At 41.9% G+C, this 288358-nt stretch overlaps 13 protein-coding genes and 1 long non-coding RNA gene across 18 annotated transcripts in view; 7 read left to right on the top strand and 7 right to left on the bottom strand.

Annotated features, from left to right (window-relative positions):
• rragd (ras-related GTP binding D) overlaps window positions 1–39810 on the bottom strand; it is a 39995-nt gene extending 185 nt beyond the window's left edge. The window contains exons 1-7 of the mRNA XM_084381349.1: window positions 39506–39810; window positions 36358–36653; window positions 35779–35978; window positions 33832–33946; window positions 29814–29956; window positions 8393–8541; window positions 1–2860 (exon numbers count right to left, since the gene is read on the bottom strand). The exon at window positions 1–2860 is cut by the window's left edge and continues 185 nt beyond it. Of these exons, the coding sequence (XP_084237475.1) occupies window positions 2712–2860; window positions 8393–8541; window positions 29814–29956; window positions 33832–33946; window positions 35779–35978; window positions 36358–36653; window positions 39506–39641 (1188 nt within the window). The 5' untranslated portion in view covers window positions 39642–39810 and the 3' untranslated portion in view covers window positions 1–2711. The remainder of the gene's footprint in view (window positions 2861–8392; window positions 8542–29813; window positions 29957–33831; window positions 33947–35778; window positions 35979–36357; window positions 36654–39505) is intronic.
• Window positions 39811–54753: 14943 nt separating this feature from the next.
• ankrd6a (ankyrin repeat domain 6a) lies at window positions 54754–66920 on the top strand (the record flags this gene model as incomplete). Its single annotated transcript, XM_084380659.1, has 14 exons — window positions 54754–54903; window positions 55011–55109; window positions 55933–56031; window positions 56192–56290; window positions 57453–57551; window positions 57946–58023; window positions 59677–59847; window positions 62367–62522; window positions 62709–62861; window positions 63222–63335; window positions 63801–63875; window positions 64767–65067; window positions 65871–66241; window positions 66619–66920. 14 exons carry the CDS (start codon window positions 54754–54756, stop codon window positions 66802–66804), a joined length of 2151 nt encoding a protein of 716 aa, XP_084236785.1. The 3' UTR covers window positions 66805–66920.
• A 5634-nt stretch (window positions 66921–72554) lies between these two features.
• Window positions 72555–75096, top strand: gja10a (gap junction protein alpha 10 a; the record flags this gene model as incomplete). Its single annotated transcript, XM_084380522.1, has 2 exons — window positions 72555–73952; window positions 75058–75096. The coding sequence occupies 2 exons, from the start codon at window positions 72555–72557 to the stop codon at window positions 75094–75096; spliced, it is 1437 nt and encodes a 478-aa protein (XP_084236648.1).
• Window positions 75097–80346: 5250 nt separating this feature from the next.
• bach2a (BTB and CNC homology 1, basic leucine zipper transcription factor 2a) lies at window positions 80347–121888 on the bottom strand. Its single transcript, XM_084382178.1, has 5 exons — window positions 121444–121888; window positions 96821–97103; window positions 88752–90185; window positions 83079–83285; window positions 80347–82766 (listed from the first exon to the last, which is right to left on the bottom strand). The coding sequence occupies exons 2-5, from the start codon at window positions 97085–97087 to the stop codon at window positions 82326–82328; spliced, it is 2349 nt and encodes a 782-aa protein (XP_084238304.1). The 5' UTR covers window positions 97088–97103; window positions 121444–121888; the 3' UTR covers window positions 80347–82325.
• A 22911-nt stretch (window positions 121889–144799) lies between these two features.
• On the bottom strand, window positions 144800–159476 carry LOC311273905 (mitogen-activated protein kinase kinase kinase 7-like). The gene is made up of 14 exons (XM_084381197.1): window positions 159230–159476; window positions 157442–157552; window positions 155789–155854; window positions 155430–155475; window positions 155084–155222; window positions 154075–154199; window positions 153749–153877; window positions 152475–152605; window positions 151790–151850; window positions 151573–151703; window positions 151353–151491; window positions 148596–148657; window positions 148240–148355; window positions 144800–147397 (listed from the first exon to the last, which is right to left on the bottom strand). Exons 1-14 carry the CDS (start codon window positions 159293–159295, stop codon window positions 147226–147228), a joined length of 1494 nt encoding a protein of 497 aa, XP_084237323.1. The 5' UTR covers window positions 159296–159476; the 3' UTR covers window positions 144800–147225.
• Window positions 159477–163054: 3578 nt separating this feature from the next.
• Window positions 163055–165064, bottom strand: cox8a (cytochrome c oxidase subunit 8A). The gene is made up of 2 exons (XM_084380658.1): window positions 164834–165064; window positions 163055–163363 (listed from the first exon to the last, which is right to left on the bottom strand). Exons 1-2 carry the CDS (start codon window positions 164948–164950, stop codon window positions 163268–163270), a joined length of 213 nt encoding a protein of 70 aa, XP_084236784.1. The 5' UTR covers window positions 164951–165064; the 3' UTR covers window positions 163055–163267.
• jkamp (jnk1/mapk8 associated membrane protein) lies at window positions 164972–173058 on the top strand (the record flags this gene model as incomplete). Of its 2 annotated transcripts, none has more annotated exons than XM_084381219.1 (7): window positions 164972–165098; window positions 166240–166319; window positions 167214–167368; window positions 167982–168188; window positions 169049–169230; window positions 169394–169470; window positions 169977–173058. In XM_084381219.1, 7 exons carry the CDS (start codon window positions 164972–164974, stop codon window positions 170193–170195), a joined length of 1047 nt encoding a protein of 348 aa, XP_084237345.1. In that variant the 3' UTR covers window positions 170196–173058. The 2 variants fall into 2 exon arrangements, with proteins under 2 accessions (XP_084237345.1, XP_084237346.1); XM_084381220.1 differs by lacking the exon at window positions 164972–165098 and adding an exon at window positions 165671–165757.
• A 1462-nt stretch (window positions 173059–174520) lies between these two features.
• Window positions 174521–179386, bottom strand: fam241a (family with sequence similarity 241 member A). Of its 2 annotated transcripts, none has more exons than XM_084380918.1 (2): window positions 179146–179386; window positions 174521–177051 (listed from the first exon to the last, which is right to left on the bottom strand). In XM_084380918.1, the coding sequence occupies exons 1-2, from the start codon at window positions 179293–179295 to the stop codon at window positions 176755–176757; spliced, it is 447 nt and encodes a 148-aa protein (XP_084237044.1). In that variant the 5' UTR covers window positions 179296–179386; the 3' UTR covers window positions 174521–176754. The 2 variants fall into 2 exon arrangements, with proteins under 2 accessions (XP_084237044.1, XP_084237045.1); XM_084380919.1 differs by having other exon boundaries at window positions 179177–179355.
• Window positions 179387–185966: 6580 nt separating this feature from the next.
• On the top strand, window positions 185967–196604 carry lrit3b (leucine-rich repeat, immunoglobulin-like and transmembrane domains 3b; the record flags this gene model as incomplete). The annotated part of the gene is made up of 5 exons (XM_084380657.1): window positions 185967–186385; window positions 186531–186616; window positions 193340–193633; window positions 195240–195299; window positions 196016–196604. 5 exons carry the CDS (start codon window positions 185967–185969, stop codon window positions 196483–196485), a joined length of 1329 nt encoding a protein of 442 aa, XP_084236783.1. The 3' UTR covers window positions 196486–196604.
• A 7601-nt stretch (window positions 196605–204205) lies between these two features.
• Window positions 204206–224229, top strand: enpep (glutamyl aminopeptidase). The gene is made up of 20 exons (XM_084380731.1): window positions 204206–204901; window positions 206292–206433; window positions 206874–207005; window positions 207136–207256; window positions 209937–210091; window positions 212524–212637; window positions 212750–212884; window positions 213029–213094; window positions 213206–213271; window positions 213982–214142; window positions 214852–214934; window positions 215186–215322; window positions 216256–216311; window positions 216394–216541; window positions 217652–217725; window positions 217950–218054; window positions 218838–219011; window positions 221288–221428; window positions 222297–222378; window positions 222759–224229. Exons 1-20 carry the CDS (start codon window positions 204264–204266, stop codon window positions 222903–222905), a joined length of 2877 nt encoding a protein of 958 aa, XP_084236857.1. The 5' UTR covers window positions 204206–204263; the 3' UTR covers window positions 222906–224229.
• A 92-nt stretch (window positions 224230–224321) lies between these two features.
• Window positions 224322–233196, bottom strand: rrh (retinal pigment epithelium-derived rhodopsin homolog). The gene is made up of 7 exons (XM_084381212.1): window positions 232913–233196; window positions 232162–232352; window positions 230282–230381; window positions 228806–228959; window positions 225997–226165; window positions 225499–225677; window positions 224322–225305 (listed from the first exon to the last, which is right to left on the bottom strand). The coding sequence occupies exons 1-7, from the start codon at window positions 233022–233024 to the stop codon at window positions 225200–225202; spliced, it is 1011 nt and encodes a 336-aa protein (XP_084237338.1). The 5' UTR covers window positions 233025–233196; the 3' UTR covers window positions 224322–225199.
• Window positions 233197–234390: 1194 nt separating this feature from the next.
• Window positions 234391–235496, bottom strand: LOC311274143. Its single transcript, XR_014624721.1, has 2 exons — window positions 235286–235496; window positions 234391–234657 (listed from the first exon to the last, which is right to left on the bottom strand). It is a non-coding gene; the product is annotated as an uncharacterized lncRNA (long non-coding RNA).
• Window positions 235497–235613: 117 nt separating this feature from the next.
• gpr135 (G protein-coupled receptor 135) lies at window positions 235614–243313 on the top strand. 3 transcript variants are annotated; one of them, XM_084381582.1, is made up of 4 exons: window positions 235614–236400; window positions 237415–237635; window positions 238935–240087; window positions 240207–240280. In XM_084381582.1, exons 2-4 carry the CDS (start codon window positions 237520–237522, stop codon window positions 240219–240221), a joined length of 1284 nt encoding a protein of 427 aa, XP_084237708.1. In that variant the 5' UTR covers window positions 235614–236400; window positions 237415–237519; the 3' UTR covers window positions 240222–240280. The 3 variants fall into 3 exon arrangements, with proteins under 3 accessions (XP_084237708.1, XP_084237706.1, XP_084237707.1); XM_084381580.1 differs by having other exon boundaries at window positions 238935–243313; XM_084381581.1 differs by having other exon boundaries at window positions 236398–236468; window positions 238935–243313.
• A 6126-nt stretch (window positions 243314–249439) lies between these two features.
• LOC311274360 (disheveled-associated activator of morphogenesis 1-like) lies at window positions 249440–280193 on the top strand. The gene is made up of 27 exons (XM_084381978.1): window positions 249440–249537; window positions 249929–249985; window positions 257102–257319; window positions 257430–257519; window positions 261025–261096; window positions 261441–261535; window positions 261617–261836; window positions 261982–262095; window positions 262830–262940; window positions 264707–264810; window positions 264953–265019; window positions 265166–265283; window positions 265407–265545; window positions 266139–266197; window positions 269720–269907; window positions 270074–270325; window positions 272048–272155; window positions 272728–272825; window positions 275230–275314; window positions 275802–275908; window positions 276354–276442; window positions 277073–277241; window positions 277493–277600; window positions 277923–277983; window positions 278059–278193; window positions 278475–278645; window positions 278759–280193. The coding sequence occupies exons 3-27, from the start codon at window positions 257134–257136 to the stop codon at window positions 278954–278956; spliced, it is 3144 nt and encodes a 1047-aa protein (XP_084238104.1). The 5' UTR covers window positions 249440–249537; window positions 249929–249985; window positions 257102–257133; the 3' UTR covers window positions 278957–280193.
• Window positions 280194–288358: the final 8165 nt, after the last annotated feature.

Genomic DNA, 288358 nt, shown 5'->3' with positions numbered 1-288358 from the left:
ATCACAAACATTAATAAATACATAAACTATAGATAAATAAGTTATTAAATAGGGACTTGACATGTTTGCTGACTCAGCAGACGATGTTCATCATGAGTGAGGTGCACAGTGTCACTTCAATTAAAGGACTGCTTCAGAAGTTAAGTGTCACCATGATAAATAGTTGGAAAAAACTATGTAATCATACAGAATAAGCCTTAATTAAAAGAAGCTACACTGACAGAGTACATTCCTTCTGTTCTGTGAATGTCGAACTGATTTAAACCGGGTGTCACCAGGAGCCTCGTTTTCACTACTTTTGGTATAGTACCCTTTGAACCTGTACGTAGCCCCTGGTATCTGAACAGTACTGTAATGTAGGCCGACCTACAGGTAACCCACTTCACTTTGTCAGCTGCTGGGAAACAGCAGAGGAGAGGCCAGGACTCTGATCTGTTTATCAACTGACCCACACATCCTCATATCAAAACGACTGGATATCACTGATCCCAAAACATCACGGCTGCAGTGTACCAGCGACAGACGTACTGGACTGTCATTGCAGGTCAGAGCTTGGTTAGGTTTAGGAAAACACTGTGGTTTATGTTAAAAACTTCATTAGTGATGTCACTTCAGCTACGTGTTCACTAAGTTAACAACGTGTTCGAGAGTGAAAAGAACTCAGCGTTGACTTCTGGTTTCACACTGGACATGAACATCAGTCTCCTGAATGAAGGTCCTGACCGTCCACCCAATGTCCTCCTAACACAGACTTTTCAATCTTTATGCTACTTCTCCTCACAGCCTTTACTGCTGTAATAATCACTAGTGCAGGAATTATGTGCCGATTCTCCGCATCGTCCTCTGATTGAAAGTTTGGAGAGGATGAAGAGAGGGGGGAAATTGTGCTGCAGCTCTGATCCTCCTCTGGAGGTAGTGTCAGAGCCACAGCAGAGGCGAACTGGCGTCTGTGTGAATGGATAAGCTGGAGGCGTGGAGCGAGGGCGTGTCGAACTGATGGTGTTCACAGTCTGATAACTAAACAGATCTTTCACTCATCAAAATAAAGCAACTTATATGAGGAAAAAATACTGCAGTTATACATGGAGAAGTGTCTGTCCTTCTGTCTGTCGTCCTGTCTGTCCTCCTGTCTGTCGTCCTGTCTGTCCTCATGTCTGTCCTCCTGTCTGTCGTCCTGTCTGTCCTCCTGTCTGTCATCCTGTCTGTCATCCTGTCTGTCCTCCTGTCTGTCATTCTGTCTGTCCTCCTGTCTGTCCTCCTGTCTGTTGTCCTGTCTGTCCTCCTGTCTGTCATCCTGTCTGTCATCTTGTCTGTCATCTTGTCTGTCATCCTGTATGTCATCCTGTCTGTCCTACCGACTTTAACTCAAGTGTTTGTCTCCTTCACTGTTGTGTCGTTGTAGTTACTGTCTCATGGTGAAGATCAGCCCTACAGACTGAGACTTCAGTGAACTTTCCCCCAGAAAACAGCCTCCCTCCCCATGATCCCTATGATTATAAACAGTCAGCAGGTACATGTTTAGATTAACAGGAGGACACCGGGGGAAACACGTTGAAAAAAACACACAGACGTCATCATCATGACGTGTACCGTCACGCCTCTTTTGGATCCACAGCACCAGAGTGAATTGACACACTGGTGCGTCTTTATGCTGGTGCTGCTTGGTTCTGTGGTAACAAACAAAGGCGGAGAATTGGCGAACCTCTGCTGTGGAGATAATGTGGAGTCTCTGTGTGAAAAGGGCTAGTGAGATGACTGTGATGTTCTGACTGACCATCAGCTGTCTGCGGTGTTTTAACACCACATTTAGTATCCAAAAATGAAAATGCAACAAAAAACAACTTCTAATGTGTACCAAAATGAACCGGACTGAACCGGACTGACTGGTGGAAAGTATAGTGGCATTTAACGCTGCAGCCACTGGTCTCCACAGGTCCATGGAGCCACATCGCAGGCCACACAGGCATGGGAGTCATTTTATAGACACTGTTCAATAGGCTACACTTTACAATTGTGTATGTTGATGACCTCTCTCTCTAAAAAGGCATAACTGAAAACATCAGCCATGCCTTCAGACAGCATTCAACTTGCTTCTGCACTGCATCACATGAGCTTAGTCAAACTGCCAAACATCACACATACTGTTGCAATAACTAGTTAAAACCTTGATGTGAGCGTCCGGGCCCCTAAACAATCAGCTGTTGCATCCATAACTGTCTCGTAGAGTATCAATGACATAAACACTGAGTGCACGACAGACGCGTCACGCCATGTTCCCCCGCTTTTCTTATGCCTCAAGTCCAATTTTTTTCTGTGCTGAGTTTAGTGGAGTGTTCAACACATAAATCTCGAGCTGTTAAGATTTTGTATTCTCATTAACGGTATCGATAATGATTGATCACAACGCCCAGTTTTGCTTTGAGCTCTGTTGTTATGATTAAGCAAAGATTGATGAGTGATTGAAAATGATAAAGCAGATTACCCACTCCTGCTACACAATGAGTCTTTGTAGACACTTCATGTGGAGCCTACTTAAAAAAAAATAATACAGAAAATATATTCAGTCTAGTTAAAGACAGTTTGTCTTCTCTGCAGCTGGCCGACATCTGACAGGACAGAGGGCAGAGGGCAGAGGATGGAGGGCAGAGTCAGTGTGGATTGAAGCCCTCCTTTGGGTTAGGGTTGGCTGTCTGATGTGAGGTCATCAGTCCTCAGTGGTTGCTGAGCACTCCATTGGTCATAGTCAGTTTGCTCCACCTCCTCTGACAGAGGAGTTTACGATTTTGTTGAACTTTCACTCGAACATCAAAAACCTCCTGGATGGCATTCTTGAAGCAGTGGAAGTTGTATTCAATCAGTCCTGTGAGAGAAGAGAGAGGACATAGTCATGACTGTTACAGGTCACAAAGGGAAAGACTGACAAAGATTCTTTATAACATAAAAACCAGTATAAACAGGAAGTCGACAAAGGCCTTTGTAGGGAGCCACCAAGACAACGACAACAGGGTTTTAGCCATGTTAGCATAGCTGTAGCTATGATAGTGCCAGTCTGCTAACCCATCACTTTGTGTCAGACTGAAATGTCTCAACAACAATGGCACAAATATTAATGGTCCAGAGAGGATGGTAATACTTTGACTTCTCCTCATCCACTAACTTTTCACCAGGCACCACCAAGGTTCATGAACTAATGACAAGCTGTGTTTGGTGCCAACTGACTAATGTTAACATGCTAACACGCTAAACTCACACACTTAGCATTAGCTCAGAGTCAGAAGAGTGTACGATTGAATGATTTACATGTGTTTGCTCTACAAACATTTGTTGAACATAATATTAACTATGACATGATGTTGAATGCAAATCTGAAGTACAGGCAGATGTCAGCTGGAGGATGTCAGATCAAGACATGTTGAAGATCTCGAGTTTATATTTAATGAAAACACAAAATGCAGAAATACAACGTGAATTTAAAACAGCGTCATAAACAGTGTGACACACTCATGAAAGAGCTGCAGACAGCAGCATGGGCTGTGCTTCCCTGACTTTGCAGACACATTTCTCCTCAGATGTGAGGTTCTGCAGTTTATGAGGACTTTTAATCTCAAGGAAAAATAAAAGAAAACGATTCCATAGTCAGTCTCTGACGATTATCCACCTGTTACCAAGCAACATCAGGCAGCGTCACACTGCACAAATAGAAAATATGGAGTAAAGCTAAACTGCATGTAGGAGCAGCAGCTAACACACAGACAGTGAAGTCCAACAAGTCTTATATTAAACTAAATATGATGATACACATGGAGGTGTGCGCATCATGTGGTCTACTGTTCTGTCTCTTTTCATCAGGTTACGACGCCATGCATGACTAGTTCAATGCATGGCACTGGGCCCTCACACAGCGTCAGCCTGGGTACTGACACAAGGGCAGAAAGCAGAAGAGCAGCAGTAGTTTAGAAGCATGACATACTGTACTGTGTGGATATATTATCTAACTTATTACCACTACAGACACACTGACAGCTCTCTGTGACACCTCAGCTGCTCAGCTCGGCCGGGCTGCTGTAAACCCCTCCATGTCTTCAGACTGGCCTCCATCAGTCTCAGAGGCAGTCTTCAGTCCAGGTGTGGTCATGGCCGGACACCAGACTGGGACTGAATGCAGCCACTGTATGTCGAAGTGTGAAAAGCATGTCGAAGTTTCCTTGAGCTAGATACTGAACTCCAAACTGATCCTGATGTGCTGGTCGGCACCTTGCATGTATGTATTAGACAAAAGCATTGCTAAATGTAACTGTAGAAACAACGCGGAGGGTTAGTCACTAGAAGCTATGGTTCTAGTTCTAGAAGCTATGGTTCTATATTGGTGCCTTCATTTCTTCCAGTGTGAGTACTGGAGGAGAGTTCTGGTCCTGGGCTCTTTGGCTGCAGAGGGTTTGTTCTTAAATCGAGTATACACAGGAAGTCACATGAACTTTTTTCATACAGTGATTGGCAGAATAAAGAAGAAATTGAACTATGTGATGCTTGTTCCACACCAGCCTGGCTTATCTCAGAAGAGCCTTCTGTATTCAGGCGTGTGTTTGAGGAGGTGTTCGCTTGATTGACGGGTGTTTCAGCTCATTAGACTTCTGCCCCACTTGAACAGGATTTTTATCTCCAGATTTTAACATTACCTGCATTAGGCAGTGATTTAATTCCCATTAAGTGTGTATGTGGGTAATTTGTTCTCTCCACTCCAGTAATAACTGCAGCGGCAATTACCTGCGCTTTTTCTCTTAACTCACCGGTCCACCTGTCATTTTAATGTGGATCTCTGAGATTGTTATGCAGAAAAGTTCTGCTCGTGTTTCTACTGTATCTTATCAGCTCGGTGTGAGATTTGACTTTTGTGTGAAACTGGGGGAAGATGAAACATGTACTGTACGCACCAACATATGGGACTACATGGGAAGCAATGTGAAGACGAGCCAGGAGAAAAGCAAGACCTTGTAAAAGACTGTCAAATGTGTTGATGTCAACACATCAACACATTTGCACAATGTACACGTCTATCACAAAACACATCCTGTCTTTTCACAAAGGTAAACAAGCTGTGGAGAAGACTGAGTCAGGGGAGCACAGTGAATACATGTCACTAGCTGGCACAAGGCAGAAGTCTGCTAACACTACATGATTAACTTGTTAATAGCCTTGAGCTGTCTCTGTGTCTCCTGCTAGGTCCGGGTCAGACATCCATCCGTTCTGCATGGGTCCAGGTTCAAGATTTGAAATAAGAGATGGGTCTGGTTCGGTTCTGGGTCATACATTTCTGGGTCTTCTTTGGTTTGGGCACAAATTTTTGGACCCATGTAGACTTTTACAACAAAGCTTGCTAACCACCTATAGCAATCAAGTTTATAAAGAAACAGAGACAATGTGGAACACCAGAAGGGATGAGTTGACCATAACATTACATCAATTCACTGTCAGATTTTCATATTAGGGCGGAATGCCAACAATTTCCTATTTCCAATTTTCCTCCAAGCGTGCCTTTCCTGTCATTACTGTTGTGTCAGTTACAACTCAAAGCTGACGTTTAAACTCACTTCAATATAAGTCAACTTTCATTTTTGTTTCCTCAGAGATTCCTGCTGTCACAACTGGATATTCTCATGTTATTAAGGTATCACACAGGAATGCACTGCAGATGTAAATTAGCTCTAAGCTAACTCTGGTACAATGTATCAAATGGTAACATTAATGTTTAACGTTGCACATGATCCCTCTACAAATAGAGACGAACAGTAACACACACATGAACCCTGGAAAAGAGAAATATACATATAGACCTGCTCTCTTGATCAAAGCAGACACTGATGGCAGAGGCTACCATGCAAGGTGCCAACTACTCATCAGGAGCACTTTGAAGTTCAGTATCTTGCTCAAGGATGCCTAGTCATGCCAGGGATCCAAACCGGCAACCTTCCAATTACTGGCTGCCCCGCTCTACCTGCTGCTACAGCTGTCCTTGATATGATGCCGTGAAGAGACTCTAAGGACCTCATTCACTTAATGTCAACTATTATTCTCGTCTGTTTCCAGGGACACAGCATTTATATAAGTTATGATGAGTACATTTTAAAAAGTGCTGTGAGAACAAGCTGTGGTGTGTCGAGACATTATCCTAACAGTGAGTGCAAAGGCCAGAAGACAAAGCAGAGACACTGTGGCAAACTTCTTCCCGTAATTGTGGAGAGTCTGTGACTCACGCAGTTCAGAAACAAAGCTTTGCCCTTCAAGACAACAAATCCTGCTGTTGGTGGTTTACATCTCTGGTATACATCCTGCCACGAGAGTAAGAAAAGCTCTGCAGCTGTCTCTAACTGATGTCTGTCCCTCACACCGATGTGTCGAGTCAGATTGGTATTGTCACTACTGCACACTACAGGACCACTGATTTCACACTCAAAGATGAGGACTGTATGGGTGTATAGTTGGGTAAGTATCCACCAACAAAGCCACCTGGGCTGGATAATGGGATCTAGAAATATTCTCATTAACAGTGTTCCCTGGTTTCAAAAGCTCCTTTCAGACATGCACCCATTTACGTTATTTTGGTGTTATTTCAACATGTCTGAATAAGCACCTGAGTCACTTTCACAAGTCATGATGGCAGCATCGCAGTCAGACTAAGCAGGAACCTCTGGGGCTGAAAAATGAAGCCAATGCTAAGTACCAAAAGCTGCAGCTCTTCCAATGGCCACTTGAGGCCGGCTCCAAAAGAGATTCATCCCCATAAGAGCAATGTAATGTTCAAATGTCCAACGTTACAGCAGAAGTACACATGTATACAGCCTGGTACATGATGCGTCCCTCACACTCACAGTGGTCAATAATCTGTGAAAAAGCTTCAACACAACTGTGTCTCTTTCTGTAAATGTCCTGTCACAGCTGAACAAAGCAGTGAAGAACATTACGGCTAAGTCATCTGTGAGTGAATAACAAAAATCCATCATTTTAACAGGTGACAGGTGAAGCCAGCAATGTTACGCATCCCATTTCTTAAAAGGGCTTTAAAGAGATTTTATTTTCTGAGGGCAACAGATATGATTATAGAGAAATACTCTTATAGAGACTCTGAAATAAGTGGAACGAGTGCATACTTGTGTTGCTTTAGCCTTTGTGATACATTTATGTGGCAGCATCAATTCAGACCTGAAGAGCTGAGAGGAGCTGGACCTGTCTGGCCTTGGGGTCCAGTAAAACTTGTCATAATGTATATTTCATAAATGTATTAACAATAAATGTGGAGTGCAGTAGTTTGAATCAGCAGCACTGCAGAGGGTGAACTGAAATTGTTAGGTTGAATTAAAATGGATTTTTTATTATAAGATCGTGTTTGTTTGTTCCAAGTTTCAGAAAACATTATTTAACAGCAGTCAGCTTAATGAAGAGCTCCAGGTGTTATAGGAACATCAAACGGACTGTTAATGTGAAATTAGAGGAATGAATCAGACTTCTAGACTTCTTAACTACTCTGCTCAACTCAAAATGTACTCAGTCAAAAATAGTCAGAGCGATGAGAGTGAACAGCAGACATGTTGAAGTACACTACGTCTTTCAGGACATCAGAAAGATGAAGCCTCACACCTGCCGACAGTCAGTGAGACACTACGTACCGTACATGTTTGTTACTGATGTTCTATATCTCTTTACATATGTTACTTTGAGCCTCATACCTGGTGGTCATTATGGGCCTGAATCATATTCAGCAGCTACGAACAAACCACTGACTGATGTTCTGTTCTAAAAGATTGGTCACTGCAGATAATTGCAGTGGCTGCATGTGAACCTCTGCTGTAATGGCTGGAGAGATCAACCAGGGACCAAAGACCTTCAATCCATGAAGCCTGTATAAAAAGGTGGGCAGATGAAAAGCAGTGCCCTCCATCAACAGCCACTGGATAAGTACCCTTCAGAGAGGCAGTGAAGCCCCTGCTGCTCCCGGCAGCTCCCAGCAGCTGACCTGCCAGCTCCATCATTAGAAAGCACTCTGCTATGGACGAAGTGTCTGTCTTTTCTGTGCTGACTTCTTTCTACAGGTGCAGTAATCTATACTGACGTTATTTAGATTGTTGGTCTACAAAGGTTTACTTTTAAAGAGTCTTTCAGCCACAATCTACCATCTGCAGTGTCTCATGGAGGAAAGACTAAAGTGAAATCAATTAGTGTAAAGTTAAATCAAATAAAACAGAGAGCAAATCATTTTGAGCTTGTGATTGGATGTTGGGAGTCGTAATGAGCCTCAAACTCCACAGACTATTTTCAGCTGGACCCCTTTAGTCCTTTGGTGATTAAGAGTGAGAGTTCAGTTCATGTACATAAATGTACTGACTGTGAGCGGACTGACCTTTCCTCTCAAAGCTGTCTTTGCGGAGGAAGCAGACCATGGCGAGGAACTTGGTGACCTCCTTCAGGTACATGACAGTTGTGTTGTTCAGATGAATAATGGCCATAGACTCCTTGTCATAGGGTAGACCACCTTCAGTGTCGGTCAGACTGAAGGAGATGAGACAGAAAAACACACTTAGCTCAAAGTAGAAACTAACAACTTATCAACTGTTCCCGCCTCAGCTTTCAAAGTGCTGTTATTGTTGGTGCCGCTGCTGCAAAGATGACCGGATCGCTTTACGTGTTCCTTGTAATTAAGAGAGAAGAGAAAATGTTCACTGAGGTAATTTATCAGGAGTAATAACACAGTCATAGTTAACATTGCATCTACTGCAGCAGGGGTTGGTGTGTGTGTGTGTGTGTGTGTGTGTGTGTGTGTGTGTGTTTGTGTGTTTATTAATATAAAAAGCACAAGTTTAGTCATTAATTTAGTCTATAATGGAGACATGTAAGCAGGGTTGTACCATAAATCAACTCTTAATGTTCCCAGGAGATTTAACAGCTAGTGGCAAACAAAATTACATGGTGAAAGTCAGGCTTATATATGGAGCCCATCTATACATCACTGGTTTAATTATGTATCATGCCATTACATTGTGTTAACAACCTACACATCAGTACCATAAGTTGAAGCAAGAAGTTTTCTAATGACAATTTATCTCCAGTGAGTAAAATAATGCTGGCACAGGGAGGCAGCAGGTTCACTTCTTTGTGTGCTGTCACAGCAGCTTGTTTTCATCACTTTGGTTGATGTGAAATCAGGTTTATCTGTCAGTTTTAAATGCTGTCACTTTACCTCATTCCTTTGCTCTGAAAATTAACTTATCTTGTAATATTGCAATCATGATTGTGGGTGTATACAAACCACACTCAGCTATCTCCAGTGCAACTGATAACTTTGCAGACTTAGTTGCTCAGTAGAAAGGCTGGTTCCAGGTGATTTTAACCTAAACTGGTTAACAAATGATTCAAACTGTCTCAAAGAGATATGTGACAATCTCAATCTGATCACAGCTGATCGATGAGCTGACCAGACCTCATTTGAAGGATCCCTCAAAGTCAGTCTGCCTCTGGAGTCCAGTCTGCCTCTGGAGTCTTTGCACTCGGTCCAAGTGACCACTGCCCTTTCGCCTGCATTAGAAGTGCTGGATTCGCAAAACCAACGTCAAGAATTTTTATCAAAAGAAATTTAAAACATTTTAATGAACAGGCTTTTTTAAATGACACTGCTAACAGTAATTTACAGTATACTACTGAAATGCTTGATGTAGAACAGGCTCTTGAACATTTCACCAACTCTTTAGTTACCATTACTGATAAACATGCACCCTTCATAAAGCTCAGGGCTAAAGACAGATCAAACCTCTGCTTCAGCTCAGAACTATCAATGATGCTCAATACAAGGGACAAAGCCTGGCTCTAGCAATCCTTACTTGTGAGGAAGCCCACTGGTTAACTTTTGGACAACTCAGAAATAAATGCACATCTTCATTGAGAAAAGCAAAGGCCAACTATCACATAGAATTCATTTTTCAGCTCTTGTACAAACCCATCCACATTTTGGAAAGCAGTAAATATGAATAAAAACAAATCCTCTATGTCTATACCTTCTAGTATAACATTTAATAACTGCCAAATAAATAAACTATCAGATATTTATGATGCTTTTAACAAATATTTAGCTGCTGCTGGAGATCAGTTTGACATGGTGTACTGAGGTTCTGCTGCCTCATGAGCCTCGTCAAACCAAACCTCTGTGTTTACACTGCACAACTTCACTTCCTCTGTTGTTAAGGAGGCACTTCAAGGTGTAGATGTAAGGAAAGCAACTGGGGAGGATAAAATAGACCCTCATTTTTTAAAGCTCTGTGCTCCAGTTATTTCTGATGAAATTACTTATCTTTTCTAATCTATCCATTTCTTTTATGGTTATCCCTAATATCTGTAAAACTGCACATGTTGACCCGCTGCATAAAAGTGGTGATAAAGCTGATATTAACAACCATCGACCAGTTTCTAAACTGCCTTGTCTAAAGTCCTGGAATCATTTGTCAATAATCAGCTCAAATCATTCCTCTCAATATATCCTGTGTTGAGTCCACACCAGTCTGGTTTCAGAGCTAAGCACAGTCTGTTACTGCTCTCACCTCAGTGACTAATGATATTATATCTGCTGTTGATAAAGGGAAATACTGTGCTGCCCTCTTTGTGGATCCAACAAAAGCTTTTGATACTGTTGACCATGCTTTACTCATACAGAGGTTAAGTGATGTCGGTTTTGATTGTAATTCCTGTAATTGGTTCAAGGACTACCTGTCTCATAGACAACAATGTGTGACTGCAGGAAATGATCATTCAGTATTTTTACCACTGTCTAAAGGGGTTCTGCAAGGTTCAACACTGGGTCCTGTCTTATTGACAATCTATATTAACAATATTACATCCTCTATGACAATGTCTATGTCATCTTTATGCTGACGATACAGTCCTGTACTGCTGTGCTAAAACTACACATAAAGCAATTATAATTCTCCAGCAAGCTTTTTATCAAACTGCAAGATTCTCCTTTTAACCTGAAATTAGTCCTCAATGCAAACAAAACCAAATTCATCACACTCTCGAGAGCCAGAGATATAGCAGACATTGGTCTGCATGTTACCACTCTAACATGACACAGTATTGAAAGGGTTTCTGAATACAAATATTTGATTAGCTGGTTGGACTCACATTTAAATGTCATATTAACACAGTAGCAAGCTAAGATACATTTATACAGAAACATAACTACTTTCCCATAAAGTGCATATAGACATGCCTCTGTCTCCACTCTTACTCCATTAGACTGGGTTTATCACTCTGCCTCAGATTCATTACTAGTGACTGTTATTCCACTCATCATTGTATCCTATATGAAAAAGTTGGCAGCCATTGGTGTGTGTTTCTTTTTAAAGCCTTGAAGGGCAACATGCCACCATATATCAGCTCTGTATTAAACTGGTCACAGAGTCACTATTCAACACGCTCTAGTGATTGTATGATGCTGCATGTTCCCCAGGTAAACACTACATTTGGGAAAACTGCTTTCAGTTTCAGTGCTCCATACACTGGGAACATTTTACAATGTACATTAAACTTAATACAGTTATACCTATCAGTTTAAGACTTTGATTTCAAACTATTCTGCATTTGAATGTAACTGTTTTTAACTACGTGCTGTCCTGTATGGTTGTCTGCCATTAATCTTTTATGTACCTCTGTTGTGTTTTGTCATGTTCGTTTGCTGCAGTTTCTTATCATTTTCAGCACATTTTTTTCTCTTTTATTGGTATTCTGTCATATTGCTTCTTGTCTGTTATCATTTCTATGTACCCATTCTGTTTATTCGCTCTGTAATTATGTTTGTTGTTTCTGTTTGTTATCACATTTTTGCACCTATTCTGGTTTTTTATTTGTGCTCTTGACATCATTCGAGATTAAAATGAAGGTTGAATGAATGAATGAATGAAAGGATGCACACAGTGGCTGCTATTCAGAAAACAACAGACCTCTGATCGTATTCAACCGCAGAGATTTCAAGATGGAGGGCAGAAGGTGGGAAGGAGAGCAACAGAGGGAGAGGAAGGGAAGGGTAGGGTAAGGGAGAGAAGAGCTATTATGAAAAGAGAGAGGAGGTGTAACTGAGCAGTGGACAGGGAGGACCCCTCAGAACTGTGATAGTTCATCTCAGGGGGTTTATTCTCATGAATAAACTTGTACAACAACAATAACATGGTGTTCTTTCTTGGTTTTTTCACTTGGAATTTATTCTGTTTTCACAAAGAAAAGAAAGTAACATTGTTCGCTGTCTTCATTTCATCTGATGAATATGAATTTTGTCCTCCTGGCTTATGGTTATTTTGCCTTTCTTCTCTTTTTGAACCACACAGGACTTTTCATCTCACAGTATGCATACAAAGGCCCACTGTATCTTGATATGAGGGGTAGGTTGGAGGAAAATTGACTTGAAGTGTAAAGATATACTTCTGGTTTCAGTTTCATGTGCACAAGCACAAGTGAAACTGTGTTCACAGCAGTTAAAGTTAAACCTGAAGCATAGATGTTGGTATGCGTCTAAAAGAAGAAGTAAAAAGCATCAGACACATCATGCAGGGTGGATGTAATGAGGTTGTTTTGGTTGATAGAGGTGTTGTAAAATGTTTTCCACTGACCTCCACTGTGTTGAGGTGGAGGCAGAAAATAGTGGCAAAGTTTTTGGATTCAGCAACCAACTTTAATCAGCCTTACACAGGTACAAGGGTACTTTGGTCATGATGTACTTTCTCACAGATGATTTTGTCAGGTTTTGGCAAAAAGGTGGGGACCCAAATGCAAGAAACTCCAGCAGGCAAGCAGGACCAAAAAAACCAAGAAGTGCAAGTACCAAAATACAAAGTAGCAACACAAAAGCTTGAACAAAGTACAACCACAAGCAAAGTACAAACCAAGAAAAGCTAAAGGAACAAGGCCAGAAACAAAAAAACAGAAAACGTACCAGGAGGAGACACAGGAAGAGAGGGGAACAGGCTAACTGACAAAGACATAAGGGAGCACACAGACTATAGGTACGTCTCATATCTCTTATTTGTCGTTTGAGGATCAATCTCTGAGGAGCGACGAGCGAGGACACAGGAGAGCTGCCTTCACGGAAATCTTCTACCAATCAACATGCCCCCTAAATTATTGGTCAGACGCTGCAGCGAATCAGACTGATACTTCACAACATGACTGGAGTTTCATACAGAGTGAAGACAGATAACAAATTAAACTCAAGTCACCATCAAGTTTTATATTTAGTTTGTTTTCTGATTCAGCAGTGAGTTCAAATGTGTCTGCCTGACTGTAGGAGAACAAAAGGACCACAAACAACTTTCTTCATTTATTACCAGGGCTGTCAATCAATTAAAATATTGAATCGCCATTAATCGCCTGATTGTCCATAGTTAACTCGCAATTAATCCCAAATGAATCCCACATTTTTTATCTGTTCTAACTAAAGCTGACAGTTTAGTACCTTTTATGAGACTGATTGATTGAATTGGTTATCTTTTCCCTTCTTCAAGGGTGGTGCCCCAAGGCAATCTAATGAAATTGGATCTTATTATCTATCGTAATTAATAATCATCCCTGACAATCATTAATTGTAATTGATAATCAAATTTAACCCAAATTCCCTACTAATGTTGTGTAAAATCTAAAGGTAGTAATGGATCACAGGTGTATCCATGGACACCGCGGAAAATCTGTATTGGGCGATCCAGGTCATAAAACTAAACATTGTGATTAATATGAGATGAGCTGCTGGTGGAAAACATTATATTACCTGCACTATAGGAATTATTATTCTAATAGTGCTTATAGTATTCTGATTTCAATCTCTGGACAAGTTTTAGTTCTGTGTTATAATTTAAACATATATAGATAATGGCATTTTTGGCATAAAATCATCTGACTTCTCTACAGCTGTTAAAGGTGACTTACAGCTGATCCAGCTGTGATGGAAGGACGTCTCATTTGTCTTGCTTCATATGTCCTCGGTCCTCTCTCCTCCGTGGTTTCCTCAGGTCCCTCCACGAAAAAAGTGGGAACGCAAGGAAAAGACGCAAGTGAGGGAAATGTGGATGCAATTAAGGTGAAACGGGATTCAGCTACAAGGGCTGATTAACAAACAAGACACAGGTGAACACGGAGAAAGGGCGGGAAATTACACAAAAGGAGGAACTGAAAGTCAACACTACACATGAGGGCAAAACTTCAAAATAAAACAGGAAATCACAGAAGCATGACAGATTCATACTTTGAGCGCTGATTTTTTGTGAGTTGTTGAGTCAGAATAAACTTTGTGAAACGCTGTATCTGAAAAATGTTTCATTATTCTTGTAAATTCTGCAAATGTTCTACATGAAGTTCTTTCTTTCTTTGTGTAAAAGCGTTTGCTCCAGTGATGATTGTGTTTATACACATACAGTATTAAGATGGAAGTGAGAGCTGTCGCCTGGTGGTCAAATCACTAGGGACGGACAGTTATTCTGGGTCTGAACTGGTTCTGGCAGAGGATGTCACCTGCATGATTTCCAGGCTTAATCATGTCACGTCAGTGGCGTCACTGTTGCATCAGTTTTTGAGTTGCTATGCTGAACAGGACAAAAATGGGGTTTCAAGCATTCGTTTATTTGTATTTATCTTGCCACTATGTGATGGGTTTTCAGTCACCATGGCAATTTGGAGAGAAGATGTCTGTGAGCCATCTTCTGTTGAATTATTTCTTTAAATGACACGATGTTGGAGCAGAGAGCTTTGTTTTGCTTTAGCAGTCTAGGATTCTGGAACCTCAAGATGACAGTTTCTGGAAATGGAATAAATTTCACAGAACGTGTCGGAGCAGCTGTGAAGAACTTTAACACTTTCACAGGGAATTATTTTACACATCAGGCATAAATCCACACTTAACAAGGGCCGACAGAAAGCACGGAGCTCAGCTTCTATTCATTTTCAATCACTCCTATCTGTACCTAAGGCATTGCTGGCAACCCGCACATCATACAGTAGAGATGTGATAAATAGCATCTCTATGCAACTGATGCTGGATTCAGTGTAATTATCTAAATGATTAAAATGCTGTCTCATACTTAATCTCGTGTTTTCGTGGCCATTTGCCTGGTGATGTACTGTATATGCTCTAAAAATAGGTTCAGTGCTCCACAGACTGGAGACAGCCAAAGAAGAGAAACATGCACAGCTAATGTGAGTTTAATGAAATGTGAATTAATCATTGTTGTCAAAGGGAGAAAGAAATAATTACATTTCACTGGCAAAAGACTTGGCTCAGTTTTTTGGCCAACAAATATTTCAGTCACATTTGAGCTTTCCAAGTGCATAGCATGCCAGCTTTCTCACAAGAGTTCATTAATTAAATGAGGTAAAAAAGGACTCCATTTAGTAAAGCCTCTAATTAAGGATAATATCCCAGCTGTTTTGTGATGATAGTGATGGCAGCCTTCTGTACAACAATCTGCTGCTTTAAGGTCCAACTGGTACCTACGAGGCCTCCAAACTTGTTCATGCTGAACAATCCAAGACAAAGGAGAGTGTAAACATTATTGAGAGTTACTTAAGCGGACAGTTACTGTGCCTACAGAGGCAACATGACCCAAAGATATCTGGTATCATCTATATACATGGTCAAAATATGAAATTAGGAGCAGTCCTGTTCGAGCCCTCGGCCAAACATTCTCCAACGCAGCTGTGACGGGTTAAATATTCACTCACTTCAGGCCAAACGTGGCCTAGTTCAGTTAAAACCCCCAGCTGTGATGCCTCAGGTGAAACACACACACACACACACACACACACACACACACACACACGCACACACACACACACACACACACACACGCTCCCCTCTATTATCTAAACAACAAACAAGGGTCAAAGGAGCATCACCTGGCCCAGGGAGGCATCGTGACCACAAACACCTCAGCTACCTGAGGCTTTACTCTGCGACTCTTCACTGCCTCGGCCTACACATTGTCTTCAATGGTGGCTAATCACTAACTCACTGAGACGAAAGCAAAGCAACAAAACAGAAGTGTTTCAGGAAAACATTTCAAAAACACATTAGAAATAGAAATAACTGCTGATAATAAATAAAACACAAGCTAGATTGGTGCCATGTGGGAGTTTCCATGTTTATCAGTTCCCAGCTTGTGTTCGTATTAACAACTAAGTCCTGATTATAATGACTGTAATGTTCAAATGTAGATTCACAGTATTTTCAACCCTCACACAACCAACTAGCAACCATGTAATGATTTCATCTCTACTGTCTCATATGATGTGAGCACAGAATCGTTCTCACTTCACTATAAAATGTGTTCAAATGTCTTACAGAAGAGATTATTCCCTATATATGGGACTATGTTGAAAATGTATGTAAAATATATGGTATAGTACAGTTGATGGTCACAACCTGACAGCTAACTACCATCAGGCATGACACAGACTGGGGAAAACAAATGAACACCCTCTGATGAATTACTGCAGGGTTCATTAGTTTCCACTGATTCCCAGAAACATCACCTGGATCTCAGGATTTGCTTCTGTAGGCTGTGGTGCCTGAGCCTTTGTGATGCTCCATTATAACTGCAGGGGAGCTGGATCTGTTCTTTTCATGAAATCAAAAGCATTCTCTGCATCTCTTACGACATTTTCTATTTTGAGTTTTAAGGACATTTCCTCGAGGACAGAGAATGTTTGGTTTAATAGGTATCTTCTGCACTTCTGCTGCCTTCATCAGTCTGTGACCACCTGCGTGCACACGGACAGTTTTCATCCAAGTGTGAGCTGGTCCGAATCACTAAGGCTGGTTTCACACCTAACAGGTTTGGTCCAGTTAAAATGAACTGATGTTGGAGTGATCCAAGATCGTTTGAAAAGGTGGGTCTCGGTCTGCATCCAAGTGGACTCAGGTGTGGTTGGTTTGTGGTGTTAAAGCAACAGACCAACCACAGGTATGATACATAATACTATTTAACTCTCCTGTTGTCTTCACATTCTGTATACGCTCCTTGTCCTCCGGGTCAGAAATGACCCACCCTCACTAAAGATCTAAAATAAAGAAATTTCATTTCATTTTAAATGCCAAATCTATTTTGCATGAAGAAACAATCTGTCATTCATCAGAAACTGTGTGAATATCAGAGTTTTCAGAAAGACTGCATTCATTCAGTGGACACATATGTTTTCTTTACTAAAGTAGATTTTTATTCTTATTATTATTTCTTAAGGTACTGCAAAGGTGGTAAACAATATTTTTGTATCAAGAGATAGTACTTGTATAGCCCAAGAAAGTATCACAAATGTGCAGAAAGTAGTTTTGAATGCAATTAACTGAAGGCACTTCCAATAATAGTCAAATGTGAACAACATAAACCAACAAGGCAATCTGAGAGGGCAACCACGACCACTACAGGAGGACAAGCAGCCGCTTCACCCACTTGTCCCAGACCTCTTATGGCAGCTAGTTTGTCTGTCACACGTCTTGCAGGTCTTGACTCACGGTTATCAAACCGTATCATTCTTGAGAAGTGTGAAAGACTTTCAGTGGCACTGTGGCAGCTTCCACTCTGCATCCCAGAGACTAGATGCAGCCTCACCTCGTGACCTGTAAACTCCTGCTAAGATTAGCAACCCTATGTAGGCATGCAGGTCTATCTCATCCATGCTTTTCCAGCAGTCTTCATATTTTTAAAAGCCCTCTAAATTTGTCATCTCCAGGATGATTTTTTTCGATAGCTGGTGTGATGAACAGGTGAAATGTTGAGGTGATGTCCTCAACATGGGAAACAGCATATCTTGTGGGACCTGGAGTCATCTTTATGACATGTGCTGCCATCCTGCCCTGGTTGTCATATGGTGATGAGGACCATGTTATCTGTCTTCATCTGAAGATGATGCATCATGCTCTGGGTTGTATTCCTCCCCATCTTCTTCTTCAGATACCTCCTCATCTTCCAAATCTGCTGCTCCTTGCTGGAGATGTGAAAGAATCAGCTCTACGGCCTGTTCAGCAGTGAAACGTGCACTCGTGGCTTCAGCACAGAGAACTGAGGGTTCTGTCATCTGCAGCACATGTCGACACTCTGAATGTACAAGTGTTAGTAAACAATGCTTTGATGTTTGTGTCTCAAACTGTTTGAACTTTGATCTTTGAAGGTTGTGTATGGGGTCGTGGAAAGGTGATGGTACACCTGCACGAGAACGTTTTAGTTCTGTCTGAGATCAATCAGCAGTGTGTGTGTGTGTGTGCATGCGCGTGCGCGTGTGTGTGTGATTTTAACTGCCGGGTCAAAAAAGAACCGAAGACAATCTTTGTACCCAAGAGGTGTACAGCTTCCATGGAAATATGAATAAAGGCAATATTCCCTTTTTCTAATGTTGGAGTCACTTTAGGAAAAGTCATAAAATTTCAAGTTGAAAAAACAACATTTAAGAGGTTTTCTCTGCTGTTAAACACAGTTTAGGGTCATTTTTGACCCGATGACAACAGGAGGGTTAATCCATCTGCTGATCGTCAGCTGTAGTCTACAGGAAGTGGTGTTATAATTGATCTGTCGCCAAGCTGTATTTATGTAAGATCATTTCACATGGCACCATGTAGCCCACACATGACAGTACTGTATCTTCCCTGATCAGTCAAAAGTTGTTCAAACTTCTGTGCTTGTGTCCTCCATGTACTGTGACCATTTATCGAAGTCCAAGTCTGTGACAGCGATCTGAATCATCACTGTACAGGAAGCATCCCCGTCATCCTGTCATTTTTCAACATGCGGTCGATTTTCAGTTAACCAACTAGGCCGAGCAGACAGAGCGCACCGTGGCCCTGAGCAGAACTCTGAGGCTGACTCGCAAGCTGTATCGATCGTTTGGACATCTATTCTATTTATTGTGTGTGCCACGATTGAGTCAGGCGAGAAAACACACTGAACTATTAGAAATAGTATCAGTGCTGTTTGTGATTGTGTTTTTACATATAGGCCTATTTATTCCTCAGACATGAGCAGACACACACACACACACACACACAGACACACAATCTGTAACCCCTCCCTGCTGATCATCACACAAGTCCATGGTTATTTCAACTTGACTGTTGCAGAAGAAGCAACACTCTGCTCATCCAGGAGCACTGAAAGGCCACATGTCATCAGTTGATTACATCACTGTAGAGCTCAGCTCTGTGTGATTAATAATAATGAGTGATTTCTTCATGTGCTGGTTGTGACAACAAAGAACATAAATACACATCAGAAGCATTAAAGTGCTGCATGAACTGCTGTGGCATCTGATCACTCATGATGATGTGCTATGATGCAGGATGACAACTGCTAAAACTGTCCAGTCATTGAGTCACCTGTCAGTCTGCATGACTCCATGTTCACTCCTCTCATTCAATGTGAACAGAAACACAACCAGAACTAAAATGCAAAAATGTATCATCTTTTCCCGTTTGGTCCGGAGCAAACGAACCGAACCACAGGTGTGAAGCCTGAGGCCACGCTACTTTGCTTAAGTATCTCAGGTCTACCTGTGTAAGGTGGACTGACAGGTGCTGTGGGTGTTGTCCTTGTCTGTCAAACAGAGAGGGAGGTGTCAGCGTACGACCAGGCGTATCTACATATACATGAAGCAGCAACAGACGCACAGCCTGGTGAGGATGAGGAGCAGAAGGAGCCTTCATGTAAAGTTAACATCAGAGTCAGCTGAGCTGGTGGAGCAGAATTAAGTTCCACAAAGAGCAATGTTTCCCACATCTAACCACCTACTGTGGTTATTTAATGGGCTTCAAACAAGGATTTATATTCACACAATTTCTCTGATATTTAATACTTAATATTTAAACACTGCTGCTGGCCCTCATTGACAAAGCAGTCTGAAGTAAAACAGCTAGTGCAAACATAAGAGTTCTCCAGTTGTTGTGGGTCATTTCCATCAGAAGTGCAGTTAATCCACTGGGTCTCACTTCCTCTGATGGTGGCAGTGGATGAAGACGATACTGTGGCACTTTGCTCACGTTTGTGTTACTGAAGGTGGCATTAGCAAGGAAACAGTACTTACTGGGTGTAATTTTAGTTCTATGAGTAACTGTTTCGCTGCAGGTTATTGGAGCCACAATAAAGCACATTATTATAAAGCTCTTCAGACGGGGATGACAGTTTTGCTAAATCCAGTGTTCCCCACACATATAGTTTGCTTTGGCGGGCAGCCAAGGAATATAAGCTACTTTTATTTTTTGAATCCATCAAACACAGTCTGCAGATCTCAGCCATCCTGACATGATACTTTCTGCTTCAACAAGACCAGATTCAGCGCCACACTAAACGCCTTTATCAGCCAACATCAGTATTTTTTACCTGCAGCCTCAGACTCAAGTGGAAGTGTGTGCTGCTAATAGTTCAGTTATAAATGTTTTATCTTCACTCTGACTGACAAAATCAGGCTCCAGTTGACGGACTCAACAACTTTCAGAGGGCAGCTGTAGATGTGCCAGTGTTTTGTTTCAGATTAGGGATTTCATTTGTTTAATTTTCAGAAACATTTTCATCAAACATAAAACCATAATTATAACACAAATTCAACACTACAAATTGTCAGAAATCACTTATTTTATCAGAGACACTCAAAGGAGGACTCTCTGTATATAAAACCTATCAACCTCACTGATCATGTAGGACTGATGTAGGCAGACAGAACGTGACAGTGATGAAACTGGTATTATACGCACCAACACTAATGAAAACTAAATAATAAATATTATATTCACGTCCATGTGATTAGACAGAACTGCGTGCACATCCACTGTGAGTGTTTGGATTATATCCAGCACATCAGCCTGCTGCCAACAGGAGGTGAGAGGCAGAACATGAATACATGGATGGGTTTTGTCTTTTCAGTGGGTTTATATTTATTATTAATGTGTTGTCAAATGGGTGAATGTGTATTTGTCTGTTTGGTCTATTTACAGTGTTTTTAAAAAAAAAACAAAGTCAAAGTCTATGCTGTCAAAGTGATTAAAAAATTGTCTTCATATGTGTGTATTGTTCATTTGCATGCCTTTTGTGTGATGTGCTGAGCTTCATCACATTTCCACAGATATTATTTGGATTTATTTGATCAACCTGGAGATGACATCTCCGTCTCATTACTGTCAGCGGGTGTGAAGGGCACGCTGCTCCACATTGTTCCTTTTCTGCTGCCTTTGATGTTGAATACAAGTGAAATACTGACAGGTGAGGCTTCTGTGGCTCGATCAAGGCTGATCATTTAATGTTGCTTTCAGCTGCAGACCGACTCATTCAGACAGCTAACACTGGCAGGCCAGTAAGACTTTCAACCAAGTTTGAAGCTGAGGAAGGAGGTGGGTGTGACAAGTGAGTCCAAGCGATTTTCTGCCAATCTACAATTGTCACAAGAGTGAGTTGTGTTTCTTGAGATATCTACAGACAACTACAAAGTCTACGTGGGGTTGTTCTTCAAACTTCTGTTTTCCTTCAGATCACACCTTAAATATTTCATGTGAAAATATTCATTTTGCTTCATATCTAAACTCAGGATATCACTCTTAGTAGATTTAGCTTTTGATAGCAGTTGTGATGTCGCTTTGGTCCAGCAGTCCCTTGTCAGAGCTAACGTTAGCTTGTCTGCCCTGGCTAGCTTGACTTTTAGCTTGTCCTTCTTCAATCACACTGATATCATACTGTATACCCTACAAATGTTAATACAAGCGGTTTTAATCAGTAACGTTAGCTATCAATGAATAGCATTTTTACAATGCCCCTTTACAACATTTAACATTTGGGAGTACTCACTGTGCCGTTAAGTTTGTGTTTAACTCAGACAGTGGAGGTTGCTGTTGTTAGGGTTAGCCTACAGTGATTTCCACTACACATGGCTCTTACTTCATGTTATTTCAACACTCCTCCTGCACACAAAGTGCTGTGTTGGTCCTGAATCATAAAGATTCATGAAGCTAGATATACACTGATCAGGCATAACATTATGACCACCTGCCTAATATTGTGAAGGTTCCCCTTGTGCAGCCAAAAGAGCACTGACCTGTCAAGACAGGGACTTGTGGTGTCTGGCACCAGGGCGTTTTATAGTGGATCCTCTGGGTCCTGTATGTTGGGGTGTGGGGCCTCCATGGATCAGACCTGCTCCAGCACGTCTTACAGATACTCAATCAGATTGGGATCTGGGGAATTTGGAGGCCCGGTCAACACCTTGGGCCCTTTATTGTGTTCCTCGAGCTGTTCCTGAGCAGTGTTTGCAGTGTGTCAGGGCACATTGTCCTGCTCGGGGGCCACTGCCATCGGGTAGTGTTGTTGTGATGAGGGGGTGTACTTGGTCCACAACAGTGTTTGGATGGGTGGTGCATGCCAAGTGGCATTCACATGAATGCCAGCAGCCAAGGTTTCCCAGCAGAACATTGCATTGTAATGAGACGATCAATGTTATTCACATCATCTGTCAGTGGTTTTAATGTTGTGGCTGATCAGTGTATAGTCACTGGTCGTTCGTCTCTGACTCACTCTATATTCTCACTTCAATTATCACTCCAGCTGGGACTATAATTAGGTCCTAATCTACACTGTATATATATATATACAGTACAGACCAAAAGTTTGGACACACCTTCTCATTCAAAGAGTTTTCTTTATTTTCATGACTATGAAAATTGTAGATTCACACTGAAGGCATCAAAACTATGAATTAACACATGTGGAATTATATACTTAACAAAAAAGTGTGAAACAACTGAAAATATGTCTTATATTCTAGGTTCTTCAAAGTAGCCACCTTTTGCTTTGATTACTGCTTCGCACACTCTTGGCATTCTCTTGATGAGCTTCAAGAGGTAGTCACCTGAAATGGTCTTCCAACAGTCTTGAAGGAGTTCCCAGAGATGCTTAGCACTTGTTGGCCCTTTTGCCTTCACTCTGCGGTCCAGCTCACCCCAAACCATCTCGATTGGGTTCAGGTCCGGTGACTGTGGAGGCCAGGTCATCTGGCGCAGCACCCCATCACTCTCCTTCTTGGTCAAATAGCCCTTACACAGCCTGGAGGTGTGTTTGGGGTCATTGTCCTGTTGAAAAATAAATGATGGTCCAACTAAACGCAAACCGGATGGAATAGCATGCCGCTGCAAGATGCTGTGGTAGCCATGCTGGTTCAGTATGCCTTCAATTTTGAATAAATCCCCAACAGTGTCACCAGCAAAGCACCCCCACACCATCACACCTCCTCCTCCATGCTTCACGGTGGGAACCAGGCATGTAGAGTCCATCCGTTCACCTGTTCTGCGTCGCACAAAGACACGGTGGTTGGAACCAAAGATCTCAAATTTGGACTCATCAGACCAAAGCACAGATTTCCACTGGTCTAATGTCCATTCCTTGTGTTCTTTAGCCCAAACAAGTCTCTTCTGCTTGTTGCCTGTCCTTAGCAGTGGTTTCCTAGCAGCTATTCTACCATGAAGGCCTGATTCACACAGTCTCCTCTTAACAGTTGTTCTAGAGATGTGTCTGCTGCTAGAACTCTGTGTGGCATTGACCTGGTCTCTAATCTGAGCTGCTGTTAACCTGCGATTTCTGAGGCTGGTGACTCGGATGAACTTATCCTCCGCAGCAGAGGTGACTCTTGGTCTTCCTTTCCTGTGGCGGTCCTCATGTGAGCCAGTTTCTTTGTAGCGCTTGATGGTTTTTGCGACTGCACTTGGGGACACTTTCAAAGTTTTCCCAATTTTTCGGACTGACTGACCTTCATTTCTTAAAGTAATGATGGCCACTCGTTTTTCTTTACTTAGCTGCTTTTTTCTTGCCATAATACAAATTCTAACAGTCTATTCAGTAGGACTATCAGCTGTGTATCCACCTGACTTCTGCACAACACAACTGATGGTCCCAACCCCATTTATAAGGCAAGAAATCCCACTTATTAAACCTGACAGGGCACACCTGTGAAGTGAAAACCATTTCAGGTGACTATCTCTTGAAGCTCATCAAGAGAATGCAGAGTGTGTGCAAAGCAGTAATCAGAACAAAAGGTGGCTACTTTGAAGAAACTAGAATATAAGGCGTATTTTCAGTTGTTTTACACTTTTTTGTTAAGTACATATTTCCACATGTGTTAATTCATAGTTTTGATGCCTTCAGTGTGAATCTACAATGTCAATAGTCATGAAAAGAAAGGAAACTCATTGAATGAGAAGGTGTGTCCAAACTTTTGGTCTGTACTGTATATCAGTGGCGAGCGGTGACCTTTTACTGTGGTCATGCTGAAGTGTCAATACCATGCGCGCCCGTAAGGGGGGTATTTATTTATTAATAAAAAATATAATATGTTTTTTAACTACTATAGTGGAAACCGCTTATAGTGATCACGTTGGTCCAGAGTAGCTACATTTGATCACTATAAGCGGTTGATTACTAAAACCGAATTGTTATTATTTCACTTGTTTTTTTATGATCTCTTCATCTAAATGCCAGTTGTATAGTTTTTCAATGAGAAAAATGTAACGAAACGGTCGTCAGCGCGATCCTCTCGTCAGCTCCAAACTCACCCGTCTGCACCTCAATCACAGACCACAGCTGGTTTTCCACACAGCATTTACAGTAACTCACGTGACACGTCTCAGATCAGTAGGCACTGCTGCCGGTGTGTTTTTAAAATGAGCGAACTAGGCTAGTAGCGCCGCAGATTTCTCATTCCCCACCTTGTTTGACTGAGAGTGTTTCGAGATGGTTTTCATGAATGAACAGGCAATATGTCACTGTCAGACCGGATCGTTTGACGGGAGGGGTATGGGGCGCCGATTGTAAAGTTGCGCATGCTAAAATAAACAGCAACTTTTCCACACATTTAGCACCAAGCCCCATTAAAAAAACGTATGTGAATTTTTTAGTATTGCTTCTGACCAGATTTACAGCAATATTTGTGAACTTAAAATATAATGTCAATGTTAAATCTAAATGTTAAATCTAAATCTAAATGTTAAATATTAAATCTAAATGTTAAATCTAAATCTAAATATAAATGTTAAATATAAATGTTAAATATAAATATAAATATAAATGTTAAATATAAATGTTAAATATAAATATAAATATAAATATAAATATAAATATAAATGTTAAATCTAAATGTTAAATATAAATCTAAATGTTAAATCTAAATCTAAATCTAAATGTTAAATCTAAATGTCACGGGTGAAACTAAACATTTAGCTAATTCACACTGCCTGTCACCGGAAGTACCAAAATAAAAGCTACCGAGTGCTGTAGTGGCTCTACTGTGGTGTATGCTGTAGCTGTGCTAGCCCTTTTCAAGCAGAGAAGCCGCATTATCGCCGGAGCGGCGGTTCGCTAATTCTCCGCTGTTGGTTGTTCACACAGAGCCAAGCAGCGCTGGCATAAAGACGAACCGCTGTGTAATTCACACAGAAAGCCGCCGCTGCGGCTCCGAAAGAGGTACACGTCATGTTGATGACGTGTTTCCCCAGGTGTCCTCCATTGACAGGAGTCCTGTCAATCTAAACATGTACTGCTGACTGTTTATAATCATATGGATGCTGTTATAATGTGTTGGGATTGAGATCCTGACCCACCAAACATCAAGCTGCTTGGCTCTGTGTGAACAACGACAACGACGACGACGACAGAGAAATGGTGAACCGCCGCTGCGGCGATAATGCAGAGACTCTGTGAAAAGGGCTACTGTCGCTGTCGTTGCGGACGCATTGCTGAACCTCTGTATTGCTGCCAAAACGGCCCTACCAATGTTTCCAGCTAAGTCGCTGGACATGGTGGCAGGCAACATGAGAGCACGGTGAGGAGACGTGACTAACAGTGCAGCGCAATCACTCGCCTGACTACCCGAGGAGACCGCAGATAGCGCTTGTTCGCGACAATGAGCTTTTATTTTGGTACTTCCGGCGACAGGCAGTGTGAATTTGCATATTAGCTAAATATTTAGTTTCACCATGACATTTAGATTTAACATTTAGCATTTAGATTTAACATTTAGATTTAACATTTAGATTTAGATTTAACATTTAGATTTAACATTTAGCATTTAGATTTATATTTAACATTTAAATTTAACATTTATATTTATATTAAACATTTAACATTTATATTTATATTTAACATTTAAATTTAACATTTATATTTAGATTTAACATTTAACATTTAGATTTACATTTAACATTTAGATTTAGATTTAACATTTAGGTTTTATATTTAACATTTGGATTTAGATTTTGTATTTAGATTTAACATTGACATTATATTTTTACAAGAGAAGTAAATATCACAAAGTTCACAAATATTGCTGTAAATCTGGTCAAAAGTAACATTTTAAAATTAACGTGTTTTTTAAACGTGTTTTTTTGCTAAATGTGTGGAAAAGTTGCTGTTTATTTTAGCAGGCGCAACTTTACAATCGGCGCCCCATAGAGGGGGGGTCGGGCCATATGAGTTTCACTTCTACCGCGCCGTCCACTTGAAATTATAGTTTTCTTTTCCTCAAAAGTTCTCCACGAAAACGGCACTGAACGCAAAGACTGAATAGAATTAATATTTTCACTCATTTTGACCAGGCTACACGATGAAATGAACCACTGACAGTTTCCCGCTGAAAAATTCAAACAAGTCAGTTTTGCGCATGCGCGTTGGCAGATAAGCTGCTTCACTGACAGCTTTTTTGCCATTCAAAATGCTCATCTACAGTAAACACAGCCTCTAGCAGTAACTGTACTACTCGGTGTCACAGTGCGCATGCGCGAAACAAGCTGTCAGCTTTCCAGCTTTTCGCAAGCAAAACGGGATAGATTAGGCACGGATCTAAGACCAAAACAGTAGAACTAAGGTATTGTATAATTGAACACACTGCCAGATTAATATTTTCAATTATTTTCATTGAAGGGCTTGGGCATGCACTGCATTTATAGCTTATTATGACCGCTCGCCCATGATATATATATATATACACATATACACTCTGTATATATATATACACTGTGTAACATGTAGAGTAATATAGGATATAAATATATAAAGTACGTATATAGGGCAGTTTCTTAGAGAGAGAGAGAGAGAGAGAAGCTTCCTCCATGATAAAGTAGAGTATACTGAGCCAGCGAGCACTAATTTCCCTTTTCAGGTTCTAAGTCTTCTCTCTGGCCTACAGAATGAGGCAGGTCTCTCAGATTAGGACCTAATTATAGTCCCAGCTGGAGTGATAATTGAAGTGAGAATATAGAGCGAGTCAGAGACGATCAGAGGCCTGCTGGGGGATCAGGAGGACAGAGTTTGCTTTGGCCTTTCATCACATTCAGCTCTGTTCTTCTATTAAACAGCATCTCCTCTCTGTGCCTGAGACAGAAGCAGCCAGAACACTTCACCTTGACAAGGACAGTGATATGAGCCACTACACTACTGACCCTACAGGGTCACTACGGCCACATCTCAATACTGTAAGATCTTCATCAGCTCTGTACTCATGACCACTAGTCACTGAATAGTACAGATACCTGTGAGTTATCACATAGACTATAGAGGTTGTGTGGATGTGTCACCTCTGATACTACACACATACAAGTTGTGACTTCACAGTCTCTTATTTACTGTACATTACAGTATAAACACGTTGATATTGATTGCAGGTGAACCTGTGAACAGATCGACATGACTCATGAATACAAGCTTTCTGCCTCTCATCTATTGTACTGTATGATTCAGATGACTGCTTTACTGTATATTTGAATGTGTTTTCTTTATTTTCTCATTCTTCCATTTGTGAATATTATTTTGCTGCAGCAGTTTGTTAAGATTAATTCTGGAAACGACTGACACTTGAACCAAACAGCCAAACAAATACTCCCTCCTTTCAGCCTCTTCAGAAGCTCCGCCACCTAAAGTCATGTCAATAACAGGAGCACTGGGCGAGCTGAGCAGAGGACAGATATGGTGGATTCGAGAGCTTAGGGCCCTGCTCTTCTCAGTTTCTCCCAACGAGGAGAGAGCCTATTGGGAAGCATGCAGCCGCATTAAGGAAATGTTTTTTCTAGTTATAATTCTCTTAACCTTTCAGAAGGCCCTGAGGTCGTCACCGTCACTCTTTGTCAGACAACTGACCATATATTGGATCGGTCAGGACATGTCATCCATCACCCTGGTAACCAAGTAAATGTTGTGTGTGTCCACCCGGAGCTTCACCATCACAGAGACAGAGAAGTCCATTTGTGGGAGCAGATCATCTGGACACTTAGTGTGTGGCCACCCCTCTGTTTCCACAGCATCAGCCAGTGTCAATCCAGTTGTTTCTCTGACTGCACCGGTGCCTCAGTCCAGCACTCCCAAACACTGCCAGCACGTTTCTGCTAGAAAGAAACGGTATATGGACACGAGCCCTAAGGCTCAATAACAGTGTTACACAGGCAGAGACATGTCAGGTCTGCCAAAACAAGTATAATATTTACATCCCAAGTTGGCAAAGCATCTCTGGTCTTATTTAGGTTTCATTGCTTCATGGTGTAGCTCTGTTCCTTGTGGGCGAGGAGTCAGCAGAGCAGGGAAAGAGGCAGAGGTCCGAGTGCGGCTGGTTCCCCTGTTGCTGATTGGCTGGTATGGTGTTGTGCAGCTCAGCCTGAGCAGCTCTGCTTCTCATTTACAAACCAGAGCTGTGTATGAACAACTGCGTCTAGTGGACATTTTGGCAGACCGTGAGGAGATATTTGCTGAATCTGACTGTAACTGTAACTGTGCTGGATTAGAATCGCTGACTGCTCCTTTAAAGAGGCACTGCAGGGGAGCTGGTTCAGGGCTCTGGTGTTGTGCTTGCTGGCTCACTGACATGATGTACGGGACACTAAATAGAATGGAGTCTATCCTAAGATAATAGTGTCATTAAAAATATATACAGCATGTTTCAAGCTCATATTGAGTTTCGAGTTTGTCTGTCAGGAGGTAATATTTTGTGAAATTATAACACCAGGATATTTCCTGAGATGGTTCACGTAGTGTGAAAATCCATCACATGCTTGATTGTGAGTAAACTGTCTTTTCTGTGTCTGCTTGGAATTGAGGGTTCAGTTCAGCTGACCTGTGTGACCCTCCCTAACTGTGACTCCAGGTCTGTGACTTCATGTGTAGAGGTGTCTCTCAGCAGGCCTCTCGTAGTAGCCGAGCTGTAGCACAGGTACCACGGCGACTCCTCCTCTCTGCTCTGACAGTGTGATGCTCTCTGCATCACGTGATGCCACCAGGACTAATGACTTCAGCATCTCCTCATGAGTTGTCTGTGACAGTACAATGTTTGACTGGCTGGTAACATGATGGTCTGTTAGTGTGGTGATGACTCAGATCATTTGGCTCAGCTCAGCCTCAGAACCGACTCTTCATTCAGCTCCACTCAAATGTAGCAGTGTTTTGACCTATGATGGGTACATATGTGTACACATGTATCAATCACTGTAATTATACTAACACTAACCCTACATTGTGATTGGTATAAAAACCTTAATAATGTCAAAACATCAACCAACATGAACGTATTGTTTTTATTGAACTATGTGTTGTGTGTTGAAACCAGCACAACATACAAAAGTCTCAGCATGCTTGGCTCTTAATTTTACCAGAGTCAGACTTATCTGGAAGTAAAGCAAATACATTTTTATCGTCTTATTTTTCCGTCTTGTATTATTTTTATTTAAAAAAGGAAAAAGGGCTCTCAGGCGGCAGCCGGCTCGTTAACGAGCGACACATCGCTAGTGTCTAGTGTCTTACCCATAGATGCAGGAGATGTCAATGACCACGTCGATCATGTCACAACACAGTTCATATGTCTGCATGTCCACTGGACTGCTGTCTGTGGCGATGTAGATCTTACTGACCACATCGAACAGGAAGGCCTTCTCAATGCCTGAGTTCTGAAAACAGAGACGGAGACGAAGAAGAGCATCAGTGAGGATGACCTCACCTGGAGAGGTCCTGCCTTCATTTAATGTCAGTCCTGGCTTCATTTAATGTTAGTCCTGCCTCTTAATTCGTTCTTTTGCAATTAAATTTCTCTGAAGAGAGACGGAGCTGTCGTCTCCTGTCTTCATTTTGATTAGCAGAACACAGTCTCTTATTCTGTGGCCTGTCAAACATCACACACAGGTTGGATTTTAATTTCAACTTAACAAACCTTGTTGCCAGAGGGGGAGGGAGGTGTTTACTTCACTCTGTGCAGCCTTTTTAAACAGACTGGCCTGTTTTATAAAGAGAATCTATCTTCAATTAACACTTCAACTCTTTATAGCGTGAACGATCACAAGGACTAAATCCAATGAGCTTTGCTCTGGTTTTATCATCAAACAACACAGAGTTATGTTACCTTCTTTCTATCTTGGTATTCTGATACTGTGCTAACAGCTACAATACTCTGGGTTTGTACACATTTTAATTAAGTGACTCAACAACACATTAGTAGTTGTGCTTTATTGTGCACACCAGCACATTTTACAGATCAGGTTGGTATTTCTCAGAGTGGTTTCATCTTGAAGAAGAATTCCACGACAGAATCTTGAGGTGTTGCACTCACATACCTTCACATAAATAAAATCTTATTGTTGCTCAATAGTGTTTCACTGCCCTCATATTCATCAGTGAGGATAGGCTAAATAACAGAAACACCACTCTGTATGTGGCGATGCAGTTTTGAACATTAGTGCGGACAAAATAAAATAAAAACATGCAAAATGCAGAACAGTTCAACAGCAGCATGAACTACATCCTCCAAGACTGTGATGAAATCTACCGACACATCATGTTTGCTTCACTCGTATGGCTGCACTCTAATGTCTCTGCCAAAAACTGTGTTGTGTTGTTAACTGTAACCAAATGAGGAATTTGTACTTCACATTGCAGATGCCCCACTGACTTTTAAAGCTGATGTGTGGCAACTTTTAGGGTTTCCCCATTTCAAGAAATGATAATGGCAAAAGAGAACATTTTGCAAATACTGCTGGACAACGGTCGGCCAGGCTACAATACGGGACATACATCAAACATGAGCCATGAAGCCGTTTTGCACATCTCCACCCAGAAAAGCTCCAGTCACAACATCGACCTGCTGTGAGGAAAAAGCTTCGGCAGGCCAGAAGACTGAAAGAAGCATTTCGTCCCTGTTAGGATGGCCGTGTGGCAGCTGGATATTTGAAACAGGAGTCTGAGGCAGAGGTTTGGTGCAGACCAAGACCAGGTGTTTATTTTCACCAACATTTAACATATATCAGAACACCATTATGACGCTTGGTGCTTGCTGGAAACTGGCTGCCTTATATAGCCTGCCACTGCCATTAACTTCTACCCCTCCCACAGTATAGGGGAATCTGCGCCACACCTGACAGGAAACTAACACAACAAACACAAATACATCAGAATACATCTAGATTCCACTAATATAAAGTATTCTACCTGATCTTATTTTATCTCACACCATACCAGCCAATCCTAGCAATCCTAACATACTGTACAAACTAAAGTCCCAGACACCCCTACACCAATCAACAGGTGGTATCTCCTGGAACCTTTAAATTTGTGCTTCGTTACCCTGGGGACTCTTTTGCCCAGAACACCCTGAAGAGGAGACACAACAGGGGAGTGAACTTGCATTCAAACATTACACAGTCAGCCACAAATCAGTAAACTAACATGTTGTCTGTGCTTTATATGTTTAATTAACTGAGACAAACTGAATGTGTTTGTCTTACAGGAAACCCTTCACCACTGAGGAGGTACCTACTTAACAGCATCAGCAATGTAACAATTTCAATAAAGCAATTCAATCTTCTGGCTTAGTGTCTTATTCTATTAACTGTTAACATTGTGCTACACAGAGTGATAATGACAGGACCTTCATTAGTCTCCAAAAACAGTCTGAGAGCTGAAGACACAAGACACATGGGAGAAATCATAAGGCAGAGACTGAAGGTAGTTTTTCTGTGGCCAACAACCAGAGATTTATGAAGTCAGTAAACATGCTGGAGATATATTAGTCACAGCTGCTGTTATGACATGTGCCAAACCTGCTTGTTTTAAAGTGCTACATACAGAAAAAACGTTTGTTTGAGGTGAGTTATTTGAAAAACTGAGGGTTTGATTATTTCTGTCCTTGTTGGTTATTTGACCTGTGAGACACAGTGGCACCTCTCTCTGTGAGTTGGTAGCAGGTTTAAGATGTTGGATGATCTTGTTCCTGCCTCTGTGACTTGTTTATGATGCTGTACTTACTGTACCACAGTACACTGCAGCTCCATACACTAACATCAGATGCCAGCTTTACAGTTACAGTATCTCACCTTGGAGGAATGCCACAGCTCTACAACCAGTAGAGTTTATAATATCTGTCAAACTGTGAGAAACAATGATATTAGACAGAAGTTACAGCAGGACTTCAGTTAGTAGACACAGCCACGGTAAAAACTGAAGCTCACTGCTCTGTGAGGAATGTGAGTAAATGTATTTGAATGTGATCGTAGATGAACTTTCACTTCATGTCGGCGACACAAACATCCTCCATGCTGCTCTCTGGTTAGCAGCTCAGCTGGGAAACAATCACAGATCATTTCCAACTTGATGACCAGCTCGCTTTTAGAGGACCTCAGTCGAGAAAAAAATATATTGACTTAGTATCTGGAAAAAGAGTGTGATGATCATTTATCGTGCTGTGATTGGCTGAGAAGGGGGAGTCAGCATCGAGCTTCTCAGCCAATCACAGGGTGGTAAATGAGCTGCCTTTAGTTTCATCTATACTCTCACATACATACATTCATCTTTCTCTTAAAGACTTTCTTCAGACACAATCATTCTTTACAACATTAAATGTACATGAATACATGTTTATGTGAGAGACAATGATGTGCAGAGCAGTTTGTCGTCTTGTATCAGAATAGACCTCCAGTGTGCTGCTGGTAGTCCTGATACAGGCTACATTTGTTCAGTTGTTTTAAAACAGCTTTCAATGTAGGTTTGAATTAATAATATAAACACTTGTATTGTTATAATATGACTGGAGTAAAGAAGGCAAGTGAAACCAAACCAAACAAACAGCAGTCCAGTTAGAGAATATTAACATAATAATATCTCAGTATTAGTAGTAAACTCATATTTAAATATAAAACAGGATTATTTTCACTGTTTTCAATATGCAAGTACTGTTTTTATATTGCTTACCTTTTAGCGAGGCACATTATTGTGACATGAAATGGACTCTAGTTTAGGATCTATGGGGTCATACGTTATATGTGAGGTGTCACTATCAGATTGGTGATTGGTCTGAAGACCGGCCAATAGATGTAAATATACGTTGTTACAGCACATTTAACCTCATTTATATGGCAAATTAAACTTTAATTTGCATGTGAAAGTAAACAACACAAAGAGTAAAACAAGCAAAAATAAATAATATTACCAGGAAACTGGAACATCTGTCATTCAGGATGACATCATGTTTAACCTAAATGAGGCATGTAACACTCATAAACAGTGACGAATGCATGTCAGTGCTTCATCCAGTTCATATTCTTTGGTGGCATTCAATAAGTCTGCGTTCTTGAAATACAAACAATATATCTGTTATGTAAGACTGCCACCTAGTGACTGGATTGTGAAGTACAGGAGGACAGGCACATGCAACATACTGCCCATAGTCCAGCTTGGTTATTAAAATACTGTGGGCAAAATCCAGAAGTACGCTGACGTAAATTCAGTTTAGATTTGACTAAACATCTTCACTTCATTCAGCAGCAGGATTACTCACAGATATGAAGATGTTGAGGAGGTTTTCCAGCGTCGGCAGCTGTGGGATGAGCTTCTGGACCACTTTACTGAACGCCTCGAATATGGAGTGGTCATATATACTGGTTAAATAGAAGCTGTGGAGGTCAAGGACAACAATCTGAATCAGATTAGATTTTTTATGACACAGTACTTCACAATTTGATCATTCGTAGCATACAGATATGGCCAAAAAACAAGGCAGCTGTCCCTTATCGACAGGTTAGCATGAGCAGGTTGTTACACACATTTCTAGTTAGCCTGACAGTCCCAAAGTTTGAATTATGTCAGAAAAGCCTAACAAGCATACTTATAACTATAGTACTGAAACTTTTAATATCAATACTGACATTTATATAATTAACATTAATAAAACAAATAGGCATATCTTTCTACAAAACTATCTGTTGGTTTAAACAATGTCCGTCTAAACACAAGCAGCTCTTACATTGGCAAGATTAAGATTTAAATCGGTACATGTCGTCTTTATTGTGCATTGACGTGCACTGTTAATCACTGATCTCTACTGAGTGATCTTTCAGTGGTAAGAAGTTATAGGAGCCCTTTAGTTTACAGGTGAAAATCTTTTGTTATTATGAAACAATTCTGTTCATTACAAGTTGTGAGGTAATTGTAAAATGTTGGCCCACAATCCTCTATTTCTACATTTAATGATGCAGAATGTATGCAACTAAGATATGCTGATTTAAAAGTGTTCACCTTCTGATAAATCATTCCTACTGGACAGTTTACTATCAGACTTTGATCATGCACTCATCGCCCAATCAGAATCTGAGATGCTGCATGATCACACCTGTCTTCTCCAGGAGTGAAGAAGCAGATGTTGTATTTGAAATGAGGAAAGCTTCTCCATTCGAGCGCCTGGTAGGTAGTGAAAAGGTTCCTTCTGTATTTTCTTGAGTGAGGCATGATAATCATTTTGCTTCATATTATTGTTAATAAACACAGATTACTATTTTAATTGTTGAGTCTTTGGTCTGCTCAGCCCATATGATGCCATACTGCCATTCTATAACATAAGAAACATTAGCTAGTTAGTTATTTCTGTGACACTGTGGCGTGCTTTGTTTCCAGCCTTGGTTTGAGCAACTATCACTGAAACATATCAATGCAAACTGCACATCACTGATCGTTCTCAGAAACTAATACTCCCACACAGCCAACATGTTCCTTATGTGTGAAAACAAACCGCATCTGCACACAGCACAAGATGTGACACGTGAGCGTTGCACATTGTGTGTCAGAGTCATGGAGGAAGATGGTGCCATGATGAAGCAGTGAAGGTGGAGCTAAATGCTGTAGACGGCAGTCAGGAAAATCATTGGACAATGTTTTATTCAGGATTAAAGGCAACATGAGGAGCAGGCAAACACGACAGCAAGACCAGGGAACGTGACAAAGACTTAAATACAAACTAAATTAATGAGGGGATGAGGTCCAGGTGGAGCGAGCCAGAGAAACACAGGTGAGGGTGGTGAATGGAAAAATACTAGAAACAGAGAAGGAGCTGATAGGCTGGAAACACTGTGAAGATGGAGGAGCTGATGTCATGTCATTTGCAAATAGGCCAGTATCATTATTAAAACCAAAAACATTGATGAAATGTTTCTGATTTCATTTGGAGTGAAAATAAATAAATAAATAAATAAATAAATGACATTCAGTCAGACTTCGTCATTAAAGTGCATGTATCCAGCACACCTTTATACATAAGATGTCATGCATCACCATTTTTACATTTCATTTCTATACAGTAAAAGGTATATATGTACTTATATAGATGTATCTCTTTATTTTGCTCCAATCAAAAGTTGTTTTAATTTCTTGAATCTGTTTTGTATTACAGTACTTATTTAATACAAACGAATCATGAAACCAGAAACAATCCAAAAGCTGCGGTCAAACCCACCTCAGGTGTATTCGTTCCAGGCCGGCGTCTGCGAGGTCATCGTTGGCCCGTTTGTGAATGTCCCTCTGCTTCTCGATCTTGTGGTCATCTGACAGGCCATCCACTTTGTGAATGAACACCTCGAAGTTGATGTCGGGGTTGACTTTGTAGGCCCTGGTCACTGTGAGATGCAGTCTGCTCAGAGCCTCCACATAGTCATCCTATCATGAAGAAGAGAAGAGTCACACCACTGAAGAAGCAGTATGTTCAGTTTACTCTGTGGTTTAAACTACAAACGTTCTCTGGGGTGAATATCGTTGTAATAACTGAACAGTCTGGCCAATGCTGTTTATGTAATGTTATGTGTATATTACTGTGCATAAGAAAAGTCAATACAGAAATGTCAAAGATGTATTTTTTACTCCCTAATATCAGTATCAGCACTGGCACAAACAGTGGATCGTGGTTGGGCTCTAGTGTCTATGTCTTTGTTTGCCGAGGCTCTAAGACCTGATTGTGCCGAGTCAACAAATAGTGAGGAAATCCTTCAGAACATTATGAAGGATCGATTACTGATACAACATGGCTGTGTGGCCTGACCTGTGAGTCGATAACAAAGATTAGCGCTCCAGTGCCTCTGAAGATCATTTCATAGTCAAAGGTGGGGTCGAAGAAGTCGATCTGGCCGGGGAAATCCCAGATCTGGAAGCTGACGAAGGAGCTGTTGGAGACGTCCTCTCTGCAGATCTTATTGGTGCTCTCCAGGAACAGGGTCTCATTGGGTGACATTTTATGGAAAACCACCTTCTGGATGGAGGACTTCCCACTCCTCCGCAGGCCCATCAACAGTATCCGAGGTTTGACCTCTCCATTCAGGGAATCACTGAAGCCCAGCACTGCACATCAACAAAGGGACAAAGTCACTGTGGAGTAGTGAGTGAACCCAGCTGACAACACACAGGTTAACAGAGTGCTTCATGAGGACGACTCAGCAGTGGTGGGAGATATTAAAATAACACCATGTATTTATAACAACGTGATTTACATTTATAAATAAATTAGATAAATGTGACGTCTTATAACCAAACTACTTCCACACTACTAACTAATAACCTTGATTATGTCATCAGGATTATCTCTGTTAGGCTGCTCGACACATATCTTTCTTTATGAACTGGGGCTGTTTTTAATGGACCCTGACACACAGGGAGTGTCTAAAAAAAGATGCTATCAAATTAAACTGTGGGATATGTAGTAAACAGTCTTCCTAACAGGGACTAAAGGTCCAGATATCTCCACCTCTGCTGGTTCAGTTGTGACCATTTTTCTCTGAATCTGTCTCTGCTCAGGTTCTCAGCTTTATAAAAGTGGCTGAATCACTGTAGTGCACTTCTAACACCAGGAATACAAAGACATTTTGAACTGGCACAGCATTGGTTCAAACAAAAAGGCTGTGAAAGACTGAGGAGGCCACACACTCTATCAGTCAGTGTACAGTAAAAAGTCAGTAACACAGTGTTTGGTAAAACAATAGCTCCCATTATATCTCAGCCCCAGTTGACCTCATCTCGTTGCAGTGTGGGCATAAAGAACTGTGGAGCTGAAGGCCACTGAGTGTCCAAGTGTTTACTCATGGTAACAACACACTCATTTCAATGCCTCCGTCTACCACTTGTGACTGGAAGTCACTTCATAAAGAAAGAGAGGGAGTAAAGAGACGGAGACAGAAGTGAACAGAATCCAGACAGCTGTTTGTTTCATCATAGACGTCCACGACTAATCAAGTGTCCCTCACACTGCAGTCCAACAGCCAATCACAGAAGACTAATGCTACTTCAAAGTATCATTTCAAGTTTTACTCTGATACTCTACAACTATGTTTCATTTCAGATTTTAAATTTAAATTTAAAAGGAGGTTCACTGTAATTAAAATCATTTACCATGTAGGAGTAACAAAGAGTATGTGCATGTACACTCTGCATTTACAGCTGATTCACAAGAAGTTTGGAAGCTGTGTGAAATATAATAAAATGGAATGTGACACTTTGTTAATCCTCTTTGACTCAACTGAAAACAGTACAAAGACTATATATTTCATGTTTGAACTCATTAATGTCATGATTTTTGGAAATAAATGCTTCTTGTGAATGTGGTGCAGCAACATGTGTCACACAAGTTGTGACAGGAGCAACAAAAAGACTGTGAAAGTTGTGTCACGCTCCAGAAACACCTGTTTGGATCTTTCCACAGGTAAACAGGTTCACTGGTAACAGGTGAGAGGAACATGACTGGGAATGAAAGGAGCATCCTCGAAAAGCTCAGTCGATCACAAGCAGGTGTGAGGTGAGGTTCACCACTTTGTCACACACGATGCATAAAGAAGATTACTGCGTTATTATGAACCCAACTGCTTTTCTTTGGAGAGCAGCCCTGCTCACTCTCAATGGAGGCAACATTGTTTTCATATGACGAATGGCTCAGCAGCTTTGTGGTCCTGTAACTCCATGCCTTTTGACAGGAGACGGTGAGAAAAGTGGTGTAGTTCCACTAACAGGCGCCTTCTCGACTGGTGGGCCCCAATAAATGTACTGTTACTGTTTAATCACACCACAACAGAGACAAGAATTAGCTAGCATGCTATTTCCTAAAGTGTACGTTCAGTGGTTGTCTGGTCTTGATGAGTTGTGTCTGGGTGTTTCTCTCAATTGGTTTGTAAATCAAACAGCCAGCAATGGAGCTCACACAGCGGTTTGTGAGCTGTAGTTTCCCCAGCAAACACACCGACCACAGAACTGCACTGTTTCCGGGCTGTAAAGCCTAACAGCTCCAGTCTTGCAGCAAAGACTGTCTCCGGACGATGAGTGACCCAAGAGCAGCAGCAGACTAGTGGGAGGGAGCCTGAAAAAGGTTAGTGTGTTTACCGGGGAAAGAAACAGCTCATTAACCAGCGTTCAAGAACGGACGTAACCAAAGCTTGTCACAACACAGCCTCTACACTCAAACTGTTGACTGTTAACAAAGGCAACCAATCAGAGGCAGAGCAGGGCAGGTCTACCAGTGGGATCCTCAGTAAGGCTTTACTCTGAGTGAGCATCACTCAGAAGTAATCAGAGCAAAACTGTATGAAGTCAAATGTTCAATAAATCATCCATCACTCCATGTTTCAACACACATTTAGTCACTTTCATTATTAATTCATTTTCGTTTCTTAATTATTTTCTGGAGGCCACTTCCCTTAAATGATAAATGGCATGTTTGTGTTGTGAGTGATGAATGTAAGACAGGATAGATTCAACTTATCAATCTGTTTTCATGTCAGGTGTTTTCAGCTCTACATTTTTCCATTCACACACATTTCAGTAACCATGTGTCAGTTAAATGTTGTAACTTCCAGCCCTCATAGATTTCAACTGTTACTCTGCAGGAAACTTAAAGTAGTGACCTATTATTAGCAACATTACACCTATTATAGCAGCCAGACTGCAGGTTATAGTCTAGAAACGAGCGTGCAGTTTAATGTCTCTGTTTGTGTGTAGTAACGCAGTCGTACCGTTACAACTTGTAGTGAATGCACTCCGTTACTCCACCACAGTTGTAACTTGACAAAGTGACGTCCACTGAGTGCTCCAGTGACGCAGAGGGAATCTTATTTTAGAGGGAGCAGCTGCAGGAGCCCTGACACACTGAGCCCAGTGTACCACTCTGTGCTGCTCTGTGACCTTCCTAAGCACAAGAAATACCCTCCTACCTCCGTCCTCACAGCCCAGTCCTGCGTCTGAAAACGCCTCCAGGTCGTCTTCGTCGTCGTAATATCCCAGAGCCTTGTCCTCCTCCTCCTCCTCCTCCTCCTGCCGGCTCAGCGCACACACTGCCTCAGTCGTCATGCTGCTTCCCTCTGCTCCACTGACGCTGCCTCTGCCTTGTACTGTCTAACTTTCCTACATTGTCACCTGATCCATGAGAGCCATGCTGGTGAACTCTCACCCCCTCTGCAGCCGCACTGGGAGGGGTGGAGGAGTGAGGCTGGTCCTGGTGGGTCTCTGGAAGCAGCCAAATGAATATGACAGACAGGCTGAATGAATACTACAGAGCCAGGCTGTTACAGAAAACATCCACTGACTCATCAGAGGTCTGCAAACAGGAGATTACTGGCTATTTTTCTCCTCCACATCACTTCAATGCTGGGACGCATGTTTGGTGTCCAGTGTGTCGGGGTCAGAGCAGGGCCGGCTCTAGGGTCACACCTTTAGGAGGGCTCAGCCTGCCTGATGAAAACACAAGAGCTCCTGTAGGTCCACAGATACGCTCATAGGAACTCCAGGTTTCCTGAAACAAAAATCAATATTCCAGCCACACCTTCCTAATCAACAATGAGGCCTCTAGGTGTTTCACATGCTGTTTTATCAGATTTCCTGATTGCTTGATTGCAACAGGTGCTTCATTAAATGTTCAGGTGCTGATTAACAGAGACTGCAGTCAGGTCACATTCCCCAGTACAAACACACATCAAAAAGTCAACAACAATAGGCACTAGAGACCACAACTCCACTGTACAAAATTATAACATACATTAACATATTTTACATAATGAGAAAATATAAATCAGAGTCTGATCCATCTACACCAGAGGAGCACTACTGTAGATACACAATGCAAACAATCCCATGTCTGAAGTCTAACTGGACGACATATATAACATACATACATGTTTTATCTACAGGAATGTATTTTGTCTGACCAAACAACACAAATACATAAGACCCAGAGGAAGTGAGGATTGAGAAATGCGATACAAACAGAAAAGATTTTATTTAAAAATGCATTAAAGTGAAGGATTGCAGCAATATTATAGGGATGACTAAAGTATTAACACAGTGAGACATGTCATGTTAACATGGGCACCAACATGAGCAGACTGGAGAGGAGCACATGAGGTGAGAGGAGCTGAAACACAACACCAAACCCACAAAACACAAGTGAAAGAAGATAAACATGACAGGACCATGACACGTTATTATTCAGACTACTGCATGGTACTGCTGCCATGTTCATTTGTAGCAACACATCATATTTGTACAATGTTAAATCTTAACCTGCAGAGTAACTTACAACAGCTGTGGAGTCAAAGGTACAATATTTGTCCTTTTAATGTAGTGTAAGTATAAAGTAGCAAAAGGGTTTTCAGTGTGTCGGCGGTTGGCACATGCTATCTAAGAATCTTTTGGTTCATTCCTTTTATGAATTCCTGCCAAGCTAGTGGGTGTGTCAGCGCTCTGTTAACGGTTAGGTGCACTTCGTATTGAGTGTAAAGGTTAAGGATGATTTATTTGTCATCATATAATGAAAGTTAGTAACTCCTTCATGCTACACTAACACAGAACATATACAGTATACAGTGATTTAGGCTATAAATATACATGTATATGTCATAAACACATAAACTCCCAGGAAATAACTGTGAAGTGCATTTTTTACATTTGCATCAGCGGGAATGTAAACAGCAGCAGCCATTGGTGATGATAACACTGTGCTGGTCCAGTGATCCGTAAAAATATCAGTCAACAGTCTCTCTCTTTGGTATTTACCTGAAACCTTGTCGTCAGCTGGTTTTAAGTGTTGGGAGTGTTGGGCAGGTGGACAGACTGACACATGTGTTCTACATTTAGAGGACTGAGGATTTTGTCCCCAAAAAGATAATATACACGTGAAAAACTCAGAGCCCGTGAATTAACACCTGCAGGGAGAAAATAACTGGACTTGTTCTGGGGTAAAATCCTGAACAGGCAGCGAGACATTTAAGTCTCGGCATTACCCTGATCAGCCAATAGACTGTTGATGCTTTTCATTGTTCATTTGGAGTCTAATGCTGTGTTAAAGAGCATGCCGCATGCCTGTGCATGTCATATCTGTGTTCTTATCAGATGTGCATAACCCATCTATCCAGTTTGTTCAGTGAAGCTCGGGAGCTAAAGGTAAACTTTGCTTGTGTTTTTAAACAACACGGATCGACACTGCAGCCACCTGATGGTGCCAGAAAATGAAAATAACGTGGATTACACTTTTAATCCAATATTTGTTGCTGTCAGCGGCTGACTGTGGTAAGTTACATTTTGTTAGTGCTACTGCTGATTTTTAAATGTAGCAGCAGAGCCCAGAACGTATCGTCAAAGACTTACAGGTTACTACCTCCATTAGGGAGGTCTCACCCTTGTTGGTTTGTTGGTGGGTTAATGCAAAAACTACTGAACGGATTTCCACCAAACCTAGATAGAGGATGGACTCAGATCTGGATAAATGGACGGATGCATGACATGTTCTTTAATGCTCCTAATGGTAAAAAGGTTAGATAAATACTGACGCTTTCAGAAGGGAGCTGACCCGACCTTCAGTCACAAAGCATCAGTGTTTGACGAGTTGGGAACGAAACTTAAGAATCAAGTTTCTTACTAAATTTCTCAGGGAATAATTCATGATGAAAAGATCAGGCACCTTTAGGTGGCTGGTCTCTCTGAGTGAGTACAGAACAACAACAGGGATAAAACCTGCAACTATCACCAATGTGCAGCTGAGACGATAGGGATTGGTTGCATTAACTGTTGGACTGTATGAACTCTACCATTCTAGTCATTCTAGTTCTTTCTTGTTACTTTGCAGATGGTGATTCTACATGAATAAGAAAAACTACAAACCTACAAATATTCTTTAAAAAAAAGAAACAGCAGTTTTATCTTGAATGATGCAAATCTGCTGCTGTTATTTTTATATTAAACCTCAGTCAGATGTGAGAGAAAGTGTTACTGTACTACATGCTTTAGTATTAAAGAAAAACAACGTTCAAGGCAGCTATGTGTTGATCTACACAAGCTGACATCTTGGCTTTACTATTGCTGCTATTACTTGAATTGTGGTTGTGAATGTGGTGGTTATGTATATATTTTCATGTCATAGAGCAGGTGCAGCACTTTATCTGTTTATCTGCAAGTGTGAACTATGTGTTTACATGCGCTGAGGTAACTTGGTTATTCTTGTTTTTCTGCGTTACCCTGATTTCTTTACAATTACATGCAAACGAAAATATGATGCAGTTCTAACAGATTATGTATTATATTATAAGACTTCAGACAGGAACATGTGTCATGGCAGCTGTACAGAGGAATGAACTTGTTGTAGTGTCTTCGTTTCCAGACCAATTCAATGCAATCCTAAATCTGACTTTGAATTTTTATCAGAAACTGTGATAAAAATTTGACCCATCCAATTTTTTCTTTCTTTCCAGGTTCCCATTCTCTTGAGTTCTTGTCAACAGGCCGTGTGCAGCCTGGAGATCGACCTCAATTTGAGCAATTAATTGTATTTGATGGAGTTCCCATCTCTTACTGTGACAGCTCGACCACAAGAGAGGAGCTCAAACCTGCTCTGGAATCAGCAGACTTGCCTGAATACTGTGGTGAAGCAAGAGCTGATATAATAGAAGCTGTCCATGAGATTCCACTATCAATCAACTGCACTGTGTGTAAGTTTTTAAAATGTGCCATGTTAATCTTCATCCTAGGCTACTGACTGAGGTCCCTCAGACTTTATGTCATAACTTACAGGAACTTCGTTTTATCGTTCAAATGTTTGATGACATGTTCCTGATGACTGATACAACCACTTTCTGTTCCTGTTATTTATGGCTTTTTAGATATACCGACATATTGGGGTCCGGGAGGAGCCCAATCAAAAAGGATGCAATTCTGCCTTCGCAGTTGTTGTTTTTTTTAATATAATTGAATTTTTTATTGAATTTTTAACAGGAATAAAGAGAAGGTCAAAAGAAAAATAACAATAGTAATAATAATATAAAAGGACAGTTAAGCAAACAAGGAACAAATAGGCAGGTAGTCCAGTAATAAAACGTTCTTGAATAGATGCAACCCAAGTTCCTTCTTTATTCATGCGCCACCACCAGATGCTGATAACTGTCATCGCTTCACTCAGCGGAATTTAGTGTGTTCACCTGGGTCTTACATTTAGATCAAAGCCCAGTCAAGGTGATAAAAACCTGCGTCTACTGCAGAGTCAACTGACCCGGGTGTAAATACAGAGTTTATACATTCACATTTCACAAAAAGCTGATCTTAGTGGGTTTAAGTCGGATTTTTGACCTGTGGAAAAGGGGAATTAGAGTCTCATTCCTTTATTTCCAGGTCTGTTCACATGATATTTTTTAGAAATGTTTTAAGATCTCTCTTTCTCACACAAGACATGATTATTACTTAACATTTGATTATTAATATATGATTATTATTTAACATTTGATCATTAATATATGATTATTATTCTGTCCTTTTACACACTTTTGAATTATTTTTAAAGAATATATGTTTTCACACAAACCTATACACATGTACAACATATACATATTATCACACAGAATACGTTTTCACACAGAATATATGTTTTTCATTAACCCCTTGATTATAGAGAATTATCTGTTGATTTAACAGTTTCTTAATTTATAGATTGTTTACTACAACGGCGGCGTGGATGCACCCAGTCAACCAATGGGGTGATCTCTTCTTTTGACACCTGGGCAGTGAATGGAATAGACTTCATAAGCTTTGACCCTGTATCGAAGAGATGGACATCCCTGTCTCCCTCTGCACTACAAGTTCAACATCAGTGGAACAACAATAGTGTTCAGAATCATGCCTTTACTCACTTCATCAGAGAACAATGTCCACTGACTCTGCAGAGAATTAAACTGAGAGCAACACACCATAAAACAGGTGAGCGCTGGAGCAGTAGGCTACGATTACCCACCAGATAAAACACCAGCACACACACACACACACACACACACACACAGGCAGACACATGATGATGTTGTACAGCACTCGGGGGGGGTCTTCAGTTGATGGTTTGCTGTAAGTCCTCCTGACTCTCTGTGACATGAAGACTCTCGTAGATCTTTGAAAATCCTGTTTCTACTGGTTTCTCTCTTGGTCTTAAGTTGTGCTGGGATTGCTGCTGCCGACATTACTGCTGGCTACACTTCAGTTAAAGATAATGCGTTTGTGAGCATGTAAAGTATGTCCAAAGCATTTTCCTGACATTTGCATTCATATTAAGACAACCTTCTCAGTCGGTTGCACCAGCACATGCTTTGGTTGCTCGTCCACATACACCACCAGTTGTTTTCTTTTTTAAACTGAATAAACACACAGTAATATGACAATACACTACCAGTTTCATACAGTTCATTAAGGTGTTCCCAAAACACAGCCACACCTATATTATTATTAATAATAATTATTGTTATCTCTGCTTGCTTTGTGAAATGACATTTAAGTGACTAAATGCAACAGACATGGACAAATACTTTTACTTCACATTGTACATAATGTGCCAAACTCCTCACACACACAGAGCTAGTTAACTGAACAAACAGGTACGGCAACAGTAGACGATGATACAAATAACTTGGATGGGCCGAGGCACGCAAACAAAACACTACACATTATCTACCCAGACAAATCAGCTGCAGATCTAATATAATGGTAAGGACACCATGAAGGCGAGAGAGAATGAAACGAGGACACACAAAACAAGATAAAGTCAGCAAGTTCTAATCGACCCTATTATTAAAAATATATTCAAACTCTCTACTGTTACGGCCCGGCTCTAAGTCCATAACAAATAAGGGAAACACAGGGGAGTTACATCAAAAAAGATATTTTATTTTAACAAAAGTTGATTCAAAGGTAAACAATATAACAAATTACCCAATCATTAAACAAAAATAATCTTCCAACCTAGATCAACCTAGGAAAATACAAACTAAAACAAACAAGAAAACAAAGCAACACAGCAGCACGGTGCCAGGGATAGAGCGAGAGAAAAAGGGCTCCTGGAGGGCAGGTTTTATGGGTCTGGAGACAGTGGCCAGCTGCCTCCAATCCCAGGATGGCCAACCAGCTACCAGCATCCTGAAAAACAAAAAGACACACTCACAAACACCAACACCACACACTGGCAAAGGCCCTGGGGCCGTCACACTACTGACATCTTTTAAAGAAGCACAACCTGCTGCATGCTCGGCAGCTCTTGTGTCTGAGGACACCTGAACTATCTGACAACTAAGTAAATACTACCTGCTGACGAAGACCATGGGATGTTTTGAAATCTCCAGAAAAACTCTTGGTAAAAAGATTGTTTTTGTGGTCACTCGACTGTTTACAGTCAGGTGTGAACTGTCTGTATGTTTCTGTTCACTGAACAGGAACCCACAGTGGTCATGGGAATTCTGTGTATTGGATGTCAGGAGCAAAGTGAGAGCAGCACACAGTGATGAAGCTGCTCATAGCTGATCCTTCGACCCTAACCCTGATCTTTTACTGTATTTCTCTGCAGAGCTACGTGTCTTTGCCAAGCCAGATGTTAAAACAGACCAGGCACTGCTGATGTGTCACGTGACAACTACTGACAAATCAGTGAGCTCAGTGCATCTGATTGGAGATGAGGCTTCCCAAACAAGTTGGAGCTCCATAACCGGACCAGTGCCTTCTGAAGATTGATCTGTGATCCTCAGACTGACAGCTCACATCTCCCTCAGCCAAAGCACTAATGTCTACGGCTGTGGAGTACAAACAGGAGGTCACAACATCACTGTCTTTTGGGGTGAGACCTTTTGAAAACTTGCATGTTTATATTTGGTTAATTATCTAAGATATACTACGTGTACAATTCAACATAACCTGTTGAATCAGTGTTTCTAATATTCTGTCCCTCTCTCAATATACTGTAATCCAAACCCTGCTGCCAGACCAAGAAGAAAATAACTTCATGTTGTTGCTTCTGAACTTCAGTGCATTCAGAAAGTATTCAGACCCCTTCACTGCTTCTCTGCAGAGAAGAATTGCAGAAAGTCCCCATCCAGGTGTGCAAAGCTTGTCGCATCATATCCAAGAAGACTTGATGCTGTTATCGCTGCGAAACATGCTTCAACTTCAAGTACTGAGTAAAGGGTCTGAATACTGATGTCAATGTGATATGTCAGTTTTTCCTTTTAAATAAATTTGTAAAATTTCCACTTTGTCATCAAGGTGAACTGAGTGTAGATTGATGAGGAAATACTTTCTGAATGCACTGCGTCTCTGCTGGGTAACTGCTTATGGTTAAAGTGACGGATGTGTTGAAGTGAAGTCTTTAGGGTTAGGCATCGTCCACCATCAATGGTTGTTACATTTTTTTCCTTCTATCGTAGCATTAGTATTTGCTTTATTGTTTTAGTTTAGCTTCCTCAGTACAGCTACTCTGTCAACTTTGCCTCACATGTCAGAGGCTAAAAACGTAGTAACTGGCATGTGGTGTGGAGACAAAGACACTTGGCGAGTTACTCTAACGCTAACCTGGAATCTAATGACACAGACCTAACCCTTACTGTGGACATCATCATATGCCAATACGGACATGGCCCAACCCTGGTTCAGGCAGTCAACTAGAGTCCGCTGCTAAACTCACATGATACACTATTGTCACTGCGACTTCTAAGCACATTGTACTTGTGGCATTGAACTTAAAACCCAGTGTTGTGTTTGTGGGCCTGGAGACTCCAAAACACATTTCACATTGTTTAATCACCTTGATGCCATGATTTTAGCTAATGTTAAGAGAAACATGATGATATGTGTTTGTTCAGTTACAGTTATATGTTTTAATGAAAAAATGATAATTGGTGAACTACTAACAATTAATGCTCAGTATTATATTTTTGTATTTTGAAGGGTGGGATTACTATTCCATCATTTTTTATATTTTGTCATTTTAATACGCTCAGAAGCAAAGCAAGTTCTGTTAATAAGTTTCCAAGAGTCCTTTTCTTCTTAAATGATATTCAGTGAAAGAGGATGAGGACTAAAACTCCTCAAAAAGACTTCTGAGTCAAAACTCTGATCCTGTTTTTTACTGTTGGACCTTTCCTATTTTCAGTTTTACAATTTATGAATGTGATGAGTGGAGATCAGAAATGATTCTCAGGATCTTCTGTCATTACAGATGGAAATACTCTGGATGGCAGACACCTTCTTAATGCTTCAAGTGTCCTCTGGAAAAATCTGCCACTAATCCTTGTACTCTGCATTATCACTCTTATATGGTGTGGAATAATTATTCTTCTTCAATGTGGTAAGATTTATTAATTCTGTTATCACAGTACAGCACAGCTAGGCTGTACTTTTACAGACTGGCAGAGCCAATATATTACATCTGTCATCTGACGTTTGCAGATATATCACTACCTGCTTATATGTAATTGTTTCAGAACAGAAATGCTAAAGATATGTTGACATCATCTATAACAGCAGATGTGTGTATGACACTGGTCAACTCAACCTTTGTTGGAACTGTTTATAACTGTGACTCTGTCACTAATAACCCAGAGACTTACAGATTTTAGTTTCACTTCCCATATTGTCTCCCTCTCTCTGAGCATGTTTATACCTAACACTACCATCTGTCCTGAGTGATCTGATCACAAGGGGACGGCTCTAAGTCTGCAAGTTCACACCTGGCATTAGAGGGACCACTTGTGAGCAGATGTCACTTCCTGCTCTATATGAAAATGAACCCGTCCATCACTGGGACAAACAGACACTACGTTTTTACACAAAGAAGAAAAGAACTTCATGTAGAACATTTGCTGAATTTACAGGAAGGCCCAAATAATGAAGAATGTGTTGTAGATAGTGTTTCACAAAGTTTATAGTTGGGACCTCACCACATGGTCAAACAAACAGAGGCCTACATGTAAAACCAACAACCTCACATGAGGCCTCTCTGTACTCTCTCTGCCTGAAAACAAAGAGAGTGAAAATTGCCATTGTATCCTAATTGTGATTGCAATTTTCATTGTAGGCGGGAGGTTTCATCGTTCTCCAAGAAGTGATCTACAGCCGGCAGAGAGAAACATAGAGGAGGAGTGGGACCAGTGGCTGATGCGGATTATAGCAGAGGAACAAGCCTTCTATGATCCAGAATACTTTGGTCATCACGTCGTAGTGCACTGCAGTGTTTTTGTTAGACAATGAGCAGGGAATCTGAAACTGTAGAAAGAAAAACATTCAGCAGTTTAAGATATAAACTGTAAACAGCAGGTTTTACTGTGAGTACCATACATGTGGTGTAGTGTGCACTCTACAGTACAGTACATGTTTGAGGGCACGATTTAGTGTCCACACTGAGGTTCAAGACTTGACATTAAACAGCCAAAAGTAAATTAGTTCATTTGCAAAAACAGGTCATTGTTGAAATGAATGAACCAACTGCTGTTGAAGAAAAGGATATATGAAAACGGAAAAAAAACAAAAAAAACAGTCCAACAGCTGATGTTACTGATTTTGATATTCTTTGGAGTGCACAAAAAACTTGAAATATAGTGAACAATGTAGCAAATAGGGAATGATCTCGGACACAGCTTCATATCCTGTTTAGAATTCTCCCATAAGGCCTGACTTCAGCCAGCGTACTGTGACGAGCAGGCACGTGCACACATAGGGCCCAAGGGGTGCTTGAGCCCCTGCCCTTTTTGCCTCGTATTCAAAAGTGCCCTTTTTGTGTGTTGTGCATAGGGATGTAAAAAAAACGGCGGTATAAAAACCCCACGTTTATCTACCGTACGCATTTCCTTGTAATACAGTGTTGTGCCTGTGTTGAGCCTAAAGCTGCTTCTCTGTCCGCTGCGGCTCCGAGAGAGAGAGAGAGAGAGAGAGAAGCCGCTGCCTCTTCGATAACTCCACCACACACATAGATGAGACGTGACAGTGGAACGACTTGAACCTTTGTGAGTTATAAATCCATCAACATAACTTCCTTGTGGGGGCTAACAAGTCACCCTCCACTTATTCAACATGCTTAAATATGAGTCATATTTCAGAAAAGCGCCCATTTGTGCTTGTTAAGCTAACTGCATGTTAATGAGAGTTAAGAATAACCTAATATGACAGCTGTCTGTGTAGGCTGTTTATCTTGCCACAAATCTTAAACTTCTTCCAGATATTGAGTTTATTGTGACTTTGCTGTTGTAAACATTGCTGTTCCTGCAAACATTCACAGTAGCAGTCACAGTAGTAATATCTTGGTTTTGTCACATTTTTAGATGTGTAGCCTGTATTTCTAGTTTGCACCCTCCCATGATTTTCTTTTTGTTATGCAAGCTGTGTTAATGTGCAACCTTGGAAAAAATATCATATTGGTCTTAGCCTACCAGTTCGGAAGTCAAGACTCGGTTTCGGGAAGTCGGGAAATTGGTCTAGCTTATTGTCTAGCTAATATAGGTCTCAGGCTACGTTAGCTATGTGAGTGTGTGTGTGTGTGTGTGTGTGTGTGTGTGTGTGTGCGTGTGTGCGTGCGTTCGTGTGTGTGTGTGTGACAAGGCAGTAATGATGCTGTACCATTTATATGCTGGCTTACTGTAGGGTTGCTTTAGTAGTAGTAGCACTAGTAGTAGTAGAAGTTGTAGTTGCATGAATGCTTCTGCATTTATGCAAATACAACTACTACTGCTACTACTACTGTAGGCTAATAAAATAATAATAATAATAATAATAATAATAATGAAATAAATGCTTAATAAACCAGTTTTATTGCTTTTAAGAATTGCAGCTGAATTGCACGTCTTCCAAATCTCAGTATTATGAAAATGTAAATAAACTCATGTTGACAATAATTTGTTGACACAAAAGAAATGGCAATTGCATATCACTCACAGCTACACAGGATACACCGCTAAGTAGTTAGCTTTCTATAAGTACTTTGTTTATTAATTTTACATTAATCTACATATTGTGTTATTAAGGCTTGAAAAAAAATTTGGCGTGCGCACATAGTGCCCTTTTATGACTTTGAGCCCCTGCCCCTCTATAATCATGTGCACGTCCCTGGTGATGAGATACTTAATGAAACTGACAAGAAGTGTATGGAAGAATTAGAACGGCTGACCACACCTTACATTTTACACACTATTGTATCATAGTATATATTTGTATGCACTTTATATGATTATACTTTGTACTCTATATCATTATGTTATGTATGTATATGATTATATGAACAAAAATGAACCTGTGGACCCATGAACATGCTTTTTTGGTATGTGTACAGAGAAACAGCTTCAACAGCCAATCACAACACTGTTAACAGACAGGTAGCAGTGGTATCAGAGCAGAGTCTGTTACAGCAGCAGTATCTCTGAAAGGTTTGACAGCTGCCTGTATGAAAACAACCACATTTATCTCAAGGGCTCCACTTTGTTATCTTCTGATGTTGAGATACCAATATCAGTCAGTTAATATTGTATGCAGGCCTACTTTCTCTCCACAGGCAGTGGTGCAAAGTGATATGTACATTATGTAAATGCAATACTACGTGCAAGAAACGCTCTATAACCTACCAAACCTATAATGCATAAGCTAAGCCCTCCACTTCTTAAGCTAGTTCCCATTTGTAACGTGGTCTGTATGTGGAAGACGTTGGTCTCTGATGATCTGATGAATTTAAATAGAAAGAATGGATTTATTTTTACTCCAACACATCAATCCAAACTTAAGATTGGACCTGCTTCCTTTCACAGATTGATTGACAGGCATGCAGCCATGGATGCTAGTTTTGTGATGCCATTAAAGATGTGTTTCCATCAGTGTTTACTGTAAATGTTGGGCTCTTTATTTTGAATTATGATACAGTTATTACTGTGAATGACCTCAAATGTGCTTTGTGGAAAAACAAAATACAGATTGGGGCTTTAACTGTCACCCAGCTGGGTTTCTGTCCTCTCTCCCGCAGCTTGTCACATATTAGTGTTCATGTGTAATTAAAACTAATCTAAACCAATCCCTAAATGTTCCCTGTTTCATTTTGTCAAATGTGTAATGGAGGTTGTGGTCGGTTCATGAATGAATGAAAAGCTTGAAACAGCAAAAAAACTCTGCTCATTTTTTTTTTTTTTTTCAATCATTGCCAGGAACTGGGACTTGTTCCACAACGCATCAGTGGGTTATACAGTGAGGTGTTTCATAAAGGCATAAAGCCTTGAAGTCTTGAATGAGCCTGAACCAGGATCAATGAGTGCAGCAGAGGCATCATCAGCAAAAAGAGATAAGAGAGACCTTACTGTCATCTGCCTATATACAGTGCAGCACGTTATACGTGAGGATGAAATTGTGTTTCTCCTGGTTCCTGTTGGCTTTACTTACAGTTAACTAAAAGAATAACTAATGATCCAGTAATCAGAAATGGCAGTTAGTTGGCAGTAGTTCATGCCACACAGCTGCTGGTTGATAGAAGAACAACTCATGAAGAAAGAGGTCAGTATGTTACTGATTCACAGATATTTATGTATTAATGTATTATCTGCTCTACAGTGACTCATCATTAATAACTATATGTTCCTCAAAGCACACTTATTCAGGAAAGACTTATTAATGGTTCATTAACATCAAGTTGTTCCTGATTCATGTCTAATTTGCTCCTCAGTAACTTCTCATATTTATGTTAGTGTGTCCTGATCCTGATCCACAACCATTCACCAAAGACTGCAGGCCTGTGTGTGTGTGTGTGTGTGTGTGTGTGTGTGTGTGTGTGTGTGTGTGTGTGAGTGTGTGAGAGAGAGAGAGAGAGAGAGAGAGAGAGTGTGTGTGTGTATAACAGTGATTTGAAGCACATGGTTCCCCAAAGGAGCTTGATGTCACTTTATTGTAATCTCGCATCAGAGCTCAACTGATCATAAATAAGATTAAACGTTTGTCCATGAGCGTGTGCACGTGCAGATGGAGGGTGAAAGGTAATACTGTAGATATACAGTATGTACTTCTGCCATTCTCTCTCTCTCTCTCTCTCTCTCTCTCTCACTCGCTCTAAGCTGTAATGCACTACAACAGCTGGCGTCCTCTCAGCACGTCTTCACACACTGAGTAGCCAGCCTGCTGTTGTTGCAGCATCATCATCCTCTTACACACACACACAGCTACCAACCCGTTGAAAGGCTTGTTTGGATTTTGCATGGATGCTCCTTTCTGCTACAACCGGGAGTCACTGAAGTGTGCGTTCTCTGTGCCGATAAGGTAAACTGGAACTAGACAATGCACTTTTTTCTGTGAGAACTTGAAACTGAACAAAAATTTTAAAAAGAGCCAGCCTCTTTGAAATACCAATAAATGCATTGAAAAAGTATTTTTAACAGCAGCAAATACAAGTGATGAAGGCAACTAAGGAAATGTACTCAAGTTCTGTATTTAAGAACAATTTTGAGAATTTTCAAATTGATTTAACTGTCATTCAGACAGTCTGAAAAATGCTGAATATGGAATCTGATACTCAGGGCCAATCGGTCCACTCATAGTAAACAGTGCAAACATACACATATATGTATATATATATGTATATGTGTATATATGTATATATATATATATATATATATACCTGTCTGTGCATGATTCTCTAACTTTAATGATGCATCAACGTGTTAGCAGCATTGTGTACTGTCGTAGCTGCTTGAGGTGGAGCAAGTTTGAAATATACCGCTCAGGGGCCTCATAAGAGTCACAAGATCAATCTTAGGGGTTGTTAGATGATCAATGTGTTAGAAAAGAAAAGGAGAACAAAGTTCGATGCACAAATCTAGTAGATAAAGGTAGATAAAGGTAGAATAGCTCAGCAATGTAGTGGAGTTTAAATAGCCTATAATGTGGCAGGGAATTAAATAACCTTCCTAAGTTAGGTACAAATACTTCAAAACTGTAAAAGCAAACAATATATAAATAAAACATACTTTACTGTGCACCACAGTTTAAGTCAGGGGTGAAGTCAGACCTGATGGTGTTGGTGGAGGAAAGCTCAGGTTGGTGTCCAACCTTCCTTGAACTAACTCCAAAGGACCATGAGCACACCACACCACGTTCAGTGCAGCCCAGCTCTGCACGCACCACACTGGATCCAGAAGTTAAAACAACATCGTGTAGAAATTGGCATTTTGTGTTTTTTGGAGCCCCCCACAGTTCTTGAGTTCAGAGTTTCTGAACACCACTGTAGTAAATACAAATCCCAGGTCTGTAACAATCTGTCACACAGAAGAGAAAACATGATGAAACAGAGGATTTCATACAGTGTAATTACGTATACAGAGACCCAGCCTTCACTGCATGGGATAAGAATGTGTTGAGATTAGTGAAGAGAACAGAGTAGGAGCTATTGATGAGCCCAAGTGTTCAGTGTTGTATGTACACAGTTCAAGACTCTTTATAATCGCCAACAGAGATTAAGGCTTGATCCTTGCATAGAACATAATCTGAGCTCAAATACTGCAGCATTGACATGAAATCCTTTGTCATTTGGGTCAGATGCTTAATATTACCGGAGGAGGATAGTGAGCGTAAGAATTCAGGTCAGTGGTGTTTAGTGAGTGAGCCAACAACATGCAATGAGCGGCACATGTGACTTATAATATCTGACATTTGTTCTTTCAATTCTGCAAATGAATATACCTACACAGGTGGTAATCACAGTATAGTGTTAGTATGGATTTCTTTTTTCATCCACATCATACAAGTTCAAAGAAACAACAGCAGACTCTGCACTGTACTGATTTGAATTGGAAATATGAATTGAATTGGCCTGCTGTTCAGTGCTGAGCAGGAAGTGGACGTTCACTGACAACAGCTGCTACTGCTGCTGCTGGACCAGTCTCAGTCTCATGTTAAAAACACATGTCAGTGGGATTGAAGTCAGGTGACTGACCTGACATCATTGTCCTGCTGCATTGTCCTTTATCACTAAGTCACTGTATGAAGACAGTCATCTGAAGATGGGCAGGAATAGGGTAATATTACTGACAGCATCACACTTACAGAGGTGTTCATTGTTGTTTGTGTTACTTAAACCTGTTTATGTCCGTGCATGCACACATACAGTATACTGAAGGGGTATGTAATCCTATGTGCATGAATGTGTGTGTCAGGAGTGATGAGTGAGCAGGCAATGATCCATGTGCCTTCACCATCATACCCGGGCCCCGGTCACCAGACGGCCCTGCACCGAGCTGCCATGGTGGGGAACAGTGATGCTGTGGCTGCTCTGATTCAGGGAGGCTGTGCTGTGGACCTGCAGGACAGAGTGAGTGGTGGACACACTGTACATGTCAGACACACCTACAGGAAAGTTCATTTATGCTGATAAAGTTTTATTAGTGATGGAATAACTGTGTCCAATATCTGATTAAGGCTGGAAACACTGCACTGCACGAGGTGTCTTGGCATGGTTTCTCTCACTGTGTCAAACTGCTGGTCAAGGCAGGAGCTGATCTCCACATCAGGAACAAGGTAGGATAACAACTCTATTATTATTATTATTATTAGTAGTAGTAGTAGTAGTAGTAGTAGCAGTGGTAGTGGTGGTGTTGGTGGTGGTAGTGCTAGTGGTAGTAGTAGTAGTATGACCAAATTATTCAAATATAAGAGTATCCAACTGAACATCAATAAAAGCTCTAGCAGCAACAGACTGTGTTTCTACATTTCTAGTGATCAGAACTACTGAACACAACTTTCAGTCTTACAGTCTTTGGTTTGTAGTTACAGGTGAAGAACATTGGATTAACATTATCACTGTCAAGAAAAGTGCAAAGAAGAATACCATAATGCTATGTGTCTGATTCATAGCCAATATTTTTGTTTGTGGTTGTGGAACCCCAGACTTCATTTCTTAAACCCTGACAATATGACAACTTCATACCATTACATCTCAGACTCAGTCATATCAACTTACCTGCATGTCAGTTTCTGGAGCTTCACAGCAAAACAGCACTGCAGCATTCTCCTCAATGACTGAAGTAGCCGGGGACTGGTTTTAAAACATAAAAATGTAAATATAGGCCCCATTTTCAATGGAATGTTTTGAAATCTTCCTTTAAAATGCATGTTTTATAGTTACTCCTGTATGAATTATAATGTGATAAGAATGTGGACCAATAACATGCCAAATACCAAACTCAACAACTTCGATGCCATCAGAAGATGTGAGTTGTGGTGTTACAGTACATTGTCATGTTATTGATGATGCTACACAACTACCCTCCCTAGTAATTCACCATGAAAGCCTCCTGTAGAGTTGTATTAACTCAGCAGTCTCTACATTATGTTGGTTCAGGCAGGAAACACAGCCCTCCACCTGGCCTGTCAGAATGCACATGCTCAGACTGCTCGTCTGCTGCTGCTTGGAGGATCCACGCCAGACACCAAAAACAACGTGAGTCCTCCATCTCCTCACAATGAGCTCTCTTCAGAGATGAACAAATGATTTAAAGATCATCAAAACTTTGCTTTGTCACTGTGAAACCATGACAGCATGAAGAAAGTTTCACAATGCACCTGTATACCGCTTTAACTAAGAACTCTTTGTGTTCCAGGTGGGTGACACATGTCTACATGTGGCTGCTCGCTACAACAACCTGACCCTGGTGAAGATCCTGCTGAATTCCCTGTGCCTTGTGACAGAGAGAAACCAGGTACAGGATGTCAGTAGGCTCTAGCATCTTACAGCGTATATTTCTTCAGTGTGTTTGATATTTCAGTGCTTCATTTCATCTTGTGTCAGTGGCTGTCTGCAGGAGCTCTCGTGTATGCATTAAGCAGCAGTATCAATACTGCAGTGGAAAAAAATTGTTCTGCATTTTAACTTTTAAAGCCACTACATGGAGCTTCCACTTTTTGTTGATGCTGGCGGCCCCTGTGGGCAAAAAATTAGTTTGTTTTAGCACTGTACCACCTGACTACAGAGCAGCGTCTTCCTCAGGCTGAGAGACTCCTCGGTCCATCAAAAGTCCTTTGAATTTATCCCATCTGGATGTGTCAGAATGCGACCCAGTGACGGCATTAGAAATAACTATAATAACTACACAGAAAAAGCCAATGTTCTTGCCAATGGTCATGTTTGCTTATGTAGGTCATAAAGAGGCATGAGTATAGAAAAGGTCCTTATAGTGTGTTTAAGTCTAAATCAATAAATGTGATCAGGACATTTTAATCAAAGTAGCAAAAGTAAACATACTTATTATGCAGAATGGTACATGTGTTTTATATGAAATATTATTAAATGTTTATCACCTACTCATTGCTATGTATGCAGCATTTTAGTGTAGGCTGATCAAGGTGATCACTGTGATGATGATATAAGTGAAATAAGACAGAATAAGAGATCGGTACTTTAGAATGAAAAAATATATCAACTGCATTTAGAAAGTTTGTATAAAGCAATATTTAAGAATATTAATATAATCTGAAATGCTCCCACCTCAGTGGTAGATTGTTTAAAGAAAATAAAAATGACTACTGTACTTTTGTTTTCCACCGCTGTATTTAGGTTTGAGTGGAGTTAGAACTGCTCCAGTTAAACTGATGTAAATATGGATTCATTATTATTTTTTATAGGAAACTTCTTCATCACTTCTTCTTCACTGCATGCTTGGCTGTAGACAAATTATACATGCATATATTTGCGCACTCACCTGATTCACTGTGCATTCACAGAAACATAAGCACATCACACAGCCATTTCTGTGAATTTTAATTTAAAAACTGAGGAAACAATACAGAGAAATACAGAGTTACCAGAACACAACCAGACCCACAAACACACTGTACTGTACATGTGTGTGTGTTTGTCTGTAGGTAGGAGACACAGCTCTCCATGTGGCTGCTGCTCTGAACCATAAGAGGACAGTTCAGCTCTTACTGGAGGCGGGGACTGACGGCACAGTCAGAAACAATGTAAGTTACTGCCAAACCACCATCCAAGTACAAGCTGAATGTTTAGTCCTAACACGCTCACAATTCATTATCACAAAACATCAAACTCTTGTCTCATTTTAAATCATCACCTTATTACTCGATGGTGCTCATAACATTAACATTATGTATTGTTTTTAGATCCTCCCTGGTTCTAATGCCAGCTTTAACATTAGATCTCTCAAACTCAACATAACCCTGATGACATCCAAGTTATTTCTTATAGTATAAAAAAGGTTGAGTAGTCCTCCTCATGATGGCTAATCTGACCTTTAAAACACAGTGTATGGCAATATTACATGACTGTTTTGCTATAGGTCATGTGAAATGTATGCATGTTTTTTTCTAGTGTTGATGAGATTTTGTTCACTTCCAGGCAGGTAAAACAGCCCTCGACAAGGCCAGGGATAAACACCACAAAGATGTGGCACTTGTGCTGGCCAGAGCTCCTCAGGTCGGTGTCTGCATTATGAACTTAACCTTGATTTTATTCCACGTAGTGGTTCTCTCTTTTTGCAAATTGCTGGCATCATATGCATTATATGTTTTTATTTATGTAATAGTGCCCAGTGAGCAATGAGTGGTCTAGATCACGTCTTTTAGACATCATTTATGGACATCAAAGACGTCTAAAAGACGTCCTCTGGGGAGCCAGAATGAAAGTTTTTTATACGTCTTTTCTGGACGTTGTATAGACGTTTATATATCGTTTATCGACTAATTCTGGCTGTCAGTGGACGTCCGGATCATAGCCAGTATGAACGTCAATTCTCAACTACTGACATCCAGAATTAGTTGAGAATAGACGTTCATACTGGCTATGATCTGGACGTCCATTGACAGCCAGAATTAGTCGATAATTGACGTTGAGAAAAGACGTCCAGTCAGGCCATAATCTAGACATCCACTGACATCCAGAATTAGTTGAGAATAGATGTTCCTACTGGCTATGATCTGGACATCCACTGACAGCCAGAATTAGTCGATAAACAACATATAAACGTCTATACAACGTCCAGAAAAATAGACCACTAGACCACTCTTTGCTTACTGGGTGCTTTCTGATAGCATTAGCAATCTTTTGTATTTTTTTTTTCATACTACATCATAAAATGTAGTAATAACATTACATTAATTTAGCTAATGCTGTTATTCAAAGCAGCTTGCAAGAAATGCACTTAATCTTGAGGAGACAACCCAAAGATTGCAACAATCATGCACGTAGATCTACTCAATGGAAATGTAACCTGCCTTGAGTGCTGCATATAGAAACAAAAAGAGATAGGAAGTTAATGGATGATGATGGATAAGTTTGTCGTAGCGATGTTTGTATTGATCAGACAGCTGCTAGCACACCCAGCTTCGTTGGGTTATGTAACCAAAGCAGATTTTGTAATTGTCTTCAGGTGCATCGCTTCATGCGAGGAAGAACAATAAGGAAAAGAAGAGAGAGACTGACAGCTGAGCGCAGGACGCAGTCTGTCACCAGAGTAGAGATTATACCAAACAAAGTAAGAAATCTCACACAGACACAATGTTGTCATCAGGGTCTCGTGAACTATTGAGAGAATTCTCCCAAATTGAGTTAAGCCGCGCTCAGACTAAAGGAGTTTGGGGCTGATGTATCCTAAATTCACCCAGCCTGGAATTTGAAGAAGAAATCTGGTTTGAGATCTCAGTCAGTTGGTACAGATTTTCAGCCCAGATTATCTAGTGAGATGTTACAGATCCAGTCTTAATCCTCCCGAGCTGCTGTCAGACTCATGAGGACCAACCCAATAATATCAAACATGTCTGATGTTCAGGAGTAAAATCTGGATGATTACATCTGTGCTTTCCGACTGGGACCACAATAGCCAATGCCATAAACCTTCTAGCCTGTGAGGCTAACGTTAGCTGGCATACTACTGTGACAGATATAAAAACTGACAGTTAAAATCTCACCTCCAGTTCTTGAAGTGTACTGTGTGTACTGTAGTCTGATCTTGGCTTTAGTCACATTAGGTCAAATCTTTCAAATTTCAGCTAAAAATGATTCGAACATTTACTATCATTATTTCATCGACTGCTGTTTTCATGCTCTACCACTTGCCTGTGTCCTGAGCAGGACAGCAGTTCTGTGGTGGAAGAAACCCCGAGCAGTGAAAAAATGGAGAGCAGAACTGCCATTAAGGCCGCTCATCACAAGCAGCAAAAGCAGGAGCAACATTACCACAAGACCCCAGCCATCATCAACAGCCCCTACAGCCATCACAAGAGGAGGAGAGTCAAGGAACAGGTAGGTCAACAACAGACACCAGGACCGGTGTGCTCAGCTGGCCCATTATTGATGTTTAGTGGATATTTTCAGCTTCCTGTACCAACCCTACATTCTCTGTATGTGTTGAAGCTTTAATATTCTTGAATTTGTACTTATTGTAAGTCGCTTTGGACAAAAGCGTCTTCTAAATGCCCTAAATGTAAATGTAAATGAATTTGCAAACACATAATGATGATATATCTCTGAATAAACAAACATCATGTGTGTTTGATATGCAGAAGGGTTTAATTCTTTTGACAATCACTGGTCCCCTATTTTGTACCTATGTATAAAATCTGTCACTGCTACATGACATTAAGGGAGTTTGCCACCAAATTGTAGTTCCAGATGAACCTGATGTGAAAGATGGCAAATTACAGGCAGCCACCATACAGCCCAGAAGGAAAACCTGTGACAAAGAATTGATTTTCCAGGAACGTTTAGGGAACACACTTGATGCACATGCTCCAGCTGGGATCTGGAGAAGACCTTTCTACATAGATGAACACCTATTGTTGCCCTCTCTTATACATACCAGGTGGTAAGCATCCAAACATACTGCTTAGTGATGATGGTGGCACCTTACAGAAGATAAGATAATCCTTTATTACGTTTACATTTAGGGCATTTAGCAGTTGCTTTTGTCCAAAGCGACTTACAATAAGTACATTTTGTCACAAGAAAGAAACCACAACATATCACCGTCGATAAAGTAAGGATGAAAAAATAGAATCAATTTTCAAGCCCATAGTACATAAGTGCTATGATTTAATTTTATTTTGCTAAGGGTAAGAACATACAAGTGCATATATGTTTTGGGGTTTTTTTGTTCGTTTTTTGGGGGGGTGGGAGGGAGTCATGCTATGCAGGGTCGAGGTGAAGTTTGGTGAGTGACTCTGCTGTCCTGACATTGGTCAGGAGTTCGTTCCACCACTGAGGCGCCATAACAGACATGAGTCTTGACTTCGCTGAGAGGCCTATGTTTGCTCTCAGCGATGGCGGTACCAGCCGGCCAGCTGATGTAGTAGAGTGAAGTGCTCGCACTGGGGCGTGTGGTCTGACCAGTGTTTGGAGGTAGATGGGTGCAGTTCCGTTGGTGGCCTTGAAGGCCAGTACCATCGTCTTGAATCGGATCTGGGCTGCAACAGGAAGCCAGTGGAGGTCACGGAGGAGGAGGGTCACATGGGAGAATTTGGGTAGATTGAAAACCAGGCGTGCTGCAGCGTTCTGGATACGCTGTAATGGTTTAGTCGCAGAGGCTTGGAGTCCAGCCAAGAGCGAGTTGCAGTAGTTCAGGCGGGAGATGACCAGCGCTTGGAGTTGCGTTGCGTCCTTTGTGAGGAAAAACCTGTTCCTGCGGGTGTTGTAGAGGGCAAATCTTCAGGATCGGGCCACAGCAGTGATGTTGGGGGTGCAGGATATTCTGTTGTCGAGGATTACGCCCAGGTTCCTCACAGTCGATGAAGGTGACACCGTGACATCCTCGACAGTGACTGACAGGTCTATGCGAGGGCAGGGGGGGCGGGGTCAGGAAACTGGAGAATGGCCCCCGTGCCTTGTCAATATGTGGGTTGTGTTTTCGGAGCCAGAGAAACCCCACAATCACTGGTTGGTTGGCTGTAGGAATGTGAGAGTCTAATAGTGGCATCTGACATGAACCAGAACAGTTCTGTGGGTGATGAAGCGTAGAAGATGTCCATCAAGGGAGCTGGACAGGTAAATCCCTAGCTGGAGGTCTAGGAATGAGTCCAGGATGTTAAAGTCAGCTCCAGAATCAATGAACACTAGAACAGAGAGCGAGTACTCAAGAGTCCATGGAGTCAATGGAGAATGGCCCCCCTCCATCCGCCCTGGACCAGATTGAAGAGTTCTCGAATATCATTGTCAAAAACCTTATTGAGTACGGTGGTGAAGGAGCACAGCATGGAGCTATTTTCATGGGTTACTGCTTTTCCCATTGGGTTATTATCCACGCCCATGCCTGGTCAGTGAGCTGGGTGATGATGTATACCACAAGGGATCTCTTGGATGGGAAGTAGAGAGGCTAAATCTTGAAGATCAGGGAGCACTAAGATTTGCTTTGATTCTGGCCAGATTGTACTTCAACCAAGATGGCACAGAACAGGAAGAAATTCTCAAGCATGGCACAAGACCATTAGGTAAGCGCAAAGACCAAAATCATCTAATCCAAAAGTCAAAACCAGAGAAGCAAACAAAGAAGGCAAACTTAACCAAGTAAGGGGCAGGCAAGGTTCAAAGTCCAGGAAAACAGGCAGAGGCTCAATGCAAAAAACAATCTGGTGGATGAATGGGAAGCAGCTGAGTAAGTAGGTGGAGAAACTGGCAAGAAAGGGGTTATAGAAGGGCAGGAGTGAGTGGCTGAATCTGACATGACAAGAGTTGGTGACAGGGAAAAACTGGCAGAATGAAGGAATGTACGACCAGGAAGGACTTGTGACAACTACATTTTGCAATGTGTTTCTTTTTCTCTTTTCCAGGCTTTGAATGGTGATGATCTGAGGAGAAAAGGCATGAGCGACTTCCACTTTGAGAAGGACCTGCTCTGTGATAATGGTGAAGATAGTTCTGATCGGAATGGAAAAACCTACCAGCTTTACACACTGTACCGTGACAAGAACGGAAACATAAGACAGGTTACTGACTTTTTTAAAACTACAAACATATTTAGTAAAGCAGTAGTTATACTTTATAAATCTGAAGGTCCTGGGGGGTAGAATAGTCATAGAACTTGAACCAGATCCATAATGCTTGGAGCAGAGTTTGAGAAATTCTTGGAACTGTCCTGCTGAGTGTTTGTGACTTGTGACCATTCTCTTTAGGCACCAGCCAATGGATGTCATTGTAAGCCTCTGCTCAACAGGCTGGAGGGCCAACTGGGAGTCACGCAGGAGGAGATGAGACTGCACATCCTGAACATCCAGGAGGAGGTCAACTGTAGGCTGGACAAAATGGACCGCAGGAACAGGCACCAGGTCTGCTTCTATTCTCTCTGCTTACTTTAACACCTTCAGTGTCTCAGACTGACAGCTCAGTTAATTTGGGCTTTCAAACTTTGATACTAATATTTGTTTTCTGAGTAAAACTACTGGTTTGGGTAAACGAGAATGACACTAATGTGCATTGTTGATGTTTAAACGGAGGATCGAACGTCACACTATCACTCCAGATAAATAACTAAAATGTGACTTTGACAAGCACTACAGATACATGAATATATTTCTCAGTAGAACTCCATTTGAACAATTTTTAGGCCAGAAAAATCCAAAATTGTTACAAAGTTTCTTGATTCAGGTTTTTTCAAGTCAGATTTGTCTCCACTGTGGCTTGTTCAGATTAAAGTGTTGGACATGCTGAATCAGGAGAGAGCAGCAACAGAGAGGAAGAACATGATTTACAGGATCGAGCGGAGAGTTGCCCAAAGAAGAGAGGAAACCCTGATGACACAGGTATCAGTTACAACCTACAGCTGACACTGGACTTCTTTCTATGCAGGAAACACTTTTGTTATTTTTACAAGTGTCAACTTCATAACGGAAGGAATAACCTGAGACGTTTAGGACAACAGCAGTCATTGTAGCTTGTACACAACTTGCTGCTTCCTGTATGAAATGTAGGTACAACCCCCTGAAAGTCATGATTCTGAGAATAAAGTGTTTACTCTGAGAAAAATGTCAGAAATAGAGATTCAAGTCAGAATGATTCTTTTTGCACCTCATAGTAAGGATGTAGCAGTCCAATTCTATGAGACTTGCTATTTTTCTGTTTTGGGCTGATTTTCCAAAATCCCTCTGGACTGATTACAGGGGATTCAGATCACCTGTGCACAGGTGGGAGACTGACTCCTGATTGAGGAGTGGAAGCAGCTTGGGGCATTTCCCTCCCAGTCAATCATGGGTTGTGTCCCAATTCAGGGGCTGCATCCTTCAAAGGACGCGGCCTTTGCAGCCTTCGATGGCAAGTCCTTCGGAGAGAGCTTCAAAGGCCGCGTCAACCGTTGTTAAATGGGATGGTCTAGCCTTCGGAGCATTTTCTGGTTGCGTCACCAGATGTTCCCACCCTTCCCCTTACATCACAATTTCTGCTGCCCAGGCCCGCGAAAGTGACGATCTACACCACTTGATGTCGCCATTTTGCTTCTGTCTTTCTTCTGTTTTGGGCGGGAAAAGGATCTTGGGATATGGGAGGCCATGAAGGATAGTAGCAGTGCGTCCTCCAAAAAGAGGGAAAAGAAGGCTGCATTTGTGGGGTGCATTTGGAGGAGCCTTCGAATTGGGACAGCCTTTGCGCGGCGTTGTGACGTAATTGGCCTTCAAATGCGTCCTTCAAAGGATGCAGCCCCTGAGTTGGGACACAGCTATAGTGTGACGACACCCTGTTTTTTAAAGGCTTAAGAGACATGGTGAATGGCACACAGGTGGCTCTCACCCTCAGTCTGAATCTGTCCCTGGCCCATTGAGAACCTCATTCCCCTTAGCTTGCCAGCCAGTACCTCTGGTCTGTTTAGGCCCTGTTGGGTTTTCTTGGCTGCCCACATCTTTCTAGTGAGGAAACTTTGTTAATTTGGGAACCCCTTAAAACCCAAGCCCCTATACACCTTCAGTTTGCCATTTTATTTCCCTGGGGCTTGTACAGTAGGAGGCATTTGTTTGTTACACCCAGAAGAGGCATTTGTTTATTTGTTTATTGCCCAAGTAGCTGACATTGGCATCCCATCTAGTTTTACATGTTTTTTGTTTATATTTTTTGTAGGTTGGGCTGGCCTGTAAGCATTTTACTGCCAGTACCACCACAAGCACACCACAGATACAAGAAAGAAATAGCGGCTGTGCGTTCATTAGGTTTGATCACACGGCAGCTGTGTTTCTTATCTCAAGCAGGCAGCAGTGAGTCATGAACTGAAGAGGTGGTGTGTGTCCCAGCTGAAGGACATGGACGTTCACATCCCAGCCAAAGCCCAGTATTACAAACTCCTCCCCTCACCGTCTGTGGAGCAGTCTGTGGCAGACGCTGACCTGGAATCACTCCCCTTGCTGTCTGTGGTATCTGGAGATAGCAGCACTTCACTGGCTACCTACGTCAACATCCTGCCATCTAACTCTACCCAGAGTCTGGGAGGCCCAGAGCAGGAGCAGCATGGGCGCAGGACATACTTTGAAATGAAAGTAGATAGGTCACCAGGTATGTCCAAGAACAGATACAAGACAGCTCAGTGTGACCTGTGACTGAAGCAAAGACATGGTTTCACAGCAGAGAGTGAAGCAGCCAATGAGATCCAACAGAAGTATTTAGTAATGAAGGGATGGCACAACTGTAGAAGCAATATATTCATCTTTAATAAAACCTATAGCATTTGAAGCTAGATAGAGGACTGAAACTGCCAAAATCAAAAGTAAATACATTTCTCAATAAATGAATTAATATGCCCTTAAATGCACTAAAAATAATTGTTTAAGATAAATGTAGAAATTTAGTCATTTGTAAAATGTGACATAAATTGATATTTCTGTTTAAATTTGATTCTGTATTGCTTTACCTTGTATTAATTCCCACATATCTAGTATTTCTTCACATATTTATTTCTGTACTTTTCTTTGCATTTTGCAAAAAAATACAGAACTAATAACTTAATGAATAAATACATCTAAAAATGAATAAATAAAATGTTAAAACAAATGGGAAAGTAAATACATAAGGAAATTAAAACATAAATATCAATTTATATCACATTTTATAAATGAATTAATGGCTACATTTATTTTAAGGATAATTCTTGGTGAATTATACATCTCCATTACAACTTACCAAATACTGAAGTCCATCTGCTGTGGAAGAGCAGTCAGAAGTCAGTTATTCATAACCATTAAACAGGATTGCTTCTTTGACAAAAACAACTTTGTATCTTATAGAGTCGATCTCATTTGTATATTGTAGTTACTTGATAATTGTTCACTATTAATTGTGTGTTACCACTCTCCTCTCAGATGACTATGAGAACACAGCCCTGTTTCCTCTGCCTGCTAACGACGACTCAGGCCTCCTCCTGGGCTCTGTTGACCCCCTCTGGCAGCCCCCAGGAGAGCAGGACAGTCATAAATCAGCAGTGGTGTCGCTGTGTGGAGAGGCCTTCTCAAGCAGCAGCAGCCAGTCCAGTGTCAGCGAGCAGGCAGCCAGACTGATCCAACGTCAGGACCATAGCTGTGACAAACAATACAGGAAACCCTGTGGAGAGCTGGTGAGTGCCCTCAGGCGTGCAGGGACACACACTGAGAGCACCAGGACACTGGAGTTTTTCATCGACCGTCCCGCTGAGCCCACATTCAGCCAGGAGAGGAACAATCTGCACGCTAAGGAGGTGAGTGTACTAACGGATGAGATAACAAGCGCTGACAGCCTTGGACTGGACCTGTCAATGCAGCAAACCTGTTCCAACACTCTTCTCTTTAAGGGATAAAGGACGGATCATTTTAAACCAACATGAGTTCTAGCTGTGACAATAAAGTTGTAGTCAACAAGTTAACAGCAAAATAAACTTTGTTCATATAATTCTGCTAACTGACAGCTACCTGCACCATTAGAGACTGTTTGGAGAGTAAACTCTGCTTCTTTCTGTCTGAGGGTGTGATGGGCTGGAGATGGTTTACAGTCTTAAAGGAAAAGTTCACCCAAAAAGTAAAATCCAAACCCACCCCAGGCTCTCCCACACTAAGTGTGCTGCTGCCTTTCTGTCAGGTGACTCAGCGTTTCTTTGAGACGGTGTCGACTCAGCTGGAGCGGTGGTACGAGAGGAAGATCGTGGAGGTGGAGCAGCAGACGGAGCTCAGAGCCCAGCAGGACAGGAAGGAGCTGCTGCAGCGGATAAGCATGCTGGAGGAGGAGCTTCAGAGGCTGAAGACCAATGAGAATGCAGAGAGCTGATACATCCTGACAGCGATTAATAAAGAGGGAGACTGACAGTGGATTAACTTTTTCGTTTTGATTTGATTGATTTTACATTCAAAGACTCAGATCAGCTTCAGTTACAGAAAGCAGAAAAGGACAAAAGGAGAAAAAGTCAAATTATTAATTTATAAAAATGCAACCTAATATACAGATAGAGGTATGAAGTTCAAACTGTACAAAGATGCAACAATTCATAAAATGTATACAGTTAATACATAAACAAAAGTATTGCTTATATAAAGCTTGTCATTGACGGTTTACTTTTGTTTCTGTTTAATTACTATTTAAAGGAGAATTCCAGTATTTTTAAACCTGGGCTCTGTATTTACATGTTTGGCTGACACCTACCAAAGGCTTTGGAGTTGTGATCCTTTGGGGCAGCTGTGACTGTCAGAGTTAAGTGTTTGATTTAGTCACTTACAGGCTGAGGTTGTTATCTAATCCTGTGTTATCCTATGGAGACAAACCTGTTTGTTAAAAAATAAGATCCTTTTTCTCTCTGTCAAGGAAAAGTGTGTGTAACCTGGAGCGGTGAGTTGTTGCAGTTGTTGCCTCGTCTATATTGTCACAATCACTTAAATATTCAGCCATGACTTTGGAAATAAATTCTTACTGGCAGTTCCTCTGGTAAACTCAAAACTCCATCACAGTTAATTCTGTCTCTACTGTTGAATAAAGACAACATGCCTTTGTATCACCAGTATATTACTATTATTGCATCAGGATCGTTATTATGGAAGCTTTACTGTCTAAGTAGTGTTTTAATGTTGGAGTTGGTTTGAATGGAGCTAATTATAATTTTAATACAACCCAGTCCATTATTTTGTATGTGTATCATTATATTTGTGTGTGAAAGCTGTAGAATAAATGTAATGCAGTAGAAAGTAAATTTCTCTGAAGGAGCATCAAAAGGAAAAACTCTGTTGTGTTCTGTTAACCAGGAAATGAAGACCAACATGTGGGTGAGTTGAGGTCTGATGTCAACAAACACACAGACTGGACAAACTCCCGCCCGGCTGCTCGGCTGTCAGTCAGCCATGGGACACGATGCAGCCGCTGGTTGTGTAACCCAATGATCCTGCTGTGACATCTGGCATTATTTTGGCCTCAGCGACCACAGCCGCAGTTTCTGAAGGGAAAATCAAATCAATGCTCCATTGACTCTGTCAGAGCGCGATGGAAACCTAATTAAAGGCCCTCCAGGCACAGCTGGTCATTTTATGCAGCCAAGCACCGGGGCTCTCAAATCAAGCCAGTAATATGTACTATTGCTTTACTCTGTGCACTGAGGGAGGGGGTCTGTGGGCCTCCCTCACCACCATAGTGTCGGCATTTACATGTTCAAAACTCATGCCTATGAACTGTTTAACAGCGTTTTGAGACGTGCATCCTGCTCTAAACCACGATACCTACTCAGAACAGCATGCAGAATTCATTCATTTAACAGTGAAAAGACATTTAAAAGATAGATATATGAGAAATAAATATTTTACTTTGAGGGGAATTAGAAACATATATATATCCCCAATACCATATTTTTTTAAGCTGCACTCATCAATATTTTTCTACTAACGCTTGAAAAAGACCTAAAACTAGCGATTAACAGCAAATCATAAAGAAACTGTTCACTGAGGTAAGAAATCAAGTGAGAAGTAGACTAATTTCCTCATAAACTTACATACAATCAGACTTGTATTTGCAACCAGCTGGAGTTGCTCCCTGAAGGCCACTGGAAAAACAACACTTTTGTCTTATGTGTCTACCTGATGAGTTTAAAGGTCCAGTGTGTAGAATTTAGGGGGTTTAGGAGCATAAATGAAAGATGACACTCATAATCATGTTTTCATTAGTGTTTAATCACCTGAAATTAATACTCATTGTGTATTCATTACCTTAGAATGACTTGTTTATATCGACAGATGGAGCGGGTCCTCTTCCACAGAGTCTGCCATGTTGTACCGCCACGTTTTTCTAAACACTGACTCTACAGAGGAGCTTTTACATTTTTTTGTGTTTTTAGCAGCCACAGTAGGGGAGAGTGAGACAAGGGGTATTTGATTTGTTGCAACCTCGCCACTTGATAACACAAAGTCCTACACACTGGACCTTTAGGACCAGTATTCCCTCTCTTCTATTCTTGGTCCCTGCTGACTCTCTGAAACAGTCTGGCTCCTCAGCCAGCTGGTCTCTGACTGTGTCCGTCTGCTGTCTGTTGAACGGAGCTCGTTTTTAAGAGGAGAGATAACTAAGAGATAAAAAGTTCAGTAGAGATGAGCTGGTGATAATTCTCTGCAGGGTCACCACTAGAAGTGACACCTTTAAAATTACACATAATCATTTGACTAATTGTGAATATAAAAATATTGAATCCAAATGATTATCCTCACTTCCTATCATGATCTTAGTTTTGGGATGTTCATTGAGCCTTCTGCACTATCCCTGCACAAACTCTGCTGATTGAATCCACACAACAGGGGTGCCAGGCAGTCATGCATGCATGTACATGGACTGACATGCATAACCCCCACATCCTAAATTAAAAGCTGTGGGCAGGAAGGCAGGTAGGACATGGTCCATGAAACCACATTAGATAGGTGAACTGAGTTAAGCTTGAATGTCAAGGCCTCCCTGTTGGCTCATGTACATCTTTATGATGAGGGCACCACTAGTCGGCTCTATGTGAAAGACAAACCATAAAAATATCATAACTCTTTGTCAGAGAGGGTGATATTGATGGCACTGGTTGGAGTTGGCACTGCCTGCGTGGGAGAAGGGAGGGTGGTGGGGGGCATTGTCCCGTCGGGATGTGATCGATGCTCACATCCTGTGAACCCTGCATGTAACACGGGAGAGCACTGGCAACAAACAGGCAGCCACATCACTCACAGATACACAGGGAGACAAGGACAGAGGAGAGCAGAGGGATGTGGACTGGAGTTTGGAACCGGCACAAGAGGACCACCAAACAGCTCCATGGGGTAGCCATACAGACACAGCCAGTTCCTGGGATGCTTATATAAAAATGATGAAGTGTATCAAGAGGCAAAGAGGGAACCCATACGAGTGATATGTAAGTGCTGCTCAAATGGTTGATTCTTTGAGTGGAGTTTGCTGTAATGCCATGCTCCCAAAGGTCCAGGAATGACTTGTGTAGTATATTTTTGGCCTCAATAGTCTGTGAACTGTCACTTAATGTGAAAAGAAAATAATAGTTCTAGCTGAAACTTTGACTGACCAACAGAAAAGCATTTAATCTCCATGTTCAGAGGAGGGAAACAGAATGTGCATGTTATCTCTATGGCACTGTGCAGCTCAATGTTATTGAGTGTGTGAATGCCCCTGTATCAGCACTGGTCATGGCACACAACATATTTGAAAAGAGGATGACCTGTTCATGCATGTCAATGTTATGACTGTTTCGACATGCTGAAACATTGTGGTTTATAAAAAGATCAACTTTAGTTCAAACAATACATTATTAGAGATAAGTGGTCTTCTTTTTAAACAGGTGTTTTAAACCATAGACTAAATAATCAAACAAATGCTAGAGCTCAATGACAGCAGCCATGTTAATATTCTGGGGCACAGTATAAGCCCTATACTCAAATCAAACTCTTTTGAATATATTTCTTTAAAAAAATAAATAAAGCCCAAAAACATAACCACTACTATTGTTCATCTGAAGACATGTCAAAGTCTTCATTTTCTAGCTTTGTCAAAATTCATTGTCAGAGCATTTTATTCCAAACCCCTGTACATATATCTGTTCATACAGATTCTGCTTCAGGGTGGGATTTCTGTGTACCACGCAGTACATATGTTAATTGATTATATGTGTGGTTATTAAGTTGCCAGACCACACGATGGCATCTCTCTTCTTCTCTTTGGTTCCACACTTGCTCAGGACAAACTCGCTTTTCACTTCGACTGGACAACATGATTGACAGTTTCAGTTGCTACACCTGACTGGATGAGCAAACCGCTCAATGGTCACTGCGATTTCACAAATGGAAAGGGCTCTCAACTACCGATGTAAATAAGTTTAGATGTCAACTTCTAAACTCACCTCTCAGTTTGCTGATCGGGCAGAATGTTATTGATCCTGGCGATTATCCACATTTTTCTTCTCCATGCACATGCAACCTATGAATGTATCCTTCCGTCAGGTAATGTGTGAAGCCAAAGATATTTATTCCTACGTGCCCCATTTTTGGATCCCACTTTTCTCGCAAGACCTGCTCTCCTCCTCTTCTGATTGGTTGCCTTGTTGGTTGCGTTCTCTAGCTTGACTCAACAGTTAACTTGTAGTGTAGCTCTGGTTATGTCTGGTTTTTTGTGGTTATTATAAGGTAGTTTATAAGCTGTAGTTTCCCAAGTAAACACATCAACCGCTCTGACCTGTTTGTCTTCCTACCCGGTCTGTTGCTGCTCCTGGGGTCACTCATACTCTTTGTTCTTTGCTGCCAGAGTTCACTAGGCTAAGCGAGGCACACAGGCCAGGTGTCTGCAGGTCTGCTAGGCGAGCTGCTGCCACCCTGTCCTGCCACTAAATAGCCCAGAGACACTGCAGTTACACCAGACAAACTGTTCAGTGTGTTTACCAGGAAAACTACAGCTAACAATCCACTGTATCAGCTGCACCGCTGGCTGTTTGTTCTACAAACCAACCACAAGAAAAACGCAGACACAACCCATTAACACTAGACAACCACTGAACATTTAGTTTAAACAGGCACTAGACCATGGGCAGGAGTCCCACTGATCTCTCTTCCTCTTGATATCCTGTGGTATACCAGGGCCACAGAAATCTCAGTCACATTTTTTAGTTTCTTTGACGGGAACAAGGTCCCATTTGAGTTCTGCTTTTCTCACCTCCTCCCGTCGAGAAATTGACGGATGTATTTAATAGGGAGTACCAGGTCCACAAAGCTGTCAATGCTTTCGTCATACAAAAACAACAGATGCAAACCAATCAGAGGCAGAGTAGGGCAGGTCTTGCAAGAAAAGCAGTGGGATCCATAACATCTGTGTGCCATTGAGCTCCATTGTTGCCCAAAGCCTATTAAAACAGATCAGTGAGCCACACCTGCACATACACGTGACATGATCCTTCATTACCATTAACACACACTGTCGTTTTTTCAGTCCCATATACAACCCATGCAGCTGGAAATACACTCAAATGTAGATTAATCCACCGCTGGAAATAGTTCTCAGCAAATGCACTTACACATTTTCTCCTGTAGTAATCCTTAACAAAAGAGAAGTGGTCAGCTCTTACAGTAATTTACTGTGCATTTAAAAAAAAATTAACTATATACTGTATCAGTGAGAAATAAGGGGCAAAAGGGCAACAAACACAAGCACTCTGACATTCAGAAAGTGTTGTAAGCAAGCGCCCACTTTAGCTAAATTATTTGAAGTACATTTGGTAAAATTACAACAAAAACTGTCTGTTGTAAACATCTATAATAGCTCACAAGCTAACTTTTATGTTCAACTTACAGAGTTGTGTTCCTGCACAATGAGGCATTAGTGATATCACACTGTGCCCACTTACGGTTTTCCCTGTCTGACTGCTTGTGTTTCTGTAACTGTATCTATCCTTCACAAAAACACAATATTATTAATATTGTATTCCAGCTTTGTGGGGTAATGTGTTGTATGTGCCTGCTATGTCTCCACAGTTCAAGGACATGTGGCATTGAAGCGGTGAGAAGCTGACCATGGGTGACTGGAACCTGCTGGGCAGCATCCTAGAAGAGGTTCACAGTCATTCCACCATCGTGGGGAAGATCTGGCTTACCATACTCTTCATCTTCCGCATGCTAATCCTGGGTGCAGCCGCTGAGGATGTATGGGATGATGAGCAGTCCGAGTTTGTCTGCAACACAGACCAGCCAGGCTGTAAGACGGTCTGTTACGACCGCGCCTTCCCCATCTCCCTTATTCGCTTCTGGGTCTTGCAGGTCATCTTTGTGTCTGCGCCTTCACTAGTCTACATGGGCCATGCCCTCTACTGCATCAGAACGCTGGAGAAGGAGCGACACCGCAAACGGTTTCAGCTGAAAGAGGAGATGGACGAGGCTGAGTTAGACGAACATAAGCGCATAGAGAGGGAGCTTAAGAGGCTGGACGAGCAGAGGAAGGTGAAGAGGGCTCCTCTCAGAGGCTCTTTGTTGAGAACCTACATCATCCATATCCTTACACGCTCTGTGGTGGAGGTGTGCTTCATCCTGGGCCAGTATGTACTCTATGGTATCCAACTGGAGCCACTCTATAAGTGTGACAGGCTGCCTTGCCCCAACAGTGTAGACTGTTACATCTCCAGGCCCACGGAGAAGACCATCTTCATGGTCTTCATGATCGCCATTGCCGGTGTGTCACTTTTCCTGAACATTCTGGAAATATCCCACCTCGGCATCAGGAAAATCAAACAGACACTCTATGGAGAGAGGTACACAGAAGATGACAGTGTTATTTACAAGTCCAAGAAGAAGTCCTTACCACATCTTTGTGTAATGAGCAATGTATCACCTCACAATGGGCCTTTGACTCAGACCTTCAAAGTGATTCCAGAGGCGGACACAAAGCCTCCACATTACAACACCGGGCTCAGAGCCCACCAGGACGCACCAAGACACAACAGCTTGGCTCATCTGGGATACAGCCAGACCAGCTATATCTGCCCCCAGCCGAGGATGCCACCCAGGCCTGGCCAGAACTGTGCAATCCAAGCTCCCCAAACCCATGAAGCTGTGGTGGACCACCATCCAGCCTGGGATTCTGCTGTGTCCAGTGTGGAGGTTAGCACAACAAACCATCATGAGGGTGAACATCCTCACCCCAGTCATTTGGAAGCTCTGCTGTCCACCAGTACCTTAAGGCCCAGTGCTACCAGAGACATGGATGAGGATGAGCGGAGGGAGTCAGTCATGAGCGAGGTCTTAATCCCCAACCCCAGAAAGACCAGCTTCATGATCAGACCGCCATCTGAGAGCTTGTCCTCCATCAGTGGTTCCACAAGCCCTTCCTTACATACCTCAGAGGAGTCAGATGAACTGGGCTCCCTGGGGGGCGACATGCCCATGATGCCACCTGCAGGAGGCCGAAGAATGTCAATGGCAAGTAAAGAGCAGAGATTGTCTCATGTGACCGAATGATGCTTCACACTAGTCAAGAAAGCGAAGCTATAAAGGCTAAAGTAGCTAAAGTACAGCTTAGCCATCACCTGGGTTTCCACTGCCGCTGTTGACTTGACTATACTAATCAGTTAAAAACACAATGGTAGCATTATGAAGTTAAGTGTTTTGTGTCGGTTAAGTACCCAACACCAAAACAATGTGATGAACAGTGAGTGATGACGAGGCCTCAGACAGTGTAAGAGTCAGCAGCAGAGATGAAGAAGACAGACAGAAAGCTCATTTCTGTCGATCTGAACGAGCTCCAATAGTTATAGAGATATAGAGTAAAGATATAGATGTAAGATGCAATCTAAATTCAATTATTTACTTAAATACATGCATTAATAAAACAGTTTTCTATTAAAAAATGTTTAACAATTGACATTTAAACACAAATTATTGAATACATGAATAATACTCATATTGAAATGCTCTATTAGTTTCAGTATAAACAGAACTATCTTTTATAAATACAGCTACGGAGTGGTAATCATACTCCAAAATCATTTTAGAATTCATGCTCTCAAGTTATTGTGCAGAGGAATTAATTGAACAAAGCATTTAACATATCTGCTTTACATTTCACATACGTTAAAGTCCTGTCAGACAACACAATGGAGATTTAAACAAACACGTTACATCATTTTAACTGTTGATGAGTTATCTTCAACATCTCTTCAACAGCTTAAATGTCAATTCATGTGTTCATAAATTAATCTATTAATTAATAGGCTCCTGTTTTTACAAATGTACTGTTTCTTTTTCTTCATGTCACGTACTGGGCTCCATGTTTTTCTTTCATGGACTGATTTTGTCATAAATAGACGTAAAGGATTTGTTCATCACTGTTTTTGTTGTTCCCATATTGCTTCAGGTTTACAGACTTGTGTTTGTGTGTCCTCATGGGAGCACTGACACGAGACTGTACTGACAGATGTGTCCTGTTTTACTTTACTTTACTTTTACATTTCCCAGTGTACGTTGTGTGTTTTATGTCCAGCAGCAGCTACAGTCTCAGTCAAAGCTGTCTTCTTGTCTTTTTCAGAGCATGTTTCTGGATATCTCCTCTATCATGAAGAAGTGAAGCGACGAGGCTAACATCATGGCCGTAGGAGCTGTGTTCCAGAGGCCCAGCTGGGTCACACACAGGGTCAAAACTGTATCAATGATCCAGCCATCAACATTGATCCACTGCTCAAGTCACATGGGGCCAAAACCAGTCAGTCAGCCATGATGAAGCAGCGGACTCAGTGCCAAAGCCCGGTCTGTTTTGGATTTGAAGCACCTTATAAAGCCTACATGTGGGTACGAACAGGAAAGGATTTTATCTTTTTAAAAACATCTTTCCGTGTGTCAGCTGAATTCTTAATATTGTGCAGAAAAGACACAATGAATTATGGAGCAAAATCCTCAGAGGATCTGTTTGCTTCTGTGACATGGACTTTATAAAGCTAAAGTACTTTTTTCTAAGTCGCAGACTTGATTAGAGTATGTGTGTATCTGTGTACAGTCATTTATATACAGTAATTTCATGAGAAATGATGATACTTTATATTATATTCGGATTAAATGCTTCTTAACAAAACAGCAATCATTTTGTCAACAGATATTTAATCAAAGTACACACACCAACACCTCGCCATAGAATTCATGCTTTCTGTTTTATTTCTCAACAAAACTTGCCGAGGCAAAATGCTGTTTTTTTTTCCTTTAAAACCTTTTTCATATCAAATAAACAAAACATGACATGTTGCACAATATTTACAAAAAGATCTAAACAAAACACGGGTCATTTGGACATTCAAAGATAAAAAAGGAAATGAAAAATGCTGAATCTGCATATAACAGTCGTGTTGCAGGTACTCAAAAAAGGACATGTAAAAAATGGCTCACCAAAATATACAAATACAATGAAGTAACCACTGTAAAAAGTTAGAAACAATGCCACAGAAACTGTCTACATGTCTATCATACAGTCCTTACCCATAAGAAGAGGTATGCTGAATTATCCAGGTAGATAAGTGCTTAGAGTCTGTTCAACTTAACTTAAAAAAGCTCGAAAATCAGAATCTGAGATCCAAGTGGCCCCGATTACCCTTCTGTAAACACGATCGGATTAGATAAGTACTTCCTTTAGTGTGCCACTGAGTGCTGTCATTGTAAACTGAAAGGCATTTGATTCCAAAATACTAATTTCCAGAAGGGAAAACTCTTCCCTGATGCCCACTGCTCAAGGTTTAAACCACAGCTGTTGTGCCTACAGTAGCACTGCAATCTGACATGTTGGAAAGTGGGAAACTCATCTACTCTGTGAAAAAGAAAAAGCAATGTTACAGCCATTTGATTGGCTGTTCCGAGTCGTAGTTTGTTGACATGTGTATTCTGATTTCATTACAATATAACAGCATAAGGTGTGAAGCGCTGGTTCTCAGTCACACAGTGACCCAAGAGTCTGCAGGTTCTCCTCCAATATGCTGACGAACCAACACGTTTTCACTGTTGAGTTCAGCAGCATCGTCAGTGGCTTAAGCTTCAAACTATGACGCTCTATCTACCCCTTTAGTGTCAGTTACAAAAGCAGGATGTGAACCCTGTTCTCCAGAAGGAAAAATCCAGGGTACGTCCCATCTAACCACGACCACCTGCTGATGTGGACTTTTCTGACTCTTTATACTTCTGCACTGGAGAGGCGCTCCAACAAGTGAAGCTAGAGAGGTAACTACAGTGTCACACGTAGAAGCGAGGGCGACTGACCACACTGCTGTTTGTGATGCGATGGGAGTGAGGTGGAGCTGAATGAACACAGCCAGAGCATCACCTGTTCATATGAACACATGCAGACTCTTGGGGCTACATGCTACATGGCTAAGAACAACTGTTAGAAACAGAATATGTCAAAATGGAATTTAAAAGACCAAACCAGTGTTTTTCTGCATTACTTACTGTTCATTACTGCTGGTGACCAGTCTCAAAATGAAAGTTGTTTTTTAACGTTGTAAAGGCAGCTGTTGCTTTTCAGGACAGACTGATAATCAGCAGGCAGAGACTTGAAACTTGCTTATGTTAGTTCATGTGTCACACAGTGGGCATCATGTCAGCGTGTAGAACACTTGTTATTTTGGAGTATTGTGATGAAGTTGTATTTCGGCTTTACTTTACAACACAACAATAATGTACTGTAGCGCTGGCAACATTAACAGCATGTGACTGATTAGCTAACTCGGGCAAGTTTCAAGTCTCCACAAGTTCATTTTCAGACTACACTGAAATGAAGTAAAAAAAAACATCAAGGCATAGTTGAGATATCTGCTGGGCTCTACTGGGTCAGCAGTAATACAACAGTACATGGAACTGGCAGTCAAGGAGCTACTGCAGTAACAGAAAGAAACCATTGGTACGCGCCTTTAAACTCTATTATCACCACACTGTGCTGAGGTTACAGATGCTCCGTGTGAACCAGCAAACTAATACTGCTGATGACGGCTGTGTGGAAGAAGATTTGGGGCCGGTGAGGATTGAATGAGTAATAATTTCAATATTAATGTCAGACTTCTGAATTGGATCTTTTCCTCAAACACCTGACTCTTTTTTTTTTACATTGATTAGGAAAAGTGACTATTCCTCAAAATTCCATTTTTGTGCTCTAATCATATTCATACATGAGTAATATTGTACAGCGTCCATGTCGTCCCTGAAGTCCTCAGAGTTGGACTTTAAATATTAGATTTTTTCACATCTTTGCAGCCTTCAATGAAACCAGAAGGTGTTTTTGTTTGCATTTCAGCACGAGCAGAGGAAGAGGAAGTAAAGTTCAGGATGTCAAAATGAGGCACAAAATCATTTCATGGTATTTATTCATCCGTCTAATGTTCCATAAAAACATACACTGTTTAAGAAAGTACCAAAAAACTAATGAATGTTTTGATATCAGATTTTCATTAGCCATGTTTGTTTTGTTAGGACAGATTATTAAAGACTTGAAAATGATTTGATGCCTCATCTTGATGTTCTTCAGTTATCTTTAGCTCCATTACAGAAATGCAACTGATTCATTTCATCAAGTCAACTTTGATCTTTTAAACGTCTGGTCCTCTATCATGGTTTATTCCTTAGTGACACAAGAACGTTTGTTTTTCCATATGGAGTCCCACAGTGGCCAGTATTACATGAATTAAATAGGCTGTTATGGAACAAATTTAAAATATATATTAAATGCAAACAATATTTCATGGTAGTCATGAAATTGTAAACAAAAAAAGAAAATCCAATTACTTTTATAAAACTTAGCCTGTTATTATCTCTTTTCATAATGTCTTTTTACTACAGGCCTTTTTTCATTTCAGCAGTTTTAATTTCAAAATATTTTCTGAACACATTTTTTGTTTACTTAAATCTGTGTCATCATGTCATTATATTACATATTTTATCCATATGTTTTGATTGTTTTTTAATTTATTTAATATTGGACACTGGGTCTCCATATTTCCAGAGGGGAAGAAGATGATGGTGACTTCATGAATGGTGAAAGAAAAAGTGTGAATAAAGTTGCACTGGTGGTCTTTATGTTGAACTACAGAGCAGAAGGGGCCACGCTGACTGTTAGTGACACTGTTACAGCACAGCTGCAGTGTACTCTCATCTCAGTCACACCCTCGTTCCCTTACTGGATCGTCTGGCTTCTGTCACCTCTAAGGCAAGAAGTTGTAGCTGCACTTTTCTCACAAATTCATCAACACTTTTAACTGATGTAAATAAAAAATGATCAGCTTTTCTATTCAACCTATTTCCAGGTCTGAATGGTATCTTTACAAAACAAAAGAACAGGTAGTACACAAAACTGTAAACATACTCACACCCCTTTAAGTTAAAATATTACAACTTATGTGTGACTTGTAAATGAAGACTTATTTTTTATGAAATTGTCAACAATAAAAAAAATATACAGTCATTAACAACTCCATTCTAAGAAAGGGTAGTGACCTACATTTTACATCTATGCATTTCCTCTACACCCAACCCCCAACAACAGTCCAGATCAATAAATTAACAAGTTCACATTAAGGAATTAAAGTCTATGAAAACCAGCTGAGTCGTGTTCTTGAACATTTAGTACATTCTGATGAGAATATCATTGGCTAACAGGTCCTGTGGTGATGTCATGGGCACCATCAGGTCTCTTCAATAATATGAGCACATTTGCTCTTATGTTTCCATTTAAGCTCACTGTAGTGTGTTAAAGCTTGCATGGTCAGGCTGCCATTATAATACTGATCCACATGGTTTTCAAATCTTCCTCTTCGTTTTTAAATCCAATCATTTCATATTGGAACAATCAAACAGAATAATAGCAGCCCCTGACAGAATTTCTGGTAACTCAAATGCAATTAAATATTGCAGTTTCGTATTCTAGTTTGAGCGTCCTGTGCTAAACCTGACTTCCCCCTGATCCAAAACACATCCAGTATCCAGATGCCGTCAACACACTGGGCTGTGAGGCAGCAGAGTGCTGGGCAGCAACAGTACAGACGGCAGCAGCACTCACCCCTGCCACGTGCCGCACCATCGACTTTTCAACAGCAGATGAATTTGGCATCTAAATCAATAACGTGCCAGTGTGTTTGTTTGGAGCATGAACTTCACACCATACACTATCAGGGATGCTGATTTGTTCGCACAGATTGATCATTTTGCTGCGTGTTTCCACAAATTCATATATGACGTGTGAATTTGAAAATGTAGGTGTCTTACACCAACATACTGTACCAAATACATTTAGTAGGGATATTCGTCTTATGTACAATACGAGAACAGTGCAGCTAAATACATGATTACCATAATACAAACACTAAATTCATACTACTTATAACACAATAAATAAACAGATCCAAAAGAGCACTTATGATTTCTTTAAGCTGTTGTTTAAGGTCAACTATGCAGGATTTGTCAGTTTCTGTTTGCAAACCAGTTAGCCTAGCTTAGCATAAACTTGTTCAACGTTTTTAAGCATGACACCACTGGATAGTTTTGAGGAGACCTCTGGATATTTCCAGCTGTGCTTGTGGTGACCAGAACAGGTTTTATTAAAGCCAAAGTACGATGTTCTCCTAATCCTAACAAAGTGTTTCTGTGCCTAAACCTAAGCAGACCTGAAGCACACGGTCGTCATTACATAACACTGAAAGTGAACCAATAATGTAAAGGTACAACATAAATAATTGTCGGTGGTTTGTTTATTCTGACCATAAGATCCTGCACAGTTTACCTTTAAATGACCACAGCAGTGTGTTTAAGGTTCAGCCCATCTAACATGGATCATTTATGCTTCACATTCCAACTACCCATTTTCCAAAGCATGACATCGTGTCCTAGATTTTTCTGTATTTTTCTGTATTTTTCTACCTTCGACACAGATTTAGCTTTCCATTCATTTCACTCTGAATTAATAGTGTAATTAATGTGTCGATCGACTGGGAGAGTTGCTTGAGATAAGAAATCTGTCATATGATATTCATTTCATTCATTCACCTTTTAATGAATTGTTTCTTTGTTTTTTATGTTCAAATATGTAGACGTTTGAAGTCAACTGTCAATAACAGTTTCAAGAAAAAAAAAGTGCTGTGATTCATTTATCAAATCAAATTTAATTTCGGGGAAGTTTCCTGGTGAGGACCATGTCATTAGATACTAATTATATAAAAATAGATATTGTGTTCTCAGACAGTGAACAAAGTTAACATCCAGTCATATTTCCAGTTTCAAAGAAAGAACCAGAAAATGATTTTAAACTTTGCTCAGTTCTTATTTTTCTTGATAAACCAGCTAAATCTTACTGACACGAGACTTTATTATGACTTCAGACGTAATAAAGTCAGTCAATTTGTTGGAAACTTTAATCTGAATATTAAACACATTTGTTGAATTGTATGCTTGACTGTAATGTACAACCACACAGACTTGTCTGGTGAAGAAAGGTTACATTATCAATACATTGGAATTAAAAGAAAATTGTACCAATTGGTCTGTGTCTCCCTACAATTATTACCAAATGACACAGTCCTGTCAAGCAGCCGTCCAGCGCCTTGTTGGAAATGTTTGGACAACTAAGAACCTGAAAAAAAAGAAAACATGGCCCAGTTTGACTACCATGTCTGAAATCATGTAACGATCTCAATCTATTTTTAACCTGACTGAGCAGATGTGAATGAAATCTAGTGAGAAACACGGGAGCATTCTTTGGAAAGTGGTCAGCAGAAATATAAAGCGACACTGTTATGCTCCTTTAATCTGTCTGAACACCATGTGATTGGCTTGGGACTCATTTTACAATGTGTCACTCATATTGAACGTCAGGAGTCGCCTCCCGCACGAGCTGGGCAGTGCTTCAACTGTGTAATGTCGTCCTGTCTCTTAGCACGTACGATATGAAAAGAGGGAGAAGAGAAAGGTGTAGAAACGTCCATCTGAGTACAAGAAAAAGCAAAAGTGAAGCTTGACAGAAGCAACTTTGCATAATGTGAGTTCATCGAATGCAAAAGTTTAAAAATACACACCTTTGGTAACATTTTACTTTAAAGTCCTGTGTCACTCAACAATTACTGGATCACTAAAACTGTTAAGTCACTGAAGGTAAGCACTTTAATGTATCATATACTGTATCATTTAAAGGATGAGTTTGGGGAAATATCTGCTTCCTTCTTAAAGTGAGCTGAGAGGATCAGAGGTGGAGTCAGGACTAAGTTAGCAAAGCTAGCTAAAGTTCTGGCAATTTAAAATCATACATTTGTAAACTTCTATTCATGAGTGTGTTAAACAAACAAGAGACTGTGTCTGAAAGTCTGCCTCAGAGTTTGTGATCAGTAGGTTTTCTCTTCAACGGAGCCAGTGGCAGCTTATGCTAAGCTAGTACCTAATGAACCAAAAGTGACAGATGCTGACAATGAATGAACTGAATAAAGATGAATTATTTAGCACAAATCAGTTGTATGGTATGTACTGAAGTAATTATCGAGACTCACAGGACGGTAAAGTAAAGTGTCTGTACATGTTAACAGGGACATTAGTGAACATTCTGAAGAATCCCTGAGTTTAACCTCCACGATGCAGAGAGAGGAGGGAAGCTGACAGGAAGAGAAGGTCAGGATGAGACAGAGAAAGAAAGGAGAGAGAAGAGAGAGGAAGCTGCCAGTGCTTTTGTTTTATCGCCAGTCCAAAGATACCTGTCCAACAGTATTGCTGAGGAGACAACACTTGTGTCATCCATTAGAAAAAAGAAAGAAAATACTTTAGATCTCCAGGTGTGTCTGCCTCCACACTCTAAGAGCAGTTCTGTCTCTTCTGTTCCTCCGTTGTGCATTTCTCAGTCATCTCCTGACAGAAATCCACTGTTACAGTGGGGCTACATACTTCCTCAGTGGATCCAAGCACCAGTGGATACTCTGGCTTCTCCCGGCCCACACCTGACACCTCCACCCAAGGCTGCCTATCCTCCAGCCCCCCTTGACCGGGACCCACATTCGACAGACACCCAGCGTCGCTCTGCCGCGGCACAGGTGACCTGGACTGGGACAAGCCCTCGTCAGAAGAAGGCGACGGTGGGTTGGATGTGAGGTCGATGCTGGCGGAGACGGGAGGTGGCTGAGGGCTCTGCACCTCCCGACACACTTGCTGGGAGAGAAAGGAGAGGTTCTGCCACAGCTCAGACATACAGACCTTCAGCTGGTTGCGCTCGCTCAGCAGCTTCTCCTTCTCGCACACCTGGGTTCATAAAACACAGTTTCATCAGGTCAGCAGGACAGAAACAAAGCTCACCCCTCAGATCATCACCAAGAAAACATCAGGCATCGGATCAACATACGACCCATGTTCACCCTGCATCATCACACAAAATCACTGTCACTGGAGCTGCAGTTCTGTCACATGGCAGCCAGATGGCGTGTTACATCTAACCCAAACCCAAACCACAGAACCACCTGAAACATCAACACCTGCTCTCTGTGCCGGTCATGAACCTTTGAGACACTGTCCTGTGTTCAATCGTGTGTGTGTGTGTGTGTTATATGATCATACCAGTTTGTGGATCTCACTCTCCAGGTTCTGGATGCAGTCCAGCTTCCTCTTGCGGCAGCGCTGGGCGGCGATGCGGTTTTTGCTGCGGCGGCGGATGTCGTGAATGAACTCCAGCTGCTCTGAGGTCAGCTTGTGCATCTTGATGAGGATCTGGAAGTCATTGCGCGGCAGGTTTGTGATCTGGTCCACGGGGAAGGGCAGCTTCACCTGAGAGGATCATTAATAAGGTTTTATTTGTTCATCAATCACTTTTATCACTACAGTTAAGTTCCATACTTCGGTCATGTGATGACAACCGAGCACACTCCACCTGCTGATGAAGACAGTGAGATGAAAGCTCCACAAAAGCTAACAGGTGGACTTTGAGTGAGGGTGATTTTGTCAACAACTACATCACACTGTCGGTCCATCCGTCGTCTCTGTGCTGGCCTGATGTGAATGTATGTATGCAGACGATGCATGTCTATGTCTACATCATTGTGTCCTGTTGGTTTCAGGGTTTCTTCCTCACTTCACTGTGTTCCCTCATGTTGCTGAAACCAAAGCTACACTCTCTGACCACTTACACCAGTCTTAATAATAATAATGTCACCATATCATATTTAGCATTTGCAGAGACCGACGATTTTCTGTTACATTGTGACTGTTTGACTTTGATACTTTCAGTACATTAGGCTGCTAAAACTTGAATACAACTCTTACTGAGTGATGTAAGGAGCTTTCTTACCTTTGTTCTATTCCTTACCTTTTTATTACATTGTTTATTTTTTACTATTATTATTGTTTATTGTAATTACTGTCCTTTGGCTGCTGTGACACAGACATTTTCCCAGTTGCGGAACAAATAAAGGAATTCTGATTCTGATTTCATCACACTGAGCTCCTGGTTTGTGTCTGGAGGGCAGTGTGCTGTTATACCACTAGGTGTCAGTGTTGAGCTGCTTACTGACCCCAGCAGCTTTGACACAAAGAGAAAACAAGATGAGCTCTTTGTTTCACCACCAGGTGCAACATTTAACACTTTCTTATTCATTCATTATTTCCTTCTTCACTCATATGAATCCATTTCCTTTAAGTTGTTGTTTGTGTAATGGGTTGTGTATTATTTGCATTTGGTATACATATATATATATATTTTGTATACGTATATATGTATATCACCAATGATTGCATTCATTTACTTGAATTATTATTATTTACTGAAATAATTTAGTATGCAGTCATTCATGTTGGGTTGACTCTAGTTAACTGATGGTTTGAACCTTTCCTTCAGTTCTGTCTTAAGAATGTACTGATGTATCCCTGCACTGATCTGCCTGCTGTGTTTGAGTTTGTACTGTAGCTATTCTTTCATTCATTCACTGTAGCTGTGGTCATCCACAGCACCATGTCACAGTGCAGCAGTGAACATCAGCTACAGTAGCTCATGTTGTTTCCTTCATAGCAGCAGTGTTCAGCACAGTGCTGCCGCCAGTACAGCATGACATCATTCACTGCTCTGACAACAGAGGGACGGGAACAGAGGTGCGTGTGTGCGTGTGTGTGTGTGTGTGTGTGTGTGTGTGTGTGTGTGTGTGTGTGTGCACGTGTGCGTATGTGTGTTTAGGTGCCGCCTGTCCTTTACTCTATAGACATCTATATATAGCTCCATGACTCTCAGCAGTCACATAATAAGGTTGGAATGACAAAGTGAGCCTCGGATGGTCATAAATCTCCCACCAACCTCTCGCTCTCTCGCTCTCTCTGTGTGTGTCTCTCTCTCTCTCTCTCTCTCTCTCTGTCTCTCTGTGTGTCTCTCTGTGTCTCTGTCTCTCTGTCTCTCTCTCTGTGTGTCTCTCTCTCTCTCTCTCTGTTTCTCTGTGTGTCTCTCTGTGTCTCTGTCTCTCTGTCTCTCTCTCTCTGTGTCTCTCTCTCTCTCTGTCTCTCTGTGTCTCTGTCTCTCTGTGTCTCTCTCTCTCTCTCTCTCTCTCTCTGTGTCTCTGTGTCCCTCTCTCTCTGTGTCCCTCTCTCTCTGTGTCTCTCACTCTCTGGTGTTCTGGTTTCCATTTTTAACATGGTGTGTACCTCTGAGACACTCTTTCATCACTTGCTGGTGTCAAGTGGTCACATCAACATTTGCATTGTCAGGAAGTCAGATGAATAATGTTATTAACAGTAAAGTAACTGCTGACGGTCGTTATTCTGAGTGAGGTCAGTCTGATCCTACAGCACATCCACCCCTGGCTGCTGTTACACATCTGGATAACACCTAATGCCACTTTTGAGAAACCTGGATATGCTAACTGATAGAAACTGGGATGCTGTGGCGTGTTAACATCTTGTCCTGGTTTCTGAACAGTCGTTGTTGGTACTGAACATATCGTCTGAGATGCTGAGAAACACGGACACACCTGCAAGCAGAAACCTGGATACTGTTACGATATGAATGAACAAGGTTTGTCAAGTTCCATGAAGACGTCATAACCTGAATATGATTAAAAAAACAGGATAAGACTCAAAACCAGGGTGCCGAGCACCCAGTCTGTGTTCAGGACCTCCTGATTTACAAATGAAGCTCTGTTCACATGTCAGTCTTTTTTAGAAACATAATAAATGTTGTCACGTCTTCTAGCATTCAGAGCTTTTAACTAACGTGGATTTTTTGAGTACTGTCAGTTAGAAGTGAATCTACAGGTCTATGCTTTTACTTTTCTAAGCTTTAACATCAACATCTTAACCACATATCAAAGCCTATAAAATACTTTCACAATCATCTATAGTTTAAATGTATATTTTCAGAAATATGTGTTACTCATACTCATTTGTATTTAGTTAGTTAGTTTGGATTTTGGATCTTTAACTTTAATTAGTGCTTTTCCTGCAGTGATCAAATGGAAGATCAACAGTTTGATCTAATGACAGATTAAACACTCTGGTTGTGTTTCATGTGGCTCTTATCTTTCACGTGCACTGACTGGACCCCTGAGTTAGAGAAGTCAGAGTCCTTGAGGTGGCTGTAGAATTCAGTGAAGTCAGATTTAAAGCCTCACTCAGTGAAACAGAGTTCTGGTCTCTGTAGTGTTTATATCTGATTACTCAGTTACTTGTTAAATAATCAGTGGAATACTCAAGAATGTCAACCCAAAAATACTAATCTTGTAAATCCTTATTAATACTTAGCAAGGAAGAAAAAGCAAAATGGCAATGCATTGTGGGTTGGAGGGGGTGTTGGTGGGCTGGCCTCATTGAGAGGGCAGATCTGGGGTCAGGAGGAGCAGATGGTGGAGGGAACGCGGACAGGACACCTTCCACCTGCCTACAGGGCATCCTGGGGTGTGTGTGTCCGCTCTATGGGTGAGACAACTGGGTCAGGGCAAAGAAGTGGGACAACCGAGACATCACACACACACACGTATACGTGTACAAGAGCTTTGAACACTATGCACACATGAACACATGAACATGAACACACTCTGTAAAATGCCAAGAAATTGTGAACAATTCTCATTTCTATTTCCACGAGCCCAAAGTGACGTCTTCAGATTGTTTTCCTTTTGTCCAACCAACCGTCAAAACTCATGACACAGTTAATCAATGATTGAATCACTATAGCTGCATTTCATTCTGCAGTAAAGTGGTATACTGATCCACAGAGAGCCACATGGCTGTGATTTCCAGTTGCCAGACACTGAATTGATTCCCTGTTAAGTTGCTGGCTGTTTGCTGATATTAGTAACAAATATGTTCCCACATTTCATCTGATAACACAACTGCCTGTTCTAGTTCCAAGTTCAACTTGTGTTCCATTTGCTCAAAATTCAAATCCTTGTTTGTGGGGTTAACATCATCTTTTGCAGCTGTGTGTTTACTGTTCACCTCTTCTGTTTGTGGACATTCACCACCACAGGAGACAATGTGGAGCTCCACAGGTCTCATTGTCTTTGCTGTGTACTAATCGGACTCGCTTGCTAACCAAGACAGTACACAAGAGGCTGACTGGTCATTGGAAAGCAGGATGACTTCAGTACAGAAAACATTTATCACATGCACATAATCACATGCCAATATGAATATACACAGCAGATGGAACACTTGTAAGATGGAGCTTATAGTGAGTCAAAACACTGTTTGTTCCAGTGAGTCTATTCAGAATAGCTGAGCACCTTTAATACATCTGCAACACATCTTCACTGACTCATCCACAGGCCAGAGGACACACTCACAGCTAATATCCTCTGTGTGTGTGTGTGTGTGTGTGTGTGTGTGTGTGTGTGTGAGAGAGAGAGAGTGTGTGAGAGAGAGAGAGAGAGAGACTCATCTCACATCTCATCAGATATCACATGTGCTGACATCACCAAGGGAACCATACAGCTCTTTTAAATCCAAGGGGTGTGTGTTGGAAGGGTTTGCGTCATTTCTCCTGAGAGAAAAAAACTGTCTAAGAATAGTCGCAGCTGTAAATCTCACAGAGAATGTGCCTGAAATTCAATGATACACGCTGCTAACAGGAATATGTGCTTTACAGTTGAGGTTAATAAGAGCCAGTTATTGCTTAGAGGTCGTTGATATTTTGGAAACAGAATGTACTGCAGAAGTGAAAAGCATGCCTTTTACAAGTGAGACTGGAGAAATCCTAATAATTAATGGATAGATGTGTAGTTAATTAGAAAGAAGGATGTTGAGCAGATGTCATGGGGTCAAATCGTCATTGTTATTTGGTTTTCAATTTGTTTATAAACAGGCTTATGGAAATATCACTACACGTCTGAGCTGGACATGCCATATATTATTCTCACAAATATCATCAGTTGACATATGAGTGGCACCGTACACAGGAAAATAATACAATATGGCCTTGTATGGAGATTGACGTGTCTTAGTATTATTTGTGTGAACAGATCAACAATCCATGTGTAAATGACTAATCTGTAAATATAAAACACCTTGCATAAAAATAAATCTTTTCTCATTTGCACCTAATTGAGCAATGCTAACAAGCTGACATTAAACAGGTGTAATTTTAACCACATTCACCGTTTTAGTTGCATGATAGAAACTCTGACTGCGTACAAGCAGTAAGCCGACATTATCTTACTGTAGGTAACTGCAGACTGATCAATATTACTGAGTCAGCTGACTGATGACTCATGACTCTGTTCTACTGTTACAGTCCAGTTTAGCAGGTGGCAGAAAAACACTTCAATGGTTTTATCACCATCGTAAAACAAGAAGTAAAGAAGAAATGCCCAGAGGACGTGTTTGTTGATTACTGATTCTGATCCCATTCCAGTTGCTCGCAGGCCTTATTCTGGATCCTGATGATTTTCCTGTTAAGACCCTGCCTACTGTGCCTCATATTGGCTAGTAATTGTTGGCTAAGCCCTACTGTGCCTCTGAATGGCTTACCCTGATATTCTTGCCCTAACCAGTCTCACTGCTCATGCCTCAATCTAACCAACCCAACCAACAAAGGCAACCTATCAGATGCAAGAAAAGCATTGGGATCCATAATAATGCCAAACTCAGTCAGGTTGCTAAAGATGACTATTTTAAGTAACTGGCTCATGAGACTCTTGGGAAAAGATTCCAGTGTTAAAGTCTGGACAAGGTCAGTCTTAGGAGTAGCTGAATTTACCTTGATGCTAACACAAAGGAGAATACTGGTCAAGAAGAATAATTAAGAAGCATACCAACCTCAGGACCAGAGACTCTGGAGATGCCACTTTCACTGTCTCCTTCTGAATAAGAGCCTGATTCATCACTGGAGTTGCCACCACTGGCACCGAATCCCTGTTCAGTTTTGATCGTGGTGCAACCCTGAGAGAAGACCACGTCTCCACTGTGGGGGTTCCTCTGATCCACTACCCCTGCCAGGCAGTGAGACAGTCCAGAGGTGGAGCCTGAGTGTGGGGATGAGGAGAAGTCAAAGTGGGGAAGGCTGGAGGGTGAGCTACCACTGCCTGTGTCCTCTGGGTAAGAGAATGAGGAACGGGAGCTGGAAGTCTGGGTTCGGGGCTCGGAAGGAGGAGGGGAGTGTGCCGATGTTTTGATGGGAATAGGGCAGCTGGTAGTGAGGCATGATCGCCCAGAAGAAGGAGCTTCTACCTGCATCAGGGTTGAGACTTTTTCTCTGAACTTGTCATCCATGTAAGAATGGGCCAACACTTGTCGCTCGCCAGCTGCTGAAGAGAATATGACACTGCATCTGTCCAGCTCCCCCTCATGTTTAGAGGAGGAGGCTTTGGACACTGGCCTTTCCATGCTCATGCTAATGCCAGTCAGCGCTGCTGGTATGACATCTGCAATTCCGGTCTTGAGGTCCACTCGACCCAAGGATTCCCTCTTATCCCTCTGCCTGTCTTTTACCAGTTCCCTGTAGTGGTTGATAGAAAGTCTGTTGGTGAGGAGCTGCTGGATGGTGGTACTAGGCATGTCGCTGAGATCCAGGCCACCTCTCTGGAGGTAGGAGCGCAGACAGGAAGAGGGTGAACCTCTGCTCGGAGAGTGCTCAGCTGCTACTGGAACCCCTTCCACCTCTAGCTCCATCTCCAGTACCTCCTCAGTACACAATTCTGGGTTGCAACCACTCCTTTCATCTCCTTCTTCCTCAAACACAAATGGTTCCTCTTTGATCCTGGAGGGTGTGAGGAGAGTTTGTGCAGCAGCACTGCTGTCTGTGAGCTGTGAGCTCACAGGGCTGACTGAGGTATGGTTGGCCAAAATAACATCGTCACTGCCATGATGGTTATCTCCATTGTGCTTGTTGTCACAGATCTGGTATTGATATTTCCTGTATTTAGGACATTGAGAAAGGTCAGTGGGAAGTGATACATTGCTTGCTACATGATTGGTCTGCTGCCTCATCTCTGTAGAATTCTCCAAGGATATTGCATCAGAAAAGACTGTATCCTCAGCCGTGATGTCATCATCATATTCCACCTTACTATTACTGGCATGTTGGTCATCATTCTGTAGCTGGGCTTGAAGGAAGCGGAAGCAAGAGTCCTCCAAATTGTGAACACCCAAGAAATCAGCGCACAGGATGACCTCGTGGATGTTCTCCCGACTTAAAACAAGCTTGGCTGTGTAGGCAAACTGGAGCAGTGGAGCAAAACCTTTAGCTGTCACCTGTAGAGGGCAGAAGAGAAGAATTATGAGATGAAAGAACAGTTTTACTGTCGGTGCCTTCAACATCCATTTAGATTCAGTAAATGTTCAAGAAGATTCCTATTTTCTGGAGCAGCAGTTAGAGTAAGGCACAGTCAAAAACATGGGGCTGGCCAAACTCCACCATTGCATGGTTGCAGGGTTTCTAGTATAGTATAGTCAAAACTGTAAGCACAGCTGTCCTCAGAAGAAAAAAAAACGATTTAACTGTGAAAGCAACTGATTCCGACCCATATAATCTACGTTGTTAGGAGGCAGCCTCTAGTGGCCGTAGTAACCCTTATTTCAGCATTAAAGGAGGAAGACTTGTGAAGTAGTATAAAGAACGACAAAGTGCACATAGAAGGGAGACCAGATGATGGGTTGGGTGAAACAAGAACAGGACTTTCACCCTGGAGAACGCTGTCGATGTCCAGTTCAGTTCCCCAGTTAACGTAACTGAAGTTACATAAGTAATATCGTTAACCCAATCACAGTGTTTTCCGAGTAGTTTTGGAATCCTCCTGGATCCACACGCTTTACATATATGATATAATTACTGTATCAGATATTCTGTCAATGTAATTTGTGAACTGTGATTTTGTTGTTCTGTTCTGTACAGAGGGATCCTCCTCTGTGGCTCTTCCTTCTTCTTTTTTCTTCCTGTTTAAAGGGTTTTTTCTCAATATGTGAAGATATTCTTCACTCAAATTGAGGGTTTTAGGTAGGGCTGGGCGATAAAACGATCTCGATCATTTTCATGATAAAATTTTCCACGATAACGATGATAAATTTATGACATTTATTTTCTATAGTTATTTTTTAGTCCGTTTTCCTTTACCTAGAAAACACTACACCAACAGCCAATCGCACAGCAGAGAAATAAATGCATATGGTTGATACATGTTTCCAGCCCCTCCCACTCACAACAAATCAGAATGACTGTGACCGAGTGCGAGGAAACTGCGAAAGACACAGAAATTGTATCGAAGAAAGGTCATACCACATGTGTTATTTGGAAATAGTTCAGCTACCTGAAGTCTGACAAAGGACAGACCACCATTAGGTGCAAAATGTGTTGGCGACCAGTCCTCAGCAGAACTGGAAACACCACCAACCTCTTCCATCATCTCAAAAGGTACCGTCCCAAACAGTACTCCGAAAGTATGAGTTAGCGCTATCATGCTAGCGTCAGCCTCCCCTCAAGTAGCCAACAGCCCAACCCCACTGCTTCTACTAGTCAAACTTCAGCTCAACAACCAACAGTTGCTGCTGCTTTTTCAGAAATTACCCCATATGAAAAGAAACCAAAGCGACACAAAGACATAACCAGCGCAATTACGTACTGTGTTGCTAAGGATATGATGCCTATAAGCACGGTTGAAAAATCGACTTTACGCAGAGTGTAGGGTAAAGTTGGAGGAGCAGCTCAGAGATGTCACCGTTGATATGTTGTCTGGTGGAATGTCTGAACCACATCAGGTCTTACAGAACAGGAGGCATTAAAGTGTATTAAGCTGTCAATTCAACATTACTATTGTTAAATATACTGTATATCGTGATAATAATCGACATCGATCAATATTAAAAAACATATCCTGATAACAGTTTTGGCCATATCACCCAGCCCTAGTTTAAGGTCAGAGGGTGTCGTTCACTGTGCAGATTGTAAAGCCCACTGAGGCAATGTGATTGTGATTTTGGGCTATATGAATACAATTGATTTGATTTGATTTGATTTGACTTAATAATAACATCATCATAATAATAATATTAATTTAGTGCACTAGAACTGTTATTATCACGCCATCACCAACTTCAACACCATCAACATATCATTATACTCATGAATATAATGATAATATTATCACTTAATATTAATAACCAAAAAATAATAGCAATAGTAATAGGGACAGCAATAGCAATAGTTAAAATGATAGCAATCACAACAATAAAGATAATGGTACCACTTCTACTAATACTACCACAGCTGCCACTGCTACTATTAATACTACTACTAATAATAATAATAATTGAAAAAAAAACAAAAAACTTTTTTTGTAAAAAGAAGTCTTAAGTGAATGAACAAGAACGTAATGACATTTGTTGGCCTATGTATTTCAACAAAGGAAAATCTGAAAACAGACAGTTTGTCCTTGGAAAATCTACCCTTATTTGGTGCTTAGCAGGTGGCAGGTGTTAATTTTGTAACCTGACACACATCCACAGGAAATGGCTCAATCCTGGGATTCTGTGAATCTTTATAAGATCATTCACTTAAATATCAAAAATCTTTTTTGTTTTTTTTAAAGCCAGCCCTACTCTGAGAGATCCATCATACTGTAGAGGTGGAGGTGCGTGCAACACCATTCCACTTCTTTCATTGTCAGTCATTTTGCCATATTAATCTTCCACATTGTCTTCTGTCCTGGATCCTTCTTTCTCTCACACCCTCACCCTCTCATCTCCCCTGTTTCCTTCTTGTTCCCTACACGAAGCATTGCCACTTTATGGCTTAATATAGGTGTATGTGATGAGTGTGTGCTGCTGTATGTATGCGTTTACTCTATATTGCTGTGCGTGCATGCGAGTGTACATGAAAATATATGTGTATGTGTGTATAGTGGTGTGCATGTAAGCCTATTTTCAGCTAGCGTCAGCAGCTGCTGCCTCCTGTGCAGAAACACAGAAGCTGCACTCCACCATCACACCAACCTCACCAATAAGATGCAGCACACAGAGAGATGGTCGGAGAGAGACGGAGATAATCAATCACATGATTGATTATTAACACTTATCTTTAACACTTTATCTTAAAGGTAAAAATAATCATGTTATTTAACACTTTGCTGGCCAGCAGTATGATATTGTCATAGGATGTCAGAAAGCACAAATCGGTTGCCAGATTTGTTTTTTATTGGTCGAGCAAATACTTCTTTTAAATAAACTCTGTAAATGTCTTGTCCCATTAGCAGTCAAGCTAACTAGCAAGCTAGTTAGGAGACCTTTAGCGAGACTAGCATGTTTCCAGCTAGGCTACCATGTTAGCGCCAGGTACAGTAATTTGACAATTGTGTCACAGTCTGTCATGTTCTGTGTTGGAGTGTTTTTGTTGTTTTGGTTTTTGTGCTTGTTGTGCTCTCAGAGGTGCACTGAGAGGCTGGGCCGGACACACACCTGCAGCAGATTGGCAATCAGCACCTGCTGAAAAGCCCTGTTCTACACGCTACCTGCTGCCAGATGATTTCGTCAGTACTACCTGATACATGGCTCCTGCTAGTGCTAGTCGCTTTAAGAGTTTTCTCTCGTTGTTCTTTGTGCCTATCTCAAGGGATCTAACTTTGCTTTGTTTTTGGCTTCAGTGATCCTCCTCGTTGCCAACTACCAGCAGCTCTGTTTCCTGTGGACCAGCCCTCAGCACCTCTGTAGCCAACAGCCTTGCTCTTAACTCTCCTGAGCCCCACACCACGCTATCCACCAGCACCACCGTGAGCTACCTCTCCTCCTCCTCCCCATCCTCTCTGACGGAGTCCCCAGCCAGAGCCTCTCTCTACTCTCACCTGCATAACCCCTGTGAAGCCTCAATAAATCTCCTTGCACTCAACTCCCTGCCTTGTTGTCCACTTCTGGGTCCTACCAAACTTACGCATTGTGACAAATTGGTCATGTCCATCATCCCTACTTCACAAAGCTTCTAAATCCACTGCACAACTTACTGGTCCGAGCAGGCAGGCCTGATTACAGAATCAATGTAGTTATGTGATTAAGTGGGAGAGAAGCCAAAAAAAAAAGAAACCTTCAGGTTGGAGCTACGTGCTCTACATGTGAGTAAAGAATCAGTTGTTATGCAGCTGGTGAAGACAGCTTCATTGACTCATGTTGAAGTGAGTCATTTTATTTGCTGCAAATGAGAAAAAAACATGTCAGGTGTTTACAGCTGAATTCAATCTTCTTTAATGACGTTTAGACCAAGACGGCTGGTGTTTCTCTGCTGCCAGAGAGTAACACATGTAAGGCCCATCCGACTGTGTTTAGCTCTGACCACAATGAGTTCCAGTCATTTATGAGAGGGTGGGTGATGGGACAGTGTGTGGAAAATAAAGCTCTGCTTGGAGTGCGGGTGATTCCTGTGTAAGGTAGAGTCACACAGACATATGAATCAATATGACAGATCTAGGCCATTGAATGGTAACATCAGCCACTGGGATCAGGAGCTGTTCCCTGATCAGCAGCAACTGACAAGGTGACCACATTGATATTCATGCCCAACATGTTTCCATAAACACATCAGTTCATCATGTGTCCTCCTCTCTTATTCATCAGAGTAAGCTGAAGTCAGTTCCCTGCTGCTCCTGCTTTACAGCCACACTGGTCTTCAGCTGTTAAGAGGTCTTCACACTCTGGGCCATCGTCAGGCCTCTGTTATGTCTATAGCACAGAATAATTGAGTCTGGGTAAGGTACATGTCTATTGTGTTGGGTCACTTATCACTCTACCTCACTGTCTCCCTGTTGCTGCCTCACTGTCTCCCTGTCGACCTTTTGGGCTCTGTGGGCTTCCGAAGAAGTGCCTTTTTGATCGTCTAAAAACATCTGAAACCCCTTCCGACCATACATGTCTAATATAAATTTAAAACAAAAACAATTGAAATCATCAGCTCATTACATCTCAACACTAATGGAGGTATCTTTTGGACATATTCAAAGCAAGCGTTTGGCTATATTATTTATTTAATATTGTAATAATTTGCTTTGCAGGATGTGAATACTTTATGAAGAGGCTAACATTAGCGGATGCAGTGCGACCAAACGAGAGTAACTCAACAATAAAGCCCTTTACAAAAACTCAACCAACTCTCAACGAGTGAAGAAAGTAACTTGGTCCATACTCTCTTTCATTTCAGAAGCCCAACAATGTGGTTCTCTGGTATCAGTGTTGCAGCAGAAAATCTATTTTGTACACCTGGAGACAGACACACTACACACACACACCAGCTACTGTTTTTATAAAAACATCAACACCATGAGGCTTAACTGCCAGTTATGTTTGATATTTCATTTCAGTGAATGTTTCTGCACACAATAGTGCTCCTCTTACTTTGAGTCCCTGAAACAGACAGTCCAGCAATCACACACACTTTAACCAGTGACTCTTCAGGTGTGTGGACAAGTTGAAGTAGGAAGGGTTTAACTTTACCTCATGACTGCCTTTAAGGAAGGACCTACAGAAAAGGTGCACCCTGACGATTCATCACATCTCACAGACTAATCAAAGGATGGTAAGAATCAAAACAGCTGAGGTGCCACCAGAGACTCGTCCCACTCATCCGTCCTCATTCTCCTAGACCTATCTTCTGCGCTTGACACAGTCAACCACCAAATCCTCCTCTCCACTCTGGCTGAACTTGGCATCACTGACTCTGCTCTAACCTGGTTCACATCATACCTGACAAATCGCACCTTTCAGGTCACGTGGAATGGCTTCTTGTCCAAACCCTGCTTTCTGGAAACTGGTGTCCCTCAAGGCTCAGTACTAGGACCACTTCTGTTTTCACTATACACTAGATCACTAGGCTCTGCAATCACATCACATGGAATCTCTTACTTCTGTTATGCAGATGACACCCAGCTGTTCCTTGTCTTTCCCCCATCCTCCTCCGACATCCACGTTGCAACATGCATCTCGGAATGTCTGGCAGACACCTCCTCTTGGACAACTGTGCATCACCTCAAGCTCAACCTTCATAAAACTGAACTCCTCTTCATCCCTGGGAAAGACTGACCTCACATGGACCTGTCAGTCACTGTCGAGGACGTCACAGTATCGCTTTCATTGGCTGTGAGGAACCTGGGCGTACGGACTATCCTGCACCCCCAACATCACCGCGCTGGCCCAATCCTGCAGCTTTGCCCTCTACAACATCCGCAGGATCCAGTCATTTCTCACAAAGGACGCAACGCAACTCCTGGTCCAAGCACTGGTCATCTCTCGCCTGGACTACTGCAACTCGATCTTGGCTGGACTCCCAGCCTCTGTGACTAAACCGTTGCAGCGTATACAGAATGCTGCAGCGCGCCTTGTTTTCAATCTACCCAAATTCTCCCATGTGACCCTCCTCCTCCGTGACCTCCACTGGCTTCCTGTTGCAGCCCAGATCGGATTCAAGACGATGGCACTGGCCTTCAAGGCCATCAACGGAACTGCACCCATCGACCTCCAAACACTGGTCAGACCACACACCCAGCACGAGCACTTCGCTCTACTACATCAGCTGGCCGACTGGTACCGCCATCGCTGAGAGCAAACAAAGGTCGCTCAGCGAAGTCACGACTCTTCTCTGTTCTGGCGCCTCAGTGGTGGAACGAACTCCCGACCAATGTCAGGACAGCAGAGTCACTCGCCATCTTCTGCAAAAGACTCAAGACTCACTTGTTTAGAGTTCACCTCGACCCCACATAGCATGACTCCTAAATGACTATGACTTGGCCCAAACTGTAATAACACTGACAACTTCATCAGGGTTATTTTCTCTGTTCCTCTGCAACACTTGTTGCCACTCCCTGTGGATCTCACTGAGTGTCCTTGTCCTTGTTTGTGTTTTCACTGTGGCCCTTTACCTTGTCTGGCAGGTTAATGACAGGCTCCACTTCGCCAGGTGACCCGTTGTGCCCTAACAGGGCCTGCAGGAAGTAGCGGCTGCTGGCGGCAAGGACGGCCCTGTGTGCTCGCACCTCCCTTCCTTCCACCAGTACGGTCACGTCGCACAGGATGCCCTGCCGCCGCTGCTCCTCCAGGCTCAACAGCACGTTGGTGCAGTGGACCTTGGATTCGTACACGTACACGGGCGCTGCCGCCTCACCATCCTGCTCCTCGCCTGTCGACATCACTCCCTCTAGCACCCTGCACAGAAGAAAGAAAGGACAACGTGTCAGGTAGCTACATGAGACTGAAGGCTGTGTTTCCACTCTGAAGAGGCAGTGCCACTCTGTCCGGTCCTTGTTGAACTGTCATTTCTAAAGAGAAGATATTTCAATTTAGTACCCCTGGGGCATTAATAAAGTATTTCTATCATATCATATCTAGTGCCACCAACAGTTGCTTTGAGGGATTTTTTCTTGACCAGGACATTGACATCTGAGTAGATGGGTTTAACGTGGAGTTAAACTCCACGTTAAACCCAGTCCTTGATTTAAGGGGAGAAAAAAATACGACAATGCAAACAAGTGGGCTGCGGAAAAGAATGCAACTGCTGCAAGTCAGAAGCACTGTGTGTTTGTAGTGAAGGGAAATGAGTGTGCAGACATCTATTGGTGCAGAAGTTCTGCAGTGTGTGTTCTTCAAACTCAGGAATCAGTCACAATCACCTGTCAGCCACTGTGACATCATTCACAGATGGTACCCAGACGAGACTATTGACAAGCCCTCGCCAAGCAACAATGATTCACAGTGCATTTGGGAAAATGGTGAAATATGAAAGGACCCTATGGGGACAAACCTGATGAAGAACTGTTACTGTGTTATATGTTCACTGTTTCAATTTATGTGTTGAAAACATACCAGTGGCTGCTGAGGAATTTGACTTCTACGTCTATGAAACATCAGCAAATTACATAAATTCAGCATATGAGCCAGTAATGCCATGTACTGCAGTCAAATATTGCAAAGGTATTCAAAAGTCAATCATGCATAACTCTGTACTGAGTTATGAAATGTCTCATACTCCCTGATACACAATTTAATCAAGTCAACCCTGTTGGGTCTTTAACAGGGGGTCCATGACCTACTGCATAGGGGCTTCTCAGAGTTACTGCAGAAGGGGGTGCCAAATTATTGTATTATTGATAATATTTTGAAAGGTTTCATTTTTTCAAACATTTAAATGTGCCTGAAAATGTACGTCAACATCAATCCAACATCTTATTATTGTAAAACCAAAATAACAAAAATCGTTTCATTTATGTGATAACATGTGCAATCATGTGAGCAAGCTAACCTGACCGCATGCTAAACACATGTCTCCACCAAGCAGTCCAGCCTTTTCTAAAGCAAAGCTAGTTTCCTTGGTAAGAAGCAGACCAAGAGGGGAGTACAGAAAATGTGTGCTGAGCAAGCGAGAGCTGCAAAAAGAGACGATGAATGTTAGCAGAAGGTTAGCAGGTTGCATGTGTTGTTACAGTCCGGTTCAAAGTGTGTCAGTTAATAAATCCAGCATCTTTTAAAGCATTAAAACCATACTCCTCTGTTGTTTCCAAACTTCTAAACAGGGTTAACCCTGAAGCACGGCCACTAACAACATTACATTAATAAAGGGTTAATTAACATTATGTAGGAAAGTACGAGTCAGCTAACAGCGTATTGTTGAAACATGAGGCCAGTTATGATCATTAGGGTCCGGGCAGCTAAGCTGCCAGGAACCTATTGTATTCCTAGGAATTCTTTCTTTCTTTCTTTCTTCTTCTTCCGAGGAAGTCATACTTCCCATGGGCGAAAACTCACCAAACTTTACAGAAATGTCTGGCCCCATGCCAGATTTACTTAATTCCAAGGACATGTCAATATTCCTCCTGGGGGGGGCACAATAAGCGTTTAAATTTAAAAACTTTAAAAATACCTACAAAATCAACAGTACATGCTACAGTTTTGAAACTTTCACCAAACTGTAGCCCCAATACTGCTGAAACTTTAGTCCACTTAAACTCATTACAAATTATGAAGTCCATCAATCAGTTTTTTTCAAAACCTGTAAAACTTATAAAACCTATCTCCTCCCACAATTTTTGCCCAATTGTCACCAAACTTGCTAGAGAGCATCTTCAGACCGTCCTCCACAAAACTTGTTTCTTGGATTTTTGATTTATCAAAAATTAAGCCTACAGTGCATCAAAATGTTTGACTGTAAACAGTACTGTAAACATATACTATCAAATTCTTGCTAAATACATTTTCAATCTTCCTGAAAAAAATTGAGAATATTTTGCAGTCATGGTTGATGGAGTTTGGCAAATATCAGAATTTTATCTCAAAAACTGAATTTTTGAGAACATTTTGAATTCTGCTCTCATGGGAACAACTGGAGTCAATGGAAGAGTGGCATTTTTAAACATCAAATTTTCTCTTATGAAGCAAAACACTTTAAGTTAAAAACAAATCACCAACATTTCCATGCTGTCAAGATGCAATTTATGTATTATCAGATTTTTTTTAAGTCAAGGAATTTCTGACATTTTGACCATTTTTGAAATCTGCCTTGACAACAGCTGCCCAGACAGTGACTCCCTGAGTCGACAAATGAAGCCACACAGCAGGTCTCACTTCCAGCCAATTAGCTCAGTGAGTTAGGAGCTGGTGCTTGGTATCAGGGGTTGTGGGTTCAAGACCCAGCAAGGATGATGATGATGACAGATCAAAATGTCAGATGTCCTCAACATGAAACACAAGACCATTGTCCTGATGGTGGCATCGCAGCAAGCCTCTAAATTAAATAAAAACAAATAGCTTGAACTGGACCATGGATGAAAGCTAACCAATTTTTGCACAAAGGTCCAGTCTCATGCCAGATTACCTCAGCTGTAAACCCAAGCCAATAGTCCTGATGGTGGTGCTACAGCAAGCGTCTAAAGTTCAAACCTTTGAAAATTCATAACAAATCAACCATACTTGCTGCAGCTTCAGAACTTTCATCAAACTGTAGCCTCAATATTGAAGAAACTTTTGTACATTTAAACCTATTAAAAATTATGAAGTACATCACTCAGTTTTTTTTCAAAAACTGTAAAACTTCTTAAACCTATTTCCTCTCTCCTCCTTTGATTTATCAAAAATTGAGCCTCAAAAACTGAATTTTTCACAGCATTTTTAATTTTTCTTTCATGTGAACAATTGGAGTCAATGCAATGATGACATAGCTAAACACCAGTTATTCACTTATGGAGCAAATCAATCATTTTTAAAATTACCAACATCTCCATGCTGCAATATGTGTATTTTCAGATTTTTGTCTTGATAACTGAATTTTTTACGGTGGTTTCAAATCTGCCTGCGCAACAGTGAATGGCTTACTCAATTTGTGAAGCCACTGTTGTATTGCCACTTGCCAATTAGCTCAGAGTGCTGCTGACTTGTTCATACATGCACTACAGGCTGCCCGACATGTTACTGCAGGCCCGGTTTAATATTCAACACAACTTTATTCACTATTAAAGCAGCAGGAGGTCCCTGCTCCACCTCTCTGTCAGATGAAGGGTCCTTGGCCTGAAATGTTGAAGACACCTGAAGTGAACTGAGCTGGACTCTCTGGTTCCAGTGTCTCTCTGTCAGCATTCTTCTTTGTCTTATGGAAACTGAATATCTCCAGATTTTGGACTGCTGCTCAATAAAAGAAACAAAAGAAGATGATGATATTATAATAGCTCATAATCACTGCCAGGTTGTCACGACGCAGGAGACTCTGTAACCTCCCCTGGAGAACTGTAATGTCTCAGACATTCAAACAGTACAAGGATACAAGAGCGTGTTCCCAGCAGGGTTATTGTACTGATATTGTAATATACTATAAAATAATTGTATGAAGGCAGGCGTATGTGTCCATACTTAGATATTGAAGAAGTGGATAAGTACAGATATAAAGCAGCCTCCCATACTGACTGCAGGCAGCTCTGTCCATTGTGTTTCATTTTAATGCTGTAGTACATAAAACCCCGACACAGACAGCTGAGCATGCAGTCTGTCTGTCTCATCAGCCCTCGGCTTTCTGTGTGTGTGTGTGTGTGTGTGTGTGTGTGTGTGTGTGTGTGTGTGTGTGTGTGCGTTTCTGCTGATTCATGGCTTTTGAATAGGCAGAGCCCAGCACTGGGGGCTTGCTGAAGTAGTGTTCTGGCTTTTCTCCCTGTGGCCCACGGGCCAATCATCTCAGCATTGTAGATCATCTCCTGCCTCCCCTCAGGAACACTTCAGGCTCACACCATCCTCTATTGCTTTTCATGATGCTTGCAAATTGTTCTCTCGCACTGTTTACCCACTGCTCCGCTCTGCTGCTGACAGGGAGAACAAAGGAAAGTCACACTGACATCCTTCTTTCTATCTGTATGCTATGACTAAGCTTTACTCTATTGTCCTCTACAGTCCTCTATTGTCCTCTACTGTACTCTATTGTCCTCTACTATCCTCTATTGTCCTCTATGGTCCTCTACTGTCCTCTACTATCCTCTACTGTCCTCTATTATCCTCTACTGTCCTCTACTACCCTCTATTGTCCTCTGCTGTCCTCTATTGTCCTCTCCTGTCCTCTACAGTCCTCTATCGTCCTCTACTGTCCTCTACTATCCTCTATTGCCCTCTACTGTCCTCTATTGTCCTCTACTGTCCTCTACTATCCTATACTGTCCTCTACTGTACTCTATTGTCCTCTACTACCCTCTATTGTCCTCTATGGTCCTCTACTGTCCTCTACTGTACTCTATTGTCCTCTACTGTCCTCTACTGTCCTCTACTATCCTATACTGTCCTCTACTGTACTCTATTGTCCTCTACTACCCTCTATTGTCCTCTCCTGTCCTCTTTCCTCCTCTACTGTCCTCTACTATCCTCTATTGTCCTCTATGGTCCTCCACTGTACTCTATTGTCCTCTACTATCCTCTATTGTCCTCTACTATCCTCTACGGTCCTCTACTGTCCTCTACTGTCCTCTAATGTTCTCTACTTTTGACCACTAACTGTGGTCCTAGCTGTGTATCTTGAGTCCTCTTAATGTGGGTGAAAAATATTATTTTGTGGATGGACGCCATCTGCTGATGAAGCCCACCGAGTGAGGCTGAGAGCTCCAGAACAGTGTGAAGCATCTGAAGCTTTCTAGTGTTCTGATGTCAACTATCGACCTTCAGCTTTAATTAGATGTTCTTACTAAAATGTACAAAAATAAAAAGTTTCTTTGCAATGAACATGATGTGTTTGACTGGAAACGGGTGGAACCAGAACAAATACTAACCTCTGCTACTCTCTCACTGATCTGATAAAGGCCTCATTACAATAAAGTTAAGCAGCAGCACTAAAACAGATGAAGTGTCTGAAACCAATCGCACTACAAATAGGAAAATGGAAGGAGGTGCTTAAGGAAATGCACAAAAGAGAGATGATAACCTTTATGAATCCAGCTGATCATTTGAATAAGGATGGAAGGAGAAAGGAAAGCAGTCATTACACAGAGACACTCAGGGTTCACTCTGAGGTCTGATGTCATTATGCTGCTGTAGTTACCTGACTGTGGAGAGAAGCAGGTACGACACACACCAGGTGCAAAGTCCATCTGTTTTTATATTGTTTTTATTTCATCTCTACGTTTACATTATAGTTATTTACGTATTTCATGCATAAGGTCGAACCCACGAACCAGCCACATGATCAGATGTCTCTGTTGGACACAGTGATGCTGGATGTCGGGACATGTCTGCCACACCATCGTCAGCGTCATTAGAAAGAGGGAGCACAGAGTGACTCGTCCGTGGAGGAACACAGAAGATCAGTCACTGATAGAAATCACTGCTATTACTTTAAAGTTGTTACAAGTGACAAGAAATCATTTTTAGTGACATGCAGTTTGCTCCAGTTCCAGTTGAACTTACATAAACAGCCCTGTGAGACAGAGGGAGCTCTGCGCTCAGTCCTGACTCCACACAGATTATTTTGAGACATTCATAAACATGTCTCACTTTGAATTAGCCCAGTCTTTGACGTTTGGAGCTCGTTTGTCCGTGTTTTGCTTCTCACCCTCCCACCACGCTGGGTAAACTGTTCACAGTCAGTTGAGGGGCTTTGGTAAACAAGACATTGCCAGTGGTTTCATCATCTTGTCTGGGCTGTGCTTTAATATGTAAGAGGAGAGGATGGTATGTTTCAGCAGCAGACCGGCTGACAGGCAGCTCACTGATGCCCATAATCCCCAAACTGTAAAATTACAACTGAGAGCAGTTTTTCAGAGTGTAACAGAGCTAAAATAATCTGCCACAGTGAAGAAGTGTGGCTGCTGTAACACAGTATGTTCAGCCAATTATATATGATAAAGAAAACACTCTGTATCTCCAATGTATCTGTCAACACCACAAACACTGTACACTACAGGTTAGGTTTTCTACATATCAGATGGACTTCTTAAGCTATAAACACACCACTGCAGCCAGGCGTGCTACCTGAACACACTGCAGCCAGGTGTGCTACCTGAACACACTGCAGCCAGGTGTGCTACCTGAACACACCGCAGCCAGGCGTGCTACCTGAACACACTGCAGCCAGGTGTGCTACCTGAACACACCGCAGCCAAGCGTGCTACCTGAACATACAACAGCCAGGTGTGCTACCTGAACACACCACATTTATGTAGCTTTGTAGTTCTAATTAGAAAAAGAGCAGAACTGAGCAGCACCGGCTACCAATCCCACCAAACACTTCATAACTCCATGACAGCTTTGTACAGCTGGTAACCCTCACTCACTCTCCTCACTGAGTTCACTGGGTTAACACTGATCTCTGTCCTGACCTGCAGCTCAGCACAGCCTCACATCAACTCTTGTGGCAGAACACTGACACAGTGTCTCCAGTAACACTGTGTCACTCATACAAAATAACATAAAAAAAGAGCAGTTAGCACTATAACATGTTATAACATGACAATAGACACTATTGTCTATAAAGTATTTATTTATTTATTTATTCACTTATTGGCATGAACTAAGAAATAAAAAACAACACATATATCTCCCATATGTATAATTCACAGTAATGTTGCAAGTTTTTTACAGAAGTATGTAAAAGCACAGAGACTTGGTGGTGGTTGAGTTTGAGTGTGAAAACAGTTGATGGGTTTATGGATTTATATTAATATGTTTAAACTGAATGAATTTTTGTGTCACAGCAATGAAAAGTGATCTCTGGTTTAGTCCACATTGACTGCTGTGGTGCTGAAGAAAGGTGAGAAGTGCTTGTTATTGATACTAAAAACTCTGTTAATACTGTGATGGTATTGCTTTTGTATCAGATTCAAGCCATAATGATTTCATACAGTGTTGGCTGGAGGATACACAGTACATGTGCTCTGAGAACTGTGTGTGCACCTTTAGAAGTAAAACAAGAGTTAGTCCTGAAAGATCATGATCCCCTCTGACATAATGGACATGTCTGAATCATCTGGTGAGAGTGGATGGTTCAAATGGATCGACTTCTACCTGAACCTGTACCAACCCAACACAACACCACACACTCTCCATTACAAAATGTTTGCAAGGGTGTTACACAGTCCTCAAAATCACAATCAACAGGCTCCAGTGAAGCAGAGCAGCAGGGGGAGTGGCACCGCCAGTATCTCCCATAATGCAGTTCTCTGTGGCTGCTCAGTGCCTTCCCCTCATCAGCCAGATGCTCTGTTAGCCTACATTCGACCTGGCAGAACCATCAATCAAACACACATCTAAGGCCATCCAGACCCCTGAGACAGCCTGAGACAAGCAGAGGTGGCCACAGGGAAAAACACACAAACATACACACATGCACGCACACACACGGTGCTGCCCAGCAGGCAGGCTAGATACATCCAGGAGTAAATTATTAATCACAGGAGCAGCAGAACCGAGACCAGGCGAGGATTTTCCCCCAGAGCTGCTGCTACACACAAATATTAATTAACAAACACTAATAATTCACCACTTCCACTGTGTGTGTGTGTGTGTGCATGTGTGTGTGCATGTGTGCGCTCGTGTGTGTGCGTGTGTGTGTATGTGTGTGTGTGTGTGTTTGTCCAATGTACTGCTCTGCCCTACTTTTCCTCCACCCTTTCCTGCCCTGATTATGTCTTATTTTCATTTGATGGTGTCTGTGGGGTATACTGTGCTTATATATATATATATATATATATATATATATATATATATATATATTTATATATATATATATATATGTATGTATGCATATGTATGTATATGTATGCATATGTATGCATATATATATATACATATATATACACACATTAGGGCTGGGCGATAAATCGACATGATCGATTAATTCGAGTTTGTTGTTTAGGACGATTTTAAAAAATGAAAATCGATTTTCTCTTTAAGTTCCTCCTCCGCCACCGCCCTCCCCCCACGTTTTCTTCCCACAGAAAGACAAACACAAGCACGATGGCCGCAAGCATGGAGTTTGTCCCCAATTAAGGCCAGGTTCCTTCAGTAGTTTGGAACTGGTTTGGTTTTCCGGCTTCCGACTTTGAACAAAGCACGGTCCGGTGTAAAGTTTGTTTAAAGCCTGTCGCCACTAAAGCTAGCAGCACGACCAATTTATTTCAGCATTTTAAACAAAAGCATGCAGCAGAGTGGGACAAATGTTGTTCTCTACGTGATGCACAAGACCGCAGCAGCCCACAACACACGCTAAGAAGCAGTCAACTTTAGCGGAGTCATTTTCTCATTGCATCCCATATGACAGGAAAGGGTCCCGGTGGAAAGCTGTAACGGATGCAATCACGCTGCATATCGCTAAAGACATGGTGCCCATATATACTATGGAAAAGTCGGGGTTCATCCACATGATGAAAACGTTGGACCCCAGGTATGTGCTACCAAGCCGCAAGTATTTTGCTGAAGTTGCCTTGCCTCACCAGTGGACAGGCTTGTCTTTCTTGCCAAAAATGTGTAAAAAAAAAAAAAAAAAATGTTGAAACTAAAGACAGCAAGCATGCACCGCATGTCAAAATATGTTTTGTATACAAAAGGCACCTTTTATTTATCCACAAAAAATGTGTTGAATTAAAGCTATGCTTGCACTTTATCAATCCTAATGGGGAAATTGATCTGTTTTTGTAATAGCCTGCAATCCTATGTTAAATTTATGTTTACAAAAGCGTTATCAAAAAGAGAAAAAACATTTTTCAAGAGGCAGAGCTTTTATTTATTTTTACAAAAAAAAAGTGCACACTGTTTACAATGGCAGGACCATTTCGTTTACAAAAATGCTATTTTAAAGCATAAAAATAAAAGCAGTTCTTTAAAAAATGTCTGTCATTCGAGGTTTTCTTTTTAAGAAGGAAGAAAATCGAATAAAATCGTAAATCGAGTTTTTTGTGAAAAAATGTTAGGCTTTATCGCCCAGCCCTAATATAAATATATAAATATATATACTGTATATATACAGTATATGTAATGTATGTGCGTGTGTGCAGTGAACTTTGATAGAAGAAGTGCAGCAGGTATGTGGAGGATCACTGTAAAGATAATTGAAGGTAATGTTGTAATGAGACAGAAGATTCTCAAATAAGAGGCGTCATACAAACAGTGGCTCAGTGTGATAGTGTGATCAATACCGGTAGAGCAACATGATGTGACTTTCTCACCTTAAACTAACAGCTTCAGAGTCGTGTTGATGGTGCAGTGTGTTGTAATAGGGTGAGTGGTGTCTCGGTCAGACTTGAACCCGGGGCCACTGCCTCTGTACATGGGGAGCACTCTCTACCAGCTGAGCTACCAGGGCCTGTACTACATATTTCTGTATCATGATGTGGTGAAATATTTTTACTGGCCTACATGATTCAAGTAACATTTTAATACAGTAATAGTTTTATACATTATCAGAATAAGTTCTACAACACCACATCCGTATTGCATTGAATTGCGGGTAAATAAATCAGTGAGGTCCGGCTGCACAAGAGCAAACTAAATATTTGGAGTAAATTAACATAAATAACTGAATAACACTTCAAATGTAAATAAACCATCTTATTTAAACACTCTCTTTGCAGTCAATGTGTTTAAATGGGCAGAAAAATGAGCATGTAATGTGTTTAAAGCAGAAGGTCGGTACCAGGCAGAGCTGCAGGCAGCCGGACACAGGCTGTATGTTGATAGATCTGGAGCAGATACCCATCGTGTTGTTGTTTTACCTTCATGAAATCACATCATGATCTCTCACTACTTTATCAGCATCAAATAAAAGCATCATCATACTGGGTAGTCATATTGTGAGAATATACCTGCTTGCTTTGTTGTTTATTTCTCACATCAGCTGATTGAACTGATTAGAATGAGGATGAAACAACCTTTATGTCGGGAGGACATTTTTTCCTAACAATTGATAGCTAAAGATAGCTCAGTCCCGGCTATGTTACTGGGGCCTTCCCCTGGGAGTCCCCGAGCTCCGGAAATGTACCGCCATGACATCATCGTCTCCCGCTCAACAATGAGCCTTTGTTGAGAGGCAGCTCACTTGCACTGTGGTCATTGAGATCCTGATAAATGACCTCTGAGGTCATTGTGAACAGTGTTTGCCCAGCCCTCATCCTCCTTCAGCCTGTATAACTCACCTTGCCTTTGTCAAGTGGAATTGGATTTAGTGCAAATGAAAGTGTTCAGCCTTCAGGCGTGGAGCCAGCTCTGCTCAGACAGCTCGTGTGTCAGAGGACGCTGCAGATGTGTGTGAGGGGCCAGTGACCTGCTGTAGGACTGAGGGATTATGGGTAGTAAATGGACTGCAGGGCTTGTTAGATGGTACCACATATGTGTCGGTATGAGCAGGGAGGGGTGAGGGCGGTGTGTGTGTGAGTGAGTGTGTGTGTGTGTGTGTGCGTGTGTTTAACCAGGGATTAAGTTACCATCTATAGATGCTAAACAGCTGACCCAGCTACTTCTCAGGCCGTCTCACTCCACATCAATACCTTCACCTTTTATCCTACAAGCACACACACACACACACTCGGGTCGAGCAGCACTAAGCAGAGCACTCACTGCTCTAATCTGCTTCCATCAGTCTGTTGAGATGTTGTTGGTTGTTCAGAAAGCGTCACCAGCAGAACCATTTCCTCTGGTCCAACACACCTGCTGTCTGCTCCTTTCTCACACCATGTAAACCTAAACCTGGTGATCGTCAGCGTCTCCACTGATCCCAGTGCAACATGACTGTTGCTGCGTAACAGCGACACACGTTTAGGCAAGAAAACCACCTGGTTTAATACATTACTTATGAAACTTACCTACATTAACTAGGTAACTTGTGTCCACATCACTTCACTTTGAAGTTAAAAGAAGTCACTGCTGACTTCTGGTTTCACACTGGACATGAAGAGCGGTCTCCTCAATGAAAGTCCTGTGCTTGTTTGACTCGACTGTCCATCCCCACCTCGTCCTTATACAGACTTCAATCTTTATTCTACTTCTCCTCACTTCCTCCTTTGCAGCTGTAATACGTCCTACAGCCACTAGAGGTCTCCACCTAACAACAAACGTAAATTGCCTTCATTTCTTACCAATATGGTCATTTTTGTGATTGTGACAGGCTGTCAGAGTCTATTAAACATATTTGATTACTCTGTTTCACGCAGCTCAGCTCAACAGGCGCACCACACTGTTCCAAGGCTTTGTAGAAGGGCCACGCCTGTAGCTACGAGTCTCAGTGTAATCAGGGCCGAAGACATTTTACTAACATCAACTCCATACAGCTCATAGAAGCTACTCTGCAATCCCAAACTGATTTTCTAAGATGTTATTTACACCCTTTTTTAAGCTGAAATCTTCACTGTAGCAGCTAGCTAAAAGTGCCAGTGCCCACCCCGTCTGAAGTGGGTTGAGGGTGTAAATAACTAATAATTTTTTCGAATCACTTTGGGATCTCAGGGCTCTGATCATGCTGAGTGAGCTGTATGGAGCCATTTAATGTTCCTTTTTTTCTTCGCGCTGTAAAACTCCAGAAAAAGTTTTGCGGACTACAAAACTTCACCTGACTTTCCAGCTGCATGTAGGCGACGAGATGACGACTGAATTTTCATTTTGGGGTGAACTTTTCCTTTAACATTGGCAAAACTTTCTCGAAACATTTCATTCAAACAGCACCTCAAAATGGATTCAATGCAAAAGCTGATGTGAGTGCCATCAGAATGAGTCCTAGTCCTAGAATGCTAGTAGCATAACAACATAGAAGCGGGGGGGGTCAAAACATGACCTCACACGGACCATGGAGTGACACTCCCACACCGCTGCACCACCCTGTGGCGTTTAGCCAGATCTTGTGTGAATGTAGCCCGGGTGTGGTCACAGATGAATTCACAGAGCCATTTATCTTTAAAGGTTTGGGGTGAAATGATTTGCTATGAAGTTGACTTCAACATGCAGATGGTGTTTCATACTAGACACAATCTGCTTAACACATCCATAACAATGGCCTGTTGTTTAGTATAAAGGAGCTATATTTGAGATTATCATCAATAGATGTTTTCTTCTTGGACCATTTTCACAGGACAGTTAGAGGAGGGGGGCAGTGGTGAGCACTGTTACAGAGAAGGGAACGTCACTGTTTGGTGTGTTTCAGAGCCAGTCAGCTGTAACTGCTCTTTTTTGTGATTATCCAAATAACAGACGTCAATCACTCATCAGCCTGTCCAATCAAACAAAGACCGCCGTGCTTCAGCATCTATACAGCACAGTATACATACATACAATATCAATTATATGTTCATATTTGGTGTGAGGCCAAATGTGTCACATCCAAACTGCAATAAATGAATCATTTGTGAGAGGGTGCAAAGCTCTCAGCTGCCAAATGAGTCATAAAGGCAGGGATGTTGAGGAGAGGATTAGTTCATCTCCTTCACAAGGCAACACGGTGTAGGCGTGAAAATGAAAGTACACATGTGGGCTGCTAGACGCCCACAAAGTTTCCATAGAGGAAAACTGACATGATTAACATCACCTTTATGGAATACAGTCAGTTCTTTGAGGGTTTGCAGGAAAACCAAACGCTTTATTCTGCTTTTGGAATTACACAGCGCAGCAGAGGAAGCTTCAGTGACTCAGATGTTGATCTCATCCATACACTCATGTTCCTCTGCAGCATGTCATATCACTCTCCTCACATCTCCTCCTGTTGTCACATTGTTAGAGACGCCTCTGCCCTCAGTAACCCAAAAACCACCGAGGAGTCAGTTTTGATTTCACCTGTTTGACTGTTACGGATGTAGCGGCAGAGGACTTCCCCTCCCCAGGGAGCTCCCCCATGATCATCTGTGTTCCCTTACAGTTCCATTCCCTCCTTTCAGCTGCGAGGCTGGGCTGACATCACTCTGCCCGAGGCTGCTCGGGAAGCGTAAATTGGATCAGGCTCGTCAGGTTTCAGGGAAAGTGAAGCTCGGTTTATCTGTGTGAGTCATGCTCAGGGTGGGAATGCTGGAGAAATTCAACTTCACTACTCTGGGAAGGCAGCCAAAGCAAACAGAAATGAAGAGACAGGATCAAAACACTAAGAGAAAACAAACTTTTGGCTCCAAATACAAGCCCTCAGTGTTCATACTGGCTGTATACATCATACAGCCTACAGTCCTATAGCAATTAGAAGCAAGCTTTTCCACCCAAATATCAAACTAAAGACAAGCTTTCTGTTCACTTGGCAGTTGTCTCTGTAGTGTTTCTGCTGATACGCTCTGCTAAAAACAATCAGAAAGATCATGAAGGGGCCTCGTTTATACACTAACTGTTGCTTGATGCTTACGTCACTTCCTACAGAGAGGATGGGGTTTATTAAAACAAATTGCCTGCACCTGTATGAAAAGTCTCACTCTCACTTTGGAGACTGGAACAACTGCCAGCACAGATGGTGAGGAGGCCGGGGCGGGTCTATAACATTTAGTTTGAGACTGCGATCTGGGAGGGGTGAGTGAAAAGACATTTCACTCATTTTCAAATGTAAAGCCATGCTTCTATGCAATAATCAAATGTATATTATCCATATGAGACAATGAAGGAGACTTACATTTGATATTTTCATCAACATTATACACCATCACAGCATTATAACCACGGACAGGAGAACACTGTCAGCTGGCTGATGTGTAATGATGTGAAAACAGGGGAGAGCTCATGGTTAAAGTTATGGGACCTTTGTCATCATGGTTTCAACAGCCATCCCTTGGCTATTATAACTGGTGTTACTGGGGCCTGCAGTAAATGGGTCAATTATGAACTGAGAGTGAAAGTTTGCCCTTCCGTTTTTTTTGGGGGGGGGGGTGTTTCACTTTTTTTTCTCGCTGGAAAAACAGAATAGTTTACTTGTTTTTTCAGACACATCGTTCTTTCCCTGAGCTGATGATGGAAGAGTGAGACACCTTGCTTTATTCTCATCTCTGTGGAGTTGCACATGTGCAGCATGTGTATATATATATATATAGCGTGTGTGTATGTGTGTCAAAGTTAACATGATAATAATGCGTTAATACAAATTCCTCTTCATGCTGTTAATTTTTTTGATGTGCGATTAATGCACGCACGTTATGACCCTCAGCCCGCCCCGTAGTTTGGGACATCAGGCAGCGATGCAGCAGTAACGTTGTGGACGGCAGCAGAAACAAACCTCCATGAGCAGAAATGGATAAAGAAAAGGCTCTTTTGAATGAAAAGTTCAGCTTCCGATGGTTCTCTCCACAAGAACAAAGTTATTTGCTTTTAATGTGAGCTGAGTTACGTCCAGTCTCAAATACCACCTGCTGGCCGAGCACACAGCTGATGCAGAGAGCTCTCCTCCTCCTCACCAAAGGCAGACCACGCTGGATAGTTTGAAACGGAGACGCCTGAACAACTCAACATGAGACAACCTGTCAACAGTGATAGTTAAATGGGTGACTGCAGCTCGCAGGCCAATTAACATTGTTTAGTGAACCTTTCTCTCTCTATACATATATGTATATATATACACATATACATGTATATATTACACTGATGGTTGTCACACTGGCATATACTGTATATTATAATCAGTTGCTTCTCTGTGATTGTAAATCATTGATAAACATTGTCTGGTGTGAATGTTTAATGAAGGAAACAGTTTGAAAACCACTGCAGAAGATGAACAAACTTGTGAGAACTAAATGACTGTAGTAACTGGAAACCATGAAGCTAATGAGCAGAAGCCCCAAAGACCCTCAGCAGCGAGTGCCAAACAGAAATAACTACATAACGTGGTGCTGAGTGCAATTAATACTTCTGTTGCAAGTCGATAAGACGGTGAATCAAAACATGTGAACGAGTTTAAGGACATCAATAAAGCCTCCACCCAGCTGTGCACATGTATCATACAACAGAAACATTTCTCTTGACCTTCAAACCAGTGCTGAGAACATGATGAAGCTGTTGCTACCATCGCTTTGTGGTTTTAATTCACAGTATCAGAGCAAAGGACCTCAAGGAGGCTGCTGTAGCACTGAAGAGACAGGAAGGAGCTCTCAGGCACGGCAAGACCACAAGACTTTAGCCTGTCCAAGACAAATGTCTTCGGTCTGAAACCCTGAAACCAGCACAGAATCTCTGCTTGTTGGACCGGTGCTGTCTCAAACATCATTTTGTTGTAGCCAAACACAGAATATAGTCGGCACAACGGAAACAAGCTTTAGACGGAAAAGAGCAAAGCAGCTTGAAGGGGAATGAAAAAGAGATGGAGTGACATGACAGACACATCAAAGACACGCAAAGACACAATATGTATCGGACCAGTAATGGGAAACGTATATCGACTACTGGCCCATAATTAAATTAAGGCTGTAGCACAAGGCCAACTCGCCTTCAACGACTTGACAAGAACAGCATCTACACACTCCCACAGTCAGTGCACCTTAAAGTTGGTTTGTGATCTGACAATTAATCAGACAAGAAGAAGGAGAAGAAGAAGAGGGGGAAGAGGAGGAAGAGGAAGAAGAAGAAGAGGAAGAAAGAAAGTGTGTGCTGCACCTGGTAAAGCCACACAGTGTAGACTAGAGATCCAAACATGGTGTCTCCAGTGTTCAAGGCTTTTATACTATATATTATTATATTATACACTTTCTTAGCTGTGCAGAAAGTTCTGGTTATAGACTATAAATACAACATGAAATTATTGGTTATATTATTGATCTCGGACATGAGAAGCTTCTGTAAAAAAACAAACAAGAAAACCATCATCTCCTCACTACATCCTGTAACAGCTCACCCACACCAACATATCCCCCTTGCAATATCCTGCTGTAGTCTGAAAGCTACCTCGAAGCAACCACATGGTGGCAAAGCATGACAGAGTGCTTGTTTATCACCTCGGCCGCTGTAATCCTTCATAACACACGAACCCTAAGTGCTTCACATCAAAGCCAGAGCCATGAGACACGGAGGAGAATGTGAGAGCATGTTAATGTGTCTCGACAGGTGGAACCTCCACAACATCCAACAGCCTTTACAGCTTCATTGGCACAGTTACATCAGCCCACAAACAGCTTCAATAGCCCACTCAGGCCAGGAGACACTCAACTGGTTCACCACTAGGGGCACTGTTTGACATCAGATAGTTTGAGGGCTGTAAAAATCCCCCTAAACTGATGTGAATATGCTGTCTGGACTGGGGAGGAGTACTGACATAGTCACTGTCGTGGTCACTGGATCAGCCCCGCAGCAGAGATGGAGGTGATGTCATGTGCTGAGTTTAAGTGTGGACATGTCTTCCCAGGTTCAGTGGGTTCACACTTGGTTGTTGGGTGAGTGTGTTGCAGGGAGCTGCTCACCCTCCACCCAGCTTCCTTCCTGCTGCTCTGCTGGGAGGATGCCCCGTCTACCAGAGCTGCAGCTACAGGATGACATCACATGTTCCAGCTGCTGAGTCTTCACACAAAAAGCAGTTTTCTTTAAAACAAGTTTTATAGAGAACAATGGTTGTGTGAGTTCCTCTGGTGTCTACGTTTAAATGTGCATCTCTGCTGACGCTGAAGATATTCAGCTATCAATGATATACAAGAGAGAAAGAATTTTGATTAAACAGAAACAGCTAATCAATTATCAAAACAGTTCATATTCTGTGCTTTAACTAATTAACTGAGTGTTGTAACACAGCAGCCTCCTGTAATTACTGCAGTCAGTGGAGGATCAGAGCAGGATGCCATGTCTCAGTGTCCATTAGCTGTGTCCCTCAGACACTCTGATGAGACGCTCTGTAAGCTAAACAACAGATTTAGCTTTAGCTTAGCAGCCTCTATGTTGAATATGTAGGATTTAAGCAGTGCCCAAAACAGCTGACCATCATCTCACCATCTGCCCCCCTGTCTGCACCAATCACCGGCAGCCATGCCATATGGGTTGCCAGATCTGTGACAAGGTTATGCACCAGATAAACCAGAAATGCCAACAATGCCCTGGGCAGCGGCAGCTGAGGGCTGGAGAGACATGCCTCAGTTTTAGCGTTGTGAATTCAGTGTGGATTTGTTAAATACTGGTTTACTGCTCAGATTCAACATCTCGTCCCCTCATCTTAGTTAAGACCCTGCACATGGTGAGGGTACAAACGTTCCTGTGGACAGATTGTCTCCTCATCAGGAATTCTCAGTGTGTCTCTCAGAAGTCCAAACAATGGCTGTTCAAATCTGTTCCACGACACAAATACGCAGCAGCAGCTTGGCGTTCGATGAAGCGCTTTAATGTCAGGAACGCCATCTCTCGCTCTGGGATTAGAAGATGGTTTTGTGCCATGACAAATTTGCTGCTTGGTGACACTTTTCATTGTTGCAAGGTGTGAACAGATGGATCCATGAAATATTTAATGTGCAATAGTACAAAAAAGGCAGCTGTGTATTCTTTTGGACATGTAGGCCAAGACGATTTTAAACCAACAGAAACGTTCCTGAATGTGTTGGTTGACTGACTGATAAGACAAAGACTGCAGCAGATTTAACTGAGGCCAGATGTACCAGTCATCTGTGTGAAAGCAACAAGATGAGTCTTCATGTGTGGCCTGACACTCTGACAACAGCACCGAGTGTTAACTGCTGAAGTCATGTTCACTGTCCATAGCAGCAGTGAGAGGAACTGTGGCTCTGATCAACAAGCTATAGATATGTTTGGGTTCAACCGTACACATGTTCAGAGCACCATCACTGAACTCAGATCAGGTTGACCCTGACACTAGTGGAAACTACGACATGAAAAAAAAATCATATTGCAATTGTTTTGACGAATGTTGTTGTTTGTCTCGACGCACCAGTCAAGCTTCTGCAATTTGGCGCCCCGCACACACTGTACCATCACCATGACTCTGAAGCTGTTTGTTTAAGGTGAGAAAGTTACATGATGTTGCTTAAAGGTATCACACTCACAAGAATGGGACAGACAGATGGACAACCTAAAGGCATCTTTCCACCGACCACAGCTATCAGTGGCACAGAGGTTTGAAAATGTCACCTCCTGAAATTTGGACATCAAACTTGTCCATGTTGGATTTCAATCATATTTTGATGATCTGTTCAGCTGTGGTGGAGACGGTGATCTGTTTCAGAGGGCTGTGAGTTTTATTAACAGATAAAGAAAGATAAAAACATAGCTTTTACTCCACCATGTTATGTTTTTGTTTCCAAACTTTCTCTATCTGATGGTGTGGCTCTGGATCTGAGTGTGGATCTGGATCTGAGTCTAAATCTAGATCTGAGTGTGGATCTGGATCTGAGTCTAAATTTAGATCTGAGTGTGGATCTGGATCTGAGTCTGGATCTGCGTCTCATGCCCGTCCGTGTGTTAGATGTTTCTTCATGGGAAGCTTTGATGGATCGCAGCCTGCCAGTTGATTATCACTGTTATGTTTACATTGTACACTGCGCTCCAAATTATTATGCAAATTGGATTTAAGTGTCATAAACATTTAATTTTTTGTTTTTCAATTAAACTCATGGAAGGTATTGTGTCTCAGGGCTCTTTGGATCACTGAAATCAGTCTCAGACACCTGTGATAATTAGTTTGCCAGGTGAGCCCACTTAAAGGAAAACTACTTAAGAAGGACGTCCCACATTATTAAGCAGGCCACAGATTTCAAGCAATATGGGAAAGAAAAAGGATCTCTCTGCTGCCGAAAAGCGTCAAATAGTGTAATGCCTTGGACAAGGTATGAAAACATTAGATATTTCACGAAAACTTAAGCGTGATCATGGTACTGTGAGGAGATTTGTGGCTGATTCAGAGCACAGACGGGTTCGTGCAGATAAAGGCATAATGCGGAAGGTTTCTGCCAGACAAATTCATCGGATTAAGAGAGCAGCTGCTAAAATGCCATTACAAAGCAGCAAACAGGTATTTGAAGCTGCTGGTGCCTCTGGAGTCCCGCGAACCTCAAGGTGTAGGATCCTCCAGAGGCTTGCAGTTGTGCATAAACCTGCAATAGTCAGCAAGGAGGTGGCGGAGTCATGTTTTGGGCCAGGATCATGGGGAGAGAGCTGGTAGGCCCCTTTAGGGTCCCTGAAGGTGTGAAAATGACCTCAGCAAAGTATACAGAGTTTCTGACTGACCACTTTCTTCCATGGCACAAAAAGAAGAACCGTGCCTTCCGTAGCAAAATCATCTTCATGCATGACAATGCACCATCTCATGCTGCAAAGAACAACTCTGTGTCATTGGCTGCTATGGGCATGAAAGGAGAGAAACTCATGGTGTGGCCCCCATCCTCCCCTGACCTCAACCCTACAGAGAACCTTTGGAGCATCCTCAAGCAAAAGATCTATGAGGGTGGGAGGCAGTTCGCATCAAAACAGCAGCTCTGGGAGGTTATTCTGACATCCTGCAAAGAGATTCAAGCAGAAAAAAATGGGGGTTTTTTTGAAAATAACACTGTTATCATTGGAAGGTTTGTTCAATAAAATTCGAATTATACCCTAACGGTTGATGACTTGAAAATTATACATTTGCATCGACTGTTTAGGAAAATCAGAGAAAAATATCATTTGCATAATCATTTGGAACACGGTGTATAGCCAAAGCAAATTGCAAATTGATATTGTATAATATTGTGTAACATATTACAGAGCCATCGCTCAGAACAGGGAAGACTCTTTCATTAATCCCCAGCAGCAGAACTGAGGCAGGTATCTGTCTCACAAATACAACTTTCAACGTAACTGAAGCTTTTGAAAAATCTTCAAATTAGAAACGTTCCAACATTACGTTCAGTGGATCCTTCAGTGGATCGTTGGGAGAAGTGAACATCCAGAAAGCCTCCTGTCTTTATAACAACAGCTCATGATCTCACTGAAACTCTGCCACTGATGATCTGTGTCCTGACATCACTTATTCCTTGTTTTAATTTTCTGGTAGTCTTACCAATGTTAGCAGAGACTCACAGAGTGGATGTGATAGTAATGACACTACAGACAGGAACCTTTTCTCCAGTGAGGGGCTCATAGAGATGTGGTGGATCGAAGCACAGCTCCTACATTGACAGTCTGTTTGCAAGAGGACTTCAAAGTGCCTGTTACAGCTGGCTGTTCAGAGCTTTCTTATGCATGGACTAAGTGATTTCTTAAATGTGGGCCCTGTTCATATAGAAACAAGCGTGGCTCATTTAACATGTGGGATATCTCAGGGTTTCAATATGTTGTCATACATGCCAGTGTTTGATGAATACTGAGCTGACAGTAGGTGGTTGTACATGTAGCTGAAATGTGTGTGTCATCATACTGTGAGGTCTGACACTGTTCATGCTGCTCAGTGTTTGTTGGATAACATAACTGATTAATTATTCAACAACTGATTAACAATGAACTATGTATGTATTGATGTGACTTGTGACTGTTCAGTGCCACTGGAGGACACACGTGTGTCATGTATGATGCCATCATGAACTGTATGAGAATGATTCACTTCCCTTTTGACTTGAAGATATGAGACAGAACTGTCAGACTCATGATCTATGAGGATGTTTGCTCTGTTTTTTATAATGGCTGACACATATTCAGGGAGTACAACAGGTTCAAGTTGATCACCAGTCAAACCAATCTCTGTAGCTCTGTAGCTCTGTGTGTGTGTGTGTGTGTGTGTGTGTGTGTGTGTGTGTGTGTGTGTGTGTGTGTGTGTGTGTGTGTGTGTGTGTGTATCAAGTTGCACACTGTCACATATGCAGGTGTGCAGAGATTTAGTTGAAAATATTCCAGGTGTGGACGATAAAGAAAGGAAGGAGGAATATCACGACACACACTGAGTGTAGTTTCTTCCGTCTGCCCTCGAGCTGTGATACACACCTGGGACGGGCTGTACTCACCTTCACACACACACACACACACACACACACACACACACACACACACACACACAGGCTGCCCTTGATCAGTTCCTCTCACCTGCACACATGTACACACACACACACGTAACAGTGCTGAGTGTGAATTATGTATTACAATCTTCAAACAGTCTCTCAGACAGACAGACAGACAGACAGACAGGCAGACACACAGACAGACAGATAGAAAGATAGAGATAGAGGACAGGCAGGCAGGCATAGAAGAAGAAGACGTAGTGATGAAGACACTCAGCCCTCTTCACCACACTGAGCTGTGGCTGTAGCTGCTGTCCTCAGTCTCAGAGGAGTCTGCAGGATCATCTTCTACAACATCAGCTGAACAGTTTATTGTTCCCGCTGTCTTCTGATGTGACTGAAGCTCACAGTGGATCCAGAGCTGAGCTCATCACTTCATTCACTCTTACAGTCACAGTTAGTCCATCTGCTCCCTAGTGGTCGTTGTGAGTCATGACAGTTTCTCCATCTGACTAATTGACGTCTGATTAATGCAGATTCATATTATGTACCAGTGTACTGTACATTTACACATCCATCAGAATGTCTCTTTAGTTTTTTAGCCCTGATGGTTCATGTTTCTGTTGCTCTACAGGTCAACAGCTCACACTGAACAACTGCTTCATTAAAGTCTGGTCCAGGCTCATGATCTCTGGGCTGTTTTCATGATAACAATTTCATTTTCCTCTTTAGTCTCAAATTTGTCTCTTCAGTTGAACCTTAGAAAGTGCTGCCATGTTTCATATCAGATATGTGTATTTATTTTTTCAATCATGTGGTATTGCTCTTTTAATTGTCTTTCTTAATTATATAATCTTCCACATTTCAGTGTTTTCATTAAAATAAGTGTGAATTCAACCCATTGTGACTGAATATAAAGGGACCTGGATGACTGCGGGCCTGAACACACTAGAAGAGGCCACAGCACCGTGTTTGTTCTTTAAATGAGTTTTTTTAAACAAAGTCTTATTGAAGTAAACTGGGAGAATAAATGAGACTGGACCAGTTTTACTGTGTGAGCAAAGAGAAGCACGAGGAGCAGACACACACACACACACATACCTCAGAACAGTTACAGTACTAGTTCCTGTGTTCAACCTGTTTAAAACACTGTGACATCACAGTGACACCACAGTGACATCACAGTGACATCACTGTACTGAGAGTAAACTTTAGATTTGAGGACGTTTGACGGAGAAGAAGGTGACGACACAACACAGGTTCTCTGTTAGACTGAAGATTAAGCCATCAAATGAGAACCCTGATCTTTTTACACAGACTGCTCTCATGTTTCCTGCCTGTTAACTTCCACTCAGACATGGAGTGTACATGTACTTCCTGTTTTCACAGTGACTGGCCAGGTGTGCAAACTAAGGTATGAAAATAGAGCTTAAGGCATGCTCCACATTCTTCCCTTCACATTCCACCTCTATGTTCCGTCTGTCAGCCGTGGAGGTGCTGGTGTGTTTTCAGAGACAAGGTGAGACTGAACTACCTGCACAGATCTGTGACTGTCACACAGCTGCTCCTTCACCTGGAGCTCCTTCACCTGGAGCTCCTTCACCTGGAGCTCCAACACAGAGAAGAGCAGGGCGCACAGCAGACACAGGCACAGGCTGTGTTGTTATTTCAGAGCAGCAGTGACAGACCAGCTGCACTTCATATATTATACTATTATACTTCATCTAATGTACAAGTTCTTATTCAGTCTGACTCTGTTGTTGAGGGTGAAGTAAAGAAGTGAGCAGCCTGTCAGAACTTTTTTTTATTCATACTATTCATCCTATTAATCAACAGAAAATACAAATAAAATACCATGATTAGATATTGTTATTGTTATTCTGACCAGAGACCAACACGTCTCTTTGTTTTACATACACTCCTGCTGGGAGACGAAACATGACGAAGATCTGTGCAGCAGATCACACATTCAAGTGTGGGTCAAAAATCTACTGCATAAACTGCACTTCCCACAATGCAACTGTGTAACATCTTCTCTGGCAGCCAGGTGAATGGCTGGTCCATGTGTGATATGTGATGAATTTATATAATGTCTCATGACCACATTATATAAGTGCTGGGAGGTAAACTGACCGTCATGTCTCACAGCGGTTTAGTCTTAATGTCTCTGTGTCCTCTCTGATGGATCCCTTCATGTTATGAATATCACAGAGAGCAGTATGTCAGAGACAAGCAGGAGAATATCTCAGCACGGTTTGCTGCCTCGGGATCACTGTTGTGCAGCAGCAGCGGTGGAGGAGGTGGTGGTGGAGGAGGAGGTGGTGGAGGAGGAGGTGGTAAATATTTAATTGTCCTCAGTCACCTCTCATCTGCTCTCTGCAGCTGAACTGTGCGTAAACCAGCAGACAGACTCGGTGAAGCCTCTGGTTGGAGGGAGATGGAGGATAACAAAGAGCTCATGTGTTCACAACAAGGCTTCTTCACAGAGATCACACACACGTCGTACAGGAGGACACACTGAAGACAGGAGCATCACAAACCTGTGAGGCTGCAGTGAACACACAGTACCACACACAGCACCACACACAGCACCACGGAGCCGCTCCGTGCAGGAGTCCTGCTCATTCAGCGGGCTGTTTACTGAAGCGACTGCTCGGCGGCTGAGGGCGGGAGTAAGGGGGAGGGAGGCTGGCTCCTTTGTCCCTCTGCAGCCCCGTCCTCCCCCAGCATGACAGCAGCCAGCCTCGATTGTCTCCCGTGCAAAACATGTGACGTGCGGTGTGTCCGCGGTGTGTGTCGGTGGATCGATGAAGAAGTCTGACGTGTGTCTGCTAATGTAAAGTTAATATATAGACTGAAGAGCGCAGCAGCCGTACAGCAGCTCTGCCGACACTCAGCCCGTCAGATGACTCAGTGTTTGTCTCGTGTCTGAAAAGTTTACTGTCAAACACACCACACACACGCACACACGCACACACACACACAAAGCCCCAGAGCTGGACCCGAACCAGCACCGAGCTGTACCAACACGAGACGAGCTGCGCGCACAGAGGCTGCTCCAGCGTCCGCTGCACACCGCGGCAGCACGGCTACAGCGCAGCCGGAGCAGAGCCTCGGAGCACGGATCAGTGCAGCACATCCACGGCTGACAAGGAGCTCCTGGAGCCGAGCCCGACCTGCTCATTATCCCCCACACTTACCCGAATATCCTGCTCGTCTGCTGCTCGGTCCGGTCCTCACAAATCAGAGAAAAGAGTCCACATCGTGCTGGATGTCCGCAGCCCTCCGTTCAATGGACCCGAGGCATCAGTCTGTGTGTGTGTGAGCGTGTGTGAGCGTGTGTGTGTGTGGATGAAACGCCTTTTCTCCTCTAGGAGCTGCATTGTTGACATTGGCTTCCTGACGTCATGCTGGCCCTCATTCACAACAACGGCCGAGCCCCCCTCTGCACGGTGATGGAGGCTGCAGCAGAGAGCAGCTCTACAGTCTGAGCGCTACACTACATGCTGCCACATGCACTGCAACACAGCACGGTTAGTGATCCACAACTGAACCTCCCACAGTGAGGTTAGTCTGTAAAGTGTCAGGAAATAGTTCATTACAAACATATCAAGGTATTTAACCTGTAAAGTGTCTTTGAGTGCTTTGAAACCGCTTTATACATGTATTATTATTATTATTATTATTATTATTATCACATATAACAAAGAGAGAGATAAGATGTGTGGCATTTTTACTTGAAACAATTAATAGATGATAATTAAAAATTAGGAGCTGATTAATCTTCTGTCGACTGACTGATCAATGTATTGACATGTCATTACAGACATCATGGGGGTCACAGCCACACTGTAGCTCTAATGCTAACCCTACAGTGGGATCAGGTACAACAATGTACTTACTGTCCTATATCATCTGTCTAATATCTATGTAATAACATGATAAATATATATATATGTTGCTATGCTTGTTTCTCTTTTTTCTCATACGGTGGTTTACGAGCTGTAGTTTCCCCGGTAAACACACCAAGCTCTTCGGCCTCCCTCCCGGTCTTGTGCTGCTCCTCTCAGGGTCTTTCATACTCTGGATCTTTTCCTCTCTTCCAGAAAGGTTCTGGGCGTGTGGGGTGTCTGCAGGGCGGGCTGCCACCATTAGGACAGCTGTCCTGTCAGCTCTGCTGAGCCCAGAGACACTGCAGCTGACAGCTAGTGTGTTTACTGCATCAGCTCTGCTGCTGGCTGTCTCATTTACAAACCAACCACAAGAAAAACACAGACACAACCTGTTAACAGACTCCAAAGTTTGAAAATAGCATGCTAGCCCGCTAAATATTGTTTTATTTTATTTAAGCTTGATACAGTTATACAGTTATACCTTAAGACTATAATTACAAACTACTCTGCATTAGAATGTAGATATATACACAATAACTATGTGTTATCATGTATGGTTGTTTACCGTTTGTTATCTTTCAGCACGTTTTTTGTTCTTTTGTGTTTTGTCATGTTGCTTTGCTTGCAGTTTACGTTTCCAGTTTTATTTGTATTCTGTTAAGTTGTTTCTATCTTCTGTCTTTTCATGTACCTGCTGTGTTTACTGTTCTGTGTTATGTTTGTTTGTTTCTGTTTATTATCATATTTTTGCACCTATTCTGTTTTATTAGTGCTCTGACATCACTGGACATGAGGGCTAGCCCTCAATGAAAGTTGTTGGTGGCCCACTGGCTTCCCTCCCTGCCCCTCACCTGGCCCTGGGCCCAGGTCTCACCCCAGCAGACTGCCATGGCCAGCTTTTCTGTATGTTTTTCCGATGAGAGAAAGACATCTATCTGTTCAACCTGTTCGGCTAATTTTACTTCTCCCATTGAAAAACTCAATGGATGTATTCAGCAAGGAGCCCCAGGTGTACACAGCCATTGGGCTTTCGTCACACAAATTTGATGGACGCAAGCCAATCAGAGTACAGTAGCTCTTGCAGAAAACTCATGGGCTCCATAATGATGTGTATAACACACATTAGCCACTAATGTGAAACAAACTGATGAGCAAAGCCAAAAACCTGCGCAGTAATCAGGGGCTCCAGGTCACAGAGAGAACAACTGAGTGGACACGTTGGCAGGTGTGACAGGCAACGCTTCACATGGCAAATAAAACTAGCTTAACCTAACATTACCATGATCACTGAAACAAACTTAAAACAATCTGCAGCACTGCCCTTATAAGGCTCCACTGCAACCTGCTGCTATGACTACTACTCTGCCTGCTGACGTAGAACAGCTGTACAGAAGTGCACCATGTGCTTTGATCATTCAGCAGTATGACGTGTGACAGCAGGAAACGATACGGTGAGTGATGTCTGCATTCCTCCTCACTGCTCCAGCTCAGGAAATATGTTAGTCCAATTCAAAATATGAAGAAGCTTATGTTTCTCTCAGTGTGCAGTGATACAGATCCTTGTGTCAGCAGCATTGAACACTCAGCGTTTACCTGCTACCCCCTGAAACAACTGATGGAGATGAGGACTGTTTTAAATGTTAGAGCAGCTGTGATTGTCTTGTCGTTGGAGCTGACTGCCTGTCTGTTGTGCAGGTATCAATCCCCATCCTTCCTCTCTATGTGATCACAATCAGCAGACAGCAGCAAACAGGAGGATTCTGCTCTGTGTGTTCACGAGCAGACAGGACCACCTCTTCATGGAGTTCTCTGTTCTGATTGGATGAAGTGGGCAGGGATACTAGAAAATGTCTTCTCTTTGACTGTATGAACAGGAGGGAGGAGAGACATGGTTTACTGACCAATCACTGATTACTGTTTAAATTCAGAGCTATTGAACACTTATCTTAATAAAACATGTCACTTACAGCAGCTTTAAAAAAACCCACAGAAAATCTCTCGAAAGATTGATTTGATTTATTCACACTGTCATCTTGTATTTTTACATTTACGGGCATTTAGCAGACGCTTTTGTCCAAAGCGACTTACAGTTTGGGATTCAGTATCTTGCCCAAGGACACTTCGACATGCAGACCAGGGGAACCAAAACATCGACCTTCTGATAACATGACGCTGGCTCTACCCCTGAGCCACAGCCATATTTTATATTAACAACTTTTATTTCAGCAGCTACATGAACACTTCAGCTTAATAAAGGGTTAAATAACAACTCGTAAAATCAGGTTGTGATCTCTTCTCTTGATGTTTTAAATCAAGTCTCCAGCTGCTTCAGCTGTTTAGCAGAGTTAAAGTAGTGACCTGCATCCATTTCATTCAAGTCAGACTGTAACACAAAGAGGGATAAATGGTTAAGAGTCCTTGCAGCTTGAATGAGAATGAAAGCATGTCTGCAGTGTGCTGAGGCCGTTCTGAACAGGACAGTAGGTACGATACAGTTTCTAATACAGAGTGTAATCCTGTGGGAGCCGCAGAGCTGTTACATTTTATCAGTTCGCCACAGACAGGCACCTCTCGGGCCTCATTCTGGGCAGCTGGATTCAGATCAGCCCACATTCTCAATGTCAAGATGTTATAAATAGCCAGAACTGATTTGTACAGCTCCTCTGGCAGCTAAGATGGGCTCAGCGGGGGGACGTGATGTTCTCAGGGATGAATCCACGGGTAGCCTGATAGGACTGGAACGACAAAGAAAAGACACGCTAACTGGTAGCAGCATCCTGGCGGCTCCTCTGCCTTTATTTGTTGATGCAGGAAAATGATTTGTCTTTGCATTCAGACAGAATGAGTTTACTTGACACTGCTGTAATCTACTACAATACAGCCATATAACAACCCTTGGCTGTTGATTAGCTCCGGTTTTACTACGAGATGCTCACATTGTCAAATTCACTCCTCCTTTCATCATGTTTCATCAGGTCTGCTGGTTGTGTGTCGTGGGTTTGAGTTTTCACTCAGTGTGGTAGAAACTTTTGGAGGCGTAGTTGATCTACAGTCAGTCCATTGAAGAAAGTGAAAATCAGTTAGCACAGCTCTTCTCTTATATCTCTGTCACACTCACACAAGAACCCCTCTAACATCTGGCTTCAGTCTTCAGAGGGAAATGGTTCAACCAGTCAAACGACTCACAGTGTTTATGGACTGTGATGGACACACAACATGCTCATTTTAAAGCATGATGTTAAGACTTACATTGAAGTCACTGGTGCATAAATACTTTCATCCATCTGTGTTGCAGCAGTGTTCGAACATCGTTCAGTCACTTCTTAGATTCATTTATCATCAGTTCAGATGAAAAACATTGAACTCATTCAGACACAGACTGAGACTTTTAAAACAAGTTCAACATCTTCTGGATGTTCTGATGAGGTGTATGATCTGCTGCTTCCTACAGGTCACTGTCTTTCTGATGTGTTTCTGAGGTTGATCGTGACACTTGGAGTCAGTTGCCTATTTTGAGTGAGTTTATCTGCATTTAAATAAAAACTGTATATACGCACTTATTTTGGAGTAAAAATGGTTTTCTATGACACATAAACCCCAGATGATGAGCATGAGGAGGCTCTGGATGCTATCTGGTGTCACATCATTGTACCTTGTTTGTAGCTCTTCACTGAAAGCCCATTGGTTCAGGTGATCGTGTTTAAAAAAGGAAGCTCAGTCATTTCCCACAACAGGCCTCTGCAGTTTTCACCAGATGTTACTCAAACAGGAAGCAGGAGTGCATTCGTTGGGGTCTATTTTTAGACTGATTCACATTTTGTGACATGGGTGTGTTATGCTAGTAGGGGCTAATGTAGTCAGGAGTGGCTAACTTAAAGGGGCCAGTATGCCCCATCCTACATACTGGTGAGATCATTAGACAGCTTCTGAAAACCTCCTTCACCTGTCCCACCTGTCCTACGTCAGAGTGACCGTGTCCAACCATTTCTGTATCTGTCAGAAACAAAATCCTGCATTATTTTTACCTGACGTTAGCATCATGCAGGAGCACTGAAGACTTGAATAACTCTGGCAGGAGAGGAATAATCAGATACATTCAGACAGATGAACAGATGAAGCTGCTGATGTCTGTTTGTACATCGTAACAAAGAGTGCTGGGTTCAAATTCAGTCCAACCTATCATCCTCAAGCTTCCTCTGTGTGTGTGTGTGTGTGTGTGTGTGCAAACCAAATTACCACAGAGCGTGTCAAACTGTTTTTAAAGGGAGCGCTGGGATCTATAAAAACCACTGCATCGCTATGGAAACTGCAGCCTGGCAGACACACACACCTCTGATGGAGACGACTGTTAACATTGGCAACCTGCAGTACTGTAGCTGCTGCTGCTGATGAAGGTGATGATGATGATGAAGGTGATGATGATAATGACTTTTGGAACAAATTGTTTCACCTCATTTGTTTCTCAATTTACCCACAAATCAAAGCAATACAACTGTTTCTCCTTAAATGGTCTGTTTAAAGAAGTAAATGAAACTGAGCATGAAATTAGAAAACATAATAATAATTTACTGGAATGAAAATCTGAATACGTGACATTAATATCTTAAGCTGTGTGTTCCCATCGAGCTGCTGCCTCTCTCCCAGATGTGCTTTGGATTTGAAGTTTTAGTGACCTGCAGTATTTCATCCTTTTATTACCTCATCTGTGGAGGGACAAAATGTAAGTATGCAAATAAATGCTGTGTACTCTTTATTACTGTGTGTGCTGCAGTACTGCAGCTGTTTGTTACTGTGTTGTGTTCCTTTGCCAGGCTGCTGTTGTTTCATGTGATGACTGTTGTGGTTTTATATTATTGCGTGATTATTAAAGTGTGACTTGTGGGTCTCTACGGTAAATAACACACACGGAGGCGAGACTGTAACTTGTGCACTTTTAGTAGCCGCTCAACTTCATAACAACGCACATGAGCAATCAATCACCGAACACATGGAGTGTCACAGTCATAAACAATCGAGCACCGAGTGGTCGATCAGATACACCACATCCCCCTTTTCCAAGAAGGAGATGTCTTCATGCACCTAGTTGCATCAACTTCATTAACATCAAACTGTAACGTGCTCAATATCAAATATCTCAAATCTAGTAACACATATTTCCTTGAAGAATAGCACTTATTCAGTATTAGCAAATCGCTTTCCATTCTCTATGTAAACATATCAGAAAACATGTCTTTTGGGCTTAACTTTTAACGGAACAACTTGCTTTCTTTAGAAGCATTCTTTTATAAACATCTCAATAAAACATTTATGATAATAGATTATCAAATCTTGTCTGTGTTGTCCCCTTTCTTTCTTTCTTTTTTTTTTTTTTACAAACTTGAACAGTTGGTCATGAGACCATGAACTAGTCTCTGAACCTGACAGGACGTCTCACTACTCTGCCACTGCTGGTGCTGTATGCAGGTGAACTGCTCACATCAAAAGGCGGCACAACTAGTGGTGGTGGATCTTGTGGCGGCAGGTCGGTAGACCCATGCGTCTGAGAGTGTGTGACTTCTGGATCTTCATCTAAGTCAGTGTCTCTGAACAGACTTGGATGTGTCCTCCTCAGATGTCGCCTGTTCCTCCTCAAAGCCTTTCCTGCTGGAGTCAGCACGTTGTATGAGCGTGGCTCATGTCTCTGGCATGTCACTATGGCTGGCTCCCAACCACGTCGTGTCTGCATGTGTACGGTGGTACCTGGGTCCAATGCTGGCAGTGGCTTGGCATTTCGGTCGTAGTATAGACGCTGGCGAGACTGCAGATCCTGTATCTTGCTGTGTACGTGCTGTGGGGTGGACTGCCTTAGCAAAGCACTGGAGTATGGAAGTGTGCTGCGCAGGGCTCTCCCCATCAACATCTGTGTGCAGGTGTTCAACCCGGTCCCTGGTGTGTTTCTCAGTGACAGCACTACAAGATGTGGGTCCGTGCCAGTTTGCATTGCCTTCTTGAGTGCATGTTTCGCAGTCTTTATGGTCCTCTCCGCAAGTCCATTAGACTGCGGATATCCAGGGCTGGAGTGTGTGAGCTTGAATTCCCATGAGGCTGCAAACGACCTCATCTCATAGCTGGCAAAAGGAACGTGATCACTCACCAGCTCTCTGGGAATCGCGTGCCTTGCAAACACAGACTTCATTTTCCGAATTACAGTTTGAGCTGTTAAATCAGGCAAGTTCAGCACTTCTGGATATTTTGTCAGATAATCCACTAATAACAGATAGGACTGACCTTCCAGTTGGAAGATGTCAGCTCCAACTTTCATCCATGGGAGCTCAGGAACTTCATGTGTGATGAGTGGCTCTTTCTGCTGTAGTGGCTGAAACTGCTGGCACTGCATACATTTCTCCACCGTCATCTCTCATCTCATGTCACGTGTCATGCCAGGCCAATAGAGGACCTTTCTTGCTTTGGCCTTTGTGCGCTGGACTCCCTGATGAGCTAGATGAAGCTTCTCCAACATCACCCTTCTGAGGCTCTGTGGTATGACGATTTTATCCCCCACCATGATGATGTCATTCTGGATGCTGATGTCGTGTCGCAATGGCCAGTAGCTGTGAAGGCTCTCGTCCAAGCTGTGTCTCCTCGCCGGCCAGCCGTTCAGATGTTTCTCACACACAGCTTGTAATACACTGTCTGCAGCAGTGGCAGCTTTCAGCTGTTTCAGTGTCTCCTCACTAAATGCCTCGGTGGCCTCCACGGCGTACACAACCTTCTCCTCACAGGGGTTCTCGTCCACATTGTCCCCATGTCTGCTCACTGTGGCTCGTGACAGTGCGTCTGCAATATACATGTGTTTGCCTGGGGTGTAAGTAATGTTCAGATCATACTTTTGCAGTTGCAGCAACATGCCTTGTAGTCGTGCTGGAGCTTTGTTCAGCGGCTTTCTGACTTTGGCCTCCAGAGGCTTATGATCTGACTGCACAGTCACTGGTCTGCCAAAGACGTACTGATGGAATCTTTTGGCTGCAAAGACTATGGCGAGCAGCTCCTTCTCTATTTGAGCATACCTCCTTTCCGTATCTGTGAGTGCTCGTGAGGCATAACAGAGAGGCTGTCCTTCTTGTAGCAGACACGCTCCTAATCCATCCTTTGATGAATCTGCTTGTAGTGTAAGTGGCTTCTTGTGGTCATAATACCTCAAAACTGGTGCCTGTGTGAGAGCAGATTTTAAGGTCTCAAGTGCTGAACTGTGGTGTGGACACCACTGCCACACCGCGTCTTTCTTAAGCAGCTGTCTGAGCGGTGCAGTCAGTGAGGCCTCATTTGGTACTTACTGTGCCAAGAACTTGGTCATTCCCAACAGGCGTTGGAGGCTATGTTTATCCTCTGGGGGCGGCATGTCAATGATAGCTTTGATTTTTGCATCATCAGCCATCTGTCCTGCTGAGGTGATTATGTGTCCCATATATTTCACAGTGTCAACCTTGTACTGTATTTTGTCCTTGTTAAACTTCACATTTGCTGCCTTTGCCCTCTCCATCACTTCATGAAGGATCTTGTCATGTTCATGTTCTGAGGCCGCAGCTATAATCATGTCATCCGCAACAATGTGCACACCTGGGATGTCACCAAAGGTCTCGCAGTTCTTTTGCTGGAACACTTCGCTGGCTGATTTAATCCCAAAAGGAAGCCTAAGGAAGCGGTATCGACCCCATGGTGTATTAAAGGTGCACAATTTTGAAGATGGCTCGTCCAGCTTGATCTGCCAGTATCCGTCTTTTTCATCCAGGATGGTGAAGATGGTTTTCCTGCAAGTTTGCTCCGCACATCTTCAGGGGTAGGAATGGAGTAATGCTGGCGTTTAACAGCTTCATTCAGGTTACAAGGGTCCAAACACACCCTTAGTGAACCATTTTTCTTCTTTGTGGCGACAAGACTGTTCACCCATTCAGTCGGCTCTTTGACGAGTTTTATCACCTCTCTCCTCTCCAGATCTTGTAGTGTGTCTTTCAGTGAGTCCATGATCGAAAGAGGAATGTTTCTACAACCATGAATCACAGGGGGGACAGATGAGTCAACATGTATATGTTGTACATCAGGAAACTCACCCAGTCCTGTGAAGACCACAGCATACCTTTCAATCAGCTCCATTTTTGTGGATGGGGGTTTTGACGGCTGTGGGGGCGCTGTTGTGAGTGTTTCGACCCTCTTCACCAGCCCCAACTCTGTACATGCTTCACCTCCCAGAATCGCTTTGTCTACCTGTCATGTTACATGGAACTCCACTGTGGCTGTGTGTCTGGCGGTTTTACACTGCAGGGATGCAACACCACATGAAGGCAGGCGGGCTCCACCAAAAGCGATTAACACAGTCTTCGTGGAGCGCAGTTGAATGGGACCTGGCAGCAGCGCCGCCCCTCCCTAAATGCAGAACATGCGCTGTGCGTAGGGCCCCACGTCCCCGTTTTGCGCAAGGGGACGCATTCTCTGCAAATACGCAAAGTATGCGCATCGCTGCTGTGAGGCGCGCGTAGAGCACCAAGTCAGCCCGAGGCAGGAGGGAGAGAAAAAAAGAGACGAGTAATCTGACACCGCACACGTTGCCGTAATGATTGACAGCACGCAGCATCTGACCAATCAGCGGTCAGATGCGCCGACAGGCAGTTGTATGCAGGTGGAGAGATGGCCTCCAAACGGCAATATGAATCGGGAGCAAGCAAAAGAAAGACAAAGTCTAAACAAGAGGAGGCTCGTGCTTCACTTGAAGGTGGGTATGTTGTTGAAATAAAAAAGAAAACTTTGTGGCATAAACACCTCAGCTGCTAGCATGCTAATCATGAGACAGAAGAGAGGATAATTCTGTCTAGATGTGGACTGGAGATGAAATTTTCCAGCGGCCCTGATTATCATTTATTGAATGTCTTGTTAACTGTATCTACATTCAGCTCTGTTGAAAAAGGAGCGGTTAACTGACCAGTTGGTGGTCGTATGTTGGCTCAGGTTTATAGCCTATCAATCTATGCTATCAGTAGAAGTTTTGGGCTATTTTTATGGAGGTAAAATGTCACCATCTCTTGGTGAATTTAATTCATAACAGTATAAGATTAGATAAAATAAGATAAATTAAGATAATCCTTTATTTGACCCACAATGGAGAAATTTAAAACATTGCAGCAGCAAACAGCAGTGTAGGAATATAGAACCTAAGTACAAAATGTAAAAATCAAATCAAATCATAATGAATATTATTATTAGTTGTAGTCGTATTTGCATTAATTGCATTTTAATCTTTGTGAGGCTAGTATTTACATTAATTTCATTGTGTAATTTACCATAAAGACCAAAACAAATCTTAATAATCTGTTTGTATGATGGATTTCTTGTCATAACAGGGTCCATGCTGAAGTTTGTTACCAAGGGTGACACGGAGCCAGCAGCCAGTACCTCACAAGGGCCATCAAGCACCATGTCTATTGAAGCAGCCTGCATCTGTAAAAGGCTTGTTCCATTGTTGAAAGAGGCTGTTCATTTGATTTGTTCCTACTAATAAAGATTGTAAACCTAAATGGCATTTCGTGATACAATCATTTTGTAAAGGGGGGGGGGCCTCAAAATAAAATTCTACTTAGGGCCCCAATTTGGCCAGGGGCGGCCCTGCCTGGCAGCTGCTCAAAAATGGACATAGGTAGCACACTGGCATCTGCGCCTGTATCAAGTTTGAATTTTATTGGTACACCTCTGATGCTGGCTGTTTCAAACCATTTGTCCTCTGTGAGGCTCGCTGCTTTTTGTCCATTGCTGTCTATCATGCCAATATACAAGGAATCCACTTCACTCTCAATGTTATTGACAGCCTTAGCCATAAAGTTGCCACGTTTCTCACCAACTGTGCGACATACTTTGGAGAAGTGATTATTTTTTCCGCACTTGTGACACACTGCTCCGTAAGCTGGGCATTGGCGAGGCTCATGCTGTCTTCCACATTTTTGACAGTTCATTGTGGTGTGCTTCTTGGCCTTGTTGAACCTGTTGCTTGTTCGTTTGTTGCCTTTTGCTTTCTCCACAGCGTCAATTGGAGCATCACATGTGACAGGGGTCATCTGCATTGCCTGTATTTGTGTCTTGGTGAGTTCTGTTGACCTGCATATGTCAATGGCTCTTTGAAGTGTAAGTCCATTTTCACGGAGTAGTCTTTCTGTTAGACGAGGATCATTAATGCTGAACACTAGCTCATCCCTCAGCATATCATTTTCACTTCGGCCGAACTCACAGTCTTTACTCTTCTGACGCAGTTCTGTGACTGTGAGCCTCAGTGCTCACAGGAAGGGCAGGAAGGAGGCAACAGCGTTGGATGATGGTGGTGACAGTTTTATTTAGCAGGCCGGCAGACAACGTGGCTCACAATAACAGTTCAACACAAAAGAACAGCCGTCGCGGCTGAGGATAACGCGGCTGAGGGTAACGACTGCCTACCGTCTGCTGTCGTCTCTGGCGCTCTGTCCTCTCCCAGGACCCAGCCTACTGCAAGAGACCAGAACCAGGTTACAAGCGTGCTTACTGTATATAGGTGACTGATTACCTGATTCTGTCCAGCTGTCTGAGCACCGGCTGAGCCACTCCTCCCTCTCCTCCAGCAGCCGGCGCCTCAACCACACCCCACTGCCACATACCCCCACCGCCCGACTTAGGCCGGGATCCCGCCGGCCGCAAGCCCACTCCCCCCCCCTCCGCCGAGCGGGAGAGGAAGTCAGCCACAACCATACGGTTACCCGGCCTATGGATCACTTTGAACCTGAAAGGCTGTAATGCTAGATACCAGCGAGTGATCCGCGCGTTGGCATCTTTCATGCGGTGGAGCCACTGGAGCGGGGCATGGTCCGACCAGAGGGTGAATGGGCGCCCCAGGAGGTAGTAGCGGAGGGCACCGACCGCCCACCGTATGGCGAGGCACTCCTTTTCCACCGTACTGTAGTTCACCTCCCGCTGAGCCAGCTTCCGGCTAATGTACAGTACGGGGCGGTCGACCCCCTCCACCTCCTGGGACAAAACGGCCCCCAGCCCACTGTTCGAGGCGTCGGTCTGCAGGATGAAAGGGAGAGAAAAGTTAGGAGTGTACAAGAGTGGCTCCCCACAGAGGGCTTGTTTTACCCTGTCAAACGCCAGCTGGCACGGCTCCGTCCACTGGACCGGATCTGAGGCACCCTTTCGGGTCAGGTCGGTTAGGGGGCTGGTCAGCTCGGAGAAGGCCGGAATAAACCTCCTATAGTAACCGGCCAGCCCCAGGAACCTCCTCACCTCTTTTTTTTTCCTGGGTATTGGGCAGGCCGCAACCGCAGCGGTCTTTTGCACCTGTGGCCGCACCTGCCCGCCGCCCAGGTGGTACCCCAAATACCGTACCTCCCTCCGTCCCACCGCACACTTCTTCGGATTGGCCGTGAGCCCCGCCCGCCTCAGAGACTCGAGCACTGCCCCCACCTGCTGCATATGCTGCTCCCAGGTCTCACTATGAATGATCACATCATCCAAGTAGGCCGCAGCATATGCAGAGTGAGGCCGCAGCACCCGGTCCATGAGGCGCTGGAAAGTGGCTGGGGCCCCGAACAATCCGAACGGAAGCGTGACGAACTGGTACAAACCGTACGGAGTGGAGAAGGCCGTTTTTTCCTTGGACTCTATCGACAAGGGAATCTGCCAGTAGCCCTTGGTCAAATCCAGCATCGTATAAAAGCGAGCCGTGCCCAGCCGATCCAGGAGTTCGTCGACCCGGGGCATTGGATAGGCATCGAATTTGGACACCTCGTTGACCCTGCGATAGTCCACACAGAACCGTACTGACCCATCGGACTTGCGAACCAGCACAATGGGGCAACACCAGTCACTGTTGGACTCTTCTATTACTCCCATCTCCAACATGGCCTGAAGCTCCGCCTGAACAATTTTCCTCTTGTGTTCTGGCAGCCGATAGGGTCGTGACCGGACTGTCACAACCAGGGGTGTTTCTATGTGGTGGTGTATGAGGCGGGTGCGTCCTGGCAGGGGAGAGAACACATCAGCAAAACGCTGCTGCAACGAGGCCACATCTGCTCTCTGGCTCGGCGAGAGATGGTCATCAAAGGGGACCGGCACCGGCTGGTTTGAAGTAGCCAGCTCCGGTCCCAACTCATCCCTCTCGATCACCGTGGTTGCCAGAGAAACAGGCGTCACCTCCCTCCAGGCTTTAAGGAGGTTGAGGTGGTAAATTTGTGTGGCCCCACCCCTGTCAGAATGCACCACCTCATAGTCAACATCCCCCACTCGCCGTGTGACCACAAAGGGCCCTTGCCACTTGGCGAGTAATTTGGAGCTAGAGGAGGGGAGTAATACAAGCACTTTATCTCCCGGTGCAAACTGTCTGAGTTTAGCCCCTCTGTTGTACAGCCGTTGTTGATGCTCCTGGGCCTGGAGCAAATGCTCACGTGACAACTTACCCAGTGCATGGAGCTTTGCTCGCAGGTCCAGGACGTGCTGTACCTCGTTTTTGCTGGTGCTTGTACCCGTCTCCCAGCTTTCCTTAACCAGGTCCAAGACACCCCGGGGTTTTCTGCCGAACAGGAGTTCAAAGGGGGAAAATCCCGTGGAGGCCTGGGGAACCTCCCGCACTGCAAACAACAGAGGGTCTAACCATTTATCCCAATTACGACTATCCTCGTGCACGAACTTACGAATCATGTTCTTTAGTGTCTTGTTGAACCGCTCCACCAGGCCGTCGGTCTGGGGGTGGTATACACTAGTCTGGATTGAATGGACGCCCAATAACTCGTACAGTTCGCGTAGTGTCCGTGACATAAACGACGTGCCCTGATCAGTCAGGATCTCTTTCGGGATCCCGACTCGGGAGATTACCTGAAACAGTGCCTGTGCCACACTCCTTGCGGAGATGGTGCGCAGGGGCACTGCCTCGGGATAGCGCGTTGCATAGTCCACTAGGACTAACACAAAGCGATATCCCCCTGCGCTCCGGTCTAATGGCCCGACGAGGTCCGTGGCAATTCTATCGAACGGGACCTCAATTAGTGGTAAGGGGCGCAGCGGCGCTTTTGGGGTGGCCGGCGGGTTGACCAGCTGACATTCGCGGCAGGACGCACACCACCGACTTACGTCCGCCCGAATGCCCGGCCAGTAAAATCGGGCCATGACCCGGCTCAGTGTTTTATCATAGCCGAGGTGACCTGCCATGGGGTTGTGTGATCAATTACATGACGTGCCACTGCTACTCAGACTGATCGTAGGTCATTGACAACATGGTGAGGTGCCTCTGCCGTCTGCCCGTATCACTCATATCAACCAAAATTCACTCCATTTTGAGACTTCATGACATTTTCATTTACAACACAGATTCCAGAGGCATTCAACATGTTTGGAAGACAAACATAACATCTGAATATTTCCATCCCTCACCTCTGAATGTGTAGGAGATTTCTGGGAGCCATACGTTGTGACTGACTGGTGGAGCTGTGTTTTCTCTACACCATGTGTCAGTATTAGTGTGTTAGTGAGGTCCTGTTTGTAAGATAACAGTGCTGATGCTTAGGGTTTCCAAACTCATCAGATACTAACACTTTGGGATTGTAGGTCCCAAAGTGTTGGGAATGAGACTCAGAAATCAACTTTCTCACCAACAGGAGCTTCAATTAAAGGAGCAGTTTGTAAGATGTGGCCAGAATCTTTGTTTGAAACACCAACAGAGTGAAGAAATGACGTCTATGTACTGTGGTGCAAAGATGTCTACTGAAGCTAGCATGCTAAGCAGCTAGCCCGGCCTGTCCTGTCTCCTGACACCACCTTGTCCCTCCAGAGGTGACAGACTGATGTAGTTTCAGCTCAGAGGTTCACTTTTAGTCTAATGAGTAAAAACAGTTAAGTGACAGAATGATTTTATACTTGTTCTTCTTATTAAACAGAAATAAACAACTGTACAGATGAACTCAAGTGTCGGCCTCATTAACTGATCGTAAAACACACTTCATTCAAACTGGACAGAAACTAAATCAAAGTTCTGAGTCTTTCCACAGTCACCTCTGGTTCGGTCCAAAGAAGTCCTCCACTCACAGAGTAAGACGTCAGTGGTTGTTGTTGTGGGGGCAGCTGTGGTCCGAGCGTCACGCGTCGCTCTGTATAATCTGTCCCTAATGACAACAAAATAGGGGTGAGTGGGTGCTGTGCCAGGGTGAACCTGGCAGCCATCAATTCTCATCACTTGGTCGAAGGCGTGACGGAGGGTCTCATCCCGAGACTGCTCGAGTGGAAAATCTTCCATGGAGGCGATCTGGGGGCCCCCCGGAGCCAGCTGGGCTGGCCCCGATGGCCCCGTGCCCCCCCCGGCAGCGTCAGGATGGGGCACCCCCGCCTCACCACTGAGCACAGCACACCACTCACATTTCCCTGACATACGTGACTGCACCCTCATAGTTTCCCCCGCTAAGCTAGCGAACCCCGGCCAATTCGTGCCCAAGATTAGAGGGTGCAGGAGGCGAGTGCTAACTCCAGCCCTGACCTTATGCTTTTTCCCTCTAAAATAAATTTCCAGAGTCACCACCGGATAATCGTGAATATCCCCATGCACACACCTCACCTTCACCCACGATGCCTCTAGCAACGCCCCTGGTCGACCAAGCGCTGGTGGATCATGGTCTGTTCACAACCAGAGTCCAGCAGAGCTTGGTGTGTACCCCCCTGTATACATACCGGTATACGATACGTCCCTTCCGAACCGGGGGAGGGGGCCGGCGGTCCCGCAACCCGAACCACTTGCCCCACCTCCATGAGCGGGCACTCCGCCCGGAGATGGCCGGGCTGCCCGCACCGCCAGCACCCCTGCCCTGGCATCTGAGGAGCCCCCCGGGGCGCCGGTCGCTCAGACACGTAGGCCGGGCCCTGCGGAGCAGGAGAGAGAGAGCGATTAGTGTCCCGGAGAGGTGCATGCTCCGGGGGAGAGTGTGGGTATGTGTGTGTGTGGGTGGGTGGTGCTGCTGCTGCCGGGAATCTCCTCCTCGGGGCCAGGGTGGGACGGCCCGCCGGGATCGTCGCTGGTCTCGCCTCCTCCTTCATGCTCCGCCGGGGCAGGGAGAGGTGGTCCTCCGCGAGGACGATCGCGGCCGCGATGTCGGGGAGTCGGTGGCACTGGACCCAGTTGGAGGTGGAGGAGGGCAGCCCGGCGACGAACTGCTCCAGTGCCACCTGGCCGACGATGTCCTCTGCGGAGTGCGCGTAGGCAAAGGGGCGGCCGGCCTCCTCAAAAGAGAGCCCCCTGAACCGCCGCCGGTGTCCCTCGGGTGTGCTGCCTGGACGGTCCAGGATGGCCCTCTTCAGCAGCGCGAAGTTCACACGGGAGGCTGCCGGCAGGCTGTGCGCGGCCAGCTGCGCTACCCCGGTGAGCAGCGGAAGAAGCCGGACCGCCCACTCCCCCTCCGGCCACCCACACGCCTCCGCCGTGCCCTCGAAGATGTCCAGATATGCCTCCGGATCATCTTCAGCGGTCATCCGTTGGAGGGCGAACGGCGGAGGCCGCTTCCGGAGCGCTCAGGGTGACCGGGCGCTGCAGCAGCTCCCGCAGGAGAGCACGATCGTCCCGCTGGGCCGCCGCGATATCCACCAGGGCCTGGGACTGCTGCTGCTGGAGCGCGGTGGTGCTCTCCTGCATCGTCGCAAGGTGCTGGAGAGCCAGCGACAGCGGCGTCTGTGCGTCCATGGTCCAGTCCCTGTTCAGGCGCCAGATGTGAGCCTCAGTGCTCACAGGAAGGGCAGGAAGGAGGCAACAGCGTTGGATGATGGTGGTGACAGTTTTATTTAGCAGGCCGGCAGACAACGTGGCTCACAATAACAGTTCAACACAAAAGAACAGCCGTCGCGGCCGAGGATAACGCGGCTGAGGGTAACGACTGCCTGCCATCTGCTGTCGTCTCTGGCGCTCTGTCCTCTCCCAGGACCCAGCCTACTGCAAGAGACCAGAACCAGGTTACAAGCGTGCTTATATAGGTGACTGATTACCTGATTCTGTCCAGCTGTCTGAGCACCGGCTGAGCCACTCCTCCCTCTCCTCCAGCAGCCGGCGCCTCAACCACACCCAACTGCCACAGTGACATATCTGTCCACTGTAATTCCTGATGACATCGCATGGGACCAGAACTGATGCCTTTCAAACACAACGTTCTTCTGTGGGCTACAGTACTCTTTGAATGCCGTGAGAACATCCTCCATCGACGTCTCATCATCTCCAGACGGAACAACATAGAGTGTGTTATACACTTCTAATGCTTCCTTGCCTATAGTATGAAGCAGAATGGCAATTTTAACCTCCTCCTCCTTCTCTGACGCACCTGAAGCAGTCATGTACAGGCGAAAGCTTTGTTCCCATCTGCGCCAGTTTTCAGCGAAATTGCCGGTGAGTATTAGCTGTGACGGCGGCTTGAACTGCTCCATTCTCACGCTGTAGCTGTCCGGTGTTAGCAGAATGCTAACTCTTTTAACGTGCACACAGTACCTCGGCTCACTCCGCAACTCCGTCTTCTGACACCATGTTGTGGTTTTATATTATTGCATGATTATTAAAGTGTGACTTGTGGGTCTCTATGGTAAATAACACACACGGAGGCGAGGCTGTAACTTGTGCACTTTTAGTAGCCGCTCAACTTCATAACAACGTACATGAGCAATCAATCACCTGTTTTGACCTGTTTTGTGTGCACACAGCTTATTAGTATCGCCTTTTACACAATGAAGTCACAGTAAGAGATGTGCAGAGTTTGAGAGCAGATGAACGCAGCTCACTGCTGCTCCCTCTCAGCAGCAGCTATGTATCTTTGGCAGTAGTGACTAGCTGCCGTTAGCAAGTAGCTCAATAAACCTCAGAGTTAACGGTGCTATATGTAAGAAAAGTGGATTTTTGAGTCTCAATCCCAACTCGTCAAATAATGACGCTGTGGGATGGCGGCCGACCCGTCCTGCAATCCCAACGCGCAGGACTGAACAGAGCCTCTGAGAATGGCAGTGTGAAGACAGGAGACCCAGTATGGAGGTGATTTACAGCGGCTCTGAGCAGGACTATGACACTGTGGGGACGAGAAGACATGGCAGGTGTGGACAGTAGAGAGACGAGCCTCAGCAGCAGGTCATATCTGACGTCTTACTCTGTGAGTGGAGGACTTCTTTGGACCGAACCAGAGGTGACTGTGGAAAGACTCAGAACTTTGATTTAGTTTCTGTCCAGTTTGAATGAAGTGTGTTTTACGATCAGTTAACGAGGCCGACACTTGAGTTCATCTGTACAGTTGTTTATTTCTGTTTAATAAGAAGAACAAGTATAAAATCATTCTGTCACTTAACTGTTTTTACTCATTAGACTAAAAGTGAACCTCTGAGCTGAAACTACATCAGTCTGTCACCTCTGGAGGGACAAGGTGGTGTCAGGAGACAGGACAGGCCGGGCTAGCTGCTTAGCATGCTAGCTTCAGTAGACATCTTTGCACCACAGTACATAGACGTCATTTCTTCACTCTGTTGGTGTTTCAAACAAAGATTCTGGCCACATCTTACAAACTGCTCCTTTAATTGAAGCTCCTGTTGGTGAGAAAGTTGATTTCTGAGTCTCATTCCCAACACTTTGGGACCTACAATCCCAAAGTGTTAGTATCTGATGAGTTTGGAAACCCTAAGCATCAGCACTGTTATCTTACCAACAGGACCTCACTAACACACTAATACTGACACATGGTGTAGAGAAAACACAGCTCCACCAGTCAGTCACAACGTATGGCTCCCAGAAATCTCCTACACATTCAGAGGTGAAGGATGGAAATATTCAGATGTTATGTTTGTCTTCCAAACATGTTGAATGCCTCTGGAATCTGTGTTGTAAATGAAAATGTCATGAAGTCTCAAAATGGAGTGAATTTTGGTTGATATGAGTGATATGGGCAGACGGCAGAGGCACCTCACCATGTTGTCAATGACCTACGATCAGTCTGAGTAGCAGTGGCACGTCATGTAATTGATCACACTGTGTCAGAGGGAAAGCTCACCTGATAATGCTGCTGAATCAGATTCCAAGACTATTTCACTGTTGTTAAAATATCTGCACTTAAGTGTTGAATGCACTGACCAGCTGATACTGACTCTTCTACTACTACCAGAATAAGAAAACAACTCAATGAAACATCATTCCAGTGCCTGTAAAGTGTAATATGGAGGTGGATGAGCCCTTTAACTGCTGTGCACAGAGGCTGCAGGAATGTGAGGAATGACAGCGAGCTCAGCAGAAAGAGTCCAGACGGGCTTGATGGAAGAGTGAGAGGTTCAACTGATTCTCTGTGACACACAGTGAGTTCTGGACCGACCTGCAGCAATCAGTCTGCTCACCAGACACAGTGTGAAGGTCTGTCAGCCGTCAACACAGTTACATCTGTTATCATGGCTGCCTCAACACTCAACACTTCTGACTTCTGTCTGCTGCTCCTGTTCTGAGCAACAACCATACGGCCAGCAGACTGTGGAAGAGTGAGGACACTGTTCCATCTAAAACATCAAAATACACTAAAGAAAATAAATAAATGCTGTTAAGAAGCATTCACATCCAGAACGTAGATCCAGGCTCATAAATACAACGTAAATCCCTCCAATATTCAAATATGCACAAAATGCGCTGCCACGTATATCGACATAAAGCTACAAGTTAAAAATGTCTATGCTACGACAGACAACCATGCACCGCTGTCCTCAATAATCATTAGCACATGTAATCATAATCATAACTAAACTTAACAAATTAAAATGATTATTACTACTGGTGTCAGTGTTATGGTTTACTGCTGTTCCAACAGATCAAACAGCAGTTCGCTCAGTGGCATTAAACTGAGACGCTCTACCTTCTCCTCTAGCGTCAGAGTTTCATGTGAAGTTAGCAATAATACAGAAAGATGTAACTTCCAGAAAAACTTTAAAATAAAGCTTGCCGACAAACAGTTGACATATTAAGACTTTGGAGCTTTATCAACATTGTTACAGTCTGGTTAGGTTTAGGCACCAAACATCATGTCAGGTTGAGGAAAAGATAATTTTTTGGGTTAAAATAACTACATTTAGTTTAGCTAATGCAGGTTAAGTAAGCTTCATAACTCAAGTAACTCACATTATGTAACATTACGTCTTTTACGTATGTTAACTTATTTACATAACATAATCACTCTGGACTCTTGGTCACACTCGGGACACAAGCTCCGTGTCCTCCCGACCACCCACTGACTCAGACTGTTCTCAGCCTTCATAATAGCGGAGGGACGGGACTCCACAGGGGTAAGTAGAGCTGCACAGCTTCACTGAACAGCTGGGCTATAGATCATAAACCAGAGGTCCAGCTGTGATGGGGAGTGAGCAGAAGGTGAGGTCATGTGTGATGGCTCATACTCACCATCCTCTACATCCTCAGCTCCGCCGTCACTGCTGCAGACCTGCTGCGTCTTGTTTTCTGGCAAACATTAATCATAACTGCCGTTAGTGCTCTCACCTTTAGTCACATGGTATCTACTTCACTCTACTGAAGACCTCTCCATCATGAACTGCTCCCTGCCTCTACTGAAAAGGATGATCATGAAGCTAAACACACAATGGTTACACAAAATAGATAAGAAAATAGAGTTGTTGGAACCCACAGATAAAGTCGTTCTTTGTGGATTTCAAAATGGACTCTGAACTGAACTCAGTTTCCCAGAATTCCCCAGTCTTCACACCTAGGTTCAAATTCAGCTTTGAGCTACTATTGGTCAGGGTGACAGACCCCCTCTGATCAGAGAGTCAAAACTCCAGCTCCTTCCTTTTTTCTCTCTCTTCTCCACGGGGCTGCCTGCCCTCAAGTTCTCTTCTCCTGGATTCTTCTGGGCCTAACAGCTGCTGAGAGCTGCAAACTACATTTCCAGCAGGCCCAAAGAACTTCTCCTCACTGCAGGGACACGAGGTCCTGCTAATATTCCAGATCAGTTAGCACCAGCAGCTGCGACACAAAGCTTGCCAGCTAACTTCACAATCTGAGGAACACCAAGCAAGTTAGCACTGAGCTGCTATCCCTGCAAAGGAAAGGAGCGACCAGTTTCCACCACCTGCTGTCCTTCATCAGATCTTGCACAGCAAGAACAACATTGTTCATTATTGGAATTACAACCTTCTCCTGCTTGGCTCGTCAACCAAGGAACCACCAGCACCTTTTCTTCAAAGACTGGTAACGTTGAACTGGTTGAAGCACAGACTTTTAACTCTGGTTGATATAATGCACATGTGTTCAATCTATGTGTTTGTCCACTGTGTTGGTGTTATTGTGATCTCAGGTCAGGTTATTGGTAGTTTGCTTTGCTACACGGCTAATTTGATGTTAGTTGAATTATGCTTCACACAGACTCAGGGTCTTTACATGCAACTAACCATCTTCTATAACCTGGCATCATGCCAAACACACACACACACACACACACACACGCACACACACACACACACACACACACACACACACACACACCTGTATATAGTACATGTTAGTTAGATTGTGTGTTTTCATCTTTGTGTTAAATAAAAGACTTTAACCTTGACTCTGTCAAGAACTCCAAAATCCTTCGACCATTACAGCTGTTAAGGTAATATTGGTTGTAGTTATTAAATTAATTATTAATCAGAGTTACAAACAGTTTAGAACCTTTTTCTGAGACTGATTTGGTGAATTGGCTCTTTTCCCTTCTTCAAGGGTGGTGCCCCAAGGTGATCTAATGTAAATTGGATCTTATTATTAATCATAGTTAATAATTATCCCTGATTATAATTAATTAGTATTGATAGCCAAATTTAACCCAAGACTCTAGATTAATGTTGCATGAAGCACTGCAAAGTCAAAGTGGACACTTAATCATGTGTCATTTCCTGCACCGTGCCCCCGCTCCAGACTGTAAAGGACTGATATTTTGATGATGTTGATCAGATTTGATTTGTTATCTCTGCGCTCCCTACATAATATCATCTTGTTATAACTGTAGTTAACAGTGCTGTATCTGACATCACTGTGTCGGTGTGTCCCTGGAACATCATGATGGATGTTGCTCTAGGACCGTCATTGCAACCTAAATCCAGAAAAATGTCAATGTGAGCGGGCCATCGCTGCTGACAGAGTAACTTATGTGGCTGTCACTCTGGAGGCGGAGGTTGAAGGCACTGGGTTTTATAGATGAAAAGGTTTGTCAAAGAATAAAAGCAGCTTCCTCTCGTGCAAGGTTCTGAAATTCCAGCATCGTGCAGACCGAGTTACCATGATGACAGGGTAACAACAGTGACTTCTGGGTAAAAAACTGTTAATTGGTTTTATTTTAAGGAAATATGTCAAACTTGTTTATTTCTTTTGTCATTTTCAGCAATAACTGTACTGTTTAAAGATAAATAGTGCTGGTCCGGCCGTCTCAGGTTTCTGCTGTGACTCTTGTTTTTTATTTCTACACAACAGCTTCATCTCAGACTAACTCCAGTTCTGGTTAAACTCAAGCTGTCATTGTCTTTAGTCTGTGGCCCAACAGGTAACTGAAGTCTACAAACTAACGTCAGTGAACGTGCCGTTGAGATATGACAGCATCAAACACATTTTAGATGAAAGAGATCTATACACTGATATAACCTCATGAACAAAAGATAATTAAATAGTATGTCAGCTAATTCATGATGAAGTTCTTGTTAACAAACAATGTGATTTGTTTTATTGTACAAAAAGGTAGATTAATATCAATGACTAAAAGGTTATCAATTAAGTTTTAAAACCTGCTGGGGGATTATAACCTCCACCAAGGGAGGTGATGTTTCCATCTGTGTCTGTTTGTTGGCTGCTTTGTTTGTCGGGTTAGGGTTAGGGTTAGTTGGTTTGTCAGGTTAGGGTTAGGGTTAGTTGGTTTGTCGGCAGGATTACACAAAAACAGATTTCCACCAAACTTGGAGGGAGGAAGGTCTCGGCCAAGAGTAAAACCACATGAACTTTTGGTGCAGATCCAGATAAAGGGACGGATCCAGGAGTTGTTTCTCACTTTCTTTAACATTGTAAGATGGACGCTCCTCATCATTTGGTAGATTTCTCAGGGGACACTGCCTGGATCTGGATGAAAAAAACATCCATGTTTAAGTGGCCGGCGTCTTTGAGTGAGTACAACTTGATGTGGATCCAAATAAAAATTTGAATCCAACAGATTTTAATGTTTTGATATCAGATTTGGCTTGACTGAATTAAAGGTTGACTGTTGGTCCTGGGCGGAGGTGTGCGGTCTACGGAGTGCCATTATAGTTTATGAAGAGTTTGAAAGTCAGAAACTGAGCTAATCTGAATCATCAGGACTGTGTGATCTGATAAGATTAGATTGACAGTGACCAAACAACCCAGCACCTGTTAGAAACATCACCTCACCCCAGGTGTTCTCTCCTGAGCAGGAAGATGTCACAGTGCTCATAGTCAGAACAGAATTGACCAAATAAGGGAAAAAATCTGAGACTAAAAACGTTTGAAGTGAAACAGACATTAAAAGTCATTTTGTTTGGTCATTGACCTGCTGATGTGAGTGACAGGACACATGTGAAGGGTCCCCCCAAGAGTCTCCCTTCAGACAAAACATGAAGAAGTACTGTGAGTTAAGACAACTGATAAAATACTATAAATGGTTTTTAATGTTGTAAAAGCATATCATATAATTGCAGTCTGTACATTTTCAAATCACATGAGAAATGTTTCAGGAGTCCATTAAACATGTGGATAAAATAATCCGAGATGATCAAGTGACCTGTACAAGAACAATCTTAAGGCAACGTCTGAATAATAAACAGTTCATCCCAAAATAAACCAAAGTCACAGAAACGAACGTGAGACTGAAACACATGCAGACTCCTCCGACCCAAATAAGTGCAGTGCAGAATTAAAGTTAATACAAGTGTGTGAAATATAACTGTGTGTAAAAAGTAACTAAAGAATTAAACAGATCATTAATCTACAGTCATTTCCATTTCAAACAGCCTTCTTAACAAAGCTTTCCTTTGCTGGAGGCAGCATGTCTCTGAAGTCTTGTGTTCACAGTAAAACTGGTTTAAAACGATACCACCCACTCTAAGTGCCTGTACTCTTTTCATAAAACACAATAAAATGAGTATGATAAACTGAATATATAAAAGTCAGACTTTACAAATCACAACTGTAGTTTCTTTTCAACAAGTCAAAAAACAAAATACAATAAAACAGAAGTGAACTTTGAACCCCACGAGGAGACGACACCTGCAGCTCAATGACCGTCATCACCTGACCCTCATCATCTGACCCTCATCACCTGACCCTCATCATCTGACCCTCATCACCTGACCCTCATCACCTGAACCTCATCGCCTGACCCTCATCGCTTGACCCTCATCGCCTGACCCTCATCGCCTGACCCTCATCACTTGACCCTCATCACCTAACCCTCCCAGTGGATCTCTTTGGTCCCACCATCATAAATACGGTTAACAATCAGCCCATCACCAAACGTATGGAAGAAGAGATCTGAGCTGCTCTTTGTTGACACTGACTTTCTCTCACAGCTGATTCACCTCAACATAACAACATGAGCTCAGGTTCATTTTAAAGTCAAACTGAACTTTATTTTTCTTTATGTTGGTCAAAATTATAATTTTCCAGAAAGAAGACGCTTACTTCACTTATTCTCCTGCAGTGACACCACGCTCTACATCTGTGTTCTCCAGCGGTGACGTCACTGCTGATTACAACTGTTTGTTCTGCTGCTTGAATTCAAACCTGAAGTGAAATCTGGAGCCTGCTGCTGTGAGGCGGCTGTGGACCGGTGCTGTTACACTCAGCCTCCATGTTTAACCTCAACTCTCCTTCATCACTGTGTCAGTCAGAGGTCACAAGACTGTCAGACTGTCTTCTCATGAACATCAGCATCTACACCCACAAAAGAGTCTCTAGCTAGATGAAATCAGCTGTAATGTTAGCAGGGAGGCTAACTAGCCCTTCCACTTTCAGTGTGGAGAACTAAACTCCATTAATACTCATCCTGGATCTTTTCTTAGCATTATGACCTTCCTGTCTGTGGTCTTTGTATTCAATATCTTTTGGAAATGAAGCTCCAGCAGCACAACACACTCAGTATAAGCTGTGCAGGCTACTTGAGTTAGCTTGAAGCTGCTAATGAAGAGGCAAAGTTGGAGAAAACATTTTTGATCCTGTTTGAGATGTACCATGAAGCACATATGAGGTGTCTGTCAATTTAAAAGTCAAGAAGCAATTTGTTGTAAAGATACTAAAATATAATTTAGTTCAGTGTGACACTGCTCAGTGAACTTCATGATGTCTCCAGTATACGTCAGCACAACACATCTAGTGACAGCTGACAGTTCTGTGAGTAAGCTCAAGTCCAGGACTGGTTCTACAAGGTCTCAGTGATGGGTTTTAATGAGCGTTTGACAAGACAACGTCACAGCTCGATTGCTGGATGAGTCGTCTTTTTACTAGCATATTTTCACAATCATACTTTATCAGTTTTATGACAAATTGCAACTTTCTCAAGTTGAAAAGTTAAGTTTAAACATCACACTTACTTCATGGCATATTCAGACTGATTTTCACTACCAGACATTTTCTTCTGAAACAGGGTCCCATGGTGCTGCAACAAACCTCTCTACCTGACTAGCCTCAACAGATAATCCAGGCCGGTACTTTCTGTGGGTGTTCGGTCAAACTCACACAAGCTAAGAGTTTGAAAAGATGGTGATCTCTCCTGTCACTCAACCAAAGTCATGGGAGACGCCCACGAACATGCTTTTACCACAAATGTGTCCAAAAACAGTTTTGATTTCTGTCTTATCATTACTGTTTATAATTCAGTTTGACTTTAAAGCTTTTAATCCTGAACTCACTGTTTCACTGGAATGGTCTCTATGGGTTCTGGCGTGAGTTAAATATCTTTTCTCTCTCAGGGTAATGAGCTTCCCTTCTTTATGGCCAGTTCCTCTGCTCCATCACAGAGAGAAGAAGTCCAGAAGACAACAGACTGTGTGCTGTGTGCCGCCTCCTGTCCTGTTCTAGCTGTGGTGCTGGTTCTGACTCTTGATCAGGCTCAGTTTGCTCTTCAGACCCTGGCAGTGGGTCGACAGGCTGCTGTTGTCCTCCAGCAGCTTGCTGTGCTCCTGGATGAGTCTGGATGAGTTCTGCTGCTCCCTCTGGTCCTGCTCCAGCTCTGACACCAGCTCCTGTCTGAACACAGGCAGCAGAACAGAGCCACAGTTACTGCCAGTTTACATGGATAGGAACGGGTCATCTGAACATGATTGATCTTCTCATCACAGCCACAGAAACACACTGAATAAGACCATTTCATGAAATGTTGAACTGTTTCTTTAATGCAGCAGCAGAGTGAGGAGAGCCAGCGGCTGCAGACGTCCTTCAAACTGTCTTTATTCTAAATTATTAAAGCTACACTGGCTCATATTGCTGAGTAGAAATCAGTGTATTCTTCACTCAGATTACAATTATCTCACTTTACAATACATTTATGTTTTCAGTACATTATACAGTAAAGTATCAGGTCACTTTCACACCTGCCCTTCAGTTCAGTTTGTCTGGCCCAAACAAGTCATTCAGACTGACAGGTAACTCATTTATAGGAGAGTTTTGGTGATGCATCATCAGCACTACATGGACCCATACAGGGAAATTAAATTCTGGTGACTGACAGCAAGTTCAGCAGCACTGAACCCGACTTAAAACTGATAATGAAATGACTGTTCCAGACTGGAACTGGACCTCATGTCTTATGAATGACAGATAGAAACAGGGTGTACTGTAATATCACAGTGATGAGGATAGTAACCATGTAGTAATACATAGTAACCCTTCACACTGTTTCCAAGGGAGAACCCCTGTACTACTGCACATACCTGTTACCATGGTTACCAAACGATCGTGCATACAGACATATGTGGGTTGGATGAGCAGTGAGTTATGAAATACAGATGTGACAGTCTAACAATAGCAAAAACTAAATGTTCAAATGTAAAATGAATCTGACGGAGGATCTGGAGGATCTTGTGACTCACTTCCTCCGAACAAGCTGAGCGATCTCTGACTGAACTTTGAGGTACTCCTGGGCCATCCTGATGTGCTGCTCAAACACAGCCATGGACTCTTTGGAGTTTGGACACGGAGCCAGAGGCTGGAAGCACACAAACAGAACTCAGTGATGAACATGGTCCAGAACAACACACATCATCAAGATCAACATGAACAACTTGAGGACACTCAAAAAGAAGATTAGTCGGTATGTGTACGTGTCTCTGCACTTATCTTGATACACTTCTGCAGGGACATAGTGAGTATTATAGAGGGTACAGCTGTGACCATATAACCAATAATAATAATAATAATAACAATAATAATTGTATTGTCAACTTACCTGTAACTGGTGATCCAGTTTCAGGTAGGCCAAGGGAATGGCGCTGTCTAAACCATTGGTCGCTACACACAAACACATACACACACACACACACACACACAAACATCTGTCATTGTCAGTGCATCAGAGAACACACACACCTGCACAGATACAACACTGACATGTTGCACTGTGGTGCCCCTTAGTGGTGCAGTGTAGACAGTGCAGTATGACTCAAACAGTTGACAGTGTGTAGTCATGGTGGAGGGGTCAGCCTCCAGATAAACGAGCGGACTACATATCCAGGCTCTGTCACAGATATTAAACATGTGCATAAGAGGGCATGAAGTGTTAACAAGCCCAGCTTTACATGTGTAACAACAGTGTCATGATAACGAGGATGCTTGTAGAAACAGATGAAATGCAGCATGTCAGTGTATTGTGGAGAAGTTGTGACTCAGCAGGTGGAGCTGGTCGTCCAGCAGTCTGAACACACTCAGCTGTCACCTGTAAGGCTGTGTGTGTGTGTGTGTGTGTGAATGAGTTTATGCTATTTGAATGAAAGTCAGTTTGGGTTGGAGCGATGTTAGAGCTATGTATCGTGTTAGAGCGATGTATCGTGTTAGAGCGATGTAACATGTTAGAGCTATGTAACATGTTAGAGCTATGTATCGTGTTAGAGCTATGTATCGTGTTAGAGCTATGTATCGTGTTAGAGCGATGTATCTTTGTTAGAGCGATGTATTGGTGTTAGAGCGATGCAACGTGTTAGAGCGATGTATCGTGTTAGAGTGATGTATCGTGTTAAAGCGATGCAACGTGCTAGAGCTATGTATCGTGTTAGAGTGGTGTAATGTGTTAGAGCTATGTAACGTGTTAGAGCTATGTATCTTGTTAGAGCTATGTATCTTGTTAGAGCTATGTATCTTGTTAGAGTGATGTATCGTGTTAGAGTGATGTATCGTGTTAGAGCTATGTATATATCGTGTTAGAGCGATGTATCGTGTTAGAGCGATGTATCGTGTTAGAGCGACGTATCGTGTTAGAGCGACGTAACGTGTTAGAGCGATGTATGTATCGCGTTAGAGTGATGTATCGTGTTAGAGCGATGTATGTATCGCGTTAGAGCGATGTATCGTGTTAGAGCGACGTATCGTGTTAGAGCGATGTAACGTGTTAGAGCGATGTATCTTTGTTAGAGCGACGTATCGTGTTAGAGTGATGTAATGTGTTAGAGCTATGTAACGTGTTAGAGCTATGTATCTTGTTAGAGCTATGTATCGTGTTAGAGTGATGTATCGTGTTAGTGATGTATCGTGTTAGAGCTATGTATATATCGTGTTAGAGCGATGTATCGTGTTAGAGCGATGTATCGTGTTAGAGCGACGTATCGTGTTAGAGCGATGTAACGTGTTAGAGCGACGTATCGTGTTAGAGTGATGTATCGTGTTAGAGCGATGTATGTATCGCGTTAGAGCGATGTATCGTGTTAGAGCGACGTATCGTGTTAGAGTGATGTATCGTGTTAGAGTGATGTATCGCGTTAGAGCGATGTATCGTGTTAGAGCGACGTATGTATCGCGTTAGAGCGATGTATCGTGTTAGAGCGACGTATCGTGTTAGAGCGACGTATCGTGTTAGAGTGATGTATCGTGTTAGAGTGATGTATCGCGTTAGAGCGATGTATCGTGTTAGAGCGACGTATGTATCGCGTTAGAGCGATGCATCGTGTTAGAGCGATGTAACGTGTTAGAGCGATGTATCTTTGTTAGAGCGACGTATCGTGTTAGAGCTATGTATCGTGTTAGAGTGATGTAATGTGTTAGAGCGATGTATGTATCGTGTTAGAGCGATGTATGTATCGTGTTAGAGCGATGTATCGTGTTAGAGCGATGTAACGTGTTAGAGCGATGTATCTTTGTTAGAGCGACGTATCGTGTTAGAGCTATGTATCGTGTTAGAGTGATGTAATGTGTTAGAGCGATGTATGTATCGTGTTAGAGCGATGTATGTATCGTGTTAGAGCGATGTATCGTGTTAGAGTGATGTATCGTGTTAGAGCGATGTATGTATCGTGTTAGAGCGATGTATCGTGTTAGAGTGATGTATCGTGTTAGAGCGATGTATGTATCGTGTTAGAGCGATGTATGTATCGTGTTAGAGCGATGTATGTATCGTGTTAGAGTGATGTAATGTGTTAGAGCGATGTATGTATCGTGTTAGAGCGATGTATGTATCGTGTTAGAGCGATGTATCGTGTTAGAGTGATGTATCGTGTTAGAGCGATGTATGTATCGTGTTAGAGCGATGTATGTATCGTGTTAGAGCGATGTATCGTGTTAGAGCGACGGGTGTATCGTGTAAGAGCGATGTATCGTGTTAGAGCGACGTATGTATCGTGTTAGAGCGATGTGTCGGTGTTAGAGCGATGTGTCGGTGTTTGAGCGATGTGTCGGTGTAGTGGTGATGTATCTGTGTCGGGGTGAGAGACTCCCCTCTGGTCTCAAAGTGACCCCCCCTCTGTGAAAAACAAGGCTCTCAGATGTCAGGCCAGTTTGAGAGAGGGGGCGGAGATAAACTCCCAGTTTATGATCTGGTTTGATGGTGAGATCATCTGAGCAGCAGAGGACAACACAGGCTGTTTGGTGGTACGTTAGGTTAACACTCAAATACAGAGCATTGTATAATTAATGAACTGTTGTTAACATGCTTTGTTAGCATGCTAACTGTCTGGGTTTTAGTCTGACAGCAGCTTCGGTACCAACTCTTCCGCCCTACCTGTGGGGCTAAACGTCATCCTCAGCTCTGATTGGCCAGTGGTGGTTACAGGACTGGTGCAGGGGGTGGGGCTTTGGGAGCGTCCTTGTTGACTGTCTGTACTGGACACCCTGGACAGACCTGTACGTAATGTGGCTGTCTGAGAGGAAGACAATATGTTGAGACGATGGACTGTGCTGGCAGTATAAAGCTACATGATTAGTTTGTGTGGTTTTATTACCTTTGATGGTTTGAACTGAAGGGGAAATTTGGCCTCAAAGCTTTTCAGGGTTTCTTCTCTGCCAACAGAGTTTCTGTGCTCTGTGTTGTCGTCACTCCTGTTACTGTTGATGGTGTACTCAGCATAAGAGCCTGCAGACACAAAGACTGACTCATGAAATCACCAACAAAGACCTGAACACAGAAACAATGATGCATCATCAGCAGAGCTGTGTTACCTGTGCTGGTGGCTGAAGACTGGTGAGGGAGCTTGAGTGGTTCATCAGAACCTGGGAAGTACTGAAGATCCAAACACACCAAGAAGCACGTTGAAAAAGAGCTCATCACAGTTTGGCCTGACACTTTATAAATACAACAATGATCAGTTGTCTTTTTGTATCAGCTGCTATTATATTATTATTCTGACTGGTGAGCCTGCACTCAGTCAATAAGTAGGCTGCTAAAAGGTAAACCTGTGCTTTAGAGTAAGTAGGTAACAGGCTTTATCATCATCAGCTGATAAGAAGAAATGCTAAAACAAGATCAAGATGAACTGATGATGGATTCAAGAAGCTTTAGTCAAGTTGATACCGTGAGCTCAGGTTAGATCTGTTACAATAAGGTGTGTGTGTGTGTGTGTGCATGTGTGTGTGTGTGTGTGTGTGTGTGTGTGTGTGTGTGTGCGTGTGTGTGTGTGTGTCAGTTGGAACAATGAAGGAAGTTTGTCAGGTCCGTGTTCTGATACCAGACATGCGTCAGACGTCATGATGAGTTGGGTTAATGTAACGGTTTCATCCTGGTTCAGTTTGTCTCAGTCAGCTCTGCTTTCTGTCCTCTAAAGCCAATGAATGAATATGTCAGCTGTATGTCAGCTGTAATGTGTGTATGCTGTACAGAGACACAGTGTTTGTGATGTGACTGCACCTTCATGAGATTGCTCATGGTGGTCTTGACCTCCTCCATGGATGGTCTCTGGCTGGGTTCTTTGTCCCAGCAGCGGGTCATCAGAGTCTCTATGGGTTCTGGCAGGTCCTTGATGAGAGGAGGACGTGTACCTGCGTCACAGTATACAACATAACATTACAATAATGTCTGTCTGTGCCTCGATTGATCGCACTGAGAATCAATAGTCAGTCTGGAGCTCTGTGAGACTTCTTTGGGTTTACTGGACTCTTCTTCACTCAAACCGGTCCCACTGGACCCACCATATTAAAACAAGTGAGCTACTGTCAGCTCACACAAGCTGACTGGATGCTGCCTGTCCAGTCACACAGCAGGGGGAGACAAAGTCAGCTTGTGTGGGGAAAAAAATGAGATGCAGCATCCGCCCACTCTCTTGATGGAACGACGGTTAAACAGTCAAAGCACCAGTTGACGCAACATTACAGACCGATGAACAGTTGTCTTTTCATCCAGTCATCTCTATACAGAATAAAACCAGAACACAAACAACAGCAACCTTCATATCTTCAGACATGTAAACTCCTTCTGACTACCCTGTCACCAACAGCCAGCTTACACACGTCAACACACATCAACACACATCAACCTCTTTGAATCCTTTCCAGATTGAATGTCAGGTATTCACAGGTGTTTTAGCACTGGTTCGCTCCACCTCCTCCACCTGCCACTTCAGAAATGTTGGCATTAATTTGAACGAATTGTCATGAACGTGTTATTTCAAATGAATTCAAACTTCATTCTTCATGTTCTCCTGAGCAAATGCACTGGGACAAATCTACCTTGGAAGTTGGGAATACCTCCTCAGAATGGCCTGCAGCATGAGATGGGTCAGGGGTTAGATGGTAGATGAGTGTGAGGCTCGTCTCTGCTCATGTGGCCTGGAACTTGAAGCAGAGATGAAGAGCAGCCCACAGCACTCCACTCCTTCAGATCTTATAACCCCAACTGACAAGTGACATCTTCTCAGGACAATTATCAGATTTCACACATGTAATCGTACTCCAACACCTGTAAACACGTTTCCACTCCCATTAATGTGCAGTGGGATCGTCAGGAATAATGTTACCATTTCACATTAACGTCATTTAATTCACTGTTATCAAAAAAGCACATCACCAGAGCAGCTGATATAGATGCAGCTGAAATAGATGCAGGTTATATAGTCGCAGCTGATATAGATGCGGCTGATATAGATGCAGCGGATATAGATGCAGTTGGTGCAGGATCTTGCTCACCTCTGTGGACGGCCCACATTATACAAAATGCTGAGCCTCCAATCTCATCGAAGGGTTTCTTGCGGGTGATGACCTCCCACAGGATGATGCCCCAGCTGAACACGTCACACTTTTCACTGTAGTTACTGCCTGAGGAATACACACCAGAGTTTGAGTGACTGTATTCAGGACTGAAATCATCTGTAGAGTTTAGCTGAGATGTTAAATCTTAAGATGTTAGATGTTAAAATTACAATCAGGACACCGAGTGTGGCAAACAACTACTAGTCTTCTAATGAACACAGACTGAAGCAGCTCCTGGCCGAAGCTCCACAATGAGAAGTTACCTTCAAACACCTCTGGTGCCATCCAAGCTGCACTGCCTTTATTGTTAGTCATGTAGGTCTGAATATCACAGGCTGTTCCAAAGTCACATATCTTCAGCACAGTGCCTCGAGCTACAAGGAGCAGACTGAAACAGTACAGCAGACAGGGATTAGACACTTACAGTATGTTATACACCATCATTCCTCTTACACCTGCTAACATCTGGCTTTTATTTCCTCCTGGGTCGAGTAACTCTGCAGTAGTGACGGGTAGTTATCGCCTCCAAGCTCGACTGTGATGTAAACCCAACACCCAGGTGGACACAGTAACTCACTCTCCTTCTCAGGGACGGTGCTGTGACATGTGATGAAGTTAATAAAACGTGTGGCCCAGTAATATCTTTCCATCTCTATCGAGTCACTTCATCATTGTTCAGTCAGTGCTGGGTTGAAACTGACGGAAGTAAAAGATATTGAAAAAGTAACCAGTGTTTGGGGCTTCTGTCTGAACCTGGTCAGCTGTCTGAGCCGGACCGAGCACGTGCAACTCTCAACAGAGATCAGAAAGAAGCTTCTGTATTCAGTTCTGGAAAATACGATGTGTCTGATTCATAATATTATTGATTTACACAAGTTTAACATCTCTGAATGTATTCTGATGAGGTAAATGATCTGCTGCCTTCTACTGTTCCCTGTTCATCTGGCAATCGTCCCCTTAGTGGTTCAGGTATTTCGGTCGCAGACTGACTACAGACCAGCCAACTGACCCTGTCATCCCCAGAGCTCTGTCACTACTAGCATGGCTGATAATGATATGATGTCTTATTGTGACTGTTGTTGAGGTGGTCCACGTTCAGTACAGGACTCGGTTCTGTACATGTACCACGCTGCCCTTGAACCAAATGGAGGGAGGGCAGCAGAGTTCATCACTTTTACTTCAGTCTAGGCACACAGGATACATCTATCAGCAACAAGTGGATTATTTCTTTCCCTATTAACCCTAACCCTGTTTGATCATAGAGAGACTTACTTTGGTGGTTTGAGGTCTCGGTGGATTAAGGCCTTTGGCTTCATAGCATGCAGGTAGGCGACTCCCTGGGCACACTGCAGACACCAGCTCATGGCATGTGCTGCTGTGTAGTTGGGCTGTGGGTCTGCACTGTGCAACACTGTGACCAGGTGACATCACACAACACTACCATCACATCACTGCCCATCTCAAAGCCTTTTGTACATTTTATTGGGTAACAATTACCCTGCCAGTGGCATTACAATATGTCCACTAAAATAAAATAATAACAATAACATCAGTTCATGTGGTTGATCATGATACCACGTCAACATGAATCCATTTCTTACAGACATCATTTACTTACAGTTGTATAAAGAGCCACATTCTGCATACTCCATGACCAGACAGACCTGAGAACACACATCACGTGACCTTAGCAGTGAAAGTTCTGTGTTTTACACTCAACCACAGACTGTGTCCTGACACTTATCTCTGCACCACACCAGCCTCTAGCTCTTTTCATTTAGTAGTGTGTCTGTTGTTGCACTAAAGAATGAACAGACATTATAAAGGCTTGTAAAACCGTATGTAAAATTATATTAGAGCTTTAATTTGAGAAAGCTATTGTTTAACAGAAGCATAGTGAGAGTTTTATTCTACCAGCTGTGTGTTACTAACTTCACTTCCTTTTCTGCTCCACACTGTTGGGTGTTGGATACTTACTGGATTATCACAGGAGCCGTACAGTTTAACAATGTTGGGGTGATTCACTCTGGAGAGCTGGCGGAGCTGTGCACAAACCAAAGATACATGTTACCAGCAATGGACAGAAAAGCTGACCTAGTGTTGGTCAACAGAACAGTCACGGGTCAGTCAGACCTGCAGGACATCATCCAGCACATCATCATCTCCCAGTGGCACCAGTACACCCTAAACTTTATGTTCATGGATGACAACACACATTGTGCTCCAGCAGGTTGGTGTCTGGCCATGTCACCCGACCTGAACCCCAATGAGCATCTCTGGGACCAGTTGAAGCATCACATCTATGCCCGTGACCCTCCACCACTTGACCTCAACGAACTCAGAGTTGCTGTCATTGCAGAATGGAGCGCTGCACCGCAAAGCAATATTCAACATCTGGTGAGTATGAGCCAAAGACTTCGTGCTGATTATCAAGTGTGGGGTGTGTGTCCAGAGCTGAATACTGGATATGACATAAAAGTCAAATGAAGTGGGTCGCATTATTTCTGGGGAACAAAAATATTCACAAAATAAAAGTTCAGCTATGTCACAGAATAAACAATCAAGAGAAACACTAAAATATCCCAGACTAGTCTGAGTTATGTGTGTCTGCATATACTGAATGTCTGTTATGAGTGTTATGTTCTCAAAATTATACAAATATTAAAAGTGTATCAAGAAATGACAAACAATCATGACTGATTAAATAAGTAGACAGGAGTGTAATGCTTTGGTACGACCGAGGTGCTTCATCACACTGACAATAAAAAGTATTAAAAATAATATGTCAGAATAATTTATTGCCATCAAGCAGTCAGGAACTTCTAATGTTGCTCACAATGAATGGAAACACCAAGAAATATTAAAAGGAAGGGTACTCCAGTTTAACAGGTTTAGCTAAATCTCTAAAATGTCACATTATAAAAAAAGACTTGGTGGATCATCACATTGGTCATTCATATGACAACAAACACAAACATGGTTGTGATGGAAGACATAGGGAGAGAAACAGGCCTGAACCAAGCTGCTGTCCATCAGCTGACTGTCACATCTTTAAGTGTCAGCTGCACAATGAGAGCAGGCTGCACCACAAGAGGAAACACTGAACACATCCACAGAACAGAAAGCTGTCCTGAATGTCTCATCACGTTCATAATCTCACTTACTTATTCTGTGATCAGACAGTTGCCGAGTTAACTCGAACTGAACCCATTTAACCTCCTTTACATGTGAGCAGGATAAAGTTGTTGTTCAGCTGCTCAGAGACATTTTACTCTGGAGATCTTTGGCTTCTGTTTTGAAGTGTGGAAAAGAGGTTTAAATAAGAAAAAGGTTGATTTTCTTGAACTAGCTATGGAAGATGAAGTGCTGTTTGACTGCCAACAGCGGTAACACTGATACTTATTCTAGTCTGAACAGGCTGCAGGCTGCAGGACCATTCAACTGTTATCAAACATAAAGAGACTTGTGCTCCCACTAGTGACGGTGCTCCTCTACAAGTTAACTCTGCGCACCTTTCTCCACTAAATGTACCAGGATGCTGTTGTAATCGTGGGCTTCTGCCACACGTCTCAAGTACAAGGCCGGCTGCAGGTTTCATGCTGCACAGGGAACAAAAGGTGTTCACAGTACCTCAACAAGGAAAGCGTTCCTCTCATTCTCACTCTCAATGGTCTTGATTGCTACATCCTTTCCTTTCCATATGGCCTTGAAGACAACGCCAAACGTCCCTCTGCCAACAGCCTGAAGGAAGACAATACAATAATATTCAGATTACATTTATTCTCGTTACTGCAGCTCATCTGTACTCATGTATAGCAGTACTTCTTTGTGTAGCTTACTTGTGTGTCAGTATTTTTTATGGCAAGTATTGTACTCTGTTACATTTCAAGTTACAGAGTAACAGAGTAAAAATAAAGAAGTCACATGAAAAAATCTTGATAAAGTGTGTGACAATGAGAAAAAGGAAGGAGCCAAGTCAGCAGCTGCAGCCGACAAGAAGCAGCCTGTGAACAGTCGGAGCAGTGTGAGAACAGTGTGTGTGCACCTCGATGTGTGTACACATGGCGCAGTTCACACCCAGGGCCAGTTGTGCGTCTGTATATGTTGACATCTTAATGAGCTTCAGTTTGAAGCAGACAGCTGTATCATTACAGTATCATCATCATTATACATCTTATCTGATTAACTTTTACTTTTATCCAAGTACATTTTGACACAGGTAAGTTAACTTTTGGGTCACTCCATGCTAACTCACCTAGGATTCAGATGTACATGCTGTGGCTAACCCTAGCTGGACTCCAAACACTGTTTCACTCATGAACTATTGAATGTTATTATTTCAGTGAATCTTTGTATTCTCAGCCTCACCATCATTGTTCACTGGATAGGGTTGAAATTTGTCCGTACATGCAGAGACTGTAAGTATGATTTGCAACATGTGTTCATTTAATAGTTGTTGCTGAATGTTAACAATAATTTAATAACAATAAATCACTTTTTACCAATATATTCACTGGTTTTAACTTAATTCTGATTCTGTGTAGTATCATAAAGGGCCAGAGATCTTATTAAATATAGCTGTAAATATCTCTGTAGATTAAAAATATATCTTAGTTCCTTCACTCAATACACACATATTATTATTATCATTATTATTATTATTATATTATTATCATTTCTAACTTGTCTGACTACTTTCTGATGTGAGAGTAAACAGAGTGAGAGCTTGTGGAGATGAGTTTGTTTTTTTAATGATTGTTTGAGTAAGAATAATGTTTACTGCTATAAATGAGAGTATTGTAAATATTCTGCTACAACTATCTAAATGAGCACAAGTGAAACCGGCGGAGAACAAAGAATCACTAAAATGATTCAATTATCTCAGATATTCATAACTTCAGCACTATTTAGAGCACAGCTGCAGGATTTCACACATTTTACAACAGAGAGGAGCATCAGGGGGCCAGTGGGGCCCAGCTGATCACTGTGGCCCTGGACACCCTGAGCAGATCAGTGTGCCCCTGGTAAACACGACCTCCAGCCTACAGACCAGCTCAGGGGCTTTAAATGCTCACTGGAGTTGCTTTAAAAGCCTCAGAGTGTATTTTCCGTCCTCTGTGTTTTCATTAGTAGCTCCTGACAGTTGAACAGAGGACAGAGGACCACAGCTGCTCTATAACACCGGGCCTTGTTCTGCTGTGAAGTATGTCTCTGCTGTGTTCACACCTCAGGTTATTAACATTCTGTCTGTCTGTCTGTCTGTCTGTGTGTCCACAGCACTGACGACATTACATGATCGTTTCTAAACGAGCTGCGTCTATCTGCTGGCTCCTCAACAGAAACACGTAGCAGCACGTCGGCTCCACTTCCAGAGCCTGTAGCCCCACCAAGCAGCGCTAACGTCCCAGCAAAGTTTACCGCTTCAACTTGGATGTCTTCATACTGGATGTCCTCAAAGACACAGCCCGCTGGAGTCTCCACCATCGCGGCAGAGCGGCGACACTCCTGGACGCAGGACGGCGGTGGTGCTGGGGGTCAGAGCCGCCGCTTGTCGGGACAAAGATCCACCTCAGACGGTTCCTGCTGCTGCCGAACAGCCCGTCTCATCTGTTGCTGTAATTCAGGAAGTAGCAGCTTTGTAGCAGCTTTGTTGCAAATGAACCACGCTGGGCTGGAGCCCGTGAACGCCCCACCGCACAGGGGGGAGGGGGAGGGGAGGAGGGAGGAGAGGAGGAGGGGCGGTGATGTGGTTGTTTCAGAGTGCGAAGGACCGCGCTCTGCCCACTGCTCTTGAACGCAGCTTTGTTTGGTTTCTGCGTGCACGCGAGCCTCCACAGGGGGGCGACAGAGAGCTAACAGTCACACAGAGCCTCGTGAGGTTCTGCACATTTTCATGTCCCCACATGGTGTCCCCACATCATGTCTCCACATTGTGTCCCCACATCGCGTCCGCACATGGTGTCCCCACATCGTGTCCTCCTGAGTCAGTGATATGAGGCTGAGCAGGAGCAACACCTCATGTTTTCATGTCATTGCTCAGAAACCATCATCGGCTCTATCATCTCTCCCTCTCTTCCCCTCAAATTCAAATAGCTCATGATAAAATACTGTATTGCCAAATCATTGTACTAATAATGTGTGTTGATAGATGCAACATAAATAATGTGAACATAAATCTACTGTATATGAACAGTGAACTGAACTGAAAGAGTCAGATGAATGAACATGAAAACAAAGAAGGACTGTGTCTCTTTCATTGTGCCCAGTACAATGTCAAGTGTCTTGTTTCTGGAGTTAAAACAATGTGGAAGCTGGTTCCTGAAGTTTGGGAAGTTGAGGTTCTGGGTGCTGAGTGAGGAAGTGCTGCTCAGTCTCCAGTAGCTCCTCCACACTGATGGTTCTTCAGTCTGCCGGACTGTATGACCAGGCTGTGACCTCAGGCTGTACATCATGAACACGTTTCTCTGATTAACATCAGTCACTGTGCATGTAAATGTTGTTATTGTGTGATCCAATAAGTGAGGTAGTTCTGTTTCTGTTATGGGCTCAGACACTGCTTGAACTGGGCCAGCTGAGTCTTGTCATGTCTTTGCTCATCTCTTGGCACTGCAGGAGTCCAGATCACTTTGTTTGAGATTAAGTTTATATTAAATGGATCATTTTTGTATTATCAGTGTTCTCTATCTGTCTGTAGTGTAGAAGTGGACAGAACACTGGATCACATTTGGGTCAAACAGTATCAGTTGTACAGTATTGTAACTTTTCTTTCCTATTTGTTTCAGTCATTTCTAACAGTCTGATCTGAAATGATGTTAGATATGTTGTTACTGTTCACTGTATGTTCAGGCTGTGTGTGAATGTAAAGTGACTGTCTGACAGCCTCAGACCTGCAGTATTTGTACCGGACCCTTCAGGAAACCTTTGTAGATTTAAGGTCTGTTATGCAGCTGTAATACTCACTTGTCAATTGATTTTTATTTCCAAACTTCAATTTAATAATTTCACATCTTTCTAATAGTCACACAATATATCATGATACACTTGTTATACAGGACACCTCCTCTGAGCAGCTCAAACATGTGATTTCATCCTCAGCTCTGCAGGTCAGTCTGCTATTTTAACTAAATTCAGGAGTATCGTCTGCATTTGGGAGCTGGTCCGGACACTAGGTGAACTCCTGTGTTCAGAATAACAAGCTTATTATTTCATTACTTTAAATGAAGTTAAAAACATATACTGTATCTATGATATATAATAATAATAGTGTGCCATTTCAAAGGTTTGACTACTTTACAGAAGACGTTTCCTCCTTCACTGTAAAGTCCAGTCTTCCACTTCACACTTGTGTCTGCTGAATACTGGACCAGGATTGGCTACAAACTATTTGTGATGTCACAAATCGTCCCCTTAATGAGCTCAGAGAAAATGTACACTTTGAGCAAATAATGTAAGAACAGCGCTCTATTGTCAAACTCTGCACACACACCGCTGACACAGTGAATCTCAAGCATTCAACTGGAGGAACAAGAAGAAAACCACATTCTTGACTGGAGTAGGGCTTTGAATGAAGTCATCCTTCATCCGTCCACCGAGCTGAGGCTGGACACTGATCTGATGGAAGCTGTTGGGCTCTTCTCTCTGTCTGCCATCTGAAGAGCACTTTGCTCCAGAAGGAGTCGCCCTCCTCATTCAAACTTTCAGGACTCCTCTGGTTCTGGTCGAAGTCCTCTGTGTTTGACTGAGGAACACCGACCAGAGGGCTGAGTATCTTTCCCTGCAGAGAGTATCTGGCACTTCTTCTGGGAGAGAGTGTTGAGGTCCAGGCAGGGCAGCATGCTGAACAGAGAGTCTCTCCACAACAGCAGCAGTTCAGGCTTTTGCCGCAGCACACAGCCTTTCTGCATACTGGGCTAACAAATGACTCTTTGTATCTCCAGGATCCTGATCCTGGACTCATTGGTCAAGCCATCAGGGTTATCCTGTCTGTGCTGTTTCCCAGTAACTCCCAGTAACCCTTACCGACCCTAACCCCTAGACCTGACCCTGACCCACTTTTTTAAACGTTAAACTGTATTTCAGTGAAAGAAGCTTTTACATGTTTCCTGCCTGGAATCATTTAAAATATGTGAAGACATACAGGGTGTGAGGCAGATCATCACTGTGTGTTTAAACTGGGGCGAGTGATCACACGTGAAACAAAACGCTACACAGCAGCTGACGTTGCATTGTTGCAATGGATCTGAAAATATTCAGGGCCCCAAACTGTACAACTCTACCAAGTTTCACGCTGTTATGAAAAAGTGAATGATTTTTTGGTCCATCACCTGACTATGAAGCACTTTGTAAAGTCTGTTTCAATGTGAGCTCAACAGACAGATCATTGATCATCTCTGACACTTAGCAGGCACGTGTTGATAGGAAACACATTACTGTGGTATTCAGTGAGGCCTGCAGCCAGTTCCACAATGATTGAGCTAGAATAGAATTATGAGTGAGTGCAGGTTTATGAATGATGAGAACACATGCACGTTTGTCTTTGAGCATGTCCAACTACAGTTTCAGTGTACTTGTACTTTGTGTATTTCTATTTAGTGTCACTCTACAGTGCACTGTACTTCTGAAAACGTTAGCACATAGTTAAAGATGCACTTTGTAAGACTATCATCAGCACAATGTGAATAAGTTTTGACATGATGACGTCTGTGTATTGCAGCAGATATCTCATGAAGTCAGTATGTTACCAGCTTTAAAGTCATGATGAAGATTTATGAAGTGATTACACCACATTCCTTTTAAAACATACAGGACTGTAAAATACAACACTGACAAAAGGGATATTCTGCACTTTAAGAACATTTTGTTAATGATCTGATCTGGATTGTGGGTCTTTGACTTTACATTGTGTGATTGCTTTTTTCTACTAAGGATGTTTGACCACTGCTGGTGAGTGTCCTCATATTTATCCAGAGGATGTAGCTGAAGGGAAGCGTTATCTGTGAATCTTTGACCTGTATTCTCACTTTTTCCTTCAACAGAAATTATTTTGAGCTCCCCTGACAACCAGCTGATCCTGTTAAGCAGAGTCCTCTGGCGGCATGAAACCATGAAACTTTTTAATGGGAACGTCAAGTTCACCTGAAAACTCTACATTAAACGTACCTATTCATCTAAAAAATAATCTGTGGTGTTATACATAGTCAAAGGCTCCAACACAGACAAAATATTCACATCACAAGCGACATGGTTGTTTAAAATTTTATCTTGTAACATTTCGTAAGAGGAAAAATGTACAATACAACTTTCAATGTATTCAGTTGGTTTGTAACCGGGATGTAGAGTGGAACTGTTGAGAGGTAGAAGAGTGAGGGTAAAACTTGTGAAACATAACGTGATGGTCCCAGGTTGTCACTGGAGACAGGAGGCTGAATACGCCCGGTAACTGATAAAATGTCCTCTTTAATCTTTCTTCTTGTAGTCCTCCAAGTGGGCCAGGATCCATCCAGACGGTGCCAGGATGGCCATGGAGAACATGCCGATTCCGACGACAGTTTCCTGTACGAGACAAAGGAGATGAAGTTGAAATCAGTGCTCATGTTAGGTTTTATTTTTTAAGCACTGTTCAGATCTGCAGAGTTTTTTTTTTGGCAGCACACACAAAAACGCTCTATACTTTTATATCTGTTGTTCCTTTTCAATGTGCTGATAGTGGCGCAGTGTCATTCATGTACCAAAGTATTCATGCTATAAAGAAACTATACTGAGTCTCTTAAGTGTTACTACCAGTGTTACTTTCTACAGTAACGATTCCCTAAATCTTGATGCAGAGTTGCAGTGAACAGACAACACAAACTTTGAAGTGCAGTGACTGGGTTAAGGAAACGTGAGCGACTCATTTAAAAGTTGTCACTTCTGCCTCTATTGATTTCTGTGGGGTGACTATAGAAATAGAACATAAGATTGTGATGTTTATTGTGACTTCAGCAATATCTACGTCTTTTCCTTCAAGACAAAACTCCGCTCTCACAGCAGCTCTGTGACTCAGTAGGCTTGTTGAGGTTGTTACTCAAGACATAAACCAATCACATTGTGGTATGGGTGGGACATTGAGCACACAGTAGGGTTGTAACAACTACTTAAGATATATTGATATATTTTCAAGAGGGGTATAGTTTATCCATACAGGGTGAAGTTGCGCCACATAACCCCTTTTTTCTGTAAACCATGCGAGTGTGTGCCTCTGCTTTCACACCCTGTGCAGCTGTTAGGCCATGTGGAGTCGCTTTAAAGTAACTTTACTGAACTTAAGCTAGTGAGCTAGTGAACAATAAGGTGAACCAACCTCAGTAGGTTCTGCAGATCAGATTTAGCAGCTACTCAATATTATAATATAACAGAACACAGAGTTCAGTTTGAACATGATGTCAACAGTTAATAATATAATACACTCATATCAGTTATCTCCTCAAATGGCCTCGAGCATGTGACAGTCTTTACCTTTGGTCTTTGATCAGAGACAGAGGTCACCACCTCTCCTGTAGACACCTACACCCCTTCTGTAGACAGCTACATCTCTTCTGTAGACACCGCCACCTCTTCTCTAGACACCTACACCTCTTCTCTAGACACCTACACCTCTTCTCTAGACAGATTTGAATCTTCATGATCTTGTATAGTAGTGACATTAGTGTGTATTAGTATTAGTGTGTGAAGACTAGAGAGCAGGCTCAGTTAGCCACTTCCCGTAAGGGATCGTCCTCCCGGTGAGGCCTAATGTTAAATGTTAATGTTCAAAGACTCAGTTTTCACTCACGTGTGTGCGACTGTCCCTGAAAGTGTCGTCATCACTACACACTGACAGTCTCATAACATTATTAACACTGTTGACTTGGACACATTTTATAACATAAGACATGCGGGTGAACATTAGCCGCTGGCTTCGACCTCGTCAACCAAGGACAACAAACGGCTGCTAGTTAGCCGTTCAGTTAGCATGAGGCGGTTTAGCAACAACAGCAGACTTACAACTGGGCCGACGGTCCCCTTGGCCGGTTTGCCGGAGATATGAGCCCTCTGAGCGACTGTGTGTCCCCGCAGGACAGGCGCAGCGCGGCGGGCGATGGTCCTCAGGAGCAGCGGCATTTTGCTGTGCTAGCGTGAAGGATGTCTTGTCGACTGGAGGAGCTGGTGGAGAGGAAGTGGATCCACGGGAAGGTCGTTAACTTCTTCTCTCTCCGGACATCACGACCTAGCCCACAGTGCCACCTACTGGATGTTGGTGAACATGGAGGTATGAATATTCCCTCAGCAGTGGAAAGTAGATTTACACTCAGTAGATGTATAAAGATATATATGATAAAGGCTTTAACAGCATCACAATATATGAACCTCTCTATGTCTGTGGTGTCCGTCTGGACAACTATCACAGTGTGTTTAGCTTGAATACAGCAGCCTCTATATATTCATCACACCAGCCTCATCATACATATATTTATATATTTACATGGATGTAATATTCAGCATTTTTTCTTTTTCTGGTGATCTGAATCAAGTTTCTTTCTTTCTTTCTTTCTTTCTTTCTTTCTTTCTTTCTACCAGATTGACGATCAAATACATATTTCAAAATGTGCTGCTTTGATCGGTTCTGGCTGTCCTGGCTATTGAAATCATGACTTACTAAATATTGTCATATGATTCGTGGTTGTGTTTATATGTTTATTTTTTGTGATTTGATGTAGTTGTTTATTTGAGTTGAGGTTCGGGTCTAACCTCAGTCGAAAGGCTTTTATCCGATGTTTATTGTAGTCCGTGAACTATCGTGTCGGGCCATTTTTGCACAAACTTCCTGTTTGTGCTACGTCACTTCCGTCCTCATCCGGTTGTTGAACAGATGAAGACACAACAGCAGCACTGAAGCCTTGATTTCATCACTGTTGGCCTTTACAATGGGTAGGTTACATCTTCACATTGCCATCTGATGATGCTCGGCTTGTTGAGACAGTGTGTCCGCCGTGTCGCACATCAGTGTGTGTTTTCTATTAGCTAGCTCAGCTGTGGACTAGCTAACAACATCTGACTGCAGAGGCTACAGCAGCTCAGATAATATATCAGATATCAGGAGGATGCGTCTCTTTAGTTCCTGCTAAATAAAACGACAACTGGATTCATGGCAGGTCTGGTAGCGGCCAGTGGAAGTAGTGTAACGTCCCAGCTGCAGAGGTTTGGTTCAGTTGTGTTTGAAGCTAACTAGTTTGTGGTTGTTGTCTCGAGCTAACCCAGAGTGGATGGGAGGAGAGGAGCTGGTAAATACTGATGAGACCCTGTCAGATGCTGTGTCACCCGGACACACTCGCAACATGTGTATGTTGGAAACGTACCCATAAGAAGGAGATTGTGCTGTTTTCCAGTGTTGACTGTTTGTGTCGTTGCAGCTGTAGCCATGAGTTCAACGTGTCCAGGCCTGTACTGTGGCAGGATGATGGTCAACGGATCAGTGGAGGGAGACTGTGGGGTGAGTACATCACATCAGATCCGTGTCTGACTGGTGGGGGTGTGTGGGACTGGATGGCATTGCCATGGTCATCCATTATATCCCCCGTCTTATGTATATACATGGGATGGACCAAATAGCAGAAACACCTTTAAATGTAATGCACTCTAGTACAACCACTAATCACTAAAACCTCAGTTATACGCACAAAGTAGATTCCTCACCACTAAACGTGCTGAATGACGTGGCCAGTAGTGAGTGTACAGTACACTGAGTCTCAGTTAACAGCTTGTCTTGGTGGTTGGTGGTTTTTGTGCCTGACTTGATAATAAAACACACAACAGTTTCACTGTTCATATCTGGGGAAGCTGTAGGAGACAGCTGTACCAGGTAGTCAGTCAGAACAGGTTTGATTTTATTTATTCATTTATCAAATGCTGATGCACTGAGAAGTTAAACATATTTGTCAGTGAATAACAGGTTTTGCAACAGAACCTTTGTGAGCCATTATCCTACATCAGTGTTTTCTTGAAAGGGGAATACTGAAGGAGTGTATGACTTTAACAACCTAAGTAGATACTTCCACAAAGCGTGGGGCTTGTTTCTCAGAAATTGATCACAATACCCCCACTGGTCAGTCACCAAGACAACATACAGTGTATTCATTTGCAGCGCCATTTTCACGACAAACACCTTTGAATGCAAAGCTAAAGAAGATGTATAAAGCTACTGCAAATGAATTTCTCATCAGTTTTAATAGTGTTCTTGCAGTGTAAAAGGTTAAATTGTGGTTTAGGTTGGGGAGAGAAAAGAAGGGAGTGAGGGGGAGGTGGGAACAAAATGAAGTGTGGCTGTTGGTGCAGAGAGTTTTTCCAGGCCCGGATGAGTTTCTAAGATTTTTGTCTGTGCTGACAGGTGTGTCCTCGTGGAGAGCGGACCAACCTGCATAAGGTGTGTGAACGCTGCACTGAGTCCCCTGAGCTCTACGACTGGCTCTATCTGGGCTTCATGGCCATGCTACCACTGGTGCTGCACTGGTTCTTCATTGAGTGGTACTCTGGAAAAAAGAGGTGGGGCCCTCAGGATTATCCTCCATCCAAGTTTAGTGGAAATCCTTCAGTAGTTTCTGTGTGAAAACGTAAACTCCTCGATGGAGGAAGATTATATATATGATCTGTCTGTGTTCTTGCATCTTAAACATATCATACAGTCATTTTCAGCACCTACAACACCAGTAAAATGTACATTATTCACATGAGACTGGAGGCTGAGATGGAGTGATGACGAGGGGTGTAACTATTCTGAAACTGACTGAGGTCGACCCCCGCCACCTTCCACCAACTGCCACTGCTGCATCACAACTTCATCACTTTTGCTCTCACTTCAGCCTGACTCACATCATCATGTTAGCAAAGCCTGCTGTTCACCGTCAGTCCTGCCTTCATGGTGTTCTGTAGTGGTGACAGCAGACAGCTGCAGCAGAGCTACAGGAGCACCTCTCCTCTTCATTTATGACATTGGTTTAGTTTGTTCTGCTTTACTATGTTATTCTTCATATTTTGTCTTTGAGATGCGTCACTTCACTTAAATATGTTTTAGAATGGGCCGTCTGTGATAACGAAACTCGTAATTGTGCTTCTGTAGTTTGATCTTGTGTTGCTCTGTCTGCTGTTGTGCGATCAGTTCCAGTGCTCTGCTGCAGCACATCACAGCCATGTTGGAGTGCAGCGTGTCAGCTGTGGTCACCTTGCTGGTCACAGAGCCAGTGGGAATGCTCAGTATCCGCTCCTGTCGAGTCCAGATGCTGTCGGACTGGTACACCATGCTGTACAATCCCAGTCCAGACTACGTCAACACGTTACACTGCACCCAGGAGGCCGTCTACCCACTGTGAGTACTGACAGGGGGGTCTGAAAACCTGGACTGAGTTTATTCTACAATTAGAGACAAAAACTGAAACTAGAACACAAACACAGTGCAGTGCGGAGTCTTTCAAACAGCATTAAGCTATTGGAAAATAAATGAAGTGGAATGGATCTTAATGTATTTAACAGGAAAGGGGGAAAATAACAGTTTACAGTGAATAAAATATTCAAAATCCACAAAACAATAATAAAAAAAAGACCTAGAGACGAGAGACCTTTGTTGTCATATGAGGAGGGTTGGGGGTGTTTGGACTCAAGACCTAGATGGTTTTTAAAATCCTGCTCACAGCAGGTGTGTACCAGTAATATCAGGTTTATTTTCTATTGCTGGCAAGTGACTCTTCAACAGCCCCTGGTCCTGGTCCTGGTCTTGGTCCTGGTCCAAGCAGTTTGTGTTAGAGAGGGAGAAAGGACGAGAGTCTGCTTTCATTGGCTGTAGCTCTTTCTCGGCTCTCTGACCCATCTGAGACTCAACCATGAATTGAACCGGCTAGATGTCCAGCAGGCGTCGATCAGCTCCTGCACCGTGTCTTTAAATGTGCTTTAGATAAACTGCTGTATAAATGCCGCTATTAAAAAAAAATGTTGTTACATTTTAAAGCTATTTTCTTCCCTCAGATGATGCTGGATGTGAGATCTTTGTCTTGTGTTACGTGACATTTAGCTTTCACAGACCAAGTATTGTTCTTGTATGGAAACTGTGTCGTCACTGTCTCTAACCCTTTCTCCTGGCTCTCACTCCATCATGTACTCTCCAGTGTTACGTGCTGTATGTTACTGCTCATTATCCTGGACTGAATCCTCTCTCGTCTGTCTCTTCTTCAGCTACACCATTGTGTTGATCTACTATGCGTTCTGCTTGGTGCTGATGATGCTGCTGCGTCCTCTGTTGGTGAAGAAGATAGCATGTGGTCTGGGCAAGTCTGATCGCTTCAAGAGCATCTACGCTGCTCTTTACTTCTTCCCCATCCTCACTGTGCTGCAGGCTGTGGGAGGAGGTCTGCTCTGTGAGTATTCATGAGCTGCAGCCTCGGCACCAGTGTTTGAAACATTTTTCCTATTCCCTTCAGGATCTTCCCTGTGATTACTGCCAAACTACAGCTGCAGTAACTATATAATAACAATGAGTCAATGTGTAGGTTAACCTGTGCAGCTGTCTGTTTGTTTCAGACTACGCGTTTCCCTACATCATACTGGTCCTGTCTCTGGTCACACTGGCTGTTTACATGTCTGCCTCTGAGATACAGGTAATAACACACACTGTCTCTGTGATATGCAGCGGGTTGAGTACATTCTTCAGACCTGTAGTTTAAAGTTAGACATTTTCAAAAGGCCCTGAGTCCCTGATAAGTTTCTGAATTTGATGTTGGGATGAGTGAGTCATTTGTGTTATTATATACTTTTTTATTTATTATTACATTGATTTAATGTAAACAAAAAAAAAAAAATTGAAACAGGTTTCATTAATTAGATTGTATTTGTATGTATTAAGTTAATTAAAACAAGTGAATAACTTATTAATGAACTCGTACACTGTAGAGGAACCATGAGGATTTCTTCTCCTACTGTTTGTCTTAATGTGATTGCAGGGAATATTGATTTAGTATCTTTAGCACTTCAAACAGTTCAGTGTCTAGTGAACATGTTGGGGTTCATGTTGAATCACTGAACACTCAGAGTGTGATTATGTGAAGCACTGCTCCAGTATTATAATGCTAACCTGCTTCTTTGTGTGTGTGCTCGCCCTCCACAGTCTTTTAAGAACCTGGTTGCTAAGAAGAAGCGTCTGGTTGTCCTGTTCAGCCACTGGCTGCTCCACGCCTACGGCATCATCTCTATCTCCCGACTGGACAAGCTGGAGCAGGACCTGCCGCTGTTGGCCCTGGTGCCAGGTCCGGCCCTGTTCTACATAGCCACAGCCAAGTTCACCGAGCCCAGTCGCATCCTGTCTGAGGGCGGCAACGGACACTGACCAATCCAACACCAATAACATTTGACAAAACGCTTCTGTCAATTTTTCAGCTTTTTGGGAGATCCTGAAAATAATATCGCAGTATGTTTTAGTGTTCGATACACGATATATGAATCTGAAGAACTTAAAATCTCCTCTTCAGCACTTCATAAATTCACAATCACAATATTTATGACCAAATATGTCAATATTGACATTGTGACATTATTATAGGGATGACTGTTGGTACTTTGACAAAATATAAAGACAATACGTTTTCAAATGTTCATCAGGGTTAGGGTTATATATATATTAGGGCTGCCACTAACGACTAGTCGACTAGTCGTTATAGTAGTCGATGACTAGTCGACTATCAAAGTAGTCAGATTATGAATTGCACAAAAAACAATGGCTCTTATTTAGTTGGGGAAAATGAGATGTCTCACTCTGAGCTATTTCAATTGGCTATGGTGAAACACTGTTTAGCGTGGCATTGCATGCCGTGGGATACACACACGATGACGTCACTAACGACTAGTCGACGACTAAATTAGTCATTGACTAATTTAGCAGTCGACTATTTGTCGACTAGTCGACTAGTCGTTGCACCCCTATATTTCATTAAAAGTTTAATGAACTATCATCTTAATTGTCTTCATTTTTAGTAAGTAACACTTCAAGCTGTAAGCTAATGATTGTTATATAAGAGCAGCTGCATGCTGGTGCGATAAACTGTATGTTATACATTCAATTTACGTATGATCCGATTAGTCGACTAATCGAAAAAAATAGTCGGTGATTAGTCGACTATCAAAATAATCGTTTGTGGCAGCCCTAATATATATATATGTATAAATATTAGAACAAGTAGAACAGTTTGAAAATGACTTCACTTTACTGTGACACTTGTGTTATATCATGACACACTAAACTCTAAGATGATAAATATAGTCTCATATGATGATAATGACAGATATCAATGCACTGCCCAGTCTGTGGCTTAATGTGATCAAACTTGCTCAACCAGTTAACAACATGAAGCGACGACATGATGAAAGTCCATTAACAGCTACAGGTGGACAGCAAGTGATAACTATAAGTTTATTTACCAGTTCCAATGATTGATTTGTAAACAGGTGGTTTATGAATCAGGTCAACCAGCTGAGTGTCGTCTTACTGAAGCAGTTAAACATCCAGAGCTGCTGGTGGTGGTTTGACTTCATGGACACTAACTAACCCTAACTCTTAACTCTTTACTCTTTGTTTGAACAATCACAGTTGAGAAGTGCTCACATAACTGCAACTCATGTTTGTATTCATTCAAATAGATTAAGCTGTCAGTCATTTTTAATTTCATTCTTCTATAGTCCATAGTTACCAGACAGAAGTGATGTCTTTTAATGACTCATTTAGTGAAACCAACGGTAAAAAGAATCTTACAGTGAAGCAGCTGCAGCCACACAGTGTGCAGTGTTTCTTAACTAACTACTTACATCCTGTTTTTTTGGAAATGGAAGTCTAAATTCATGATTCCCATTTAATCTGCCTGTTTTATTTTCATTTGACATGAAGCTGAAGTGTTTTTGAGGGTTTTTTTTTAAGCATGTTGTGAATGAAGATGAATGATACCCGGGCTGCTCTGAACGCTCAGGCTGTGGTGAGGGTTCGGCCCAGTTTGTACTGCTCATTTATTACCACTACAAACGGCTGAACATCCATATCAGAGCGCAACCACACGTCACTTTCCTGACGCCCCCCTTTGAATGAAAACGTACGCTGTCAAAGTGCTGCTGCCAGATTGAAAACAGCGAGCAGCGACATGTCTGAAAGCCCTGAGAGGCGTTTTCCTGCCAGTCAAGTCAGAGGTCCTCATGTGAGGCTGTTGTTCCTCTCTGTCCTAAAACAAGCTCTGATCCTTCAGATGGCCTTCAGCGGTTTTTAACTTGAAGCTGCTAATGTGCTTTATATGTATATTGTTGTAAATACTGTATATTGTAAATATTTAATGTATTCATTTTCAGTAGGATTTGCATCATACACACAAGCTCAAATTACAAATGGATGTTTCTATTTAAAGTTGAGTGTTGCTTCATGTGCTCATCTGTTACTGACTGTGTAGTGGACCTTGTCATCATGAGCTCAAACATCAAGTATTTATGAGTCACCTTTATGAGGCTCTTAAACACACACACACCTGCTGTCACGCTGTCAGACAGAGAGTCACTGTGGACACCAGACTTTTCACTAACTGATGCTAATCTAATCTAATCCAGCTCCACACAACACAGTATGCAGAGCACACACAACCACAGCAGGAGCCTGTTAGCAGCTGCAGCTCCACTCAGCTACAAGGATGGCTGAATTGAATATGTGTGTTCCTTCTGACTATGTTTCAGAGTAGAGGGGTTTTTATTCAGCCAAGTTAACCAGATACCTGTGTGAACCTGTTTCTTGAAGCACTGCATGTGTTTGCTTGATTGAATCCTGTCTTTCCCGTCGGCTCTCTGTGGTGGAAAGTACAGTGTATGTGCCAAACCAACACACGCTGTTGCCTCTTCAAAGTAAAGTTGAGCCATCTTGAAAACCTTTGCTTCAGCATGGACAGATGGAGTATTTTCTGAACAAAATCCAATTTATTTTCTGGTGTAAATCTGTAAATCAAACTGTCCTGCTGTACAAATGATCGCAGGACATTTGATATACAGTCGATCAGGGAGGTGAACTTCATTGTGAACCTGCATTTCCATTTTTCCAACCCACCTTCTTTTTCTCTTCCTTGTTTTCTTTGTCTCATTCATTATTTATCTTTTCAAACCAAAGTCAATATACATATTTTTTAATTCATTGTAAATGTGTTATGAGTCTATTAAATATAAATACACGACATGGGGAGATTGTTCTTGTCATCTGGTTATAGAAAATGTTACTGGAGCAGATGTTGGGTTGTCAGGAGGTGGAAACACTCGAGATAACCTCAGTCTGTTGTGTTGTGATAGATGTGGCGACACGCTGTCTATATGGTCTGTAGGAAAACGGATTATTAATTATTAAAGGGAGGCTGCGCAGAAAAAGAACCACATTCATTTCGTCACTGGATAACTGGAAGCCCAGTTATTTATTTCATGCTTAGCATCAGCATGTTAGCCCTGTTATTATGAGCATGTTGGTGTGCTATGTTAGCATTTAGCTGAAAGCATAGCTGCTCCCAAGTAACATCACAGCCTCACAGAGCTGCTGGCATCACTCTACATTCTCAGTCTCATCGCAGCAGGATGTTATGTGTCTTGTCTTGGGGACAATAAAGTATTTTAATGGTGCAGTTCAGTATCGGGACGTTTTATTTCCATCTTATAATCACTTCTACTATATTTGAAGCTATAGGGTTAGGGTTAACATATGATCAGTTTATGACGGCTTGTTTAACTACTTGACATTATATTTAGTAGTTATAATCTCCTTCACACAGCAAAGCTACATTACTATAATGCACTGTCACCTCCATGTGACTCATCCCTTACACAAAGCCAGTAATATAAAATATACTGTTTGTAAGTTGACTGGATTTAACAGCTGTTCACTGCAGTTCAAATGATCTGGAGCTGCTGCCATAACAAGTCCAAACCTCCAAAACTGGCTCTTCTTCAGAGATAACTGGGTCAGAACAAACACTTGTTTGGATGAACCCCAGAACACATCAACCCCAATCATCTCATTTTAGTATAATTAAGATTTTAATGATGTTCGTTAAACTGTGCTAAACTCAACTAGTTTCATTTATCAGACCAATGGAACCATAAAACATATTTAACTCTGAACATTATGACGGGAGTTTGTTTAAACACTATAATGTATGAAATGAGCACATTGATCCACTGAGACTGAAACACCTGATAACTAAATATACAGCACATTACATGTGTGCACAGTAGAATATTCATGAGAGACATTTTATCTAGCAAATTAAAAATACAACCATGTGATCTGCACTCAGCCAATCACATGAGTGATGGTCATTGTTTGGACTCTTGAGTCATGTTATGTTTGAAACACAGGGCCCTGATGTTCACTGTGATGGATCACACAAGTCCAGAGTCGTCCAGCTCCTTTATAAAGGAAATAAATGTAGGACAAACTGACACGACAGGAATCTTTGGAAAGAGGTGAGACATGATGTCAAACATATATGATTTTTGTTAAATGGGATACAACTTTTTAGTCAGTTAAGAACAGTGAATAAAATGTACAAACACAAACAGGGTACAGACCCACTATGACCAGCGAACTCACTCTGGAACACTTGTCAACATTTCCTGCAGACGTTGCTATAAAACAATGTGACAGCCAGATAACATTTGTAGGAACGCTCACTTTTAATCAGACAGTGCAATACATTAGATTCGATATTTCTTGTAAAAGTCTTAGTATTAACACCTTGTCAACAAGAATTTATGTTCACAATAATTGATTGCACCTTCTTTAAACAAGGACAGATGCAGCATGGCTACAGTAGGAAATGGTGATGTACAGTATCATCACCATTTCCCCTGGAAACCCTTTATACTCAGCAGTAAACCTTAAAATGAGGTCATGACTCCAGCTGTGCTCTCCTGCATCAGTGTGAGCTCAGTTAACTTTGACACCTGCACCTTCCAAACACTTGGCTGTAGTCAGAATGTACAATGATAGCAGAAGAGTAAGATATGTTTAACTGTAAGAGAACAAATCAAATCCAACAATCATCTACCTTCAGACTCCCACACTCTTAGATATACATTTGAGAGATGAGGTGCTACAACACTTTTCTTTCTTTGTTGCTGTTGATTCTTTCTTTTTTTTTTCCAACTGCCTTATCCGACTTTTCTCCTAAAAATGAATCCATATTCATCTGTAACCGTTTTCATCAGACTGAAGCATTGTGGATGGAACAGATGTTTAAGATATGTCAGTGGTGATCATGTCTGCAGACACATGACTGTTAGCAGTTGGTGTTTGTTTCCTCTATTCGGGGAAACTTCAGCAAATGTAGGTTTTTATGATAGGTTAAATTTAGGGAAACTTGGTTTGAAGATGCTCGTATTAAAGCAACACCGTGGCCTCAGTCAACACGGACTTAAAGCTGAGAAAAACAACCGCGTCGAGCACATTCAACATGTTATGATCATCCATTCACCCCATCTATATTCACACTACTTCCTGCTTTGGAGAGAAAGGTTGCCAGTGACTGTAAACAGTATGTAAGTGACTCACTGGAGACAGTGTTGCCTCTTCTAGCTCAGCTCATGTGAACTTTTAGCTTTGGATGTATATGTTTGTGATTGACGACATATATCATATTTAAGGACAACCAACACCAGAGCCTCAGAACGCTTTCATTAAAAACCTCAGAGGATTGTGGGTATGATGACAATCAGATATGATGATTAAAAAGAGGCATTTTCTATTAATTACACTCAACTACAACAGTCATGAGTCATGAGGTTCAACTGAAGGTTCAGTGTCGGTGTAACTATGTGTTACTACAGCTCTGCCACATTAGCAGATACAGACTGGAAGACTATTCACACATTGTTTGTATCCAGTGTAACAACACAACTGTATCTGTTCAACACATTCAGTTTCTAAAACTAAAAACTTTTGTCCCACTTTATTATTTTGTTATCTTTCCATGAATGTGAGAAATCACAAGTGCTTCAGATTTCTGTCAGTTCCCTTGAAATGAAGAGTCCTTCCACCTTTATTAGAAAGGCACTGATGTGCCACTGCAGGCTGGTAACAGTCATCAGTAATCAGCTGGAAGCAAGTTCGCCAGGCAGGCACAGGCACCACGACTCAGAGAACAGAGGAGAGACATGTGGAGGGGCAAGGTGGCTCACGTCTGATCCCCACTCAGAACCAGGTGTTACAGAACCAGGTGTTACAGAACCAGGTGTTACAGATGGCATCCCTCTCCACTCAAAGGGCCTAAAATTAGCATCTGAAATTCTGTTTATGAAACAATAACATTACATTCCCTCATTGATCAGCCACCATCATGTGCATTCCTACTATAGATTACAAAGTAAACATTTTACAGAATCGTATGTACTGCATGTCAGCGCCACACACTGTTCCTCATGACTGATTATTGGAGTCTTGCACATCACATTAACATACTGCAGGTTAGTTTCTTTTTAAGTCAAACGCTCGACACACGGATGTGTGCAGTTGTGTTTTGTGAGTGCTGGGACTCCTGACCTTCACTCTGTAGCCTTTGACTTAAAAAGAAAGAAACCATTTCCCCTCATTGTCTTCCTGTTCTCTGATCAACACCATGAAGTCATGATGAGAACAGCAGACAGCAGCACTTCTGGTACTACTCCAGGAGGACCTCCAGGACCCAGCTTTGGACTTTCTGACTGAACAAGCTTCAAATCTTTTCTAGAAACCCACTAAGCCATCATCACTATGAGTAGTACAGCCCTCTCTACAAAAAGTGTAGACCCACTGCAGACTCCAATCCAAACATCCATTAGCACGAGTCCTGCATGTGTAAGCATTAGCCAAAGAAAACAGCAGGCTCCACTCAGATCGTCAGCTCTCATTACTTCTGGATGTAGATGATGATGATACACAGAGTTCCCACCAGTCCCAGTGCCTGGATCCCCAGGAACCAGAGCAGCAGCCAAAAGAAGACAATCACTACTGGCTCCACTATTTTGTCCCCAAAGTACATCTGGCTGAAGCCCATCCCCCGCAGACACTTGTTGAGCATCCCAAACAGAGTCCCCATCCGCTCGCAGTCGTCCAGCCGAGGCTCTCTTGTGGTGGGGTCATCCACATGGGGCCATGTTGCACTGGGGTCAGCAGGAGGTCGAGGTCGGGTCCGGCTGCCATCAACCTGTCGAGGCAAAGTTCAAGAATGAAAACCATCCCACACGAGCACAGCATCTCCATCAGTAATGCACAGAGCTGCATCAATACCATTCATGGTCCTTGTTAATTTATCATCCTCCGTTTTGCTTTGTTTTAAAATATTATGCAGATTTCCCCCCTACTTTTTTCTTACCCTTGTCTCTTATAGGAATGTGGAAAATCCTAATTATTGTGTTCCAGGTGTTATATGCCCCCCCTCTTGTACTGTAGCAGTTGCATACAAGGACAAACAATACAAAAAAGCCTTGCAGGGATAGCGTCTGTACTTGACCGGAGATCATTTGTGAGTGAAGAACCTCCTCTCCTTAATAGGCTTGTCATGTAGACTGTGTACTTGCTCACTGCTGTTTTATCTTTTTAAAAATCAAAACTTAGTTGGATGAAGGACAATTAAAAACCTGCCGCAAGCAGCAGCAGCAGGGCCAGCAGCAGAGTCACATTTCCCTCTCACTTCGTCATGTGACCACAGTAGGGACGGTTGACTGAGCGCCTGTTTGATAATGTTTGGGGTTTATACCTGATGCAAATAGAGAACCTGATAATGTGAATAAGGGAAATGAAGTTGGTCACCTCACTGTGTGCAGCTGGTCCCCTGCACATTAATCTAACAGCTCCTTCTTGTTCTGAAACAGTTCAGAAGTGGAGCAAAAAAGTTGCTAGTTGCTTTTCAGATCAATGGTTGATACATATGATCTCAGTTAAAATGAACTCTTAACATTTTTTATAATTGGTGCAGAATCCACATAGAAAAGGTCTATTTTCATTTCAGCTCAAAAGTTGGGCGACCCAGTGATTTTCTCCCTCTCTTAAATCAGAATTAGTCTTATTATATTATTAGTAGAATTAGTTGAATCCTTACAAAGACTCACTGTCTACACATGGTAAACTATATGATCAGCCTATGTTGTGTAGTCAAGCCTTATTTAAATCTTCTGTCATATGATCTCTTTATATAAGCTGTCATGTCCAGTAACAGAAAGCTTTCATAGAAACACATCACTTGGCTCCTGATGCTGACGTGAGCAGCACAAGTTTGACAACAGTAATTACAGTGACTTCCTCATTAAAGCCTTATCTCCTCAGACAATTCCCAGAATGCACTGTAAGAACCAGAGTGCCTGTTTCCCTGCCATGTGGAGTGACTGTGCAGTTGCTGACACTGTTTTGTGTTTGCAGTCAATTACCTGTGAATAGTAGTCAAATCCTTCAGGTGTGGTGAGAACTGTCAGTACTTATTAACTTTACTGAAACTCAGTTTGATAATTCATCGTCATGACTGCTTATCTTCCCACTAGGGCTGCACAATTACAGTATCCAGACCACTATATGGCCGAGGGTAATATCCAAATCTCAGGAGCTGCAATCTTATGATAAAGGTCAAAGGTGTGATGAAGCACTGTGGTGCCTCAGAGACGTCCTGGACTACATGTTGTTCTCCACATATAAGAAAACATTATTGTTTGGCACAGACCTAAAGTTTATATGTATATATGTATATCTATATTTATATGTATACACATGAACAGAAAAGGAGAGATGACCTCACTGGATCATACTGTATGTGTTATCTACATGTGTTGTAAATATCTTATTTCTTTCTATTTATTTTCTATTTAACTTTATGTGTATTTGACTCTTTTTCCTGTACTTGTTGCATATTGAGCTGTTGTAACAAGTGAATTTCCCTTTTGTGATATAAATAAAGTCTATCTTATCTAATCTATCGGGCTGATCTATAACCTGACACGTGTGTACTTCAGGCTCCTTCAGATATTATCTCTTGTTTTGAAAAGAAACTCTGCAATATTACACAGTTGAGTGGAGCTCTTGGCTGCTGGTCTGAATGTTAGTTACTCAGATAACTGCTAACTCAACACTTCACAGTTGGTCAGCAGACAGACCAGGTCCCAGGTCTCTGACTACCAGGGTCTCTGACTACCAAGTCCCTGACTACCAGGAGCTGAGCTCAGCGCACAGTGAAACCAGTCCTACCATGAGTCCCTGTGGTTTCATATCCAATACAAGGCTACAGCTAGCTCCTGACTGTACTTGTGCTCACCCGGTGTGGCTGCGGCTGTAGTCCGGTGTACCTTGGACCGTGGACCGGTTGGGCAGCAGACCATCTCCTCTGGGTTTCTGACGGCAGCTCTTCTAAATCACGTCGACGAAAAACATGCTGCTCGTTTCCAAGCGGCGTCGCAGAAGACATTTTACAGCTGGACCGCTGACGGTAACTTTCAGGATCCAAACATGCGACCAGACTGATTGATGCTCGTCCCGATGTCCGCCCTGCAGGCGCACGCGCGGTCCTGCTGAGTCGCGTGAGCCCAACAACCGTCATCACGCAATAATACTGCTGCGTTCAGGGTAGCTGGGAACTTCCGCAGCTTACCAATGTCCTGTGCAGTGGCGTGCACAGACATTTTGGGGGGCGGGTGCTCAGTGAAAAATAAGGGCACCTTGTGCGGAACCGCTGGCTGCCTTATTATAGCGGTGTTTAGCTAATATAGCTTCATGCCTGATTTAGTACCGCCAAACCACTTTGTGGACAGCTTTTAAGATATTTCAATAAAATTAGAGGAACAGTTTGATTTTAAAATCTGAGCTTTAAAACGCCTTAAACAGTTAATATGACTCTGACCTTTCTTCTTCATCATCTGCCTCCTCATCCTCCTTGCTGCTTGATGGCTGCTTTATCCAGGAGAGCAGAGAGCTTCCCTGGGCTGCCTGCTGTAGCTCCCTTTCTTTCTCTTTCCTCAATCTTTCCTTTCTAGGCATGCTGCTGCAACTGGTAAATGAAAAGAGACCAACAGTATGAATAAGACTGCTTGGTGACATTACAACAAGGTAGAAGGCTACTTTTTCTGTTTGACATTTAGCAAATGTCTGTCGGCTGTCGATGATTACGTCAACATGGGTCACAAACAGTACAGTGTACACTATTAAAAAAAAAAAAAAACTTTGATAAGGGCACTTGCTCGTCCAGAGGGCAAAGGGCAAGTGCTCTAGCACCACCTAGTGTCTATCTGTGCACGCCACTCGTCCTGTGTATTGAACTTGCTGCATTTAGGACAGCTGCGAGCTGTTGGCTCGTCCCAGCAGGCAGTGTTCAGGTCTGTGTTGTTCAGGTCTGTGTTGTTCAGGTGTTCAGTGTTCAGGTCTGCAGTGTTCAGGTCTGCAGTGTTCATGTCTGCGTTGTTCAGGTCTGCAGTGTTCAGGTATGTGTTGTTCAGGTCTGTGTTGTTCAGGTGTGCAGTGTTCAGGTCTGCAGTGTTCATGTCTGTGTTGTTCAGGTCTGCAGTGTTCATGTCTGTGTTGTTCAGGTCTGCAGTGTTCAGGTATGTGTTGTTCAGGTCTGTGTTGTTCAGGTGTTCAGTGTTCAGGTCTGCAGTGTTCAGGTCTGCGGTGTTCAGGTCTGCGTTGTTCAGGTCTGCAGTGTTCAGGTCTGTGTTGTTCAGGTCTGAGTTGTTCGGGTCTGCAGTGTTCAGGTCTGAGTTGTTCAGGTCTGCAGTGTTCAGGTCTGTGTTGTTCAGGTCTGCGTTGTTCAGGTCTGCAGTGTTCAGGTCTGTGTTGTTCAGGTCTGTGTTGTTCAGGTCTGCAGTGTTCAGGTCTGTGTTGTTCAGGTCTGTGTTGTTCAGGTCTGAGTTGTTCGGGTCTGCAGTGTTCAGGTCTGAGTTGTTCAGGTCTGCAGTGTTCAGATGTTCAGTGTTCAGGTCTGCAGTGTTCAGGTCTGCAGTGTTCAGGTGTTCAGTGTTCAGGTCTGCAGTGTTCAGGTTTGCAGTGTTCAGGTATGTGTTGTTCAGGTCTGCAGTGTTCAGGTTCAGGAAATTGTATTTACCACTTTTGAAATCAAGCATGTTCCTTTTAATTTACATTAATTCAAGGTTAGGGTTAATTTATTTGACATTTTTCAAAAGTGGTTTCAAAACAAAATTAGTTTAAGTGCCTTTGTTGTGTCTCATTTACATGATCTGATGAAGTTGTACTTCATGCTCAGGTTGAGACACAGATACTGACAGTCATGTCCTTCTACAGTTTGACTTTGATCGTGATCAATAATCAATACAGATGATGACAACAACTCTCTCTGACTGTCCATGAGTAAAAATGCTCCATTGCTCTAAATTCTGATTAATAGAGGGTGAGGAGTGGGTGGGTGAAATAAGTCATCTTTAATGAGGAACATATGTATAACATGACCTGCAGCATCAGGGCTCATCTTATTCCAGCTAGTTTTAGACTGATGGTCTTAAAATGAGGTGAGATCAGGAGCTTTGCTGGCACATCTTGAGGCAGCAGAAAGCGTTTGCAGTAATAAGATGGTATCTGATATCACAGTGTGTTACCTGCTATATAGAGGGTTCAGGATTCATATAGTAAGATGCACGGTCATGGGCAGGTTCACAACAAGCATACACTGTGCTTTAATGATTAGAGAGACTGCTTTCAGTCATCTAAATGTTTTCATGTACATAGCAGGGCTACTGTAGTGTCACTGTAGCAAACATTGTGGCAGCAAAACTAAAAGCTGCAGTTATTAACCGGAAAGGACAGAGGATACTCTCCAGAGGAAGCAGCATTGAGCTCAGGATTCATCAGGAGCAGAAAGGAACCAAGACCCTAGACCCAAATGATTTCCCTCCACTTCCACACAAGTTCTGGTAGGTTGAACTGACGGGCTTGCTAGAGCCTCCTCTTCCTCCCCTCAAAACTTGCACACTGCTACAGATGTCCAGGGAAAAATTACAGCAGATTGTCATGCTGTCATGTCTCACTCTGTGTTATAGTTTATGTTTTCCACTGTCTTTCACTGTTTTATTTTGTATTATTTACCTTTCCTCTCATTTCAGATCCCCTGACACACTGCCACACAGAGCAGTGAGAGTCTGGCACCTGCCATAAACTTATTGTTATTGTTATTCAGTGTGACTTTTTAATGTAATCGTCTTAATGAATCAGCTCAACATATTTACTCTTAAACCATCTCCAGGTTGGTCAGTTGTGGGCGGAGCATGACTGTGGCGGCAGTTGTTGGACCCTTGGGGAAGACTCCATGATAATGGTCGGTTCTGCAGAAAATCAAAACGATGGGAGTACTACTGCCCACGAGAGGAAACGATGGAAAAGTAGTCCATTAACAATATATATTGATTTTGTTTAACATGGTCCCATTATGAATCATTGTGGGTAATTTAGACATTCATGTATTATATGCAACTTCCAGTTATACAAATAAAGCTTGCTCACAAACAGTTCACATATTACAACATTGTGTATTGATACTAACATCTAACATTCGTGGTTTGGTTATGTTAGCTTTAGGGAAAGATCAAACTTTGGGTTTAAATAACTACGTTCAGTCTTGTAACTTAACCCTCCTGTTGTCTTAACATTCTGTATACGCTCCTTGTCCTCCGGGTCAGAAATGACCCACCCTCACTAAAGATCTAAAATAAAGCAATTTCATTTCATTTTAAATGCCAAATCTATTTTGCATGAAGAAACAACCTGTCATTCATCAGTGTGAATATCAGAGTTTTCAGAAAGACTGCATTCATTCAGTGGACACCATCGTTTTTATTTCAACACAGCTGTCATATATGTTTTCTTTACTAAAGTAGATTTTTATTATTATTATTATTGTTATTATTATTATTATTATTATTTCTTAAGGTACTGCAAAGGTGGTAAACAATATTTTTGTATCAAGAGATAGTACTTGTATAGCCCAAGAAAGTATCACAAATGAGCAGAAAGTAGTTTTGAATGCAATTTACTGAAGGCACTTCCAATAATAGTCAAATGTGAACAACATAAACCAACAAGGCAATCTGAGAGGGCAACCACGACCACTACAGGAGGACAAGCAGCCGCTTCACCCACTTGTCCCAGACCTCTTATGGCAGCTAGTTTGTCTGTCACACGTCTTGCCGGTCTTGACTCACGGTTATCAAACCGTATCATTCTTGAGAAAGTGTGAAAGACTTTCAGTGGCATTGCGGCAGCTTCCACTCTGCATCCCAGAGACTAGATGCGGTCTCACCTCGTGACCTGTAAACTCCTGCTAAGATTAGCAACCCTATGTAGGCATGCAGGTCTGACTCATCCATGCTTTTCCAGTTGTCTCCATATTTTTTAAAACCCTCTAAATTTGTCATCTCCAGGAAGATTTTTTCGATAGCTGGTGTGATGAACAGGTGAAATGTTGAGGCGATGTCCTCAACATGGGAAACAGCATATCTTGTGGGACCTGGAGTCATCTTTATGACATGTGCTGCCATCCTGCCCTGGTTGTCATATGCTGATGAGGACCATGTTATCTTTCTTCATCTGAAGATGATGCATCATGCTCTGGGTTGTATTCCTCCCCATCTTCTTCTTCAGATACCTCCTCATCTTCCAAATCTGCTGCTCCTTGCTGGAGATGTGAATGGGTTTATGAGCTGGCCTGAGTGTGAACTGTTTGACTTACTTTTGAACAGTGACCTCACTGATTTATGGGGAAGTGTTTGTGCATAGTAGCACTCTGTGCTCCCTGGATGCTTGTGGTCTGGCCAGCTGGATATTGATTTGTGAAATCACTCTTTCTCAGTGTATCTCTGAGTGCGCTATAAACTGTGACTGTCTCTAAGACTCAAGGTCAGTCTCACCCAGAGCGCCCTGGTGTAGGGCTGGCCTTTCAGCTGAAATTGGTTGACTCTGTTTACTCTTCACTTTTATTATGGCACTTCATTAAAATTTCACAAAGACAACCTTTTGTGATTCATCTTTTATTAGTTCACTTCTAAATAAGAATTTCCACCACAGTCTTGTCTGTATCTCCCTCACAGTTAACATTGTGTTATTGTCAGATGGTTTTAATCAGATACGTGGAAGTGTCTGTCATGATTTGAAGTGAAAATGCTGTGAACTCATGGAACTTTAAAAATCATGGTCAGCCTGGTCGTATTCTGGAGGACAAAGCTGTGTATGCAGCCCCTGAACAGGGCAGCTGCTATTGTTTGATCACTCCTGGTGACTGATCTGAGACATATCATATGGCATTCATGCCCTATCAGAAATACTGAAACACTATTTTTCACTTTTCTGTTAAGCCTTCAGATAATTAGTTACAGGATAAAACAATTCAGAGCAGTTTTCAGATGATACATCTAACTAAATACACTGATGCCTTAAGATGTTGTGTGATGTATAATGCTCAATATGAAATCCTCCACAGCGTGGATGGTGTGGTAAGTTCATCGTCAAGGTCCAAAAAGGATTGGGCCGCATGGCCCTGATGTTGTGATTTGTTATTCTGACAGTGAGGCGTGGGATTACATGCCGCTTGTAAGCAGTGTAATCCCAGCTAATCTGGGATTCAGTTTCACTCTGCTCTGTAGACAAAACCTCAGACTGGAGAGGACTGGGAATATGGAGAAACAAATGGCCTTTTTGAGAACAGGGTTTGTCTGTTGAAGGATGTTTCTGCTGCTGCTCGTTCAAGTCTTGCAGTCCGGTCTGTTGGCGGTCCGCTCCTGTCCAGCTTCATGTGCCTGCTCGTATGGGAACAGTGGAATAGCAGAGCTCAGGTTGAGTGAGGCCACTTCATTCTCAACTGTGTGTGATTTGTTTCTACGTGAGCATAACTCGTTACAGCTAGTTATAATTCGAGAATTAGCAAATTATTGAGGCATTGGAACCAGTACAGTAAATATGGTGATGTCATCATTCGCAAATTTGCTTATAACTAAATCATTTGTCACTAGATGCTATGTCATATTGCAATATTGCTATATATTGTCTGCTCCGTACACACCGGTTTACAGTATTCACATTATAGTGCATCACATCCACAGGGACAGACTGTAGTAACCAAACTGAATACAGGCTGACATCAGTCATTCTAACAGTGACACATGTGTTGAGACAGTGTTATTATACAACTTCATATACTGTTGAGTTTGAATGAAAGATCATGCCGAATGATGACTGTACATTGACATGCTGATCACAGTGGTGACACCAGAAATATTGTAATGTCATCTTTTCAGTGATTGTAATAAATTAATAATTATTTAAGTTAAGAAACACAGAAAGTGACTTTTAAAAATGTAAAGTATAAGCAGTTATGGTTAATGAATGAACGCATGAATAATTGTAATTGTCTTTTAAGGAATATTTTCTTCAGCCAAGGAAGCATGTAATCAATCTATTCATTGTATTTATTGTTTACATTTAAATATTTATTTTGCCTTTTAAAAAATACGTCTTAATTGTCATACAAAATGCATATCATTTGAGCGGCCTGGGCTCTAGAGGAGCACAAGACCATTTGTTGCATGTCATCCCCCGCCTTTCCTGTCTCTCTCCAGCTATCACTATCACAAACAAAGCATAAATGCCAAAGGAAAAAAAATAGAATCACAAGAATAATTGAATGTTTGCAGTTCTCATTTGATTTATTTGATTGAAACACTGTTCTTATCAGTGTACCCCCTAAAAGTGTTACCCACAGAGCAGCAGCTCTTACGACTACTCTGTGGCATTCAATAAAATAGAAGAGCAAGAGCAGAGTAGGTGGAAAACATTCGGTTTTAAGAAAACAGAGGCATGCATTTTGGTAAGATAACTAAAAATGTGGCAGATTTGTGTTTGTTTACCATGAATACTCCTCATGGTATTAAATTAATGTATTATTAGCCAATACTGAAAACATTAAACATTAAATAAAATACATATATATATATTGTGGCACATTCAAGCTTCCATACAATCTTTTTTATCAGGCAAACAGAATTGTGTTGTGTATTGGTATTTTAGTGTCATCTTTCAGAATAGAAAGCTAGAACACAATCAATTTCAGTGAATGACTACACTCAGAATATGTTAACATATAACATGTTTATGTCTATTCATCCAAACTTCAGGCCTTACAGGTTTGTGATGGTCCAGTGCAGTGACCCTGGAATCTCAGCTGTTCCCATTAATGTCCCAGCTGACACAGTCAAGCTGCGTCTAGAGAAGACCTTGATCTCCAGGGTACCCCGTGCAGCCTTCTACAACCTGGCAGAGCTGCGGTTCTTGTGGCTGACCTACAATTCCATCACATCCATCCATCCCAGCAGCTTTGTCAACCTGAAGACCCTACGAGAGTTGCGTCTGGATGGAAACTTCCTGACATCCTTCCCCTGGGAGGGGCTCAGGGACATGCCCCGCCTCCAGACTCTGGGTCTCCACAACAACCGTCTGTCCATCCTCCCTGCCCACGCCTCTCTGTTTCTCCCCAACATCACCTACCTCGACCTGTCCAGCAACAGGTGTGTCCAGATATCACACAATCATTTTGCTTACTGATGTACGTAGACAGAGATATGATACGCTACAGAGCTGTGGTATTTCTAGAGATATGTTTTTAAGTAGCAGTAACTCCTCTCCTCCTCCTCTCCTCTCCTCTCCTCTCAGGCTGACTATATTACCCGCTGAGCTGCTTGACCTTTGGTTTCCTCTCCCAGGACAACAGGACGGACCAGTTCAAAGAAGAATTTTGGGTACAGTATGCTTTGGAGCAATAAAGACACATTATATTCTATTGCTGTCTGAAGCAGCTACAGTTGGTTTAGATCAGCAAAGACAGGGATGCAATGTGTCAATATCTGTCAGACAAATAAAGCTTTAGTCAAGTAAGGCCAAGTGGACATCCGTGTTAAAGAGTTATAGAGTTGATGGGTTGGGCTGCCAACCAACCCAAAGAATCAGTATTTGACAAACTGGGAATAAGACTCAACAATCAACACTGGTTAGGGTTCCCAACTCTGGATCATTTGTCAGGGATGGGGATGCTGAAAGAAATTTAGTCTATATAATGACATCATACTCATTCATGGTGTTTGTATTAATTTATATGGTCAGGATATTTTATATCTAAAAGTTACTAACATTTACACTAATTTCAGAATGTTTTACACTACAACTACAACCGATAGAAAATTTGAAGCATGAAAACTGCAAGGAGATAATGAGGATGTGTGACAGTGTGTGCATGTGAGCGAGAGCCCATCGACTTTCATTATAGTTTAGCCTAATGCAGGGGAGTGTGATCCTCAGATACATGAGAGAAGCGTAAATGGGGGTCTACAGTGTCAAACCTAGACGCGTAGAGCCACTGACCAGGCTGCTGTATTTGAAGATAGTCATACAGCAGCCTGGTCAGTGGCTCTACGCGTCTAGGTTTGACACTGTAGTTACCCCTGTAGTGTCACCTGTTGAAGCACCCCTCTGGTGCAGTAGTATCAAGTTGTTGGATGGGTCATACAGTGGGCTTTCCGTCTGATCTCCAGGGTTTGTATCTTATTTGTGACCACGAGTCAAGAGTGATTTGTTTTTGAGTCACGTTCCATTAGTAAGTTAAAGGATAACTACCGTTTTTTACAACCTGGACCTTATTTCTAGCAAAATATATGGTCATTTACTCACCCAGATAACTTTGGTGTCATTTGGAGTCATTCGGACGAAATTAGATCCAGCGTAGCGCCGATATATCCATATAATGCAAGTGACGGGGCATCGACACACAGCCTCTATATAACGCATTATCTGCCACGAAACTAGTTCATTTTACTAATATTTTGTCATGATACGCTAGCGCTATTCCCCTCTGAGTCCGGGCTCGTCCGTTATCAACATCCGGGGTCAAACTAGCAGTAGCAGCTACAGGTAAACAAGCCGGGCTGTCGTGGGTGCGCGCGCAGCTCAGAGACGACATCCTCCAGGTCAGAGGTAGTAGGTCAACCTACAGACCCCGGATGTTGACAATAGATGAGCCCGGACTTAGAGGGGAATAGCACTAGCGTATCATAACAAAATATTGGTGAAATGAACTAGTTTTGTGGCAGATAATGCTCATAAAGGCTGCGCTTCGGTGACCCGTCACTCGCATTATTTGGATATATCGGCACTCCACTGGATCTAATTTCGTCCGAACAACTTCAAATGACACCAAAGTTATCTGGGTGAGTAAATGACCATATATTTTGCTAGAAATAAGGTCCAGGTTGTAAAAAACGGTAGTTATCCTTTAATGTACCTAAATGATGTAACTTACGTTACCATAGTTATTTTAACCCAAATATGATCTTTTCCTAAACACAACCAAGTACATTAGGTGCCACACCTAACCAAAATGTGACAGTTTCACAAGGTTAATAATAGTAAAAAAAAAGTCATGATATGTCATAATATGTGAAGTGTTTGTCAGCAAGCTTTATTTTGAAAGTCTAATCAACGTTGCACATCACGTGTTAATGCTAACTTAATCACAAAGTCCAAAACTGGCACCAGAGGGGTAGGTAGAGAGTCAAAGGTCAAAGCTTTAGGCCACTGATCAAGCTGCTGTATTTGATAACTTGGGAGTGAGAACTTGTTGGTCAGTCTGTTTGTCACTGATCAATGGGCTGGATGAAATGGGCTTAAGCAGTGACACATGAAAGGAGGGGTGCACCTTGAGTGCTGGAGGGCGTTTGAGTCAGGCCACCGCAGGATTAATCATTTTGACGGTCTCAAATGGGCCAATATACCTGGGTTCCAACTTACGGGAATCTGTTTGGATGGGAGGATCCTTGGATGAGAGCCATACTTTTTGACCAGGGGTGTAGGTAGGGGCTGCTGTGCAGTGTCTTTCCGCAAGGCATTGGTTCCGTGCAGCTGAACGGAGGAGGGCAGAGCGGGTACCCTGCCAAACCTGGCCACACCTCTGCAGGTGGTCCTGGACGGACGGAACCGCCGCACCAGCTTCCTGCTCGGGAAACAAGGGAGGTTGGAAGCTGTTGGCTGCCATGAATGGCAACATACCTGTGGCAGAACTGACCAGGGAGTTGTGTGCGTATTCAACCCAGGGAAGATGAGGGGACCAGGAGACGGGATGTCTGGCGGAAACACAGTGCAGACTCCAAGTCCTGGTTTGCCCGCTCCATCTGTCCGTTGGACTGCGGGTGATAGCCCAAGGAGAGACTGAACGACGCATCGATTGCTTGGTAAAAAGTCCTCCAGACCTGGGAAATAAACTGTGGTCCCCTGTCCTACACAATGTCCATAGGGATCCCGTGGAGCTTGAAGACATGGAGGACTAGCAGGTTAGCGGTCTCTAAAGCAGATGGGAGTTTAGGCAGAGGAACAAAATCTACAGCTTTCGAGAACCTGTAGAGTATACCTGTGTTACCTTCAGAGGGCGGCAGACCCGTAACAAATTCCACAGCGATGTGGGACTAGGGTCGGTGGGGCACAGGCAGTGGTCGTAGCCGGGCCGGCCGGCAGGAGCACGATGGAAGGCTTTGCTGCGGGCACAGACGGAGCAGACAGAGACGAACTCCTTGGTGTCAGCGTATAATCCAGGCCACCAAAAAACGTTGATGGATGGGGGATAGGTTCTTTGAAAACCTGGGTGACATGCCAATTTAGATGAGTGCCCCCATTGGAGCACTTGGGACCTGGTAGAGTCCGGGACAAACATACGGCTGGGTGGACAGTCACTCGGGGGAGGTTGAGTGTGCTGCGCCGTCAGGATGGAGCGCTCCACGTCCCACATGGCTGCAGCCACCACACACTTGGGGGGTACAATGAGTTTGTTGGCAATTTAGTCATCGGAGAGGGAGAACTGGTGTTCCTGGAGCCGGGGCGGTAGGTGAGGGTATAATGAAAATGACCCAGGAACGACGCCCAACAAGCCTGGCGAGAGTTCAACCGCTTGGCAGAGTGAAGATAGGTGAGATTCCTGTAGTCGGTCCGCAGGAGGAAAGGGTTAGCTGCTCCTTCAAGCCAGTGTCTCCATTCCTGGAGGACGATGGCTAACAGCTCCTGATTACCCACATCATAATTTCTCTTGGCTGGAAAAGAAAAGAAGAAAAGAAAACGCAGGGATGAAGCTTCTCGTATGCAGGGGATCGCTGAGACAACACTGCTCCAACTCTGGTGTCTGAGGCATTCACCATCAGGGAGGTGGGCAACGGAGCTGCTGGGGCAGTAAAAGTGGAAGACTGCATGTATGAAATACGCTTTGCTTGGGCAATAGCTATGGAGACATAGCTGTCGATCAGCTGATCCCTTTCACTGATTTCTGACTCCAGGCGGTGGAAATCATCACGAAACTGTGGGTAAGCAAATGTACAGTCCACACACACAGCAATCGTAGCTCGTTTCAAAAGAGAACAGAAATTAAGTTCAAAGTGTCTTCCACTCGTCCTTCTCGCGGATGTGCACCAGACGGTAAGCATTATGTAGGTCCAGCTTCGAAAAGATGGTTGCTTGACCCACTCTCTGCCGCTAAGATTCTGAAATCTATCACAAAGTTAGCTACAGAGTCTGTCCCTTGCTTCAGAGAAAGCAGCCGTTTAGATACCTCCTTCCCCTACACAGGTACATCGAATATTTTTAGCAGTTCAGCTGAGAACAGGGCATATGACTGACAAAAGGGTGCCTGTGATTTAGAGGCAGCTACTGCCCACTGAGAAGCCCTATCACACAATAAGCTTTTAACAAAAGCAATTTTAGCTCAGTCAGTGGAGTAAGTGCAGGGCTGCTGGTCAAAAACTAATGGACACTGGTGTAAAAATTGCTCACAACAACCTAACTTACTGGAAAACCTAGCTGGAATGGGGATGAATGGCTCACATGTGGAAGAGGGAATAGCCATAGGTGCAGGTGAGGCTACAGCAGGTGGAGGTGAGGGGTTCGTTTCAGCAGCGACGTAGGATAGTGCACACCTGGTCTGCTCGTGGTGTCCAACCATGACTCCTTGAGAGGTGATGCCATGGTGCATGTGTATGGTCTCCGCTGGGTCCATTTGGCCGGTTACATGCTGCTATTCCGACATGCCGCTATTTAGACAGTGACCTCTAATTGTCGGAATAACGGCATTAAAGTTATTTTTCAAGCGTCCCACTATTTCGACATTGTTTTTTGTCATTGTCGGAGACATGTCGGAATAGCGGCATGTCTAAATAGAAGGATGTCGGAATAGCGGGATGTCGGAATAGCGGACGTCTGTTACGGTGGGGTTTTTCTTAGGACCGAAATGCAGAGATCGGAGGCAGGAAGTTAGGGAGTAAAGGATTTTATTTTGCAACAGAGTTCTCTTTGAGGGAAATTTGGATGAGAAGACCAGGCTGGCAAGCAGGCATGCTGGCAGGCAGGGTTGGCTGGAGGCAGCGTGGAGGAACTGAGGTGAGCGGGTGGAGCAGGAAGCAGAACGAAAAGGCACTGGAGGTTCATACGGGATGGCACCGTGGTAGTGGAGAGACCAGGGTAGTACAACCAAAGGATGATGAGCTGATGAGAGACGGGTGCGCCTCTCTGTTGCTGCAGACACCGCCGCCACGGCCACACACACACACACAGGGAAAGGAGCAGGTGAGGGAGAAGGGAGGGGGAAAATGCAGATAGGGGAGAAAACACAAAACAACAGAAAATAGCCTGACTGCCACAGCACCGTGACATACACTTCACTAAACCAAACATTTATTCTCTCTCCTAGGAGTTGGTAGATGATGCTTACAATGATTACAAATTATTTAATGAATAATCTTCCAAACTTCCAAATTTAGAGGAACCTCTTGTTACAACCAAATCCTTATCTTTTTTTAGGCTCAACTTGGTAGTGAGTGTCTATAAAGCTAACATTTCAATGCCCCACATGGACAGTGAGCAGACATCACTGTTATCAGTTTCAGTTATATAATGTCTTTGGTAGAGACTAATTTAAAGCTTCAGTCTGGAGTTTTGAGAAAAGAGTGGACTTAGCCAGAATATTTGAATGATACAGCTCCCGGGTCCCTCCTTCTTCCTCTCTGCTGCGCTGCAGCCCTGCCTTCACAGAGGAGACTGCTGTGCACAAGCACGCTTGTAACGACGGTAACAAAGGACGCGAGATAACCAAGATGGCGCATTCAACAAACAAAACAAAACAAACACTCTTGCAAATAAGTACAACAGTGATTATGAATTATTTTACGGAGTGAGCAAAAGCACACAGAAACCAGAGAGAAAACCCGCTAACGAAAACTAATGTTGTTCATGTTAAAATAGCTTGCACATCGGGTTGGATGCTCATTGCTTTGTTAGGGCATTGGCCACAAAATATGCCCTGATTGTTCTATTTCTGATCAATACAGCTAAATTACAATGATGAGTGCCTCAGGCAAGTCAATGTAGATATCCAGAGCAACAAACACTATTCCTCACATCGCGGTAGACAGAGTTACCAGGTAATCATTCAGGTAATCATCATCACCTTGCTGTCTTTCTGGAGCATGAGAAACGTTATTTCTCTAAACTAATTCAACCACTTCAGAGCGTACTGAACACAAACTAACGTTATAACTGCCCGGTCACTTGAAAGACACTTTTGCTAACCAGTAGCCATACAGACAAAGCTAAACACCGGAGTTAGCACACAAGCTAACAAGCTAGATTTAGTAACAAGCTACGTAGCTTGACTGCAACATTGGCGATGTGCACTATTGTGAGTATTACTGTAACCACTGCCACCATAGCCTTGTGGTTAAAACATAGAATGAAACTTAAATCAAGCAATGGTACTAACTTGTCCAGCAGAAAAGTGGCTAACTCTGTGTCGCTCTTCAGTCTTTGCAAATCCTGCAGCTCCATCCACCTCTGAAAAGGTGCTCCGATATTGATCCTACTTTTATTTCGGGCGCGGTCCCCTTCTTTCCTTTTACAACGTTTTTGTTCGTCAGCCTTCTTATTTTTTCCCATTTAGGGATAGGCATTTTTCCGCGCTGTTTTCTCTCCGCCATTGTTCTCTGCCTTTGAACTTGCGGTATCAGACCAGGTAAGAGCAGGCACTGCGCCTGCGCGGGGGAGAGGGGCTACCAGCAGCGTATGCACGAGAGTGATTGACACCTGGCTGACACTCTCCTTGGCTCTGATTGGTTGTATTCAGCCGGGAGCGGTAGATTCTTGCAAATCAAATTACAGCCACTGGGTGGGCCCACAGACAATGGATTTTTACACAGCTGACCTGTATCATATTCTACTGTCAGATCATAATGACAATTTTAGCAAATATAGCCAAAAAAAAGTTACAGATTATAGCTTTAAAGGAAAAGCACTACTGAACAGCAATGATAATGGTTATGAATTAAATCACTGTAAAATGTAAAACCTGCCATTACAACCACCTGATTGTCTTCAGGGAAGTTTCATGACACATGTCAACCAGGAGGATGATGTAAACAAGCCAAACTGTCCTGAATACCCAGGTCTCCATGACAACCCCTGGTTGTGTGACTGCCAGATCTCCATGGTGATGTCCTTGTCCATGTCTCTGGGGAGTCCTGTAGTGCTCATGGACCAGCTGCTGATATGCAGCAGGACTCTGGGGCAGTCCGGGATACTGCTGACCCAGGCTGAGCTGTCCCGCTGTATGAGGCCTTCAGTCCAGCCTGCAGCCACCAGAGTCATCTCTCCATTGGGCAGCAACGTAATCCTTCGCTGTGATGCCACTGGCTACCCTACACCAACCCTGACCTGGATCAAAACCTCAGCCTACGCAGGTAAGCAATCCAGGGTCACTCTCTGTTGACAAAGTCATATTAACATCTGAACATCAGTTGAGTTATGTTACAAATGGGCCTTATCCATCAGAATCACATCACATCCGGGACATTCCACGTTCACCACCCTCCCCTTAGGCACACTCAGAACCACTCACACGGTCAAACAGACTCAGAAACAGCTTCTTCTCCAAAGCTGTGGACAAACTTTTGAAACAATTTACCATTTATTATGTTTATTAGGTATGTATTTATTCTGTTTATTGGGTATTTATTTATTGTTTATTAGGTATGTATTCTGTTTATTGGGTATGTATTTATTCTGTTTATTGGGTATTTATTTATTCTGTTTATTGGGTATTTATTTATTCTGTTTATTAGGTATGTATTCTGTTTATTGGGTATGTATTTATTCTGTTTATTGGGTATTTATTTATTTTGTTTATTGGGTATTTATTTTTTCTGTTTATTAGGTATGTATTTATTCTGTTTATTAGGTATGTATTTATTATATTTATTGGGTATTTATTTATTATGTTTATTAGGTATTTATTTATTATGTTTATTGGGTATTTATTATGTTCATTAGGTATGTGTTTATTATGTTTATTAGGCATGTATTTATTCTGTTTATTAGGTATTTATTCTGTTTATTGGGTATTTATTTATTTATTCTGTTTATTAGGTATGTATTTATTATGTTTATTAGGTATTTATTTATTATGTTTATTAGGTATGTATTTATTATGTTTATAAGGTATTTATTTATTAAGTTTATTAGGTATTTATTATGTTTATTAGGCATGTATTTATTATGTTTATTAGGTATTTATTCTGTTTATTGGGTATTTATTTATTTATTATGTTTATTAGGTATTTATTTATTCATTCTGTTTATTAGGTATGTATTTATTATGTTTATTAGGTATGTATTTATTATGTTTATTAGGTATTTATTTTGTTTATTGGGTATTTATTTATTTATTCTGTTTATTAGGTATGTATTTATTCTGTTTATTAGGTATGTATTTATTATGTTTATTAGGTATTTATTTATTAAGTTTATTAGGTATTTATTATGTTTATTAGGCATGTATTCATTATGTTTATTAGGTATTTATTGTGTTTATTAGGTATGTATTTCTATGTTTATTAGGTATTCATTATGTTTATTAGGTATGTATTTATTATGTTTATTAGGTATGTATTTATTCTGTTTATTAGGTCTTTATTTGTTCTGTTTATTAGATATTTATTTATTATGTTTATTAGGTATTTACTTATTATGTTTATTAGGTATTTATTATGTTTATTAGGTATTTATTTATTATGCTTATAATGTGTTTATTCATTCACTGCACAACAACTTTTTATTTTGGCCTGTCTACTGTCTAGAAGCTATTTCTCCACTTATTCATTGTGGCATAACTATTTCTATAAGTACATAGCTATGGATATATTTTTATTTTTTTATATTGACCAGATTTTATAATGTGCGATTTTATAATGCTGCCGAATGTGACTGCTGCAAACACATTGTCATTGTATTCTTTTATACAATGACAAAGTTTTTAAAGTGCCTATGCTTATTTGGTTCTCTTTACAGATTGTTGCCAAGATAACATCCTTGAGAACTCTGACCAGCTACCCAGGAATCTGGAGAGTTGTAAGTGATGCTGTCTTGTCTTTCTTGTAGATAAACACAAATGTCTCAGCACTGGCCCCATATTATTACACAGTAGGATATCTGCAATATAGTTGAGCTGCTTTGAATGATAAACATGGTAGTGCCTGTTATGAAATGGCAAAACTTAAAATATGTTTCATAGTCTTGGTCAATTTCCTAATTTGGCTTAACCTTAAATTGAGAATACTCTCTCTCTCTCTCTCTCTCTCTCTCTCTCTCTCTATATATATATATATATATATATATATATATACATAAATAAATAATAAATCTTATACTGTTGGAAAGCCTGTTTATTTCCCTTTTAAATGGTGCCACATTTGTAAGGAACATGCATTTGTGGGATGAGCAGCAGAGCTCAGTATGTGGGTTGCGCCCATGAAAAATTTGCCAAATCTTCTCTGCCAAACAGCTTAATCTGCTATTGACTCTTGTTTGGTGTTGTTTGGTGGATTGGATGATTGAAGTCTGAAGAAACAAGACATATTGGCAATTTAACAAGTTATTAATTTAACAAACAGGAGCCTCAGTCGCATGTTGAAGAACCATACACCAGCCTGCTCACACACTACGTAAAACTGCAATACCTGTTAGAAATCCATCACACTTTTCTCTTTAATGGAAAGTACACTGAAACCATTTTAAAAATACCACCCAATCAATCCTGTGTTTTTTCTTTTTTTTTAATGTTTCAGTTATGCAGGAATCTCCTCGAGTTGGGGTTCGCTGGTCAATAATCACCCTGAATGGGTTATCATACAAGGATGCCGGTGAATATCGCTGCCAGGCACGGAACATGGCAGGAATTTCTGAAGCCCCAATTAAACTGAAGGTGGTGGGAGTCACAAGACTATCTCGTCTTCCAAAGAGGAAGTCCCAAAAGACTTCAACCAAATCATCATCAAAATACAGGAAGCCAAACCAGACTACAACTACTACAAACACCGCCTCTATGAAGGAGAATCAGAGACTCCAAAACATCACACCACCTTCCTTTAACAAAACCCAGAATTCCTCTAATGTTGTGTCGAAATTATTCCCCGTAGACAAAAGGCGCAAAATTAACTCATCAGATACAAAGAAAAAGACCCAGACACCCATCAAGTCTACACCTGAGCCCCCAGAAAACTCTACAACTGCTTTACTGTCAGAAACATTTGTATGAGGTACACTGAAGACAGTCAGGATCTGTTTCTTACTTCAACAATGGGAAGGAGGTATAAAACTTAATTTATGAGTTATCCCCTCAATTTAACTTGCTTGTCAGAAATAAAATGTGTGAAACAGAAACTTGGGTGTAGTGTCTGTCATGTGAAGTAAACTAGTTTTCTAAAAGGATGTTTTGAAACCTAGAGTTCAGGTTTACAGCAGAGGTCTCAAAAGACCGGTCTCAGTATAAGGCCACCACATGTTTACAACTTGATCAATCTTTCATTTGGATTATTCCCCATTTATTTTAGAGTTGTCATTGTAGCATGGTAGTCTGAATTTTATTCCCTCCACAGAGTCAACTTTCCTATACCTTCCAGTATCCAAACCCTCCAGTAAAGTAAAGAAAAGGACTGCAGGACTCACAGAGATTGACCAAACAATGTTAGTGAGCCCAGTCCTGAAGCCTGTCACAGGGTCAGTACTCCTGTAGTGTGGTCCTTGGACAGCCACAAATGGACTCTGATTGGTTGAATGCAGAGAACAATTTTCTCTATGGGATCAATAAAGACTATTATCTATATACACTGTATGTAGATATAGATGTATTCATATAGCCCAAAGTCACATCACATTACCTCAGTGGGCTTTACAATCTGTACAGTGAACGACACCCTCTGACCTCAGACCCTCGATTCAAGTGAGGAAAAACTTGCCATATTGGAAAAAAACCCAACATTTTACCAGGGAGAAAACAAGATAGAAGAAACATCAGGAAAAGCCATGGAGGACATATTTATTTTCTGTGTAACCTCACCTTTATTATAGCAGATGCTGTGCATAATTACTGTCTATGAAGGTGTGGTAGGCCACAAGTTACACTGTCCATCAGGTTATCCTCAGTGAATGATATCATTAGCTCACGTACGGAAGGCATGAGATGTGTTTGGTAGCCAAGTAGGTCAAACTTTCACACATGGAGGCACGTGTAGGAAACATTATTTATTTGTTTGACAGGAACTGTGTGTGGGATTTAGGAGGTCTACTGGCAGAAAGGGAATGTAATAATCATAATTGTTGTCATGAGTGTGTAATTACTTGGAAATAGTAACTGTTCTGTTTTCTGTATGTAGCCTTTCTTTATCTACAGAGGGAGTGATCCTCTTCAACTGAGTTTACCATGTTGCACTCCATGGGAGGATTTTACTTGCTGCTCATAGGGCAGATTCCCCTCCATCACAAAATCTGCCTGTTGTCTACATGCCAAAGACTTCCTGGCAAGACTCAATTATGGTCTCATCTGCTGTAAAATATCACATATCATTTTAATTCATGTATCATTTTCTTTACTTCATTGGCTTGTGTCTCCTGTTTGAAATGGATGAGAACCTACCAGAGAACCACCAGACACCAAAAGGTCTCTTTCATGAAGCTGTACTCATGAGCCAGGCCTGCTGTCCACATGTATTTTCTCACTATGGTGTGAAAGTTAAAGCCTTGGGTCACATGTTTCACAAGGATGCAGAGACAAATAGTTGTTCTCCAGGTACAGACTCAAGGGCACAAGACATACAGAGTGGAACAGTAAGTACAACAGAGAGAGGTCAAGATTCATGTCTCAGACGTGAAATGTATATAACTTGAATTAAAAAAAACAAAACAAAAAAAAACTTGAATTTTCTATTTCTTAGAAGTACATAAGCAGGCCCTGTAGAGGGGTGCAACAAGGCCAATGGCCCTCGGGTGATATGAATGAGGCCTGAGGCTTACCACCATTACTTGAGCCACAAAATGCAACTGTTGGTCAGTCTGTTTCCCATATCCTCACTCTAAATCCTGTGAAGGAGCAAGAGATAGCCTGTCAAAGATGATGCCTAGTATCCATGAGTTTACGTCATGTATATTTGTAACATGACCAGTAGGGGGCACCAATGGATACAATATGTTAACTTACGGTAACACTGCCACTGGGCTTTATAACAGGTGTACTGTACATACAGTGGGGTCAAAAAGTCTGAGACTACTTCTTTACATTTGTTTTGAATGTAATATTATTTTATTATTACAAATGATAATAAAAGCAATTTGCATGAAAAGTTAAATCTTTTTGAGCAAAGAGATGCACCTGAAAATATCAGAATTTATATAGGTCGCCAAGTTTAATAATAATAATTGCAGAATATTATGATGTCACAGTAAAGCTAACCTTTGACCTTTTGGATATAAAATTCACTTCATAGTTTTATCCTATAAGACATTCATGTAAAATGTTCTCAAGTTATCATATAACTGTGGAATGGTACACATTGAATGACCAATAAATTCTAATCAGTCTGTGGTTTTGATTCTCAGCTACTATACTGGATGGATTGCTGTGACATTTGCTACACCTATTTCCAGTATTTTCCTCTCAGGATAAATTGAAACTAGGCCCAAACGGTATTGTAAGTAAAAAGTAACGAGAATGATGAATCAATGAAAGAACTCTCCCTAAGATACCATTGACTTCAGAGTCTTTTTACAGACAAGTTTAACACGGTGTTGCCATGTAAAAGTTTCCTCTACTATGACTGCTAGGACAGAGTAGCAGCGCTGTGTCTCCCTCAGTGCTGCACAGAGAGTGTGACAGAGGAGAGATGCACAGCAGCATGGCTTTACAGAACTACATCTTGTTAGAAACTACATCTTGTTAGAAAATATATCGATATAAAAAGTTGAGACATCGGCCAGCCCTAAGTTCTAGCATCTTGGGGTCTTGTTCACAAGTGAGGTAAAAGGGAATGTGTCGCAGCTCCAGCTGGCTGGGCTCACCCACAGAGACAGAGGGTGTTGAACTCAGACATACAGCTGCAGATCAGGGAACTGCTGCTCCTTTGTGTCAAAACAAGTAAACTGAGCTGGACTGAGCGCCTGATAAGGATGTCCTCTCAGCTCCACGTGAAGGTAAAACACAGATAACACACAGATGACACAAGGAGAGACCCTGTGGCAGACCCAGAACATGCTGCAGTTATATATTTCATCTGATTCAGGAATGAATGGCTCCAACAGAAGGAGCTTGAAGACATTGCTTGAAGTGTTACCTAAAATAGGAGACAGCTAATCAGAATGATGTGTCACAGCTGAGAATGACAGCAGGATTAAGTGGTCACTGGGGGATGCACTTTGACTCATTCAACTTTTGCAGATAGCTCTAAAGTGTTAAATATAGATGGATCCAGAAAACACGAACTGCTGTGAAACATCAACAACACTGAAACATTGGGTGGAAGCAGCAGAGGAAGCAGTGCAGCAGGTACTGGACTGAAAGACAAAAGGTCAGTGACATCTGTATATCATCACACTTTGTCAAGTATCAAAGCTATCTGAGCGTCAACGAACTAATGAATAACCTGTTTTTCCATACTGGAACTGATGATGACATTTACAGTCAAGCTTTATAATTGAAAAGCAAAATTAATAAGTTAGCCTTTGCTGTTGTTTCCTGGAGGGAAGTATCATAAATGAACATAAACTGTTCCTGTAGACATGGTGGCCATCTTCGCAACTTCACTCCACTATACGTTGTGGCTGTTCTGAACATTTATGAAAACCTGTCTGGTTCAAGTTTTTCTTAAAACACACAAAGGGGCCAGATCCAAGGTCCACATATGTTTAATCACAATGTCAGTTTCCTGTTTTTCTTGACTAGTCTAAATGAGAGTTGTTTGTCTCTCTCGCTCACAGAGATGTTTAGTGAAGGTCAATGATGAGGAGCCACAAAATTTATCAGCATCTTATCTCTATGAAACTCGCAAGACAATAAAGATACAATCTGAGGACGAAGGTCAGGGTCAGCCTGGTTGCACAATTCAGTCTGCCAAAACTCCTATGACTCTTAGCTTATGTAGAAACAAAGCAAAATATTTGAAGTCCTTTTAGCACTTCCCAGCTGCTACAATGGTCAAGTGTTGGACAGAACCTGTGTCTCTTTGATCTCACTGCCACAACACAAGGTCAGGTAGTGATGACCAAGTAATAACTAGCTTCACACTAAAGCTGAAAGTCTGCACTGGAGGTACTGTGGTACTTCTAACTGCAGGACCATTCCTCCTCTTGGTCTCAGGACAATGCTGATATATTTGGAACAGCATCAGTTGTTACACCATAATTTGACTGCAGTAAAATCATGATTGCAAATTATGGAGTGATATCTGGAATGTGTGTGGACCTTAAACTCTTAAGCTACTCTGTAGGTACATTCTGAGGGAGAGCAACAAAAAAGGCCAACTATTATTGAGTCCAAGAGGAGGAAGGGTCCTGCAAGTACCACAGAACCTTCAGTAAATGTTCAAGCAGAGGCCATTAAACACCAAATCTGCAAACCTTGAAGATAGTTATGTGGAAAAGATTTTCACCCATGTACATGTGTGTGATCGCTTTTCATGTCCAGTTCAAAACCAGAAGTCAACAATGAGTTATATAACTTCCTAACATATTGAAGTAAGATTACGTATATAACATAACATTAGTTACTTATGTTACGTAGGTGCTAACAGAGCTTACAAAAGTAACGTAGTGATTTTAACCCTAACACATGATGTTCTGCTAAACCGGACCAAGTAGTTTTCTTGCTGAAACCTAACCAAACAGCAACTGTCCGCAAATGTCTGGTATGTGGTTCACTGTCACAATGCAGTGGTCATGTTTTGAGAGCAGTGATATCTGTCTGGGAAACAGTCGACCTATTCTCACTCACCCCCAAGACTCCATCAGGCCTGCCGCGAAGAGAACGCTGGAGCTGATTGCAGCCCTTCTAGACAATGCTTGTGGTTCCACCGGCAACATTCCAGCAGCAGCTCTCTGCCATCCTCCTTGGTCAATACATGCCAGACAGTTGCAGCATCAAGCTGGACAGAGCAAATCGAGCCAGACCAGAAGTCAGGCAGTGGAACAGCATGGTGCATCTAATCAATTTTCAAACTGAAACACCCTGTGCAGACTCGGGATCAATAGTGCAGCAACATGTAGTACCATGTTGCAGAGAAAAGAACAACAAAAGAAGAAAGTAAAACAAGTCTGGATGAGTGCAGAGATATGGTTTTCTATTCTTCAGTGAGAACAGGAGGTAAAACTTTCAGTTTCTGTCTACAGCAGCATGCTAGCTAACATTAGCCTCAGTGGTCAGCTGCTCCAGGGTGTCTCTCTCATGGTCTTAAATCGCAAATATAAAAGAATTGCCATTAGCAAGGCAGCCCAATGAGTCTGTGAACAGTTCAGGAGGCTGAAGACGGGATCGGTAAACCCATCAAATTGACATAAAATCATCAGTACCAATCAAGGACCCCGACCAGATTTATCATGCGATTCTTGGGAGTACTCAAGGAAGCACAGTGTCGAGTGTAATCTTGTTTTCTCGAAAGCTGCAAGCAGCAGTACCAAATACCTACCAATGGTCCACTTTTGATGAGCCTGTTTTGAACAGGCACTGCATTAGTTCCACTAATGGGGAACGTTCAAGCTGATCATCCTCAACATTATTGAGAAAGCGACGTCCATACGGCTTCCCAGAGTTAATGTCACCTCCAACTTGGGCAGCTTGTCGGAGTGGGCGAGAATGACATGTCTGTTGCACATCCAACAAGACCAGATGGGAGGTTATACTTCATGCCAGATGTCCCACATCTGGTGAAGAACTTTAAGCCACTTTAAGAGTGGCTTGGTTCGTAGGCAATGTTGACACTTCCACCAGATTAAGGAGGAGAGCCTCTCCTCCAATGAAGTTTCGACTGAAAGATTTGGTGGATTTTTAAGGTGGAATGGTACTAAATTGCTCCAAATGGATTGTAGCCATGGAGGGTTTATTTTGTCTGTCTTGCTCGTCCCTTGTCTTATGTTGATCAATTCCATTGATTATATAAATACTGTTCATATCATATCACATAATATAACATATTATAGTCTTACATACAGTATCTGCTTTAGGAAATCTGAGAAAGCTGTGTTGCCTTGTTAGTCGTAGCTTTTCACATTTTCTGACTAATTTCAGACATGATTATCTCCACAGGGAGGCTCATACACTTGGATGACCTCCATGAAGTTGGGTGTATTTTTAGGCTGAAGATTTAGGATTGTGTGTTTTGTTACTCAAGGGCAGTCTCGGAAATATAGTTGACTTCTTATCCCTATACACACTTGTACTTTGGGTTAGGGTTTTATCAAGGAACCTAATATTTTCTAACAATTGTCCAGTTGATGATTTGACCAGGAGACTTTCATGTCCATCCAAGTCTTAAGGTACTCTAACTGGCTCTTGCCTAACATTGCTTGCGGGAAATATTTACAGGACTTTTATTACAGGATCATGAAATAACTTCCATTTTGCAACTCTCAGAATTCTGACCTCTGACATTGATTGTAACACAGCATAAATGTTATGATCACCTTCAAATGTCTTGGTTTGGATCAACGTTTGGAACAAACTCACAACCTGCAGGATCATTTTCAGGGCCTGCTGCTATGGAAACGGGAAGAAAAAGCATTTGACATGAGTTCAACATAGTTAATCCTACTACTGTTGCTCAACATAATACAAACATTTTTTAGCTGGTCTACTCCCACTTTCACTCTGTTGCAATCACTGTTATGCAGAAAGAGCAAATGTAACAGCATTTTCAAACAATAGACCTTCTCCCCACTGTATGTACCCGCTGTATGTGCCCACTGTATGTACCCGCTATATGTGCCCGCTGTATGTACCCGCTGTATGTACCCGCTATATGTGCCCGCTGTATGTACCCGCTGTATGTACCCGCTGTATGTACCCGCTGTATGTACCCACTGTATGTACCCGCTATATGTACCTGCTGTATGTGCCCGCTGTATGTACCCGCTGTATGTACCCACTGTATGTACCCATTGTATGTAACCACTGTATGTGCCCGCTGTATGTGCCCGCTGTATGTACCCGCTGTATGTACCCACTGTATGTACCCATTGTATGTAACCACTGTATGTACCCGCTATATGTGCCCGCTGTATGTACCCGCTGTATGTACCCGCTGTATGTACCCACTGTATGTACCCATTGTATGTGCCTGCTGTATGTACCCACTGTATGTACCCACTGTATGTAACCACTGTATGTGCCTGCTGTATGTACCCACTGTATGTTCCCACTGCATATTCCCACTGTCAGCAGGTCAGATTCCACTCACACACACACACAACACACAACACACACACACACACACACACACACACACACGCACACATACACACGCCCACACATAAACACACACACACACTTACACACACACACACACACACACACACACACACGCACACATACACACGCACACACACACGCACACACGCACGCACGCACACACACACACACACACGCACTGTGGTTTACTTATTGCGAACACATAGAACGTCATGTTTTCTTAACATACAATTACACAAATAACAACTTGAAACGTTTTTGAAAGACGACACACACACAGGTTAAACTTTAGCTGTAGATTTACAGGCAGACTGTAGATGTTTAACAGGAGGGGGCGTGTTAACAGCACTGAGGACAGAATAAATCTCCCACTCAGTGTTTGAGATTCTCTTTGGGTCAGATTTCCTTTGCTTCCTCCTCTTTTTTCTCTCCACCCCTCAGCACCTCAGAGGCAAGCTTTGGATCAGCTCACACAATCTAAATACTGTAGGAGAGAAAGCCTGCAGCTTTGACTTCAGGTCAGCTTTAGAGCAGTTTCCCGTCAGAAAGTTGTGTTTAGTCCGGTGAGGTTTATGTGTTTCTAAGTCATGGTTGAAAGCATGGACTTTGAGAAACAACAGAAGCGTTACTGCATCCGCACTAAGCATGTAGTCATCATCTGTGTGGTGGTAGTGGTGTGTTCTGTGGCGGTGGGTCTCGGGGTGGGCCTCTCCAGGTCAGACGCTACCACCACCACCACCACTCCCACATCAGCCCCGACAGCAGAGCCTACCCAGCCCCCTGCGCCTGGCAGGGCCCCCTGCGAGCCTTCCATTGACTCCAGTGGGGACTGGAAGAATTTCCGTCTACCAGACTATGTGAAACCAGTCCACTATAACCTGCACCTGGAGCCGGACATGGACAAAGACACCTATGTTGGGACCGTGGATGTCCACGTGGAAGTCAGCAAACCTACTCACCACTTGTGGCTTCACATTAGGGAGACGTTTGTCAGCGCTATGCCCAGGCTGAAGATGCTGAACAGCCAGGGGGGCGAGAAGGAGGTGCCAGTGAAGAGCTGTTTTGAATACAATACTCATCAGTATGTAGTGGTGGAGGCCACAGAACAACTGCCTGTCACAGGCCCAGGAGAGGTGTACGTGCTCAGTCTGGACTTCCAGGGCTGGCTCAACGGCTCTGTGGTGGGATTCTACAGGGTCATCTACACCGAGAATGAGGCCACCAAGTAAGTTCTGATTTGATTCAGTCATAAACACACACACACACTTACACACACACACACACACACACACACACACACACACACACAATACTTGTTTACTGAAAATCAAATAGGAAAGAAATGATCATGCAGACAGAACAGAGCTTCAGTCTTGTAAGGAAATGCTTATTTTGCACTAATTGTTACTCACATTATTCAGCATTTGTAAGCAGCAAGGGAATCATAACACACTATAATGTAGTAGTAAGCTGATTATATGCACTATTTGTTCATTATTGTATTTATTAAAACACAAGCAGTACATAAACAGATAATGAACAATAAATTAACATAATAATAATATAATATATTTTCACGGTTTTGAACACATATCAACAGTTCGAGTCCCACCTGTAAATAAATTGTACACGTATAAAAACTGTTTAATACTGTAAGTAATGAATTGTTGGTGTGTGTAATCTACTATCTGTATGTGTGATTACTATGTTACACTATCTCAACAATATTCAATCAGTGTTCAGTCTAACTGTAAAATTCTAATTTAGTCAAATAACAAAACATTGTTACTTCTGTTAAATTTAATCTAGGCTCAGTTTTCTGGAGTTAATACTAAGTTAAGTTAAAAAATATAGTATATAAGGTTTCTTCTCCTGCCGGTGCTCTTGACTGTGACACTTGTTCAATGCTGTCATTGGTCCCAAGGCGCTGTTTGTGGCTGCCCGCTGCTCTTTAGGGAGGGTTAACTGCATATGCTGTACTGAGTATGATGTACCGTATGTGAGAATAAAGAATCTTCTCCTTTTAGTTGAAGTGATATGCCATCGAATCTATCTTTAGAGAAACTAACACTCTTCTGCTGTAGGTAGCTGCAAAAGGTTTGTAGTTTGCTCCTTCGTGGAGAGCAGCTGGGCTCAGCTTGGATACATATAGTTACAATGGATTCCAGAGATGACACATGTTTAGACTGCATAATCCACGTCATTCCCACATTATCCAAACAGTTGTGTCATTGGCTTAATACACGACCTCATTCAAAATACAGATTTTGGACAGAGTATCATTCTAAAGTTTAGGTCTGCTCATGGTCCGTACTGTAATAGTACACACAACCCTGGTTGTATCTCTTTGGTCCACAGGGTTTGGTACCAAAGAACAAAATGATGCTTGATTTTCAGAAGTAGGTAGAATTCCCGAGGGGATCATTTTCAGGGGAAGTAGGCCTGTCTGATGCAGAATACCTGGTGTGGTCCCTGTCAGGGATGACAAACTTGCATCTCAAACTATTTTATGTTGTTGTAGAGTATAACTCAAACTATACAAACTATAGTGACAGATGTATAGTACCATGTCTCAAACACTTTCTGCAAAAATCTCTTCTTTATTTCATTCGCAGAAAGATTGCTGCCACTGATCATGAGCCAACAGATGCTCGTAAGTCCTTTCCCTGCTTTGATGAACCCAATAAGAAGGCCACCTACAACATCTCCATTACTCATGATGATAACTATGGAGCTCTGTCTAACATGCCACAAGAGGTAGGTGTCAATCATTTTAAATACATAGATGCTGTTTCATTTCAAAGTGCTAAACAGCCAAGAAAGTATCCACTCAATCTGTTAAAATTACATTAAAGGTTGGATATCTTGGGCATGCTCACAAAAAGAGAAAAAAGCAGGGGTGAAAAAGGGGGTCCCTGCTTGGCCTGAAAATGTTGAATTCAATTAGCCCCACTCATAACGACTAATAATTACAGATTCATCGTATGTACAGAACCACTTTGCCAAAGTTCTCAAACTTTCCCATGGTTGAGGCAAAAAGCAAAGAAAGAGGAAGCCAGGCTTGGAGTGAACACTGTGAATACTAATAGCAGAGGAATTCATCTTGTGTCTCTGTTTTTGGGCCAGGGGATCCACCCAGCTCCATAGTCTAAGAGACATCCACATTAACCCATTAGCCTTTCCCTCTGCCTCTACAGAGCACCCAACAACTGCCTGGCAATAAAAAGAAGACCTCCTTTGCGCAGTCTGTTCCAATGAGTACCTATTTGGTATGTTTTGCTGTGCACCAGTTTCACTATGTTGAAAAAATTTCCGCCAAAGGAATTCCGGTGAGTTTACCATTATGTGTCACTATCAATGCCCTCTCTTTACAAGTATTGATGAAAAGATTTGATATTAACTTATACTATTAGTCAGACATGTACCCTATACATCCACACTGTGTGTTTTGCTTCACAGTTGAGAATCTACGCTCAGCCAAGTCAGATAGGAACTGCAGAATACGCTGCCAACACAACCAAGGTCATCTTTGACTACTTTGAGGAATATTTCAACATGTCATACTCCATCTCAAAACTTGGTATGTTTAGACAAACTCTGATATAACCATGATGTACTCTTATCACTCCTCATCAAGCAGGAAACCGACTGCTTTTTTAACCAAAGCCTGTTATTTACATTCTACTATACTGTTATATACTATGTTAGGCATTTCTGATTTACAATACTTAAACTTTTCCCGATGTTCCACTATTACAGTGAGGCACATACTATTAGGGTCATAGTGTTTTCCAAATAAGCAAAACTGATCTAAAAGTCCCCACCATAGGATCCTAGAGGCTGCAGTTTATTCCGTTGGTAGGATTTCCCAAGTTAACATTTGTCTTTCTGTTATTTGATGATACTTCCCCCGGAAAAAAAACCAAACACAACAAACTATTGTCCACCCTCCTCCAACACACAGGATTTCACACTATGCCTCTAGCTACTATAGCCAAAGCAACCAGAGGTGGTCAGAACAGCACCTCAGAACTGCTCTGACTAGTGACTAGATAGAAGATATGAAGCAAAAAAGGAGTAAAGTTAAAGGTGAGCCCACTGAAAACAGGTGGCTTATCATTAGTCTTTTGTTTACTGAAAGCAACAGCAACTGTAAGTAAGTACTGTACATAGGAGCACAATGCAGTTGGGACAACTAAAGATGCTGGAAACAGGTTGTACAATGCTCACTGTTGTACTTAAACGTGCTACACAGAGCTTTTAACTGGTTATGAAACAGACTCACATTGTAATATTGAGCCTCCATATGACCTACATAAACAAGACCATCAGCGACAAGATTTCTATACAGTTATTATAGTTACTCTTAATGCCTGTTACCTGGTTGGAATACAACTTATCCAGGTTTGATGAGTCATGAAATTAACACTATTTGTGCTGAGGATGAATTGAGGAGTCTCACAGCCTGAGAACCCAGACAGAGAAATTGTTGCGGCCCAGAAGACGTTCATCTAGGGGTTAACCCCCACATAATGCGTGGATTGATCTGGCCTAGACTCGGGCCGTCCTGGGGTCCGTTTCACAAAGCAGGTTCAACAAACTCTGAGTCTAACCTTGAACTCTGAGTTGATCTACTCTGAGATAGAAAACTCTGAGTTTTCGGTTCCAGAACAGCTGATTTGAGTTAGTTTGATCAACTCGGAGTAGTTTCACCTGGAGTTAAGCGCGTGCGCCACAAGTATAAAAAGACAGCATCAATGGAGCCTCGATTCGATGAGTCACCATGGCAACAGGGAAGAGGAGGGCTACGTTTTTCACCCCACTGGGCGTTTCAGGGCGAGGCACACTTTTCTGACCGCTCTGCATACAGTTGCCTTGCTCAAGTGCTCTGCATCTCCGACGTTGTATAAAAAAACTCCCTATTCAAAAAAAAAAAAAGAAAACACGCAGCGCAACACACAATATCTGCTGGGATGTGAGAGCATGACTTCTGTTGGTAATGTTGGAAATGTAAGGGCGGATTAGGTTGTGTATGTAAATGATGGACTGTGACGTGTAATTAATTCTTGCGCAGTAATGCTGCACCTTCATCCACGGGATCATTATCAAAAGGACATGCCATGGTAGTGAAAATAGTCGCCACCTAATATAACTTCTAATGTCGCCTACTGACTGATTTTTGCAATGATTTTCTCAAAAAACAGACGGCAGAACTATATTACGCCAAAACTCGCCTGCTGACTGAATGAATGAGGAAATCAAATACCGTGTGTGTCTGAAAGAGGGCGGAGACAGAGAGAAACTCAAGGTTTGTTGAGAAAAACCTGGTCCCGACCAGGTTAGGTTCATAGAGCATGTTACCATGGTAACTGACCGAGAGCTTAAGTTACCTCTCTCTGTGAAACAGGCTAGAGTTACCCCTCCTTCTCTGGTTTGAGTTACCTCCCTTTGTGAAACGGAAAACTCAGAGTTTCCCTCATTTCAGGGTTAACAGACTCAGAGTTTTCACTAAACCTGCTTTGTGAAACGGACCCCAGGTTTATATAGTTTGCTCTTGGCTGACATCTGGCCATGCTTTGGCCTGCTTGTGGCTCAGATCAGCAAACAGGAGAAGACTGCCCGAGTGCCATCAGGCCATGCGGTATATGGGCTAGATGAGCAAAATAAGTGGCTCCATAGTCTGGTGGTACAGCTCCAAAAATGGTAAATGTTCCTTGTAGCAGCTGAAAGAACTGAACACTCACAAAAAATAATCTTGAATGAACTTAAAGTAAATCAGTTATCTGAGCCATTACCCAATCCAGCGGAAGAAATCTGCCCAGGTAAGCATTATGGAGATAACTTATGGTGGGATATCTGCAAATAAGAAACTCACTGCAGTCTCTTATAAGCACTCATAGGTTGCACCTCATCAACAGACAGGAAATAAACATGCCTTTATGTCATCAGTAAACTTCATGTTAATCCACACAGTCAGTAGATTTTCATCTTCCTTGTATACAAGGGGGAAACGCTCTAATGGTGGTGCTCCAGGAAAGATCAGATAGTTGTTTAAAACCAGTTTTTAAATAATTCAATGAGGAGTTTCTTTGGGAATGAAGGATGCCTAATCCAACTTTGATGGCAATGTTGTCAGTAGTTGTCGTTGACAGTCTAACTGTCTCACAAGAATTAATAAGGCAATAATACAATAAAACATGATAAGTGTGGAGAAGTGACAGGTGCTGACTTCAGTGGGCTCATGTGTGGTTTTGATCCAGATAAGATAGCCATTCCTGACTTTGGTACTGGTGCCATGGAGAACTGGGGCCTCATTACCTACCGGGAGACCAACCTGCTGTATGATGAGAACCAGTCGTCCTCCTACAACAAGCAGCGGGTGGCCAGTGTTATTGCCCATGAGCTGGTTCATCAGGTAACACTATCTGCTTATTATTTTCTGAAATGCAGGATTTTGTTCACTTTGCTGTGTTGCATATATACGAATCAGCAAAAACATTAAAACCACTGAACAAGTGTACCCCCCCAAGGCTCAGCATTAGCTGATGGCAGTGGCCCCCCTAGCCAGCCACAAAAAACGTTCAGGAATGGCTCAAGGAACATGACAAAGAGCTCAAAGTGCCAACTGTCAGTGGTTTTAATGTTTTGGCTAATCAGTGTATCTGGAACTGGAGTTCAGTGGTGGAAATAAATGTCCTGAATTTCCTCATGGACTTAACTTTTGTTAAGTATGTGTGCTTGAGTTAATCCTTTTCCTCCACCTTTATACTTCTACATCACTGAATTTCAGAGCCAGATAAAGCCACTCTATTAGAGTAGCATCAAGGTAATGTCACTCTTTAGAGGCACCAAATCCAACATTATAATGCAGGGCCAGAGTATAAAGGCTCAGAAATTAAACTTTAAATTGGGGAATTTAGTCTACTAGCAAAGGGGTTTCAATTGGAACTTTTAATCAATTCTTCCAAAATGAATCCAGACATACCTGATGGTGATGACAAATATCAAGACATGTATTTGAATATTAGAGATATGTGGAAGGTATGCCATCTTTCAAAATAAGCTTCTTCAATAGAGTCCAAAAGTCTGTTACCACTGGTCAAAATTCTTCTATTTCACATTTGTCTCAAATGTTATACTATTTTTTACAAGAGATAATATCAGCTTAACAATTGACTGAAGTTGAATCTTTGACAAATGAACATGAACTTCAGAATAACATTGTATTTGGTTTGTCCTCATTTTGCTTTAATCACTTCATCCAGTTGAGCTGCACAGACTCCACACGTTATTGTAAAACCTGCTGACTCATGTTATGTCTGACAGTGTCCACAAAGCTTCTTGTGATGTCACAGACTGATGGTCTTTTTCAGTCTTCAAGTGCCCCATAAATGTTCAATTTTTCACTCAAAAGTTCATATTATATTGTTAAACTCATGATGTAATTTGTACTGAACAAAAAAGTCATACATTCAAAACAACTTTAAAATAGAAGTGCTTTGACTTCTCACCAATAATTCAGGACTGATAGAGTTCACTTACATCATTTAATTTATATCCACAAACTGCTGAAAAGTTGTGACAATGTGATGGAGGAGTGGTAAAATCACATCATAGAAAGACATATGATCATCAGTATTGTGTATAGAAATTTAATCATGCTGCTCAGATTAACAGATTGCCCTACTATTTGAACCAGTGGCACAGACAAACAGTTAAGTTGAAGGAACACCAGCCTGGTGAGCAACCCGATAGCGATTGTAACTGTGCTGAGCAGTTTAATATCACTAGTGGTAGTGGAGAAGAAGAATTAAAAGAAATAGTATATTCCCCCACCAGTTCCTTTAGATGTCTCAGTGTATACAGTTAAATGCCTTTTACCATGAAAACATAAAATAGGTGTGGATGTAGTAATATTTGAAGAGACCTAAATGATGTGCATTGATCACTAAATCTCCTCCACTGCCAAGATACAATTAAAAAGCTTTTATCTACTTGTCACATGGACAAGATTGAAAATGAAATGTCATTTGAGTTCAGAATTGTAAATGTTTAAAATCCTTTATGGGCTATTGTTAAGCTTTTTATGATACACAATCCAGAGTCTTTTCTTTCCATGATATCAGATGGTTGACTGTAATGGGAGATAAGAGGCTTTGAGGGAGTCAATAAAGATTTATGAACTTTGCAGAATAAGGAATCAGCAGTGGTTTATTTTGAATATGATGATCACAAATAGTCCTTTGGTTGGTGGTTTTTATGGGGCCTTCTTCTCACATGTATGGAACAATAAACCTTAGACCTTTACAATACTGAGAAAACGCTGTGTACACACATAAGGTGGATTACTGCTGTTTATTACAGCTGCTGCTAAACTGCTGTTTATTACAGCTTTGTCCTCTCTGGTTTGTGGTAGTTCGATTGATTTCAGCTCAGTCAAATTAATTTCATCCATCCAGAACACGGCAAGAGATATAGCTTGTGTGATTTTATGCAATTTTTTTTCCTACTTTCTCTTTCCTGGCGCAAACACTGTTTTTATCACTTCTACTCAGCTGTTTAAGTATGATTGAGTTGGCATCAATAGAGCACAACATGTCCTGCATGTAGCTGTCCGGAGACCTTCAATGTGTGCAAAACAGCAGAAATTAGAAATAAAGGCCTCTCTCTAATGCACAGTGAGCCTATATCAAATAAAGGCTTGATTCTCTCTGCCGCCAAAAGGGGAGTCAAAAGGGGCCCATATCTTATTTTTACCCCAGGGAACAGGTTAAGCAGTCCCTGCAGATTCTGTGTGTAATTTCCTTTATTGGGATCCTCAGAACTCATGTCATTTCTGTTTTTCAGTGGTTTGGGAACATCGTGACTATGGATTGGTGGGATGATCTCTGGCTCAATGAGGGCTTTGCCAGTTTCTTTGAGTACATCGGTGTGGAGAAGGCTGAACCAGACTGGGGCATGGTGAGTTCTCCTATGAAGATGCAACTAGCTATTAGTCCCATTGACAGTAGACCAGTCATTTTGAGATCTTCAGTAATCTGAAACCTGCCATTTGTCCTCCTGTGGTATACAGAGAGACATCATGATCATTAGTGATGTGCTTCCTGTCATGGTGGATGACGCCCTCCTCTCCTCTCACCCAATAATTGTGAATGTCTCGAGCCCAGCAGAAATCACGTCTGTGTTTGATACCATCTCATACAGCAAGGTACAATTACTGGAACACCTCACACAGTAAAGGTTCAATCTAAGAGTCAGAAAAATACTTTACGCATAGCATTACCAACACGGTAATGACAATTTACCAAGCAACAAAATATTTTTGTTTTGACAATAATCCACCTGTATCCAGGGAGCTTCTATTCTCAGGATGCTGGAGGACTGGATGGGTAAAGACAACTTCAGAGATGGCTGTCGAGTAAGTGAAAGACCGTTGCAGCTTCATGACTAATATTTACCAATGGATGTAATTTTTTGATGAAGTTTTCCAGCAGCTCACATTTTCTTTTTCTTTTTCTTCTTTCACCAGAAATATTTGAAAGACTTCGAGTTCAAGAATGCTAAAACAGCCAACTTCTGGGCATCTCTCGCTGAAGTATGTTCTAACTTTATCAGTTTTATACATACTTTTTGTACAAGGGCAGAGTACTACCCAGTTATTAAAAGTTCAATAACTTGGGCAAGAATGCTTTACTTTCTGAGGAGAGAAGATGGATATCAATCACATGTCTGTGTGTTAAGTACAGAGCTAGTTTCAGGATGTGGTTAGCCAAGCTAAGCATTAAGACCAGGAGCAGGAGAAAAACTGCTAGCCTGGCTCAAAGTTAAAAAATAACCATTAAAGCTCACTGATTAACATGTTGTATCCTCTTTACAGACACAGAGATAGAACTGGAGCGGACTCTTGAAAAACAGTGTGTCCATCTGCTCATTACTTCCTTTTACTGTGTCTGTACCCAGGGGCCAGCTGTCTCATAACCTGCCAATGCCTGGAAGCTGCATACAGTCACTACACAGCTCTAGCACATACCACCATAAACTACAAATTGTCATTTTACATCTCTGGAATGATGAAGTGTGTTAATTAGTGAACTTCAGAGCTGTTGGTAGTTCGATTTTTTAACTTTGGACAGACACAGGCTAACTCCTCTGCTTCCAGTCTTTATGCTAAGCTAGGCTAACCACATCCTGATTCCTAATCATCTCACTCTCAGAAAGAAACAAATGAGAAATGTTGAAATAATGTTTTAAGCTTTGACTGTGAACATCTCTGAAGAATAGCCAATATCTCCTCTCTGGTCTCAGGTGAGTAGGTTGCCGGTTGCAGAGGTAATGGATACATGGACCAAACAGATGGGTTATCCTGTGCTAGACTTGTCTGTCTCAGAGACTAATGCCAAGCTGAATCAGAAGCGTTTCCTCTTGGATCCTAATGCAGATGTCAACCAGCCTCCTACACCTCTCGGGTCAGTGATACAAAGATGATAAAAAGTACAATCCTGAGAGCTGTTTAAACTGGATAAAGATGGCAACATCCTATTGTATTGTATTATATCATTACCCATCAAACAATACAAAAGGAACAAAACTCTGATTTGGCTGTGTTTCTATTACATAAACATATTTTTATGCACGTATCAAAATGGATCCATTTAAGCTACACTAATCAATATTTTTATATTCATAATGGGTCAACTGACAATATGTATTTTTTATTTGATTTGATTTTATCTTTATTTAACCAGGCAATACAGAGCAATTTTAAAGGCAAAGAGTCCTGAGGAGGAAGGAGAGTGGGGGCTAAAAAGAAAATATATAAAAAACATTATTTTTGCTTTACAGTCCCCAACTTAACTGTTTTTATAGACCATGTTTCCAGCAGCAACGATACACTACCTGCTCAGCACCAAACAGTTTGGAGACAAAGTTAGAGATGACCTGGTGAAAACAGTGGACCAGATATTTTTCTCTGGAGCTGGTGGAGACCAAAGCAGAGCTGAAAGGGAGGATGATTATTGCAGCTTTAAGGAATCAATTAAAATGTATTTTTTAAAAGAAGACCAAAAGATTTTTTTTAATATATATATATATATATATATATATATATATATATATATATATATATATGTTTTGTGTCGTAGTGCATTAATGACCATGAATGTGTCTCTGTTCCAGGTACCAGTGGACCATTCCAATCAAATGGCACTCTGTGAAAAGCGACAAGAATATGTTGACGATGTTTGACAAGAACAGTGCAGGTAGCATGCTCAGCCTAAGTATTTTCATGTGATCAGCACCAAGCTTTTAAGCTAGCCAATGACATACAGTATGTCAAATGTTTTCTCATGATGAAGATGAGTAAATAGATGACAGCTTTCAGATAAATTGGAAAGAGACAATATAATTGTATTTACAGATATGGACTCAGATGGTCCAGACTGTCCAGCTTAAATGTCAGTTTGCACTCACTTTCACACTAAGGCTGTCACAATGACTGTATTGTTTTCAGAGCATGTCATCAGTGACTACTCACCCTCAGTGGACGGGCTGCTGAAGGTTAACAATGATCACATTGGATTCTACAGAGTCAACCATGACAGCAACATGTGGATCACCATCAGTAACCAGCTTCAAGACAACCACACGGTAAAGTTGTACATAAGTACACACATGTGTTCATATGTTAAACTGATCTGAAGTTTTCTGAGAGAAAAGTTGCAATTATGAAACAAAAATAATTTTGAGATGAAGTCACAACATTACTGCTGAAATCTGAATCGTTGAAGAGGAAATTGCTAAAACGTACACATTGAAACACGTGTGGCAAAGAAAAGACTTGAACCACAAAGTGCGACACTGAGATGGTCAGAGACATAAACGTTCTTAGAAGTATTAATCAAAAGCCAGGCAATCAATCAACCAGGAGATCAATCAGAGAAGCCAAACTTAAGAGACAGGCGAAGAATCACTGAATCAGGAAACAGGCAAAGGATCGAGCTGGCAAGATCCACAGCTGGAATCAAGGAAGGATGGAAGGACAGATGCAGACTAGACAAATGGCAGAGTAGTAGTAAATATGTGAAATGTCAGAGGGGGTCAGTGCACTGCAGGAGGGAAGCTGGAGGGCAGATACTGTGAACAATGAACAGAATGAATGTCATCATCTGGCTGGAGTTGCTCTCAGAATGCAGAACCAAAATGGACTCTTCATGACACATAATTGTTTGTTATTTTTTGTTTGCTATGTTCTGTCATTTTATGGGTAGGGTTACCAAAACCCTAATCCTCAAAGAACCGCCCTTACAGGCTGTTCAGACCCGGTATCAACATGGTTCCCGAGTGATCAGTTCACAAGTTTATCTTCATATTAAGCAAGAAGTAAGATCTCATCACAAGTGGTCACTAGAGGTGCGCGTAAAGATGCTTGTTAATGTCAAGTGTGAGTTGACAAACTAAGAGCTGTCCACTCAGGACAGCTGGTAATACCAGGTGTGAATCACCTCGTATTGTTATATTAATCTTCCATTTGAAGATAAGTCTTCTATAATCTTCTTCTTCTTCTTCTTCTTTCTTAAACAGGAGTTTGATGCAGCTGATCGAACAAGCTACATTGATGATGTTTTCGCGCTTGCAAGGTAAGATTTCACCTCAAATGGGAACATTTATGTCGCCAATCATATGCAGAGATTGTAAATACTTTTTCATTTCCCTGTTCAGGGCTGATATTATAGATTATGGCAATGCCTTCAACCTGACCAAGTACCTGGCAGATGAAACTGACTACATAGTCTGGGAACGTGTGGACTCCTCTATCAGCTATGTTCGGGACATGCTCATGGGCAAGGAAATCTACCCGAAGTTTCAGGTAAGTAAGAGGCCTGCTGATTCTTCTTCCATGTGTAGAGCTATCAAATTTCAATCTTAAAAACTTCACCTTAGTTTATTGAGTTTATCTGCAGCCCGAACTTTAAACTAACCACAAAATCAAAACAAATGTAACAATTCAACATAACTCATAAATCAGGTCAATGGTATAATGATGTGGTTGGTGTGCAAAAGTGTCAGTGAATTACATGTTTTGATTTAAGCAGCTTTAAGAGAAAACATCTGTCTTAAACATTTTATGTAATAGTTACAGTTAATACAGGTGAGTTTCTCAAGCATTTCTGGAGGTCTGATTAAGATGTTTACATCCAAACTAGAATGGCACAGTACAGCTTCAATCATGCCTAATCTTATATCAAACTCAATAGCCCTGCATCGCTCTAGGATTTAAACCACCCATAACTGTTTAACCAGAGTTTAAGCTCAGCAGGTCTGTAACAGAAAACCACTATGAGAACAAACAATATGGATGGACTTACTGTCCTCATTCTGTTGTGGAAGAATATTCTTTTTAGAATTTGAGTCAAATTACAGCCTGCTCAGATATCAGCCACCTAAATACACCGGTTTTTTATAAATCAAGATGCATTATTCAAGATGCATTGTTCCCTGAGAAATTAACCAACATCTCAAAACGTCCTATCTCACAACATTACAGAAAGTGAGGAAATATTCCTGGATCAGTCTCTTTATCTGGATCAACACCAAAAATTAATGGAGTCTATTCTGGGCCGAGACACATCCTCCATCCAGGTTTAGTGGAAATCTGTTCAGTAATTTTAGTGTTATCCTGCTGACAAACCAACCAGCCAACAAACAAGGGGTTAAGGGTGAAAACACAACCTCATGGAGATACGGAGATACAGAGCCAACTTAAAAGAAAAATGTTCCTAGAAACATATGGCTACTTTTTTCTTCATTTACCAAAACTTATGGGGGTCCTTGTCATGTGTTGAAAAACTTGAATTCACCCTGTTATAAGACGCTGTACCATCAATCATGTAGAAAGAGACAGACTGGGTAGGTAAGGGTTTGTAAAGTTCCCTGGTGATATTAAGAACCATGTTTTTGATTTTTTTTTTCTCTCTAGAAACTGTTTGGTGACCATGTTCATTCAATCGCAACAAAACTTGGATGGATTGATGAAGGGACACAGACAGAGAGGTACGGCAGGAACAGTGTACAGTTAGACTCACGTCCATTAGACACCTCAGATCCTTCCTTGGTCTCCTTTACATTCTACAGTCAGTAAAGCTGATAACACTAACAATATTATTGCTGTTGGACTAAATGTGTGCTCTTTCATGCTAACCCATGCACTCATTTACCACCAATGTAAAATGGTTGGTTGGAGATCCTGTCATGTGACTATTGGATGTGTCTGGCAGGTTACTGAGGGAGACTGTGCTTGGCATTGCTTGTCAGATGGGAAGTCAGGAGACTCTGAATGAAGCCTCTCGCATCTTTGACCAGTGGATTAATGGAGAACTCAGGTATCAATCCTGTGGATTATTTGTGGTCAATTTTCCTTACAGCCAGTCAATGAATTATTATAAAAGTAACAAACGCTAATGTCAGTGTATTTTCATCATCCATGTGTATAATCAGCAGAGTAGACATCAGGATATAGAGGAATTGGGCAACCACAGTGTGTTCTGCCATCTAGTGTCAGCCCCGTAATTGTGGAGTGGTGACTCAGTGACAGCAGCATGGCTACTTGTATTAAAGATAGTAAACAGTGGCCCCCAGTTACTGATGCCGGTACCTCATGTGGATGGCCACAGCTATTTACCTACTACCTAGTTTGCATAGTCAAGAACTGCATATAATAATTTTACATCAAAGACCAGTTACATTAAAGGTGCATTATGTAGTATTGAAGAATAAATATTAATCAGAAGGGAAATATCCTCAGTGCCTGAACAAGCTGAATAATCAAGCTGACCTTAAAGGACAACACAACTTCATACTACTACATACTTTGTTTATACGTGGCAGACCCTGCCACCTTTCTAGCTTCAAACAGTGTTCTGCGACCTTATTTTCCTCTGAGAACAGCTTGTTTATTAAGTTAGTAAATATTTCTGAGTTTGTATTATCACCTCATTAATATTGTAAATATTAAAATTCTGAGTTTGAATTACTTCTCCAAAACTACAAAGTGCCCCTTTAATGAAAAGTCTAAAAATACAAATTCACATAGCTATTGTTTTAGAATATGTTTTTTTCATTTCTGGTAACCTGCTCTCAAAATGTCTCGGCTTGTGGACCTGCAGCAGTGTAGCAGTGAACCTGAGGCTGCTGGTCTATCGCTACGGCATGAGGAACTCAGGGACGGAAGAAAAGTGGAACACAATGTTCCAGAGGTACAAAACTACGTCTTTGGCTCAAGAGAAGGACAAGCTGCTGTACGGACTGGCATCTGTGAAGAACGTGACGCTCCTCTACAAGTAATTAACACACAACTTCTTAACAGAATGATTGGTATGATAGACAAACAGAGACTGTTAAGATAGACGGGTAGGTACAGGTGGCTCAAAAGCAAAATCACATGGCAACAAAAGAACTTGAAGTGTATGGGCTGTCGTCCTCCAAAGGTGTCGGCGTGTAGTATGTTGATAAAGAAATTCTGCGGAGGCAGGCTGGGTGGAAGATAGAGCAATCTTTATTGAAACAGATCTCAAGCCAGCGTACGAACCAGAGTGTGGCCACTCCCTGGTATTCTCTAATCTCGGCAAAGTGATGCCCAAAATGCTTTGCCCTCTGCTCTATCAGAACTCCTCTCAGTCTTAGGCGATCAACCAAATTCACCCCCCGTTCTTTGGTGTGCGGGTCCTTTTTAGAGTCTGTTCGCTCATACCCACCTATTTCCTCTAATTGTTCACATTTGGGGAACTGAGGGTCCCTCTATCCTGTTGAGAAGGAATGGGTCTGCATAACACCTCTGTAGAATATTTCTCAAGGGAATATGTTTGTGTGACCTTATTGATGTTATCTAAAGTTGACCTGCTAGTTTCTCTATACTTAGATGGAAATGTATACATTAAATCAAACCTGAACCTCTGAACTGGTCAGTTCTCAGTGTGGACCTCTTCCTTTGGCTACTCTCTGACGCACACTACAGGGCTAATGAGTTATTATCCAAGACATAAGACCTTTACGTCATCACCTTCCCACATATACTTTAAGGGAAGCATCTGGTCCTGTCCCATCCTGTCCTGTCACTCAGAGCTCAGGAGGTATAAGAAACACACAGACACTACAAACTCCAAAACTGGTAGAAGTTTATAGTCTTTTTCTAAACAATTCATTGACCACTGCAGTGAACAGGCATCAACCAGGTCACCTCTCACAGGTGGATATCACCAGTTAATTCATCAGCAGGATTTGTGATACCTGATCAATGAAGTTTGATGACATCATGAAGTAGTGTGGGAGCACGTCTGCATTGCTGATGGAAATGATTATTCATGCTCCTTCATGAGTAAGCAATAAGAACAATAGATGACAATAGTAGCTAGCTAGTCCACCATCCTCCTCATTCCTCACTCTCTGACATATCTGGTGTTACCTGTGTTTCCCCACAAGTTACAACAACTAAAGGGGGTAAAGGAGATATGATGCTGTCCAAATAAAATGCAACATAACCTTGAATAGAATTACAGATTTCTCTAGTTTGAACTTTGTAGGAAACATCTGGGGTGATGTCAGTACAAGTCCTCAACAAAATGTCTAACAAAGGTCTAGGTTTTAGACATTTATAATGCAGAAATGTCACATATTATTGACCTTGACTTGTGTTGCAAAGAATAAAATCAAACTTTCGTGTTTACTCACAAGTCCAGGAGTGAGGGAAACGCTGAATGAGGGTTTATTTGAAGATATAGATCAGAACATCACTGCAGATGATTGTTATATGGAGTTATATCTTAAGCTCCATTTGGCTGGGAGGTGGGTATTAGCATTCACCTTCGAGTCATGTTTGTGTCCACCTGATGAACGTTCACTTTACTTTTAGCCATAAAACAACCACAAAAATGACTTTACTGTCTGGTTGGTTGAACAGTAACATGTACACCACAGCACCATGTGATACTGAATCCCTTGATAAAGATCAAGGTTGTTCGGGTGATAAAGTGACAACTGTTTAAACATAAACCACATGAGTAAGTCATTTATATTTACAGTGCATCTTTGTTATGTCTTCAGAAAAGTTTATCTAACCTGGATGTTTGATTCCAACACGTGATTATTTAATGTTTAGTGGTGTGGTGTTGAAAACATTGAGCCTCATGGACTTTCAAACCTGCTGCCTGGCAGACACTTTGCTTTTGTAATCAGACACTCATATATTGGAAAGAACAGTTATTAGCTATATATTCCACAGTTAGACAAGAAAATAAGTGCAATGTAACAGAGAGAGAAGACACTGATTTCATTTCATTTTTTCATTCATAAAAATATAGAATTTTGGATGTTTGTTCTTGGGAACACATTTATGATGTTTCAAATGTATGTATTAAACTTTTAGTTTTTAATGTTTTATTAGAAATATATAGAATTTGATTTAAACAAATGGGGTGTGACAACAACATTTCAGTTAGTGTTGTAACACCTGTTTTTGTTTCAATCTTATAATATGACAGGACTTTGCATCACCTAGTGCAGCTTTAAAGTCATTCTGAAGAGTACATCTGCAGAGAATAACCTTTAATCTGTGCTACAGACTCCTGGAGGCTGCAAAAGATGAGAGTGTGGTGAGGAGTCAGGATCTGTTCACTGTGGTGCGCTACGTGTCCTACAACCCAGAGGGGCAGAGCATGGCTTGGGACTGGACCACACTCAACTGGGACTACCTTGTCAACAGGTGAGTAAAACAATGAAAATGAATGAATGAAAATGAATATTCATGCTCCTTCATGAGTAAGCAATAAGAACAATAGATAACAATAGTAGCTAGCTAGTCCACCATCCTCCTTCCTCACTCTCTGACATATCTGGTGTTACCTGTGTTTCCCCACAAGTTACAGCAACTAAAGGAAATGTCACATATTATTGACTTTGACTTGTGTTGCAAAGAATACAATCAAACTTTCTTGTGTACTCACAAGTCCAGGAGTGATGGAAACGCTGAATGAGGGTTTATTTGAAGATATAGATCAGAACATCACTGCAGAAGATTGTTATATGAAGTTATATCTTAAGCTCCATTTGGCTGGGAGGTGGGTATTAGCATTCACCTTCGAGTCATGTTTGTGTCCACCTGATGAAGGTAAGTCTAACATTCACTTTGCTTTTAGCCATAAAACAACCACAAAAATGACTTTACTGTCTGGTCGGTTGAACAGTAACATGTACACCACAGCACCATGTGATACTGAATCCCTTGATAAAGATCAAGGTTGTTCAGGTGATAAAGTGACAACTCTGTGAAAACATAAACCACACAAGGAAGTCATTGTTGATAAGGAAGAACAAAAGGCAGAGCAGAGTGTCTTATGAACTGTGTTATGTAAAGTTGTCACCTTACACACACACACACGACATTTCAAAAGCCAAAACATGTTCAAGTATAAAGACATGCCTTCAGTTTGTGGAAATCAAGAATGCTTCTTCTGACATGATGTGTTGAAGCCTTTTCATTGTTTCACCTACAGTCTAATGCCCCGTCAAAAACATGTGTTTTGTTCTATTTTGTTGTAATATATAATACAATGAGTTTATTCTCTAAACAGGTACACCATCAATGACAGGAACCTTGGTCGCCTTCCGGGCCAAATCACCACTACCTACAACACAGAGCTCCAGCTATGGAAGGTTAGCACTGGCCCTACTCGGGATGTCATTTTTAAAACACACAGGATTCTTTTTAGTTTATTAGTCTTAGCATGTTTGGTTTCAGCAAGTTTTCCTGTATTTAGAGATTTAGCTAGAAGTTTTGTTTTTTGCCATATTTCCAAGAAGATGATGTTTGGATCAAATTAGGAGGTATGAGAAGTTTAAATGGACACACTGTTAAACCTTGTCACCATTAGAGTCATGATGTCTCACAATGTTTTGGATGGAGCATTACTTAATGATGGCTGAAAAGGAAATAAAATGTCTGATTTTGTGATACTGTTTGAGTCAAAGTTGGCAGAGATTCCCAATTTGTGTTCAGGCTTCTGGTAACAAATTTCTCCATGCTGGTTTTGTAGATGGAACATTTCTTCAGTCAAACACCAAATGCTGGAGCTGGGGAGATGCCCCGGCAGCAGGCTCTGGAGAGAGTGAGGAACAACATCGAATGGATCAGGAGGAATGAGAACGAGATCAGCGCGTGGCTGGAGAACAACGTCGCCTAAAACAGCAGCACTTCTGCAAAACACTGCAGGGATACAGACACACTGTATATATGTTTTCATTACCAGTTCTTCAACATATTTTTGTGAATTTTTAACTTATGAAAGAAATCTGAATTATTTTGTTTTCATCAAGTCACAAATGCAAATATTAGGGATGTAATGATACCAAAAAACTCATGGTACAATATCATCACGATTTATAGTCCACGGTACGATATTTATCACAATATTAAAAACAAGAAAAGAAAAGATGACCTGAACAATGTCCTTTAATAATAAATGTGATGTGTACAGCAATCATTATTTGTGTGTGTGCATGTGTGAAAAGTAGCTATTGGACTTTGTACAAATGCAAAACAATACAATTGTATATAATTGTTTTGTCTGGACTTTCGCAGCTGCGGTGTCTCTGGGCTTGCTAGGTGAAGCAGACAGGACAAGTGGCGGAGCAGCAACAGGACAGCCTAGTGGACAGCCAGCCTGCTTGCTCCACCTAAAGAGCCTAGAGACACTCTTGCAGCGAAAAAGCGGCTCTGGAGAATGAGTGAAGAGGTCGGTATGTTACTACAGATGATTACCGGAGCTTGTGTGTAAGACAACAGTTTGAGTCAAGCGTTGAGAATGAAACTAACGAAGCCAACCAATCAGAGGCGGATTAGGGCAGGTCTTGTGAGAATTCTGTCTTCTTGAGCAGTTTGACTGCGGCATCTGCTGTTCAAACAGGACAACACAATGACAAGGACAGATAGCAGAATGCATTCATACTGATTTCCCTTGTTAGATCCTCATGAGCAAAATAGCCACATGATAGGCTGGTAGATATCATCACAGTCCCATAATGCTATTGCCACATTTTTTTATCACAATACCTTGAACTTGGGTATTTTGTTACATCCCTAAAAAATATTGCATTAAATTAAATCAAAATGACTGGTAGAAACTGGCTTTTATTATGTGCACTTGTGGCACAGTGAGACTTCAACTCAGCAGCACAGAGTGCAGCCATGGTTGTCTGACCCACCTTTATCATGACCCATTCTCCCTAATCTCACCTTGTTTCCTTACATGCTCTTGTTGTGCAGCACACAAAAATAAATACACACATGTTTATTTGTAAGCAATGATATAAGTGTAGTGTTTGTTGGAGATGAATGAACACATTTTTAATAAAAAGACATTGTGTGCATCAGTACCTTTACTTATGTAATTTGGACCCTGGCAGCAGCAAGGCTTTCAGCAGCAATATTTATTTGGTATACTTTCCTTTTCTTACTTTGCACTATTTGTTTCTACTGACCTGAAGAGAAAGCCATTCACAATTTCATTGTACATGTGTATAGTGACAATAAAGACATATTCTATTCTATTCTATTCTATTCTATTCTATTCTAATATCAGTCAACAGTGGTGGAACATTTACTCAAGCACTACACTTAAGTTTAAGATACTATCAGTACAATATCTACTAGTGGGATTGAATATTAACACTTTGCACATGAAACATGACCAGATAATTATAAGAATAAGAATTCAATAACATTTACTCAAGGATTTAGTACAATGTACAAGTTGAAGGTACTTTCATGGTATTTCATTTGAGTACTTCCAGTTTGTGTTACTTTACTTCACTAGATTGTATCACTTAGTATAATTTAAACTACCTCCATGCTCCATGTTAGTCATCTACAACATTAAAATGCTGCTATGTTAATGTAATAACAATATCAAATGAATTATATTACGTAACATTAAGACACTAACATTCTGCAGCATAATGTGCAAAATGAATATGATGAGTTTAACTTTTTCTACCACTACTACTTGTCTCCATTATTACTGTATATTGATTATGTGTATTTCTTCTGTATCTGAGGAGTTAAAAGGATCACATTCTACTACTACTATATATTCTACTACTTGCACACATTTATAGCAAAACTCTAAACACAGTAAGAAAAGCAACAGTCCATGTAAAACTGCTGCGAATATGCAAAGTTAGACAACATCAGGGCCCTTTCTGCCTCCACAATCCAATTAGATTCTGTCACACAGTTGTAGAATGCAGCCCATGTACAGAGAGATTTTCATTGTCAGTTTGTTATTGAAGTAACTGGAACACAAATACAGTCTACAATGGGAAAGCAAGTGGAATTTACACAGTAAACACCACAGCTTTATGTTATACAGCAGAAGAGGAACTACAATAGAAACACTGACAGTGATTCATTCCATCCTAGCAATCTTCTCTACAGCCAGGGTATATTAATATAATGTGATACTGTTGCAATTTCATCTCACTGGGTCAGAGGTTGTTGGGAGGTTGTCATGGGAACCTGGGTATTGATGGTGATTCGCTGCCTGGTTTGACATCGGATCATCCCTATGATGGCCCTTCTGAACCTGCAGGAATAGATTTAAGTGTGTGTGTTAATCTTTAATTTTCATGTTTTAATGCTGTGACTAGTGAGCGGATGGTATACTCAAATACTATACATCATTAAAACATTACATTGACACAAACCCTTCTCTACCCCACAAGTGCATTACGTGCACATTAACTACTATGGCAGCATCACGAAAAGAAAACACTCACTTTTTGTTTGCAATAACATAAATGCAGGGGTTGTAGAAGGTGGAGGACTTGGCAAAAAGTGGAGCGATGATGGCCATGGGAGCAGGGATAGTCTTGGGGTCACCGAATGATGCCCAGAGACACACCATGGAGTAAGGGGACCAGGCCACCAGGAACATGACAATCATCACTATGGACATCTGCCGGCCACAAACACAGCAACACAGCTTTCATATAGAATATTGTAAATAGTATACAAGATACACTTAAATTCAAGTGCAAATTATAGCTGCAAAAAAACATCAGAGAAAAGGATCAGTGTCTTTCCTGTGTTCTGCTTTTTCCACTTCAAGTATACTGTACTTTACTAAACTGTACTATGCTATACTGTACTATACTATACTGTACTATACTGTACTGTACTACACTGTACTGTACTATACTATACTGTACTATACTGTACTATACTATACTGTACTATACTAGTCTGAAAATGGCTGAGTGTGGCTCAGTGTTCACCTTGGTGACATCCATCTGATCAGACCAGTCGATGTTGATACTGTCCAAGCAGTTGCTTGCTTTGTATCTCCTCACAGTGACCGACACATTGTAGTAGCAGTAAAACATGACAGACAGAGGCACCACGAAGTTCACAGCAATCACTGCCATAGTGTAAGAGATGAAGGAGCTGTGGAGTGAAAGCAGAGTCTGTTATAGTGTCTGCTCATACAGTTACAGTATAATCTGGATCTTCTTGGTTAATAATGTTTTAAAGTTTCATGTTCACACATGACTAAACTGTATACATTGTTCAATGAACACTGTACGACCCTACACAACATTACAGCAGTCCACCAAAATCTGTTTCTGAGGCAATAAATAAGCAACACAGCTGCTGAGTCTTAACCCATAGATAAACATCCTAAATTAAAAGTTTTTGTTTGCAGGGCACTACCGCATGTGCTTCAACCTGTTTTTTGTAATAAGGTTAGCAGTAGCTAGCTAGCCTCCATAAATTGCGGTTCAGTGTCAGCTATGAAGCATACATTTCTGTCCTTTGAGCTGTGGCTCTTCATGAGTATTTGCTTTGTTATGTTTCTGTATTTAGTTAACAGATTATTTTGGCTCGCCTTTTTTAGTTCATAACTTAACTATTCCACCTCATGTCTTGTGGATGTAAAGAGACGGAGACAGATGAGTCTCTTCATTGAGTTTTACTCTACAGCGAGGGACCGAGGACCACCTGTGTGTTAGGGTTAAAACAGGACAGAGTTTATTGTGTCCCAGAACTTTCCACTTGGCAGAATTATCGGATATTTTGTTTTTAATGATTCTGAAACATAAATCTGATCTGGCTTTAATAACAGATTGGCAACAGATGTTTTTGTGTGCCCTATTGCTGCTTATGATGTTGCTGTGACTTGCTATATTAACTGGTCTATGAGTGAAAGCCCGAGTAATCAGATGAACTGATTAAGTGCTTAAGCTAAGACATTCTTTACATTTCAAGCAGTGCAACCTTATTCATTTAGTAAAAATACAAAAAGGAGATTAGGAGATCCGCTGCATATGGAAAGTATGGAATACATTATTACAGTTTTTGCCGAATGCTTTCACACATGTAGCAGACTTTGGCTCACTGTGTCATAACTTAACACACAGGCTAAGTAAGACACAGCACATGAAGATAAACTCCTAACTTATACAGCAAAATGAAACTCTTGAAACAAAACCTAACAATCCCATTTCAAAACTGTTTTTAGCATCAAAACATTAAACACATGCACCTTTGAATTACTCTTTCCTCGCAGCAACAACACACAGATGTGCTTTATGCAAAACACAGCTGTATTCAGTACTTTGGATGGTTTTTGACTTTAAAAGACTCATACGGATTTTTTTTTGTGAAAGATTGATCCACTACAGTTGATCTAGACAACACAAAATGGAAAGGCTTCAGAATTTTTTTTTTGTTTTTCAGGTTTTTGCAAAAGTAAAAAAGTTCCAGGAATCTCTAAAACAGAAACATGCAGATAATGTACAGTGAATATAGTGAGTGTAATTGAAAACACAGGACTATCACATATACATCTACACACAATACTGTAATGAGTATGTGTGTGAAATGTTGTGCTTTTTAAGGATGCGGGAGGGTGTAGATATGCTGACAGTGTTGATGTCAGCAAAGGTTATTTGATCTGCGACAATGTGCCTCTCAATTCACAATTCACAAAATTCTGCCTTCCACCCTGTGCAGGTCGTCTGGCAGTTCTGTAGAAAATGAAACATCATACATTTTGTACTTTAGACAGTAATACAGCAATGTATTGTACTGTGCGTTTGAACACTGTGCAATACTGTAATTTCTTTGGTACAGTTTAGTTTGGAAAATTCAAAACATACCTGTTTTCCAGTCTGAAATAACCCTAACCCTCTAATAATTGAGGCAACTGAGTAGCGACATAGGTTTGGCTGGACTCTCTGCCCAGCCTCCCTCATTGTAAGGCCATGCTTTATTACATGGTCCACCAAAGTGGCCCTCATGTCATCAGGTCATGGGTGCAGATCCCGGGGGGTTTTAAAAAACATGAATTGTCCCCCCCAATAAAAATACCCTAAATTATTCAAAATTGAACAAATGTATTTTCAGACTTCACATTCTTCACATTTTAGATTCATATCTAAAAAGAAATGCAATACTTTTTGAATGATATGGTGAGCCTCTACAAAGTTGGGATTTATGGTGGCATGGTATGAGTTGCATACGGGCAAAAAAAAAAAAATCACTTTTGAGTCCCCCCGAATCCTGACATCGGATCTGCACCCCTGCATCAGATATTTGTCTCCTTCTGTTGGCTGCTCCCCTTCTTCATCCTCTTCCTCATCCTGCTACTGCTCTTACTCTCCCTCTTCCTCTTTCTGCCTCCATGTTTCCAAAGTTGGCACAAAGGAGCTGAGCCCACATCAGGTGTATTTGTAGTGCTATGGCTTAGACTGATTGGTCTACAATGAGATTTTAAATGTTTTCATGTGTGTGAATCTGTGTGCTTTTCCAATTTTAGTTGTGTTTTGTATTTTAAATAGATGTGTTTTCCCAATGATTGCATGAGATTTCCTTTTTGAACAATGTGTCTTATGTAAAAAACAGTGTGTAGTGTTTTGCAATAAGTGTGTTGGAGAATTTCAAACACAGTGCACAGCATATATTGTGTTTGCAGGGTTGGTGCTTTTGTTTAGGGCATGGTCACCAAAGTTAGAGGTTGTGATGCTTTGGGCATAGCAACCACTTTTAGTGTTTTAGCATTAGGCAAAAACTGTAATAACTCACGCATCATTCTGTCTCCAGTTGATGGTGCACGTAGCTCCAGTGGGGTCAGGGGCATAACCAGCCCAGCCCACTATGGGCATGGAGGACCAGAACACAGCATTCAGCCACGCTGCCAGAATAAGAAGGTTGTAAGATCGCATCGTCATTTTCTGCCCTAGAGAGAAAAAATACAAGTACATTAATACCGAAGGTTAGGAAAGTCAGTGAAGTGGAGATACTGGTTTCAACGCAAGTTATTCCTGTCAGGTTGATGTTGATGTTCTGAAGACTCCAAAAAATGACATACACATTTGAATAAAACTGGTTATGAGGTGTAACAATAACCCGTCTGTACTGATAAGATCTTACAATGTTATCTTGACCGATGCTGAATGTGAGAATCTTTTTTGGATAATATTCACTATAAACACAATTTGTGACATTTCTTACATCTCATCTGTTATAAGGAATATGCATGTAGGCTGGACATGTTATTATGGATCCCACTGCTTTTCTCAATAGGACTTGTCCTACTCTGCCTCTGATTTGGTGTACCCTGATATTCTCATACTCTCAATGTATTTAATGTTCCTGTTTAATGTTGATTCAGTCAAGCTAGGGTTAATGAGTTATTCTAGAAGTATTTGTGTATCATATTCATATTTGTAGGAAATCTCTGAACATCCTGTCAGCAGTCAATAAATCAAATGCTTTGACAAATCAAAGTAGAGTACACACTCACTGAGCCTGCTCCTCAGTAACTAGTTAACTCAGTAGCATTGAGCACAGAGCCCCTAAGCCAAATAACAAGTGAGCAGCAGTGGCAGTGACAGTCCTTCAGCTGCTAACTTACCACAAAGCACAGAGCCCCTGAGCCAATAAAAAAGCCACTGAGGCAGCAAAGGTGGCCAACGTTAGCATAAAGCACACACCGGTGGTAATTGTTTCAGCATTTAACAGAGTTGTTTGTTCATGTATTTATTAGTCTGACTGCAGTGAACTAGCTAGCTGCTCAAACATCTTCCAGCTGCCCCTACAATCACACTGAGCATGGAAAACTGATAACACAACCAGGACTAATGCTACTCAGCTCTGCCGAGAGTGTTACTGCCAGGCTGCCTCTCCATGAGCAGCCTGGCCTGCAGACACCCGGCCTGTCCGCTCTCCCATAGTTCTGAGACATTGAACAGCAAAAAGCGAGTATGGAGGAGGACAGACCCTGAGAGGAGCAGGTCAACCTGAGGGACACCACAGCTGAAGAGGTTGGTGTGTGTACCGTTTAAACTACAGCTCACAACCCGTTGTATCAGCACCACAGTTGGCTGTGTGTTGTACAAACCTACCACAAGATCACAATCATAACCACAGCTACACATAATACTACTCTATAACTGACTAACCCAACTAAAGAAGAAAAGCAGTGGAATCCATACAAATGCTAGCTGGACAGTAAGAGGGCCTCACTGTCCCCCCTTTGCATGGAGAGCCAGTAGATACCTATGTCTGGTCTGCAGATGGTGAGGTAGCGGTCAATGGCCACCACAGTCAGCAGGCCGATACTGGCCATGCCAAAGAAGATGTTGAGAGCTGCATAGATCTGGAGACAAAAACAAAGAGACGTTAACTTTTTAACAGATATGTCATGGTAATGGCCCTATTACTGGACTGACTGTGGGCCATGATGCTGCCTTGAGGTTTATAGTTGCATATTTTGGACACAGTTTAAGCCGTACTTTTCTATAGCAGCCAGGAGCTAAAGGAGGTACAGCAGGCCTCCCAGCATCTCCTGGTTTCACAGCCCACTTTAGATGAAACCACGCTCACTTCTGTATGAACAAAGGGCTGCGTTCCCTTCACATCCTTGCGTTCAACTCCAGCTTGCTAATTTCTGTCTCATATGTGGTTTGATAACAGTAAATTGTTTAAATTCAGTGCCCCATATCATTAATATATTGCAATATTTTGGCAGCAAATTTTGTAGCAAATGTACACAACGGGTACTTTATAGGAAACCCTCGCTGCCCAGCTAAAGCATTTGTTCTGGGTTTCACTGTTGATCAGCATCACATGGCTCAATACAACTGTGCAGTAACAAGGACTGAGAACCCCCATAATCTGCCATAAGAGTCAAACACGCGACACATGCGTCAGCCTGCTCACAGGTTTAGTCTCATGGCCAGCCCAGAATCAGTCACGTTTGTGAGTGTTTTCAAAGAGCCACAAACTGACTACAAATTATATATTTACACACATTATGACTAAATACTACTTTGTAGAATTACATGACACAAATAAATAAATCCTTTTTTTACATATACTCAACAGAAGACTGATTGAAACACCTGTTTCCACAGGTAAACTGGTAACAGGTGAGAGGATCGTGACTGGGTATTAAAGGCTCAGTTGATTGAAATGGTTTCCAGTCTACTGACTGCTCAAAGTGCTTTACAACACTTCAACGCCTCACACACACAGTTGTGCCACACTGATGGCAGAGGTGCCAACTGCTCATCAGGAGCGAGGAGGGATTAGAACCAGCGACCTCCCGATTACTAGTGAACCTGCTCTAACTCCTGAGCTACAGCCACCCCACAAGCAGGTATGAGGTGAGGTTCACCACTTTGTCAAACACATGATGTGTGAAGGAGATTACTACACGGCTCAGGAACACTTGATGCTTGTGAGAATTAGTGAACATGATTTCATTCTGTTTTTATTAATATTTTAAACAGTGTCTAAACTTTTTTGGAACTGGGTTTGTAGAAGGTTCTCATCTTGTTGTTAACTGTATATTACATCAACAAGTTTGTTTTTTTTGCATTTGAAATGGAACAAAAGAAAAGAGTCATAACTCATTGTTTTGTGGTAGTATTAAAAACACCATTACAATGTATTTTAATGTTGGGAGGGATCAATAGAACCTGTTAACATGTTTATACAGTAAACAAGTCTGAAAACATTAGAGCTGTCTGTATCTCCAACTGTCTGAGATCACTGGCCATGGTCTGGTCCACGGTCCGATCCATGGTCCAGTCCACGCAGACTAGACAGTATGATTGATGCACATCATGTGGAACCACAGTTCACAAGCACCAGTTCCACCTGGAAACTTTTATCAAACGACTTGTGACTTAAGTGATCTGTTACAGCACTATTACCTGGGCCACATAGGACGGAAGACAATTCTGACAATTAAATATTGAGCATCCAGATGATTTGTGCTTCATTACATTTCAAGGTATGTGAAATCCAGAACAGCTGACAGAAATGACCATCCCTCATCTCAACATTAAATTTGATGCCATTTATGTGAGTATTCAATATGTTGCTCAGTCAGTGAAATAATGTAGATATGAAGGTGCTTACATTCCACCCACCTGACAACCAGTGTAGCCAAATTTCCAGCTGCCGTGGATGTCTGAGGCAGCTGACATGGGATAGCCAATACCAGCCACTCCGATGTCAGTTAAAGCCAAGTTGATTATAATGAAGTTGGTGGCCGTGCGGAGCTCCCTAAACTTCACAAACATCAGCAGCACCACTATGTTGCTCGCCAAACTAACCACACCTGGGGAAAAAAAGGAGACGTGCAGTAGTGTCACAATGTGGAAGTCAAACCTGCAGCACCTTATAGGTTTAATCAGATAACAAATCAAAGTGAAGCCCAGGGTTGACATCGTTTCTAATGTTGATTTATGTTTCACCTTCCTAATAAAGTTGCCATAAGAGAGAAAAATACTCAATGAAGGATACAGAAACAGTTTTAAACACACTGGCTATTAGTCTTCAGCTCCGAGGTAGCAGCACTTTAACATTTAACACCGTTCTTATTAGCCACTCAAAAACATGAAATACAGTGCCAAGACCTGAATAAGTTACATAACGCTATCAGAACAGCTTTTCAACGGACAACAATGGACTCATTTTCTTTCTGCATAAATGCCCTCAAAGGTCTAAGACCACCTACATACAGTCATGTTTCCTAACCCCCATTCCATGTTCTCATGAAAACAGCTAACAGAAACATTGTCTGACTTCAAAAGGTTCTACAGGAGAACATCAAGCAGATACATTAGCTACACTGAAACAACACAATACTCACATAGTATTGTGTCTTCTCTTTCTTACCTGCAGTAATGAGATATCCTGCCACTATGTTGTGCTCCAGTTGGGTAAAGGCGCTTTTTCCCCCATAAGGTTCAAAATCATCTGAAATATTGACTCCAGAGTCAATCCCCATTTTCTGAGACGTTAATAATAATAAGACAAAAACAAATGACGCTTAACTGAAGCAAACAGTCTTCCTGTGAACCTTTTTGGAAGAAAAAACAGAGAGGTGATTCAAAATATACAGAATCTTATCGAAAGAGATTTAGAGAGAGCAAAAATATGTCGGTGTTGTTGTGGAGAGGTTGGTGAAAGTGTGGAGGGGTGGGGTGAAGGGCATTAATACGTACCCCTGCCCCCCTGTCCCTGATTAGCAGGAGGCAGTCTGTATGTTACATGGGCAGCGGGGCTGCACAACAGAGGCTTAGCGCTCACGTGGAATCCCTTGCAGATTGACTAATAAGGGTTTGACATTACAAAACTGAAGTTGAGTTGGTGGCTGAACCTCAGGCTGAAGACTATTCACTTCACAGAGGCTACAACAGGAGATACAACCAACTGCTGCAGGGATCCTGGACCCCGAGGACACCAGGGTGACTGTGTAACAATTAGTTTGATTTATTTAGTGATGGAGCGTAACTAAGTACATTTACTCAAGTACTCTACTTCAATACAATTTTGTGTTAATTGTACTTTACTTGAGTATTTAAATGTTCTACTACCTTATACTTCCTCTACACTACTTTTTGGAGGCAAATGTTGTAGTTTTTACTCAATGTAATTATTTAATAACTTCAGTTTCTTTCTACTTTGCAGATCACATGCTGCATAATAGCTAAAGCTACAGACACATCAGGGCGAATATAAAAGGAATGAGAAATACACTTTTGTAGAAGAAATTTAAAAAAGGAAATGTCACGTTTAAAAATGTATACATTCCTTGCAGAGATATAAAAAAAATGCTAAACTGTGCCTGCAAATGAATTTTAATGTTTGGAAATACTGCAGCAGCCTGCAACGTTCTTACCACTTGACCGTCATCTACTGGAGATATTTGGGACTACATGTTCTGTCCTGATATAGATAATAATCCTGATGTAACCCAGTGTTCTTTTTTCTTTGTTCTCCTCTAACCCTTTTCTCTCAGCTCAGTTCCTGAGCTTTCCCACAAACAGTTGCTTCCATGTGTGTTGTTCAAAGTACTGTGTTGTATTATTAAAGGCTTTGCACACTAATGGTCTGAAGAGACAGTGTGGCTGTGTACACATGTTCTTTATTCATATTTGCATGACCCTCCTATCTGTTTTGTGTTACACCTTTAATAATCTCCTCGGTTCATGAAGTTTGGCTACTTCATTTAATTCCAGCATAGCTCAGTTTAACTTCAGATAAATTCAATTATAGTTTTACCTGGTGTGTTTCCCCTGAATGTGGCTCTGTGTTTGTGCTAACTGTGCACTTGCCACCAAAAAAATCAAGTAACTTAGAGTCAAGGCTCCTTCAGCTTTCCAAATAAACAACACATTTATTAGTGAGTACTGACGACTCATTAACATATAGTATAATGACGACTGAGTAGTCATGAGTCAGAGCGTCAGTATGTTGGCAGCTGGTGTGGTATGTAGTTTTACAGTGAGGGACATTTTCTCAGGTGTCATCATGTAACTGTAGAACATAACTTTTATTATGTGATTGTAAGTGATCACTTCCAATACAATCCTCTTTATCCACTCCCTGAAGAACATCATGGGATACTGTCCACATCTCTGCAAAATGAAAGAAAATGAATGAGTTTATAATATTTTATCACTTTATCACCATATTTATGCCAAATCATGGCTCCATCTAAATGTTCATATCTTTTCAAATTCACACCTCCAGTAAGTCTTCACTCCAAATTATAACGTGTGTGGTTTATTTCATGGTAAACAGAACACAATGTTATTAATATGTGGTGTAAGGGAACATTTGCACTTTGAGACACACAAAGTTCATTTCTTGAACATCTAAAAAATAAATAATAATTCTCCAAATATAGTAAGAAATTATGAACTGGATATCCAAAGAGAAGCAATATGAAATCATATCATCATCACAAAACATCTGTAATCACTGACATGTGAACAATGTGAGAAAACAGAGAAATTCTGCAAATGTTCATGACAATAAAAAAATTGTCAAAACTCAAGTGAAGGTAATCAACTTTGTGCAGGATTTTGTTGGTTCTTTAACTTAAGTATTAGGTACTCTGTACTACAGTGTACTACAGTGTACTACTACAGAAAAATATGAGCAATGGGTTTTTTTTCAAAAAAAGCTCTTCAAGACTTAATGATGCAGCTAGATAAACAAAAACATAATTTCTTACGGAAAACAGAAACACATCAAGACTACCTGCTGCTGCTAACTGCTGCTTGCTGCTGCTAACTGCTGCAGCTGCCTGCCGCTGCTGCCTGCTAACTGCTGCAGCTGCCTGCCGCTGCTGCTAACTGCAGTTAGTAGTATAGTGTGCAGAGATTGAGATCAGCTGTTGAGCTGCAGCAGTAACACGTGACTCTGCTCTGAGCTGATATATTACATTTAACACCTTATAATGTCATTTTACGGACACAGACGTAGATGCAAATCTATCACCACTTACCATGGCAACTGTATAAAACGTCACACGAAGCCGTGTGACGTTGAAATTGAGGGCGTGGTTTCAGAGAGGGAGAGAGGAAGGAAGGGAGAGATGCTCCTGCAGGAGCTCGTGCAGAATGTGTCGTTCATACCTTTCTCTGTTGACAGCTGATGACAGATCAGTTATTGATGGAGAGCAGGCTGCTGATGACAGATCAGTTATTGATGGAGAGCAGGCTGCTGATCACAGATCAGTTATTGATGGAGAGACGGCTGCTGATCACAGATCAGTTATTGATGGAGAGCAGGCTGCTGTGGTGACAGATCAACAGGGTGGGAGCCGCGCTGTCTCCTCCGCTCCGAGGCTTCGTGTCTTCTGAACACAGCTGAGGAGCAGGAGTGGACGGACCTTCTTCTTCTTCTGTCCTTAAGAAGCATTCCAGAGGCCACATTTCAGAAGCACTCATGTGCAGTGCTGCCAGCAGCGACATGGACCTGTGACTGCCTGCTGTGCGCTCTCCTCCAGAGGAACAAGCGTTTGGACCGGAGGACGCAGGGAGCCGACATGTTGTGTGCAGGTCCGTGTGGCTGGATTGTAACAACATCACCAAAGTTTGAGGTGACGCGAGGAAGAAAGGAATGATTTAAACCATGATTCAAATAACGGACATTGACGCTAATTGAACAACATGCTGTGACACAGTGTCCGAACGGCCCGGACACATTTTAACGACAGACAACTTCCGGAGAAGTTGTTGAAGTGCTGTGATGTGAAGGCCAACATGTCCAGCAGCCTGCAGTCCGGATCCAGGATGGTCCAAACTGCTTCTGGGCCTCTTCTTGTGCTGACAACTGACTAAAACACTATTTCAGTACAGGCCAGGATGAAGGTATGCAGTCTTTAATCTCCAGATTGAATTCTGTATTTCACACTATAAAAGGCCAAATGATGTAAATGGTGAGTTGCTTTAAATTACTGTAGCTACTGGATCATAATATAGAAAAAATATTAGATATACTTTACCAAACAAAATGAATGAGCAAAGCACTTGTATGAAATTGGATATAATCTTGTGTAAATAATAAATCCAGGGTCCATGTTTCCACCTGGAGAATCAAATGTATTAAGCACAAACAGACAACAGGTAACACATGATGATCCTGTGGATGATCCTGTGTGGATGATCCTGTGTGGATGATCCTGTGGATTATCAAGAAAATCATGATCCTGTGTGGATGATCCTGTGGATGATCATGTGGATGATCCTGTGGATGATCCTGAGTGGATGATCCTGTGGATGATCATGTGGATGATCCTGTGGATGATCCTGAGTGGATGATCCTGTGGATGATCATGTGGATGATCCTGTGGATGATCCTGAGTGGATGATCCTGTGGATGATCCTGTGTGGATGATCCTGTGTGGATGATCATGTGGATGATCCTGTGTGGATGATCCTGTGGATGATCATGTGGATGATCCTGTGGATGATCCTGTGGATGATCCTGTGGATGATCATGTGGATGATCCTGTGGATGATCATGTGGATGATCCTGTGTGGATGATCATGTGGATGATCATGTGGATGATCATGTGGATGATCCTGTGTGGATGATCCTGGCATCAGTCAGTGAGCTGTTCATCCTGACAGCAGGGGCCAACACAAGCAGTTCACTGTGGAGCTCTATAGCTACAGAGTGAACAGTGCTACTGTAAAACATTGTTGTCTGTCGTTTATAGATTTAAAAAGGGGTCAGGCATTATTCTACATTAAAAAAATTAATCTTAAACACTTGTTTCACTCTGCCTTTATTAACATATAAAAAAATGACAGTGTTGTCAAGCCAGTCTGTGAGGAGGGATTTGACTTGTGTTTTCCATTCTTGTGTTGATGGATCTGGAGATGGAGCAGCTTGAAGCGGTTCGAGTCGAACACACACTGACTGATCTGAATGGATGTGTGGGAGACGAGGAATGAGTTTCGTTGTGCTGTTTTTGTGCCACGTCGATGGATTCACCTGTTAGCACAGCCCTGCGGGGCAGCAGTGGCAGCAACTACACAGCTGACACCTCTGGTCCGAGCTTCACCGACCAGCTGGGCACTGCCTCACCTGTTGTGCCAAGGTAAGACACTCTGTCCATCCACCTCTCCATCTGTCCTTTCTGCTTTGGAAGTAAAGCACTGTGAAAAATTGTATTTGAGTGCCTCCAGAATAAAGCAGCTAGTTGAATTATTTAAGGAAGCTGGTTATCGATTAATTCTGTTCGTCTAGCAGAACAACAATGGGGCTCCTGCACCATCATTCACCCTCTCCTGGAGCTACAGCTGATACAAACATTCTCACCAGTCAGAACAGAGACAGTAGCTCATTTCAGCAGAGACACAATTAGTAAACAGAATTGATACATATCCCAAATGTAGAGTTAACTGATGGGCTTTAAAAAGAAAATCAGGCATCAGCCCGATAGCATCGTGGCGTGGTAAGAAATCCTCGGCCTCCATCAGGACTTGAAAAAGTAAATATTATAATCTGTGGCATGTTCCAGAAGCTGTGAGACCATCAGTGTGAAAATCACACACATTCATTGCACAAGTCACAGTATAGAGTGCTGTGATATTGAGTTATTTACACTATGGATGACAATGTAACCTCCATTTCATCTGGATGGCCAATATTATCCAAAACTACAACTGACACCAGAACATCTAGATGAAATAGCGGCACAGGGAAGAGGAAAACTATGTTTTTTTGATTGTGGGGTGAACTGTCCCTTTATAGCATGGAGGACAACTATAGGTTTTACTCTTATGATCGCAGAGAGCAAAGTTACTGTCTCAGTTAAGCTGCTCTCTGTTTAGTCAGTAAATTCTTTCTTAATTCTTTTGCATTTTTATTGTTTTTTTTAATCACTTTCTTGTTTCAAGGATAAGTTCACCAAAAACATTCATTATCTCCTCACTGCTGATATAAAGTCAGGTGAAGTCTCGTAGTCCACAGAACATTTCTGGAGCTTCACAGTAAAACAGCTGAAGTAGTTCGGACTTTAAAACTGAAAACCGTTTGCCCGTCATAATTGAAGTTTCCGAAAGCCTCGAGATCTGAAATAGAATTTCAAAACATGTTATTTACACCCTTATTCAAGGTGAAAACTCTACTGTAGCTGCTAAGCTAAAACCACACACTTCAGCTGCACTAGCTTGACTGCACGTCTGTGTGTTAACATCTTTTCAAATGAATTTGAGATGTTGGGAGGTGTGGACACTTGGATTACGCCGGAGTACCAAAGACATTCAGATATTTAGTCACAAGAGTATAGAAGTGAAAATGTTTTATTTTTTATATTGTGCATGAAATGCTGTTTGTAGCTGTGATAATGTATTGTATTCACACTACGCTGATTGTATTATGATTTCTCTTTAAGGGTTGTTTCTATAGTGACCAGCTTAGTGACCACCACCACCGAGGCCACAGTGGGAACCACAGGAAACCTATCAGCATTCAGGGACCAAAGAGGGAGCGAGTTCAGTCAGATCCACCAGGCATCGACCCCGTCAGTGCTGAGTGCTGCTGAGAGTAACTCCGTCCTGCAGGGCATCATGGTGGCAGCTCAGGCCCTGGTACTCCTTTCTATCTTCCTCCTCTCCAGCCTCGGGAACTCGGCTGTCGTCATCGTCATCATCAAACACAGACAGCTACGAACGGTGACCAACGCTTTCATCATGTCGCTGTCGTTGTCCGACTTCCTGACAGCTGTTCTTTGCCTGCCGTTCTCCTTCGTCATGCTCTTCAGTAAGGACGGGATCTGGATGTTCGGGGATCGTTTCTGTGTGGCCAACGGCTTTTTCAACACCTGCTTTGGTATCATCTCTACCCTGACTATGACTTTGATCTCCTTTGACAGATACTACGCTATAGTCAGACAGCCACAGGCTAAAATAGGCCGTCAGAAAGCAACTCAGTTGTTGATAGCTGTGTGGCTAACTGCCGTCATCTTCTCTCTGCCTTGGTACCTGTTGGTCCGAACGCCTACAGAGATCCATAAGCGAGGTTTCTACCACTGTATGTATGTGTTCCACTCTGGGACCTCACGCATGGGGACAGCTTATAGCATCTGCCTCATTGTTGTATGTTATTTACTGCCCTTCTCCCTGATGTGTTTTTGTCATTATAACATCTGTAAGACAGTTCGACTCTCCGAAATCCGAGTCAGGCCGGTGACAACATACGCTTACTTACTGCGATTTTACAGTGAAATGCGAACAGCCACCACAGTTCTGATTATGATTGTTTTCATCATTTTTTGTTGGGGGCCATATTGTTTAATGGGGCTGGTTGCAGCGATGGGGGACTACACATTCAACCCTGCAATGGACACAGTGGCCATCTGGCTAGCCTGGGCAAACGGAGCTATCAACCCTCTGATCTATGCCCTGAGGAACCCCAATATATCCATGTTACTGGGGCGGAGCAGAGAGGAGGGCTATCGGACCAGAAATATTGCTGCATACCTCTCAAACCACACCCAGAACCGGGAGATTCGACTTAACCCGGCAGAGAGGATAAGGGACCGCTACGTGAGTCGTGTTGGGGTGAATAATAACAGCCGGCTGTCAAGCTCAAGTCCTGGAAAAGGAGGCGGAGGGGGTGAGGTGGCAATGTGGGCCTGTAAAAACCCTGCTGTGTTCTTTTGCAGGGACGGCCAGCCTGACACTGCAACACTACCCAACTCTGCCAGCGCTCCAAAGATGAAGACAGCTGACACCAGCCTGTGACATTGTGGACGAATTCTTAACCATCCAACGGTTGTTTTCATCTTCTCTGTAGTGTTGTTGTGAATCTAGAGACTATCACTATCACCAGTGACATTTTTGGAAATAGCTGATAGTACTTATGTGTGTTCAGATCATAGACTCCAGTCAAACCACCACTCAAGATTTTTGTTCCGGGAATCAAAAGATTAAGGTTGTTCATACACTACGACTAAATTGCAGAACTTTATACTCTGTTGGAAGATAAAAATTATGACAGCGAAATCTCTATTCAAGCAGCTATTACACAATAGCTAACCAGTTAAATAAAATGTATTCCTGATTTTGGAGGGCGCAGTGAAGTCCTCAAGGATCCATGAGACCACCTGAAGGACCTCTTATGTGATTTAACATTGAAGGAGATGCACAACATTTCTGTACACAAACCAAGTTTGTGCTTGTGTAAAAAAGGACTTTCCTCATGCCATTTCATATGTAAATGCAGCATGTGGATATGATTACCTTAATCCTAAACCTCCCATGCTTAACATATAGGTCTTTTACATGTCCTATTCAAAGAGCCCTCACCAGAAAAATGGCATCATTGGTTGTTTTTTAAATTCTTAAAACAACCTGACATTACATTTACCTTTTGTTAACATGTGAATAATGACTAGACTGTTCTCCTCAGAAGTAAAGACAAATCTTAACCACTGATGGCCGGGTCACACCGGAAGGTGGCCGACCCAAATGCCAGAAGAAATGTTGGCACTGTACGTTTCTGCAAACCACAGATATGCTGAAACATTTTAATTTCTTATGTTGCAACCTCACATGCTTCAAAATCAAAAAGTTGATTGCAACATTTGCCATAAGCATTTAAAAATATGTCAGTGCAAATGGATTTTGGTAGATAGTGAATCAATAAATAAATAAATGGACATTTTAAACAAAGGAGGTGATATTTCAAGCTTGAAGTACTCGATGGTTTGAAAATTCCTTGCTGCATAAAGTGCACAACACGGTGCTCCCGTCAATATTTCCATCTGAACGTTTGTTGAAGCCCCGTGCCAGTGTGTGTGTGTGTGGTATAAACTTAAAGAATTAAGCTGTCGCTAAAATGGATTGGACTATAGTAGAATCTGGGACTTCCATGTTGTCCACCAAGCTTGTTATAGTAGTGACATGGTTCCTTTAAGAACAGGGCAGTTTGTAGTGAGTGAGTGGAGAGTGACAGTCGGTGGCTGAGCTCAGTGCAGACAGCAGTGGAGTTGTCTCGCGGCAGTAAGTGTACAGTGCAGGTTACAGTTTAAACCGTGAAGAAGCTCTGCAGCTTCTTAAAGGTGCAAGAATTTTATCTGAAAATGTTCAAAAATTAACAAAAAATGATATTATGATGCTTATGGTTTGTGTTGCTGAGATAACTACTGAAGTTAGCATGCTAACCAGTCTGTCATTGTCCAAAGCCACTGTGTTAGCAGTGTGAACACTAACACTCCCCTGATCCCCGAGCTCCTCCTTCTGAACTGCTAGCTGCACAGCTAACTGAGCTAACTAGCTAAGGGCAGCTACAGTTAGCAGCAGTTATTGGTTACTCTGGTGACATGCTAGTCCCGATTTGTTTGGAGAATTCATTTGCAGACAATTCTTACATATTGCACCTCTAATACACAAGAAGACCTCATGTTTGAGTGACAGCAATCGGTAGCACGGCTAATAGCCATGCTATTTAACCATAGCCAGTTGTCGATTTTAGAAAGAATGTGAACCGTCTGACAGGAAGAAACTCTGGCTGTGGTGGGACTTTTCCTCTCAGTAGGCTGATGCTCAGCAGTTTAGTCATCTGCCTCCATCACGTTTGCAAAGCTACTGTGGATTGTGAAGGGAAGGTGTTCAGGGATGTGAGGTCACAGGGCGACGGAGTGTGATTAATCTGTGTTATTTTTCTTAACGTGCTATTTTTTCTGTTATTGATCTAAATGAACGTGTTATATTGACCACCCAGTTTAATACCGTTTCTTTAAGCAAAGTATCATCTTAAAATCATCTGCAAACCATCTTTTGTGAAGCAGTTTATACTCTGGCAGAGCAGCGTTATCATAAAGTGGATGATGCAACACAGCTAACAGGCTATAATAGCTACCAGTGTTTTGGACTGTCAGTGCTCTGTTCCCAGAACAGTCACTACTGTCCAGATGATTAACTTTCAGTCAGCAGTGAAAATATGTGAGCCAAAATTCCCGAATGCATGGATGAATTACAAATGAACTGCACAGATATTCAAGCCTGTGTGAGCACATCCACTTGTTGTGTTAATTCCATTGAAGTTAATTGACGTCGCTCCCAAAACTGCTGCGTGCTGTTGTGACCAGGCCAGTCAGAAGGTGGTTCTGATGTGGCATCAACAGTCAAAATTGGTTTCTTTTAACCCTGGCCACAATTCTTTTGTTATTCTCAACCAAACCAGTAGTTCCCTAAATTTAGCCATGGCAATGTACACTCCAGCAAACTTTGGAAATGCTGAAACCTTCTTTATGTTCCAACTTTACGTGAGTTTAGGTTCAGTTTTAAATTTGATGTTGTTAAAACATTGTGTCAGTGGTCTGGTAAGGTTTAGGCACAAAACCACTTGGTAAGGGAAAGATCATATTTCACTTGTTGCCACAAACACAACTGGAAAATGTCCCGTGAAGTTATAACATTTCCAGTGGTTTCATTCTTACCAACTTGAACGTCAGCTCATATACATGTCACGATCATTTGATATGATATTGTAGAAATGTTGACATGATATGTTTGACATGTAAAAAATTTGAATGGTTTGGTTTGCTGAAACGTGAAGTGCCAACATGTAACTGTGGCGACCGGGCCCTTGTTACAGACATGGATTGTTCTGTTGTTCAGGTTTGTAAACTGCATTTTTTCATTGTAGTTGTTTTGTTTGTTTGTTTTGTTTGTTTGTTTTTAGATAAATTACAGCATCGACCTTTAAACCCATTTGTTCGCTCATTACGAAGCAAATGTGTCATTAATTACACAGTGTTGTTACAGTGCTGCTTGTCATGTTTTTTAGTTTGGTCTTGGATTAAAAGTAAGTTGAGTTATTTGCTGGTTCGAACTGTTTTGTTCAGTTCAGCAGGTCAGCAGTCAGTAAACACTGTTACATTTAATGGCTCAGCAGAGACTTTCAGTGAGTTTTAACCACAAAATAAGTGAACAGTTACAGTATTAAGTTAATGAGAAGCCGGCATGAGGCACCAGTGGTAAAAGCTGATCTGGTGAGTGACAATGATTCATGATTAAAATATTAGTTTTTTCATATACTGATCAACTCTGCTTGTTTTTTCTAAAACATTAGCACAGCTTTTCATAAACTTAATTTTCAGGTGCAAAGTTTGAATTATACTTGTTGGATATTGGACAGTGAAAATACCAATACTGTAAATACCAACACTGATAACGACTCTGTTCAGTTGACTACAGGTGTGCTAGGTAGGGATGTCCCGAGCCGATCGATATGAGCATTGTTTCACTGGTCGGGATCGGCAATTTTGAACGTGGACCCAAGCCCGATGTCAGACGTAAGCGGAGCACAATTTGAGGCAGGTGCGTGTGTAACGTTACTCTGGCAACCCTGTGGATAAAATGTCTGCAGTTTGGAAATATTTTAAATTAGAAAGTGAGCAGTCCAACGACATGTAACATCTGCAATACGACCGTATTGAGGATCAGGGTTTAGTTGCTGACTTTGTTTACTTTGTTGTTTTTGTTAAAAAACAAAACAAATAAACCAATAGGATATGCAGAATAAGCAAGAGCCATATGAAAGTATTTACTTTGTTTCAACAAAATAATAAACCTATTAATTACAGCTTGGATGCAGGTGATTTTTTTCTTAATGCAGCTGTATTATCTAGAAAAATATTAGTTAGGGTTAAGTATCGGATCCGGACTCGGTATCAGCATATACTAAATATTAAATGACTTGGATCGGGGTAAAAATCCCTGATCGGGACATCCCTAGTGCTAGGTAAGACATATCAATGAAGCAGCATCATGGGCAGCACTGCTGCTGTATATCTGAACAAAGTGTTGCCATTTGTGATTTATGTCGTGTTTTTATTGAAACAAGTCAAGAAAGATGTGCTTCATTACATTAGGTCATCTCTGTGTACACATGAGAATAATATGACTGATGGTGTTAAAGGGAGGTGTCAATGCTTCAAAAAAAGGTTTTAGAATAATTTTCAACTGAAAGGCAAAGAGGATTAATGTGTGTGAGTGTGTCCCAGTTGAGTCTTAGATGTGAACTATCATCCACCTGAATTGTTCTCTAATTTATTTTTCTCAACCAAACCTTGTTGTGGTTATAATGCATTATCCAGCAGCCCCTCCACCCTCTCAACATGTGCAGTATACGGTATAGCTACACTTTCCACAGGTGCTGCAGCGAAAAAAGGTTTGTTTCATCACATTGGCCTGTTTATGTGTGAACATCTTCATCTCATCTTTCCTGTCAACAATAAAGACATTACATTTTTATTTTCAAATTCCATTTACGTCTCCTCTACCTTTAATCAATGCTTTGAATGTAGTCTCCATCTCATCAGGGATTAATTGGTACATTTATAATTAACTGATTTCAGTTATTAAAATAAAAAAAGTTAAAAACATGAATATACAGAAGTTGAAACATAAAATATCACATGACATACTGAACAGATCAGTTTTAGCTACTTTTTAAGAGTCCAAAGACCTCAAACATGTTGGGATTAAATTATGACACTAGATAATAATGCAGCTTTTCCCTTTCCACCTGTTTTTAGGTCATGTAAGAAGCAGCATCCCATATGAAGAAATGGAACCAGTCAACCCTGTCTACTGTGAACAGTGCTTAAAATCCCAAATAACAACCATTTCAAGCTTATAATATAACTGATCTGCAGTTTTAAATGGTAACTAAGGCACTTTGTTTAGCTGGCTAGCTGCTGTACTGCGATATAACTGCTGCTCTATCAGTTCACATCCTGTACTGAACCCTAAAGGTCTTCTGTCTTTGAAGATCGGCACCTTTCATGGCTATTTAAAGACAGGAGATCAGAGAGAGGGTAGAGAAGTATTACCACAGCCGCTCTTATACATGAGGGCAACATTCACATCGGCTCATATATCAGTATTAACATGATTTAACCATTTTGACGTTTGACCCCTTGAAAATGTATTTGGTCTCCACACTGAACATGCTGGATGTAAAAGAAGTGACCTACATCTGTCCCTTCACACTGAACTGCAGTGCTGGATGAAGCAATGAGAGTCTCATATAAATGTTACAATGTGTTATACTGTCAGGTTCTGCATGCACATAGAAAAGAGACATTTCTTTTTATTATTCCTTTAGCTTCAGCAGTAGCAGAACTATTTGATACAAATGTTTATTCTAATATCACATGCTTGAATGTTGTGCTCATTATTCAGTAGCTGCAGTTGATATATTTGGTTGTATATGAAATATGATATATATTGTGTCAGGCCCATCAGCCCTGGACAGTGTGAACGCTTTGACTCAAACAGTTAACGTGACAGTTTCAGAGATAATGAGTTTATCAACAATAACCAGCAGTCTGCTGTTTGAGACTGGAGACTAAAGAGCCCCACTGATCGATAGCAGCACAGTGTGTGTTGGAATTTCACCTGGCTTATAGAATTGTCAAGACTCTGTGCATCCTCAGTTAATTAATCAAAACACTGGCGTGTTGGTCTCTTGTAAACCATGATAGCCATATGGAAATCAGTCTATAGGAGGAAGTACAGTCAGCAGGTTGAAAGGTTTCTCCCCACAGGAGCTGGATGAGGGTTGTCAGGCTCACCTTGTCGGACTTCCTGCTACACTGTTGGCCGACCTCCACCAAGTATTGGTTGGTTTGTCTGTTTTGGTAATATCTGGTTTCCTTTTCTACACCATACAACTGTGAGAGATGAACCATTAGAGTTTTCAGTTGGCTTAGGATAAGTTGTCAAAGTTACACGTGGTTCATGTTTGGTCTCCTCATTTTGTGTCCACGAACAAGCCTGTAAACACACTAAATGACCTCATTGTATATAGCATTTAAAATATCCTTTTGCAGCATGCAGGCTTCAAACTTGATTACTTGTAATTCTATATGTGTCTATCTGGGTATGTACTCTGCAGCCACACGGTGTCAACATCTGCTGCTACCTTTTCCCCAGAATACACTGCTGTACATCTTTATGTTGTGTCTGTACAAATGTACATTGTGCATGTCTTAGTTTGTGTGTGTGCTGCAGTTTTTGATTTTATAGTCATAAAAGCTTGAAATATATTTGATCAGACCTCATTTCTCAAAAAACTAGGATTAGGAAGTGGTTTGAATTCAATTTAGGACCAGTTTTCATTCAGTTTATATTCAGTCTGTAATAATTTAACACTTTAATTCAAGTGTTATACATAACAGTAATGCATTTCAAATAGGTGCTTCTGTCTCCTGGATTAAACACCACATTGTGTGCTTTAAAGCAACATCATGGGTGTCAATTTGTATGATTTGGCGCCCCCCACAGTTTCTGAGTGCAACACTACTGTGGTAAATGCAAATCCCAGATCTGTAACAATTTGTCAGACATAATGGTGATGTAAAGGTGCTAACTACAAACAAAACTCTACACCATGACAAAGCTATGTGTTGAAAAATTATTAGTTAAACTTATAAGTTATTAGTTTAAAAGTTACACAATGTTGCTTTAAATTATTAACACTGACTGAACATGATAGGAAAAATTAAATGTGACTCTTTACACTGAATGTATGTAAGCGAATTGGATGGAAAATGTACATGTAATACTTAGTCAATGTTTTAGCCAAATAATTTTGTGTGAAATGCACAGTGAATTATATGCCTGAATATGCCTGTAATTTATGATCAAAATAATGAGAAATTATTCATCAAATCAAATCAAACATTTGGCAGCCCATAAATTAAAGGTTCATTTATTTTGCCTGATCTCATGGGACATTCATCCTTATTTATACAACAATAATTTAGATCTTACACCACTATTATGCATCTGAATGCAACCATATCCAAATTCATTTTACCTAAAAGCTAATTCCTGCATTAACAGCGTGTGTGAATGCCAGAATGTCTTGCTTTTTATTTTGGCGTCCATGTTAACAGGAACGAGCCGCCACACTGGTGGCGTGAGTCACGCTTCTCACGCATGTGTCAAGTGAGGCTGCGGCGGCACTTCATCTAGAGACAGGCTCGTTCTCTGTAAAAAAGGCCTGAAAACCACCTGTTATTGATATCATACCAGTGTTTCACTACAGTTTTAATGTCTGTATCTGTAGAATATGTCACAGACAGAAAGGCAACACACACAAAAAGTGAAGGGCAGCTTTCTCCCCCTCTCTCCCTCTATTTCCCCCTCCCGCTTTCTCACTCTCTCAACGGGGATAAAGAAGAATCACGTCATCATATTTACTAATTGGGTTTTTGTTATTTTGTGTTTTTCCTGTCTGTCTTCCCCCCTTCCCTTCTCCCTCACCTGCTCCTCTGTGTGTGTGTGTGTGTGTGTGTGTGTGTGTGTGTGTGTGTGTGTGTGTGTGTGTGTCTATGGTCATGGCAGCGGTGTCTGCAGCAGTGGAAAGGTGCAGATCATCTTCTCATCAACCTCTGCCATACAGTATATTCCCGGTCTCTTCTCCACGCCAGATTGATCCGTCCTGTATGGTGACTACACCAGTGCTCTTGTTATTGTGTTCGCTTATTACTAGTGTTGAGATTTTCTTCTTCTTGATTTTCTTTCCTGACTGGGCTTCGTCTCATACTCGTGTTATTTCCCCTTGTGTGTAGAACCTCCAGCGCCTCTCAGTTCTGCTTCCTGCTCCACTGGCTCGCCTGAGATCCCTCCACAGCGCCACCAGACAACCCAGCCTGCCTGCCTGCCCTCCTCGTCAACTACTCCCAAAATAACTACCTTTAACCTGATTCCAGCCTCTGGTCTCTGCATCAAAGCCCCTTTATAACATAGGGCAGGCCGGAGCTGTGCTTCAGCAGCAACACTGCCTGTGTAGACACACATACACAGACGAGTGACCAGCAGCAGTTGGCAGCCGCCATGTACAACACAAGCATCCAGTGTGGCCAGCCTGCAACAGTGGTTTGATAAAAATAAAAACAAAAATAAAAATCAAAGTTCCACTTATTCATTTCTGTAAGAGAATTAAACCACATCTCAAAGTTTTCACCAGTGGTTGGAGTTTAAGTGGTTATGAAACGCATTTATATGACCTAAACAGGCAAACAAGACCACCGGTGTATAGTTATTCTTAATATCTGTCAGAATCTGACTAGGTTTCTTGCTCTGTGGTACAGTACGCCACTTTGTCCACAGGGGCCGCCACAACACAAATAGTTCTGTATAGCAGCTTTTGTCATGGTCATGGGACCTATGTATTGAGCTTCTGTCATATGATATAAGGTGGTTATATATGGGGGAAGATGGTAGACAAAATGAATTACTAATTTTCAGAATGTGTGTTTTTCTAAGAAATGTGACAAGCAGAATTACTGAAATAAGACCGGAAGATTAGAACAGAACATGCACATGTCTATGATTCAAAAACACTTTGGAAAAGTGTATAGTTTCTGCAGCTATTTCCTCATTGGCAGTCAGCTGTCATGACTGTTGCAATCACCTGACGTCACAACTGGATCCTGTGACGATGGCTGACTGAAGTAAGGAAGCTGATGGGGCCAGTGAAAGTTAGTCAGACTGGTTCTGACAGTGCAGCAGTAGACATGATAATGTTTCTATTCTAAAAAATCTCCTCAACACCAAACATGAGACACACACACACACATGCACGCACGCGCGCGCGCACACACACACACACACACACACACACACACACACACACACACACACACACACAGAACCCTCTCCCTCTCTCTCTCCCACACACACACACACACACACACACACACACACACAATGCAGTGGGTGAGGTCTGGGCATGACTGCCTCCAGCAGGAATGCAGTCGTGTGTGTTTTGAACTCTGCATACCGTACAGTGTCACCAAGGCTGATCAGTCAGTTTCTCTGTACATTCTCTGTGACAGACAGCTCAGACACTGACTAACTCTCACCAACACAGAGGCAGAAATAGAAGAAGCGAGCTGTGTACAGATGAAGCAAATGAAGGACACCTGCAAGTTTTTGACACTTTGAGGAAATCTCTGCCTGATTCAGCTTTCGGTGACTTTTCTTTTTCATATTTCTTTATATTTCTAACTGAACAAACCTCCTGTGGATCGTGAATGTAGATGCTGTTTGAACATTTTACTGTAGCTTAACTGAAAGTGCTGCATGCTGATTTAAGTTTCACATTTGTATCTGTTTATTTTTCTTGCATTAGTCCTTCAGTTTAAGAAGTTTAATCTGTTTCTTTAAAGCTGAAGATTCATTTCAGCAGCACTTTCTGACTTTTATATGTTTCGTAATTCTCTATCCTTTCCTTTGGATTATATAAAACAGGTGAAGATATATTTTAGTAGAAATCTTCAGTGGCTACCAGCTGTTAAAATGTTGGCATGACATTGGAGTTTGAGCTACAGTGACAGCAGAGTGAATGATCTCTCTGCTACAGACACTGCTGGAGCTGAACATGGCAACTCACTGCGTCACATAGGAGTAGATCACAAAGGTAAGCATTTAAAATTCATTTCAAGTGCATTTAATTGCTAAACCTCTAACTGATCGAGTAGCTCTCAACTGGAGTAGATCAAACTTCCATTGACATTCAAGCTGCAAAAAAAAAGAAAGAAAAAAATTCTAGTATTTTGTGGCAGCATGGATCAAATCACCAAACATTCAGTGAAGATGCCAAAATGTGCAACAAGGCATCACTAATGAAGATGACACATTCAAATGAGTCATTTGCAGCTGTTTCATGGGGTTCTAAGCCGAGCTATTGGGCAGCCTTGGTCCCATAAGTAAAAGTCCCATTCATTTTCCCCATGACAGTGTTAGCTGATTGACATTGGAGCACTTTTACAGCTTGGACTGGCACAAAACTCTTCTAATTGATTGACTGGTCAGTTTTTCACTCAAGGTTTGGGTTTCCATTGTGTCTCTCACATTTATGTGTGCGCACATGTGTATATTTGCGTGTACGTGTATGTGTGTGTGTGTGTGTGTTTGTATGTGTGTATATGTGTGTATGTGTTTGTATGTCTATATGTGTGTGTATGTGTATATGTGTGTATGTGTTTGTATGTGTATATGTGTGGGGACTTTACTGTCAGGAACCTGAACCTTTCTCTTTGCTATTTGAGCTGCCCCTTTATTTATTTATTTTTGTTGTGACTTAGGCTATCACAATACTGATGCTGTAATGTATTCATTTATTAATACTATTTATTATAGATCAAATTTGGGCATTTATTTGTTTGTTCCTTTTTTTAATTTTCTTTATTTTTTTCTGATTTTGTGATAAATAGTCAAAGATACTGCGAAAAAAGAAACTGGGTTAGATATTAACTACAACTCCCAAGATGCATTTCGGCGAGTAACACTCAATCACTTTATGTGCGCTGATAAGTGGAGACTAAATATAAAAGCACTTTTAGATTTGCTTTAACTATTTGACAGATTCAACAACTGGCTCGTTCTTTAATTCACAACGGCAAAAACAAAGCATTTGTAATTCTCTACTGCTCTGATTCACTCTCTTCTTTTCCATAACACTGGCAGCTGAGGTTCATTTTAGTTCAGGAGTATTTCAGTATTTTGAGCTGTCAAAATGCCAAAATAGGGGATTTTTCAGATCCAAGTGGAAATAATTGTAACTGGTGTCACATTTATAAGATTTTTACACTAATCAAGGGAGTCCTATGTTAGAGGATCATCATAAAAATAAAATGAAATGGGGAAGAACATTGGGAAAATAACAGAATCAGCAGTCCTTACCACACACTGTAAATTATTTCTGACTCAATCCGACATTCTACTATCCCAAATACTCACTAGAACACCAAATGTGGACTCATCTGCCATTAAAAAACAGTCCCCTACTAATGCATTATTTCCTCTTGTTTGAGTAATTTAAATAAATAAATAAAAAACCTAGAGTGACAAGCTTTTAAGGAAATCACTGAGCCTTTAGAAAAAATAATAATAATTTAGCATAGATTTGTGAGCTGATTTAAAGCCAGAACCAACGGGCTTGGAGCTAATAGTCACAAGCAGGGTACAGTCAGAAAGTATTGAGAGTAGGACTAACACATTAATGGTTTGGTATTTTCATTGGATTTGTTGACAATGACAATAATATACACCAACACCAGCTTTATTATTTAGAAACTGAAGACCACAGACCTGGTTTAGGTCGGTACTCAAGTGTTCACCAGGGTCAGGGCTGCTGTCATGTTGTCTTACTGCAAGTACAAGAATAGAAAGATACATCGCTGTCAGTCAAAATGTTGGCGGTCTTCAATATGATTACATACATGAGAACCCGACCGGTATAGTGGTTGACTGACATTGGCCTATCACAGAAATATCGGTATCACCGTATATGTTGTCCAATATGTGCCGATATGAAACTTTTTTTTTTACAGATCAAAATGCAGAAAAAGACGCTTGAGGTAATTTATACAAATTAATTATTTCCCAGTGAAGTTCACAGTGAAGTTCACAGTTTCAGTGCACTGATGTTATTTCATTGTTATTGTTGTTGTTATTGTTATTCTCCAACTTATTATACATATTTTTGTTACAATGAACCACATTTGAAGGACCAATGCAAAAAGTCTTTACTTCCTCATATCGGTATCAGCATCAGCCCCAGAAATCAATTATTGGTCAAGTTCTACTTATAATTTCTCATCAGGAGGAGCAACAGACACAGAAAGAGGAGTTTGATGAGGACATATGATCAGCAGCCATATCAACAACACACATTCATGTTGGGAAAGAACAACCTCCAGCAAACATTTACTGACTCAATCGTCCTTGAGTGAAACAGAGAATCCCCTCCGGCTGCAGGACTGCTGTCCTGGCGCTAAAACACTATTTCCCCACAGGGATCAATGATGTATTGATTAAACCCTGTGGACTCTGAGCTGACCGGTTCAACTGAGCATCAGGATGAATTATAACCCTGACATCAATCTATACACAACATGAACATACACACAGTGCTGATCATTATTAGAGTCCTGCACCAACCATTGACATGCACGTAAAAAAACACTGAGGCAAGGATACTGACAGTATACACTGCTGAGTATCAACTAAACATACATGGACACTTCCAGTGCTTTTGTTCATGTGTGGGCAGTAGTAGTAGGCATGATGACATTAGCCAGTCAGTAAGTCGATCCATTGGTCCCCAGGGGATCAACCTTCCTGACTGCCAGTGCACCTGACCTCTCTATTATGTAATGGGGGAGATGTAACTAAGTACATTCACTGATGTACTGCACTTAAGTACATTTTTAAAGTACTTAACTTGAGTATTTTGATTTGTGTATTGTAGTTTTTACTATCTCATTACTGTTGTGTTCGGTTTCTTTGATATATTAAGCAAGCTGTATAATGGTAAATGGGCTTCATTTATATAGCGCTTTTCCAGTCCTCTCGGACAGCTCAAAGCGATTTACAACACACGCCACATTCACCCATTCACACACTGATGCCGGAGGCTGCCATGCAAGGCCAGCTGCTCATCAGGAGCAATTTGGGGTTCAGTATCTTGCTCAAGGATACTTCGACATGTAACTAGGGGGAGCCGGGATTCGAACCAGTGACCTTCCGGTGACTACCCGCTCTACCTCCTGAGCTACAGCCGACCTTACAAAATGTGATATAGTACAATAGATAAAAAGAGTAAACTTTGTAAAGTTTGACAAAATAATCTTAACTAGCTTTAATCGCATCTTGCTTTCACTGAAGACTGTAAAATACAGTTGAAAGCTCAGGAAAAATCTTATAAGTCATGATTGAGATGAGATTATTATGTGTAACTATGTTTCACAGAGGAACTAGAATTAGCTCTCCGTTGACCAGCTGCAATTCAAATGCTGCTTACAAATCAACGTATCAGTAATAATAAAGTAATAATAAAAAACATAACAATAAACACCTGCAGGAGCGATTCTGCTGGATAATGACCACTTTTAATTAAAGCTGCTCTCATCAATAATTTCATATTAGCATTGGATCAAATGTAATGTGAGTCACTCATGAACCCATTATTACTAACCCTGCAATTCTCATCCAGGCTTCCAGCAGCAGCAGCAGGCAGCTGTTTTCAGTGAAAACGCTTCGATAAGTCGTCTGTACACGACCTGCTCAGCACCAAACGCACAGTTAAAGATAGCTGACAAAGATGGTGGAGCATTTAGCAGCTAAAGAGCTTATTGCCAGGCTAAATTGAAGCCATATGACAACTAAAAGAGAAATAATGATTAGACATATTCATGTGAACACAAATACTGTATGATTCCAAATGAATTTTAATGATGTTTATTTATTAAAAAAATAGCATGATCAACTTTATAAGGCCATAATGTGATGTATCATATTTTCAGCTTGTTATGCAGTTCTTTAAAGTGCTTTATAAATAAATAAAGTTGAGACCATGAATATTAGCCTACTTTACACAATTCTTTTCAATTCAGTGGCTTTGTTGGCATGAAAGTTTATTTGAAAAATAAATAAAATTGAGGTATCTTGATACATACTGCACTGGGAAGCAAGATGCCCTGACTCTCTCTCCATGCAGTATTTTTCATTTTCCGAGGTTGTGTAGCGGTTTGCAATCTGAAATTTCAGAGTTGGACTTACAAACTTGATCTTGTTGCCCCCTGAAAGATCTCTGTCTATTTTGTTTCTAATGTGATCTGTCCTCTGAAACCTTTGATTGAAAACCAAAACATTGTGGTGACATCTGAAACTTTCTCAGAAGATTTAGCCAAAGCAAAGTTCCACCACTGCATTCACATCCTTTATTCCATTAGTTTGTATGATAGATAGGGAAACAAAATAGAGAAAAACTTGGGTTGATGATCAAATTCAGATTTTATCTTACATTTTTTATTAATCTGGTAGCTATCACTTATTACTGGGCTTGATCAATACAGCCTTCCTGCTTAGATTGTGTCTCTGCCTGCTTGTCGGTCAAGTCAGCATGCTTCACATAACCGTCCTGTCGCTCCTGAAGCGCCTGTCAACCCAGTCTGGCCTCAGTACAAACCTGTTCTTTCCTGTTGATTTTGAACTGAACTTTTAGTTACTGACAGGGGAGCCCATTAGATGCCATATTATGTTTATTTTTCAGGTTCATACATCATTTAGGTGTCTATGGGTGTGGGTGGCACAGTGGTTCATGCTGTTACCCCACAGTAAGAGAGACCTGGGTTTGAGACCGGACAGGGCCTTTTTGTGTGGAGTTTGCATGTTCTCCCCCATACCTGCGTGGGTTCTCTCCGGGTACTCCGGCTTCCTCCCACAATCCAAAGACATGCAAAAATTGTCCGTAGGTATGACTGTAAGCGTGAATGGTTGTTTGTCCCTATTTGTCAGCCCTGTGATGAATTGTACCCCGCTGTCGCCCAGTGTCAGCTGGGATCGGATCCAGCCCCCCTGTGACCCTGAAAAGCATAAGTGGTTTCAGATGATGGATGCTGCAGCCTGTCTTTTCACCCTCTGGGTCAAACACTCTGTTTTAGTGCCTGACTCTTTAAGCTCCCCTTCCTAAAAAAAAAAAGCCGAGTGTGCTCTGGTTGGTCAGCTCTCACAGGCCTGAGCGGGCACCGCATACCAAGCCCCCCTTCGAACTCTGACATCCCATCAGTACTTGCTTCATGACTATGTAAGATGTGAGTGTGTACCTGCTCTTCACTACACTGAAACTCTTTCTGCAGTGTGACATTCCAAAGCGCTGTTCCCGTCATAAATCACAACCTTAAATAAATGATCCAGCACAGGGCGGTATTGGAAGTGCACAGAGCCACACCTCGTGACTCAGCTGGCTGAACAACAGCTGTTCAGTTGTGGCTTGTCAATCACACCCAATCAATGTGTGTGTGTATGTGTTTGATCGTGTGTGTGTTTTGATGAATAACAGACAAGTGATTGTGCAGCCTGCACAATGTCAGAGACATTTTTGTGGGTGTGCAAGCCAATAAACATTTATGCTCATTTATCTACCTAAGAGATAGGAAGTAATTAAGAGGTGAGTGGTTGTGGTTGTGTGCACGTTGTTTTAAAAGATGCAGAACACAGTGCCAGTTAGCACTGTGTTCTGCATCTTTTAAAAAAGTCTGATTAGTAGTCAAGAACCTCAGTTGCACAATATAAATACTGCAGAATTAATTTAATGCTGCTCTAAGTGTTCTTGTCGTTGTAGCTGACTTCCTGTCTGTCGTTCAGGTATCAATCCCCTCCTTCCTCTCTATGTCACCACATGATCATAATCAGCAGACAGCAGCAAACAGGAGGATTCTGCTCTCTGTGTGTTCATGAGCAGACAGGACCACCTCTTCATGGAGTTCTCTGTTCTGATTGGATAAAGTGGGCAGGGATACAAGAAAATGTCTCGTGTTTCTTTAACTACATAAGCAGGAGGAGGAGAGACATGTGTTACTGACCAAACACTCTGTAGCAGTGATTACTGTTGGAATACAGGGCTATTTAACACTTATTTTAATACAAATATATCACTTACAGTAGCTTTAATGCTACAATAGTTAAGCTACAAACGTGACAGCATACTAACAATTTAACTTAAAACTGCTTAGCATCAGTGTAACATAAATCTCCTTATTTGTCAAAAGTGCTGTGCAGGAATAATCTTCTTGTCATTCTTCACTGTTTGGCTGTTTTCTGCTGTTGATATATGGGTATGTGTGTGATTTAATGCAATTTTTACATTTTGTAATTCAGCGTCAAAAGATACTTTCACATTTTTACATTTACACTGAAACAGATTTTGCTTGTTCCTCATGATGTTCATACCACCTGTATAAAGGACACGATGCTGCAAAATCCACAGACCTTATTCCATGCAAAATATACTCCGAAGTGTATCAGGAGTTCATTTGAGGCAAACTCACTGCCTTTTTAGTACAAAATTCACTCTTTGAGTTTTGTCTGGAAAACTGTTTCAATCTACACTGGTTGGATGGTAAATGAAACAGGACATTTTGAGTTATAATGAATCTATGTCATAGAGTGAATTCATGTCTGTGGAGGCCAATTCAGTCCCATTGTGAATAATATCACAGAAACTGTACAAACTCCAAGCAAATTCCAAAATGTTCAGGATTGGTAAAACTTGTGAACTCATCATGATGACGTGCCATTTCTGAGTTACATACAGTAATGAATGTCAATGTACATTCATAAATCCAATCTGATGCTCTACATTATAAATTCAAAGATGTAGAGTGTGGTCCTTCTGTATGAATTCATGAACTGGTTACTCTCTAGGCTAGACTCAAACTGTTAACTCACACAGTAGCTCTGGTAATGTCTGTTTACAGTGGTTTATAAGTTGTAGTTTTGCAACCTCTTTAGCTTATCTCCCAGCCTTCTGCTGCTCCTGTTGGGGCCCCTCAGTAGGCCTCTTTTATTTCATTTGATTTATTGTTCCCAGAAGTCTCTTTAGCTGTCGCACCATTGTCCTCAATTTGGTTTAATGTTTTTCATTTCTGAGCAGATTAGCATTAGCATTCCATAGGAATTACATTAAGATCAGTAGCAGGGATTCAATGACATCACATCTGATTGATTGACTTTTTGTCCTCCTCTTTAGTAAAGACTTCTCGTGAGGTCCCCATTGTAACCATGGCGTCCCGGGTGAAGGAGCCCCAGGGGCGTGGCCTGTCCTCTCTATTTTCTTGCTGTTTCAAAGAAAGTGACCAACCAGAGATCACCTACTGCCATGATAACATTAACACTGCGGCTGTACTGGAGCCCACCCTGCCTATGCCCCCCCTTCAAGAGCTGGACTCTATGTTCACTGAGCTAGTGGTGAGTACTGTACTACAGCAATGATCCTGTTCTGAAAACTATACCTTCCAAGACCTGTCATTAACTTCTTATTTACTTCATCCTTTTTTTCTTCTTTCGTTCTATCCTAGGATGAACTGGACCTGACAGCGGAGTACAGGGCTACCATGTTTGCTTTGCCAGCAGAGAAAAAATGGCAGATCTACTGTAGTAAGAAAATGGTAAGAAGTTATAATTTTTATTTTTTAATTTAATTTTTAATTTTATTATAACAGCCAAGTTATGACTCTATATGTATCGTGAGCTCCTGGGCTGCTGCTTTTCTTTGGTACGAGATTCTACCACAAGCAGTATGAGTTAAATATGCTTCAGACAAACTACATCATATCAAGCGTTGTCCAAACAGTTTAAGTGTTTAAGTCTGTACATGTTGATGAAGGTTCTCAGTCATCCAGGTCATGGTAATTTAAGTGCTGTATCATAGGCAACTGGACTTGTTCCAGTTTCTCATCCAAAAGGCTTCTTCAGTTCTAACTAACTGGAGGAGTTGCAGGCTCTTAAACTCTGTGTGGGAGTGTCCTTATAGTCGTTAAAGAAACGCGTGAGCTCTGAGTTTCAGAGTCGTTAGGGCCACTTGTGGGTCATTGACCCAACTGGCCTTCATGTGGGTTGCTAGGGCTAGGTGAGCCCAGGTGTGAATGGTTGTTAAGCTGTCTGGGGACAGAACTCAGTACAGCATTGTAGGTGATAAATAATGTCTTAGGCCACCGCCTCTGTTCAAAGACGGTCGTTCCAGTTTGACATAGATGGATTCTTTTACTCCTCTTTCAAACCATCTGTCTTCTCTGGACAAGATGTTTACATTGTTGTCCTCATGATTTTTCTCCTTCAGATGTAAGTGGACAGCAGAGTCTTGACCTGAGGAGTTGGCCCTCCTGTGTTGTGCCATTTCTTTATGGAGAGGTTGTTTAGTCTCCCCCGGGGTACAGATCTGTGAAGTCCTGGCTGCATGAACAGCATAAACTCCATTACTCTGTTTATGCCTCCTGGGTGTTTTGTCCTTAGGATGGACAAGTTTCTGCCTCAGTTTGTTGGTAGGTTTAAAGTGAACGAGGATATGATGTTATTAAAGATCCTCCTGAGTTTCTCAGATGTTCCTGCAACATAAGGAATGACGATGTTGTTGCGTTCTCTCGTCTCCTCCTCTCTGTCTGCTCTGGATTTTTTAGAGGTTTTGACAGTGGTCCAGTTTGGGTAGCCACAGGTTTTAAGTGCTCTCCTGATGGGCTTCTGTTCCTTCTCCTTCCCCTCTGACTTAGTGGATACGGTCTCAGCGTGATGGTTTAGGGTTCTGATGACACCAGCTTGTGTTCCAGTGGGTAATGAGAGTCAAACAGCAAGTATTACTGTACAGTCCTGCACAGTCCAAGAAGGGCAGACTGTCTGACATCTTCCTGTGTGAACTTGATGTTATTCTGTGAAGGCTTCCACTTCCCTTGTTCTGATTTTGACCCAGGTGTCGTCCACATACCTGAACCAGTGGCTAGGAGCAGTCCCTGTGAAGGTAATCAAAGCTCTGCTCTCAACTTCTTCCATATAGAGGTTGGCCACTATTGGGAACACTGGTGAGCCCATAGCACGGCCGTGCTTCTGTCTGTAGAAACCTTCACTGTACTGGAAGTAGGTGGTCGTCAGACAGAGGTCAAGTAAGGCGCAAATGTGATCTGAAGTTGGTTCTTGAGTGCTGTCCTATAGCAGCCGTTTCTTCACCGTCTTAATTGCTTCTTGAATGGGAATGCTTGTAAAAAGTGATGGCATCATAAGAAACCATTGTTTCGTCTGGGTCCAGTGTTATTTCTCTCACCTTGCTGGTGAACTCCTTTGAGTTTTTGATGTGGTACCTAGGATACTGGCTAATGCTTGGATATGTTTTAGCTAACTGAGTTGATGCTGCTGATGATGGGTCTGAGTGGTGCTCCTTCCTTGTGTGTCTTGGGGAGTTCATAGATGCATGGGATGGCTTCCCCGGGGTACAGTCAGTAGTATAGTGGCCTGTCAATCGCTTTGTCCTTTTCCAGTTTTTGCAGATATTCTATAACCTTCTTTCTTGTGGCTATTGGTAGGAGCTCGCCTCAGAGTCTCATAGGTGTTAGTATCAGGAAGCAGGTCAGTGACTTTGGTGTGGTAATCCGCCGTGTTTAGTGCTACAGTGCATCTCCCTTTGTCTGCTGGCAAGATGTTCCGGTTTCTATTGAGTGATGCCAGGGCTGATACCTTCAACCGTAGCTGTTCAGCCTCTGTGTCTGCCAACTTGTTGTTTCTGATGGCTGACTCCGTTGCTGTGATGAGATCTACTATCGGTATCTGTTCTGGAGTTACTGCAAAGCTCCTAAGTCTGTACAGTGTATACCTATTCTAAATGGCCACACTGAAATGCCTGACCTCAGACAGAGGTGAGAGAAGTGGTAAGACATACAAACAGTGGCAATGGCTCACACATTCAGGCAGTCAGATATTCATGGTTCTTTACTCAGACGTGAAAAGTGCCAAGTGGTTGGTTTAAATAATGAAGCATGAGGGTTCAAACCCTGCTTACTTTCTCACCTCAAGCCATGACTGTGTGATGTGGGTGTGAACATCTGATGTCAGTTTCAGGAGTTTGTAAAAATTGTTGGATGCAGTCCTCATTTCTGCCATTGTTTGGCATGGGTTAAAGGATAACTACCATTTTTTACAACCTGGACCTTATTTCTAGCAAAATATATGATCATTTACTCACCCAGATAACTTTGGTGTCAATTGAAGTTGTTCGGACGAAATTAGATCCAGTGTGGCGCCGGTATATCCATATAATGCGAGTGACGGGGCACCGAAACACAGCCTCTATATAACGCATTATCTACCATGAAACTAGTTCATTTCACCAATATTTTTCTCATGATACGCTAGTGCTATTCCCCTCTGAGTCCGGGCTCGTCTGTTATCAACATCCAGGGTCAAACTAGCAGTAGCAGCTACAGGTAAACAAGCCGGGCTGTCGTGGGTGCGCGCGCAGCTCAGAGATGACATCTTCCAGGTCAGAGGTAGAAGGTCAACCTACAGACCCCGGATGTTGACAATAGACGAGCCCGTACTCAGAGGGGAATAGCACTAGCGTATCGTAACAAAATATTGGTGAAATTAACTAGTTTCGTGGCAGATAATGCTCATAGAGGCTGCGCTTCGGTGCCCCGTCACTCGCATTATATGGATATACGCGGCGCTCCACTGGATCTAATTTCGTCCGAACGACACCAAATGACACCAAAGTTATCTGGGTGAGTAAGTGATCATATATTTTGCTAGAAATAAGGTCCAGGTTGTAAAAAATGGTAGTCATCCTTTAAGGGGTTTTCAGACATTGATTAACGATCTGAAACGTAGTTAGCATTCTGAGTTCTTCACATTTCCTAAAGAACAGACAATTGTGTCCTTCCTCGTAAAAATGCTGCTTTAGTTTTAGAAGTAAATGACCAAACTATCTAATTTACACATTCTTTCATCTTCTAATGACATACTCACAGTGTAGCCACTGTAAATGCCCCTGTGGTGGCTGTTTCACACAGAAACCATCATGCCCGAATGCTTGAGCCAATGCTGAAGTTTCTTAAGAAACAGTTTCTCTAATCAGCACGAGATAAGTATATCAAACGAGCCTGACCTCGTGTCTACATATATGAATTTCAGGAGGCAGAGGAGAACAGAGGAGCAACCAGTTGGCCAGATTATTACATTGACCAGCTCAGGTCCATGGCTGCTGTAAGTAAAACTCTGAAGTCTGATTTCATCCTGCTGTTTCTGTTCACACACACAATTTGCAATTTTTAAAAATCTTTTAGAATAACTGTTTTTTCAAACATCTGTCACGTCCTCTGACAAAGGACACTGTCAATCAAACTTGTTTCAGCAGAATATTACAGCTTTCAGGTTGATTATTTTTTCAATGGAGTTTTTTGTTAACATCAGCTGTTATGACCAAAGTATTCCATTCCTATTCTACACTGTAAACCATCAATATTTAGTTGTAGTGATGCGCTAAAGGGACACGTTGGCTCAGAGTCAGTATATAACTAATTGTGATAAATTGTCCCCTCTTCTCCCAGAGAAAGACTCTGCTGACACTGGAGGATGAGGAAGAGCAGGGAAGACATAAGATCATAGATGATCTGAAGACAGCACTGAGGACACAGCCAATGAGGTATAGTTCCAGTTCTAACACACGTTATTCTGAACATCTGGCTGACCTAAAGGATCATTTTAACCTGCAATTCTCCTCCAGGTTTGTGACACAGTTCATTGAGTTGGATGGCCTGTCTTGTATCCTGAATTTCCTAAAATTAATGGACTATGAGACTAATGAATCACAGGTCCACACCTCACTGATTGGCTGCATCAAAGCTCTGATGAACAACTCCCAGGGCAGAGCTCATGTCCTGGGTCATTGTGAAAGCATTAATATCATCGCACAAAGTCTCTCCACTGAAAACATCAAAACCAAGGTATGTAGGTGCAACCAAACATCATATACATATATATATACACACACAGTATATATGTATATATATATATATATATATATATTCCTTTAAGATCAATTCTTTCTTATCATTATTTGAAATTGACCCTTGTTCTTTCTCTCCGTAGACTGCAGTGTTAGAGATCCTTGGGGCAGTATGTCTAGTGCCAGGAGGCCATAGAAAAGTACTTGAAGCCATGCAGCACTACCAGAAATTTGCCTCAGAGAGAACACGCTTTCAGGTCTGTTTTGTTTATTTGTGCATGCTTCATTTAATGTTCTGCAAATGCACAGGCCGCTACAGAGAGGAAGTTGATCTGGAGACTGCCATTATGTCCTTTATCAATGCCGTGCTCAGTAAAGGAGCAGGATAGGTGAGGAACTCGTCACTTTGAATGTTATGTTTTTGGAAATGATGACGGATGAGATTCAGCAGCAGTGGAATAGTGCTCTCTACAATAGAGATATGACTGATAATTCTTACAGTTTTAATGGAAATCCCTCAAAATCTTTATTTATTTGAATCATTTCCTTTAAATTTAGACCCATCTTACACCATTTACTTCTTGTTGATTAAGCAAAGTCAAATTATTACATTAAGTAAAACGTTTTGTAATTTTGATCAAATTTACAAAACAGTTTTCTGCAAATGATGATGCAAGTGTGGATAAAATAGATTTGTCCGGTGTCTTCACAGTAAATCCAAATGTTAAAGAATGTTATCAAAATGTCATCACTTTTAGCCATTAGTAGTTAATAATAAAGCAACCATAAGATAAACCAGTATCGGACATACTGTAGAAATTAGATATATATCAACTTGACATTATAAAATCTGATCTATTTTACACCAAGACTCCACTGATTTTGAGGCCAATGTAATGAATCACAAACATCAAACAGAAAGGCTTCAGCTGTTTAAAGTGTGTAATGTTTTATAAAGGTAGAAGTTGCATATTGTCTGTTCTGTGTGCAGGCCCTGGTGTCAGACTTGGATCGATCCACAGGGCGCTACAGAGATGAAGTTAATCTGAAGACTGCCATTATGTCCTTCATCAATGCTGTGCTCAGTAAAGGAGCAGGAGAGGTGAGGAACTTGTGGAATGTAACTACGTACATTTAATCAAGTACTGTATTCAAGTTAAATTTTTAAGGTACTTGTACTTTTTGAGGACTGTATCAAATCAAATCAAATCAAATCAAATTTTATTTGTATAGCCCAAATTCACAAATCACAGTTTGCCTCAGAGGGCTTTACAGTCTGTACAGAGACGACACCCTCTGTCCTTCGACCCTCGATTCGAGTGAGGAAAAACTTGCCCCAAAAAAAGGCCCTTTTAACAGGGAAAAAAAATGCGGAAGAAACCTCAGGGAGAGCCACAGAGGAGGGATCCCTCTCCCAGGACGGACAGACGTGCAATAGATGTCGCATGTACAGAGCAGATCAACGAGATCACAATGTATTCGATTATAAGCGATGGTTGACAGGAGTGAAAGTACATAAAGATGTATTACAGCAATAATGATGAAATGCACATGGAAATGTGATTACTAGTGATAACAGTAGTAGTGATTAATGGTAAGGATGGTATGTAGTAATGCATTACAATAATAGTGGAAAGTATGTAACAGAGATGTGACTAATATTAGCGACAGTAGTGGTGGGTGTTAGGCAGGGTCATGGCAGTAGGCGCATCCACGATCAGGCAGGGCCATAGCAGTAGGCGCATCCACGATCAGGCAGGGCCATAGCAGTGGGCGCATCCACGATCAGGCAGGGCCATAGCAGTGGGCGCATCCACGATCCACGACCCGGGCGCGGCCAGGATCCAAGGGAGCCTGTAGGACTAGAAAGCACAAGGACTCCGGGGAAGAAGTAAGTCAGTGACATGCAGAGATGGGGCATGTATACAGGCATAATGTATACAGATGGAGAGGAGAGGAGAGGGGAGGAGAGAGAAGCTCAGTGTGTCATTGTCCCCCGGACTAGGCCTATAGCAGCATAACTAAGAGCTGGTGTCCTGGACCAGCCCTAACTATAAGCTCTATCGAAGAGGAAGGTCTTAAGTCTACTCTTAAAGGTAGAGAGGGTGTCCGCCTCCCGGACCAAAACAGGAAGATGGTTCCACAGAAGAGGAGCTTGATAGCTGAAGGCTCTGGCTCCCATTCTACTTTTGGAGACTTTAGGACTGTACTACTCATCTTTACATTTCATGCCACTTCCTGTTTCTGAAGAGGACTATACAATCTGATTGTTTATTATAAATTAAATGATCGAACAACAAATACAAGTACAGCTAAAACAATTATTTTCAATAAACTTGTCATTTAAAATAATTTGGGTGTTTGGACAGTTGATTGGGCAAAACAAACATAGTTAAGGTTTCACTTTGGCATTAGCTTCGCTATTCTCGATACTTTCAGAATTTTTACAAACCAAACAATCAATGGATCAACGGAGAAAATAACGAGTAGATTAATCCTGTATGAAACAGTTCAAAATAGCTCCACCTCAACCAACTACAACAGTAAAATCCTGCTGTGACATTAATGCAGAAGTCATAATAATCCAATGAAAAAATATTTAATTATCACAAAGGACATTTTTCTGAATGAAAAGGTTGACTGAATATGGATCTTTAAATAAATGGCAAATGTCCATTTTTGCACACAGTTTACTATTTTTCATGTACATTCCCTTGTTGGGTGGTCTATCTAGTGTAAGATATCTAGTGTGACTGCACTATAGGTACTGTATCTTTAAGTGACATCATGTTTGCATGTGTTTGTGTCCATCTCTACTATCATCTATTTATGATGTGTTTAAATTGTGTATTGCATGTGTGTTTTCAGACCAGCCTGGAGTTCCGTATCCATTTGCGATATGAGTTTCTGATGTTGGGCATTCAGCCGGTCATTGACAAACTACACTCCCATGACAACGAAACCCTGGACAGGTAACCCTTACACAGAACATATTGGAATATTTTGTCATGGAACCAACAAATACAAAACAGATCAGGGAACATATTTAACATACCTGGATTTTGAATTGCTTTCTGAGTTTAGTTCTGATGTACTGTATCTTCTTGTTTCCAGACATCTGGACTTCTTTGAGATGTTGAGGAATGAAGATGAGCTTCTGATGTCCAAACGCTTCAATGTTGTAAGTCATACATAAAAACACTTGTAATTGTTCTTTTTCAGCATAACATTTCATTTTAGTGTCAACTGCAATGCAAAAAGTGCAAATCAGCTGTGTAATGTGTTGATGAAGCTTGATGATAAATGTCTTTTGGTACATTGGCTCAGGTCCATATAGAAACTAAAAGTGCCAGCCAGATGTTTGAGCTGATCAAGAAGAATCTAAACCACACTGAGGCTTACCCTCACCTCCTGTCTGCGCTGCAGCACTGTCTCATGATGCCGTGTAAGACTGACTCTCTCTCTCTGCTTGCCTACAATTTAAATGTTTATTTTTTTTAATTGGCATAAAACGATCCAGGACAGTAGCAGTTCTTTGTTCTGTTGACTCATCTCCATCTGTCAGCAGATAAGCAGAACAGTGCTGCTCTTCAGTACTGGGTGTTGTTGGACCGGATCATTCAGCAGCTGGTTCTGCAGACAGACAAAGGTGAAAACCCAGATGTGGCACCACTGGAGGACTTCAACGTTAAAAACATAGTACGCATGTAAGTTTCCAGGGCTCCTCACTTTGGGGCATGAGCGTTAGTGGCCGAATTCCTACAGTTTTTAGTAATGATGACAGATGAGATCAGTAATAATCGTTATAGTAGTTTAATAACGATGTATACGTAACGTTGTAAATAATAGTTTTAATAGTAATGCCTCAAATTCTTGATTTATTTGAACAATTAACTCTAAACTTAGACCTATCTTACACCATTTACCTCTTGCTGTTGGTGAAGTGAAGTCAAATAATGACATGAAGTAAAAACATTTTGAACCAACAACCCTTGTTTTTAATTTTGATTAAATGCTAGAAAGGAAGCTGTAACACAATAGCTGTGTTTACATGGACCCTAATATCCCTGTTATAATCACAATATTAGCACAAGCAGAATATAATGTAACAACCTCAGTGGGAAGTGACTGATCAGATCTGGTCCAATCTTGATTAATTTTCAGTCACATTGAAAGGGGGTGGTGTAAACCTCTGACAAGCCATTCAACAGGATAACAACCATGTAAACACTTCTAGTGGGGGTAACATTAGGTGTGTGTGTGCGTGTGTGTGTGTGTGTTTGTTTGTTTGTTTCTGTAGGCTCGTCAAGGAGGATGAGGTCAAACAATGGAAAGAACAAGCTGATAAAATGAGAAAAGGTAAACATTCACACACTACAGTATACGTGGATTTAAACTCTGTATTGTGCTATACCAAAGGGGAAAATGTAGATCTTGGCAGAACGAGTCAATTTGAATATAATAGATTTCTCTCAAAATCCCTCAACCCAATTGCCAGAATAGATGTTGGCATGGTTGGTATGTTTCTGAAAACCACAGATATGCTCAAGCCCAATGGTTGAAACGTTGTTTCTTCAATTCAGTTTTCTCACTGTGCTTATTGTCTGGTTAGGTGTAGGTTAGGGTTAGGAAAAAATCAAGTTTTGTCTTACCTGGTTCTGTTGTTGCCTCTAACACAGCTTGAAAATATCACAACATCTCCTTAAAAATATCCAGTGGTTTCACTTACAAATGTTAAAACACTTTGAACTGCGCCCAGTTGTCATGCTGCTGCCATCCCCTTCTCTCGATATTGTCATTAGACTAGTAAAAATTTTGACATGTCCATGGCTTAGAGGCTTAAAATGCCAACATACTCTGGTGTCTGGGCTGAATCACTGCAGGTTACAGATGAAGCCTCCTAAAACTTCCTGTTCCTCTGTGACGGGGCCTAATCAGTCCGTGACGGGTCCGTGACAGACCCATTCTGACCTGGAAGAGTCCGTGACTGGAATGAGATCCCCTGCAGGGCCGAATCGCAATGCCCCTAAGCACCATGTGTGGAAACCAGTTGCAGTGGTTTATCTATCCACCAGGCGGGGGAGCAATGATGGAGGCTAAAGCATTACTTCAGCGTGAATCAGCTGTCTTACCGCATCATAGTCATAAAGTATTCGAGGTGTGTGAGAGAGTGTGATTCCCACACAGAGCATATTAATGATTATTAGGCTACCATATCATGAGGTCATTAATATTTTGCTTCAGCTTTTAACAGGTTTGATTTAACAGGAAGGAAAAAACTGTGTGTGCAGCACTCTTCTGAGCGGTTGACTGAGCTAACAGCATCTGCAGTGGTACTGGGACAAACTATTATAGTGTAAGAGCCATTTTCTTGTTTGTTATTGTAGTTATATAAATGTAATTTCTCATGCTGTTAGATTACTGCTAGACAATGCCGTCAGGGTCATGTGGAAATCCAAGAGCAAACTTATTTTTTGCTACAGTGAAAATGTTATTTTTGAAGGCCAAGCACCAACAAAGCAGAATATTTCATTAGGTAAAAAAATGTTGTGGACTTTGGAAATTATAACATCTATATATTTTGACTTTTGGACTTTTCAATGCTCTGAAATTATTAGAAGTGTTCAGATTACACGAGTCAGAATCAATCCTACGCAAAACAAAACAAAGACAAAAACATTTGCTAATTTTTTCTGTATTTCCGTTAATGTTGAAGGCACATTAGAACAATTTTTGTTGAAGCGATGATGATATCTAATCCCTGTTGAGTCCGCCCTGAATGTTTCAGAGATTGTGGGATTTCCCAAACTGAATAAATACTGCACATATAAACATAGAAATGCTTAGCTTGCTCGAGGTTCTTATAACTAAAATACCTGCTGATGAATAACATTTTCCACGGACAGATTTAGGTAGGCTACTACATATCTGCAGACTTTGTGTAAAGTAACTTCATAGTGTTGAATATTCCAAAAGCTGAAATGTATCAAAATCCACAACATGTTTTTACCTAACGAAGTATTCTGCTTCAATATGTGTTTAAATACAAAAACAACAGTTTCACTGTGGTAAAACAAAGTTTGCTCTTGGATTTCCACACGCACCTGACGGCGTGGTATAACACTAATCTAACAGCGTGAGAAATTATATTTATATAACTACAATAACAAGGGAAAAAAGCCCCCTCCACCTCTTGTACTATAATAGTTTGTCCCGTTGTTGTTAAATCATTAGTTCCCCGGCCATATTACTTTCACTTCCATGCAGTACTGTTGAAAAACAGAAAACTGAAGCATAATATTGATGACCTCATGATTTAGTAGATAATCTTTAAATATGCTCGATCCGTGATCATATTTGTAGTATTTGGTTTGAATATTTCACTGAGGTGGTTACAAGACACATGAACTTTTATCACCAGGTGACACATTTTCAGCAGAAATGATTGTCATTGCACTGTATAATCTTACTGATATTTTTATCAGAAATTCCTCACGCAGTGGCAGATGATAAAAGAGATAAAAGAGATCCAATCAGTTTATAAAAGTGTGTCCACAAACATCCTCTGTGTATCTTTGGGAGGTGACAGAGGCCGAACACATCATTAGCATTACAGTGCATCTCTTTGTTCTTATTAAATGGACATTCCAACAGGTCTCCCAGCCCCCGTGCTCATCTGGCGGCTGCAGGGCTGTTGAATCAACAAGAGAATTTTGTACCGCATTTTGTCAGCGTACATCCACAGACACAAAGAGCACAGACAGATCTTGTGAGCCGCTGCACACTCTAAACTCCTATTAAACTGTCTAAACCTGGCTGTGCTGCACATAAAGCAATAATCTGTTACTACACTGCCTATTCATCCCCTAACGTGCAATGAGGAACATTTTCCGTGTAGTACTTAGCTCAAATAGAGAAAGCTCTTGAACCGGAAGTCACCGCCATTGTTTATGTACTATGAAAGCGGAGGCTAAAAAACCTGTGATGAAACTGTAAAACATGTTGGTGGGGGGAGAAATGTTTCGCTTGAGAGATGACGGGAGGCAGCGTGATGACACGCAGCAGGAGATCACCGACCCTGGGCCTCTGCAGGGTGTCTGTATATGGGTCGCTCTACCAACTGAGCTACTGGGGTGTGTCAGAGAAAAACATTTTAATCAGAACAGAAAGATCTTCATTGACTGATTTCATGTGCTTAAACACACTTCATAAACACACGGTCTTCATTTTCACGACTGAAAAAACAAATGGTCCATTTCAGAATAATATACATATAGTATATTGTCAAATTACAACTTTTGATGCATTAATGTGTTCATAACTTTAGGGCTGCAGCAGGTAAAGGATGAACTAATTTTAATAACTGCATATACTGCTGGGTGGCTTAACCTATAATAATATAACCTAGCTACAACTTTAGATTATTGATAGAAAATATAAATAAAGTAAGTAAAGTAACCAGTGGGGCTAATGCTAACTAAACTAACTCAAGCTTTGAAATAAATGTAGTGGGATAAAAGTGTAAAGTGGGACGGAACAATCGTGGCAGCTGTAACTGTAACATGCAAAAGAATCATCAAAACAATTACAATTCATCTTTTGGTTTGAATGTATTCACCCAAAAACAGTTTTTAACAGTACATTTTGTTGACTTAATCAGCTTTAAATAAATGATTAAGTGCTTTGCTTATTTAATTATGTAATTTACAAAACTTACAAGGTGGTACACCAGGGTCCAGCAAGCAACTCAGAACCGAAATCACAGTAAATAAGTCAATATGCGTTCTGTTGTCTTTGGCTCTTCTCCTTCACTCATCATCTATCCAAGCAGCTCTGCCATCAACAACTCTACTACCTCCTCCCACCTTCTCTTCTCTCCAGAACATCAGAATTTACAGCAACGTTTTGACAAAAAAGAGAGGGAGTGTGAGGCAAAGAATAAGGAGAAAGAAGACATGATGGAGATGCTGAACAAGATGAAAGACAAGCTGGAGCGAGAGAGCAATGACCACAAGCAAGCAAAACTCCAAGTGGCAGATCTGTCTGCTCGGCTGCAGCAGCTCAGCAGTGTATGTTCACTAACCCAGCATATATTAATGTGTGAGACACAAATGTCATGCATCAGTTACTTACACAGTAACAATATACACAATCTATATTTGTATAATATCATGATATCTAATATAAGATCCCAGCATCACACTGATCGCTCATATCATGCTCATCTGTCATTAGACCTCCAGTGTTCCAGGCGGACCCCCTGTTACTTCTAGTGGTTTAGTTCCTCCTGCCCCATCTATCCCTTCTGCTATTCCTCCCCCTCCACCACCACCACCACCACCTCCCCCGGGAGCCCCACCAGCTTTTGGCAGCGCTCCATTTGCCCCACCTCCTCCTCCAGGAGCTCCACCAGGAGCTGCCCCGAAGAAGAACATTCCTCGACCAGCAAACCCACTGAAGTCATTCAACTGGAGCAAACTTCCTGAGGTACACTCACTTCTGACAGGTGTATCTGTCCTTACTGCTGCTATTACACTATTACACAGGGCTGCTGCTGGAGCTACAAATTAGTGTTTACTGTGAATACATTAGAATGTTGTAAAATACAACCATTGTCTGAACATCCTGTCATTTTTCAATGTTAGTTTGTAAATGAAAGTCTCTGCAATGCTATCCAGCCATCACATGAGCAGAGCAGAGCAGAACTTTTGGTAACATTTTAAATTACTGCCTACAATGTACAGTGGAATTCTTCCCAGTTCACAGTGGAATTATAACTGATTATTTGTACTAGCGCAGTATGGTCCTAACAGTAGACAGTGAGATTTTGTGAGTCTTTTTTTTATTGTAAGGTAGGCCTGGGTGCTACATGAATACTTTAAAGTATTAAAACAGTCAACCCACAGAGAAATGTACACAGCCTGTGTATGGTTTTATTAAACCAACTACCTTGATCTAATAACTCCCACCGTAAAGGGTGCTTTAACTGATGAAACAGTGTCACACTCAAGCTCGGACATCCGATTACTGTCTTTCACGTGTTTATTTTCGCATAAGCATTCCTGTTTCACACATGCTATGCTAACTAGCACCTGAACAGTAACCGTGCCGTTTGCCAGGTAATCAACTGAATTGACACAAAATAAAACAAAACCACAATATTAATGACATGGACATATTATCCACTGTATAATCTGCATACATAAACATATTTATAGTATTCAACATAAGTTGTAATCACATTGTATACATCTCTTAACTCACCAGCTCAGGGGAATTGCTACCACAAGAGGTCGCTATGAAATTAACAAATGTGGCACAACTTCACAGCCTGCCTTTAGAAACTGCTTTTAAACGAGTCGTCAGGGCTTCCATTAGGTTGTGATGTCACAATTACACAGTCGCCACCCTCAGCTCCGACCCCAGCATGGCTGTGGTTGTAAAAACAGCAGCAGAGCGATGCGGAATCATGCTAGATGGTACCTGCTCTGGCCTGTGAAAGCTGACCAATCACAGCAGTATGGCCTTTTTCGGGAAGGGGGCCTTAAAGAGACAGAGGGTGAATAGAGGTGCTGCAGCAATGAACAGTATGAGAGAGATCATGTGTGTTTTGAACATTAAAGCTCCCCAATGTGGGTGTCTTAACAACCCAACCACCCCTAACCCTAACCCAACCCTAAACTTTTAATGTACACCCTATTCATAGTGATAGTTGTTTTGGAGGTGCCTGTTTTATTATTAAAAGTTATATTATGACCTATTGTCTGCCATTTGTGCACAACTGCACTATACATTGCACTCTGTGATCTAAAATCATTACCTGCCTTTATAACCAGCAGCACATGTCTAGGTGTTCTAAAGTGGTCCAGCTGTTGTCCTGATCTTCATCAGAGGGTACTGACAGACAAATTAACACATTGTTGGTTTTGGTCTTTTCATGGAATTTGTTGACAGTAAGAAAAATACAGAAAGACACCAGTCAGATCCGTCAATTGGTGAATGCCAGCCAGCAGCTGACAATAACCTTTGGGAATGAACAACTGTGAGGTGCAACCTGTGGAAGAGGGTCTACAGAGGGTGTCTCATGCTGTACAGATTGTAAAGCCTCCAGAGGCAACTTGTGCTTTTGGACTATATGAATATTTAACTTGACTTTCTTGGACCTTTGAGACAGATTCTGTTGACAAACTGCCTTATTGTTTATTTCAGAACAAGATAGAAGGAACCATATGGAAAGAGATCGATGATCTGAAGGTGTTTAAAGTTATGGATCTAGAAGAGTTCCAGCAGACCTTCTCAGCCTACCAGAAGCCACAAGTACCCTTTGACACACTGACACTGAGCATATCACATCCCTGTCATACTTTCAGCAACACTCACATTATCTCTTTTGCCTCTTTTTTATGTTCATTCATTCTGTGTGTCATAGGTAATGATATTGCTCAGTCAATTTGGGGCAAGTTTTTCTTCACTCGAATCGAGGGTCGAAGGACAGTGGGTGTCGTCTCTGTACAGATTGTAAAGCCCTCTGAGGCAAACTGTGATTTGTGAATTTGATTGATTGATTGAAATGGACAAATTCATTTTTTAAAACTTCTTCTCCACTTAAAATACAAATGCACTGTGACACGAGAAGGTTCACTAAAAAAGCAGAGAGTAGTTGTGGTTGCTGATGTTTTTTTATATGCTAAGTTATACTGTATCTTCCCACTTCTTGGTGATAAACATGAACATGCATTTCATGAATTAATGATCTTAGTCTCCTCATGAACATTCATCTCGAGATAATGATACTGATTTTATGCCAAGTTCTAAATCATGGCACTGCAGAGTCCTGTTATACTGTTCTGTATTTTGTTGCTTTGTAACACTTTTCTGTGTATTAACAGAAGAATGCTGAGGATGACCATACTTTTGCCAAGAAAGTCAAAGAGCTGTCAGTGATCGATGGTCGGCGAGCACAGAACTGTAACATTCTGCTCTCACGGTCAGTGTGTGTGAAGATTATGACCACTGTAGGAAGTCATGCATTATCTCTGCTGGTTATGTTGTTCATCTCCACATGGAATGTGGACTTTTACTACTCATACAAGGGCACTCATACAAGGGCACCATCTCAGTTGGTAGACCGCATGTCCCATGTATAGGCAAGGCAAGTTTATATGTACAGCACAATTCAGACACAAGGCAACTCAAAGTGCTTTACAGGGGCATAATTACATTAAAATACATTAAAACAAGTAGGAAGACATAAAGAAACAAGACATTAAAACAAGTTAAGAAATAGGAAAGTAAGCTAAAATAGAAAAGGTTCAAAAGAGACAAGACTAAAGAATAAAAGTCACAGTGCAGTTCAAAGCCTTGAAATTGCTTCAGTGACAGTCTGCTGCTTCTCCATGTTTAGTTTTGACTCTAGGGACTGAAAGCAGACCTGTTCCTGACCACCTCAGAGGTCTGGATGGTTCATAACGTGGCAGCAGATCAGAAACCATTCAGTGCTTTTAAACCAACAGCAGGATTTTAGGTTGTGTAAAGATCTGAGAACTGGAGCGATGTGATCTACTTTTTTGGTTATTGTTAGGACTCAAGCAGCAGCGTTCTGAATCAGCTGCAGCTGTCTGGTGGATTTTTTAGAGAGTCCTGTAAAGACACCGTTACAGTAGTCGAGTCTGCTGAAGATAAATGCATGGAATGCATGTTTTTCCAAATCCTGCCGAGACATAAGTCCTTTTATCCTGGATATATTCTTAAGGTGACAGTAGACTGACTTTGTAATTGTCTTAGTGTTGCTGCTGAAATTCAGGTCTGAGTCCATGATTACACCGAGGTTTCTGGCTTGGTTTGTAGTTTTCAACATTACAGATTGAAGCTGAGCAGAGACTGTTGGTCGTTCTTCCTTGGCTTCAAAAACAATTATTTCAGTCTCATCTTTGTTTAACTGATGAAAACTCTGACACATCCAATCATTGATTTGTTCAACACATCTACTCAGCCTTTGTATGGGATCATAGTCCCCTGGTGATATGATTATGTAAATGTGTGTGTCATCTGCATAACTATGGTAACTTATTTGGTTGTTTTCCATTATCTGAGCTAGAGGGAGTATGTAAATGTTGAATAGTAGAGGCCCCAGAATGGAGCCCTGGGGTACTCCACTTGTCATTTTCACCCGCTCAGATGTGTAATTACGTATAGACACAAAGTAGTCTCTATCATTTAGATGCTGTACCTGGGGGAGTCCCACCCAGTTTTCCAGTCGGTCCAGTTGTATATTGTGGTTGACCGTTTCAAACGCAGCACTGAGATCCAGTAATATTAAGACTGAAATTTTGCCACTGTCTGTGTTTAAATGAATGTCATTGAGGACCTTGACGCGCGGTCTTGGTGCTGTGATGTGGTCGAAATCCCAATTGGAAGACACCAAAACAGCCATTTATTATTAGTAAATGTTCAGCTTTTTCAATGATTTTACTAAAATTGGGAGGTTTGATATGGGCCTATTATTCATTACTGATGTGTCTAGATTGTTCTTGTTCAGGAGTGGTTTAATAACTGCAGTTTTCATGGCTTGGGGCAAAATGCTATAGAGAAGAGACGTGTTGACAATCTGTAGCAGATCTGAAGTCATACAGTCTGAAACTTTTTTGAAGAACCCTGCTGGTAAAATATCAATGCAGCAGGAGGTTGATGCAGGTAAAATGTTGTATTATCTCTTGCAGGTTCTTTCATTGATTGGATCAAACTGTGTCATGGTATTAGAGTTGATTTTAGGTGGACACATGGATAACACGCCTCCTGTACCTGGTACAGTGGCACTGACTGCTTTTCTAATTTTCTGAATTTTGACAGTGAAGAAGGATGAACAGCTATCTACAATGGCCTGTAATGAATTTGCAGAGGCTACTGGCACAGTAGTTGTTGTTAGCCTGTCGACAGTAGCAAACAGGGCATGTGCATTATTATTGTTTTTGGTGATAATGTCTGAGAAGAAGGACTGCCTTGACTTTTTCAGTTCTAAATTAAAAATGTAAAGTCTTTCTTTATAAATGTCAAAATGAACCTGGAGATTTGTTTTTCCACATTCCTTTTTTCCCATTTTGACCAGCGTGGCATTTCTCCAAGGAGATTTTTTCTTACCAGAGGCCACCTTCACTTTAATGTAGCAGCCCAGGGTTCAAGTCCAACCTGCAGCCCCCCTCTCTCTCTGTTTCCAAGCCATGAAAGGCAAAAAAAAGATAAAAGTCAAAATGTACTCTGAGTAAACTGTCCTCATAAACATTTTGAAACAGCCTTGACAAAATGACATTTTCATCGAGGGAAAAAATGATAGCAGGGCCCATGTGACGCATTGTCTTAGAAAAAAACGTGTGATATGGAAATGTGTGTTACAGGCTAAAGCTGACCAATGAAGAGATCCGCCATGCCATCCTGACCATGGATGAACAGGAAGACTTACCTAAAGACATGCTGGAGCAGGTGACAAAGACACACACAACACAATCTGAGGACACAGTGGACATGCTCCTTGTTCCAAACCACTTTAACTTTGTACTGTAAAGTGTGAGGACAAACTTTGTTTTTTCCTAGTAGACAATGTTAAGTGACTGGCTTTCACACTGATGTACTATATCACACTATATTCATGTAATTACCATGATTGATTGATCGATTGATTTGAGCAGCTTATGTCTCTTGGAATAATACTGGATCTGTTCACAAACTAGGATGCTTGTTTCTTTTGGCTTAAACTGTCAGGGTGTCGCAAAAAGGTGAGGACCCACAGGAGGCAGGCAGGATTGAGAACAAGAAGCAAGCTTTAATAAACAGCCAAAACTCCAAAAATGATATAACCCAAAAATCAAGTAGTGCAAAGTTTAAAAAAAATAGTAGCAACACAAAAGCTAAAACAAATTGTGTGTGTGTGTGTGTGTGTGTGTGTGTGTGTGTGTCTGTGCGTGTGAAGCTTCTGAAGTTTGTTCCTGAGAAGGGTGACATCGAGCTCTTAGAAGAACACAAGCATGAGCTGGATCGAATGGCCAAAGCAGATCGCTTCCTGTATGAGATGAGCAGGTACACATCAAAACCACCACACACACCGCAACACAACTGAACACACACAAAGCCTAGATATATCTTAACATGGCAGCTCATCAAAGTAAGACAACATAAGAGAGGCTGTACACATACTCAGTGTGATACTCCTCAGTATGATAGAAATGCACTACCTTGAGTGTTAAAGTCTGGAAAACCTGTGATCACACTGAACTTTACAGCTGGGACAGATGGGTGTGGTCAGTTTTCGTTGTACTACTTTTAGACAGCACAGGATTATTAAGCTGCCAATTTGTTCCATCAGAACTGATTGACAGATGGTCAGACACCTTTCTGACATGAGATTAGAGAGAACTACATCTGATCATGTCTGTAACCTTCAGGAACTGACAGTTTCACTCTCACACTACAAACCTACATGTTGTTAAGTTTCTCTCTGTGTGTTTTCATTCTTCCTCTCCAGCATTAACCACTATCAGCAGAGACTCCAGTCTCTCTTCTTCAAGAAGAAGTTTGCTGAAAGAGTGGCTGAGGTCAAACCCAAAATCAAAGGTACTCTCTTCTATCTCAAAGGCTCATCAGTTCACATTGAGCAAATGGATGAAAGTAAATGTTTAAGATGAAGGCTACATAACCAAACGTAAATATTACTATAACCATGATTCCCAAAAAGTTGTACTGCTGTGTGAAACATATACATATACTGACATTGAAAACTGTCCAAAGACGTTAAATTAAATGTTTGACCTCATTAATATCAATGATTTTTTTAAATATCTGCTTATTCTGAACGTGATGCAGCACTATGTTTCTAACAAGTTGGGACAGAGGCAACAAAAAACTGAAAATTGTTGAATGTTCCAAAACACCTGTTTGGAACATTGCACAGGTAAACAGGTTCATGGGTGATAGGATCATGATTGAAAGCAAGGATGAAGTGACGTTCACCACTTTGTCAAACAAATGATTGTAGAAAGAATATTAGAACATGGGCTCTGGAACACTTCAGGAAACTGTTGTCAGTAAACAGTAAATGATTGCACTCTGTTTTTATTTACATTTTATGGCACCCCAACTTTTTAGGGATCAGGGTTGTTATGAGGATGAATATTCTGTTATGTATGAATATGAGTGCTGTCTGTGAACATATTTGCCATTCCCTCCTCGTCTCTGTGGTTTCAGCTCTTAGTCTTGCATCCAGAGAGGTGGTACAGAGCCGGGCTCTGCGTCAGCTCCTAGAGGTGGTTCTGGCCTTTGGGAACTTCATGAACAAAGGACAACGAGGAAACGCCTACGGCTTTAAAGTGTCCAGTCTCAACAAGATAGCTGACACCAAGTCAAGCATTGACAAGTACACTTCATAACAACCTTTTCCACATTACAGGCCTTTTCACAGGAGGAGGAATTCAGTTTAAGGTTCCTGTATTGTCCATGTTGGCTCACTGTAATGACTTCTTTTCTTACTTGATATTACGAATAATGGCTGTCTTTTCCTACTAAGACCAGTCAAAATGTCAGATGTGAAAGCCTAACTGTAAGTTTAGTTCTCTGCTCAACACTTCTGAGAAATGATACATGGCTGATTGTTAAATGTGTTTGTAGGAACATCACTCTGCTTCACTACATGATCACTGTACTGGAGAATAAGTACCCAAAGGTGGCAACGTTCAGTGAAGAGCTAGAGAATGTGCCAGAAGCTGCTAAAATCAAGTAAGAAGAAGAAGAACAAGTAACACATGAAGAATGAAGTCTATTGAAATGATGTTGTTAGCCAGGTTTACTCATATTTATTAAATTAGAAGGATATTTAACTATCTTACCTGTTTGATTAAGCATACAAGTACTGCACAGCAACACTGGGATGGTACCAAACATGATGACAAGACTTGACAAGATTGTTCCTCAAGAACTTGTTCCAGTACACCTAAAACCACAAATGTCCCAAAAAAGAGGTGTTCCATTGATTATGTTGAAAGCAGCTGCCAATGACTGATGGTCACATATCTCTCTGCCTCTTCCATCGGCTCTCCAGTATGACAGAGTTGGAGAAGGACATTGGTAATCTGAGATCTGGCCTAAAGAGTATTGAGGCGGTGAGTGAGCTCAGTGAAAGTATGATTCATCCAATGGCCTGTCAGTCAGTCTGAATTGTGTTTGTCTATGTGCAGGAGCTGCAGTACCAGCAGGCTCAGTCCTCTCGTGGTCCTGAAGATAAGTTTGTCTCTGTGGTCGGTCAGTTCATCACTGTGGCCTCCTTCAGCTTCTCTGAAGTAGAGGAGTCACTCACTGAGGCCAAACAAGTGGTGAGTGGGCAACTCACTCGGACTCACAATCATGGTCCCACTCCCAATTTCAGCCTCTGCCTTCAAAAACACTATTATAACAGTCCTCCAGCTTGTAGACCAGACCAAGACTTTGTGTCATGAGAGCACTGTGCTTCACCCTTTTTGTCACAAACACTGAATTCATTAAATGTGCTGTACTTTTAAGGAAGCTTCAACATTGTATAGGAAGTTTATTTAAAGCCTTAACCAAAAAGACAAAAGGACATGACATGATAACCACCTTTAGTATCTTGTTGAAGCTTGAAAAGGCACTGAGACACTTTGGAGAAGACCTGTCCAAGCTGCAGCCAGATGAGTTCTTTGGGATCTTCGACAGTTTCCTCACAGCTTTTTATGAGGCCAAACAGGACAACGAGAACATGGCCAGACGCAAGGAGGAGGAGGAGAGACGGGCACTCATGGAGGCACTGGTTGGACCATATTATCAGCTCAGATAAGAGACAGATGAAAATCATTCATTCGACAGGATACATTATATATTTGAACTGGTATATACCTAACTGACATCTCGCTTTTTCTCCAGCTGAAGAAAGAGAGAGAGCAGAAGGCGAGGAAAGCTAATGAAGAAGCGGAGGGCGGTGAGTTTGATGACTTGGTGTCTGCTCTGCGCTCTGGAGAGGTGTTTGACAAGGATCTGTCCAAAATGAACCGTAAAAAACAGAGGCGACATAACATGTTTGACATTAGCCGGGAGAGACCAGTAGCAAAGCTGGACCAGTGAGAGGACACTTCATGTTCTGTTGCAGCCCTGTAACCGAACGCATGGACGTCTCAGTAACACTGTGCTAAAGTCATGAGTTTGACATCAATCCCAGATCTGCTTCATGGATCAGGGTTGTACATATATTCTTTGGCCCTTTATTGCTAACATGCACTATCACAACTGTCTTGTCATCTGTAGAAATAAAACTGATTTTATACGGTGACAACTCAAAGGAATAGTTCAAACATGTTGAAAATAACTAGAGACTAGAAGCAGATCACCAGTTAAAGGAATAGTTGGACATGAATAACATGTCTCGTATTACACAAACTGCCAAAATGAATGGACTTCCAAACCAAAACAAGAGGCATCACTGGTATTGCACTCACCATAGCATAGAACCCTGGACATGTTTACCTTCGCTCCACATACAGGACATTCAGATGGACGGCTGGACACCACTGTGATGAGAAGAACCCAAGAAGCTGCACACAGATACTTCACTGTGCTTGACTATAACTGAAAGACTGTTACTGTTATTAACCAAGAAATTGTTCCAGCAGAAATTGTACTTACATGGGATTTTAATATTGATATTTTAAAAAGCATGTTTCATGAACAAAATGCAGTTAATGAGACAGAGGCCATAACCTTTTCCTTGTGAATTCAACTTGCACTACCCTAGTTTGTGTATTGACTAAAACTGCCTACCTTTATGCTGTGTGTCTGAGTGTGTGGGGTGTGTGTCCGACTTATGCCACTTTTGAGGACACACACCAGACTCAAGACCAGTTCATTGGGGACGACTGGTGTAATTGGGGACAAAAGCTGTGTCCTCAATTAGGAAACCTCTGATTTGTGGGTCAGAAGTTAAAGTTAGTGTAAAGGTTCGGGTTAGTCTGCAAAGTCCCCAAAAGTGAAGTAGTGAGTGTGTGTGTGTGCGTGGTGTAAGTGTACAACCATGTACCATGTTATTGAGTCCAGAGCAGTGATTCTAAACCTTTTTTGGGCCAGCTCCTTCCCATCCAGGTGCCTGAGAACACCCCATCAAATAAAATGTAAGCTAACTGTCCTCCCTGAATGTTAATGTTTAATCAGTTTATAATTGTGATTATTATTATGATTATTACTCTTGATATTATATATAATGCTTATTGTATGTATTTATAGCCATATTATATTGTTATTATTCTTTGTTGTATCATTAGAAAGCAATAAAAGCATGTCCTTAAATAACAGATTTGATTCAACTGGACAGTTGGAATATTATTATCATTAGTTTCCCAGGGAGCAAAAAACATAATGTGAATATAAATTATATTTATGAGCGTTAATTAAATGTAACCGTTTGAAATTTGATATTCAAATGTAATTAGGCATCACAAACACCAGCCAATGAGAAATGCTGAACAAGAAGCATTTTTATGAATTGTTCCATCCGTGTGTTTCTGGTAGCTTTCAGGGGAAGTTGTGTAATTGACGCTGTTCATTTGTAACCATGGCAATTACACAGCATTCACAGTGTATCACCGGGAAAAATGCATGCCTTCAAGTGTAAGAAACTCTTAATTTCCTCAACAGTAAATACTAAGGAAGGCTTGACACAGTAGCAAGGCCATCATGGTGAAATTTAATAGATGATACTCTGATGTCCCATTCCATCGAAGGCAGCATGAAGTTGCACTGCGTTGTGCAGTTGTTTTGCTATGAAAATGATGCACTGTCTCGTCTCATTGTTTTGTTGTAAACTTTATAAATCTTGTAAACCACATTCTTGCAAGCAGAAGTTTCAACTCGTCTTGTCATGAATTACTTGTGTAACCTTGCGAACGCCCCCCAAGAACACCTCAACACCCCCCTTTCAAAAGTATTGCTTCCAGTACCCCCGATGTTCTTCGAACTCCCCTGGGGAGCGGTACCCCCTGTTGAGAAACACTGGTCTAGAACATGGAGAATGACCACTTGTCTTGTGTTCAAAATGTACAAGATAATTTGCACAATATAACATAATATTTGATTGACCATGAGAGGTATTGATTGGTAATATTGGATGAATTTGTCACGGATGAAGTGTGGTTTTATTTGTTTGCAGTATGTTTAGAGAGAGACAAACCTTTTGATGTCATGATCTCACAATGTAATTTATGTAACTTAATGAATGTATCTGAATGTACTGACCTGCAGCTGAACACCACTGTTCCTTTTGTTACGACTACTGTCGTAATGTTGTGACGTGTACAGGTGCGTGTGTGTGTGTGCTCTTGTGTCCTCTCTGAATGCAGCGCCTGCTGACCGGACTTCTCCTCCTCTGAGCGCTGATTGTTTGCCGGATCCGGCCGAGGCTATAAAAGACCGAGATGGCGTCGGAGAGAGGCAGAGAGAGACGAAGTCCACACGCTCCTCACAGATCCAACCAGCCACACCAGGGCATCTTTGTACTTTTGCGTTGTAGGGGTGGACTGCCATTTATGTTGATTTGTTTTCTCCTGTGTTTGGCCAGTCAGGGAGGTTAGCCTTTGTCTTTGAGTTCTGTTTTGTTTCCCGGCAGGTCAGCTGATTTCCGGAGGTAGATTTCTTTTTGTTTGTTATGTTGGCCTGAGTCCATCCTGAGATTATTAGTTAAATCGCAGTTATGTTGAAATAATAAATTCTTTTTTCAACTACTTTAAGTTTGCATCCTGGTGGCTGCTTGGGTTTTGGGGAGAATGGGGCTTATTCATGTTGGTCGTAACACTTTTGTGCAATTCAAATAAGTGAAGAGGACTTTTCCATAAGTCAGTCTCTTTTGACCAATTTTGAGTGTTTTTATCTTCCTTTAATGTGGTGTTTTTGCAAAAGAATATGTTTTTTCGAAATGATAGTTATATACACAACATCCCTTGTGTATAAGTTTGCTCACCTCTTGCTTGTCCACTTCCATTTGAAATGTAAATTGCTGTTCTAAAACAAAAATTCTCTCTGTTGAACCTCTTTAAAAATGAATGCCAAAAACGAATAATTTACTCATAAACTGTCAACACTAAAGGACCAGAGATTAAAAACTGTACCGGAGCCGTAATGCAGCGGACATGCATCCAGTGGAATCCTCCTCTGACTCTGTGTCCTCTTCCTTTACCTCCCCTCTCTCCTCCCCCTCTACCCCTCTGTCCCTCTCTCCTTCCTCTCTCTGTCCTGTGTGGTGACCCCAGTCAGCCACTTGGCAGACGTGGTTTTAGTCTTTACTCATATTTAGTTATATTATTCATCCATTCACTCACCTTGATTGGATGTGCCGTACTTTAACAAAACAGCAAACAGCATCTTAAAAGATCCATGATGATGATAATAATAATAATAATAATAATAATAATAATAATAATAATAATAGCATGGCATTGCATCTGGATTTTAGTCATTTAAAGGATAACTACCGTTTTTTACAACCTGGACCTTATTTCTAGCAAAATATATGGTCATTTATTCACCCAGATAACTTTGGTGTCATTTGGCGTCGTTCGGACGAAATTAGATCCAGTGTAGCGCTGATATATCCATATAATGCGAGTAACGGGGCATCGACACACAGCCTCTATATAACGCATTATCTGCCACGAAACTAGTTTATTTCACCAATATTTTGTTATGATATGCTAGTGCTATTCCCCTCTGAGTCCGGGCTCGTCTATTGTCAACATCCGGGGTCTGTAGGTTGATCTACCTCTGACCTGGAAGATGTCGTCTCTGAGCTGCGCACGCACCCGCGACAGCCCGGCTTGTTTACCTGTAGCTGCTACTGCTAGTTTGACCCCGGATGTTGATAACGGACGAGCCCGGACTCAGAAGGGAATAGCACTAGTGTATCATGACAAAATATTGGTGAAATGAACTAGTTTCGTGGCAGATAATGCGTTATATAGAGGCTGTGTGTCGATGCCCCGTTACTCGCATTATATGGATATATCGGCGCTACACCGGATCTAATTTCGTCCGAACGACTTCAAATGACACCAAAGTTATCTGGGTGAGTAAATGATCATATATTTTGCTAGAAATAAGGTCCAGGTTGTAAAAAACGGTAGTTATCCTTTAAAGGCACCATATAATCTTGACATTCCAGGTCATTTTAACATAAAACATTATGACTTTTTAGAAATAGAATTAATTACATTATTACTCAAACTATTACTCAATGACTCAGACACGAGGGCATGCAGCTGCAGCTGCTGTGTTTTTGTGGGGAGCAGACAGTGACAGATTTACACTGTGCACAATTCTGCTGGCAATAAACCAGATCCTGATTGTGCTTTTGTGACTGAGGCAGTAGTTTGGACTTTTGACCAGTAGGTGGAGACATGTGCTAAGGCTTGGCCGCCGACAGTGACAGCAAAGTACTCGTGCAGGCCCAGCCCATCATAGGTTTTTAATGGTAGAAATAAGGGTCAAACACACTTGATTAGCCAGCTGTACGTGCTGTCACAGAAAAAGAGGCCCCCTGATACCAGCTGCATCATTATTGGATCCCTAATTGTAAGGCAGCACATTATTGTGCAGTGGGCCATTCTGCACTTTTGTCCTTGTATTACTTGTATGTTGTATGTTTTGGAGGCAAGCCTTTTGTATATAAGTAAGGTTTTGACTACAGTGCTCATCTTTTACACTGAGGTTTTGCTACTTTTACTCTTGAAATGATTATGATTATACGTAAGAGAGACATTAATGCATCCAGACACACCGACATCAGGATTTTGATCAACTCACTTCAACAGAAATCTGACAATGAAGGTATGTTTGTAACTTTAATCTGTTTGTCTAAATGTTGAAGCTATTTCAGTATGTTAACAGGTTCAGTATGATTATTTAAAATATTGTTTGGTGATTCAAGTTTCTTACGATTAAATTTTTTTTCTCATTTCTGTGTTCAGCAACTTTTTTGAACGCTTTACTGTAGGTCTGTGTTTAGCCTCCCTGGCTACCTAACGCTAACCTACATATGTTTTAAATTAAATCTGATTTTTTTGTTTGTTTTTTAAACAAACACGTTTTAACTGTACACAGTGTTTATAATAAAGCAACATAACAACATGTCCTCTGTACAGCTGCTGTCAGTCGTCCTCCTCCTGGCTCCAGTACTGACCAGCTGCCAGCAGCTCGTCCTACCATTAGACTGCAGTGATATTCATAATAATGACAGGACACAACCCAGTGGAGGGTACACCATCTAACCCATCGGAGCCACGTCTGCTGTCCAGGTACACTTCACCCTCTCTGGGACGCAGCTCTGCCTTTAAACCATAAAAGTAATCAACATGTTCAGACTGATGCTTCTGACACAGCTGTAGTAGTTTTGTTTGTAGCTCACAATTATGATACTTAATAATTCCAAATGGATCAGATTTGTAAATGAGTGTATGTGTTTGTGTGTAGGTGTACTGTGACATGGATTATCAGGAAGGACGGTGGACGGTGAGTATCTTATCTCTCTCTCACCAGTTAGTCCATGGGCCAGACCAGATTTTAGTACCACTCAAGGTGGCAAAACCTAGTAACATTTTTTGAAAAGGTACATGTCCATAGATGATATTGTGGTATGATAACCCATCCTAAGTGGTAGCTTTGTGACAGTTATCAGCACATGAAGTTAAACACCCCCTACAATAAATAGGCCTCCAGGCGTGGGTGTATATCCTACTTTATGCCCATTTTTCAGAGCATTTTTACTCATCTTTTATGAGGACATGTTTGGTAGCATTTTAAAGGGTAGATTTATAGCATTCATTTATACCAGGTTTTGGGCCTGTCTAAAAAATACAAAGGTCACATGGGCTCTTCAAACTGTCAACAAGTATTTTTCCACAATTTTCGCCTAAAGTGTAGTCTTTCTTATAGCATTGTGACATGTAGGAACAACACTGACACAAATAACAAACATTGAAATACTCAGAGGACTGTAACAATTCAGGAAATGTATACTCCTCCCATATTATCCTACTATGAGGGGTGATTGTGGGCCTTAAAGTGGAACATGGGCCCAGGTGAGAATTGTCAATAATTGCTAATTGTTTGGTATTTTCAAAGAATCTTTATTTAGCAGGCAGATCAGATCAGTAGATTTTTATCCTAATCATCATCATCATAATCCTGGGTCAAGGCAACTTCATCCTCCTCTTCCTCTCTCTGATTGGTGTATGTTTGTAGTTTGCACATTGCCATGCACTTGAGGTTGTTGGTGAGGCAGGAGCAGTCTGGCAGCTTACAGGTCTTAACAAACTTGCAGGCCATCAGCTCTAGGACAGCCATTGGTGCTGGGGGTCCTTGCATCCAGTCCAACATCAGCATACCTAAAAAGAAGGAGTGTAAGATCCAAGCCACATTCATCACTTTCCTAGCTATTTCTCATCTATTTCACTGAGCAGCCTAAATGTCTAGAAATAACATATACTATTGCAGTATAGGAACAAGATGATAAACACAAATTAATTGAATTTACTAAGAGCATACTTTTGTCATCCGTTTTCCATCCATGCCTGATTGGTTCTGGTATGTCTGGTTGTCCTTCCAGGCAGTGCCTCCAGACTGCTGCCTGGTAATTTGCTCACTGTATGTGCATCTGTAAGCAGTCCCTGCAAGGGGGAAGAAGGCTGCACTCCATTTCACCCCTTTTGGTGCAGAAGTGAAGGTCATTGACAATAAATACATTAGATGATGGTGCATACATCCAGCAGACAAACGATTCCATGGCTCTGAATAATTCTTCTGATATATCCCATGATGTTCTCAGGGATTTGAAGTGCTCCTGAAATGTGCTGTTTCCTTTCAGAAGTGTAAGAGTACTAAGTTTTCCTCTTCCTGTAAAAGCACTTACGCTATCACAACCTGCAAAGGCATGAACACCTACAAGAGCATCCCATAGGTCATCTCCATGGAGCTCAGCAAGGTTGCTCATGTTGATGTACCTTGTTCAATTCTGAGTTCCACATTTCAGATACATGGTGCTGTTGGTCTTCTTACAGTGCCCTAAGCAAAGGACCATGACATCTGTATCCTCACTCACAATCACTGTTGTTTTATAGCCATTCTGGCTGGCATGATTGGCATGTAGGAGCATGCTAATATCAGCCTCCTCATGGGAGCACTTCAGCTCCACCACAACTTTCACATCTTCCTTGTTCCATCTGTGGTGGTGTAAATTTATGTATGTTCTGGTACCAACAAAAAGCTGGACAGAAACCAAACCACCTGACTTCACTTCACTTTTATTACTGTAAGAGTGTACATGTAACCCAGCTGTAGTGTCAGTCAACTGAGTTTTGTTAGCATTGTTTTGTGTAGTGCCCCTTTAAGACAAGTTAAGACAGGGTCATATTACCGCAGCGTGACAATAGCCAATAGCATTGCTTGTTACTGAGGGATCGCGGGCTCAGAGGTTCATTACTGCTGCGCAGTACTGCGTCACATATGTGTCTGCTCGACGGTGCTCTGTGTTAGCCTGCTTTCTTCTCATATATATATATGATGTTTCCATGCTAGGTAAGCATTCATATTTCATGTGGCAATTGTCTGTGTTGTGATAAGTAATATGGTTATGTTCGACCGACTGAATTGGTAGCAGGTCAATGTTATTTGTACGTTAGCAGTAAAATGCTAATTTGCTAATAGCCGCCATGCTAAGCGGACTTTACACTTAGTACTATGGTGTTTAATGTATGTTAGATGTGAAATGCAATGAGCTAAACTCTGTGTAGTGCTATATTAAGAGTATGTTATATTGTTGGGCTCAGAGGTTCATTACTGCTGCGCAGTACTGCGTCACATATGTGTCTGCTCGACGGTGCTCTGTGTTAGCCTGCTTTCTTCTCATATATATATATGATGTTTCCATGCTAGTGAGTGGTCAGTCGATCGGTGACGGTGCCTTTCCTGTGGCTGCCTGGAGGACAGCTGCCGCCTGCCATCTATGGGATCTGGTCTGATACTTTTCAGGCAAAGCCTTCACCTCACACTCACATATAGAGCTCTATATGACTTTCTTCTTTTTCTTCTTTTCCGCTGGCCAGCAAAAACATTTTTTTTGATAAGAGACGATTAAAGGACAGATGGAGAACTTTCTCATTTTTGAGTTGAAGACCGTCCGGTAGACTATTGAACTGTTCTCAAAAGCTGAGAAAGAGACTTTCAATTCAATCAGAGTTTCCTCAGAAAGAGGGAAATGCATGTTGTGTTTTTCTTATTTTCTTTGTTCAACACATTGATAAAGAGTTAAGGTTACAGTGATGGTTGTGTGATTTGCACTTTCAGCATTTGCATTCAGTGTAAAGGTGGAATGACGCATTTCAGTTCAGAAATTAATGGTTGTAAATAAACTGAACAGGTAGTAAACTTCTACCATAACTCTGGTAAATTCATTCTTATTGTTATCATTGGTTACATACACAGCGGTGTAGGGTTAACACAGCGATTTTCCGTCGTACAAAAACCTCCCTCAGTCAGACTGCAGAGACACTGAGCTGGTACAGCAGGAACCGACTGCAGCTGCTGAAGAGGAAGAGACTCTGACACAGACCACTGAACACAGAGCTGACCTCACCAAGCACGCAATACACATTCACACTGATATTCTTACATATTACATATTTTTCAATATTCTATCATTTTCATTCCATTTAATAAAGTAACATTGTTATGATAACCAACATCCCACAATTTTCTACAGTCAGTCATATCAGTAACAGTTATGTAAACTGTAGAACATATAAATCTTAAAACCTACATTAAACATGCTCACCTGCTTTCTTGCTGAGTGATATCATACTCATATCAGTCCATCAGCACGAAGGTTAGAAGCAGGGGGAAACAGCTTGGCTCTGTCCAAATACAAGAAAATACCCCCCCCCCCACCAGCACATTTAGAGCTAAACATTTGTTTATACAAACAGCAAAGTAGAAAACAGATTGTTTCAGTGTATAGGGGTATATGCCAAAATATTTCTTGACCAGAAGCAATATTTTTGTGGAATCTTATCATCAGTTTGAGGTTGTCAGGTAACCAGTGGAGAGAGGTCTGTACAGACTAAACAAACAGGGAAGCAACTAGCGAACTTGCGTCACAAAAATAGAGCAGAGAAGGTGGACCCAAATGCAGGAGAAAGCATGTAGATTGGATTCAAAGCTTTCAATATTTGTTGAAAAAAGTCAAACATTGAAACAAAAACTGAGAGACAGGAACAGGCAGCGTGAGCAGACAACTCAACAAAGACTGAACGGAAAACTGGACTTAAAAACAAAACAAACCAGCGATAAAGGTGGAGCAGGTGGAGAATCTCATGTTAGGTGAAGAAACAGGAGGACAGGAAAGGAGCTGATTGGCTGGTGAAAACACTGGGAACAGGGCAGGGCTAACGAGGCTGAAGCAGGGCAGGCGTGGAGGGAAAAGCAGGCCGGGGA

This window comes from Pagrus pagrus, assembly GCF_965226575.1.
Source record: "Pagrus pagrus genome assembly, chromosome: 18".
Classification (NCBI taxonomy): domain Eukaryota; kingdom Metazoa; phylum Chordata; class Actinopteri; order Spariformes; family Sparidae; genus Pagrus; species Pagrus pagrus.
This window is presented reverse-complemented; position numbering and strand designations above follow the sequence as displayed.

Excerpts from the sequence above, each read along its gene's own strand:
- rrh (XM_084381212.1), bottom strand. The coding sequence starts at position 233,024 with ATGGGGATTGACTCTGGAGTCAATATTTCAGATGATTTTGAACCTTAT. Across the intron at positions 230,382-232,161 it reads TTGGCTACACTGGTTGTCAG|ATCTATGCAGCTCTCAACAT; the intron begins GTGGGTGGAATG and ends TTTTGTCTCCAG. Across the intron at positions 225,306-225,498 it reads TATGTTATTGCAAACAAAAA|GTTCAGAAGGGCCATCATAG; the intron begins GTGAGTGTTTTC and ends CTATTCCTGCAG.
- fam241a (XM_084380918.1), bottom strand. The coding sequence starts at position 179,295 with ATGTCTTCTGCGACGCCGCTTGGAAACGAGCAGCATGTTTTTCGTCGA. Across the intron at positions 177,052-179,145 it reads TACAGCCGCAGCCACACCGG|GTTGATGGCAGCCGGACCCG; the intron begins GTGAGCACAAGT and ends TTGCCTCGACAG.
- LOC311273905 (XM_084381197.1), bottom strand. The coding sequence starts at position 159,295 with ATGGTGGAGACTCCAGCGGGCTGTGTCTTTGAGGACATCCAGTATGAA. Across the intron at positions 151,492-151,572 it reads TTCAGTTCAAACCATCAAAG|ACAGCCACATTACGTACAGG; the intron begins GTAATAAAACCA and ends TCTTCCTCTCAG. Across the intron at positions 148,356-148,595 it reads AACTGGATCACCAGTTACAG|CCTCTGGCTCCGTGTCCAAA; the intron begins GTAAGTTGACAA and ends GTGTGCTTCCAG.
- enpep (XM_084380731.1), top strand. The coding sequence starts at position 204,264 with ATGGTTGAAAGCATGGACTTTGAGAAACAACAGAAGCGTTACTGCATC. Across the intron at positions 207,257-209,936 it reads ATACTCCATCTCAAAACTTG|ATAAGATAGCCATTCCTGAC; the intron begins GTATGTTTAGAC and ends GTTTTGATCCAG. Across the intron at positions 216,312-216,393 it reads GATGTTTTCGCGCTTGCAAG|GGCTGATATTATAGATTATG; the intron begins GTAAGATTTCAC and ends TTCCCTGTTCAG.
- LOC311274360 (XM_084381978.1), top strand. The coding sequence starts at position 257,134 with ATGGCGTCCCGGGTGAAGGAGCCCCAGGGGCGTGGCCTGTCCTCTCTA. Across the intron at positions 262,096-262,829 it reads CAGAGAGAACACGCTTTCAG|GCCCTGGTGTCAGACTTGGA; the intron begins GTCTGTTTTGTT and ends TTCTGTGTGCAG. Across the intron at positions 265,546-266,138 it reads GTTAAAAACATAGTACGCAT|GCTCGTCAAGGAGGATGAGG; the intron begins GTAAGTTTCCAG and ends TTGTTTCTGTAG.
- bach2a (XM_084382178.1), bottom strand. The coding sequence starts at position 97,087 with ATGTCGACAGGCGAGGAGCAGGATGGTGAGGCGGCAGCGCCCGTGTAC. Across the intron at positions 83,286-88,751 it reads CCAGAGTCTCTGGTCCTGAG|GTGAAGCTGCCCTTCCCCGT; the intron begins GTTGGTATGCTT and ends TGATCCTCTCAG. Across the intron at positions 82,767-83,078 it reads AGAGTGAGATCCACAAACTG|GTGTGCGAGAAGGAGAAGCT; the intron begins GTATGATCATAT and ends TTATGAACCCAG.
- cox8a (XM_084380658.1), bottom strand. The coding sequence starts at position 164,950 with ATGCCGCTGCTCCTGAGGACCATCGCCCGCCGCGCTGCGCCTGTCCTG. Across the intron at positions 163,364-164,833 it reads AGGGGACCGTCGGCCCAGTT|GAAACTGTCGTCGGAATCGG; the intron begins GTAAGTCTGCTG and ends TGTCTCGTACAG.
- gpr135 (XM_084381580.1), top strand. The coding sequence starts at position 237,520 with ATGGATTCACCTGTTAGCACAGCCCTGCGGGGCAGCAGTGGCAGCAAC. Across the intron at positions 237,636-238,934 it reads GCCTCACCTGTTGTGCCAAG|GGTTGTTTCTATAGTGACCA; the intron begins GTAAGACACTCT and ends TTTCTCTTTAAG.